The following is a 288,358-nucleotide window of genomic DNA, read 5'->3' on the forward strand; positions in this document are numbered from 1 at the left end:
GTATAGCTTTTAGCAAACTTTTTGCCACACCAGAATCTGATACCATTTGTTGAATCTGGAGTTAGCTGCTTTCAATAATTGATCTTTACTATTTACACAGACTGTCTGCATTGCAGGGTACATATAGCAAATTCCTAATTCTACATTCAATTTCTTTGATCATTACCTATGGATTTGTCATCTCTTTCCTCATCCCCACCCTCTATCCAGTCACCATGTGCTCAGGCAGTGTTAGACAAAGCATCCTTTCATAGAAGAATTCAATGCTAATCAGGTTTTTATATATTCCCCAAAGTAGAAAAACAGCTTTCATATTACTTGAGAGTTTGATTTGTTTCCATTAATGTGGAAAAAGGGTTGTCTAATAATCAGATCTTCCTCATCTGACCTTGAATCCTTCCTTATGAGGCCAGATGAAGTGAGCATTCATTAGTGTTTCTATGAAAGAATTATTTTAAAAACTTCTAACAAGTTCCAGTTTTCTTTGCATTTTCTGAGTTACTGATAAATTCATGCATTCACTTGTTCATCCACTTAATTCTTCTATTGCTTTCTAAACTGCTATGTACAAAGCTAATTTTACTCAGCATCCTTAAATAAGTTTAAAGCAATGATAGTTGGGTTGGGCAGAAGAGAATTAGTGAACAGAGTTTTGTGATATCTGACGGCAGAGGCACAGTAAGACAACTTGGAGCTTCTGGGAGGCCCAGGGGCTTGATGGCTTATGTTTCAATCATCGGAACTTGTTTCAGCAACCGTTTTGCCTCTGCAACATGAGTCACAAACGTTGAAATAGTGCCTTCAGCCAGATGCAACGGAAAAGAGTGTGTTCACATGGAAAATATGGGAAGGCTATATCCCATACGTCAGTATGACTCCCAGGACTAAGTCTTTTAGGACTGCTAATTTTTTAAATGAACTAATGTATATGAGTAAACACATGCTAGGATGTTGCCAGCATTATTTGCCAATGAACGAAATTCCTTGCAAGGCAGATTGAGACTGAGTCCAGCTAGTTAATGAATTTACCCAATGGCTCCTTTTTAAGGCTACTTCACAGAGAATTTAGCAATAAACAATGCTGCCAACTTTTGATCTTTCAGCTGTAGTCTTTCTTCCTGTATTTTTTGGAATAATGATTAACACTCAGTGATCAAGTTTTTGCTTGTCATTTAATATAGCACTTTTTCTTTTTTTGTATCTTTGAATATCAAGCAGTGCTTTTAAAGCTTATGCGAGAATTACACTTTGGATTCTACATTTGTGTGTAATTTTTTATGTCACGCTGCTGGGTAGAGAATGGGTAGGAAGAAATGCAGAGATTTTTATTGAACACTGCCTTGTTTTAACATAGTGTATCTGCTAATTTTGGGGAAAAAAGTATTCTTTGGGTTTTCCTTTTACTTGCCATTTTTTTTTTCTGGGTCTGAAAGGTGCAAAATGACTGATAAAGTAGGTAAATAGCAATGAATGTGATTGTGGGAAAATAGGAATTGATGGTGCTACAAAAGTGTTAAACACCTCTTATCAGTCAATATGCTTGGTTATAGTGTCGCAGGAATTTGATAGCTGCCTGGACATTAGCCAGCTCTCAGAAAATCCTGCTCTTCTTTTGAACAATGACTCTGGGCTAGAAGCTGGGTGAGGTGTCCACTCAGTGTGTCAACAGTATGGAAAGGACCATGGTGGAAATTTAACTAGAAGTGACATGCTTGTTAAAGAAAAGAGGACTTTGAAAAGGAGTGAGAATGAGTGTTAACAGTTGACTCTGGGGAGGCAATTAGTGAAGGATGAACTAAATTAAAGTTCTGGATAAGCAAAGAACAAAGGTATGTTCTATGGCCAGGGGCTAAGCTGTTTGCATAGTGAGTGAGGCCATTTTGTTTACTGAGTGTGCCTTCCCAGGGCATGGTGGGAGGGAGGGAGGGAGTGTGTGTGTGTGTGTGTGTGTGTGTGTGTGTGTGTGTGTTGGAAATTGAGGTAGCCCAGGGAGCCTACGACCGTTTACCATCTAATCAAGTCAGCTGCTTTCTCTTTAGCTCCAGTTAATTGTTTCCATGTGGACCTCATGTCAGTTTTCAAAAGAAATAGTGAACCTGATATTTTATAGGAAATACGTCAGATTTTAAATGTAGTACCACATTAAAAAAACAATTGTGTGAGCCAAACTCTGTCTATGGGATGATAGGACCCTTCAGTCATCAGCTGGCCACCACTACCCAAAGCTGATTTCAGAATTCCATGCTGCATGCTGAGAATTGTGGTGCATATTATACTAACTGGGCAACCTTGGAATCACCATCTGAATTATGGCTCTAAGAAGACTTAGCACATAGGGTTGTTTTGAGAGTTAAATAAGACAATTTATATCAAAGCCTCTGCCACAAGGCAAGGCAGATAATAAGACTCAATAAATAGTGGTTGAATTTGAATCAGTAGCCTCACACCGAACTGAGCACTGGGTTGTCTAGTTCATATCCACATTAATGGCAAGCTTAGGAGGAAGAAATGGTTATTTCTGTTATGTGATTTAACAATGACTTCCTTCTCCAAGTCTCTCTTCATGTTGCCTGCCAAGATACATATTTTGAGGTAAACCATTGCAGCTATAGATAGGTTGTATTAAATAAATATAAATGCTCCCCACTCGGGCGAGTGGGCGTGGGGAAGTAAGGTGGTAGAAAACTGTGTGGATTGCACAGACATAGCTATTGTACCTCTTTTGCCCTTCTGTCTCTTAGTCCCACAATCTACCCCTTTACCCTAGAGCTTACTTCCAATCATCAACCAGACATTTGAGACAACTAATTCTCTTAGCATAATTAAACACAAACCCACTTACCTCCAAGAATCAGTGACAGCAGGTAAGATTTGCCCTTTCTGTGTTTGGGAAGCATTTAACTTTCCTTTAAAGAAAGTTACATTTCTTGCTAGTTTCCCCCCAATGTTTCCTCCCACCATATCCCTGCTACCATGCATGTTAGCTGTTCCTTAGCGTCCAGAAGGTGTTAAGAGGCTCCTGGGGCCAGGTGGGAAGCAGCTTCACCTTGCCAGCCAGCTCCAGGTGTTGGATTGTCCAGCACATCCTATAGTTAGTGGAACTTAAAGGCTTACCAGGATGGGTGTAGAATGGTGCCCCAGTCTATTAGTGATATCTTCCATAGGCCCATGAGGAAGGAGAAGAAAGATATTCTGATTCTGTGCCTAGTAAATGTAAACACTCATTTATAATTGACTTGGGGGACAAGGAAAGGAAAGTTAAGTTTGCTTATATCTGTTCCTGGGTTGGTTTGTAGTGTGTTAAAACTCAAGTGCAGAACACATATTTTTAGTGGGCTTTACTATGTATTTTCATATCATTTTGGCAAGTATAATAAATTTTAATTTTTGAAATCACTAATGAGATTACTACTTGTCTTCCATAAATTTCGTTTCTTCTTCTCGTCCCCCTTTCCTTCCTTTGCTGTTCTTATCCTTCCCTATTGTCTGTGGATACAGAAGGAGAGATGTCATTTCTAGCTCAATAAATCCACAGTCTTGGTAAAGAATAGGTTTTGTCTGTGAAGATGATTCAAATCATAAAAGATATGGAAACTTTGGGTTCCTTGTGGTCTTTCTGGTAACACTTGCTGAAAAAGTCAGTCTTGCCCTGCCTAGACCACATATAGTTTTCCTAGCTAAATGTGAAATCCTCCCAACATGGAGATCTGAGGTGGTGACTTGAAACGGTGCTGGGGACCAGGTGGAGTGTAAAGAGGGCTGGTTCTGGAAAAACAGCAGCCCCAGGGGGATAGTTAATGGTACTTGCCCCCAGACTGGGCGTTGGGGGGAGCTGGAGGGTCTGTTCATCTTCAGTTGATCACTGCCATGATCTTGGACCCAGGGCTTTAAGAGTAGATATCTAGATATCTTCATGGATGTTTAAACATGATGTGGGGCAGATATAACATGTCTATGGCCTGGATTTAGCCACAGTGCCTCCAATTACTGCCATCTAGCTAAATTGGGAAGTGATCAATGACTTGAAGAGCAGGTGGTCCAAGATCTTTACTTACAGACTAGGAGGACCTAGGTGTGTGTGCATGTGTGGGGTCACTAGTATAGAGAGGTAACATCTTAGGGATGGGCAGTGCAGTGGGAGGTGTGTTGTCTCTTAGCTCTGAGAGTACCTATGCTGTTGGTTCCCATGTTGGGTTCATGGCTAAATTGGATTATCAAGGGTCTAAAACAGGGGTCCTCAAACTTTTTAAAACTGTCTCTCAGACTGTTGGAGGGCCAGACTATAGTTTAAAAAAAACTATGAACAAATTCCTATGCACACTGCACATATCTTATTTTGAAGTAAAAAAAAAACAAACAGGCAAAAAACACCTGCATGTGGCCCGTGGACCATAGTTTGAGGACGCCTGGTTTGAAAGGCTCCTTAGAAAATGGTCCCTCAACCTCCTGGTCAGAGGAAGATCTTATGGAGGTTCTCTGAGTTGGAATGATATTGTGTGTGTGTGTGTGTGTGTATGTGTGTATGTGTGTATGTCTTGGGGGTAGTGGATTAGGAGGGGAAGAGTTGGAAGAATAACTCAAAATAGCCCTCGTTGCTGAGAGTGGTCCTTACTGTTACCATTTGCTCCAGAAGTGGAAGGACTTTTTCCTCACCTGATATGAACCTCTGTGGTTTACCCAGAGACCCCAGGCTTTCAAAAGCAGTTTAGGTCATAATGCTTTCCTCTCTGATTCCTTAAGGATTAAAGATTAGGATTAATTTAGAATGGAAGCAACAGATTAAACATCCTAAAGATTAAATGGCAATTTTGTGTTATCATGTGATAATATCACATATATGTGATATTATGTGATAATATAATATGTGATATTATAATATGTGATAATATAATATGTGATATTATCACATATATATCATTTGTTATATATGAATTTCTCTCTTTTGAAAAAGTGAACACAATGATGTGTCCACGTAGGCTCATCCATCATAACATAACAAATGTGCCACTCTGATATTGGGGCAGCCTGTGCCTGTGTGGGGGGCAGGGAGTATATGAGCAATCTCTATTTTCCACTCAATTTTGCTGTGAACCTACACTTGCTCAAAAAATAAAGTCTATTAAAAAAATAAACCTTCTAGTGCCTTTCAGCACTTAGTGTCCTACAACATCATAGATATTTATGGTAGAAATAATTGGGGCCCCTGTACTAGAAGGAGTATGCTGATGTGTTCCTTTTCTCTTTCTTCTCCACTCTACCTACTATCTCCCACTTCTTTATAGAACTGCTAACTTTTAAATCTGTTGCCCTCTCTCTGAGATTCATTTAGGCCTGAAATAGTTCCTTGGTGTATAGCAGATGTTCAATAAATTTTATTGACTGACTGTCTGAACAAAAGAAGGAAGGAATGACCCTGTCTTGAAAGTTGGGAGCCTTGGTGTGTAAAATTAACCTTTGTTCCAAATTCAAGAGGCATTTGCTAAGTGTTAGAGGAACTCTGACAATTTGGGGATTTCTAACCCATATGTACTTGTTAAGGGTTAAAATGATTCCTGTTTTTAGCATAGGATGTTATAAATGGAAAATGGTTTCATCTAATCATGTACTGGCATTTTTAAGATGAGATTTTTGTGTGTGCTCCTGTGTGTTTAAAGAAACAGGTCAAGAAAGGTTTATTGCTGTGTTCAAAGACACTTAGCCAATCAAGGGCAAAGCTGGTGTTTTGGAACCCACTACTTCTGATTGCTAGTAGCATATTCATGCCATGGCTATTCTCAGAGAAAACCTGGCCTAGGGAGATGCTCTGGGAGGTGACAAATGCCATATTGATAGTGGTCTTTTTCTTGGAAATGTGGATATAACTTGTACATTTTCCTTATCATCGACCTAATTTCCATGACTGAGAATGTTCTCTCTTTGGAGAAGGGGTATATGGCTTCGTTTTGACTCTTGGCTGAAGTTTTTAATGGGCTTCTAAAAATATATATATACTTGAATGTATGTGTCATGACTTGCTGATATCAGGAAATTGTGAGTGTAAGCTTATGTAAACTTGGGTTCCTACTGGGAGAAAAAGATTCAATAAAGGGTGCCCTGCTGATAACCCATAAAACATTAAGTTATATCTGAGAGATCAAAATGGGGTGTGAGTATAAACACTTATCTTAGACACTTCTCAAGTTAAACGCTTCCCTCAAGATTGGCTTGAAAACATTGGCTTGAAAACATTGCCTGTCCGGAGGTGAAATAGAGTCTGCGAACACGTACGCTGGCAACAGGAACAGAACAGGCAGTCGTTTGAAGCGATGTCTTCATGAGCGTTGAGATGCCATTAAGAGAAGATTTAAAGGCCTTTGGAGTTAAATGGAGAGAGGCTGAGTTTGCTTTGTGTTTAATTCTGTAGCAAATACTTGTAGTCTTTGCCTGCTATCTCTGCTAAATTACTGTATTCCTGCCCTGCCCACTGGCCTGCCTTCCTCACTCCAAACACAGCACAGTCATTTTGGAAAGGAAATGATTAATTCTAATGTTGGCTGTGGTCACTTTTGGATATTTGGATTAATTGAAAAAGAGACAGAAACTGAGCCAATGGGGTAGATGACTGATGAAAATGATTTAAGAGTAGGAAATCCGCAGGGCCTATTTTAGACAAAAAGGGTAAATGGTTTGGTCTTCACACCTTTCACTGATTATTTCTTATCACTTCTAGAAAGGCACTAAAAATGTATTTTACATTTTAGTATAAATTACATTAGCTTCACTCTATTTTTTACATTTCAAAAAAGGACCAGCTAAGATGCCAAATATTTTTAGCCCCCCATGGCCTTAAAAGATCTGTTGTAAAGATATAAGGAAAAATTTTCTGGGTTTAACAGAGTTGAGATCTGATTAGAACCTAGCTTTAGTACTTTCCTTTCCTCCCTCCCTTCTTCTTCTTCCTCTTCCCCCTCTTTCCTCTCTTCCCCCTCTCTCCCTCTCCCTCCCTCCGGTCTCTCTCTCTCTCCTTCCCTCCCCCTCTCTCTTTCTTCCTTCTTTCTTTTCATGAGAGGAAATGGAGAGAGAACAGTAGAGCTGGGGAATGTGCTTTATACACTCCTTTTCCCTGCCAGGATGTAAGATACATTACAATTTACCAATACTAAAATTCAAACCCTTGAATATAAGCAATTTTCCTTCTCTTATTCTGCTTTTTATCAGAACTGTTTTAAAGCTGAGTAAACAGGACTTGGCCGGAGAAATTTCTTGGTGCTTCGGGCTGGGCCTCTGTTGTAGGAGCCTGTGGGCACCAGGACATCCCTCTCCTGGAAGCAAGAACAGAGAGGCAGCCCCGGCCCTGGCTAATCCCTCAGCCCCCAGCTGTGTGTCCACTGTCTGTCTGAGGCGGTGGATATGCAGGCAGCAAAAAGTCCAGTTAATTTTCTGTGCAGCCGACCCCACCAGGATCCTGCCACAGAGCCTGTCCCTGGGAGGAACTGAGCGAGGACTCTTAGGACTTATTGGTGGAATGAGGGGTATGGGGCAACTTTGGGGGGTGTTTTTGAGCCATTTCCTCAATCTCTCTAACAGTTTTCATCTCGTACTTTCTGGTCATGCCATTTATTTTTTATCCTCCCCACCCCTCATCACTTCTGTCACCTCTAGAACGTAACAATGCATTTCTAATAATATGTGATGCCTATGCTTTTAGTGAGAGGCATTAGATAGGAGAGGAATAGAAAGGAGATTTTTAGCAGTTTTTTTCTAAACATAATTTAAAGCAGCATTTTAAAAAAACTGTGAGTCTCAACCCATTAGTGGGCCATCAACTCAATTTAGTGTTTTTCAACTTGCAGCAGCATTTTCTTTAATGGTAAAAATTGACTAGAAAGTGGCAACGGTGAGTGTTGCTTTGTGAAAGTTGCTTCAGTCACACACCCATGTGAGAGTGTGGACTCGGGTGTAATATGAAATGCTTTTCTCACAGTGGCTCCAAAGAATTTGAGGATCCTGATGTAGGACATTCATGCTTTCTGGGCTCAATTTAAAGTACCATCTGCTGTCTCTCTGAGATCTCAAATGACTCAGTTCATCACTAAGCTTACATTTCCAGAGAAACTACTTCACTTGACCAGAAGTAAAAACAGATAAAAGAGCTGATATAAGTTTAAATGATTACTTGTACCAACTGTATTACCACTGAGCAAGTGGCACATACAGTGCAGTCAGCACTGCTTCAGACTTTTAGCTTTTTGTGAAGAAGCCATCTGCTTCTTTAAAAAATCCTTTTGTATTGCATCGGGCAGGTGTGAGATCATACTAGTAAAAGGATTGTCGGCAGAGGTGGAAGGTGTTTTTTACTTACCCCAGGGAGCTCTGGAAGGAACCAGGTTTATCTGGATCAGGATATTCAACTGCATTGGATACATACTGACCGAAGCAGAATACAATGTAAAAGTACAATAGTAAACCTCCCAGTGACATCCTTGGTTCCTTTCACAGACACTCAGCTGGCTTGTTTGCAGGGCACAGGTTGGGTGACCACCTGATGGTCAGCCAGTTGTATGCATGGGGTATCTCCAGACCCCCTGCCTGAACTTGTGGCTCACGGTTGTGTCACAGGAAATGCGTGCTGGGCTGTCATTCGCAGCTAGAGATGAGGAGGGCACCGAACATGTGCCTGGCTCTGCTAGGGAGCCCAGAGCAGGCCACTGCTCAGGACAAGAAGCTGGTGCTGGCATGGCTGGAAAGAGCCCCACACACCGCCTGTCCCCTTTTGGGTGTGTGGTGCCCAGACTTGGGCTGCTATTTAATCTGACAAGGACAGAGGGATTTCCCTCTCCCCCGTTTTAGGGCAAACTGCCCCGGATGGTACAGAGGAAGGTACAGAGGAGTCAGTGATTTATAGACTCCTTGTAGGGAAAACAAAACAAATCAAGAAACTTAAGCCACATTTTTCCATCTGAAGCCGGTTTTGCCTTTCTTGGAAATAGTGCTTCTTGTACAGAATCCCATCTTTGGAAATCCTGTTGTCTAATGGCATGTCTTCAGACAGGTCAATGGGTAAAGTCCATTGGAGCTGTTTTACTCTTTATTCTGTCCAAGAACTAGCCCACTTATCCTTCTCAGACAGCATGATGGTTCCTCAGACACGGGTGTCGGCAGATGGCTTATGAAAATATATTGACGTCTCATTTGGAGACTGACCTTTTTATTTTGTCCTTGTTCTCCCTCCCCTTCCCCTCCCAGTCTGGATTATTTGAGACACCAGGGACAAAGAAATGCAAGATGAGAGGTTGCAACTTGCTGGCTACCTCCAACAAGCCACAAGACGTCCCTGTTCACATAGCCAAGACTCCTTGAGTAAGTTATCTGCCAGTCTGACTCCTTTTCCATGCGCAGACCTAAGAAGAAAAATAAGCTGACATCTCACGATGGGAGGAATTCACCTCAAGGATGGACATCAGAGACAGGGCTTTGACAGGAACCTGCCTCCTGTCCTCTCTCCCCAGGATCCCAGCTTTTATTCCAGAGTCTTTGAACTCTCATCGTTGTCAATGGTGGTAGTTAGTGAGAAAGTGGAAAGAGGAGGCGCATTATACACTATGGAAGGGCCCATAGAACTTTCCATTTGGTGGAAGAATCTGGTTCAGGGGAGTGAAAAATGACTTCCTTCCAGCCATCTAGGTTTCCTTGGCTGAGCTACAAATTAAATTGACAGAAGACAGATTAACAGGAGAAAAAACATATTTAATTATGTATGTATGCATGGGAGTCCCAGAAAATATGAGACTCCAAGAAGGGGAAGATGATTGAAGCTTACAGAGCATCCTGAGCTACAGGAAGGAACGGGGTGGGGTGGGGGGGCAGCGTCTCTGGGAGGAGGCAGAAACCAGCCGTGGGGAGGGCGAGGGGAGGAAATGTGTGGGGAGCATAGGCTGTCTGCTGTGCAGATGAAAGTCTTCAGGTAATAAAAATTATCTCTTCCTGAGACAGATACTGACTAGTGTAGATTTCCTTTCCAGATGTAAATTTCTTTTACAAAAAGACATCTTTTCAGAGCTACTCCTGTGTTAGCAGTTTCTCAGAATACTCAGCTTAAAATATGCCAAAGAAGTCTATTTTGAGATGATATATTCTGGTCTCCTGCAGTCATATTTTGGGGTGGTGTATCCTGAGCCCCAACACTGAGCCTTCATGAGGCTGAGGGCATGGATAAATTATGTCTTGATTGTTAAGTTGCTGGGCTGTCTAGGCCTCCCGATTTCTTATCTAGCTATTTGATCATTAACCCAGCTGATCCGGAATTGAGTGCTGAAAGGATGAGGAGATAAAGTTAAAACACGTAAGCATTTCCGTTAGGGAGTAGACAAATCTGACTGTACTTAAAAAAAAAAGAATTTTGTACTGTTATTCCTCACATGGTAAAAGGAGGGTGTCCCCTTAGTCCAGGGGTACTCAAATTTTTAAACAGGGGGCCAGTTCACTGTCCCTCAGACCATTGGAGGGCCGGACTATAGTTTAAAAAAAACTATGAACAAATTCCTATGCACACTGCACACATCTTATTTTGAACTGAAAAAACAAACAGGTAAAAACACCCGCATGTGGCCCACGGACCGTAGTTTGAGGACGCCTGCCTTAGTCTGTTCTCTATTTTCCAGTGACTGCATTTTAGTAATCTGATTTCTCAGTGTATTTGAGTAGTCAAGCATTTCCTGGCCCCGGTTACTGAGGCTAATTGAGAGTTAATTGTATATCTGCCTGATATTTTGTTTATGAAAACAGCAGTAGTTGCTCACACTCCAGACTCAGGCCAGGAAGTAGCATCCTCAGGAGTGATTTGAGGTATTGGGGCAGCTCCTTCTTTGTTCTCTCTCCCGCCACCCAATCAAACCACCTGAAATTGCACCATTAGAGAGTTATTCATTTGGTTTAAAACATAGCTTTGTTTTTCCCTGGGAGAGGCAATATCATAATTTTAAAAAAATAGTTTTTCCCTTTTCTACATTTTTTAGATTGATATGCATTATGAGTGATAAATGCAGTGCTTTTCCCAACAAAGTTTTAGTAATTTGATTATGCATTTTAAATATTAGAAATATACTCTATTAAGCTGTTATTGGATGTTAATTATATACTATATTAAGCAGTTAATCATATCTAAGTATAAATTATTTCAGAATTTTTGTCACTGGAAAGCTACCTGAGGAAAGGGCTTTGCAGAATTTGGAATGCTGGAGGCGTGTGAGGGCTGGAAATAGCCTAGTATTAGAAAATATGGAGGCTTGGGGAGCTGTTGGGTAGGAAAAACTATTCCTCTACCCTTTTATGTTCAGCTCATGGGGGCCTGTAAATTAAACTAACAAAAGATTAATAGGAGTAAAGGCACATAATTTTGGTAACATTTACATGCATGGGAGTTTACAGAAAAGAAGTGAAACTCATAGAAGTAGGTTAGACTTGGGGGCTTACATACCCTTTTAACAAAGGAAAGAGGGTTTGGGCATTGAGGGATGATAAATTGTGTGGGGAAGTGACTAGGAAATACATGGAGGAAACCAATGGAAGACACAAGCTATTGTAGTAAGGTCCGTTTATGCAAACTCATCTTGGTGTTAACTCCCCATCTTCACTGATAAGACTTTTAGGCAGATAAAGGGAAGACAGGTATCTTCCTGCATCTTTTGATTCTCAGTTGCCTTTGGCTTAAAATAATCTTTCTGTTAATCCTTCAGTGTTGTCTTCTGATCCCTTTCAGAGGCAAGTCGGGGTAGAGGGAGTGATACACAATTAGAAGGTTCAAGACTACAAGGCTTAACTGTATAGTTGCAAATTTTTACCTAATATTGAACCTGACCCTTAAGACATAAATGTTGGGTGTTTTAGTGAATAGATAGGACTTCATCCAATCTATATAAGGACACAATTAAAGACATAATTTGTATCCAGATTTTATGGGATTTTGCTTTGCTTTGGTTGATTCATCATATATTAATAATACCTGTACATGAGTGTGGGAGGGATCACACTGCGCCTAAATTGGAATCCAAACATGTCCTGGCGTGTCTGGTAGGTGGGTAGCAAGGCCGTAGGGAATAATTTGTTTAAATTGAAAAATTTGTGATGGATAAAGGAAGAAAATGTGTTGTCATTTGGTGGGGAGTTGTGGTGGGGCTCACATAAATAGGTGCCGAAAGAGTGGTTTTCTGGAGGGATTCTGAGAAGTAGAGGTCATGTTTGCTCTGGGGTACAGTTAAAAAAGAGTAATTTACTTACACGCTTTATTTGGACAGTATAATCTTCATTTCCATTTGTCTTCATATCTACCCGGGGCCAATCAGTTAGCATTTGAAGTACACTGTGAGTAGTTTGCATCGGAAAGCATTTTTTATTATACAAATATTCTTAATTTTTAAGATGTGATAATTGTTTTAAAGGGTGGTTATTTTACCTTTTAGAGCTTCCTACTAATGGATCTGTGGATGAAATGATGTGATGTTTTAGATTTGCTTTTTTTAAATTTTTATTTTAATTTATTTTTATTTCAGCATATTCCAGGGATACAAATGTTTAGGTTACATATATTGCCCTTGCCCCACCCAAGTCAGAGCTTCAAGCATGTCCATCTCCCAGACAGTATGCACTGCACCCATTAGGTATGTATATATATATATATATCCATCTTCTTCTCCCTGCTCCCATCTGCCCGACACCCAATGAATGTTACTACTATATGTGCATTTAAGTGTTGATTAGTTAATACCAATTTGATGGTGAGTACATGTGGTGCTTGTTTTTCCATTCTTGTGATACTTCACTTGATAGAATGGGCTCCAGCTCTATCCAGGATGAAATAAGTCATCATTTGGGTTGAGTATGAAGGGAGAGGGAGAATGGCAAGGTAGAGATGAGCAAGATTGGCTAGGAGTTGATAATTGTTGGGGCTGGGTGATGGGTGGCTATTATACTAGTCTCTACTTTAGAATGTATTTGAGATTTCCATAATTAAACCTTTCTTAAAGCATAAAAAAAGGATATGAAAGAATCTACTTAATACAATCACTTCAGCTAATTTCGTCTCTGATTAGTCCTGAAGAATATGGTAATTAGGGTAAGGCATGTTAGAAATTATTTTTCCTTTGCTGAAACGGCAGCTGTTCATGAAATGTCAATTGGATAGAATATTGTACAGGCACCTCCACTGTCACACGAACAGGATTTAAGAATCTGGTAAAAGCAGCAGGACTATCCTTTGGACTGGTGTTCTAGACCTGGGGTCTACTGGGTCCCTTGCCAGGTGCTAAATGGAAGGTTTTGCCTCTTGATTCTGATCAGAGAGGCAGTTCACTCTCCTGCTACCAGAATACTGTCCCAGCTGCTGCTGGTGAAACTTGTAGGCAAGTATCTTTCCAGAGGCCTAAATCAACAGAGCTGTGGGGATATGTTGAGTTTAAGAACAGACTTCGTGACTGCTGTGCCTGCTTACAAATGAGCGTTTGTGTGCGAGCCAGAGTTTGGTTATACTACCTGTCATTGAGGTTGATGGGGAGGAGACCTACAGGCCTCACCTGCCTTTAACTACAGACATGGGGAGTTGTAAATAGCTATGTTGCCCCGGCTGGGCTCAAAGCAGGCACTGGGGGCATCCTCCCACTTCTGTGTGGGGCACGGCATGCCTGCCACACAGCCGGGGCTCTGGGGAATTCTTCACAGCAGCTCCCAGGGGCCTGTGTAAGCCCGGGGGTGCGGCTGTGTGTGTATGTCAGGGGGCGGTGGGCACAGGGGGCAGGCTGTCATGTAGCCCACAGCAGTCACCTCTGCTTATGCCTCAAACTCTTGAAGTGAGGGAGGCAGATAAGAGAGAAGGGAGTGTGCTTTTTGAGAGCATTTTTTCATACCCCCTGACACTCCCTAGTGACTCACAGAGCTATTTGGAGGAAATAGCAATTCTGGAAAGGAGTTTGGAGTCCTGAGGTGGGCAGGTAGAAAGAAGAGGGAATGGATTTGTGTAAATACTCTTAATCCGACTCCCATACGTACCCTTAGCTTTGTAAGGTTTTGGCAAACTTGTGTTACACATATTAAAATGAGTTCTTGTTCGTCTGTATATTGCCACTAACTTCAAAAATGTGTGGACATATATTGCCATGCAGGGCTTAAGGAAAGGGATATGCTCTGAAAAATGAGTTGTGAGGCAATTTTGTTGTTGTGTGAACATCATGGATTGTACTTGCACGAACCTAAATGGTATACCTTACTACACACCCAGGCTATAGGGTACAGCCTACTGCTCCTATGCTACAAGCCTGCATCGCATGCTACTGTGCTGAACACTGTAGGCAATTGTAACACAATGGTAAGTATTTGTGTATCTAAACATATCTAAACACAGAAAAGGCACAGTAAAAATATGGTATAAGAGATAAACGATGATACCACCTGTACAGGGCACTTGCCAGGAATGGAACTTGCAGGACAGGCAGTTGCTCTGGGTGACTGAGTGGCGAGTGAATGAGAAGGCCGAGGACATTACTGCACTCTACTATAGACTTTATGAACACTGTACACTTAGGCTACACTAAATTTATAACAAATATTTTTCTCTCTTTGACAATAAATTAATCTTAGCTTACTGTAACTTCTTTATTAGCTCTTTAATTTTTTTACAAGTTTTTGACTCTTGTAATACCATTTAGCTTAAAACACAAACACATGTACAGTTGTACAAAGTTATTTCCTTTCTCTATGTCCTTACTTGATAAGTTTTAATTTATTTTTTAAAGTTTTTATTTATTTTACTTTTTAAACTTTTTTATTAAAAACTAAGACACAGATACACATGTTAGCCTAGACCTACACAGGGTCAGGATCATCAATATCACTGTCTTCCACCTCCACATCTTGTCCACTGGAAGGTCTTCAGGGACAATAGCATGCATGGAACTGTAATCGCCTATGAAACCAGCCTTCTTCTAGAATACTTCCTGAAGGACCTGCCAGTGGTGGTTTTACAGTTAACTTTTTACTTAATTAATTTTTAAGAGATGGTGTCTTGCTCTGTTGTCCAGGCTGGAGTGTAGCCCAGGCTACAATGATCATAGCTCACTGTAGCCTGAAACTCCTAGGCTCAAGCCATCCTCCTGCCTCAGCTTCCTGAGTAGCTGGGGACTATAGGTGCATACCACCACGCCAGGCTAACTTTTTTTTTTTTTTTTATATAAGTACAAGCAGTATGCTCTAAAATAACAATAAAAAATACAGTATAGTAAATGTGTAAATCAGTAACATAGTTGTTTATTATCATTACCAAGTATTGTGTAGTGTGCATAATGTATTGCTGTACAGTCATACAACTGGCAGCACTGTGGGTTTGCTTATACCAGGATCACCACAAATGTGGGTAGTGTGTTTGTTGAGCTGCGACATTATGACAGCTATGGAATTTTTCAGCTCTGCTGTAATCTGATGGGACCACCGTCATATATGCAGTCTGTTGACTAAAATATCATGCGGCATGTGATCATATATATATTTAATATTTCTTGAGCACCTTATAATGCTTTTATTAACATGATCTCACTTGATCTTTGAAATGATCCTACAAGATAGGCATTAACTTTTTTTTATTATCATAGAACTTTGGCTGAAATAATTTGAATGATCTTTTATGTATTTATTTAACAAATACTTACTGGGCATCCACTAGGTACCAGGAATCGTTTTAAGTGCCGAGGATTTAGGGATGAATAAGGCAGATATAGTCTCTGTTCTCAGGAAGCTGACTCTGATAAACAAGCAAAGCAAGAACGAGATCATTTCAAATATTACTGAATGCTACAAGGAAAATAAGCAGGATAATGCATCTAACAGGAGCAGACTTGGGGTCACCCTTATTTAGTCGGGGGGATGGCAGATAAAAAATATGGAGGCTTTGTGACTTTTCAAGGCTTTGTGACTTCCATCCAGCTTGGGAATGGCAGCTCTGGGTTTTAATCCACTCTTGTGGCATAGCAGCCGGCAGGGGCATGGAAAGTCTGGCGGTTTCATGGTGAAGCCGTGAGGGTCATGGGAGCATGCTGAACGGTATTTGCAGAGCTGGAATGGCGCCAGGACACCTGGGCTGTGAGGTCCCCCGCCCCCCCCCCCTTTATGGCTGGGAGTACCGCAGACTTCAGAGGAAGTATTTGTTTTAAGTTTTAATCATTTCTGGAAATGGGATTGTTCTTTGATATTTTCGCATTCTGTTTGCCCGACAAGCACACCAGAATCAGACTTTTTAAAGGCCTCTCTCGCCTAATGAACTTTGGGAAAAAATCTGCCAAATGATAGAAATATTTCTCTCTCTGCTTAACTGCTGACCCAGACTAGTCAGAGAAATGGCCTTTCAAAGGCTAAATCTATGAAATTCCATTTCTGGGGGGAAGTGCCTCGATCTGCATCGGGCATTGTTGTAAATGTCAACTGTGCAGCTCCCACTGTCAGCTTGAATGGCCATCAGTGTTTATCCTCGCAAGATAATTGCACCAACTTATTCAGCACATGGTTCGAGGCTATGAGGCCACACTGTTTCTTGTTCATCTCAATCCCGCCCCTCTTATCTTTCTTCCTTCCTCCTCTCCTGCGAGCCACTTCCAGATTTTTCAAGGTTATGATGAAATACTGACTCCTCCAGTTAGCAGGGCTGGTAGTTTTCTTGGGCTGCCTTGCTGAGCCAGTGTTTCCGTGGCTGATCCTGTGGAAGGGCGGGGATGGTGGGGGAATGGGAACCAGTGGAGGAGACTGAACAAAGGGACCCACTCTGGTAGTTTCCTTCTCTTGCCACTGGAAGGTGAAGAGCCTAGGACACAAAATTATTCCAAACCCCAAATGCCAGACTGTATGTGCTGTCTTGGTTATGACCACTGTAGCCCTAGCACCTAGACCAGGGGTCCTCAAACTTTTTAAACAGGGGGGCCAGTTCACTGTTCCTCAGACTGTTGGAGGGCTGGACTATAGTTTAAAAAAAACGATGAACAAATTCCTACGCATGCTGCACATATCTTATTTTGAAGTAAAAAAACAAACGGGCAAAAACACCCGCATGTGGCCCACGGGCCTTAGTTTGAGGACGACGCCTGACCTAGACCATAGTAGGTGTTGAATAAACACTTCCTGAATGACAATCACAGCAAATCGTCTCTAGTAGCTTAACCCCTCCCCTCCTCCCTCACCGTGGTCTTCTCCGTCCCTTTCTCATTGAATGTTGCTGGGTTTGTGCCTATTGCTTTCTCCTGAGGAAGGGGTTGAGGGTAGCAAAGGCAGGAAGGCTGGACATGCTGCCCGGGCTTGATTGGCTGCACCGATCATGACTCTTTTGCAGCCGCAGAGCACTTTGCATGTGATGAACGATACAGAAACATGCCTCCAGCAGCCAACTGGCCCCTCACCAGTTCTTTGTAAATACCAGCCAAGGGAGGCTTTGGTTTCCTGCCAGGCTGCAGACAGCGAGAGCAAATCTTGCAGGTTCTTAGCCCTCACATGGGGCTCATCATGACTCTCCAGCTGTTGTTTCGGGTCCAGATGAATTCTTTGTAATTTTCCTTCAGAGAATCTACAAAGGAAATGTCATTCTCCTGCCTCCCTCTGCCTCTATATGTTTGCTTTGGCCCGGAGTCACTCTGCGTTCCTCTCTTCTCCCCTCGCATCGCTTTGATTCAGTTGTTCTCTCCTGCTGGTTATTCCTTGTCCCCGGAGGTACAAAACACATGTTTGGTCTGGTGGAAACATCAGGAGGATGTGTCAGGTCACTGGAGGGGGTCTGGGTTAGCGTAGCTGCGTGTCTTAAAATCTGGTTTACCCGTCTGTCCTTCCGTCAGCTGCGTTACGCTGAGCCCGTTGGGGAAAGACAATTTATATACGTGAAAGTTTTGGTGTAATAACTGGGGGGTTATGTTACTGTGTTTTGCGGCTTGCTAGACTCACACATTTTCACACTTTAACATCTGAGAAGTTGGGAAGCAATTTTTTTTCTTGTAATTGATGTATGCCATACATTAATTAGCAATGTTTTTTTCTTTTTTGGTAGATAACATAATGGTGTGTCTTACAAGGGATGAAGTCTTAAGTTTGATGAAATATACTAGTTAATTTTGGTCAGAAATCTCTCAATTTATTTTCCAGTCATTTTTTTTTCTATTTGATGTTAACCATTCAGACTAATCTACGAGCAAAATATTTCTGTAAGCAACCTGATTGTTTTAAAATGTGTCCATAATCATTATTATCATTATTTGAAATACATGTCAATAGATTTCTATAAAGGAAGAAAGGAGCGAGGAGTGAGAAAGCCTGGGTTCTAGACCTGCTTTTGCTTAGCTAGTTGTAAGAACTCCTCTTCTTTCTTGGCTATAAAATATGGTTAGAAGGGAATGGTTACAAAAGCTTTGATTTTATAGCTGCTGCTCCTTCCCTTGGGTTGTTACTCAGAGTCAAAGGCATGGGGCAGAGGGTAGCAAGTTTAGATAACATGTCCTCCGAGTGAGGTTAAAATCATAGTGATTTGCTGGAACCTATTAGGCTAGACTAAGTTAGTTTTCTCTGTAAGATAATGATTCTATAACATGAGCAAACAAGAAGAGTTAATAGTTACTGCATGCCCACCCAGTGCTGGGCACTGAGGTACCTATTCACCATGGCTTGAATTGTATACTCCCTAAAATGTTGAAGTCCCAATCCCTAGTGACTGTGAGCTTATTTGGAAATAGTCTCTACAGAGGATCAAGTTAAAATAAGGTCATTAGGGTGGGTCCTAATCCAATATGATTGTGTTGTTAAAAAAAGAAGACATTTGGCCACAGAGACAGACAAGCACACAGGGAGAATGCCACTTGAAGATGAAGGCAGACATTGGAGTGATGCAGCTACAAGCCAAGAAACACCAAGGTTGCCAGCAAACCACCAGGAGCTGGGAGAGAAGCATGGAATGTTCTCCCTCACTGCCATGAGAAGGAACCAATCTTGTCATCACTTTGGGACTTTCAGCCTCCAGAACTATATGAGAGTGAATTTCTGTTGTTAAACCACCCAGTTGGTGGTACTTTATCACAGCAGCCCTAGGAAATGAGTACAACTCTGTAGACACATTGAGTCATTTGAGCCTCACAAGGACCCTATTCATTTATCCCCCATATGCTACCACTAAGGCACTGAACAAATGGAAAAAGTCCTGCCCTCAAAGGGCTTACATTCTAGTGAGGAAGACCAGGTAAAAACAAACAAGTTAACATGTCGTATGTCATGTGATGAGATATACAATGGAGAAAAAAGTAAGGCAGGGTGAGGGAGACAGTGTGTGTGGACGTGGGCAGTGGGGGCTTGCTGTTTTATGTAGGGAAGTCTGCATATATTGTGTAGAAAGAATATTGCAACTCCCCAACAACCAGCATGAAGGCAAACTCCTAGCATACTCAATGCACAAGTTCATCTGAAAGTCTGTGTCGTGTGTGATGGCGCTTAGACACGTGGAGGCACTTGCCTACGGTTACACAGACAGCAGGTGGAGGAGTCTGGATTTAACCCAGACTGTCTAACGGCACATGCTCACGCTCTTAATCATGACAAGGGCTTTTTTGTTCACACTTATCTTTATTGATTTCAGTATAATTTTATGTTCTGTTTAGCCAGAGTCTGGTTCCAGAGTTAGTACGATTAGGCAGGTAGAAAATGTACTGTACGGTCCTCCTGAGAAGCACAGTTTCCAATGACCTGGCATTGGTGTGAGGGGTGTATGCTGAGTGGTCTTACTGCTCTTTGAGTCATGGACGTCTCCTCTAAAGATGTTGTGCGTATTTAGCTTGTAGGTGATACAACATCAAACAGACTGATGTGATGTTATTAAATAGGAAGCACAGTCCTAGACAAACAGGAGAAAATACAATTACACAAGAAAGAGAGTAACGACTTAGGAAACCAAAAACCATAAAAGAATTACAGGACTGGCTAGCCACAATCATTATTTTTAAAAGCCCTGTGGGTCAGAGCTGATCATTGTATCAATCAGCAACATCTTGTCATTGTGAGGAATAAAGTTAAGACCAGGCAGAATGCATGTAATTCTTCCTCTGTGCTCTGAGTACTTTAAACACTTACTAGTGTGCTACAAATAATATTGTCTCCTGACCTTAAGAAGAAAAAAAATTGAAACAGTAGTTTAGTTTGGCTTAAATAACATTGGTTAAGTTAAAAAATAATAATCAGTGTTGATGCTAGTTTGAAGAAAGGGTCATTTTCATGTACTTCTGATGGGAGTCTGAGTGATCCACCTTCTATAGGACAAGTTGACAACATGTATTAAAAACCTTCAAGTATGAATATTCTTAGAGCAATTCCAATTTCAGGATTTTTTCCCCCTGAAGAAATCACTGGAGATGGATGAAAAAGATTTAGCTACAAAGTATTTATTGCTATATAATTTATAATAGGGAGATGGGTTAATATGGTTGAATATTATATAGCCATTAAAAATCATGATGCTAAATGAGAATTTTTAACTGTTCATACACCCTTTTGGGAATCTGATGAAAGTAGTCAAATCCCTTCTCAGGAAGAAAGTATGTATATACCTTTTTAAAATTTTGTACATAATTTCAGAGAATTCATGAACTATATAAGTCTATGCACAGATTCAGGTTGAAGACTCCTACTCTGTAGTTAAGAGTAGTAATTAGTAATTAGTGATATGCAACTGGAAATAATATACACTAAAATAGTCGTTAGCTCTGGGATGTGGAATTATGAGTTTTCAAAAATATTCTTCTTTGGGCTTTTCAGTATTTTTTACTTTTCCACCATGAAAACGTAAAATTTCCATATGATCAAAAAAATACAAAACAAAAAAATACACAAGAAGCTTAGAGAAGTCCCCAAGAAATGTAACAGAAATGATACATGATGAAAAGTGTGAAGAAATAATATTACTTTGCCTATAGTAATAGGCACTCCTATGAGAAGGGCATAAAACAGCTTTCCGTGTTCATGGAACATTCAAGGGAAATGGATTTAATTTAAAGCAAACGTTACGCTTGAGCAGAAAGTAGAATTTCTTTACTGTTGGTGCTGTAAAACACTTAGATGGGGCACTCAAGGACAAGATGGAACCTTAGTCCCTGGAAATGCAAAAGATGTAGCAAAAACTTATTGATCTTGTTGGCTTAAGCATCCATCTCCCTGAAGGCATGAAATGGTACTGGGTAATTTATCCTGAGCCCTTCTGCTGAATTTGTTTATGGTTTTGAAGGAGTGCACACTGGTTCACAAAAGAGGACACTGCCAGTATTCAGTGAATTGTCCCATCCTCATATACTTCAGTGACACCCCTTTCTCGTGCTCAGCATCAGGATGGGGGCAGTGAGTGCTTCTCTAGTAAGGTAATTCAGGTCTCCTATTAGTAAATATTGGCAACCAGAAAAGTTGGTGATCTAATTTCAACAAAGCTGAAATTGATTTTTGTCCCTTAGTCTAATCTATAGCACTAAGTGAAGTATATATGGTAGGCAAAGTCCAGTCAACTAAAATTATCTTCTATGCTCATAGTTATTAATGCTAATGAGTTCTCTGGAGGAAAGTATTCTGTTTATTGGGACAGATTGAATCCTCTAGAGACCTGCTTAATCTGTAGGAGAATTTCTCTAATCTGCACTGTAGGTTTGAGAATCATTTTTTTCTTTTTTCTTTTGTGAGACAAGGGCTTGCCCTGTCACCCAGACTGGAATGCTATAGCATGATCATAGCTCATAACAACCTCCAATTCCCAGGCTCAAGCAATCCTCCTGGCTCAGCCTCTCTAGTAGCTAGGACTGCAGGCTCATGCCACCACGTCCAGCTAATTTTTAAATTTTTTATAGAGATGGGGCCTTGTTGTGTTGCCCAGGCTGGTCTCAAATTCCTGGCCTCCTGCCTTGACCTCCTAAAGTGCTGGGATTACAGGCATGAGCTACTGCACCTGGCCTTGAAAATCCTTTGGCCTTGTTATTTTTTGTTTCTTCTTATGCTTACCATTCTTTTTATGACCCTGAAGTACTGCTGCTAAAAGTATATACCTTAAGATAATTCAGTTTCTATGACAGAACGCATGAATTGAATACTGTTTTATTACATGCACACATATACTGTATATATAGATATGCAAATATACAATATACTGTCGTGGTTGTGAGCATAGAGGTCCGTGGACAGACTTTCTGGGTTGTGCTTCTGGTTCCATCATAGCTTTTTGAACTCAGGTAATTTATTTAGCCGTGATAAACTTTAGTTTCCTTATCTGTAAAATGGGCATGGTAATGGTTACCATACTCGTAGGATAATTGTGACGGTTAAATGCATTAATACTAGTACAATGATAGCATTGCCTGGTCTATAACACATGTTTGCTAACAGTATCAACACTTTGAGTGTCAGAAGATTTATGAGAGACGCTCTGATTTATTATCCCTCCTAGCCCTGGGTAACAAAACTTTTACATGTTCCTTAGGCCACTGGAATCAAGATCTCCCTTGGGTATCATATTTTTCTAGATACTAGCATCTCTAGGGCTGACACACCCCAATTGCCTCTATTGGTGCTAGGTCATTATGTGGGCAGGATTACCCAAAGGAGTTCATGAATAGAGTTCCCACAGCTCTGGGCACCCACAGGAGTGGAGTCCTGCGAGTTAGCCATCTCTAAATTAATCTACTTGCCAAAGCTACCTGAGGAAGAGGCTCCATCTCAGTCACTTGTATTTCTACTGGTTTCCCAGGTTGAGTTCTACAGACTCTTTTAGGAGTATACAGTGTCTCTTTTGGTTTATAACTTCACAGTCTAGTGAAGTGATTATCTCTTGATATATTCTCTGCTTTCCAACAGGGGATGTGAATGTCTCTTGGGATTCTTATTCTTTGGGATCCCAGACTTACTAACTTTCCCAGATGAGCCAGAGGAACTAATTATATTGACATGCTTACAAGGACAACTCACAGGATTGTGGGTGGTTTATCTCCCTTTATACGGAGGTAAATTTACTAGAGTTGTAACTCATATAAACTTAAAACAAGTTTTAAACTTAAACCTTGTTTTAAGTTTATATATGGCTCCTTTTCTGGTGTAAAGATTCTGCCATATTCTCAAACAATACATCAAATAAACATAACTAACAGTATTCTCTAATATATAAAGCACTGTAAAAAATCTTGTGACGAAGTTATCAGAGAAATAGTATAGAATTATATTTGCCTCCATAGAGTCAGTGTTTTAATTGGGGAGTCAGGGAAAAACATAAATGAGATTCTTTTTTTTTTTAATGTATACGATCCTGTTTTGAATGCTCTACTGATGTGAGGAGTAGAAATAGTCTCTACCAAACTTCACAGAGGCAAATCTGCAATATTTTTACTACTTTAATTTCCTAAAGGCTACATATCCTGGATTTTTGGAGACAGTATCTACCTCATTATTTTATTCCATTCAACAGAAGTGATTTATTAAATCTATAACCAGTGCAACTTATTTAGTTGTATACAACTTTTTATGTGAATCAAAAATAACATATCATTGATGGACCTCAAATTCTGACATTTGGTTCTACAAATATGATCTTTGGGATACAGGATCCCTTTTTTCTTTTCTTTTCCTTCTTTCTTTATTTTAGATTTAGGGTTCTCCTGTGTTACCCAGGTGCCCAGGTTGGTCTTGAACTCCTGGGCTCAAGTGATCCTCCTGTCTTAGCCTCCCAAGTAGGTGGGACTATTGGTTCAGAGCTCTTTGGGTTTTGTGAGTTTCTAAAAAGTGGTACTGACTCACGCCTATAATCCTAGTACTCTGAGAGGCTGAGGCAGGAGGATCATCGCTTGAGGTTGGGAGTTTGAGACCAGCCTGAGCAAGAGTGAGACCCCTGTCTCCAAAAAAATATAGAAAAATTAGCTGGACATGGAGTGCAACTGTAGTCCCAGTTACTCGGGAAGCTGAGGCAGGAGGATGGCTTGAACCCAGGAGTTTGAGGTTGCAGTGAGCTATGATGATGCCACTGAATTCTAGCTGGGGCAACAGAGTGAGGCTCTGTCTTTAAAAAACAAAAAAGTGTTACTGAGAAAAAGAAGCCAGAATAGTCTGACTGTCTCCTTCAAAGTGAGGCCAATGCTTTTATATCTCAGATTTAACAGAGCCTTTGGCACAGTTAATCATGGTGCATTGTGACCTCTGTACCAGCTATTGTCAGCCTGTCAGCCTTTCCATCTGTCAGAAGGACCAAGAACGAAGTTGGAGTGATCCTGCAATTAATTGTTTGTGCCTGGCTTCTGCCTCCTCTTCCCTCTGCTTCCCACAGCCGCTACCTCGTCCTCAGCCATGAGCTTGTGCACCTGTGACTCTTCGAAAACTACATAGTCTAGCCAAGGAGCCAGGCATTACTGAGGCCAAAAAGCCTCTGCTCTATTTTCTGTTAAAGGACATTGGAGAGGACATCTGTGTGTCATATGTCACATGTGAATTTGGCCCGCAGTGCCCCAGTCATCTAAACTGAGGAGCAGAGAGTTCATTGTTCATCTTCTTTGTGTCTTTGGGCTGATGATTCTTTAGCTGGTTTTGTCCTTTGTCTGGAAAAGTAAATGTTACACATGAAGCTCAAAGGAATTTTCCTGCTTAGTATTTAATAGTGCAAATAATAACTTTACTGATGTACAGAAAGGAAACTTTGATGACTGACAGAAAACCTGATCCCTGGAGTTAGAGGAAGAGAGGAGAATGGGGCACATAAAGTGTTTTAATCTCTCCAGATCAGAGTTCTAATTTTGCAAACTCTCTTATGGTTCAGAAGCTGTGTCTGCTCCAAAACATTTTAGAAATCTTAGCACGAAACATTCTCTAATATGCCTCAGTGTCATCTTGAAATAATTTCCCTTAATTAGGTCTAATGGATTGTCTGATGAACTGTACGACTCTCCATTTGGTCTGGCAGAGATAATTAGCCATGAACAGTTGTACTTGGCCATTTTTAATTATACTAGTGTGAGAATTATGCTTTTATTTTTATAGCTGCCATTTGGGAAAAAAAAACTAAAGATTTCACTGACGTAAATATTGCACATGTGTTTCTTTTAAAACACTTATTTTAAGTGACCACTGACTTGGGAGGTCTGCCCCATCTCTCCGCTTTGATCCCCAGCACTCACTGGCTGTGTGATCCTAACAAATCATTCATACTTAGTTTGTTTTCTCAGTAATAAAATGGAGTTAATAATGACACTTGCAGAATTGAATGAAATGGTATCATGGTTGCATTTCGTAAACAATGCTACATCATGTTGCTTATAACAAATAATAATGAGACTTGCCAGAGGCTTGAATAAACAATGTTTTTCAAACAGTGGGTTACAACCTAGTATTGGGTCCTAAAATTAATTTACTAGGTTGGAATATGCAGTTAAAAAACGTGAAATAGAATAGGATAGGAAACATGAGTATGCTTGACAAGTAGTAAGGGCAAATACTGTTTCCCTGGTTGTGAAATGTATATGTATGTATAAGGTTGTCATGTGTAGTGTATTTTTTTTTCACTGTGGATCAAAGGCAATAATATTTGAGAGACATTGGACAAGGTATGACTTGTGAATGGAAGCAACATATGTTGAGCAATTTTATCCACTAGAAAAGTTTAATAGTGTATAACTTTTCTAGCTGCCTTCCTCTGGGTTTTTACTGAAAACAAAATATCAATTTTTTAATGTCTTAGGCCCACAAAATCTTAATCAGATGCGTTAAATAGCACTTTTGAGAGCACAGTAATTCTCTCTCTAGCAGACAATGTTGCTCACCTTATTGCCAGACCCCGACGCCATCTTTTTCTTGACTGCTGCCTCCCTCTCCACCACAGACACCCCCTGTCTGTAGTTCTAGGGATAAATCCTGACAGGTCTAAGCCAAACATAATAATTTCATTTTCTTGATGCTGATTAGCTTAGGAAATGACATATGACATAATTCTAGCCAGTGAGATGTGGGGAAAGCTCTGTGATACTTCTGGGGATGGTTTCCTTGCTGATAAAAACAAGTCACAGGAAAAGTTTACCCCTCTTCTTCTTCCACTAGATATGTCACCTTGTCATGCCTAGGTCTGGGACAGATATCTTTTACTCTGAGCGTAACCAACTGACATCCCAGTGGATGGCAGAGCTGAAAGAAGGAAATAACCTGGGTCTTTGATAATGATGTTGAGCCCAAACTTTACCCACCCTGCTGTTCTGCCTCAGGACTTCTTCCTCCCTGAGATAATATGCGTTCTTTGTGGTTTAGCCATACTAAGTCAGGATTTTCTGTTACTTGGAGCTGGAAATGATATCATCTGGATTATGTTCCTTAGGCATGAAACCACTGCCACTGCGTATCCTTGGGACTTTATTGAACTTTACTACATGGCTGATTCCAACCTTGGAGCCAGTTGTGAATTGGCAGGTTCTGTTTTATCCTCTTTTAAATCATGCCTCATGCTTTTTGGAATAAACTGTTTTAGCAGCCATACATTATACCTCACTCTGGCCAGTCATATCCCTACAGAGGTTTTCGGTATCAGTATGTCAAGAAAAAAGACTCTTAATGCCTCATGTTGGCATTTGTGTTTTGCCTTTTAAAAATAATTCTACATCTATTTTTGCCACACATCTGTTAATTAAAAATTACTTATTGAATACCTAAAAATGCCAGAGTGTTAGGCATTAGAGATACAGACAGTGGTAAATATGATCAACATAGTTTGTCTTCACAGGGAACCTAAAATCAAGCTATTCTTTTTTTTTTTTTTTTTCAGGAATGCTCTTGCTGTGCAAAATCAAGCTATTCTTAATAATTTTGTACAGTAAGGCAGCTATTATCAAATTTATTAATTTGTGTATTTATTCATTAATTCACCATGTTTTTGATGAGATTCTGCTATATACCTGGCATCGTGCTAGGGAACTCAATGGTAACCAACATAGCTGTGACTCTTATTTACTCCACTAGGAGCTTAAAGTCTACCAGTTTATGATAACCTTACAAGGTAGTATATATTATTTATTCACTCAACAAATATTTACAGACTACCTTCTACATGATAAGTACAGATGAGACAACTGAAGCCAGAGAGGTAAAATGACTTCACCAACATAATACTAGTCAGTGAGGAAGTTGAGTCTAGAACACAGAAACCTTTTTATGATATAAGTGACCTTCTCACTTGATTGCATTGTCTTTTAAACAATGCAAAGGATAATTAGACTAACTTCCTAAACATACCTAGCCAAGTTTATAAAAAAGTCAGCATCAACATTATCCTCTCAAATGGAGCATAGAAAGTTAAGCTGGAAAATTCCTCTGATCTTTAAATGTAACATTTACTTTTATATCCCCCGGGCCAAACAAGCACACATATTTTTAGCTCAAAACACTGGGGCTCAATCAAAATGGAAAGTTTATGAATGAATAAATAGGAATAATGGAGTGCTTAGAGAGAGGTAAAAATTCTAGGATTTATGGAGGAAAGAGTACAGATCAGTGCCTTTGTAACCATTCACTTGAAATAGACATTAGTCTGTTGTGTTGTGTACTTTCCCAGAGAATCATGTATATTCTGTGTCTGTGCAGTTGAGTTCTGTAGGTGACTGTCTTGTTGTCTGTGCCTTTCTTCTCTTCAAATCCTTTTTTAGATTTCTTACTTTTTCTAAAGTCAGTCTTGACTTTGCTCCATCGAACATCTCTGACTCATTCTGATTCAGAAGGACAAGAAAGAATGCTTTGAGGCCATCAAATATAGAATAGTTAAGGCTTAAGGGGCTATAAGTTTCTAAATAGCACAAACCCCCCAAATTCAGAGACAGGGTTGGAAAATGTCACTTTCTGAAATAACTAACAGACATACACAATGTGACATTAGTCACCTAGAGGGAATAATACTAGGAAATAGCATATCTTAAGAAGGACAATGATGAAGAAGAGAAAGGTGAGGACAAATATGTTTGAAGAAATCAAAGAAAGAAAGAAACTGGGGGAAAGTGGTGAGGGATCAGCAGAAAACATGGAACAGAAGGTCATCTTTGTGGCCTGAGATGAGTTGGTTTTCAAGAAGTAAAGGTGGCTGCAGGCACGTAGGAGGTCTTACCTTTCTGATCTGCACATGGATTCCAGGTGGCTAAGAGAATGCTAGAGAGCTCTTGGGAAAGAGTGGAGAGGAAGGCTTTCTATGGAGTCCCCTCTTCTTGTTTGGAATAAGAATTCTTGTATAGAATTTTTCCCTCGAATGGTATTGATCACATTCTACCTTGCAATGTAGTTATAGGTTGAGTGAGTGCCTTGCCTGGAATCTTCTAGACTGTGCTGTAAAAGGATTGGTGCATTCTTAGTTCTACCTACATATTTACAGCTCTAGATATAATTTCTGGTACATGGCAGAGAGTCAATGAATATTCTTGAAAGTTCAATCAACTAAAAGGAAGATGAGTGAGAGTATGAATATATCTCCAGTACAGAGGTGAAAAGTTGAAATGTATCATTCTATTTTTATTGCATTTAACTTCCTCAGTAGTTGTTGCTTCTGTTGTTGTGATTGTTGTTACCTTTCAAATTTAGGAAATGATCAAATACCTCAATATTGGAAAGCCACTTTCCGAGTGAAGATGAAAAAGGGTGAAAATGGCAAGATGGTGACAAAATGAACATCAAAGGAAATGCCGTTAATGGAAATTCATTCTGGCCTATGTGACCTCCTCCTAGGAGTATATGTGGGCAGACCAGGCAGCATGAAGTGTTGTTATTATTATTTTTGTTTGAATATAGTTATTGTTTTGTTTGTAGTTATCACAGATTTCCTAATTGTCTCCCTGGTCATATACAAACAAGCCAGAGTATGCACATATATCTCAGTTTGAAGCTACTTAGAAATATTTTCATTTTCGTAGAAAATGAAATCAATGTCAAGGTCACAAATAATTTTTTGTTTGAAAAAAAATGGCACCAATATATTATTGTATAGCTTACTTCTCAACCTATTGAGCATGAACACAGAGAAGTTGGACTCTGCAACCAGATGCCTGAGTTTAAATCTGAGCTCTGCTACTTATTAGCTCTGTGACAAGTTACTTAACCTCTCTGTGCCTCAGTTTTCTAATCTATAAATTGGAAAGTATAATAACTCTGTCTTGTAGGGTCATTGTGAGGAATTAATGAGTTAATATATGTTAGTCATCAGAACAGTGCCTGGCACATGGTAAGTGTTGGCTATTATTATTAACAGTTAATCATAAGCTTTACTAATACAATCAATGTCAAAAATTAATTAAATATTACTATTTTAAAATGTAGAAAGGACCTCTATGTGTAATAATAGCAAATGTAAATGGAGAAAATACAGTGATAAAAGCTTTTATAAATTAATGCTTTTAAATATACTTATGTCTTATTAATAGCATCTATAGATACAAATCTCTGTACATTTGAAGCATAGCAATGCTGGATATCTACAAATCTATGTGGCTATATCTGTGTATGTTTACATGTGTGTGTGCGCACATATGCATATGTAGCATTGTTCATTCAATCTTCACATGAAATACAGTGAGTGTATGAATTTGTGGCTCTTGAGGCCTCCAGGGTCTGTGCAGCGCTCAGTTTGTGAACCACTGGCTTCATAAACCTTTATTCACTCTGTATATTAGTCATATAAATTAGCCCAGCTCCTTGTCCTGGAAGAAATTCCACTGAATATGAAAAAAATCAGGCTGCAGTTGGTTAAGAATCGAATACACTTAAATATTGTTAAAAACAAGCAGCAGGACTGGTACAGTGTCTCCTTTAGGCTAGTGGGGTTCACTCCAGGATTCCAGAGACCACATATATCTGAGGGTAATAAGTGAGGGAAGAACTGAGGGCAATTCTGTGGACTGCAGTAGTAGGGAGTGCAGAGTGGAAAGAAACCCACAGTAAGCCTGTGAGAAAGCTGGTGTTATCATCCCCATTTACAGATAAACTGAGGCCCAGAGAGGTTCAGTAACTTGCTCAAAGTCTCACAATAAAGCTAAGATTCAAATCCAAGACTGGATACTGGAACTCTATATTTCTATGCTATAATCCTTCCAATAATGGCTCTCATTTTAAGATAGCCTCAGGATGGTGCAGAATTTTTTTGTTTGTTACATTTTTGTTCGTTTGTTACAATTTTACTTTGCCAAACCCCCAGAAGACAGCACATCAGTTAACAGATAGAGACAAAGATGCCAGAACACAGCATATCCATGTACTAAGAAGAGAGACAGAGACACTAGAAAAATAAACATAGCTATTCATCACAGCAGCCAGCAGCAAAGAAAGGTCTGGGGGTCTTTCATGGAATTCCTTACAGGTTAGAAAATAAAATCTGGGTCATTGAGATCAGTTACTCAGGCACTGCTGTTGGTAAAGATTAGGTCTTTTGGGTCTGCTTAAACGCCTGTGGGCAGTAAGGTGAAGCAAGCCTGTGGACTGCAGTGGAGCTGATCACGACAGAGCAGTGAGGAAGCGGCCATTCGGAATGGTGGGTTATCTTTCAAAGGATGTGGGGGTGGATAAGGAAAGGCCCCGTCAAGATCAAAGAATGCATGCTGAGGGCTGTAAAGGAGGGGAAGGGAAGCCGACTCATTGAAACACCAGGAAAGGAAGGAGGCTGACAGCTGATATCCATCAAGCCCCTAGGCAGGATGATACAGGGTGGAACAGGGGAGTGTGGTGAGGAAGGTATCTTTTGCTGATAAAGTCTGTTCCTTATCATTTGCAGTTGCTCTAAGCTCTGGGTCTGGTCTGGGTTTAGGTCAATATTTTCTGAGATGTTTACCTCCTCCTGCTGGCATCTGGCTCTTAATTCCGCCCTCTTTTCTGTAGTTTTCCTCCTCCTCTTCTCTTCGTTTTTTTTTTTTTCCCCTTTGATGGTTTCAGGGGACACTCTCTGATTGTCTTATTCTATCAAATGTTATTACTGTGAGTGAAGTTTCTTATGCTCCTTCCCTTTGTCTCAACTCCCCTCTGCTGAGTTCCTGATGACCCTACAAAGGAGCAACAATACGTGAAGAGGGACCACTATTTGTTGAGCATCCACAATGTAGAAGGCATTGGGAAAACCATGATAGATGAACCATAGTCCTTATAAGGAGGTGACATCGTGTGATGAAGGGGATCTTTTAGAGAGGAAAACAGAATTATATACTAATATATGAAATACACTGTAAGAATATAATATTAAAATATGTACAATGCAGAATATGACCCAATTTTTCTCAAGGCCCTCCCACCCCCCCCCCCATGCCAGGAGAATCCATTACATTTCAGGGGATAAAACCTGCTCAAAAGGTCAATTTAGTTCACTCACCTGGTAGCAGGGCAGCGTAACACTGGAGGAATGGCAATATGAGGGGCAGGTTGTGAGCTGACTCTGTCCCCTCTATGCACAGAGGACAGTATTGGCCCAGAGCTGGCTCCTGAGCCTATACAACCAGCCCCCTTAACCCCCTGGAAGTGCTGAAGAAATGAAAGTTATAACATGTAATAAAATCGTGCTTTCCTATCAAAGGGAGGGAAAATTTCTTGATTCCATCTCCTCTTCTTCCCCTCTATTAAAGAAGAAATTATTCAGTGACAGCTGTTAAAGCATGGTGCAGGGAGACTATTCAGGACCATTGGGAGAGGCATAGAGGTCATTGCAATGGGATTCTGCAGTAGGGGAGAGAGCTTGGGCTCCACTTTGAATACAGTATGGGCAAGTGGGAATTCATAGCCAAGTTTCAGAATAGGGTCAGTGGCTAGAAAAATTACTAAGAGGAAACATCAGGGGTAAGGGGGATTGTGGTTAAACCGATCTAACAGGATTCTTGCTGAAGACAGGCCAGGGTGATCAGACATCACCTGGGGGACAGTGGAGGATGAGGAACGTGATCAGATATGGAGCATGATCAGAGAGCAGGGGGAGGGGGTTCTTGCTGAACGGACTCAGCAGGTTCTTTGCTAAAACTGGATTTTACAAGGAAGTACACAGATGGGCCTAGAAGGTTCAGGAGCCTGAAGAAAGTTTGGGTAAGCAAAGAATCTTATCTCCCTATTTACATTAAAATTATGTGGGTTGTCCTCAAAATTCTTGTGAAGAAGATTTAAGAAGAAAGTGGTTGAAACCTTGTCTGGAAGCTAGTTATGAGATTGTTTGGAAGTAATGATTCCTGGAGCCTGGGCTCTGACTACTAAGGGCAGTATCTGAGAATAATCACCAATGTTCTAGGGACGGAAGAGAGGCTCACCACAGGGTACATGGACACAGAAGTGTTGTCGAGAGCGCCTGTATCCTCCCTACCCCAGGAACAGCTGACATGTAGAAAGAAGGATTTTGCAAACAGGAGGAACCAAAATTTGGTGCCAGGTTTTGGAACCATAGGTTAACTGATGCTAATAGATAAAAACGAGAATGCTCTTTCTGTAGGAAATCCTGTTTTGGGGAAGAAAAAGCAATTAAAGAAGAAATATTAAATTATTATTAATTTAAAAAAACCGAGAATGCTTCAGAATAAAAATTTGCTAAGTAATAGGAAGAATCAACCTATTTTTGAGATGTCATCTGTATGTGTCATCTGTTAAAGGATCTTCATTTATTTCAAAGTTAAATAACACAAAGGAGAGAGATGAAATCATTATGTAAATATCTTGTTAGAGAAGGATTTCAATGAAAAGTTATCACAAACATCAATGGAAGATAGTTTCTGAGAAAACTAGGGTTTTTTTCTTTCCTTTAGTTATTCTTTGTTTCTAGGATAAATGTTTTAAATGGAAGTAGGATTTTTCTGAAATGGGGACTTGAAAAAGTCTCCACAATCCCCCCAAAAGAGGGTCGACTCATTCAGAAATACTGGGAGAGGGAAAGTGGCCCCAGAAAGCCATTGGTCCACTTGGGGATGGATGGGAGAGTTGCTTCTGGGCTGTCTTAATAGCAGGCACCATGTAAAAAATGAATCAGCAAGGACACAACCAGCCAGGGGCCAGGCACTATTGCTATGTTTATTGTACCCCTAAAAGGAGCTAAAAGAAATTGCAATTTAAAGTCTTGGGTGGTGGAATTCCCAGAGTTGTGAATGGTGTCATTTCAATCCAATAAATATTTGAGTGTTATAGCTGTGCCTATCCTGTCCTTGGCACTGCAGAAGCACACCAAAAACTGGGTTGTGATTCTGGCTTACATTTCTTGGCCAGAACTAGGATATAATTTGTGAGTAAGATTAAAATGTGTTGAGATTTTACGAATAAATAAAAAAAAATATACCCTAATAGATGCTGTGATTATAAATTAGTCACAGATAATTAACATTTTTGAGAATTCAGAGCTTGCTTGGTAGCAAACAGAGCACATCTAAGGTCCTCAAACCCCACCTCTGGTGGGCTGTGTACTTCTCCCCTTGCTGTTTCTCAAACAGCAACTGAAATTTGGGGGTGGGGTGGGTGGGAGTCGGGTAGGAGGGTAGCTAGAAGGCATGTATTAGGGAGAGAAACCATTTCCAAATTGAGATCTTTATTTACTGAATATCTGGCTTTTAACAAAAGTATATAATCCAAAGTGAAATTGGTGGATTTCACAGATGTATTTATCCCTCTATAATTAAAGTATCAGGCCCGTAGAGTTCTTTTCTTTAAAGATTATTCTATAACATGAATAAGCCATTCTCAGAAATGACAGCTTCTCTACTCTGAAACCTTTCATCTCTTCCTCAGCTGATTGAAAGGGCTGCTCATGGTCTTTTTCAGCTGCTTATAAGGAATATAAAGCAAAGCAGTGCAGCAGAAAGAGATGAATAAAGATTCCTTTGTTCCTGATCACGTGTCTGAAGAGAGAACACCACTGCCCTTGAGGCGCTCTCTCGAGTGGGTTCAGGCTCTTCCCCCTTCCTGCAGCCAGCGGTGGGGCGCGCTCAGCGCTGCATGAAAAAGCAGCTCTGTTCCCTGTGGGCTGAGGCCCCGTCAGCGTCATCCCCTTGGATGCTGCGGCCACCTCCGTTCCCTTTTACTCAGACGACAGAGCAACTGCTAACAGCACAGTGTGTGTTTGTTTATTCCTTCTGCCTACTGGAAACTTGTTTCAAAGAAAGTAACAGGGATTGCCTGGTGTTAGAAGATTCAAAACTTTGAAACGTGTAAATGATTTGGCTGCCTTGAATGAATGTAAATGGCATCTGTTTGGGGGAGTCGCAAAGGAATGGGAGGGAAGGAGAAGGGATTTTTCTCTCTCTGGGAGGTGTCACGTGACTACAGTTTGCACATCACATCTGAATATCTGTCCAAAAGGTGTGATGTGTCTGTTTTGATTTCCTAAGCTTATAAAAGGTCCTAGAAAAATAGGACGTCTGGACTGTGCAATGTTTTTTCTCCCGTAATCTTAAAATTCTGAGTTGTATGATTTCTCAGTGTTCCTCCCTGCCCCGCCCTTCGTTAGAGATCCTTATGATCTAGCATTCTAGTGGACTCTTCTTACAGTCTTTTACTGTGTTGTGTTATGATCATTTGAAGCTCTGGCCCCTGCTGTAGAACCTTGCATACACTGTATGCTCAATAAATATTTCTTGAAACAGTGAATGAATGGAAAAATGAGAAGGTCAAAATATTAAGCTGTTTTGTGAAATTCTAATGGGTAAGCCTTTCTCTTTAGGAATATTCTAGTCTTGGTACCAGGCTCAAATATTAGCCTTTTCTGAAAAGGGGGCTGATTTTCCTTGGGCTGTTACTGAGGTAGATCCCTGGAACATAAGCTTTTAAAAAACACCGAGAATAAAGATTAGGAGAGAGATGGCCAGGATAAATCTGGTCCTGTTCTTCCTCCAGAAAATGTTTAGCTATTTAGTTATCTGCTTGAGATTTACTAGACTACTAATGATTCTTTGGGTGTATAAAAAAGAAAATAAAGGAGAGTACTGAAGAGGTCTAGTTTAATTTACCAAAGAATGTGCTTCTCTTCTTGCAGAAGTCCTGAAGCTGTCTGCCTGTATCAGTTGGGACTGGGCATGAGGGTGGCAATGGTGGGACACTGTGGGAGCCAGCAATACTGTGTGGTGCCGGAATGAGGCACATTTATCCCCTTATTCCTCCTAGCAGCAGTGAGCATGAAGGGCAGCAATGTCATTTCCTCCTCCAAGGTCATGACCAAAAGGAAGACCTGTACTCATTTTCCAGGGCTGCTATAATAAAGGGCCACAGACTAGGTAGCTTAAGCAACAGAAATTTATTTTCTCACAATCCTAGAGGCTGGAAGTATGAGATGAAGGTGTCAGCAGGGTAGGTTTCTTCTGAGGCCTTTCCCCTTGGCTTGCAGATGGCTGATTTCTCTCTGTGTCCCAACATGGTCTTCCCCCTGCATTATGAGGCAATGATATAGCTCCGTGTGGTTAATTAAAACAAAACACATTTCCCTGCATTGGGGTAAAAAAGCAATTCCTAGCATGCAGGAACAACAAGGACATTTTCTACTCAAACAGAATAAATCAGGCTTCCATATTATTTTGCCACTAAAAATGGATAATTTAAAGGTTGAAGGAAATTATAAAAGTGTGGAAAAACAAACTATGGGGAAAAGTTAAGAATCAAAATAGTTTAGCTCAATGAAAGTTGAGAGGTGAAAAGAAGAAAACTTAAGGAATATATGAGTACAGTAGGGTTATACTATGGGTTATAGGATAATGTGAAAAGAAAGGGTGTTTATTTTCACTGATATCAAAAGGTTTCTTCCAAGAAATTATGAAAAGAATAAGTGCTCATATGAATAGAGTTTGTGGTTGATATAGAACTCAAAGGGCTGATAGGATGTCCTTAGAGCTAATGATGTTGAATTTTGAGAGTCTTAGATTCAAACAAAATTGATCAGGCATCCAAACTATGGCCCATGGGCCACATGCGGGTGTTTTTGCCCATTTGTTTTTTTACTTCAAAATAAGATATGTGCAGTGTGCATAGGAATTTGTTTATAGTTTTTTTTAAACTATAGTCCGGCCCTCCAATGGTCTGAGGGACAGTGAACTGGCCCCCTGTTTAAAAAGTTTGAGGAGCCCTGCAATAGACAGATGAAAGGTTCAAGTCTAAAATCAAGAATGGGAACCCATTGACTAGGAGGACTAGAAGAGATGCTGTGATCTTACAGTCCTTTTATTCTGGGGACCCACAGAGGTTTTCTTTCCAACTCAAGGTCACTTAGTATGCAGAGTTGCTGTGGCAAGTCTCATTTTTGTTCTTTAACTAACTTCTTAAATGGTCTCAGGCAAGTTATTTAAATGCATAATATTAAATATAGATGGGGTAACATATGAACTGCAGGAAGGTGTAATGAGAATTTAATGATTTAAAATATTGAGTGATTGAAAATGTACATGAGTCCCACGTGGCTCAAAAATCCCAGCATTTTAAAGAGGTAATTAAAACGAAAATGTGAACATGTGGCACTTTATTTAATGTCCTTTTTGTTGAACCAGAACTTGAGGGAAAAATCTGTGATTTGAATGCTCCCCGGGCACACGGCACCCCATGTAATTGTGCTTTTATTGCAGCTATCAGATTTTTTAGCATGAAAGCAAAAACCATAGTGTTATTAATTACAAAAGAGCCTCCTATTGTTTCCTATTCCCTTTTTCTTTGTGCATTGCTTTGTTTGGAGAAACATTTGGAGAAAGTTTTATGATAAGAAAAATTCCATGTTCTTGCTTCATGCAGAAGGGCCAGTATTTAAGCTACATAGAAGAAACTTTTGTGCCATAGAATTTTGACTGTTTTAATAATTAATTCTTCTATGTTCATTCCCTTCTTCCTCAAATCTTGTTGAACAACAGGATTGTGCTCTGTGATCTTCTGTATCTTAAGAATATTGAGAGTGATATAATTGGTATAGAATTAGAAAATGTACAATAATATGTTTATCCAGTTAAATTTTTGGATCATATTTAAAAGAGTGAGCTTATTAACTTAGAAGTTAGGAGACATTTTTAAAAGCCATATACTGAAATTTATTCAGTGTTTGCTAAGGTTTGATAATAGTTCAAACTTTCCCACCTTAGAAATGATGGAATAAATCAAATTAAATCTTTAAACATGGTATCCCAATTTCAGCAAAGTATATAGTCTTTTTAGCACATCTACTCATACATAATTTGTTTTTATAACCCTCTTGGCATCTGGGAGAGTTTCCTTTCAATTTGTATTCTTTTCTTTTTTTTTTTTTTTTTGTAAAGTGGTTAGATTCTGAAGACTACACCCCATTTTATTTCTTCCAACCACTTTGTCACACCTTCTCAGCATCTTTAATTAATTAATGAGGAAGAGAGTGCTTCAATTTGCTGGTGAGAAAGTTGAGTATCTGAATTCTGAGCTTAGTATTAATCAAGATTGTTGCTTTGAATTTGTTTTGAGGGATAAATGTGAAGTTAAGTGTAAAAGTTTGCTCTTTTCAGCCTGTTTTCTCATGTGTGTAGAGAGCTTCCCAAGGTAGGCCTAAGGCAGGAGATTTGGGCTGACCAGGAGTTTTCTCACGGTGAAGACCTGATGGTTGGCCTAGGAGGGCACAGGAAGAGGATGGTGACTGACACAGGACAGAAGTGGGCTTAAGACTCAAACAATGAGCTCCCTCACTTCTTGGGGAATATCCCTCAAAGGCAAGGAATTCAACCTGAGGTAAGAGATTTGAGGAACCCAGACTACATTCTAGAATGGTGGTTTATTGTCTTTGAGAGTAACTCTTCAAGTTGTGGTAATCTGTGAGACTTTTTAAAGAATTGTTTTGCAAGAGGAGGAATAAGAAAGGAGAGGGCAAGGATGTCCTTTTGTAAGCTGAGTAAGAATTGTAATTCTGATGGGGAGAGAATCCTATTAATATTTCACATTAGGGATGTTCATTTGTTACTCATTCACTTGCTCATAAAGCTGTGTGGCAGGTACTGTTTCAGATGCTAGAAAACTTAGCAGAACAAAACTTCGGCCCTCATGGAGCTTGCATTCTAGTAGGGGAGGCAGAAAATAAACATATAGCACATGGCAAGAAGGATTAAAGACAAAAATAAAGCAGGCTTGGGGGCTGGAAGTGTGGTAGTGGACAGCAACTGTATTGCCTGAGAACTCAGGGCAGACTCCTGTGACAAGATGACCTGAAAGAAGTGTGGGAATGAGCTACATAGACACCTGCAGGAGGGAATCCCAGCGAGTGAGAACAGGAGCATGCTTCGTGTGTGCATGGAGCAACAGGAAGCCAGATTGCTGAATCACAATGACTGGGGGGTGGTTGTGGTGTAGGAGATAATAAAAGAAAGATGAGGTTGCAGGGCAGTCAATGAAGAATCTTGTAGATCCTGGTAAGGAATTCTGCGTTGACTCTGAGTCAGATGGGAAGCCACTGGAAGGTTTTGATCAGAAGAGTGACATTATCTGACTTCTAAAAGGACCACTCTGATGCAGGAGAACAACTCCAGAGGGGTTGGGTAGAAGCAGGGAGCCCTGTTGGAAGGTGATTGTAGTAATCCAGGCACGAGGTGCTGGCAGCTTGGACCAGGGTAGTAATGGTGGGAGATGTGAAAAGTGGTGGGAGTCTAGATCTCTTTGAAGGTGGAGTCAAAAAGATTTGCTGATAGGTTGGATGCCTGGTATGAGAGAAAGAGAGGAAGTAAGGATGACTATGACGTTGAAGTTTGAGAATGTCCAACAATTAGATGGGGAAATGGTTAGAGGAACAGGTTTGGTTCAGTTCTAGGAAGCAGAATCTGATGTGACTGTTAGAAACCTACATGGAGATGCTGGCAGATCAGATAGACAGGTGTGGGCTTCAGGGGAGAGGTCTGGGCTGACCATCTTAATCTGGGGGTTGTCAGTATACAGGTGGTGTTTAAAGGCAAGACAAGGGGACAGGTGATAAGAGGAACAACAATTTGGCAATAGCAGAGAAGTAGCAGCTTGGCACAGGATCAAAAATAGCTATGGGTTAAGGCTTTGGCAGCAGGTGGAGGGAGCAAAGTCAATAGCAGGTAAGAAAAATGTTGATGACCATTAAAGAGACTAGGAGACCTTGCAAAGGGAAGGGGAGCAGGGCAATTTGGGAGGATAGGAGATCTGTGACACAGCTCAATGAAGACTCAGCCAAACACACTTTTTGTTGCAATTGTGATTTTCACTCCAAACACATGCCTATTTGCTAGGCAGGTGTGGCCTAGTAAGGTAGGGTAGACCTGTTCAACTCTTGAATTACAGAACTACTTGTGTTCTGGATAATTCGCTTCAAGTCTTCTATTTCCTGATTGATTGGAAGTTCCTTAAGAGAAAATTCTATTTTCAAGTTCATTTTTATATTCTGCATGGTGCTTAGAAGAGAAGGCTTTGTGTATGGTAGGTGTTTGTTGAACAAACAGATGTTTGTTGAATGAATTAATGAAAACATTGCCAAAAGCTTCAGAAATCTCCCAAAGGTGTGTAGACAGGAGCAGTTTCCATGAAGATTAGGCATCCTGGGCTCTCCTGGACAAATGATCTTTTCTGCTTAGAAAATGCCCCGAGTATGTTTAGAAGTGTCAGGCTCCTCTGAAATCAGTTATGGTGGGATTGGCTCCTTATCTGTAATCTTTGTAAGACTAAAAATTACAGGTTGTTTGGCAGCTTGTTTAAAAGCATTTGTCCCAGAAAAAAGTTCTGCTGTGTGTTATGACAGAATTATTCAAAGAATACATGCTTAAGTTGAGGTTTCTAAGCAGACTCTTGTAAAAACAGGCAATTACTTGCTCAAGGCGGTTAATTGCGTGCACAGATGGGCACTTGTGTTACCAATTCCTCATTTGCACTTGTGATTACCCATTTGCAATAATTCATGAAACTTCGGGGAATTCTTAGGTACAAGGAAAGGTTTTAAGCATTTAAAAAACATCACTGCCATAAAAGACTAGAGGGAAACAAACAGCTAAATATAAAACCCGATTCCAAATGCTATATTTAGATAACATTTTCTGAAGCTTGTGGTTGAGGGTAAGAGATTTACCTATCTTTCTCAAGTTGTTCCTATGGACTCAGTCAGCTTTAAGAAAAAGAAAAGAAACAACAATTTAGCATTTCCTATTTTATTTTGTTTTTCTGGTAGCCAGTGGTCTCTGTTAAACTGCTTCTAGTTTTATTGATTTATTTGATTTCAGCATATTAGGGCGTACATATATTTTGGTTATATGAATTGCTTTTGTACAGTTTGAGTCAAAGTTTTAAGTGTGCCCATCACCCAGATAGTGTGCATTGTACCCATTAGGTGTGAGTTCACCCATCCCTTCCTCCCCCCTCCCACCTGCTTGATTTTTGTTGAATTTTACTACCATATGTGCACATGAGTGTTGATTAATTAGTTCCAATTTAGTACTGAGTACATGTGGTGTTTGTGTTTCTATTCTTGGGTTACTTCTCTTAAAAGGATGGCCTCCAGTTCCATGCCGGTTGTTACAAAAGGTATTAGTTCACCATTTTTTTTTTTATGGCTTATTAGTGCTCCATGGTACACATATACCACATTTTATTAATCCACTCATGTATTGATGGGCACTTGGGTTGTTTCCAAAACTGTTTCTAGTTTTGATGGTAAGCCCGGTTAGAAGAGTTTTTTTCTGAAAGAAATGCACTCAACTTAAAAGTTCTCTGAAATAAAACGAAATCATAGATCTGGATAAAAAGTGAGTAATAATCCCAAATCCCCCATGGTGGTGGTGAAATGTCAAGGAGTCCCGCTTTTAGGGGCTGTTATTATGACAACCCAGTGCTATGATAAATGAGTAATGAATGTAAACAAAACACAAGGAATTCCTCTTCTCATCAAAATACGAGCACTGGATTTAAGATTTTTTTTTCAAGATAATTATTGAATAATTGTGAACAGCTTGAAATAAATGCTTTGTAAGGAAAAATACCCTAGGTCAAGATGTCCTTAAGTGATATAAGTCAGTTTTTAGCACTGAAAGTGGAATGATTGTGTCAAACCTTCTATCCTGTATGGAAGCTACAAATAATTACTTTTACTTTAAATTCCATCAAAGCACTTTGCATGATTTGTTATTTTATTCCGGTAGTTGAAGCAGGTGTTCATAATATTTTGGGGAAAACAAGGCAGGGAGTAGCCCATCCCATGGAAGCAATCTAGTTGGTCAAGACGTGGGTTGGAAGCCTACAGACCTTGACTGTCCCTTTGGCATAAGAGTACTGCTTAGGGCTGTGGGATTGAGGAACTGGGGTCTTCAGCCTGAGACCCTCTGATAGATCTAGCACCATCCTTGATTTGGGGGGTTCCCAGTGAAGATCAGGTCAGTTCATGGAGTCTGGGGGGTATAAACTCTTGTGTCCACTCCTCCTGAACTGAGAAGATCCAAGCTTATGAAGCATTATGTTATGCAAGATAGGTTAAGTAATGCTACAATAACAAACTATCACCAGATCTCAGCAGCCCAAAACAACAAAGGTTTACTTCTCTTGTGCTATATGTTCATTGTGTGCCCACATCTGAGAGGTGGGCTCTGTTCATCAGAGTTACTCTGGAGCCTAGATAAATAGAGAACTATCTGTCATTAACACATCTAGTCCCTGTGCCAGAGGGACAAGAGAGTTCTTAAAGGTCTTGCATTATCAATTAAATCTTCATCTTCTGCTCACAAGTAATTGGCTGTAACTGGTCACATGGTTCCACACAACCATGAGAGGGGCAGAAAAAGAAATCTTATATCGGGCCTGGAAGCAGCGAGAACTATTCAGCAAACAAGACTATCAAGAGTGGCTTTAGATTTAACTGGACTTCTAAGAAGCCTCTTTCATTGGCTGTAGGAGCCACAGAACCATCATCTGGTATAGCCAATCTCCGGTCCTTGTGCTGTCTGCTTTCTTGGTGATTTTTCTTTCATTACATGCTTTCCTAGTTGGGGATTACACTATGGTACTGTGTGCTACATGGTGCATATTTTAAATATTTAACTCTCATGATGGATAATAGATTTTAAATAATTTTAGGGCTACTACTTATGGATTTCTGTGACATTTGAAAAGAAATCTAATTGTGTTACTTGTGATTGTATATAAGATGATCAGAAGTCTAAATTTTTCCCCATTAAAGCACTCAAAATTATCTGAACTTTTTGGCTGTTTCTTTTTTGGCAGGAGACAGCTTTTCATATTCTATCCTAGTTTTGAAACATTTGGGCATTTTGCTTTGGAAAATGTCAACTGTGCTGAATCTGAAGACCCAGAGTAGAATTGAATTGCTCAATTTGTTAGCCAAACCAGCTCACAAAGTAGAAAAATTAAGGCAAAAATGAATAAAAGGAAAAGGAATAGTGATAGATTAATATTTATTATTTTTGGCTTCTTGATTTTTAAAAAATGCTTTCCAGCTTTGCTAACAATGTTTCTTCAACAAGGTAGATGGATAATGGTATAAAAAAAGATTTGGGTCGATTCCAATATTGATCTCTCGTTTCTACTCACAGAGGAGCCAGTGATAACACCAACCAATATGGTTACAGTAACAGTCTCTATTCTACTCTAATATGGTCCATTTTATACCTTGTGGTTAGGTCTAAGAGATGCCCTTCTTGCTTTATGATCTTTATTGCTAAATCTTAGTCTTTGCTTAAATATTTCTTAAAGTGCATTTTGAATACTGGGGTTTTATCCATTAATTTCTACAGAGTCTTTTCTCCCTTCCAATGTGAATTGCAAAATCTGTGTGGATTTGCAGTGCTGCAGATCTCTATTTTCCTGCCCTGAACTCTGTATTTCACCTCCTACTCAGTAGCTGCTTGCTCTTTGGAATTTATATCCCATGTTCTGGGGCATCAATATTCTTTCCTGTGGTAATGGGTGGTAAGTATTTAGATGCCCTTTTCCAGGGAAGATTCACCTCCTACTTGGAATGGAAGCTAAAATCTGTTCATTTGCATAGAGCCATGATACTTTCCCATTTGGTACTACAGAGTACCACGAATATCCCCTGGGAACAGTGGTTCTAGATGAAACTGTTTAAGTGCTTATTGACCATTGTAGATTGTGTTACAAAAGAATTTTCAAATACATTATTCATTTTCATTTCTGCCTCTGCTACTTAATAGCTATACTACACTGAAAGATTATCAACATTTCTCTTTTCTAAAATTTGTAAAATCAGTCTCAGATTTAAAACAAAATTTTAAAACTTTGCTTGTGCTAAAAAGCAACCGACAAAGCAATGTGCATGAATGAATGCTTAATAAATTCATATTTTTGATGTTGGAGATGATTATATTGAAAACCATCATGCATGGGCCAGTTTCCCATTTTGTACAGAAATCTGCATTAACGAACAAATGCACTGCAGGCAGTCGAGTCTATCTGTAATCACAGAAGCCGTGGAAGGTGAGAATTGGGAAGGACAGAGATTTTTTTCAGACTTATAAACCTATGAAACCCTTTCTCTATGGAAAATCTAATGTGGATATCCAAAACATAAACAAATACGAATGGACCTGTTGTGGCCGAAGTGTGATGGTGGAAATGGAGGCCTAGAGACCGTGTGTTCTTCTCCAAATCTGCACCCTAAACTTTCATGGTGCACAATTTGAAAACCACTGATACTCAGTCCACTTTTTATAGACAGAAAACCTGAGCCCAGAGAAAGTGTGGGACTTCCTCAGGGCTGTGAAATGCCCGATATCATACCCAGGTCTTTTCATTTGCCTACTTTTGCCCTTTTCCATTATACTATGTGCACGTCTCTTAGCAGTCCCGGTGTTTTGTGTAGAGGAGAAGAGAATGAATACTTTGTGTTATTATTATACTATTGCTACTCAAGGAAAAATGTGAAAAAACATATTTTGAGATTATTAAATATATATATATATTTTAACTAGGAAGTTATCTCAGTCATGAAAGAGAAGAAAGTAGTCTTTAGCAAAGTCCTTGTAAAAGCAAGGAGAGAGAGAGATTTCTGTGCAATCAGCCTTGACCTTCTTGCTCTCTCCGAAATCTTGGTTATGTCGTCCTTCTGATTGTGTGTGACCCAGTGTGAAATTGAATGGGAATTTGTCGAAACAAGTCGGCGGAAATTTCCTGCTCAGAAAGGGCTTATCTGAGTTCTCAAGGTAAAGAGGAGAAAGAAAATGAAAAATATAAAGCAAAACAACCTCCACCCCCACTGTCACCATATGCAAAACATGAAACCCCAGGCTGTTAATGCATTTTAACAACTCCCAGTCTAGAGAAAATTATATGTATTCTGATTTGCACACAAATCAATAGCTGTCTGCTGTGACTGAACTATGCACTAGAGAACTGTACCATAATTATATTCATGCCAGGCATCAAGAACAAATCTCCTGGGTTTTGAGTAGGTGTGAGACAGGAAAAAATTACCAGCCCAGCCATAGAAGATTAAAAAAAAAAAAGTACCCACAAAGCACTTCTTTCAGAACAGTGGCTTTAATTACATAGTCTTCATCTAACAAATAACAGTTCTCATAGCCTTGCTGAAATCATTGCATTTAAAAAAACATGCATCTGGGGGGAAATGATGATATAAAACAGTTTTATTCAATCTTTATGGATTCTTAGTTCCCCCTCTTCCTAATGGGATTAGATTTTTTTTCAGCTTCTTAAAATGAACAAATGATGGGCACTAGATTTTAAATTTTCATCTTTTCTCTTATATTATGATAACTTAAAGAAGAACAATGAAGCCTGTGATTCTGAAATTGCAAATCATATGCCTGCCCTGAAGTGGTAAATTTCACATTGCACTTTCCCAGGCAAGTTTTGAAGCCACTGATTTGTGATTGGATTGGGATTTTTTTTTTTTTTACCCTGTCATAGGATACGAAAACAGCTTTGCTTTAATCCAACAATTAGTGGAGTGCCTACTGTGTGCCAGCTGCTGTGATTGAGTCTAGGAATTCATAGATGGATTAGCTATAGTCAAGCATTTGAGAGGCTCTCAGTCTACTAAATGATTTGGGCAATAATTAACCCCTCGCTTCTTAGCTCAGATTGTGTTTCTTACCCTCAAATAGGTTGTCCCCTCCCTTCTCCTTTGGCAAACTCAGAGTTCTCTTTTCCTCCCATGTTGTGGCTGGAATTTCTCTGCCATTGTCGCTGTTCTCAACCCCTGCCACCACAGACTCCAAGGAACCTCAGGTTCCTGTGAAGGGAGTAAAGTTCACATGGGGGGGGAGGGTGGGTTCCCCCCTTGCTCTTGCCAGCAAGTTGAGAGTTGGAACATGCTCACATGGATGTTGAGTTTTAAGATGTGAGTACCAAGTATATTATGACTTAGCTTTCTGAGCTGTGCAAGAAGACCATGAAGAGTATTTTCTATGAAGAGGAAGTTTAACAGTATTACAGCAGGCAGAAGTTTGGCTATATTGATTTATTCTTCCACAATTGGGGTTAGTTTTTTACCAGCATATAAAGCAAAGGCTGAGTCTCAGCTGAATGTGGTCAGGAGCTGTTTTGTTTGTCCCACAGTGTGGTGGTGGTGGTTTTTAAAATTTTGAGTAAGAAGCCAACTTTCTACATTTGAGGGATTTCACGTGAAATCTGAAGTCTGGCTTTTCTTGAAAAATCAGAAGATCTGGTAACCCCCACAACAAATATCAGCTGGTAGCAGTTGTCTGATGTAAGGACTATGCTCCTTTTATTTTCTGTGTTTGTTGACTTGTGTAACCTGCATAGCAGTACCCATGAGTGAATGATTAATAAGTTAATATTTTCGATGGTGGAGGTGATTATACTGAAAAAACCCATCGTGCAAGGACCAGTTTCTCATTTTGTGTGGTGGTCTGCATTAATGAACACATGCACTACAGGAAATTGAGGCTATCTGTAATCACAGAGAGACGCCACAGAATCATAGAAGGTGAGAGTTAGAAAGAACAAAGATATTCTTTGTAGGCTGGGGTTGGGTTGCATTCTAGTCAATAATCAATGGAGAAATTGGTTCCAGGAGCAACTTAATCTCCTCTGAAAAGTTTTCACTGTCCCAGGGCCTGTGTGGTTCTGATTAGGTGCTCATATTTCTGCCTAAAGCTGCTGTGATTTGATCTGGCTAATGTAGAACACCCCGAGCCATCTAGAGGGATCACACGTGAGCCAAAGCACCACCCATCTTCCCACTCAGCTCCCCGTTGCCCCAGCTGCTCCTCTATATTCATGGTCTGAAATATCCACTAGGAAAAAAAATACTATGTTTGGTAGAATGGGAGTTTAACAGCAGAGGATGTTGTTCCTCATGTTATGGTGAAGGAAGCTGGAAGCTCTTTCATATTTTTTTGAGAACTAATCTTTGTTGAGCCCCTACTTTGTGCCAGACCCTGAAGATAAATTAGTGAATAAAAAGGACAAAAATATCTGCCTTCCTGCTTTTTACATCAAAGAGGACAGATGACAAACAGCATCATGTCATATTACAATAAGTACATAGGGGGATTATGTATAGTGCTGAAGGGGGCGAGGGAATAAGGAAGGAAGGTGAAAGGACATATCAGTAGTGAGGAGTTGAAATTTTAGGTAAAGTTGTCAGGGAAGGCCACACTCAGAAAGGGACATTTGAGGAAGACTGGAAGAAAGTGAGAGGACCTGCCATGCAGATATATGGGGGAAGAGAACACAGAGAGTGTTCAAAGTACAAGGTCCCAAAGAAGAGCAGGTCTGGTGGCTGGAGGCTAGAGTTGATGAGAGTCCTTGTCATCATTGCCTGGATTTTGGCTTTTGCTCTGAGTAGGTGGGGAGTCATGGTGGTGGGGGCTAGGCAGGGATAAGCTAGAAGACATCTAACTCAAGCTGCTCAGTGTGGTCACTGTGCTGAGAACACACTGAAGAAGCAAGAGTGGGAGAAGGGAAACCAGTCGTCATGGTGCTGCAATAATCCAGGTGAGGGATGGCAGCAAGTAGAACCAGGGTGGAGGCATATTGGGACTACATTTTGAGAGTGGAGCCGACAAGCTTTGTTGGTAGATTCAATGTGAAATGGGAGGAGAAAGAAGGCAAGGACAACCCCAAGGTTTTGACCCAAACAGTTAAAAGAATGAAGTTGCCATTAACTGTGTTGGAGAAGACTCTAGGAGAAATAGGTTGGAGAGGAGTGAATGTCAGTCATTTTTCTGGTTACGTTAAATCTGAGTTGCTTATTAGACATGCAAGTGGATGTTAAGAAGGCGGTAAGTTATGGCTGCTTCAATTAAGGCACAACTTTAAGTCTTTGCCTATACAAATGTGCTATAGAAATTCTAAATAATAATTAAGTGTAACCTTATTCCCATGCAATTAAGGAAAAATGTGGTTTAAAAAAAAGAAGAAAGATCTTTTCAACATTCAGAAAACTTGAAAGGAGGCCAATGTTAATAACTTTCAATTTAACATTAGATTCTTCTATGAATGCAAATTTAAAAAAATCATCATAAAAACTAAATAGTCATTAGAAATCACCTTGGGCTGAGAGCTGGGAGAATAATTTTTTACTTCAATAGACTTTAAATAAATATTTAATGCTGATAATAGAGACACATAGAAAGTCAGTGGGAAATTTGCATGACTCACAAAGTAGGCATGGAGGGCTTTTTAATCAAATTGAAACCTTTTATAAGAGAAGTTCTTTGAATTTTCCTATGACTTTTTTTTTTTTTTGAAGTCAAAGGGTTTCCTAGAAATAATCTTATTAAGCTGTAGTGAGATTAGCCAGGACACATAATATTATTTCTAATTTACAGATCTGGTTGGGGAGGAAGAGAGGTTTCACAATAGAGTTGCTATGTTCCTGGTGACTCAATGGCTAAACAAAGTTTAGGGACTGTATTTTTCATTTGAGATAAGTTATTTTCCAGCTTAACTAAATTTTTTCTTTCTTTTCTATTCTATAATAAATATACAAAAAATCCTTGTGTTGCTCTCTTTAATGTCTCCTACCATTTTAACTCTGAAGGGACATATGCAAAAAATTTTCACATTAAAGGAAATAGTTGAGCTCTGCTTAAGTATGACTTAGTTTTCAGTCCCTACATTTCAAGATTTGTACAGATTTGTACTGAAAGTTGGGTACATATATATGACATCAACTACGACCAGAGATGACATATGTATGTACCCAACTTTCAGTATTCCATTTGGAGGTTGTGTATTTCCAAATGCAAGCAATTCAGTCAACAAACATTTACTGAGTACTTGCTAAATGGATAATTCTAATCAGTGAGGCAATAGGCTTTGATAGAGGTAAGCCAAATCCTAAAAATATATCAGGAGTCTCTGGTTGCCTGGTGAAGAATGTGGCTATAAATAACCCTTGTGTTACATCCCTCTGCTTCCATTACCCTGGAGACAAGAAACTTTCCTTGTTAGCTCCAATTAGAACAAGGCAAGGCAAGGACTCTTATTGGCTATGCTTGTGTCACATGCCCACTCCTTGGACCAATCACTGTCCTCAGGACCACGGGTTTCTGTGATTTGTTGGATCTAGCTAACATGGCTGGAGGGCTGGAGACTGTGATTGAAGACACTGCAGACTCACACAGTGGGTAGTGGGAGAAGAGCCATTTCTCAGAGGGAAGAGGGGTGAGGCCATTAAGGGAAGGGAGGCTGAGAAATACTCAGCAATAGATATTTGCTAATCCGTGACCGTGGGCAGTGCACCTGAGAGGAGGAGTCAGGTGTCAGGGATGTTTTCCCTGAGGAGGTAATTCCTAGCCTGAGTGGTTTTAAAAATGTGAGCTAAGTGTTGAAGAAAGAGAAGACATTCTCCAGGTGTTCATGTGTGTATTTGCATGTAGACATAGAAGAGGTTAGGGTGGTCCAGGTAGAGGGAGCAACGTGGATAAAGGGGCAAAGGTGAAAAAAGGAAGTGACCTATTCAGGGAACTAAGGAGTTTGATATGGCCGGAGCTGATGGTGAAATGATCAGGTAAAAGAAATAGAGAGCTATGGATACCTTGGGATGGGAAATCACCTATTGAATTTAAATCAGCTAATATTTATCGAATACTTCTCAGTGTCAGTGCTATTGTATGCATTTCACATGTATTAGCTCATTTAATCCTCATACCAACTTTAGGAGGTAAGCAAGGGTGAATCAACAGTATTTATCAACTGGTGTGGCATGGCTATGATTGGCACCATGGCCATCCAATCAGGATAGATCCAAGCTGTGAAGTGCCACTACTCATTATTACTGTGTGTCTTAAGTACAAGGCCTGGATGTGGGTACTCTCATCATCCTCATTTTGCAGATGAGAAAACCAAAGCACATGCTCGTTAACTTGCTCAAGCATGCATGGTATAGTGGAGGAAGGGGGTTTCAAACCAAAGGGCTCCACAAGGGATGCATATCACACTATTCTTTAGAAAAAGAACACAAGAGAGTGAAAGTCTCACAAAGACAGGGACCATGTCTGTTTGCTTCTCCTTATATCCCAGCATTGTTCCTAACACATGGTAGGCACTAAAAACATATTTGTTGAATGAATGAGCAGACAGCTTATTGCCCATATGAGAAGGTTAAATAAGGCAGAGGCATTGATTCAGAAGAGAAAACAATAAAGGCTTTTGAAGTAAGGAAACTATATTAAAGGCATACCAATTGGAAGATATTAAAGAGGTATTAATATGCAGAATTTAGTGTCTGGGTGTGGGAGTGAGTCCCAGGTTTCTATTTTGAACAGCCAGGTGGGTGGTAGTGTCATTCACTGAGATAATAAATACAGGAGAAGAATAGGTTGTTGGTAGGTGAGGTGAAGATGTATGAGAGCTCCTTTAATATGCGTGAAGTTTAGAGTGTCTGTCACTGCCTAGAAGGCAACTGCATCTGGAATTCAGGAAGAGATCAGCACTGGGGATGGAGATCAGTGAGTAGTCAAGATACAGGTGGAGGTTAAAAGGCTTGGTGGTGGATGAGATCATCCAAAAAGAGTATACAGTCAACCCTTGAACAACAACAGTTTGAACTGCATAGGTCCACTTATATGTGGATATTTTGCAACAAAATGCAGATGGAAAATACAGTGTGTGAGGGGTATGAATCTTATGTGTAGGGAGAGTCTAATTTTCATATATGTGGGTTCCTCGGGTGACTTCGGGACTTGAGTATTTGCAGATTTTGGTACATGTAGGCTGTGGGGGTGGGTTCTGGAACCAATCCCCTATGTATATACCAAGGGACAATTGAAGAAAAGGCTGGAGGATGGACCCCTGAGCCTGTTGAAAGAAGTAGCAGCCCAAGCAGAGAAAGAGAATGAATGGCTAGAGATAGAGGAGGAGAAACTAGAGAGAGTGTTATCAGTGATGCCAGAATTTGTATGGATATCAGAATGTGTGGTTTTCTGATTTTTTCCAACAGCCCTGAGCAGCCTGGCTCTCAATGCAGAAAAGGTAGGCAAGCAGTGGGATTGATCCAGAATTTGGACTTTGCTGGGCAAAAATGGCTGACTATAGGCAAGGAAGTTGAGGACAGTGAGTGATAAGAGACACTGAGTATTGGACTGGAAGCATAGGAAGTGAATATAAGAGGAGCTTAATTAGGAGGAGGAAGTCAAGGATGGGAGGTCTCAATGAGTCAAAAAGAGGGTGTGGTGGGTGTAGAGGACTCCTGAGCTGAAGAGATAGGGAGTTGTGGTCAGAATAAGGTGCTGAATTTCAGCTCCAGGTGATAACAAGGTCCAGAGGTGTGGTTGTGGGTCACGAGTGTGAGAGGCTGAAATGCAAGGGAAATATTTTAATCCAGGTTCTCCAGAGAACAGAAGCAATAGGGTGTGTGTGTGTGTGTGTGTGTGTCTGTCTGTCTGTCTGTCTATCTAGACAGAGAGAGAGATAGAGATAAGAGAGAGAAAGAGATATTATAAGTGTTAGGAAAAACTCAAACTGTTTTTCTTCTCTTCTCAAACCACAGCAATCAACGCAGAAGACTTCCGTGAGCAAATTTGGGTGCAGGGGTTCTCCCCACCACCAAGCAAGCAAACAATTCTGCAGCAGACACCAATTGGGTGTCCTCCAATTCAATTCTGATGCTATCTACTTGGAGAATAGTTTCAGATCCCACAGGTTGAAGGCTCAGTCCCCAAAACTGCTCCCTTGCTTGATATACCAGTTGCAAGTCTGAGCTTCTGAAACTTCTGACTGACCAGCTTCAAATTGGGGTTCCCATAATCCCCTCTTTGGGTTCAGTTAATTTGCCAGAGTGGCTGGCTTATGAGATTCAGGGAAGCACATCTACTGGTTTATTATACAGTTTATTATACAGGATACAGATGAAGAGATGTACAGGATGAAGTATGGAGAGAGGGGCATGGAGCGCCCATGCCCTCCCTGGTGCCCCACTCTCCAGGATCCTCCATGTGCTCAGCTATCAGGAAGCTCCCTAAACCCTGTCCTTTTAGGCCTTTTATGGAGACTTCATTGGATAGACATGACTGAAGCACGGACAACTGTATTGAAATGTGATTGGACAAAATGGTATGATCTAAATCCAGCAAGGCCTGTCTGTCCAGATTCTTCTTGGCTTCTTTGCACAGCATTCCTTCTTCCAGGGCATGGGAGGACGTCCTTTGGAATGAGGGTCTTATGACCTACAGTCAGATTAGAGTCCTGTCTTAGGCAGGTCAAAGGGAGGGTGGGAGAAGGTTGTGGAAAGAGATTCTCTTTACCGTAACAAGGACTATGAAAGTTAGGAGCCAGGAATTGTGGACAAACACATACACACATATTTACATATAGAAAATATCACAATAAGGAATTAACTCATGCATGTATGGAGGTGGGAAAGTTCTAAGATCTGCAGGATGACTCGGTAAGCTGGAGACCCAGGAGAGCTGATGATGTAGTTGTAGTCTGAAGGCCAGCAGGTTTGAGCACAGGAAGAGCCAATGGTTCAGTTTGAGTCCAAAGGTGGGAAAATTATAACTAGGAGGAGAGTTAGCCCTTTTGTTTGATTCAGGCCTTCAATGGATTGGGTGAGGCCCACCTACATTGGGGAAGGCCATTACTCAGTCTACCAATTTGAATGTTAATCTCATCTAAAAACACCCTCACAGAAATACCCAGAATAATGTCTGACCAAATATTTGGGGACCCTATGACCCAGTCAAGTTGACACAAAAAATTAACTATTACTGGAAGAATAGATTGTGATTAGGTCTCTTGTTTCCATGAGCAGAGAAGTGTTAATGGAAATAATGAAGATTCCAATAAGCTGGAGGTTTTGGGGTAGTGGGTGAATCATGACTAAAACATCTGCCTTTATTTAGTGATTCTTATTGATTCAAAATGTAACCAGATTAGTAAGTAGGATATCTCTTTTCAGGAGTTAATAAAGTATTAAAAAGGCTACCTCTTCAGAGTCTCCAAAAACTGGTTTTATAGAAATACCTCTTAACAGAAAGTTTCAAAAACTGGACAACTTCACTGGGAATAGGTCTTGGGGAGAGAGAGAGAGTATGATCATTCTGGACCCTATTTTTTTTTTCCTCTTGTTCTGGTTCAGATTGGTTATATTCCAAACCATACCTACCACTATGGGCTGTCTCTTCCCCTATCTGAACCACACAGAACTGAAAGTCCTACATGTGTGTACCAGACTCCTTTTATTCCAAAATTACTTTCCAAGATGTTCATTTATTTTTATCTGCTCCTTGACTTAGATATTATATTATTGGCTTGGATTGTTACCTTTTCATCTCTCTAGGATTGAATCATAGCTTCTCTTTTACATAATGTATATTCTTGGGAAAGTTATTTAACTTCTATGATTGTCAGCTTCCTTATTTATAAAATGGAGATAATAATAGAATCTACCTCTTGGATTATTGTGGAGATTTAATGAGCTATATTCTATATTAGGTTCTCTGTAGAAACAAAATCGATAGAATATATTAATATAGATGTAAGATGGAATTTATTATGGGAATTGGGTCATGGGATTACAGAGGCTGAGAAAGCCTATGATATGCTAGATGCAAGCTAGAGAGAAGCTGGTATGGTGTAACTCAGTCTGAGTCCAAGGGCGTGAGAACCAGGAAAGCCAATGGTATAATTCTCAGTCCACAGGCAAAGGCCTGAGAACCTAGAGTTCTGATGTCTGAGGGCAGGAGAAGATGGATGGGTTGGTCTGTTTTATGTTGCTATAAAGGAATACCTGAGGCTGGATAATTAATAAAGAAAAGAAGTTTATCTGGCTCACGGTTCTGCAGATTGTACAACCCTGGCACCAGCATCTGCTTCTGCTGAGGGCTTCAGGGAGCTTCCAATCAAGTGGAAGGCGAAGAGGGTGCAGGCGTGACACATGCTGAGAGAAGTAGCAAGACAGAAGGAGAAGTGGGGCCGGGCTCTTTTAAACAACTGGTTCTCGTGTGAACTAATAAAGTGAGAACTCACTCATTATTGCAGGGAGGGCACCAAGACACTCATGAAGGATCTGTCCTCATGACCCAAACACCTCCCACCAGGCCCCACCTCCAACATGGGGGATCAAATTTCAACGTGAGGGCCAAACATCCAAACCATATTAATAGATATCGCAGCCTCAAAGGAGAGAGTGATTTTGCCTTTCTTCTGCCTTTTTATTTTATCTGGCCCCTCAATGGGTTGTCTGATTCCTCCTCATATTGGTGGTGGTGACTCTTCTTTACTCAGTCTACTAATTCAAATGTTTTTTTCAGAAACACCCTCACAGCCACACCTGGAAATACTGTTTTGCCAGCTATCTGGGTATTCCTAACCCAGTCAAGCTGACACCTAAAATTAACCATCACATATTCCATATAGTTAGTGCGATGCTTGGTAAACAGCAAATGCTCAATAGATATTAGCTCTAATTTTTATTTTGTTATTCAGCAACTCAGGTTTTTTCAGGATATCTTTATGGGTCTATGACTGATCTATATTTATTGGCTCACAAACAACAGAGTGTTTGCCTACCTGTGAATCATGTTTTATTTTCTCTAGGAGACTATTTTATATTTGAAAGCAGAAACAGGAAAATCTTGCCTGAGAAACTTGACTTCACTTGATTGGATGTGTTTAAGGGGGATGAGGTGAAGGAAGGAATAGTTGGGTTGTAAATCTCAATTCCCAAACTCCATTTTTCAGCTTTTGACGTTACAGGAAATCTGTGGTTACATTTCTGACACTGATGACCTTTTTGGTCCTGACTCATCTCCGATGATGCCACAAGGAAACCATGGCTCTGGCCAGTGGACATATAATTTGTTTCTTGGATTTAATAGTGTATGAGTTGGGATTCTCTGAGCACTAATCTTCCTAACTAGGACAATTCCTGATTGCAAATTATTTAGTCTATATACAAATTGGGAACTTGGGAATGTTTAGATATTTAGCTGTTTCACAAGCCAGACTATTCATGTTCAGAGAATCCTCTGATCTGGTTTGGATTATATACAAGCTTAAGCAACTCTGTTGTGGAAGGTATTGAACAACAAGGCAGTGAATCACATAGCTTGGTCAACTCTGCCTTTAGTCACTGTGCTAGCCATTGGGTTTGGTACCAAGGACACACAGAAATGAATGTGATATCATGTCTGTTCTCTGAGGGCTTAAGGGCAGGTAGTACCTTTGTAGGACGTATTTTGTGGTAAAAGCAGGAAACAGCCGCTCACGCACCCATCCATATGTCCTTCCATTCATCACATATTTATAAAGCATTTATGTGAGTTAGAATCAAGTTAGATATAGGTGATTCAGCAATGGACAACACAAATGCTCCCTGTCCTTGTAGATCTATTATAACTCACTGTAGAGAGACACAATTAAACACAGATTTATAGTACCTTGTGATAAACACAAGATAAGGGATCCATTTATGGGTGCATTGTGATATATGCAATATTAATAAAGGTTAAATACTTAATTCAGAAGTGATTCCCCCACCCCTCACCTGGAAAGATCTGAAGCTCTGAGCAGAACAGAGTTTCATTCAAAATGGGTCATATAAGACAACTGTACCTTTAGAAATTTCTTTGGTTACACAGGTTTGTACAAAAGCAATTAGGACTACAGATAGAAACAGCAATAAAAATGTAGTTGATGACTTGAATGGAAGGAAATTTGTATGTTAGTCAGTGTAGTAATTGGAGTAATTGCAGACACAAAAAACTGAGAGTTCTTTACAATAAGCATATTAACAATGACAATAGCAAACTGCCTAAAAAGACCTACATGGATGAAAATAATAAAAGATGCAGATTTGGACTCATATGAGAAGTTTCTCTTCCAAGTGGTCCTGGCTAAGGACTTCACCAGTGTTGTAGACAGGAGGGCATTTACACCTGCAATTACTCATATTTTATTATACATATAATATTTCTACTTACGATAACTTTAAGTAAGGTATATATATTCAATTTGTTTCATTATAGGGGGTTGTATTTCCTTAAACATTTTCCTTATGAGGTCCTGAGCAAAAAAACCTCATTTTCTCCTACTGTTAGGAAGTACCTGAATCAAATGGAATCAACCAATGCTGCTGTCCTTGTACCCTAAGCAGGTGGCTGGGATAAAAAGCCCTCACTCATTTTTGGTACAAGGCCCTAAATACTGAGAATGTCTACAAATTCAAGTTTCCAAGTCTACTGTGTATCATAAACACCCAAGGAGATTTAAAAAATAGAGATAACCAGTTCCTCCTGGGAGATTTTGATATAGTAGGTCTGGGGGAAATAGCTGGAAATACATTTTTTTAAAAGAGTGATTCTGATGTATCTACTCTGCATAGATTGCTGTTTCAGAACCTCTGTACTAGGTCAGTGGTATGATTTCTTATTTATTCCCACTTCTAGGTGGGTCACTCATATTGAAACTGAAAAATAGAACTTATATAAATGGCCATTTAAAATGTCTTATTCTTTTCCTCTATCTCAGCCTGTTTTCTTTCATCTCTTCTATGTTTTTCACAGAATCCTAAAATTTGTGGATACATTATGATCACATTGTCCAAACCCTGTTTTGATATAAGAGAGAAGAAATAAACCATTTCGAGAAATAATTTGCTTAGGTAGCCCAGTACATTTTCCTGGAATAGTCTGGGTGTCAGGTCAGAGTTCACAAGTAGGATTGCTTTACAGTGAAGTGCATGGCTGCAAAAGATGTAGGCCAGGGCCGTTGGCAATCTGCTGAGGTCAACATCTCGTCCAGCTGGCTTTTCTCAGACCCGGCCTTCTTGCCTTTGGTATGCTCTTTCGGTGTGTTATGCCCGGTCCCGTGACTCATGACTCAGCTTTTGTGACCTGGCAATCTTCTCACTGTGGTTCCTTGGCTTGGCATTTTGGTTACGGCTTTCCTTCTAGGGCAGGGCATTCAGCTGGGCCAACTTGGATTTAGCCTGGGTGCCTCCTTGTCCCATTCCTGGCTTCCTCAAACTTTGGCTCCCTCTCTAGGCAGATGGCCTTTTGGAGTCGCAGTACCCAACCAACTCTTTTCCAGTGTTTGATTAAATAATTGCTACTTGATGTTCAGCTGAGATCCCATTTGTCAAACGTAAACCATTATCTCCTCCTCTGATCCTCTGAGCATCAATATGCTCATAGGGACAGTTTTCTCTTCCTTTAATCTGCTCTCTCACTCATCTCTAAACTTTCACTCTGTTTTATTAAATGAATTAATAAGTATAACACACTTTGAATAGTGTCTGATGTAAACATTTATAGGTGGGATTATTATTTTCTTCTCATCCTTTGAATAGTACTATGTTAGGTATGAAGACAAAGGAACAGCTATAATTTTGGCAAGGGTCAAGGTAGAGATCAGAGGTTAACCTGTTAATTGATAAAGTCTGCCAAATCTGGGAATTTAAAAAAGAACATATATATACTTTAAACCTTTTAACTTAAACTTAAAATGCATGGATAATTTTTCACTAAGGACTGACTTTTCCTTGCTATGAGTTCATTGTTTGGAGTTCCATGTCCTCATTCTTACATAAACCACTCTCGTCATGCATCATTTACAGAATCTAGTTTTAATTTCTTTCAAGTGGAGCAAGATCTTAAAAACACTTGTGAAGTAAACTGAGCGTAGTCTCTGTCTAGACTGCAGTTTTAATATATTTTTTTCTCCTAATCATTTGTAGTTGCCTTTCTCACATGCAAGGACAGCAATTTTTTTCTTTCCTTTTTGATTTCAGAATATTGCGGGAGTACACACGTTTTGGTTATATAATTTGCTTTTATACAGTTTGAGTCACAGTTATAAGTATGCCCTTCACCCAGTTAGTATGCATTGTATCTGTTAGGTGTGAATTTACCCATCCCCTATTCCTCTTTCCCACCTACTTGATATCCCTTGAGTTTTACTTCCATATGCGCATGATCGATTAGTTTCAATTTAGTATTGAATACATGTGATGTTTGTTTTTCTATTCTTGTGATACTTCACTTAAAGGAAAGGTCTCCAGTTTCATACAGGTTTTTACAAAAGATACTAGATCATCCTTTTTTTAATGGCTGATTAGTGCTCCATGGTATACATATACCACATTTTCTTGATCCACTCATGTATTGATGGGCATTTGGGTTGTTTCCACATCTTTGTGATTGTGAATTGAACTGCGACAGCAATTTTAAAGCAACTCACTTTTGAGGTTTTTGAGACATTTGACTAAATTTGCACAGAAACAACCTTTCCTTTTGACATTTACATTTCATCACTTTGCATAAAATTTAATACAATTACATAATTCTAATAAGAAATACAATGAGCATAAACAGGCCTAGGAATGAAAATGAGTGATTCTTGATAGCATATGATTCAGCTGGTGGACACAGAAATGCAGAGGCTATTGGAGAATAATTTATTCTCAATCACCAGGCGGTGGGTTTTAAAGAGGGACAAGAGTGTTAGTTGTAAACACACATCCCAGTTTGTGTCTGTTGTCCTGGTTTAGTTATTAAGAGCACCCTTTTCACTCTCCAAGGGGTCCTGAACAATAAATTATATGATCACTTCAGGTTGGTTAACCCAGTTAGTTTGCTTAAGTGGAGGCAACAGTTGATGAAGAGAGTTTTTATTGAATTTGAAGTTTCATCATAGCTGACTTGATAACAGCTATATAAACTCTTGATGACTGGTTACCATTGAAATTGGAGTTGTCTAGAAGCTAGAGTTCTTGGTGAAGACTGGGGATGGGTCCAGAGCTACCGAGAAGCCTCGTTGGCTGCTGCAGGGCTTTGATTGAGGCTCCCGCATAATGCTGCTGCTTGGTAGAACACCCCCTTAGGTAGGTATTAGATACAGGTAATGATCTCAGGGTATGAAGGCTAACATTCATTAACATGGGAACCACAAGTTCACCATCTTCCTGTGTGTGTATGCAGGAATGCTGTGTTTTAAGCATTGATCATTGTGGTTAACTGAAAATGATGTTAAAGCCTCTCTCTTTACTCACTGGTGGTATTTCCATGGCTGGATCTCCCTGATAACTTTGTCCATTTTCCCCATCTCTGCGGTTACGTTCCTATATTCTGCCTCTGTTAGTCCCTCCTTCCCTTTGCTCTCTTCTGACACTGCCTCTTCCTCATCTGATTCAGAATCCCTGGGGGGGTTCTTGTCACTGGCATGTCCTTTCCTGTGGAGAACCAACCCTGCTTCTCTTGGCTGTGATGATTCATGGGGACCACTGACCACCCTCCCACATACACCATCTTTTGCTTCATGCCGTCTATGTTGGTTTCTGTAGCTGAAAGACAACTCCAAACCACAGTCCCCAGAATAGAGTAAGCCTGGAGTTGGCTCTTGACCCTGGCATCTGGAAGAGCTGACCCTCAGCTCTATAATCTGTGTGGTCTCTATAATTGCTGAGTTTGGGATGAAGGCAGGAGGGTCAATGTAGAAACAGTCATGGAGCCTGAAGACTGCTTTTGCATGAATGCTTTGTGGCACTCTGACTGTGTTTCAGATTAGACAGTTATTGAGCATTGGCTGTATACCCAGGTACTTTCATGAGTTACTATAACATTTAATCTTCACAGCAGCCCTTTGAGTTAATTTTACACACACAGACACAGACATACATACACACAGACATACATACACACAGACATACATACAGACATACATACACACAGACATACATACACACACAGGCAGAAGAATGTATTAAGGCTCAGCGAGTGTAAAGAAACTTGCTCATGGTCACACAGACAGCAAGTATGGACCTAGAATTAGAACCTGGTTCCTTTGACCCAACTTCCTTGGCTTCTCAGCAGACCTCTTCTGTAAAGGATTGTTCAGAAAGGGTTTCTGTTTACAGAATGCAAGTAAAGAGATAAGTGCTATGGTTTTCAGACTTTTAAAAAATCATAAAACCTATTATTTAAATGATATCTTGTGAAGAAGCCAAAATGTGAAACAGCTCAGTACAAAGCTGGTTAAAGGAGGTGGAGGGTGTCTATAATCATCTCCATTACTTCCCTATCTCTCATCCCCGCACCTGCTTCAGGCCTGCTGAGAAACACAGTTCAATAACACTGAACTAGAGCAACCACACGTATGGATCCGTTTAATTCAGATGGCTCACAAAGGGCATGCAGTGAGAGATTACCATCCTGCTCCAGTCAGTCAGCACTGGGTTCCTCTTCCTGGACGCAACAAGACTGTGCTTCCCTGGTCTCCTTCTGCTGATTTCTTATATGTGCATAAACAGAGGCATATAGATATTCTTAGTCTTGTAACTCTTTTTCATGAACAACTTGATATGATTTGCATTTATGATCATATTCGCTTTCCCAAATATCCTTTGCAATCCCAAAGACCAAAACCACTATTATATTTGGGTACTTTGAAAGGCAGTGACTGTGCAGTAGGCTGACCAAACAGCTATGTTTGCCTGAGACTGAAAGGTTTCCTGGAACCTGCTAAAACTGTGACATCCCCAGACAAACTTTGAGGTCACAAGAATTAGGCCTTAAGGACCACTGACCAGGGTCCCACGAAAACCACTACTACTTTGAGCTGGGCCGGTTGGTTCCTGGTTTTGGTGATCAGGTGAATTCCAGGTCATTTAAAGAGACTACTTAACACTGTTCTTTTGTTCCTGGCCCTGAACTTGATCTGGAAATCAATACCAAAGTTGCCATTTCAAAGAGCTAAAAAGCAATACCTTTCTGTTTTTAAAGCATAGTTAGAATATGGGCACTGTCATTCTCTTTTTCTCCTATTATTAAGATATTTTTAAGGTAAATAAATGAAGCTATTTTTAAAGTTACCTAATAGATAAATGTTTTATTTTCTATGGATTTCATTTATCCTTCATCACTTGTCTGTATTGGGCATAAATATTTAATAAATGAGAGTTGGCTAAAAAAACCCAAAAACCAAAAAACCCTCTCTTAGTTGCAAAGTTCAGTAAGCTGTATTATCTGGCAGTGTGGTTAAATGGAAAAAAACAAAGGGTTTGGAGTTGCTTACAAACTGTAAGACATTGGATGTTCCCTTAAACTCTCAGAACCCAAACTTCTTCATTGGCTCAACAGGGATAATTACACCTGCCCAACAGGATTAGCATGAAATGTCAAAGTGGTTGGCACATTTTATTTGCTTGATAAATGTTAGTTTTCTCTTCTTCCTGGAATGGTCAGGGTTCTATTTAATCAAAAATTCTAATTAGTAAAAAATTAGCAATATGTAAAGAATAAAGTATATTTACCATTAAAAATGCAACCAACAGGCATGTGGGCATGAGGGGACTTTCTGGATGATGGAAATATTCTGTATTTTGATTTACGTGATGGTAACACAGGTGTTTCTGTATGTTAACACTCATCAACCTGTATGCTTAAGAGTTGTATATTTTACTGTATGTAAGTTATTCTTCATCTAAAAGAAGTACTCCAAATATAAAAGTCTTTTTTTTATTGATTTATATGATTCTTTTAAGGATGGAGAAGGTTCATCTTGTACTCTTCGTAGGGCAGAAATACCGTTAATTAGAATGTTTTAGTAATTAAAATGCTAGCTAAGCTTGATACTACAATTCATATGACATATATATTAAATATTGTATATATATACATAATGTTTACAGAGTGATGGACTCTGTGGTGTTCTGTGTGCAATGGGAAGAAATAAATGCTCACTTCAGGTCTAAATTGGTTGCATTTTGGATTCTCCATGGAATATGAGGGCTGTCAAGAAAGTATCCAGCCATGCATTAATAATATAAAAAATACTATTAACAATGGCTAGGATACTTTCTGGACAGCTTTCATATATGTATGACAAAATTATGTTGTGTGTTTTTTTTTCTGTCTTGTTTGGCTTTCCAGGGAGCCTCAGCTAACCAAATTTTTGTGATAGTGTATTTATTATCTAATATTTGAATTTGAGGAAGGGAGCCAAGCTCTATACTCTGGTGTAATGGCCTTATAAATGATTCTAGCAAATGGATTTGGAAAAAGGCTTTGGGCACTGGGCCTACACAACACTCACATATAGACTCCTGGTGATATCACTTAGCACAAAGCAATTGGCTTAAAAAAGAGAAAAAAACACTGGGATTTTGAAAGTAATTTTTACATGGTACCATTTATTACAATCTCTTTTTCTCTTTTTCTGGCATCCTGTGTTTAAGGAAATAATGTTATCATCTATTTCCAGAAATGGTTTAGATAACTTCTTCTTGGAAACCCTTCCCACGCATTTGTATTTTGGTATCTCTCCATTATTTCCCACTCAGGCAGACTGACCACAGGGACAGAGCTGGAGACTTTCAGGCTCTGGAATGTACCAGGCTCCTACTTTCACATGCCTGAGGCACACATAGGATCATCTAGAAAGGGCAGGGAGAAGTCACGATATGAACGGGAATCTAATAGCTTTTGGTCCAACTGAAGGAAAACATCACCACCACCACCACCACCACTACGAACAACAACAACTTTTCATATTATGGGGACAGGGGAAGATTCAAGGGAGCTGCCCATGAACTTGAGATACAGTGTCCAAGTCCCTGGTTGATGGTGACAGGTGATCTCATAATGGTAGCCGGGCATCAAGCCCAGAGAGCAACCATTCCAACTGGAACGTGAGGGTGGACGCGGTGGGGAGATAAGGATAGCTTCAGGAAAATATGAAACTGATATGTTTCAGCCTACTGAGAGGAGGTTATTCCTTATGATAGAGAGTTTGTAGGTGAATTAGTGATTACTGAAAAATTAAGCAAAGGAAAAAGATTATTAACTCTAAGAAAAAATGAAAGTTTATAAGAAAAGAAATACAGAAAACTACATGATGCACCAGTGAATAAATATTATATAATCATAATTATGTAATACTGTAATTTTGACTTAACCCCAAAAATTACATTGAGAGGATGAGTAGAAAAGTGAGAGTTGTGTGCTTGTGTGTGTGTGTGTGTATTGAATTATAAGAAAGCTAATTCCTCATTTTTGATGGTATAGAATCAATAGATAATATCTAAATTGAAAAATCCAAAACTAGCAGTATAAGCTTACTATCGTGAAATATGGAGGTATTATAAGAAAGAGCTATGGGTCCCCAGGTCCAGTTAATGTAAAAAAAAAAAAAAAAAAAAAAAAAAAAAAAAAAAAAAGAAAGAGCTATGGGAATTGGAAGTAATTGCTGTCAGGAAATAGGGATAGAATGTAATTGTGGTAATTTAAGTTAAAAACCAAAATTTTTCATAAGTCATTTCAGCTGATTCAGTCATTAAAATTAAATCCTTTCCTGAAGAAATTTGAGTAAGTAGAAAAATAATGGTCAGGCAGCCAGCAGGTAAGAATTTTCATTGAGAGTGGAAAACAGAACCCAGGGTTTTTACACCATCAATTAAAGCTGTTAGTGATAAGGTTTCTCAAAAGGGACTCCTCAGAATAAGAAGGGCTGGAAAGAGACTTTTGCAATATGTTCTTTTTCTTCCAGAGGTTGTTGAAAATTTGAATCTGTGAAAAATTACCTCACCAGCTTACAAATATGATCAAGGTGCAAAAGAGCAGCTAAAACTTACTCTGTGGCTTTGATTCATCAGCTGCTTCCATTGAAATGTGGCCTCGCCTTCTCCATTATAGAGTTATTGGTAGTGGATTATAACTACTACCATATATTTTCTGAAATTCCAGATTGTTGTAGTCCCCATCCCTGACTATGCCCTTGGGCCATGCAGAATCATTCACTTCTGTGATCTCTAATTACAGGGCTAGAAGGCTGGGGCCTACATTTCCAGGATTTCTTGCCAGTAGTGTTTCCATTTAGATTCTGACAATGGGAGGCACTTGTGAGAGATCTGGAGGCAGGAGAGGGACAAAAGTGATCTATATTGTTCCCTCACAAGTTGGGGGTAGACGTAAAGGCTTTATGGGACATGAGGTTTTGCAGCAACCTCTAGGTAATCCTCTGGAAATCGTCTGTTGTGGTGTTGCAGCTATGTCACTAACCACTGGTGATAGTGACTTGTGATTCATGCCACTTCTTTATTCTCTGAAAGCAGTGGCACGCTTGAGAGCTGGTGATGTTTTTTCCCTTAAACCTTAGATTCACAAAGACCTGAATTTGAATCCTGACTCATCCTTATATTAACTATGGAACCCTGAGCTAGGTCTTTTATTCTTGACTTAATTTTTTAAAACTTTACAATAAGAATAATACCACTTACCTCATAGATTATGAAGAATAAATACAATAATACATGTAAAAACTCTCAGTAGAAGACCTGTTTCCACAGCAGGCACTGAACAAATGGTAGCTATTGCTGTTGTTATTTGTCTCCTCTGTTTGCCACCTGCCACTATTGTTATTTATGCTACAGCTGTTGTGTAATCACTAGGCGAGAAACCCATGTGCAGGGTGCTGGACAGAGCAGCTGGGATAACTTGCCCATGCCTCCTTCCATAGGCTTTCTCGGTCACAGCTGGGAAATGCCCACATCCTCCTTTCTCCCCATCTCAGAGCAGAAGCCCCAGCCTGCCGGATACCCAGACCTGTCTGGATGTAGGAAATCAGGACTAGTCTAGTTGACTGATCTTGGCATACATGTTTTGGTTTTCTTTTGCTTTTCCTTACTAGCTGCTTTCAGGGATAAAGGATAAGCTTTTCCTTCAGGAGATGTGCTGATATTTGATTGTCATCCCTGGTTTTGCTTCTTTTGGGGGCCAATCACTCTCTCCTACTGTCCTGAGGTTTCCTTACTTGAGGCAGATTCATTCTTGTTTTGTTTTGTTTTGAGACAGAGTCTCACTTTGTTGCCTCGGCAAGAATGAGTGCCGTGGCGTCAGCCTAGCTCACAGCAACCTCAATCTCCTGGGCTCAAGCAATCCTTCTGCCTCAGCCTCCCAAGTGGCTGGGACTACAGGCATGGGCCACCGTGCCCGGCTAATTTTTTCTATATATATTATTTGGCCAATTAATTTCTTTCTATTTATAGTAGAGACGGGGTCTCGCTCTTGCTCAGGCTGGTTTTGAACTCCTGACCTCGAGCAATCCGCCCGCCTCGGCCTCCCAGAGAGCTAGAATTACAGGCATGAGCCATTGCGCCCGGCCATGTTTTTTTTTGTTTGTTTTCTTTTGTTTTAGAGGCAGATTCATTCTTACACCTCTGGGGCCTTTTACAACAAACCTCGTTGTAAGGTGAAACCCTTTCTAGGCGAACTTATAGATTCCTGGTTTGGAGTATTTCTTTCTCATCCCCCCTTTTATATGTGAAACACCAGATGTTCCAGTTGATAAGCCCTATAAGTGACTTCCCCCTCCCCCATTGATTTAAAAAATTGTACCCTTTCTCTATATGGCATGTGTTCAAGCACTTTAAAATATATAATTAAGTAAAGTGCTTACTGAAACTGACAAACAGGCAAAATAAATGCAAATGAAGTAGAGAATCTGTAGAAATGGACTGAGAATAGCCAACTCCACACGGACTGATTGATAGGATACCCTGAATATTAAGTAACAGGGGTCCTTGTAGATCAGGGAGAGGTCGCCAGTCCAGACATGGAGGTCACCACACTTAGTACGCAGTTTCTGCTTCTTTCTTGCTTAAACTACAGATTCCTAGCAGAACCTTTTGGCCTCTCTCTGTTATCAACTAAGGAGAATAGGGAGGGAGACAAAAAAATAAAAATGAATTTATAGAGTGTACAGTGTCATATCCCTGCTCTATTCTATTTCCCCCACTATTTCTAGTTTTCTTCCTTCTATCTCTTATATTTCTAAGGGGCTCACAGAGGACCTAGGGAAAGGCAGGGTGCTATGGGACTGACTGTTCAGACCTCTTCTCTCTCCTTTTTCAGAGACCCTAAAGCCAGGATGATGGCACGAAGTACTATAATAAACAGGGTCTGCTTTCTCCTCTGCACATCTAGGTTTGAATTCTGGCTCTGCCATTACTGGCTGTGTGATCTTGGACAAGTTACTTAACCTCTCTGTGTCTTAGTTTTCTCACTTTTAAAATGTGGTTGATAATAGTTCCTACTTCATGGGGTTGTTATGAGGATTAACTGAGATGAAGCAAGCAAAGACTTAGGACTGTGATAGTGGTGTGTTAGCTATTCCATTTATATTCTCAGATAATTCAACCAGCGGTATCAGAATCTTTATTTCCTTTACTTGTTTCTCAAACATCTCTCTTAATTTGCCTGAGATAGCAAAGACATGGACTCTTTGGCTGGATCGTGTTGAAACCCTCCTCTGATTGGGGAAGGTATGCTCTCTGTGGAAACAAGAGCCCCAGTGCAGAGAGCACCCTGCAATCATCTGAGCTAGCTACTCATGTCCCGGCAGCACTGTCTTTGTGTTAGAGAATTATGTGAGTCACAGAGGGAATGGGGCCATCTCACTGTGTTACTGAACCGTGACCAAAGGCTTGCCAATCACAAGAATGGGTCTCTGCCTTTGTTAAATACAAGTTTTTACCTGCCTTATTGTTCTTCTGACTTGGGCCTGTCTTTAGTTCTTTCATGTGGAACAATCTCCAACAAGAGGAGATATTAAGCTGCTCCCTTAGTTGGTATGAGGTTAATGCCATCAGCCTTGGACTGTTTTGCTATAATTGTCTGTGTGTGAGGCAAGAGCTCGCTGGTATTTTTGCATCTGTACTTCAATCATTTTCAGGTCTTCTTTGGGTTACATTTCATCCCTTCCTTTTACTAAAAGTGCAGATGTTAGATTTTAAAAGAGCTCAGCCAGGTGTTGGTGAATTGAATCATCGCTTTTGGAGGAGAAAACTCCCCTGGCAGGCTAGTGGCTGGTAGTGGATTTGCCGTTCATCCATCTGTTGTGATATTGTGAAATAATACTGGATTTCACTTTTGATTCTACCTAGAATTCCTCTGTTGGCTATTCACAGGTCTTTTTCCAACCTCCTTTTTCTTATATGTTAAATGGGAATAATAAACACTCATCTAATTATCTTTGTCTCTCTGGAATCATTTGTTACTACCATCCACTCTCTTCCCCAATCCCTTTCACACAAAACACACATATCTGCATAAATGGAAATGTTAGGGTTTAGTGTGAAAATGTCAGTTCTTAGTGCACTCATGGCTGAAGAATGACCAGATACACCAAAGTAAAGCAAGCAGGAAAATGAGATTTATTGAGGAGAGAGAGATAAGATTATAGAGTAAAAGCAAGATACAGGTTTACAGAGCATGATACATACGCCACAGGTGACAACCAAACCCATTGTTGCAGGATGAAAAAAGAGCAAAAGGAAGGGTGCAAGAAAGGGCCTGCATATGGTCTGCGTCTTGTTTTATAGTGCCTGGGGTTAGGACTTCCCTAGTGGCTCAGAGTTTGCCACAGAACCATTTTGATTGGACAGGTGGTAGTTGTATGACTTGAGTCTTAACTATGCATGCGGGTTGTTCTAGGTCAATTTCTGGACCCTATGGTACCTATGCTGCTTGGCCTGTGGGCTAGAGAGTCCTCTGCATTCTTTTGCAGCTGGTCTACCAAGTTCTGATTGACAGATTCGTAGGGTATTCCCTCCACCCCCAGATATGGCAGTCGCTCAGGAGATTAGGGTGGGACAGGACCAAATGGGGGCCTGGGACCCACCCTTGTCCTTCTTCTGAGTTGGGGCAATTGCACCAAAGCAATGGCGTCCACTTTTGTTCCTGGGAGACCCAGAATCCCCTCGCTGTCTACCTAACAGAAATGTTTATAGTCCTGTGATCATTGCAGGGCAATCAAAGGGTAATGTGGAGTTAATATAAGATCAAATATGTTAAAACACTTATTACAATGTCTGGCATAGCATAGGTATTTCTTGGATCTCTATATCTAAATTCCAAAGTCTGCTGTAGGTCACAGAACACAGGAGCTTTAGACAATTTGTGGTAGAGTCCTAGCTCTGTCATTTAACAGCTGTGACACTTGGAGCACAGATATCATTTCCCTAAACCTCAGTTTTTCACCAATAACATGATGAAAAATTGCCCTCGGTTATTAGAGAGCTAAAATGAAAATGTGTGCAAAAGTGCTTTCTAAACTGTAAAGGATAATACAAACATAAAATGTAATCTAGGTAGGTACTCATGACAATTGCAGTAGCTTTCAATTGGAAGTGACAATAAAAAGCTGAATGATATTTATTGGTTTTAATTCAGCTTTGCTCAATGGCTCCAGGACACTCATCTAAATAGTAATAAAACAGGAGAGCTCTTGGCCTTGCTTTATAATCAAAGCAGACACACACACACAAGCCTATACACAGCCATGGAATGCACTCAATGCTTCCAGATTTGAGATGGAGAAAAGTGGACGTGACATCCTAGCAGGTAGAAGTGTGGGCCGGCTTAGCCCATTAGTGCCCTAGGGCCAAGTGCTAATGGCAAAAAGCCAGGAGAGGAGTCAAGGACACACCAGCTTCACCCAGAGAGGAGAGGCTGGTTAAGTGCCTGTCCTGGCCAGTCCTTTTCTGCTGCTTCACTTTAAAAGGGGTTAATTACTCAAATTACCCAGAAGTTTCCCTGAGTCTCTCATTCACTTTGCAGTAGGGGATGGCAGAGTGGGTAGATGGGAATTCTGTTTCTCCTCCTTATCCTCCTCTTCATTTAATTCAGGGACATTGGAGAGAGTGGAAGGTAGGATGAGTCATCTGTAAGAGGCACTCACTTTCCCCAGGCTTGCTTCCCTATGCATAGAGGAGACAACTCCAGTGTCATGAACACGGGAGAAAACAAGTGAAATATCATCATTGTCATCATCATCTCATGCATCAAATTTATGTGGCTTGTTTTTCTAGCCTGTGGTCTGGAGGCCTGAGGTCAGCACAGGATTTGAGAGAGAGAGAGAATACATAGTAGAGAATGTGATATGCAAAGAAACATATATGGCCAGGCAGGCTAGATGTCACAGAAGAAAGAATCTCTGGAAGGATTGGTACCTCGTAGTTTAGGCAAAGCTAACCCTTGTGTGGTTCCAGGTAAAACAGCTTAGTGTCATGGATTAATATAAGAAATTGGGTAAAAAAGATATCACTTTGGACATTAGTTTCAAAGAAGAGAGCAGAGGGAAAAGCATCTCCTATGTTTTAGGCACTGTGAAGGTTACTTTACAAATGTCATTTTACTTAGTCCCCACAGGGATATAATGAGGAAAGTTGCAATTGTAAAAAACATAGATTCAGAGATGCCTAAAGCCATTAGCTTAAATGGAGGGATTGATTTGATCTCAAAGTCTGTTTTGTCTTTAGTTTCATACATAGAAAGTCAAGCTAAGATATGTCACCTCCAGGTAGGACTTTTGTCTCTCTAAATCCATAAAACTTCTCCATTACTTCTGCTTAAATGTGGTAAGAATTTTGCTATTCTTACTCAAAAGCTCTGTGGCAGCAAATAGTCCTGCTCACTAATATGCTGCATCTTCTGCCAGGTGGCTTTATGATGCCCCACTCCTTGTGACTTACTTCGACCAATAGAGTATAAGTGAAAATGACTTGTGTCACTTCTAGAAAGAAGACTCTGAGGGCCAATGATAGAATCACTATGTTTTCTTCCACTGGGCGTGGCAACCGCTAACCCCCCAGTTGGTAAAGTCTCTGAGACTACTGAGAAGACATGGGGCCAAGCCCCTGTTCATTTAGCACAAGAATAAAACCTGATTGCTATAAACCCCTGTCCCCACCGGTACAAATAGGAAAGGATGAATTTCCTACTATTCATGATCTCAAAGGTGTATTCTTATACTGGCAGAGAAAGAATGAAGAAATGAGGCTGATTGGAATAAGAAAAAAAAATGTAAAAACTCAACAAATCATCTCTTTTGTTTACATTTAAAAGCAATGAACAAAGTCTATTAAGTTGTGTAGACATTTTAGATGGGGGATGGTTTCTGAGAAGAGGGTGGTTAATGTTATATCACTTGGCTAGCGCTGCAATGAAAAAGTACCATAGTCTAGGTGGCTGAAACAACAGAAATTTATTTTCTCATAATTCTGGAGGCTGGAAGTCCAAGATTAGGGTATCTGCACGGTGGGTTTCTTCTGAAGCCTCTTTCCTTGGCTTGCAGATGGCTGTTTCTTCCCTAAGTCTTCACCTTGTCGTCTATGTATCTGAATCCTAATCATCTCTTCTCGTAAACACACTGGTCATACCAAATTAGGGCTTATTCCAGTGACCTCATTTGACCTAGCTACCTCTCTAACCCTTTGCACTCGGATGTCGAGTGTGACTCGACACGGTTGGCATCGGTAGCAGCTCATATGTCGAGCCACACTCGACACATAGTTTCACCTCTGGGGGAAGGGGGATTTTTGTCTATTTTTCCAGTATCTTTTCTTATTTTCATTAGCATGAAAGGACAAGTAAAATGTAAATGCAGAGATGGTACACTAACCTCCAGGGGTAGATTATTATCCACTAACTTAGAGCAACGTTTAGATGGAAAGCTCCATATAATCACACCTCACCCTAACAAAAAACACAAAGATTGTGTTGTTTGTTCTAACAGAAAAAAATCAAAGGAGGAAGAAGAGAGATGACTTATATTTGCGAAACATGTGTATGTAACCCAGGTCTTCATGTGGGTGAATGTTTCGAAAAATATCACACCATGAAAAATTATAGCGATTAAAATTACTCTTTGAATGTATCAATAATTTGAAATATAAAAAAATCCAAATAAGTTTGTATGAAAAGAAACTCGTGTTTTTTATTCTACTGCCCTGCTTTGTAAAATCTGGGGTATTTCAAAAATTAAATCCTGAGTAGAATAAAGGAATCGAGAAAAAAGCAAGCGAGTGCACAGGGTTAAAGACCCTGTCTCCAAATACAGTCACATTCTGAGTTACTGGAGATTAGGATTTCAACATATAAATTTTTAAGGGAGTGCAGTTCAGCCCATTGGTAGGATAACAGCATGTTACATGGCAAGACTGATGCTATCTTGAAGCAAACCCACCATAATGAGCCACCACCAAGGCTTTCTGTAGCAAGGTCAAGAAACAATGCCTGTAGCATAGATAACCCCTCATAAAGAAACAATGCTGTAGCATAGATAGCCCTTCTTAAAGATGCTAATCTAACTTCCCCAGTGGTCACGCAAGAGGGTCTGAAACATGACCAGCTGCACCTGTCTTAACAAAAAGGCTTGTTCTATAAAAAATACTTTCTGGGGGGTGGGGGTGGGGAGTCACCATCTCATGGCTGCTTGAGACATCACTTCTGTTTGTCAGTTCCTATTAAATGTGTAATATCTTTCTGGGAAACTGGATTTGTCAACCCCTTTCTTTGGCCTCTGAAGGTAGGTGTGTATCTATCTGCTCATAGTGGAACACCACAACAACTATGGCCTCATATCTACTACATAATATACACTCAAAAAACGATTTTTGAATGTCTTTTGGCTCAGCCACAATGTTTCCTATATATTCTGCTCTGTGTCTAGGAATGAGTCCAAGACTCGGTCAGATGGCCTGAACAGACGCTACCACAGGGCAACTGCAGTGTTTCAGCCTTTACTGATCTCCTAACCCCACCCACCAAGATGAACCTGGGTGGGAAAGACTTCTAAAGGATCCTGTGATTGCCAGAAGGTCACTTCTAGTCCTGTTTTAATTGTTGAGAAAACTGAAGCTCAGAGATGTGAAGCGGCATATCCTACATCACACAGCTAATGCGCGTCAGATAATGACATCATGAATTCTGAGCACTTGAAATCCTCTTTCCATTAGGTCAGAGCTAATGCAGTTTACAGTAACAGAGCTTGGGCTTTGAATGGATGAATGTGTACTAGTTCTCAGAGAAGACTTGCAGCATGCACTGAGAAGAGAAAAGAGGGCATTTTAGGTGAGTGGAGGAACACGAGCAAGAGTAAAATAAAGAGGGTCCTTATTTTTAGCTCTTGTCCCCTCTCCGGTCTACACAATGGTAGACATTACTAATGTTGAGGTTGGGTTGACAGTGCCTCTTTAAACAATCCAGGAAATAATGAGGCATCTCGGATGTGTCATCAATTTATTTACTGGCTCATTGGGAAAGACATAATGGTTATTCATCAGCCGTTTTATATTTGCAAAATGGTTTGCTGTGATTTTGATTTGATTTCTCTCGGCAAACTACCTCAGGGTGGTCACTGCATTAAGTTGCCCAACTCACTAAGGAAACATTTAAAGATATAAAGACATTAAATTAGCCCAGAGCAGCTAAAAGCAAGAGCAGGGATTAAGAATTGGAAACTTCAGAGACCTCCTGTGTGTTGCCTCTGGGGCCGGCTCTTTCCACACACAGGCTTCTGGGAAACGCGAGGATGAGGGGATTCCATGGAGAGTGCGGCATTTTCTATAACCATTTATTGAAAATGCAAGTCATCAAATCAGAAGAAAGGCATACCAGGGAAGCGGGGAGGCCCACGCTCTGGGCCAGGGTTTTAGAGCAAGGGTCCCGGACTGGGTTCTGTGTAACACGTTTGTATTGACGGCCGTGAAAGGACTCAGCGTCTTGAATGAGACAGCTGCTTGTACAGAGGCGTTTTTTTATGAGCTGACAAGTTAGCCAGAAACAAAGCATGTTTGTAGGAAGTAAATCGTTGCCAATTTTAATCTGAGCTTTTCATTCAGCTGTAGCGCGAGACAATTGAGTTTTTAATGTTCCGCGCGAAGTTCCTTGTTTCGGATTTTGGTCTGAACGAGGCCCGGGATTTGGTTTGGCTTAGGTGCTCCATTTTCAAAATGTCACCAAAATCAATGAAAACAAAAGCAATGCTGGTTGTTTTCATTTCCTGCTGATCATAACTTTTCCAGGGGACAGGGTCTGGACAAACAAAGCTGTCTCCATGAAGGATGTTTATGTTTCTAGCTCCAAGACAGAGCTTAAAGAGGGTAGATAAACAGTTGACATGTTATGATGTGAAAATGATTTAAAGCCCACACTAAGATGAGAATTAAACCGAGATCCCAGGGAGAACTCATTGGGGTCTTGGGGAGTTAGAGGAAACGGCTTCGAGTCACACTGATGAGAGTGAAGAATTGCCTCTTTGATCTGGTTTCTTTGGAAGAGAAGATATTTCTCCTAAGAAAAATTTCCAGATAACTGAAGAACATTTCTTTTAAAAACACGAAGAAAAGGGCTTCTGTTGAAAATCATTTTTAAAATGTCTCACTCACTCTCTTGCCTTATCAACAAGAGCACATGTCCTGTTCTTGATGACTCAGGGTAGTCATTATCTCCACCAGCTCTGAAACAATGATGCCCATCCCTGCACCAGTTCCCTGGGGCAACCTGCAGACTGAATGCATGATGGCTGGGCACTCCTTGGGACTGATATTTTTATTCCAGACCATGAATGCAATTCTTTCATTAGAACACTGCAAATAAAGATGCTATCTAAGAATACTCAAATCCTTTTATGGGAAATAATAACTAGATGACTAAGCCAAAGAAGTTAACATTTCAACTAATTACAGGTTGACCGGGTTGGCTTGACCAGCAGTGCCTCCTTGTAAAAGAGTTGTTCCTGGACCGCAGAGTTGCCTGTTGCCTGATGTTTTTTTTCACTGTTTGTCCCTTTGTGTGTACATGTAGCAGGGGCCTTAAAAACTACCTCTGTGTTTGCATAATGTCTAGTTCTTGTAATACAACTCAGTCCAGTACAACTCAAACTCTTAAAAACTAGGATGACACTACTTTTTAGACCACACTCTCCGATGGTCATTTGTGTCTTTTAAAACTGTATTCAGATTTTACGCAGCCTCCTTCGGGAGCCCATCTTTCTAAAAACTAAGCTTCTGCCTTCTTACAGATTCTACTGTAGACTCCCAAACAGTCAGTAACCTCAGTGGCTGAGTGATTCTCTGGTTGTGCTGAACACAGTCTGCCTGTGGTCTAACTGGCTTTAATTGTCTCACTAATTTCGTAAAGGAAATAGATTATCTCAACCTGCAGTTTTAGGTGGAAAAAAGATTGGTTTTATGGTTGATGCCACTAGGGAAGTCTCTCCTTCCTAGGAAAAAAAATCAATCTGAATTTACAGTCTTTCCAGGTATCTTATTTTGGAATAATCTTTTGATCCTGTGGGCCATATTAAAAATGAAACTAATGTTTGACTTATTTCACACTATTGATCTCCCAATAGTGAATCCTTCTAACATGTTTTAACCTTATAATGTCTTATCTACTTACAGACTCAGTGATATCTATTTTGCATTATTTTTTGATTCTTGGCTGTTTGTTATGTATTTAAATTTCCTGGATAAGAGAATTAATATTCTCCATGATTTTAACTGACTTTATTTGGTTGTTTGCTACAGATTTATTACATCAAAAGGCCTAATTCTAAGGGCATAGCAGGCTGAATAATGGCCCCCAAAGATAGAAAGCCCTAATCCTAGGAACCTGTAAATGATATCTTACATGGAAAAAGAGTCTTTGCAAATATGATAAGATTTTGAGATAGGCTGATTACCCTGGATTATCTGGGTGGACCCTAAATGTAATCACAAGTGTCCCTATAAAAGAGAGGCAGGAGATTTGACACAGACACAAGAGGAGAAGACAATGTGAGCACAGAGGCCAAGACTGGATAATGTGGCCACAAACCAAGGAATGCAGACAGTGTCCAGAAGCTGGAAGAGAGGAGAAATGCATTTTCCTGTAGAGCTTACCAGGGCAGTATGGTCCCTGTTCATATGTTGATTTTGGCCCAATGATACTGATTTTAGATTTCTGGCCTCTACACCTAAGAGGTGTAGAAAGAGGTGTAAAATATACGTTCCTATATTTTTAAGTCAGCAAGTTTGTGGTAGTTTGTTACAGCAGCCACAGGAAACTACTACATAGGGTAAATGAACTATTCTTCAATTTGATTTGGAAAGTAACTAGTCATATGCAATGCATTTTAAAATACACTGAGGTCTGTGTTAGACCAAATGGAAAGGAGAGAAGAAATAATGGATGTGTTTTTTTTTTTTTTTTTTACCTCAAGGGCTTTATGGCCTAACTGGGGAGACAAGGATGGCAGTCATGAGACAAGAGCAGGTGACACAGGGTGGTATATCATTCAAAGGTGCATACTTTTACAGGCTCATAAGAGCTTATGAGGCTGAGAGAAAAGGAACCAATCAATAATATACAGGGAAGGTTTGTTGGAAGAGGAGGGATGGGGAGAATTTTCAGATAGAGCATGGAAGAGGAAGTGTTCAGAAAGAAGAGAGTATGAGTGATGGCAGTAGAACCACACCTGGTATGCAAGTCATTCTCTATAGATCCCACCACCTGGCCTAGGGCCTGGCACATGATATGTTATTTATATACAATTTCATAAACAGATGGTATATTTGTAGGATATCACCATTTTAGGGCAGCTTGCCTGTAGGAACAAAGGACATATGTTGGAAATAATGGGGAGTTAGTTTAGGTATGGAGGGGGGAAACTTGACAGCCAGGGAGAAGAAAGTCAATATTTCAGAGCACTGAGCTAGTAGAGAAGAATTATTCCTTTAGTTTAAAGGTTTTGGAAAGACATTTAAGATCCATGTCTTCATGATCCCTCCTTCTCTCCTTCCCTCTCTCTCTCCTTCCTTCCTTCCTTCCTTCCTTCCTTCCTTCCTTCCTTCCTTCCTTCCTTCCTTCCTTCCTTCTCTCCTTCCTTCCTTCTCTCCTTCCTTCCTTCTCTCCTTCCTTCTTTCTCTCCTTCCTTCCTTCTCTCCTTCCTTCCTTCTCTCCTTCCTTCCTTCCTTCCTTCCTTCCTTCCTTCCTTCCTTCCTTCCTTCCTTCCTTCCTTCCTTCCTTCCTTCCTTCCCTCCTTCCTTCCTTCCCTCCCTCCCTCCCTCCCTCCCTCCCTCCCTCCCTCCTTCCCTTTTCTGCCAGATCTCTAGTCTTTCTGTGACACTGGGTTAGAAAATACATAAAACTAAGTTGATAATCCATTCATGCAATTTGAATTTGCCTTAGTTTCCTCTGGAAAGTGAAAATATTGGTGGACTTTTTAGAGTCTAGTACCAGACATTAACCTCAGTCAAGTCCCACATGTCATGGCTTCTGAAATCTGGAGGCTCTCTGTGGCTCTCTTCTGCCACCTCCCTCCCCCTTCATTGAGCCAGGCTGGATAAGAAGAATAACCTTTACCAGGACAATGGGACACATTCTGGCTTTTTGTTTTGTTGGTGCACGGAAGACATTAACAAGTTTCCAAACAATAAGAAACTTAGGAATTTTGAATGCCAAATCCAAGTTCCGTGTTACAGAAGGGGGTTTCTGTTGTTTGAAAGGAGGGGTGCTAGCTGCTCAGTGACATGTCTCTTATCCATGATGACAGTCCCCATTGGCACATCACATGCACAGGAACTCTTGTTTCAATAATGCAATTATCCTGGCCACTAGTGGGGACTGTCTCACCTGTGGGATTGTCAACCTCCTATCGAAGCTGCCTCTTTACAAGAAGAGGTGATAATAGCATGTGTCGTGCGATTGTCATCACTCCTTGCTGATCAATTAATTCCAAATTGTACTTAACAAGGATCTTTGTCCCCTTGATGATTATCCAAAAAGTATACTAAAAATGTAAAAAAAAATAATTCTTATTTTAATTGTATCCGTTTTCATGCAACTTCAGATCTCTTCCTGTTGATCATCAGGCTATCTTCCTGTCAGCCAACAAAAATGTTTAGTTCTTTATAATCTGAAAACAAACAAAAAGCCCTTCCCTCCATTCTGCTATTCTGCCAAGTCACTGTTCTACCTTTGTCATTCTTTCATTGCCAGGCTTAAGACAGAGTGGATTCGGGCGGCCTCAGACTGGCAGGAAGTGAGTTGCAAGTGAGCTACAAAAACATGCCAGTCTGGTTGGCCCATCCTATGTTTTTTCCAACGTTTACAAATTAGGAGGTTTGTGGAAAAATCCAGATATCTCTTTCTCTTGACACCTGAGGGGACTGGCGACGCTGGGCCTGCATTCTCACGTGAAGCAGTCTCTTGGAGACGATCTTCGCCTCTGCCAAGGCGGGGAATGCATTCTTCAGTTCACCGCAGACCCTACCATTCCCTATGGCCCCCAACCCTGAGACAAAGTGTCAGTTGCCATTTATCATTGCCTCCACTCTTGTTTTTTTAAGATATTTCTCTGGATTGATGCTTCTGTCAAATGTGGAAAGTGAATGATAGACCCGGAGGGTGGCATGGTCTTGTACTCTCCCAGTTTCATCCTTGCGCATTCCCTGTCTGGCGCCTTTGGCATCTGGGTTTGCGACCCCTGACCTGTACCACGCTTTGTCAGCCTCCACCACTCTTCTCCTTCTTGCTAGTGGGTTCTTTCCTTTTCATCCACAATCATCTGTCTCAATGGTCTCTTCTCACTTAATAGGTTAGATAACCTTATGCCGGTTCTCTTTCTCAAAGCTTTCTCTGCCTGCCTTTCCCCCTCACTTTCCCTTCATCGTGAAACACATTTATTTTTGACTTCATTTACACCGCCTGGCATTTTCTGATTTCCTTCCTTCATTCTCTTCATGTCGTCCTACACTGTGTTTCTCAGTGTTATGGGGAAGGCCCTTTTATTTTTGTGTACTTGGTCTTGGCAATTTCCTTCGTGCCATGGTTTTGATGGATGTCTTCTAATTCCATCCTTTCCTCCCTGACCTCTCCCCTGAGTCCTCATCCTGCAGAACTGCTCTGTTGGGGGTCCTGCCAGCCTCTGTATCTCTTCTCCCACACATTTACTGCATTTATTTCTCCGCTGCTGTCTCACATCACTGTCCTTCCAGTTAATCAGGAGCACGACATTATTCCATGTCTGATCAGTCTCCATGTTTGTTCTTTCTTTTCTCTCCCACTGTCCTATTTAAGACACTGTTACCTTTTTTGTTGTTTTGTTTTCATCTATTGGTTTCATTCTTTCAAAATCTCTCCTCCAATCTGTTATTAACATACATGCTGCTGCTTGATTAATCTGCACTAAAAATTCTGTTATTAATTCACTTATTAATTCATTCGATAAGCACTTAATATCTGTAAAATGTGTTATTTTTTTCCTTTTCTTTAAAAGTCATCAGTTCGGCATTGCTAACAGAATCATGCTCACAGTCCTGGCTTTGAAGGGCTCTGTTATGCAACCCCAGCCTAGCTTTCTGGTCTCATCTCCTACTGCTCCTAGGTACAAATCTTTGCTCCTTGAATAAGTGTCTGGGACGGCTTACGTGTAAAGTCCTGGAGTCTGCCTTGAGTAGGTCTCGGTTCTGGCATGCGCTGGCTGTGTGACTTTGCCCAAGTCATTTAACTTCTAAGGCTCAGTTTATTTATCTGCTTAGCTCCTAGGGTTCTTTGGAGATTGAAACAATAATGAACCATGTAATATAATGCCTGGTGCATAGTAAGAGCCCGATAAAGGTTAGATGTTATTATCCAGCCAAGCTACAGTTTGCCCTACTTTGTCATGTTGTTTCTTCATCCTGGAGTGTGTACCTCTGTCCCCCTTCCTTTATGCGCCTAAAGCTTATTGATCATTTAAGGCCTAGGTCAGATTGTATGGCCTCTGTTGACACCTTCTCTGACCCTGCCAGGTAGAAATACTCTCTCTTCTTGCATCCTTAATACAGACATTACCATTTTATAATTTGCAAGATGATATTTACGCACAGGTCTCCTCTAGCCTCTGGCACAATAAGCTCTGATTCCTGGGATCTTAACCATGTGTTCACCACTTGTGGTACCAGGGTGCCTTATATGAAGTAGATGCTTGAGAACTACGTGTTGAATGAACAAACATTCATCTGAGTGGGTATTTCCTCATAGTTCTTTATTTTTACCCATTTAAGAAAACATGAAGAACTATTAATCATTTGATTTGAGAAGCGTAGCATATTTTCCAGTATTTTTTCCTCTTTACTCTTACGCTATCCCAACACAGATGTCTTTTGAGGAAGTGATGTATCTATTGATTTATTCAGAATTTATATCCCACCTTCTTTCAAAAGGATTTGAAAGAGCATACCAAATTAAACCTAATGTGAAATAGGACAATCATGGCTAAAAAGAGAACAGAGACCATCTCAAAGAAACAGGGAGCAGATGTTACCAGGCACCTGGGATGAGCTAATTACTATACTTGGTAACTGAATTTGGCTCTGCCTTTCTTGGCAGTAAGAGCTGAAAGGAAACACATTGGGTTATTCATTCAGCAAACATTTGTTGACTCTCTTTGATCAATGGGGCACTGTGCTAACACTGGGGACTCTAAAGTGAATAAGCCTGGGTCCCTGGCGTCAGCACGCCCCTTAGCCATGAGTTAAGTGGCTGGAGGTAGGTACCAGGGCAATAGGAACACAGGGGAAGGGCACCAACGATGCCTGTAGGGACGAGAGTCAGGGAACGCTCCCCGGAAAGCAGATGCTCCACCAGACGGTTCAGTGGGAGAAGTGCCTTCTTGGTGTAAGGAACAGGCTAGACAGAGACTAGGCAGCCTCAAAGGACATGTTTGCTGAATGAACCAGAGGTGAGGGAGTGGCAGAAAGTAAGGAGGGAGAGGTTAGTAGGAGCCAGAGTATGCTGGACTTCATGCGCCATGAGAAAGAATTTGGGTGTTCTTCTCTTGGCCAGTGTATCCCAGCATGGCTGCATACAGGAGTCACCCTTGCTGATTCTGAATCTCTGGAGGCAAAGCCCGGGAGTCTCTATTTTTATAGCAAATCTTAGTTGATTTTCATGCAGCCAGCCTTGGCACCAGTTACTGGATCGGGTTTGTAAATCACCATTGGCATGGGCGAGAGAGAAACCCCTGCAAGAGTTCAGGCAGAGGAGTATCTGACAGATGTGGATTTTAAAAATTACCAGTGGTTTGAAAAAGGAAGGGTGAGCAGAGGTGGACATGAGATTGGAGGAAGGGACTGGATAGGGGTTGATTTTGCTCGCTGTCATGAGCGCTGAGCAGCATTCCTGGCATAGAGAAGTGGCTGTTGAATGTAAAAGCTGATTTTATTCATGGTGGTTCTGTGATTTCTGGGATATAATATGTGTCTGATTCTGGGCATTTGAGAAGGAGTGCGATGTGGTAGAAAGATCTATGCAGTCAAATAGTCCTAGGTGCAGATTTCAGCTTCATCCCTGGGTGAGTTGTTTTAAAACTTTCAGAGCCTCAGTTTCCTCAAGAAAAATAACCCCTAGCCCATAGGACTTCCCTGAATGTTAAATGAGATAGAATACATAAAGCATAGGGTGGCAGAGGACTAGTTCTCTTTCTTCTTTCTATTATATTCATTAAAAATAGCCAGGGATGCTTTTGCTGTCTCATTAAGTTTGTTCTGATTATCTGTTGCTGTATAACAAATTTCACTAAATTCAGAAGTATGTAAACAATAGCCATTTTATTATATTCATAGAGTCTGTGGGTCGGGAATTCCAACAGCACAGGGTGGTGATGACTTGTGCCCTACTATCGCTGGGGCCTCAGCTGAGAAGACTAGAATGAATGGGACTGTTCTGGAGTGCCCTGGCAGAGATGACTTGAGGGCTGAGTTCAGGTAGGACTGTCAGCTGGAGCACCCACTTGTGGCCTCTAACATGTGGCTTGGGCTTCCTCAGAGCATGGAGTCTTCAGGATACTTGGACTTCTTACATGGTGGGACAGGGATGTAAGAGTTATAGTATACCTAGGAACGAGGTGGACATTGCATGGTCTTTTACGATCTAGCCTCTGAAGTCATATTGTATCACTTCTGCCATATTCCATTAGGATAAGCAGTCACAAGCCTGCCCATAATCAAGGTAACAATACAGAGACCTAACTGTTAACAAAATAAATATCAAAGAATCTGAAGCCATATTTTAAAAGCACTACTTATTTACCCTATTTCTCTAAGCTTTTTTTTTTAACACTTGATTGTCTCTTTTGTAGTGTTTAAGTAATTGTCCTTGTTCTTGTTTGCAGAAATCAAATTACATAGGTATGATTCTTTCTTTCTTTTTTTAAAAACTTTTTTCCCTCCCTTTGGTGCTTGTGCCAAATTTTAAAACTTTTTAGTCAACAAATAAAAATTTTATACATTGTGTATAACATGATGTTTTGAAATATCTATACATTGTGGATTGGCTAAATTGAGCTAACTAACAAACATATTACCTTGCATATTTTTTTGTGGTGAGAACATTTAGAAATTTACTCTTAGCAATTTTTAAGAATATAATACACTGTTATTAACTGTAGTCATGATGTTGTATAATAAATCTTTTGAACTTATTCCTCCTATCTAACTGAAATTTTCTATTTTTTAATCAATATTTCCCCAACCCCTTTCTCCCCCCAATCCCTGGTAACCACCATTCTCTCTGCTTCATGAGTTCAACTTTTTTAGATTCCACATGAGTGAGATCATATGGTATTTATCCTTCTGTGCCTGGCTTATTTCACTTAACATAATGTTCTTCAGGTTCATTCATATTGTGGCAAATTACAATATTTCTTTCTTTTTTAAATCTAAATAGCATTCCATTGTATACATATAGTGCATTTTCTTTATTCATCCACTGATGGGCAGTTAGCTTGATTCCATATTTTGGCTATTGTGAATAATGCTCCAATGAACACAGGAGTGCAGATATCTCTTTGACATATTGATTTCATTTCCTTTGGATATATACCCAGAGGTGGGATTGCTAGATCATATAGTAGTTCTATTTTTAAGTTTTTGAGAAACTTCCATCCTGTTTTCCATAGTGACTGCACTAATTTACATTTCCAAGAGTGGACAAGGATTCCCTTTTATCTGCATGTTTGCCAACACTTGTTATCTTTCAGTATGATTGTTTCTTGACTGTGTTCTCTGTGGTTACAATTCCACCTACCCCAAACAGTTGGCCTTGCTTGCCCTTCTTTCTTTAATTTTCTCAAGTATATTTAAAGCAAACCCAATCTTTATGTTGCATTAGGCGCTATTTACAAACCTTCACTCCTATGGGATTCTTGATGAAGAAAATGTAAAACATATTTTAAAAGGAACTTAAACTCATCAAAAGGAAAGGAAGCAAATAAATGGACCCTTTTCTGAGATTTACCAGGGACCATAGCAGGAAGACTTTTGATTTATTTGGCTTCAGTTTCTGTAAGTGCTAAAGAGAATTAGAGGATTTGAGATAAAATGGGAGGATCATTGTGTCTGCTTAGAGCTCATCACAGAAAAGTGATGCATAGTTAACGACCTTTTGTGACAACCTTATTCTTACAATCTAGTGGGGCCATATGTGCCCTTCAGTGACAGATGGTCCCAATCTGCTGTTGCCAGATAATGGCTTGTTTAGAGGCTCGGGGTGACTGTGTGACAAGTCCCGGCTGGACCAGCTGTTTCCCTTGCAACCAACGCCTGGTTTGGCTGAATGAATGCAGGCAACAGACTTTAGAAGACATGCTTCCACTACATGGAAGTATCCACCATTTCTCTGGCAGGAGAATTGATTAATATATTTCTTCAAAACACTTTTCACCATTTCCCCTGTTAGGAGCACTAGTCTAGGGATCGGGGAACCTGGGTTTTAATCTCATACTGTTGCAAACTAGCTGTGCAACTGTAGATGCAGCACGTAAATTCTCTGAGCTCCTATTTCCTAAAATGTGTCTGAGTTAGATAATCCCTGAGGTCTTTTAGTCTTTTGCTTTTTTGAACCTTTGAATTAAAGTTGTGGTCCAAAAAAGGGTGGTGAATAGTGATTAGTAGTCACAAACTTACCGAGTATTAGGTTCTATGCTTAGCTCATACCAATATTCTTATTTAATGATCACAGTGGCCCACATATACCATTACTGTTTACCATTTTAAAGATGGAGAAACTAAGTCACAATCACATAGCTTTCCTAAAGTCGAACAGCTGAGAAAAGACAAGCTGAGATTTGAACTGGCCCCTGCTCTTTCTTCTCATGCTCTTCTGTAAACCTGTGTGAGTTGGAAAAGCAGGCAAGGCAATAAAGAATCAGGATGCAAACAAACAGATTGATGATGTTGGACTTCACAGTTTCCTCTGCCTGCATGTTGTTGTTGGATTTCCATGTTAGTAATACCTTGGGGCACATGCTGTAATCTGCTTCAACACCCAACCACACCTACCTGGGACTTGGCTCCCCCAAGGCACCAAGGAAGCCCTGGGAGCTAGCTGGTGCTCTCGTGTGGTTTGTTTGGAAGAGGGAGGCCCACTGGTGTGGAACAGTAGGGGGCCCTTTGGTATGGGGTGGGCTGGGTATGGGAGGATGCCCTTTCCTAGGGAAAAAAGCAAAGGATTCACTGTACGCGTTAATATATCTCTGGCTTAAGTCACATGTACATCTTAAGTCCACTTTATTTAGTTCCCATTTCTGAAACCTCTCATTATATTGGTCTTGTGTTTCCTGGTCATATGAATTTTGAGACAGTGATCCCTTTCTGTGAAGAATGACCTCATTCTCCTCATGGAAAAATTACTTTGGCCTTTGAGCAAATAAGAATTAAATTGAAACCCAAGCTGTTGCTTCTCCGCCCAGCAACTCTTTGGGGTTTTGATATGGATATTGAGTTATGTTTTTTCTCTAGGCTCAGGGTTATTTTAAGAATATAATATAAATATTGTTTAAATAAACCCCTCCCTACAAGTATGGGGTGAAAACCTTGACATGCTGTGAAAAAAGAATAGATATATAGTTGACCTTGAGGTTGGTGGTTAGGCTCTTTACTGCCAGTTAAATAAATTTTCAACTGGGATTTGAGTCTCAAGAGGGTGTTTTTCTTTTTGGTTTCATTTTGTTTTTGAGACATGTTCTCCCTCTGGCTAGAGTACAGCGGCGTCATCATAGCTCACTGCAACCTCAAACTCCTGGGCTCAAGTGATCCTCCTGCCTCAGCCTCCCAAGTAGTTGGGAATACAGGCACATATCACCATGTCCAGCCAATTTTTTGCATTTTTAGTAGAGATGGGATCTTGTTCTCAGGCTGGTTTCAGATTTCTGAGCTCAAGCAATCCTCCTGCCCCGGCCTTCCAGAGTGCTAGGATTACAGGCATGAGCCACCACACCCAGTAAAGAGGTATTTTTTTTAAAGAAAGGTGGTGGATATTTTCAAATACTGCCATTGTTGGGCCCATAAAAGAAGAGGGTATTACAGTTCCCATATGATGTTGCTAGGTCTTTTGTATATTTGTTGATAATTTTGCTTTGATCACTTGTTTTCCCATCCGGCATTGTTGGGTTAGCCCCTCCAGTGCTTGGCCTGAGGAGCATAGAAGACTCCTTCCAGGCCTATAGGGAGAAATAATGGGATTTAATTGGCAGGCAGGATCTTTAGCACTGTGGTCACTACTACATAAAGCCTGCTTGCCACTTAAAGTGCCGGGGCATACAGGTGATACCAGAGACTCTGAATTAGAAAAGAGGAAATTGAGTCTAAGAGGTGAGGCCGATCCCTCCATTTATTTTTATTTTATTTTTTTAAAATTTTTATTTTTGAGATAGAGTCTCACTTTGTTGCCCAGGCTAGAGTGAGTGCCGTGGTGTCAGCCTAGCTCACAGCAACCTCAAACTCCTGGGCTCAAGCGATCCTCCTGCCTCAGCCTCCCGAGTAGCTGGGACTACAGGCATGCGCCACCATGCTCGGCTAATTTTTTCTATATATATTAGTTGGCCAATTAATTTCTTTCTATTTATAGTAGAGTCGGGGTCTCGCTCTTGCTCAGGATGGTTTCGAACTCCTGACGTTGAGCAACCCGCTCGCCTTGGCCTCCCGGAGTGCCAGGATTACTGGTGTTAGCCACCGCGCCTGGCCTGATCCCTCCATTTAGTGAGGTTCAAGTGGAGCTAGGCTAGAGGGATATGTATTAAGATGGCATTTTAAATCTACAAAATGATGTTCTGTGGACATCAGCTAGCACTGTGTAAATTAGTGAAGTATATCATTGCCTGTGTCTCATATCTATAGTTCACAGTATTCTTGTGATTACATTATAGATCAGTTACATGAACAGATCTGGCCAGGCCAATAAAATTGCTGGGCTGTGTGTACTGTCTATAGAATATCTAGTTTAGTTTGGTGCTGTCTGCCCTTCCACTATGCTGTCAGGGTTTCTCAACCTCAACATGCTTAACATTTTGGGTCAGGAAAGTGTTTGTTGTAGGGGAGTTGCCCTGTGCATTGTAGAAGTTTAGCAGCATCCTTGGCCTCTACCTTGGAGATGCCAGTAGCACGCTCCATTATGATGACAAAAAATGCTTCGAGACAGTGCCCTGGGGTGTCCCCTGGGGTGGCAAAATTGCCCTTCTCTCCAATTGAGAAACACCTGCATCAGATTCACACTGACCCACAGGATTAAAAGTGTATAAGAGTTTGTGCGTGTGTACGTACACGTGCACACACACGGACATGCATATATATGCATTGCTATGGTCTGAATGTGTCCTCCCCAGTTGAATTAGTGGGGAAGTGAGGACAGCAAAAAGAGCCCTCAAGTGATGCTTTGGGGATAAATGAAGGAGGAGATATTTGTAGCTTGTGTCAAGTGAGTCATCAAACTCATAGAACCATAAGATGGGAAAAGACTTCAGAAGCCCAGGCACCTATGTCCCCATACTCTACTGCAGCAGATCATAGCAGGGTCCTGAGGACTGTGTGTTGATAAACCAGGGGCTGGTTATCTTCCCTTCTCTTCTTCAGCAGCACTTGATGCTGTTGATGATCCCCTCCTTGAAACTGCCTTGTCTAGGCCTCCTCATCATCATACTCTACCACAATGGCCCTTCTAATGATATTTGTTTCTTTTACGGCTTCTTCTCTGTAAGCCTATACATAGTGGAGTTTTCCTGACTCCTGCTTCTTTCCTTTATTATCTCTCTAGCTGATGTCAGCAGGCCCCAATAACTCTCCAATGTGTACTTCTAGCCCAGAACTCTTCCTTAAGCCTGACTCATATATTCAATTTTCTTGTTAACATCTCCTCTTGGATGTCTAATAGGCAGCTTAAAGTTGATATGGCCCATAGCAGGGTGATCTCATCCCTCTCCCTGGTCCGAGACTTTCAAGTGTTCCCTGTGGTGGTCAGTGGCCCCACTGATTATTCAGGCCCTACATCTCAGATTTATCCTTGATTTCCCTCTTTTCCACATACTGTGACCAAATCTGTCAGAATCTCCCATTAGTACTACCTCTCAGATATCACCTGAATCCTATCACTTTGCATCATCTCTGCTGTTACAATCTCTGGTCCAAGTCACCAGCACCTCCTAGTTGATCTTATCCCTACTCCTCTGCCCACCTGCCATCAGTGCTTGTCACAGCAACAGGATGGTCATGTGTACATTGTACCCAGGCATTTCCTGGTTCAGCTCTCTAATGGCCTCCCATTAGACCAAGTCTAAAATCCAAACCCCTTCACAATGCCCACAAGACTTATAACATCCACTTCCTGACTCCTCTCTGGCCTTATTTCCTTGCACTTCCCTTCCCCTGCCTCATTCCAGCCAACTCTGGCGTTCTTGCCACCCCTTGAAGAGACATCAAGCTCATGTTCATCCCAGGGTCTCTGTGCTCTTTCCTTCTGCCTGCACTGCTCTTCCCCAGATCTTCATGTGCTGCCACCCTCTGACCATTTGGGTCTTAATGAAGGTCTCCTCTCTATTGTAACATCCTAGTCCTCTTTCTCATAGTGCTCATTAGTGTCGTAACATATCTTGTTTGCTTACATACTTACTGTCCATCTGCCCCTCACGAGAAAGGAAGCTCTTGGAGAGGCTCTGTTTTCCCAGTGCTTGGCAAATAGTAGGTGTTTAATAAATGTACATGTATCACCCAGCCGACATTTTCACAATGCAGTGAGACTCCGCCACATTCTGACCATAAGCTCAGATGGCTAAGGGGAAGTAGCTAAAAGGAAGTTGGCTGGTTCAGAAAAGGTTTATTCACATATTTCGTGGGTGTAGGCAGGGAAACAATTGGTCTAATCTCTCAGTTGCCCTTTAAGGAACTTGCCTTTGACTTTTGAGGGCAGAAGCCATCCCCAAATTGGGCTGACACATTGAATGGGATCCTTAAGCATCTGTGTTAATCATGTTCTAAGATTTCTCTTTTAATTAATTCTCATTAGTATAAATATAAGACTAAATAAATTCTCGTTAGCCCAGATTTCCAAAACAAGCCCTCTTTTTCTCCATTTCTAAAATAGAAGACACAAAAAGCCAAAAATGGTTCTATTTCCCACTCATCATATTTCCATAGAGGGACAGGAAATTCACTCCCTGCCCTAAGAAGGCAGATTGGGGGAGGAACAGTTCTAGGTTCTCTTGGCCTCTTCACTCTGGCTCATCAGGGCAGGCTATGCTGACTAATGGGTTTGATCGGTGGGCATGCTCAGCTAAGCTCCCGTGTATCGGTCTCACTTCTATCTGTCTGCTCGCTAAAGGTGTGTTCTTACCTGCTCTCTGCCAAGTGGCAAGTTGTCTGCCCTGGGCAATGCCTGTGGGTACACGGAGTTGCCAGTGATTGAAAAAGTGGGAAGGCTGCATAATGGGGCGGCATATAAGGGAGCTCACTAAGGCTACAGAGGCAAGATGCCCTGCAGTCTCACTCTTATCAGCAATAAATGTGTCATGATCTCCACTGGGCTCAGGTTTGTGTCTACCTCTGTCGGTTCTGAGCTTTGTCAGGGCAGAATGCTGTTATTTATTGCCCCTACCCCTTAAACTCCAAAGTAAAAGGACTGTTCAGTCTCATAAATGTGAAAGATGCCAACAGATTTTAATATAACAAATTTTCAAAGTTTTCCTCAATCGTCTTAGAACTTTTAACCAGCAATTCAAACTTCCAGATAATTTTGTACAATGACAACTGATATTTCATGAAGGCAGCAGAGTGTTGGTAAAAAGATCAGGAATTTGGAGATCAATAAGACATGACTTGACCCCTTACAGATAGCTTTGGGGAAGTGAGATCATTTACATGTAGTGTTTGGACCGTGCTGGGCACATAGTAGGTGCTCGGTAGAAGCTAGCTCCTGTCTACCTTCCCTGTGAAATATAACTCTGAGTTAGCCGGTGTGTTCAGTCCCTCATAATGTCCATCTACTATAGTCAGGAACATTTGTGTTATTCTCCCCATTTGAATGCATTCATGCTTACAGTTTGATTTTTCTAAATCACTAAGGGGGACATGAGGGATGTTGCATGGGCAGGAGTGATTCTATCTCACAGATGAGCAAAGGCTGCTCAGATGGTTGATCGATATGCCCACACTCAGTACAGCCAGGTCTCAGATCAAACTAGACTCTAAACGCAGTAATCTTTTCACCACGCCTGGCAGCCCCGTGCCTCTGTGTTTGAGAAGCGTGTCGGCGTTTGCTGGCTATTCAGATAGGGGAACTGGGAGATGGCAGTATACACATACAAAATCCAAAGTATGAGTTAGAATAACTTGGGCACGTTTCCTTACATAATTTAAATATTCCTTCCCTACTAGGTCCTTTCCTGGTGATACTTTCTCTTTCTAAAAGTTTACTTTCCCCCTTTATTCATTTATTCACTCATTCATTCATAAACATTTCTTGAATCCCTGCCATGTATATCAAGCAGCATAACGGGTGCTGAGGGTATTAAAAAAAAATCCAAGACGTGGTCTCTGCCCTCTCAGTGTTGCTGGGGAGAAAGATGTGTGGACAAATAATTGTAATACAGTGTGACCATTTGTCCAGGGGAGGAATGTTCTAGGTACAGTGCAGCTCAGAGGAAGGAGTGATCGAGGAAGCCTGGAGCAGGTGAGGTGACAGGCAGAAGGGTGCTCGGGGAAGATGTTTGAATCTGGCACTGACGGGAGGAGGAGCTGGCTACTGCCTCTGAGCCCCTGTCTCTCACCTGCGAAGGTGATAGAATTAGTAACTACCTCCTATGGTTGTTAGTGTCCATAAAGTGCTTAGATGTGTGTCTGGCAAGTAGTAAGCCCTCAATAAACGGTGGCTGTTATTACTATCATTTCATTCAGGAAACAGCCATTTCATTTTATAAATTGGACTTCACATAGCACAGTAGGATAAAACAAAAATACCTTTAAATTCTTCACATGTTGGTTTCAGAAATTAGCTTAAAAGGGAACATGCATTTGGGCCCAAATCCTGGATAACACTAGGGAGAATAATCTTTAAATTCTGTTTATAAATGTTTGAAAGAAACATGTTACTGACCTCTTTCTCCTCTTTCTTCTATTGCTTATGGCAGGTAATATTAAAGTGGAGGTTTTCTAATTTCCTGTCCAGAAACTCTGCTGTTCTTCCCAGAGTGCTTTGATATGCCTAAGGCAGTTAATTTTAGTGTAATTTTTTTTTCCTAACTTTTGGAATCTGGTTGACCCTTGCTTAGTTCTGCTCCTTCCTCATGGACATTTACAAGTTTAATTGCAATGTGAAAAGACTTTGGAAACACAAGGATTCCTCAATCAGGAGGGTCATTGTATAAAAGTGCTTAATCCTCAAAAGCAAGCTTGGTCCACAGGCCAAATGGCATCTCAGGGCAGTCCACCTCTGAAAGTCCTGAAGCTACCCTAGGCGTTTGTGGAAGGAAATTTTCTGTTACTCATATTTATATATTTATCCATTTCTTTCTACTTTCTCACATAGCCTCAGTAAAGCAGAGCTATAGGCATTGGAAGGGTGCGTACATGCGGCGGAAAATGTTGTAGGGAATCTTGCTGATTTCAAGATGCTTAGTAACCAGGGAGGGATGAAATGACAAACTCAAGTAAGACTCCTGAGAAAAATGAAGACTGGGGTTGCTTTGTTATGTCTTTTCTGGGAATAGCGATTCAGATAGCTCAGTGGCCTAAAATGAACTTAGTGTTTTATCTTACTTCCTCTTTGATAACAGTTCACATCTCCAAAGCCCAGCAAAAAGAGCATAGCTCAAGTGGAATTTAGAAAATCCAGAGTGAGTTGTTGTGCCAGTTCTATCACATTTCTCCCCTTGAGAGAAAATGCTGGGCTGCCAATAGCATTAGTGTTAACACTAGCGAGGCCAAAATCTAGGACACTTGAGGGAAAAACTCAAAGCTCTATGCCTTAATTGTACACTCCCCAGGGCATCTGTTTAACCCTCGATCGGGCTCCAAATTTGATTGTATCACTCAAATATTTAGGTTTATCTGATGATTCTTTTGACTTGAAATATGAAAAAACTTGATGTGCACACATGAATGTGGTTATAAAATGTGAGCTTGTCTTGTAAAAGCAGTTACATTTTTAAATCACCACCTATTCTATTGGTGATGTTTAATCTGATATTTTTAATTTTAATAAATTTTATTTTTACTTTCATAATTTTCAATTTTGGTAGCAAAACTAAAATTGCATCAGGGGCAATAAAGGTTGATTTGCAAAGGAATTAGGTGTTCTGGCAGTTACTGTGCAATATGTTAGCTACTGGAATTAATTAGTATTATAGAAAAATACTTATATTTTATTGTAAGCCATATTACATTGTTTATACTGTCTATCAGTGAATTTTTAAAACATGACACCATTAGGTATGACGTTTAACAAAATTTTATTACTATTATTACTGTCAATGACATTTAAAAAATACATTCAATTTCCAAAGAATAACCATTATCTCTGCTTTTTCAAAGATATTTTAGAGTGTGCTTCAAAGATGATGAAACTAAGCTATACAAATGTCTAAAGGCAATAGAAATAGATTAAGATAAACATCAATGTTTTACAAATTGGTAAAAAGATATATCTTCTATTGGATTAAAACCACTTGAATTTGAAATACATTTGTTTTAGAATTTAGCTCCTTTTTTGTACACTGAAAAATTAGCTTATAAGTTCATTGCCTGATGGCAGCAGAAAGACTATGTCATTTTAACTTCCCCCACGTACCCCCTACAGGGTAGGAGAAGCAAGAAGATGTGGGTAAGAAGACTCTCTTATATGTAAGATAGGTATATTTGGGGAGGCAAAATATGCTTTGTTATTAAAAACTCAAACTTTAGCTCTGGAATTAGGCTTTGGCTCAAGTTCAGCCCTACCACTTACTAGCTGTGTGAAATTAGACAAGTCATTTGGTCTGTATAAGCTTCAGTTCCTTTTTCTATAAAAATGGAAGTAATAAAGCCCTCTGATATAGTTGTTAGAAGAATAACTAAGATACTTAACAGACTGCTTAGTAATAATGATCATGCAATGAATGATAGTTCTTAAATGGTTTTGGATGGGGGTTTAAATGTGCTAAGCTCTTGTTGATATTATTCTGGAGGGGGAGGTTTAAGTGTACTAATAAACAACAAAATCTCCTGAAACAATTCAAAGATTACTAAATGTTCTGAAGAAAGATTATGTCTTTTTAATAAGAAACACTTTGCTCTGCTTATAATGTCTTTGGAATTCTGTAAAGCCAGGAATATAATCATAACAATCTACACACAATCCATGTTTGTCATATTATAATACAGGATAAGCTGTGAGACTTTTCTGTACTGTTATTTGTGAGAACAACTACAATTAAGGGATGAGGATTTAGGGAAGTCAATTCTATTTCTATGGTTTTTTCCCCTCTCCTGCTTAAAGTAGTGTTTGGTGCTCAAAGATTGTCCAGAGACAGGATGATTTGGGTAGCTGTAAAACTATCCCAACCACAGGAATCATGATATTTCAATTTTATGTGTTTACAGAAAATGTATGATATCAGTCTAGTTGACATAAGAGAACAAAAATGGCAGTAGCAATAAACAAAGCATATGGTAGCTAAAACAAAAGATGTGCTTTAAAAGGGTAACTATTTATATTCAGAGGAACTCTCCATTCTGCAGTTTTTATAATTATCTGTATTTATCACCATTCTCTGTCCTAGCATGTCCTAGTATCTTCTGAGAAAAGGAGCACCAAATAACTGAAAAGTTTCTTTGGCTTAAGCCATGTGCACTAGTGGGAACAAATGCAGATATCCTGGTCTTGGTTGTGGGTCAGTGACTGATACCTGAGCTAGAGTCCACCCTATGTGATGTGACAGGGGTAAGGCCAACTGTAACAGAGGTAGCTTGGTGTCAGGTGCCATGGGACTAATTCAGACTGGATGGGCATACAGCCCATTTAGGTGCTGTGGTGGATAAATGAAACGGGCACCAGAAACAGTGAGTTCCTTGTGTTTATTTAATGTCCAAAGTGGCCCTGTGCTGTTAAGTCTCCTCTCCACAATGCCAGCTATACATTTCAGTCTCAGAAACACTTGCAAACAGAGGCAACCGGACTGTAAGACATCACATCTGTGGTTATGTCCTGGATCACAGATCACATCCTGATGTTGGAACAGCAAGCCCTTCGGGAACTGGACGCTGTTCTGTGAACTCTTGTGACCAATGCTCAGAGCTATTTCTGCATCGTCTTCTCACCCAAGTGTGGGTTGACTTGAGGCTTTGGCCTTGCTGAAATGTGCCCACAAGTAGGTGCCAAATCTGGAGTCAGAGCACACAGATCTCATTCCCAGGTGCTCCATCCACCACAAATGTGTTTCTTAGCTTCTGGTAGTGCCAGTCCACTGTACATGGTAGAGGAGACATTCCCAGTCTCAGTGTTCTGATGCAATACTGTGTCATTATCGTTTACCAATCATGTCACAAAGAATCTGTCACAGCATTTAAATAATTGAAGTTCATAAGTGGACTCACTTAAAAACACATTAAAACATTTTAAATTTCTCTCTCCCAAGTTTGTTTTTTAAAGCAGCTTTATTGAAGTATAATTGGCATACAATAAGCGACACATATTTGAAGTGGACAGTATGGTGAGTTTTAACATATATTTACATATGTGAGACCATCACTGTGAACCCTAAAAGTTTTCTTATACCCCTTTATAATCCCTCCTCCTGGTCTATCACTCCTCCCACTTTCCAGGCAACTATTTATCTGCTTTCTGTTATATAGATTAATTTGCATTTTCTAGAACTTTATATAAATATAATCATACAGTATGCATGCTTTTTTGTCTTCTTTCACTCAGCATAATTACTTTGAGGTTTATATTTGTAGTTAATGTGTTTCAATAGTTCATTTATTGCTGAGGAAGATACATGTATGTATATATCATCGTTTATAATACTTATCCATTAACTTATTGATAAACATTTGGGTTATTTTTAGGTTTTTGGCGTTTTACAAGTAAAGCTGCCATGAATGTTTATGTACAGTTCTTTGTGTAGACATACGCTTTCATTTGTCTTGGGTAAATATTAATACTTAGGAGTACAATAGCTGGATCATATGGTAGATATACATTAAACTTTTTAAGAAACTGCCAAAATGTTTTCTAAATTGGTTGTACCATACTACATTTCCATCAGTGTATGAGAAATCTAACTACTTCACATCCTGACCAGCATATACTATAATCCAGTCTTATTAATTTTAGCCATTTTTATATGCACATAGCATTTCATTGTGGTTTTAATGTACATTTCCTTAATGACTAATGACATTGAACATCTTTTCATGGCTTATTAGCCATCTATATATCTTTTATGGTGAAGTTTCTCTTCAAATATTTTGCCTACTTTTTATTGGGTTGTTACCTTCATACTGAGTTTTGAGAGTTGTTTATATTAATACATGCTGGATACAAATCTTTTATCAGATCTGTGACTTGGAAATATTTTCTCCAGTCTGTGACTGGAGTCTCATTCTCTTACCAGCATCTTTGGAAGAAACATTTTAAATTTCTATGAAGTCCAATTTATCAATTTGTTCTTTTAGGATCATGGTTGATACTAAAAGTCCTTGCCAATTCCAAGGTCATGAGGTTTTCTCCAGTGCTTTCTTCTAAAAATTTTTCAGTTTCAGGTTTTACAGTTGGGCCTATGATCCATTATGAATTAATTTTTACATATTGTGTGAAGTATGGCTTAAAGTTCATTTTTTACAGATGGATATCCAATTGTTTTGACACCATTTGGTGAAAAGTCCTTTCACCACTTAATTGCTTTTGTACTTTTGTCAAAAGTCAGTTTTCCATACATAGAGATTTTTTTTCTTATGTATTTTTTTTTTATTTTAGCGTATTGTGGGGGTACAAGTGTTAAGGTTATGTATATTGCCCATGCCTCCCTTCCCCCTCGAGTCAGAGTTTCAAGTGTGTCCATCCTCCAAACGTTGCACCTCTTACTCGTTGTTTTTGTATATAGCCATCCCCTCTTCCCCCCTCCCACCTGCCCGACACCCGATAAATGTTATTCCTATATTTCCACTTAGGTGTTGACCTGTTAATACCAAATTGCTGGTGAGTACCTGTGGTGCTTGTTTTTCCATTCTTGAGATACTTCACTTAGTAGAATGGGTTCCAGCTCTATCCAGGAATATACAAGAGGTGCTATATCACCATTGTTTCTTAAAGCTGAGTAGTACTCCATGGTATACATATACCACATTTTATTAATCCACTCATGAATTGATGGGCACTTGGGTTGTTTCCACAGCTTTGCAGTTATGAATTGTGCTGCTATTAACATTCGAGTGCAGGTGTCTATTTCATGAAGTGACTTTTGATCTTTTGGGTAGATGCCCAGTAGTGGAATTGCTGGATCAAATGATAGATCTACTTGTATTGCTTTGAGGTATCTCCATATTGCTTTCCACAGAGGTTGAACTAGTTTTCAGTCCCACTAGCAGTGTAGGAGTGTTCCTATCTCTCCACATCCACGCCAGCATTTTTATGTCTGTTCTGTTCCATTGATCTGTGTACCTATCTTTATGCCAATACTATACTGTTTTGACAACCATTAATTATTAAATAACTTTTGAAATCAGGTAGTGTTAGTTCTTCAACCCCATTCTTATTTTAAAGTTGATTGGCTATTCTAGGTCCTTTGCATTGCCATATGGTTTTTAGAATAAGTTGGTCAATTTTTACAAAAAGTCTGCTGAAATATTGATTAGGATTGCATTGAATCTTTGATCAATTTGAGGAGAATTAACATTTTAAAAATATTCAAGCTTTTGATCCACGAATGTGATAGATCTCTCCATTAACTTAGGTCTTCTTTAATGTCTTTTAGCAGTATTATGTAGTTTTGGGTGTACAAGTCTTTTACAGCTTTTGTTAGATTATCCCTAAGGATTTTTAATTTTTTTTTTTTTTTTTTTTTTTTTTTGAGACAGAGTCTCGCTTTCTTGCCTAGGCTAGGGTGAGTGCCGTGGCGTCAGCCTAGTTCACAGCAACCTCAAACTCCTGGGCTCAAGGGATCCTCCTGCCTCAGCCTCCCGAGCAGCTGGGACTACAGGCATGCGCCACTATGCCCGGCTAATTTATATATATATATATATATATATTAGTTGGCCAATTAATTTCTTTCTATTTTTATAGTAGAGACGGGGTCTCGCTCAGGCTGGTTTTGAACTCCTGACCTTGAGCAATCCACCTGCCTCGGCCTCCCAGAGTGCTAGGATTACAAGCGTGAGCCACCGCGCCCGGCCTGGATTTTTAATTTTTTAATGCTATTGTAAATGGCATTATTTTTAAACCTTCTCTGCTAGTACATAGGAATACAATTGATTTTTGTGTATTGAACTTGACTCTTTAGCTTTGATAAAATCACTTATTTTTAAAAATATTTTTGTAGATTTTATCAGATTTTCCACATAGCTGATCATATTGCCTGTGAATAAAGACAGATTTACTTCTTTATAGTCTGGATGACTTTTATTTTTCTTTTGCCTCATTGCCCTGGCTAGAACATGCAGTAATGTTGAATAGAAGGAGAGAGAGCAAAATTATCCTAGTTTTGTTCCTGATCTTGGGAAGAAAACCTTGAGTATGTATAGTATCTAGGTTTTTCATAGATATCTTTTGTCAGGTTGAGGAAATTCATTTTTGTTTTTAGTTTGCTGGGAGGTTTTTTTTTAAATTTCATCTGGAATAAATTTTAGATTTTGTCAAATGTTTTTTCTGTATCCATTGAAATGATCATATGCTTTTTGTTTTTAGTTTGTTAATATGATAAATTACATTGATAATTACTAAATGTTAGATCAACCTTCCATTCCTTGGATAGACCCTACTTGGTCATGATGCAGTATCCTTTTTATATATTGCTGGATTTATTTAATAACATTTTATTGAATATTAGCCTCTATGTTTATAAGAAATATTGGAATGTAGTGTTCATTTCTTGAAATATCTTTGGTTTTCATATTGTTATGCAAATATTGTGGTGATTCTGGGTAATATGGTAATTCTTGCCTCAGAACAAATTGGAAGCATTCTTTCTTTTCAATTTTATGGAAGAGTTTGTATAAAACTGGTATTATTTCTTCCTTAAATGTCTGGATGAATTCACCAGTGAAGCCATGTGGGTCTAAAGTTTTCTTTCTGGGAAAGTTTTAAACTACAAATTCAATTTCTTTAGTAGATATATGACTGTACAGATTACCTATTTCTTTAAGTGGGCTTTGGTAGTTTGTGTATTCAAAAACATTTTTCAATTTCATTTAAGTTGTCAAAATTATTGGTATTAAAGTTCTTCAGAACCTTAAATCTTTTTTTTTTCTAATTTTTAATTTTTTCATATTATGGGGGTACAAATATTGTTAGGGTTACATATATTGCCCCTGCCATTCCTCCCCACGCCCTCCCCTCAGCCTTACCAAAACATCAAGCATGTCCTACTCTCAGGTGGTGCACATCGCACCTATTTTGTAAGTGTAAATTCTTCCCCTCCTCTCCCCTCCCATTTGCCCACCACCCGATAAAGTTTGTTTGTTTGTTTTTTTCCCTTTTTTTGACCTTTGGGTTACATTGTATATCTTAGCCTTTCCCTTGGAAGGTTTAGATGTATTCCCTCCCCCCCCCCACTATGCTCACCACAACCCTGATGTGTATCTCCTCCTCCCCCAAACCCTAGTGGGCACTATCCCCATTTGAGCATCATAGTTTTAATCAGTCAGTACCAATTTGATGGCAAGTAGATGTGAAGCCAGTTTTCTTGATCTTGTGTCACCTCACTTTGGATAATGGGTATAAGCTTAATGCAGGATAGCATAAATGGTGCTAGCTCACTGTCATTTCTTAGAATTGAATAGTATTCCATTGTGAGCATATACCAAATTTTAGTTATCCACTCGTGAATTGACTGACACTTGGGTTGTTTCCATGATTTTGCAATAGTGAATTGTGCTGCCATAAACATTCGGGTGCAGATGTCTTTATAGTAGAATGTCTTATGCTCTTTTGGGTAGATGCCCAACAATGCTATTGCTGGGTCGAATGGTATTTCTATATCTAGCTGTTTCAGGTATCTCCATATTCTTTTCCACAGAGGTTGTACTAATTTGTAGTCCCACCAGCAGTGTAGGAGTGTTCCTGTCTCTCCACATCCTTGCCAGCATTTGTTGTTTTGGGATTTCTTGATATAAGCCATTCTCACTGGTGTTAGATGGTATCTCATTGTGGTTTTGATTTGCATTTCTCTGATGATTAGAGAAGTTGAGCATTTTTTTATATGTTTGTAGGCCATTATTCTGTCTTCTTTGGAGAAATTTCTGTTCATTTCCATTTCCCATTTCTTGATGGGATTGTTTGATTTTTTCTTGTCTATTCTTTTTAAGTTCTAGATAGATTCTTGTTATTAGGCTTTTATCAGAAGTGTAGAGAGCAAATATTTTCTCCCACTCTGTGGGTTGTCTATTTGCTCTAATGATGGTTTCCTTAGCTGTGCAGAAACTTTTTAATTTGATGAGATCCCATTTGTTTATTTTTGATGTAGCGGCAATTGCCTTGGAGCTCTTCCTTAAAAATTCTTTGCTTAGACCAATGTCTGATAGGGTTTTCCCAACGTTGTCTTCTACGATTCTTAAGGTTTCATGTCTTAGGTTTAAGTCTGTTATCCATCTTGAGTGAATTTTTGTAAGAGGTGAGAGATATGGATCTTGTTTCAATCTTCTGCATGTAGCTAACCAGTTTTCCCAGCACCATTTATTGAAGAGGGATTCTTTTCCCCATTGTATATTTTTGTCTTCTTTATCAAATATTAGGTTGCCGTATACTGATGGTCTCATCTCTGGTATCCCAGATCTATTCCAGATATCGATGCTTCTGTTCTTGTGCCAGTACCAGGCTGATTAAGTATTATTGCTTTATAGTAAAGTTTGAAGTCAGGAAGACTGATGCCACCCAGTTTGTTCTTCTTACTTAAGATTGCTTTGGCTATACGAGGCTTTTTCTGGTTCCATACAAAGTGCAGAATTATTCTTTCTAGATCTGTAAAGAATGCTGGTGATATTTTGATGGGGATTGCATTAATTCTGTAGATAACTTTAGGTAAAATTGACATTTTAACGATATTGATTCTACCAATCCATGAACAAGGTAGATTTTTCCATTTGTTCAAATCATCTGCAATTTCTTTTTTTTTAAGTGTTTTGTAGTTCTCCTTGTATAAATCTTTCGTATCTTTCATTAAGTATACTCCTAGATATTTAATTTTCCTTGGGGCTATAGTAAAGGGAATTGCATTTTTTATTTGAGTTTCTGTTTGATGAGAACCTTAAATCTTTTAAAAATCTGTAAACTCTGTAATGATACCACTTCTCTTATTCCTGAGGTTAGTAATTTATATCTTCTCTTTCTCTTTGATCAGTTTATGTAGATATTTATTTATTGGTAACTAAAACTTACCAGTTTTACAGATCTTCTAAAGAGCCAACTTTTAATTTGAACTATTTTCTTCCTGTTTTTGTGGTTTTTGTTTCATTGATTTCCTCTCTGATATTACTTTCTTTCTTCCACTTACTTTGGATATAATTTGCACTTCTTTGTCTAGTTTCTTAAGGCAGAAGGTAAGGTCATTGATTTGAGACCATTTCTAATATGTAAAGGTAATGCCGTAATTTCCCTGTAAGTAATGCTTTAGTGGAATCCCACAAATTTTGATATGTTGTGTTTTCATTTTTATTCAGTTCAAAATACTTTATAATTTATTTTTCAGTTACTTTTTTGACTCATGGGTTGTAGAAAAGTAGCAGAAAATGGGCAAAGGGATTAGGGAGAGAGGATTAGTCTTAGATGAGAGAAAGGCTACTATCTTTGGGATGGGTAGGAAGGAGGAAAGGGAGGGCACTGATGAAGACATAGATATATGAGAAGAGGGAGGAGACAGACTGGAAGTTGAAAAAATTCCTATCTGATCCTTCTGTTTTCTTGGTGAATGCAGAGGTAAAGGCATCTACTGGGAGTAAGGGGGATAGGTAACCTGAGTGTGGTCAGGAGTCCCTTTGTGGGGAATGATAGAAAGAACTATGGACATAAAGAAAAGTCATTGAGCATCAATTTGTAGAAGCATATCGTGTAGTTTTCCTCCTGCTTTGCCTAGCTGCCTAAGTGTAGGATCAGAGGGAAAAGACAAGCGTAGGAATGATTCAAGTTCAGGATTTTGGTGGACTCATGTGGAGGAAGCAGAGTGGAGCAAGAAAATGGAAATTATTGATGAGAGGATGATTAAAGAGATGATTTAGGCTACCATGGGCAGGGACAGGAAGGAGCTGATTGGGGAAAATGAGAACATGAGGAAGTGGGTCAAGAGACTAGCATTTTTTGTGATGTCGAAAAACAAGTTTAAAGGAATTAATAGAACAGGAAGTTTAAGTAGGTTGTGTGGTCAGGCTGTGGGATATTAGAGATTAAGTTTTCATCAGCAAAGCAATTCTGTGGGATGACAAGTTTCAGGGTGTGGTTATGTATGTGGGTGACAGAATTGCAGTAGAACTGAAGGCTACAAAAATGAGGCCTAGGAACTGTGAGGTAAGGCATTTTTGGGGGCATGCACATGGACTCTGAAATCACTCAGAATGATGTTAAGACTAGGGGTGGAGAGGACAGTGTGAATCAGGTACTCTTTAATGTCTGGGGATGAATGAGAGGGAGTTGGTTGATGACAGTGAGAGAAAGGCATTTAGGATTGTATACTAGAAGGCACAAGTTGCAGAGTGCAGGGTTGTTCATTAAGAGAAAAAGAATTTGGGAATTCACTGGACAGCTAGGAGAATACTGTCTCACCTCCAACCCCCCTGTGTCAAGTGAGGCTTGGGAGACTAAAAGCTATAGCTAGAAAGGGAGAAGAGAAGAATACTCAGGGGGAGGCCCAGGTTTGAGTTCAGCAACTAAACAATGGAAAATTTCCTTCTGGAGGTTGAAAATGCACTAAACCTTGATGATCAGGAAATGGGGTTGTAGAGAAGACAGAAGAAAGGTTTGGGAGTGAATAGGGGATGTGGGCATTTGCTCTACCCTGATCCAAATTAGTTTAATCTTAGGAGTTAAGGGCAGGATAGGTGAGTGCAGGGGCTTATCTTTGGGACAACGATTGAAGGTGACATTAACGTGAGGCATGGTAAAGGCCATAGACCTCATGTTTTCAAAAGGAATTTTTATGGGAGGTTGCTTTTGTGTTGGATCTAATATTCCAAATAATACTGAAAACCTGATAACTCTAGAAATCTGTGAACTTGCCTACTTAAGACCTAGTTCAGCTCAGGAGAGTGTAACAACGGCATTCCATTTCAAATATTCACGAGTACTTTCCTTCCTGATGACTAAGTTGTCTTCAGAGATTGTCTCTTGGGTTGTAGTTCCTAAGCTTCCCAACTAAAGTAAAGACTGTCCACCTGCCCTATGACAGGGCCTGTGTAGAAAGCATGGATCTAACCACAGGGCCCCAGCTGAATACGTGTGGCAACAGTCCTATGATTGTGCCTCTTTTTATCCCTTTAACTGTCTCTTTGTCAAACTATCTGCCACAGTAACCCTTGGATGGAAGTGTATGAAGGGGAATTTTACTTCTTCCTTCCATGAAGTATATCGGAACAATTTTCTTTCTCCATTGTGGGGACCTTTATGTTTTAATTTGTTCATTGTTCCCCTAGAAGGGGAAAGATTTCAAATCACACACTACGATTCACATCTATTCTGATACATGTGAAAATAAGAAGATGCAGCAGACATCCCAGGATGGTTTACCTGGCAGCAGGACCTTGGGCCAGTTGCTTCACCTCTTTGTGCTTCAGTGTCCTCTTCAGAGAGACACAGTTAATAATGCAGGACTCACCTTGCAGGGTTGACATGACCTCTAAAATTAATGTATGTGAAGTTCCTAGCCAAGAGCCTGGCATACCATGGGTATTTAATAAATGGTGGTTGTTACTTTTATTAGAAGATTATGCCAGAATCATGCTAGAGTTTAACACAAGTAAACTCATGGCATATGGCTATTAATCATGACACCTGTCAGATGAGTAAATTGAGGTTCAGTGCAATTCCATAGATTGCACAAGGTCAAATCCTAGTAAATTGTAGAGCTGAGACTTGGCCTCAGGTCTGTTTGATTCTAAACCCATTGTTTTTTCCAATACAGTTAGATCATCTTAGGCAAATTATTTAGAATTTAGAGAAGAAAATTTCAAAATGTTCCATTATTGCCATGGCTTATTATAACCCCTATAATAGGATGATATATATATATATTTGGTTAGTCTCCAGCCCCTTATGCAGGATTATATACTCTTTTCATCTTTTTCAGTCTTCAGGGGCACAAAGAGAGACATGCATATGGAAAATTATTTTCTAGGCAAGGAGAATCATACTCAGAGCAGTTGGTTGGTTATTCACTAAAAAGCTCAGCAACTAGGCTCAAATTAGATAATCAAAGCTAAGCCAAGGGAAGCCACAGTTGATTTGCAATATCAAGAGGGAAGATTAGGAACACTAAAAGTTAGAAATATCATACAATCATACTTTTCCTGATCTAAGCACATCAGAATTCATTTAGCTAGCAGGGAGCAGAGGCTCCCCACTGGGTTCCTTAATTATAACACCGGGATACTCTATAAAAACATGAGAAAAAAGCCATTTCTGGCAATTCATAAATCATGTGATTTCACTTCTTCTCTTGGGTGGACATTTTATTGCAGACCAGGGCAAGGTTTTTGCTGGGCATGCAGACTTTCCCATTCATTTAATCATCAAACCGGAGAAGCTCCATATTGCCTGGGGGTAACTTTTAATTACTCCCAGTTCTTCAGTAGTTAATGTTCCTTCCCATCCCGAGCCTAAAGTATCCCTGCTTCTAATGTCACCTTGTAGAGACGTAGCTCTGAGCTGCAGCAGGGATCTTGGAGATAGTGGAGTTCTATCCCTTTCTGGTATAAATGAAGAAACCAGGGCCTCAAGAGGTTTAATGACTTTTCCAACATTACATGGCCAGATAATAGAAAGATTAACACTGGAAAAATTAAAACTGGAGGCCGTATCTTGATGAGAAAAACCAGTGTCACGGGATTGGGTAGACTTTGGAGACAGAGATATGGCAATTCCAGGTTGGGGTAAGGAAGGGCAATTACTTAACCTCCTTGAGCTTTGCTGCCTTCTCTATAAAATGCCTTAATATCTGCATTATGGGATGGTTGGATACTAGAATGAAGTTAGGCACTTAGTAGAATGTCTGGTGTATGGAGTGTGCTAAATAAATAATAGATTTTATAAATCTGCCTTTGAACTTTACACCACTGGATTTAAAATAAAAGAGGACATTTGCTCCATTTTCTGTGTATTTCCATCTGAACTCACTGCCCTTTACTAACCACCTCAGCCCAAACCTGTTTCAGAACCAATCTGGATTGTGGTCATGAGCTAACCCTGACACCCACAGGCTCTGACTGCTGTAGATTTAGGAAGCATGGAGAGAGCCTTGCTCACGTCTTGGTGTCTGCTTCATTCACCCTTGCACCTTCCTTCAGTCTGTCCCTTACCTGTGCCTGCTATACTCCATGCCAGGCTGCTGTGCCTGAGAGGCTGATACATCCTGCTTTCTGTCTCAGTCCCCTGTGAGCAGCACCCCTGTTGCCCTGGCATTCCAGTCTACATCTCACCCCAGGATCTTTGGCTGGAGCTGTAACCCAGATTGAGCTTGAGCCAGTCATTTCCTCCAAGCTCAGATGGGCCCACCTGGAATGGTTGCTGATCCTAGTAGTCCCAAATGTACCCTCAATGGTGACAAGTTTCTCTGCATGTCTCCTAGGCCCAGGTAGAACTAGGTCCCTGGAAACAGAGTTTTAGAGGGAGGTGGAGTTTCATGATCACACTTGCCCCATAGACCCTCCCAACAATAAGTTACTCTGTTAAGTTACTCTGTTCTGTGCAAGAATGTGAATGGGTCAGGTTTCTTTTGACCTGGATCATCTGGGCACCTGAAGTTTCTCTCTTATGATCCTGTAGAGGTTGATGGCCAGTGGAAATGTTTTTAGATACTCTCAGATGATCTGGCTGGGGCTGATCCTTGCTCTGTTCCTGTCTTCTCATTCCTAGACATGGAGAAGGGATTGCAGGGAAAGGGGTGGGTCCTGCCTCTTCTCTAGCAGTTGCCTTTACTAGAGAGCAGACCACTTCATTTGGTGATTGATACTGAGTGCACCCTTACGGGGTGGTTCTGGGTCTACACCCTGCCTGATTCCCCAAATGTGATCACCTCATGATCCTGCACATGGCTTGGACTTGGAGAAATGACCTGCCTCTGTGGCCCTTCTCACTGCTTTGGACTTAGTCTTAGCCCATCAGCTGTAGAGGTCAAAAAATTATTTTCATAGTACTGACCTTGAGCTTTGACAGAAGTTCTTCTAGACACTAAGTATCTGATACATAGGGCTTTTTGTGATTTTTACATAAGTATACAAGGCAGTAAACCCTATCAAATATTATAAAAGACTCTAATTTTCCTGTATCAAAATAATAAAACTTTTTGCAGATTAACTTTTCATAGTTTTAGTGAGTCTCATAGTGGAGGGTTATACTTTTTGACTAGAAGAAAGTCAGTAATAACATTTATGTTGCTTTTCAACCACTAATGTTAATCTCCAGGCATGTTTGAGAAGTGGATCAGCTTTCTCAGCTTTCATCTCAACTCTGGCTCTCAGGCTGAACCACTTGTATCCTAAAGATCAGGACTGCTTATCACTGCTGGAGACTCTTGTCTTTTTCCACCTTACTCCCTCTTGCCAGGATTATGGAGGAGACTGGCACTGCTTTGCTGAAATTCCAATGAGGCAATATCTCATAAAAATGATCATGCCAGATATGACCCCATTAACAACCTGTTTAGTACAAAGGCAGAGATAAAAGATTTTTAAAAACCACTGCAATTTATAATCCTCCTTTAGCACTGAATTCTCCTTGACCACCTTCTTCTTCCCCTTTTTCCCCCCAACTGGTGGGAATATTGAGACTGGGATTTCGGCTTATAAACCCTCATGGTGTGGGGTAGCTAGTAAGGCATCAAGATGCAGCTGTTCCTCACGATGGCCAAAAATACATAAGGGCAAAAGGCAGCCACATCTTTTCTTCTTTTTGATTGGTTTACAATTACTCCAGATTCATGAGCACATTGTTTAAACTTGCTTTTCCAAAGCCCCATTAATCTTTGCTATTGGTTCATCTCCTGCTTCCAAACATGACCTCACCCTAAGTGCTGCCCAGTGGTTAGCAACACTAAAGTATTTTCTTTACTCAGTCCAAGAAAATCAGGGTGGAAGATCCCCGAGTTGGTGCTTGTTTAGGAGCTTTTCAAAGTGAATCACTGGAGTGTGGGGATTTGGGGTGGATCCCTGGCCAAGTAATTATCAGAAGATATTTAGTGTCTGAACTGAGGCATTGGTGTAGAAGGAAAGCTGGTGTCCTGGCACATGTGCTTGTCATTAGGAGATGACCAAAATTATCCACCTTATTCTTGTTTCCCTGTCATTTTTGTATGTCTATCTCCCCAGTTACCCTTCCTTGTTATTCCATACATGATTTGGGGGAAAGATTCAAAGCCATGATCTGAGGACTGAATACAGAGTCACAATTTTTCACCCAGAGTCTGAACTCCTGTCTTTATTTTCCAACAGTCCATCTGACTTTTCTCTTTTTCTCCTCTCAACTGACAAGGAAACTAAGTGGTTAGCCCAAAGATTAAGTTACTTGTCCAAGTGGCTACGTGAGTCACTTGCAGACCATAAACTGTTGTAAGTTATCCCAACATAAATCTCCAAAGATGGAACATCGCTTATTGTTTTCCTAGGAAATAGGGGTGTTACCTTTTGGTTTTGTGATATCTTTTTTCATTTTTAACAGATGCTCTAACTAATTGAGTCCTGAGGGAGTTCAAGCTGTTATCCCTTGTTAGATTTGTAGTAGGACACTGTGCTAAATAACTTTCCTGTCTGAATGCCCCCACAGACAAAAGGTTAACTCATCTGACTGAACATACACTGGCCTAATTAAAAATTTATGACGAGTAGTCTAAGAGAATAAAAGTAGAGCATTTCTCCCAAATTTTATGATAATTTTATAAAGAGAGAAGAAAGAAATATGGCATTTATCTCAAAGTGAATTTAGCTGAGAAAGGAAGAAATTAGTAGCACAAGGAAAAGTGCCTGAGGAACTGGCAAAAACTGGTTTAGCCCTGTGAGTTGAGTTTGCAAGCTTTATTTGTGTATAGTTGTGCCTTTTCAGATACGTCAGAGGGAAATACAAAATAAGCAAAAGAACCTCCTCTTCCTTGCAGAAGGAGAAGAATAAATGTCCAAGGACAAACACCTTCCTTTTCTCCTTGTCTCTCCCAATGAGCTGACTATGCAGAGGGAGGTGGCTACTGTTACCTGAAGAATAAGAAGCAATACTTCTCTAGCTCTCTTTGGGTGCCTGTGTTACAAGCCTCATTTAATCCTCTCTGCAACCCTATGAGCTAAGTACAGTAAATTAATAATATCCCTATTATGAAGGCACCAAAGCTCAGGTTTAAAGAATTTAAAATGTCCAAGGTCCCACAGCTGATAAGTGGAAAAGCTAGACTTTGAACTTATTCTGCCTGATTCCAGACCATATGCTCATAAGTGCATCCAATGCTGTCTACATTCTTGGCAGAAGATGTCAGTTCTGGCTCCTTTGGAGGCTGGCTGATGCCTGTCCAGTGTCTGTAAAGTGATAAGGTAGCTCTTGTCAGCAAAGAGCCAGGGATATCACCTCTGCAATATACATCCCTCACCAGGCCAGCCCCCTCTCACTGTGACATTGGAAACACTTTTCTTCAAATGTCATTTGTAGAGGATTAAAAAAAGTTATCAACATAAATAGTATCATAAATAAGAACATTTTAGCACTTTAAGATCGATCAGTTAATTGACAAGTATTAATATCATATGATGTACTTAAGGTTGTGCTAGGTGCACGTGGAACTTGGGGGATGGTGTTTCAATGACACATATAGGCCCTTGACAAGGAACTTACAATCACCGCCATATGACATGAGACTATTAAGGGTCAAGAGGCATATCTTGAAGTGCTAAGTGCTGTGATTCTGAATGTTAAGGCTGCTCAGGGAAGGGGATGTTTTGTGTGGGTCATCAGTGTGGTATTTGCAGAATGTCAAACTACTATGTCTTAAAGAACCAAAAGAATTTAGAAAACAGAAGGAAAATGAAACACTGAAGAGAAAAGCTGTTGTTATTATTATGTGCTGGTTGCATACCCAGTGGTGAGCAAAGTATAAAAGGAAGAGACTGCTGGAAACATTGGGGAGGACACAGAACTGGCAGGATTTCACTACGTAGAAGGACGCAGTGAAAGACTTCACTGTTTTCTGTATCAATATCAGGATGATGGGCTGAGTGCATCACGTTTGTTTTTACATGGCATTTGCAAAATGTTGAGTATAAATTCTAAGATGGTAATGTCTAGTGTGTTAACCCATTGCATCATAGCATGTAATTAAGTTCTCTTGAACAAAACACAATTATGGATTATAATTATATCTGCAGAAGGTGAGGCAGGGGTCTCTGCTTGTTTGGTGGGCTTGTGTAGGTCTGCAGCTGCTCCCCTACTGATCCTTCTGGGTGGCAGAGAAGGGGTCTCAGGAATCTCCTTGTGAAGCTCTACTTCACAGATTAATTCTCCTGTCATCAGTGTGCTCCTGTTGTATTTCTCACATAGCCACTTCTTATCATCCCCCAAATGAGTGATCTAAGAGACAAACTAAAAATTTCAGTGCCTTTTATGACTAAACCACAGAATTCATGCACCATCTCTTTCATGGTATTATGTTAGTCAAGGCAGTTAAAAGCCTTCTCAGGATCAAGGAAAAGAAAAATACACCTCTCTTTACAGAGAATGTTAACATCACGTTTTAAGAAGAGCATGTAGGATGGGGTGTATTTTGATGTGGTCATATTTAGAAAATGCTATCTGCTCCAATGTGAAAACCATGTAATCCACACAAAGTGCTCACAAACATTAACTATTATTAACATTAACAAATGTTTTCTTAAAGAATAAATCAATATTGCTTAAAGAATTTTCTTAAAACAATCAAGCTTCAAGCTGTAGTTAAAAAAATTATTTACTTGTGAGTTGTCAGTTTGAGCTTGTCTGTATCTACCTGCTACCTGTATAAGGACCCCTTGAAATTGAAGTAGTTTTAAATTTTACTTTTTCACTTGAAACCATTTCAAATTTATAGAGGCTTTAAGCTTTAAGAGTAGTACAAGGAACTAACTCTCTAAATCCATCTGGAATCAGCTGTTTTAACATTTTTGCCTCATTTTCTTTTTAATATTCTTTACTCCTTCCATCTTTCCCATTTGAGTGTTAGTTTGAAATATCATGCCTCTTTACTACTTACAGACTCATAATAACTTATCAAATTCAGAAATTTTAATATTTATACAATGCTATTGCTTAATACATAGACCATATCTCAGATTTCAATAATTGCCCTAATGTTTTTATAGCAGTTTAATTTCTCCCTGAACCAGCGTCCAATCCAGGACCACAGATTGCATCTAGTTGTCATGTCTCATTAGTCCTTTTAATTTGAAATGATCCCTCAGTTTTATCTTTTAGGACATTGATATTTTTGAAGGATATAGGCCAGACCACATGGTGGAAATAGCACTTAGTGTGGGTTTTCCTCAGGTTTACTCACAATTAAATTCAGATTATGCATTTTTGGTAAACATGCCAGGACAGTGATATTGTGTCCTTAATAGTATATCACCTTAGGAAGCACTCATTGCTGATGACAGTAAATTTCATCACCTTGATAAGGTGTTGACTGCCAGGTATCCCTACTATGAAACTACCATTTCTCTTTGTAATCTGTGGGGAGATATTTTGAGACTTTAATATCTTGTCCTCTTCAAACATTAACCCAATAGCTTTAGCATCCATTGATGAATCTTGACTGAATCAGTTATTACTATGTTTTTTTAAAAAGGTGATTTACTAACTTTGATCATTTCTATTTATTTCTACTTTTATTAGGTAGATTCTTGTTTTTATTAAATGAATTAGAATCCAGTACTGCCATTTAATTCATTCTAAAGCTCATAATTGTTCCAAATTTGGCCAGTGTATATCCTTAAAGCTGACCATAAGCCCTTTTGACACATCCCCCATTATTTTTTGAGTACTTCCTTACTTTTAAGTATAATAAGGTATTCCAAATCCTTCTCGGTCCCAGCCATCCTCCCTGAAGGAATCTTGGTTCTTTCTAGTAAGGAATAGTACTTAGAAACAAGATCTGTGAAGAAGCATTTGTGTAGGTCTTCTAATGCTGAGGCTATAAAAACTAGCTAAATATCGAGTCTATGAAAGAAAGTCTTATTTACATCAGAAAGTGTGAAGACATTAGGGCAATACTTGACCCTTGCTTATGGTGTTTTATATATAATCTTATTTTTACACCCAATTGATTGCAAAAGATTAGAATAAGAGCCATAGTCCCAGGCTTAATGGAAGCGAGACTCTATTGAACACTGAACCAGAAGGGTAGAGAAATGGCAAGATAGCAAGAAGTCAAGACCCCAGAAAGAGATCCAGCACTTGTGTTGGGCATCTACCTTTTAGAAAACTGGTCAGAACCAGTAGACAAACAGCCTCATTTTGAAATAGTGGCTGTTTGTACCATCTGGACTTAACCAATTCTAAAACTCAGTTGATATTCCAAGCCTAATATGGTCTTGTGGTTTTGGGTTCAAGTTCCATTTCAAGGGAGTCCAACCCCTCTATGGGATCAGATTTCCCTGCCTTCCACTGAACTTGGATAGTTCTTGCCCATCCTGGAGATTCATATGACTTTGTCTCCTGATTATTTAGGACAGGAGACATCACAAAAATAGAAGGAGCCCTAGTCCCTGATATTCACTAATTATACCTCTTTCGATGACTTTAATTGACTTACTGTGTAGCTCTAAGTCCCTTCTCCTTTCTAGGCCTCAGTTTCCTTATTTGTAAAATAAGAAGTTAAGGCAAAATCATCTCTAAGTTCCCATCTAGCTTTCATGTTCTATGAAAACTTTTCAGCCTAAAATCTTTAAAGTGTAAATTAAACTCGCAGATCAAGATGAATGACCAGAGGAGCTGGATGCATTACAGAATTAAAGACCTCAGAGCCCCAGTAAGCCTGCTTTTTGGAGCATGCTTTCTTTTTACAGCTGTGAAGAGAGGAATCAGCACACAAGCTATAACTTCATATGACTAATGGTAACCATGGCGACCACTAAATATTCCTTCTAGACCTTGCATCTGCACAGCTCACTGAAGCAGAGGAAATAAACGTTGCTGTTTTGAAAAATGGTAAAGATAATCTGAACCAGCTATAGGCTAGGAAGGAAAGGAGACATCATACACCTGAAGGTCATGCCATTTCATTTCATTATCTTCTCAGGGCTTTGTTTAACTTCAGAAGGGATTTGGTACCAACTGAATGGATAGGTCATAGGCCTGAGGGATTTAGCATTAGGTTACTGAAACACTTGACTAATTTTTAAAGAAGCTTCTGGGGTTCTGACAATGCTCGCTAGGTTTGTGTGATGACTCCTATGTTCAGATTCTGAAAGTGAACATCAGAACACCAAAAAAGAATCCCTCAGGCATCCAGCAGTTCTTTATGTCAGGTTATATTATTAGTTTAAGGGAAGAGTAGCTAGAAACCTGGCCAAGGTCAGACAGGGGCCTGAGAAACTGACAAACCAGGCAGCAGCCTAGAGTGAGGAGGTTAGTGTGCACAAGAAAGTGGGGGTTAGAATGACATGGTGAGGCAGACTGGGCATCAGAGATCAAGCTTGGAGAGGAACATGGGCAAGGGGACTGTGCCACGTGAAGCCTGCAAATTAGACAAAGAGAATGGACAAGAGGTAGATAGCGTTTTGGGGAAAACATGGAGCAACAGCCATGAATACTAAATCCAGTGGTCCAGCCTGGGAGAGCCATGCAGGAAGCATAAACAAGTGAATTAGTCCTGAGTGGTTGCTGTCTGTGAGGACCTGGAGAGGGTGTGTCTTGTCTGAAGATGGCAGACTATTGTTGCCATGGGAGATTACACATCCAGGGCTCTCATTGTCAAGAGAAGCAGGAAATCTGGATTTGTTTTGAAAATGTAAAATTTCTTGATTGTGTGATGCTAACACGGTGTACCATTTTGCATCCTTTAAAATCATAGTAACATTTTGAGAATGAAAATAGAAAATGCTAGAGAAATGAGATTCTGTACAATGATCCAAACAATGACACGAGATGAAAAACACTCCAAATTCAATCAAGTTGACCTGGATTTGGAACCTCAGGGAGCCACAGCTGTGATGGTCTCTGATAACACTGAAGGAATTGCACTGTGCTTAGTCTGGAGAAAGAATGTCAACAGAAGGAAGATAATCTGCATGGCAGTTTGAAAGCAGAATCTAGGGTGACACACACGGCCGTCTGTCTCCAGCACCAAAGGCTGCAAGCACCTCTCCCAGTGGCTACTCAGTCTTCCTAAAGTCATCTCCCTCAGCTCTCTTCCCCTACTATTTTCATCCTGAATTGCAATCCAAGAACCCAGCCCTGTGTTGGTCCTATACTTATTCCAGTCTGTGGTCTGTAGGTGAGTCATAGCCACCTGTCTAGAGGACAGGGGAGTTAGGGGACAGAGAGTGGAGGAGGGCAGTCTCTGGCATAAGGCGAGAAGCCAACATGTGCAGACACGACCACTATCCTATTTGCTACATTACCCCACACGGGTCTAGTCTGTTGCCGGATTAAACTTAGTTAATCACTTTTTCAGTGGATCACTTTACCCTTTGGGAAAGCTTGATTACGTTTTAGATTACAAATTAAAGGTAAATCTGAAAAATTGAGAAAAGAAGAGTAATTTGTAATCATAAGGTGAAATAGAGATGAAGAGACATCTCACAGAAAAAGATACGCTAGGCAATAAAATGTTTTCTTGTAGGAAATTACTTTGATGCAAAGGGAGCCTTGTAAGTACCACACCAGGCAAGTGATTAGAGAAGTCACAGAGTAGAAAGACTCATAGCTTGAATGAATGTGTTGCAATCATTTGTTCATTGAATCAATTTAAAACAGTGAGAAACGAGAAAGAAGAACACAACTCACCTAGGGCAAAGCATGGAAAGACCACATTATGTGAATCTTGTGCTTGCTACACAGTGTTCATATGTCCTGTCTCTCTGTCACATTAATCTTCCTTCTTGGTGACATGGGTATGAGGACCAGAGTTAAGGGGGAGCAAGAGGATCAGCAGATGGAAGACGCTGGGAACTGGGGCATACTTCCTCTGTGGGAGGGATGCATGGACAGGTACACCTGGACACAGCTGCAGCTCAGATTCACTTGATGAGTACTTGTGTATTTATTTGCAGTTTCTCCATAGAGGATATTAGAGGCCAAATGGAACCATAATGGATGTCATGAATGTGTGTTGGATTCAGGAATGACATAGCCCTCAATCTAGAAGTGGCATGATTTGTGCCTTACAAATACTTGAGGTTTTCTTGTGTAGCTTTTGAGCCATGCACAACTGGTGGTGGGGGTTGGGGGGAAAGGCATGGTCTGCTCAGGTATTGAGGTCCCCTGACCCTTTACTAGGAGGGACTTCAGTTGGAAGGCAGGAAATGGCAGCTAGGTATAAAGTCACTGCTGCCTTTGTGTGAAGGGAGTTTTGTGCTTCCCCGTGAACCCTGGAATGGGTCCATATGAAAAAGTAGCCAGGGTTGGAAGAGGTCTGTGGGAGTTTCCCACTAAAGAACTATTTGCATGGGGCCTTTAGGCCTGTGAAGGCCCCCAAACTGCAAAGAGGAGAGTAAATGTGTGGCGTAAGATGAGCTGATGACAGAAGTCAAGGGAACACCAACATTTAAAAGGCAGATGGAGAAAGGGGAATAAACACATGAAGGGGAGGAAGCAAGAACAGTCGGGGAGCTTGAAGAGCCAGGAGAAGATGCCAGGCTGCCCCATGGATCCTCGCTAAAATTAAAGGTCTGCTCCAGCACTAACAGTGAGAATATGTGGCAGGTAGTATACCTGCCTAGAAGGGAGGGTGAGGGGCCAAGGCAAGGGTAGCTCCTGCCGTTCAGAGTGGAAGGTAAGGCAGAGGGAGACAGCCCAATCCCGAGTGCTGCTTACTGCACACTGGAAAGAGTGGTGGTGGTGGTGTCAGGAAACCAAAGTGCCATTTTGGGTTCCCCCATTTGAGATCATATCACTCCAGAGTGGGGTTTATAGCAACCCGCTACCTGCCACTTTCTTTCTTCTTGCACTTCTAAGGGGTTTGCGTATGTGCACATTTGTTTTCAGATGTCTAATTCTGACTCAGAAAATTGCTGGTTTCAACTCTTTTGCCAGATGGCTGAGGAAAGAGCAATTGACTGTTAGCGCTAAATGCCTGTGTCAGAGCCCAAAGCAGCCGATTTCAATTAACATAAAAAGCAGAGCAGATCTCCTATCGTGCAAATGTAAAATGATGGGAGAATGAAACCTCATCCTAGCTGAAAAAGGCAAACACACTGCATCTTTTCTCCTCTCAGATGCTGGCCACACTGTCGGGTTGCTGGGGTCTGTATATAAATGAGAGGGGAATATAAATCAGTTCCTATAAGACTCTAATCCCCAGAACACCACCTGGGCCCTTGGTTCTTTTCTGCTTAGCTGGCAGGGAGTGGTCCTCCAAGTCACATGGCAGAAATCTTTTGTTTGTTTGTTTGGGTGGATGGAGCACACCATGGTTGTTTTCAATACAGTTTCCTGTCTTCTCGAATGAGATTTATTTCATAGAAATGAGCAGTGTTAATCTTTCAGTGGATGATACAAAAAAAGAGTTCTTGATTTTTCACTTTTGCTTTTTAAAATTTAGTTTTTGATATATATTATACTAAGAGGTCAAAATAAAAATAAAATAAAATAGTCTAGTTTGAGATATGTTGTGCCCATCCCTCTCTTCCTGTTTCTTTCTGCCCTTAATAAGTAATCATTTCAAGTGGTCTCTTGCTATTTTTCTAGTGTTTCTTAATGCATATACAAGCATATATATATATTCTTATTTCCTCTTTTTTTCTCCCCCAGGAAAGATGGCATATTACATACACTATTTTGCACCATGATTTTTTTTTTATTACTGAACAATACATTTTGGAGATCTTTCTGTATTAATATATAGAGAGCTTTTTTATTTTTTTTTATTTCTGCATCATATTCCATTATATAGACATACCATAGTTCATTTGACCAGTCCCCTATTTTCAGACACTTAGAGTGTTTTGCTATAACAAACAGTCGTCCAGTGTATATCTTTATATATTATATATATATATATCTTGTGATATATGTATAAGAGTAACTATAGGATAGATTCCCAGAAGTGCCGTAGCACTGTGGTTCAGATGCATTTGTAGTTTTCGTAGCTATTGCCAGAAACCCGTCCATGGGGGTTGACCATTTTGCATTTCTTCTAGTACACTTGATAGTAGCATCTATTTCTCTGCGGCTAGAGTAATTGAGTGTTGTCAAACTTCTGTTTGTTTGGCGTTTTTTGTTTGTTTTTTATGTTAATCTGATAGGTAAGCTCAAAATAATTTTAATTTACACTTCTCTTATTCTTTCTTGAGATAATAGTGCATTCTTATTTTTCTTTGCTTTCATGATCTCTCAGGTAAGGATCCTGAATTGATGATGGCTGGTGGGGAGTGGGTGGGGATTCTTTCCAGGTGCTCCACTCTTGGGCTGTGAGGACTTTGTAAGATTCTAGATCCTTTGCCATGTCCTCATGTATTAGTTTTATTATGCTATGTTTCCCTATAGCGATTAGAAATTGTAATAATAACCAACATTTATTGAGTGCTTACTATATTATGGGTACTATCCTAAGCATTCTCTGCATTAATTCATTTACTATTCAAAAAAAAAATTTATGAAAGAGAGATGTTATAATCTATATTCAGATGAGGAAACTGAGGCACAGAAATGTTAGTAGCTTGCCTAAGGTCACAAAGGTAGAATGTAAACAATCTGACCTAGGATAAACAATCAGTCATCCTGGTTTTTTTTGTTTGTTTTTCTGGGTTATCCTGCTTTTACCACTGGAAGTTCTATTTTCCTGGAGACCCCTCAGCCTGGGTAAACTGGGATGGTTGGTCATCCAAGTGTGGCCCCAGAGTCCTTGCATGTAACTATTACATTCTTCTTAAGACCAAAGGGGCGTGCATATATGCAATCAGAGGAATGGAGGAGGAGGTGTTGCTATGGCATCATGTGTGAGACTGTTAATTTGCAGATTCCTATTTTTATTCAATTAGCCTGACACTAAGGGAGCAGGAAAAAAGGGAGTGGGGTCATTCCCTCAATCATGTAGCAGCAGAAATGGCCATAAGATGAGAACAGCTAAAGCAGCTGATATCATAAGAATCCCGTGCGGAGGTCTAGCAAAAAAACACAATAATTATATTGTCTTGTCACTATGGTAAGTGAACAATTTGCATGCATTAGCTCAATTACTCCTCGGAGTGGCCCTATGAGATAGGCGCTGGTATCACACACAGTGGGCCCATTATAATCATATGAACTGTCAAAGGCAGAAAGCGTTCCCTGGCTGGTGGCAAATGGGGCTGAAGTAGGAGTAATGATGGTTGGGGAAATTTGAAGCATGAGCAGTATCTGACACAGATACTTTGTTAGCTTTGAGGATAGAAGGAGTATGAGTGGCCCTTAGGAGCTGAAAGCAGACCCCAGCTGACAGCTAGCAAGGGACTGGGGACCTCCTGCAAGTTCCAGGAAATGAATTTGGCTAACAGCCAGGACAAGTTTGGAAGTCAGTGCTTCCCCAGAGTCTCCAGACAACACCCTAGCCTGACCAACACCTTGATTTTAGTCCGTGAGAGAGACCTTAAGCAGGAACCTAGCAAAGACCACTTGGATTTATGACCTTCAGAATTGTCAGATAATAAATGGATGTTGTTTTAAGTCACCAAAGTTGTGGGTTTTTTGTTATATTGCAATAAAAGTCTCCATCCAGATTTCCTAGCATGCTGACTTTCTAGCTTGTGGCCTTTGGTGCTACATCCTAGACTGAGGACATGGTTTCAGCATCTTTCTTCCCTCCTCATTTCAAGGAGTTACACAACACTGGAAGTCTCCAATCATGTTGTCCTTTCTAATCAAACTCCTGTCAGGGTGCTACTGCAGTTCTTGGGTTGTCACCATTTCTGTCCATCACCTTACAATTGCTACAGGGTTCCATTTTGCTTATTGATCATGTCCTTATTATTTTGCTTCTCCTACTCTCTGACACTACTCATCTAAGTCAACTTTTCTCTGGCTCTTCTTTGATTAAGTCCAAAGAAATTTCCTTTCCCACCTTAAGCTACTTTTATCTCTGTTGTGAGGGCCCAATCTATTTGTCCTGATTTCTTCCATCCAGATGTATAAATTAGAATCCAGTGTGACCTGGGCCCACTTATGGGTGGGGAATCCCACACACTGCTGACTTAACACCTAACCATATCACTGTATTGCCTTTGGCTGCTTATTATTTGTCTTTCATATTGGGTTATACAACCAATAAGGGTAACACTGTGTCTTGGTCATTGTTGAAACTTCAGTGTATATCCCAGGGCCTCATATGTAGTTAGTACTTAACTAACACTAGAATGGAAATGAAATATTAACCCATTACCAACATTGTAGTAAGGTAACAGTTTCCATAACTGGGTATACTTTTTTTTGGTATATGGATTATATCAGAGACATTTAATGACTTATCTAAAAACATCTCATAGAAACTGTTATCAAGGAAACATTGGTTGAAATGTATAAGAGCAAATATAAGCTCTGTAATGAGCAAAGTATTTATAGTATTTTGATCAATTAATATTTTTTCAAAGTGATACGGCTTCAGAAGCACAACAGCAGCACCTATTATACATTAAAAGCACGCCGTATTAGCTATTAGGAACAGTCATGCTTATCAATTTTCACTGTCTACAATAAAAGGAATTCAGTTGCATTTTATATTCTCCAATAACCAAAACAATTTTTTGAATTTATCTGATTAGTTTATTCACCAAAACAATTTTTATTGTATATATTTAAAGTATACAACGTGTTTTACACATACACATAGTTTTTACACATACACATAGTAAATAAATGATTACTACAGTCAAGCAAATTATTATTTCACACTTACGTTTTTTTTTAATGGTTAAAGTATATAAAATCTACTTCCAGTATACAAACAATGTTGATAACTAGTCTCATGATGTACCTTATATCTCTAGACTTATTTATCCCACATAACTAAAACTTTGTATTCTTTGACTTCCATCTCTCCATTCCTCCTCCCCATCCCTGGGAATTACCTTTTTACTCTCTGTTTCTATGTATTTGAGGGTTTTATTTCCTTTTTTATTTTTTTAAGATTGCACATATAAATGAGATCATGCAGTATTTTTCCTTTTGTGTCTGGGTTATTTCACTTAGCATAATGTTGTCTGGGTTTATTCATGTTGTTGCAAATTGAAGGGTCTCCTTCTTATTAAGGTTCAATAGTCCAGTGTGTGTGTGTGTATCTGTGTATCACAATTTGTTTATCCATTCATACATCAATAGATGCTTGAGTTGTTTCCATATCGGCTATTATGAATAATGCTATGATGAACTTGAGTGTGCAGATATCTTTACGAGGTAGTAATTTCATTTCCTATAGGTATAGTAGAAAATTTCCTCAATATAATAAATAAGGCCATTTATGAACAGCTAAAATTATAATCAAAAAGCTGAAAGCTTTTTTCTAATACCTGCTATAAGGCAAGGAGTCTCACTATCACCACTTATATTTAACACATTCCTGAAAGTACTAGAAAGAGCAATCAGACCAAAAGGAAAAAAAAGAAAAGAAAGAAGTAAAGTTATCCCTGTTTGCAGATGACATGATCCCATCTTTAGGAAACCTAAAGACTTCACTAAAAAAACCATTAGAACTAACAAATGTATTCAGCAAAGTTGTAGGATATAAAATCAATATAAAAAATCAGTTACATTTCTTTACACAAATAATGATCTGAAAAAGAAATCAAGTAAACAATTCTATTTATAATAGCATTGACAAGAGTAAAATACTTAGCAAGAAAGTTAACCAGGGAAATGAAAGACCTCTGTACTGAAAACTATAAAACATCGATGAAAGAAATTAAAGACACAAATAAATGGAAAGATATCCCATATTCATGGATGTGAAGAATTAATATTGTTAAAATGTCCATACTACCTAAAAAAATACACAGATTCAGTGCAATCCCATCAAAATTCCAATACGTTTTCACAGAAATAGAAGAAACAATTTTAAAATTCATATGCAGCTACAAAAGATCCCAGGTAGCCAAAATAATCTTGAGAAAGAAAAACAAAGTTGAAGGCATCACACTTCCTGATTTCAAATTATTATATATTACAAAACCATAGGAATCAAAGCAGTATGGGATTAGCACAAAAACAGACACATAAACTAACAGAGTAGAACAGACAGATTAGAAATAAACCCAGGCATGTAGAGTGAACTGATTTTTGACAAGGCCATCAAAGATACCATGAGGAAAGAATAGTCCCTTCAATAAATGGTATTGAAAAAACTGGATATCTACATACAACAAAATGAAACTGGATTCTTATACACAAAAATAAATTCAAAGTGGATTGAAGATCTAAATCTAAGACTTGAAATTATAAACATCATAGAAGAAAACACAGGGGAAAAGGTCCTTGATTTGGCCATGGCAAGGATTTTTTTGATATCTCACCCAAAGCACAGACAACAAAAGCAAAAATAAGACTATATTAGACTAAAAACTTCTGTACAACAAAGAAGACAATCACCAAGATGAAAAGTCAGCCTATGGATTTAAAGAAAATATTTGGGAACCTTGTGTCAGATAATGGGTTAATATCCAGAAAATATAAGGAGGACATATAGCACAATAGCAAAAACACATAAATAAAAACCGGAATCAAAAATGGGAAAAGGATATTAATAGACATTTCTCCCAAGAAGAAATAACAATGGCCAACAAATATATGAAAACGTGTTCAAGATCACTAATCATCAGAAAAATGTAAAACCACAATGAGATATCATCTCACCCTGTTTTCTAACAGGATGAGATAACTATTATCAAATAGATAGCTATTATCAAAAAGTCAAGAGATATTAAGTGTGGGTGAGAGCATAGAGAAAAGAGAACCCTAGTGCACTTTAGGAATGTAGATTGGTGCAGCCATTGTGGAAAACAGTATGGAGGTTTCTAAAGGAATTAAAAATAAAAGTACCATATGACCCAGAAATCCCCCCTAAATTTTTTCATTCCATTTTTAAATTTAAAAAGTTTTTAAAAGTGTCTTTTAGATGAAAGGAGAATGTAGGGCTTATGAAATACCCAGATCCTTTTTTTTATGGATTTTTAAATATTTCAATAGATTTAGGAGAATGCAAGTGGTTTTTTGATACCTAGATGAATTGCACAGTGGTGAAGTTGGGGCTTTTAATGTACCCATCACCTGAATAGTATACATTGTGCTGGACAGGTAATTTTTCATTCCTCATCCCCCTTCCCCCTTTACCCCTTTCTGAGTCTCCACAGTCTATAATACCACTTTGTATGACCATATGTACCTATCACTTAATCTCCTACTTGTGAGTACAGGTGGTATTTGTTTTGCCATTCCTGAGATACTTCACTTAGGATAATGTCTTCCAATTCCATTCAAGTTGCTGCTAAAGATATTATTTCATTATTTTTTATGGCTGAGTAGTATTCTATGGTATATGTATACCACATTTTCTTTATCCACTCATCAGTTGGTGGGCACTTGGGTTGATTCCATATCTTTGTAATTCTGAATTGTGCTGTGATAAACGTACGGGTGCAGCTATCTTTTTAATATAATGACTTCTTTTCCTGTGGGTACATACCCAGTAGTGGGATTGCTAGATCAAATGGTAGGTTAATTTTAGTTCTTTGAGAACTCTTTGTACTGTTTTCCATGGAGGTCGTACTAGTTTACATTTCCACCAACAGTGAGTAATTGTTCCCTTTTTTTTTTTTTTTTTTACCACATCCACACCAACATCTATTGCTTTTGACTTTTTAATACCCCGTTCTGACAAGGGTGTAAGGTAATATCTCATTGTGGTTTTAACTTTCATTTCCCTGATGATTAGTGGTGTTAAGCATTTTTCGTATGGTGGCCATTTGTATATCTTCTTTTGAAAAATGTCTGTTCATATCTTTTGTCCACCTTTTAATGGGATTATTTGTTTCTTTTCCTTGCTGATTTGTTTGAGTTTCTTGTGGATTCTGGAAATTAGTCTTTCTAGATCCTTTTTTTGTTGTTCAAGTGTTCATAGAAGGACATTGTGGGGACAAAGTTGAAAGCAATAGAGATGGAGACCAAAGTGACATGAGACTAAGATTAGAACCAGAATTATCATTGTGAAGAGAGAAAATTACACCAGATGCTAGAGTTCAAAGAATAAAGTGGAAATGAGAAAAGAAAAAACCAAGGTCAATAGCTAAGAATAGGGCAGGACTAAGGCCATGAATGGCAAATTGGTGCTTGGTATGTATACAAGGGGTGAGGACTCAGTGTGGACATACAGCATACTCGTCCTTAAGAGGTTCAAGTCCTAAACATGTAATGGCTGTTACTAAAGTACTGTGTGTGTGTATGTGTGTGTGTGTGTGTGTGTGTGTGTGTGTGTGTGTGTGTGTGTATAGGGAGAATGAGAGATAAGAAATTCATGGAAAGATGTTTGCACAAGTTGGAGCAGAGTGGGAAGTTTTTTCTAAATGAAAATACAAATTATATATGAATACAGGTTGTTTCTCTTAGACTGAATTTTACTGATTTTATCTAAACAATTTACTCTTTAAAAACTTGGGGGATAAGAGAAGAAACCTTTTTTTATGTGAAAAGCTATTTTAGCTATGAAAAGAACAAAAGGTCTTTGGTGAAACTAGCAATGTAACCCTTGGGCCCAATTCATGATAATGTATACACTAGCAACATAACTCTCGCTAGCTGTTAAGCTGTCTCCAGTGCCTGCTCAGTCAATGTTTCAGAGTATTCTATCACCCCATAACATTCTACAATGTTTTCAGAGCTGATGTTGGAATTTTTTGAGGCTAGCTCTGTAAATAATAAAGTTTCCATTCAATAGGTTTTACTTCAATGTCTTTTATCTCTAGCTGGAAAATTTACTGACACTACCTAACTTTCTTCTCTCTCTTTAGGTTTATTCCAACACTGGCCTGTTTCTCTCTTAAAAAATAAGAGAGAAGGAAGGAGCTCAATTTAGGTTCCACTGATAAAAATGATGCCTTAGTGGGTAAACTTCACCAGTATTATTGATACTTTGTAGACCTCAAAAGAATTTTAGTTCTGTTAGGAGCCTCTAGCTTGAGAGTTTTAGCTGGACCGTTGATGGTTCGTAGGCCTTAGCAGTAGCTTAGATGAGAGAATACTGGGTCTTTGCAATGTAGGTATTGATTCATTTTTTTTTATTTGGGTAAAAAGTTTGTTTTTGATCTTTGAAGTTACAGCTTCATTGCTATTAATTATTAATGGAGGTGATGATGGTAATGTAATCTCATGAGACCAGGTGGCCTTAACAAGTTTTAACTTTGCTTCCTCATTTCTACTCAACCCAGCATGACTATCTCCTGATATTTTCAGTGTTATCAAGGTCTTGGATTATTGGAAGTGAAACACACTCCAATCCTACAACAATATGATAGAGACCAGCTCAACACACCATGACTTTGACTATGTTCCTCCTATCATGTCTGTTGGGTTTTCATTGGCCTTAGAAAGTCAAGAAAATTCTTTCTTCACCCAGAGAGACACTTCTGTGCACAGTGATGATAAACTTGGACTAAATCACACAGAGCAGTTTACTTTTCATAGTCTCCATTCCAGATTTGAATTTGGGGTTTATTTATTTTTAGATAATATTTTTAAATTTTAATAGATTTAGGGATACAAATGGTTTTTGGTTACATGGATGAATTGTATAGAGGTAATGTCTGAGTTTTTAGTGTACCCATCACCCAAATGGTGTACATTATACTTAATAGGTAGTTCTTCCTTCACCGCTATCCCATCCTGCCCCCTTCTGAGTCTCCATTGCCCATCATACCACTCTGCATTAGCTTTAATTTAATTTTATTTTTACATCAACATTTTTCCAAAAAGCTTCTTTTCCCTAAGACTAAAGAGTACCTCCCCACCCCTTACCGTGAGTGATACCTCCACTTCCAACTAAATTAAAAACAAACAAACAGGCTGGGCGCAGTGGCTCACACCTATAATCCTAGCACTCTGAGAGGCTGAGGTGGGTGAATTGTTTGAGCTCAGGAGTTTAAGACCAGCCAGAGCAAGAGCGAGAGCCCATCTCTATTAAAAATAGAAAGAAATTAACTGGACCACTAAAAATATATAGAAAAAATTAGCTGGACATGGTGGCGCATGCCTGTAGTCCCAGCTACTTGGGAGGCTGAGGCAGCAGGATTGCTTGAGCCCAGGAGTTTGAGGTTGCTGTGAGCTAGGCTGACAACCATGGTACTCCAGCCCAGGCAACAGACTGAGACTCTGTCTCAAAAAACAAACAAACAAACAAACAAACTTTTGATTGCTTTGAAATAACTGTCTCCCATGCCTAAGAGCCAACTATCAAAATTTTAGTTCTTACTGGGTCAAATTTCTAAACATCATTTTACATGATAATCTGCAGAATTCCCTCTACTTCTTCAGTGGTAGCTGCCTTCCATTACCATTGTCAAAACTTGTTTTAAAACCCAACTTTTCCTGGAAGCCTGAGTAACCTCATGTCCTTCTACTGAGCACTTTATTCTTAGCACTTAGGTGTTCACTTTGGATGCCACGTTGCCATAATCCTTCATTTGTACATGTGTGTTCTAGTCTTCATTAGAACACAAGTACCTTAAAGAGAATTCCTTTGTTTCTGATTCCCTCACTCCCTGCTCTCCACAGTCCACAACAATGCTTGTTTAGTGCTCAACAAATATGACTTATTTCTTGGCAGGCTAAAATCTACTGTTTATCCCTCAAACATTGCTACAGGCCTTCCACTTAACAGCAATGACATTTCTATTTTGAGAGTGTCCTTCATTTCACCTTCCTGGTGAATCTGTCCCAAGTTTGGTCCCTACTGCTTGTCATAAGGATTTGGGCATTACATCCTCATGAAATTCCCATTCAAAAGCATAATTTAGATCTCATTTGACATGAGAAAATGTAATCTTTAAATTTCATGCTATAATTTTCAGTTGTATAATGCAATGGAAAAATAGCATGTCGAGATGCTGAAGACTGAACTGAAGACAGACAGTCACACTGGCACTGCTTTATCCCAGAAGGCTACAGGGCCTTGTGTGGCGAGGGAAGGGATGCTGGTGATCTTAGAGGGTAGCTGGAGCTGTAATCAGAGCCTGAAAAGCTAGTGGAGAGGAGCGCACAGGCAAAGGGATCACACCCACTGATTGGATTTTGTTAGGAGGAGAAAGATCAGCCAAGGGATCGATGCTGGGAAGGCCTGGGCCACTGCACCCTCAGGCGCAAGCATGGCCTGAAAACACACAACAGGAGGAGAAGGTGAAGAGATGGGAGCAAGGACTAAATTTTGCAGGTGTCAGGTGAACTCAGTGTCACGTAAATGTTATTTACATTTTTTAAATCAGTAAAATGAAATAGTAATATATTTAATATATGTCTTCATTACTCACCCCTGTGCCCAGCCTCACTCTGTCCTTCTTTTAATGTTCAATACCACATGAACAAACATTCAGAGAACTTTGACTTTCTAAAGTTTGAAATCATGAATATACTCAAAACAACTGATTGATATCTTGGAAATTTTTGGTTATTTAATCTAATTATATTTTTCTTAAAAAGAGGAAAATTGTCTCTGATTAGAAGTAAGATTAATCCGTGGTAGAAATCTAGAACCTATACATCTACAATAATTTTAATGTTATGCAAAATTACTTCTCCGGGTGTCAAAACTCATACATATCTATACATAGTTGATTAAACTGACGAATCACTAACAATGTGGAACGAACACATCTGGAATCAAACAGCTTGGCTTCCCATCCCACCTCTGGGCTTCATTAACTATGTGACCTGGGAAAGTTATCTGCCTGATGGGCTTTCAGTTTCCCCATCTTTTATATGCAGCTGATGATAATAGTTCAGTTGACCCTTGAATAACACAGGTTTGAACTTGTGGGTTTTTTTTTTTTTCCAATAAACATTGGAAAAGTTTTGGGAGATTTGTAACAATTTGAGAAAACTCACAGATGAACCCCCCATACTCCACATAGCCTAGAAATATTGAAAAAATTAAGAAAATGTTAAGCATGTCACAAATGCATAAGATATATGTATATATTAGTCTGTTTTATCATTTACTACCATAAAGTATATACAAATCTATTATAAAAAGTTAAAATTTATTAAAACACATGTACACAGAACATGCATGATGCCATTCGCCATTGAGAAAAGTATAATAACATTAGTGTGTAGTATTAAGTCTTAACTACATAAAATTAACTGGTACATAGTGTGTTACTGTAATAATTTCATAGTCATCTCCTGTTGGGATTTCAGTGAGCTCAAGTGTTGTATCTGCTTAAAATGCTGCATGACACTAATCATCTTCATGTGAACAGTTCGTCTCTCCAGTAAATTGTGTATTGCAGTAAAAAGCACTCTCTCTGGTTCTTGCATATTTTCATCATTTTTAATGTGATACCGTAAACCTCAAATAACACCATGAGATCCATATGAAGTGCCACGAGTGATGCTAGAAGTGCTCCCAGAGAAAGGTCATGATGATACAAGGAAAAGTTGAATTGCTTGATATTACTGTAGATTGAGATCTGTGGCTACAGCCATTGCAGGCAGACAATTCACCATACAGGTGACATAAACTTAGGGTATTGATAAATACAGTATAGTACTGTAAATGTATTTTTTCGTTCTTATGATTTTCTTAATGGCATTTTTTATTTTTTTTACGTCTTTCATGTATTGATTTAATAGCATTTTTTCTTTAGCTTATTTATGGTATGAATACAGCATATAATACATATGACATATAAAATACGTTTTAATTGACTGTATATGTTATTGGTAAGGCTTCCTGCCAACAGTAGGCTGTTAGTAGTTACGTTTTGGGGGATCAAGTTACACTCGCATTGTCAACTGCATAAGGGTTGGTGCCCTAACTTGTTCAAGGGTCAACTATATTTACTTTATGGAGTAATGAGAATTTAAATGAGTGAATACATGTAAAGCTTGTAGAAGAATGCCTAGCACACATGCCAAATAAGTATTAGCTATTAATATAATTATACTCCTGTGGTCTACTTTTATAGTGAATTCATGTTTAAAGTGGTTGGGGGTGAAGATTTTGTTAATCATTTTTACAAATACTGAAAGTTAGTTGGATTTTCCTGTTTTCTTCTCCTGAAGAATGTATGTGTATACATACATATATACCGTGGGTATATGCATATGTGAGTATGTATGTGGTGAGTTTTAAAAAGTGTATGCTTGTTAATTTCTGTATTACTCAATCACGAATTGAATTTTCTTTTCCAGTAATGCTGAAAATATTCTACTCCTGGGGCAGGTTCTTTCTCATCTTAATCAATATGGATAGAATGTAATCCAAATGTGGGAGGAATTTCAGTGAAGGTGTGAGCCCACAGAGTTTCCTTTATGTTAGGGCCAAAGGAATAGTTTAATTTTCTCTTTGTTATGTTCCAAACACATCTCAAACTGTATTGGGAATATCACTATAAAATAAAGGGGCTCTTACAATTCAGCACCTCCTACACACAGCTAATTAAACAGAATGAGAGGCAAGGAGCAGGCAAGAATCAAGCTCATAAATATTATACATTTTTACTAATAACATACAAATGATCTTAATTAAACCTGCATTTTCCATGAGTAACAATCTCTCACACAGGTTTGTGCCCTTGTCTAGGAGCTCCAGAGGGGATGGAAATGTCCTGGAATTTTAATGGCTTAACAGACTCTTCTTTCTTTTCTCTCATGATTTTGCAGCCTCTTACTCTAGCTTCTCCTAGTTTCTAGGACCCAAGTGATTAAATGAAAGACCCAAGTGTTCTCTGGGCTCTAAATAAGCCTAGGATCCTAGAGACAAGTCTTTCTATTGAAAAAAAGATCTCAAGTCAAAACCCATATAATCCACAAAAGTCTAAATTAGGTCTCCATGTTGTCTGTTCTCATTTCTCCCTTTATTATACTTAGCCAAATTTGTGAGTGGGAGAAAAGTCTTTCTCCCACTATAGATGCAAGCTACTGAGATCAGGGAGTGTGTCTATCTTTTTCACGTTCACTTGCCAGAGTTAAGCACGCCTCTGACATACGGCAGATTCTTAATGATTTGGTGTGTGTGTCTGTGTGTATCAGGGGGACGTAAGAGCTAGGGGTTTATGATTTCTTCTTTATTGAATTGAAAAATAATTTATATATAATACATTTACACTTTGAAGTATAGACTTTTTAAAATTTTTCTTCTGATTGTATATTTTCAAATAACCTGTCTTCAAGCTCCCTCCTTCTTTCTTCTGCTTGGTCAGTTCAACTATTGAGAGACTCTGATGCATGTCTCAGTTTGTCAGTTGAATTCTTAAGCTCCAGAATTTCTGCTTGATTTCTTTTTATTATTTCAATCTCTTTGTTAAATTTTTCTGTTAGTCTTTTGAATTCCTTCTCTGTGTTTGCTTGAAGTTCATTGAGCTGCTTTGGGGCAGCTATTTTGATTCTTTGTCTGAAAGATCACCTATCTCCATCACTCCAGTATTGGTCACTGATACCTTAGTTTGTTTGGTAAGGTCATATTTTCCTGGATGTTCTTGATGCTTGTGGATGTTTGTCCATGCCTGGGCATTGAAGAGTTAAGTATTTAATTTATTTATTTATTCTAAGGTGAAGGATGGGCAAACAATATATTTGAAGTTATCTTTTTATCATACAACTAAGATAATTCTCACATCACTTATCTGAAACATTAAATTTTTATTAATACTTGAAAGGTGAAGTTCTCACTGTCCCAGTGGGAATAATTTATGCTGAAAATATCAGCCTCCCTCATACATGTACAGAACCTCCACTAAAGATTTCATGGGACAATATCCAGCTGCTAATACCTTGGTATCCTGGAAACAACAAATGATTTCATTTCCACTAGAAATGATGTTAAAATTATCCAATTTAATTAAATTGTCCAATTATCTTAGAAACTACTTCAAAAAAATCTGAAGATTAAAAAAAATACCTGGAATTAAATACAATGATTACCATTCAAAGATTATTAACGTATTATCCAGACACTAAGCAAGTGTTTGCACATACAGATGTTTACATTGTCTCAATTATTATTTGAATTCATCCTTCTTGAGAAGACTTTCCACATACTCAAGGGAAATTGAGTGTTGTGGCCTAAATCTATGGTCAATGCCACTGTATCAGCACTAGGAGAGCCCCAAACCCAGTAATGCTATGACTCTTGCAGATTCCTGGTGGTACTGCCTTGGTGAGGTTAGGTAAGATACAAGAGAATTCCCTAGATCACAGGCAAAGTCTCTCACTGTCTTCCCTCACTCTCTGGGCTGGGCTGCTGGAGTTGGGGGAGGAGCGGCATGGGCATTCCCCGATGGCCACCATGCCAGGTCACACCTGAAGCCAGCCCAGTCTCACTTAAAGACAGTGGTGACTGTTGCCTGGAAACCTCTGATGTTTATTCAAAGCTCAAGGGCCCTTTAGTCAGTACGTGGTGAATCCTGCCAGGACTGGGTTCTTTCCTTCAGGGCAACATTATTTCCTTCTGGCAGGGGGTGGGTCTAGAAATGCCATCTAGGAACTAAGGCCTGTGCTTAGGGGCTTCAAGAATCTGCTTGGTCCTTTATTTTACTGTGGCTGAGCTGGTACTCAAGTTGCAAAACAAAGTCCTCTGAACTTTTCCCTTTCCTTTCTCCTAGTGGAAGATCCCCTGAACCATGCTGCCTGTAGTAGGGGGGAGGGGGTAACATAGGTACTGGCTTGGCTGCCACTGCTGGAGTCTCACTGGGGAACATGCACCCCATGTCCACTGGATCTGAGCCAGCACAGCCACAGGAATGGCCCAAGGACTTCAGCCTTTGTGGCCCAACTGCCTTACAAATTTAATTCAGCCCCCAGGTTGCTTTTTGTCAGCTGGTGGTGAGCTAGCTGGAACTAAGGTTTCAGGTGGAGGATTTCTATTTGGCCTGGCTGATCTAAATGCTTCCTTTGTGGGCACTGGCAGAATTCTGCCCCGTGCTGTGTTTCCCTGTGCCATGGTGGCCCTGAGTTTCAGTGCACCTCAGTACAATCATTTCATTCTCCCTGCCCTGGGCACACAGATTCTCTCCCGTTCATCATGCTCGTGTGGCACTGCTGGAGGATGGGGGAGGGGTGGTGTAGGCAACACAAGAATGTCTTTTCTGCCCTTTCCAGAGACTCTTTCCTTGATATAATGATAAAACCAGGTAGTATGACTATTCACCTGAATTTTGATTGTGCTGAAAGTGCATGCTTGTGTATAAGTATTCAGTTGTCTTGCTCATTCTCCTCCAGATTCCTAATAATTATTTGTGGAAGATATAAAAAGGAAACAAAAGCACACCTACAAATGAATTAATTGAGACAATGTAAACATCTGTATGTGCAAACACTTGCTGAGTGTCTGGATAATATGTCAATAATATTTTAATGGTAATCATTATAAATTTTAATACCAGGTATTTTTTTTAATCTTCAGATTTTTTTGAAGTAGTTTCTAAGATAATTGGACAATTTAATTAAATTGGATAATTTAAACATCATTTCTAGTGGAAATGAAATCATTTGTTGTTTCCAGGATACCAAGGTATTAGCAGCTGGATATTGTCCCATGAAATCTTCAGTGGAGGTTCTGTACATGTATGAGCGAGGCTGATATTTTCAGTATAAATTATTCCCACTAGGACAGTGAGAACTTCACCTTTCAAGTATTAATAAAAATTTAATGTTTCAGATAAGTGATGTGAGAATTATCTTAGTTGTATGATAAAAAGATAACTTCAAATATATTGTTTGCCCATCCTTCGCCTTAGAAAAATAAAACCCATATTAGATGCTTCCTAAAGTTTTCATCTTACATTCTTGAAGAGTATTTTTCTCAAGGATTAGTAGGACTATGACAGGGAGAACTCTGATATTTCAAAGAGTGCTCTTGTTAAGTCATGGAGATGAAAGGGAAATAAGGTCTGTTCCTTCTGTCATGACATAAAAGAGTAACAAAATGTATAAGAGATGAGTACTGGATTAAAAATGAGATGTGGATTCTACTTATTAGCCAAGCAAATTAACCTCTTGTGACAGTGTTGTTCTCTGGTAAAATTCAAATAAACAGTTAAGTCCTGCCTATCTCTCAGGGTTGCTATTCTTTATTTTATAATGCTGCTAGCAATAACATTCTCTTTGGATTGCCTGTTCTTTTACTAGAGGCACTCCTGTATGATATTTGAACAGGTGCCTCTCCCCTAACACTGCAGTGGAGATAACTGTGGGAAAACACCTTTGCAATAACGGTCTCCACAAGCTCAGAGGAATCTTGTTATAAAAAATATGTTAGTTTTTTAAAAAAAATCTTAGATTTTAACTCAAAAAGGATATATGACAGTATACAAGCTGCTTTATAAAATGTTTTACATTTGCTTTGGAAAACCACTAAATAAACAGCAATTTCACAAGCTCTTGCTTATTTTACTTACTATGTGCCCTGTACTGTGCTGGGAATGTGACATGTATTATCTCATTTAACCTTCACAAAAATCCACTAAAGTAGGTAATGTCATAGGTCATATTTTAAGATGAGGAAATTGGGGCTTAAAGAGGTTAAAGGACTTGCTTATGGTCGTAAAGTAATTAGTATTAGAAATGAGATTGGAACCCAGCTCGTTTTAATTCCAATGCCACCCATACTCTTAAGCAGTGGTGTGCTGGTAAGATGGCTTTCTAGTTTCTATTTTTTGGGTACTGTGAATAATGCTGCTCTGAACATTTGTGAACAAGTTTTTGTGTGGACATATTTTTAATTCTTTTGAGTATATGCCTAGGAGTAAAATTGCTATGTACATTGTACCTCTATGTTAACTATCAAGTTGCTTTCTAAAGGAGCTGAAATATTTTACGTTCCCACCAGTAATACATGAGAGTTCAATTTTTCCACATCCTTGAAAACTATTCTTATTGTTTGGCTTTTTGATTTTAGCTATCCTAGTGGATATGAAGTGGTATCTCATGGTTTTTATTTTCATTTCCCTAATGATTAATATTGATAATGTTTTCATGTGCTTTTTGGACACTTGTCCACCCTCTTTGGAGGAATATTTTTATTATAGGCTTTGCCCATTTAAAAATTGGGTTATTTGTGTTTTTATGGTTGAGTTTTAAAAGTTCTTTATATATTCTGAATATATACATATTTATATATATTATCAGATATATGATTTGTAAATATTTTCTCCCATTCTATGGGTTTTCTTTTCATTTTCTTAATGATATCCTTTGAAGCACAAAAGTTGTAAATTTTAATGTAGTCTAGTTATAATGTAGAATAATATTATCTAAATTTTCAATTGTTACTTGTGCTTTTGTTGTCATATCTCAGAAACCATTGCTGAACTCAAGGTCATAAAAATTTATACCTATATTTTCTTCTAAGAGTTTTATAATTTCTTTTACATTTAGGTCTTTGATCCATTTTGAGTTAATTTGTGTATATGATTTGAGGTAGGGAGTCCAAATTCATTCTTCACCTGGACTGCCAGTTTTTCCAATACCATTTGTGAAAAGGCTATTATTTCTCTGATTGAATGATATTGGCATCCTCATTGAAAATCAGCCATAAATGTGTATGTTTATTTATAGATTTTAAATTCATTTGTGTTGAGCTATATTTCTATACTTATAACAGTACCATAGTGTTTATATATATATATATGTATATATGTATATATATTTTTATTTTAAAATATGGGAGTACAGATGTTTACATGGATTGCTTTTGTAATGCTTGAGTCAGGGCTATAAGTGTGCCCATCACCCAGATAGTGTTCACAGTACCTGTTAGGTAGGTTTTCACCCATCTCCTCCTCCCCACTCCCCCTTGCTTGATTTCCACTGAGTTTTACTTCCCTCTATACACGTGTGTTCATCAGTTAGTTCCAGTTTAATAGCAAGTGCCTGTGGTGTTTTTCCATTCTTAGGATAATGGTCTCCAGTTCTATCGAAATTATTTCAAAAGACATTAATTCAGCTTTTATTATGGCTGTGTAGGATTCCATGGTATACCTATACCATATTTTGTTAATCCACACATGAATTGATAGGCACTGGGGTTGATTTCACATCTTTACAATTGTCAATTGTGCTGCAATAAACATTTGAGTGCAGGTGTCTTTTTGATAAAATGATTTATTTTCTTTTTGGTAAATACCCAGTAGAGGGATTGCTGAGTCAAATGGAAGATCTACTTTTAGTCCTTTGAGGAATCTCCATACTGTTTTTCATAGGAGTTGTACTAATTTGCAGTTCCACCAACAGTGTATAAGTGTTCCTTTCTCTCTACACACATGCCAATATCTATTGTTTTTGGACCTTTTAATAAAAGCCATTCTAACTTGGATGAGGTGATGTTTCATTGTGGTTTTAATTTGTATTTCCCTGATATTAGTGATGTCAAACATTTTTTCATGTTTATTGTCCATTTGTCTATCTTCTTTTGAAAAGCTTCTGTTCATGTCTTTTGCCCAGTCTTTAATGGGGTTGTTTATTTTTTTCTTGATGATTTGCTTGAGATCTTTGTAGATTCTGCTTATTAGCCCTTTATTGGATGTACAGCTTGCAAATATTTTTTCCCATTTGGTAGGTTGTCTATTTGCTCTGTTGATTATTTCCTTGGATATACAGAAGCTTTTTAGTTTAATAAAGTCCCATTTATTTATTTTTGTTGTTTCTGTGATTGCCATTGCAGTCTTTTTCATAAATTCTTTACCTAGGCTGATATCTAGAAGAGTTTTTTCTACATTTTCTTCTAGAATTCTTATGCTTTCATGCCTTACATTTAAGTCTTTTATCCATCTTGAATTAATTTTTGTGAGTGGTAAGAGGTATGAATCCTGTTTAATTCTTCTGTATATAGCTATCCAATTTTCCCACCACCATTTATTGAATAGGGCTTCTTTTCCCCAGTGTATATTATTGTCTGCTTAGTCAAAGATCAGTTAGCTATTGGTAGATGGTTTTATATCTGGGTTTTCTGTTCTGATCCATTTGTCTATGCCTCTATTTTTGTGCTGTTTTGGTTACTCTAGCCTTGTAGTATAGTTTGAAGTCTGGTAGTGTGATACCTCCAGATTTATTCTTTTTGCTTAAGATTGCTTTGGCTATTTGGGCTCCTTTCTGGTTCCAAATGAAGCGTAGAATTATTTTTTTTAGATCTGTGAAATATGACACTAGTATTTTGATGGGGATTGCATTGAATCTCTAAACCACTTTGGGTAGTAAGAACATTTTAACAATGTTGATTCTATCAATCCATAACTAAGGTCAGAGCAGAACTAAACAAAATGGAAAATAAAACAAAACAAAAAATACAAAAGGTCAATGAAACAAAAAGTTGGTTCTTTGAAAACATAAACAAAATTGATAGACCTATTGCTATATTAATGATGAATAGAAGAGAAAGAACCTAAATAAGTTCAATCAGAAATAAAAATGAGATTTTACAACTGATGCCACCTTCACCTTCTGTGAAGGTGACAAAATATCATCTGTGAATACTATGAAAATCTCTATGCATATAAAGTCAAAAATATAGAAGAAATGGACAAATTTCTAGAAACACACAACCTCTCAAGACTCAATCAGGAAGACATAGTATTCCTGAACAAATCAATAATGAGCAGTGAGATTGACGCAGTAATAAAAAATCTTCCAACAGCAACAACAACAACAAAAAACCCTGGACCGAGGGATTCATAGCTGAATTTTACCAGATCTATGAAGAAGAGCTGGTACCCATACTGCAGAAATTATTCCATAACATTGAGAAAGAGAGAATCCTCCTCAACTCATTCTATGAGGCCAGTATCACCTTGATACCAAAGCCAGGAAAAAAGGACACACACACACAAAAACTACAGACCAATATCTCTTATGAATATAGATGCAGAAATCCTCAATAAAATACTAGCAAACCAAATTCAAAAGCACATCAAAAAAATAATTCATCACAACCAAGTGGGCTTCATCCCAGGGATGCAAGGATGGTTCAACATATGTAAATCAGTAAATGTGATTCACCACAGAAGCAAAACCATATGGTCATCTTAATAGATGCAGAAAAAGCATTCGACAAAATTCAGCACCTTTTCATGATCCAAACCCTCAATAAACTAGGCATAGAAGGAACATATCTCAAAATTATAAAAGCCAAATATGACAAACTCACGGTCAACATCATACTGGATGGGGAAAAGTTGAAAGCATCACCACTAAGAACTGGAACAAGACAACAGTGCCCACTGTCACCACTTCTATTCAATATAGTGATGGAAGTCTTAGCCAGAGCAATCAAGCAAGAGAAAGAAATAATGGGTATCCAAATCGGGAAAGAGGAGGTCAAACTATCACTTTTTGCTGGTAATATAATCTTACATTTAGAAAATCCCAAAGACTCTGCCAAAAGACTCTTGGAATTGATAAAGAAATTCAGCTAAGTCCCAGGTTACAAAACCAATGTACACAAATTAGTAGCCTTCCTATACACCAATAACAGTCAAGCTGAGAGTGAAATCAAAGAATCAATACCATTCACAGTAGCTACAAAGAAAATAAAATACCTCAGTATACATTTAGCCAAGGAGGAGAAAGATCTCTACAAACAAAACTACAAAACACTGAGGAAAGCAATCACAGATGATAGTACCATAATTTTTATTATTATAGCTATGTAGTAAGTTTTAAAATCCAGAAGTGTGAGTCTTCCAACTTTACTATTCTTTTTCAAGGTTTCTTTTGGCAATTCTGAGTCCCTTGTGTTTCCATAAGAATTTTCAGATTGGCTTGACAATGTCTGTAAAAATGGAAGCTGGAATTTTGATAGGAATTATATTAAACCTGCAGGTCAATTTGGAGATTATTACCATCCTAACAATATTAAGTCTCCCAATTCATGAACATGAATGTCTCTCCACTTTTTTTTCAAGTCTTTAATTTTCTTTCAATGATGTTATAGTTTTCAGTATAGAAGTGTTGTATCTCCTTGATTAAACTTATTTCTAAGTATTTTATTCTTTTAGATGCTATTGTAAGTGAGATTTTTTCTTTATTTTAATTTTAGATTGTTCATTGCTAGTATATAAAACTACAATTGCTTTTGTATATTGATTTTATAGCCTGAAGTTTTGGTGAACTTGCTTAGTATAGTAGTTTTTTTGTGTGTAGATTTCTTAGGACTTTTTATATAGAAGATCATGTTATCTGTGAATAGAGATAGTATCTCTTTCTTTCCATCCGAATGCTTTTTTTTCTTGCCTGATTTTCTTGGCTAGAATCTCCAGTACAATGTTGAGTAGAAGTGGTGAGAGCAGACATTCATGTTTTTTTTTTTTCTTCTGATTTTAGGGGTGTAATTTTCAGTCTTTCATCATTAAATATGATGTTATCTTTGAGTTTTCATACATGCTTTTCATCAGGTTGAGGAAATTTCCTTCTATTTTTAGTGAGTTCAGTATTTTTATCCTGAAAGAATATTGGATTTTATCAAATGCTTGTCTGTGTCTTTTGATTTGATCATGTGGTTTGTGTCCATTTTTCTATGAATATAGTATGTTATACTAATTAATTTTCCCCAGTTAACAAACCTGCATTCGTGGAATAAATCCCACTTGCTTATGGTGTATAATTCTTTTTATATGTTGCTGTATTTAGCTTGCTAGATTTTTGTTAAGGATTTTCATGTCTACATTCATAAAAGATTTTGGTCTGTAGCTTTCTTGTGATAGCTTTGTCAGTTTTCATACCAGGTAATACTGGCCTCATTAGAATGAGGTGGGAAGTGTTCCCTCCTATTTTTTAGAAGAGTTTGTGAAGGATTGGTGTTGAATCTTCTTTAAATTCTTGGTATAATTTACCAATGAATCTGTTTGCACCTTTGAGTCTTCTCTCTTTCTTCTTGGTTAGTTTAGCTGAATAAAGATTTGTCAGTTTTACTGTTTTTAAAGACCAACTTCTGGTTTCATTGATATTCTCTATTTTTCTATTTTCTATATCATTTATTTCTACTCTAAGCCCTGTTATTTCCTTCCTTCTCCTTGGTTTGGGTTTAGTTTGCTCTATTTTTTTTAGTATCTTAAGGTAGAAGTTTAGTTTACTAATTTGATATCATTCTGCCTTTTAAAATAGGCAGAATTTACTTTTCATTCTTTTATGGTCAGAGAACATACTTTGTATGATTCCAATCTTTTTAAATTTATTGAGACTTGATTTATGGCCTCATATATGATTTATCCTGGAGGGTGTTTTAAGTGCATTTGAGAAGAACGTATATTCTCCTGCTGTTATATGGAGTGTTCTATAGATGTCTGTTAAATCTAGTAGGCCTATAACACTGTCTGTGTCTTCCATTTTCTTATTGTTTTTCTGCATGGTTCTAGTTTTAGCCATTTTTCTAGGTCACTGCTATTGTGAGGCTATTGGTTTTCAAGGCTATTACAGAGCTGTGGAAGGCAGAATGGGAATAGGGCAAGTTAAAATTGCAAAGAGCTTACTCTGTTTATCATGACTCAGCCATTTCTGTTGAATAGATGCTTCTCAGATAGTTGTAAGCCGTTAGCTAATTTCCAGAGTTCTTAAAAAAGTTGATTTTGATAAATTTTGCCCATATTCTCATTTATTTTATAGAGGAACAGATTTTGGAGGTGTTTTTCTCCACCAGTCCCACTGATATCCTGGGAGTGATAGTTTTCAATATAGGAGGTGATGGTATATAAATACATTTTGTAGAAGGCTGAGTTAATCAAAATATAGTTGAGGACCATCTCCATCAGAATTATCTAGGAGGTATGTTAAGGACACAGATTAGTGGACCACACCAGGCCTATTAAACCAGCTTCTCTAGAAGGAGAACTTAATGCCTTATATTTTTCACAAACCCTCAGGTAATTTACGTATATGTACAAACTAAAATTGAAAAATCAGTGCCATATGGTATTCTATAATTGACATAATTCAGTGCTTACGTACTGGATATTGAGTTGTGAAATTGATTTTGAACATCTTGAAACTCAGCAACAGGAATTTTGGCAGATAATTAATTACTTTCCTTCAGGTTTACATTTATCAATAATACTTCAACACTGCCTTTACATAAATATCATATGAAAAATATCTAAGAGTTGTACTACTAAGCACCCACCATCTGCTAGTGGGACATGGGCTTTCATTATATCATTTACTTCTCAAGGGGATGACTTTCTACATCTATTTTAAAGGCGAAGAATCTGCCCAGGGTCCTATGACTAACAAATGGAACAACTGGAATTTTAAAAGAAGTATCCATGATATTTTTCTTTGTTTTGTTTTTTAAAAAAATATTTATTCCTCCTTCTCAGGATTCTTTTTTTTTTATTTCAGCATATTATGGGAGTACAAATGTTTAGGATATGTTGCCTCCACTCCCCTTCACCCCCAGAGTCAGAGCTTCAAGTGTGCCCATCCCCCAGATGGTGCGCATCACACTCATTATGTATGTATATACCCATCCCCTCCTCTTCCCTCCCATCTGACTGATCCCCAATAAATGTTATTTCTATATGTCCACTTAGGTATTGATCAGTGAAACCAGTTTGCTGGTGAGTACATGTGGTGCTTATTTTTCCATTCTTGGGAAAATAAGTATCCCTGATTTTAAATCCCATGTTCTTTATGCTTTACCTTCCTGGTGCTCTTAAGCTATATATTTATTAGATTTTTTTTTTTTTACTTTAACATAATGATTATTTTGCCAATAGATTCATAGCACTATTTATTTTAATTTCTTTTTTAAAATTTTAGCACATTAGATGTTTTTCTTACCTCTTTTTAACACAATCTAACATTTCTTTGTCTGAAAGTTACAGAATAATGGGCAAATAAAAAGGATTTGTATGGCACAGGCATGAAATGTGGTATGTATGAGCAAGGAAGTAAGATTATTTGGAACTTCTGTGTGGGCCAAGGGCTGAATTTCATGGTGGTTCTAAAATGAAGGTGAAAATAAGGAATTAAAGCCTTTAAACAAGCCAAATCAAATAGTTCAAAGAAAAGGAAATTACTTTTCAGATTAATAGAGATGAGCTGGCATGCACATGCTACACACCCTCATATTTTCAAGTGACTATATGTCATTTTCAAAAGGCTGTGGGCAATGGGTGTATAATTTAAAAGATGATTTCAAAAGAACAAATTTTCTCAATGAGTTGGCCAGTATTTCCTAGTGCAGTTTCTTAGCTATGGGGCTATTTCTTATAACTCTGAATTTAGTTCATCACTTGTCAGAAGGAGAGAACATGGCATGCAGGGGGGGGGAGGGGGGTTGTTGCCCTGGAGTCCCAGAGATACATAGAAAATTGGATGTCCTGCTTCAGAGTCTTTTAGAGCTGTTAACTTATGATTTTGATCTCACTCTTTCTCGTCTATGCAGAATTCTTCAGATCAATTACATAAGGTAGAAAGAAATTAAGAGAAATTCTGCTGTGTTGAATTAATTTTGTGTTCTGAATTTTATCAGATTGCTTCATTGTACATATTAGGTACATAAGGTACATATTACATATTAGGTACATAAGGTACATAAGGTATATATTAGGTACATAAGGTACATATTCCTTAGTTGATGCCAATTTTTAGATAACTAGACTCAGAACTCTTTCAAAAGAGGGACTGTCTCTCATTCAGCCTTGTTCTATCAAACTAAAATGGTGCCCTGCATATAGTAGGCGCTCAAGGTGTTTGAGGAATGAATGAATGGCTAGAGTCTGTCGATGAGATACAGATTCATAGATTAAGCTTGTCTTTTCTCATCTGTTCTCAACCTGTTGCTTTATTGAAAATAGAATTTTTAAAAATGCAGATAATTCAGTAAGTATATAGGTAAAAATAAAATAAAAACCCATATATCTACCTAGCTTGGAAAAAAAGTTATAATTAATGAATCCTGAGTATCGAAACCCCTTTTTCTCCACTGTATGCTCCATCCCAAGAGATAACTACCATCCTCAACTTTTTGAGTTTATCATTCAGTCTAGCGCTTTTATATTAAAAATAATTGTTCCTGGCGTCATCATAAAAATACTGCTTTTTTTTTTTTTTTTAGAGTGGGTACAATGAATTTCTATTTAAAGCAACAACAACCCATATTGATGAGCTATAAGTTCACAAGTGGTATGATGTAAAGGTCAAACAGGCTTGTCCCCTCGAAATACAATCAAATCTAAATGGAAGTTTTCAGAGCTTTCCCTCAAAGGAGTACATAATATGGCATGAATAAAGGAGAGATTTTTGGCAGAGGACAGTCCTTAGTGTCCTTATATATTCTTACTTGATCTCACCTATGCTGTTTCTAATGCGCTTTTTAGTGGCTGAAGACCTGTTGCCTCCTAAAAGCATGGTGCCATGACATGGAGAAATAAAACCATGATTGCTATTATTTAAATATCTGCTCCTTGTGGGTTAGTTGATTATAACAGTTTCACCACCCTGTAGGTTTGGTATGCACAAGTCATGTTAAGAGTCAGGCTTGACAAGTCAAAGCTGTTTTCTCACAGAGGAAGATAGAAGAAGTGACTTACAGTTTACTCACAGACAAGAGTTTGAGACCACATGAGAGAAAGTTCTTTGGAGACTTCCCAGTGGAGGGAATCTTTGCTCTTGTTCTTCCATAGAGGGGTGGGTTTTCTACTTGGTCACTGCTTCTTTTCCGTGAGTAGGCCAAGTTTTTTCTTTGCTCACCAGGGATGAGCAAAGGCAACTTTCCAAGTACCTTCAACAGTGGGCATGGACAGTTTTGACTGACACTGAGTGAATATGATTCAATCGAAAATACCTTGATATTAGAAATGGGGGTGTAAATGTTCTATTATGACAGTAGCTATATATTAGTTTTATTCACGTAGCACATATTTATTGAGCATCTAATATGTGCTAGATGCTAGCAACACAACACTGTCTAAAAAAGATGTGGTCTCTGCCTTCAGGAAGTTTATATTCTATCAAGGGAGGCAGACATTAATTCTAATTGCAATAAGTGCTATGAAGAAAAAGTAAGCTTTGTTTTGCTAAGTGTTATAAAGAGGAACCTCCTTTCTACTTGCTTCATGTTGCCTTGTAGAGGGACATCAATTGATGTAGCACTTCTGGCTTCTCTGAACAGGGCATGTCTAGCTTAGCCTTTCCCTCCCTTCTGGGATGGGCCTGTCTGCTCTGAGCCTCTCCCTCTGAGTTGGGGTTGGGTTTGGGGTCTTCCAGGTTTCCAGCACTTCTGTGACTGCACAGGTCTCTCTGATTCTGCAGTTCAGATTTAAAAACCCACTGATGTGTGCATCTAATCTATAGTCCCAAACCTAGCTTTTAGTAGTAGTAACATTTTGTTAACACTTGATCCTCATCTGTTTGACTCCATTGTCTCTCTCAATTCAGAATTTGGGTGGGATAGATTATTGGGCCCCTCAAACCTCAATACTAAGCGATTTGATGCTTAGAACTGATAAAGTCTAATTTCTGGACCAGTGGTTTTCAAGTTAGTACTCAAAGGAAGGAGGATGGTAGTGAGCTGGCATGGCTGAATCCTATTTTCTTCACAGTGTGCTCCGTGAGAGGATATTTGCTTTGGTCTATTTTATTTATTGAGTTTTCACATAAAATTTTTGAGCTTAAAAAGTTTAAAACCACCTTAGACTTGTAGCTATCAAACATTTTAGACCACAATCCACAGTAATAGTTATATTTAAAAAATATTATACAAACTCATATGTACTATATACATGTGTATGCTGACATTAATATCTGCAGTGTAGTCCATTTCATTCCATTTTATACCATTAGAAACAAAACTTTGGTTAAAACTCACTAAATTGATGCCATAACACTCATGACATGAAATTTGAAAAATTCTGCAGATCATGTTTATATTATCTCAGGGATGCTACTTTGACAGGCCTCTTGTCTATCAATGACCTGACCTTCTCCTAATAGTATCCCTTTTGCCTTATGTGCCTTATTCCTTTTGGAGCTTAATATATTATTTGTTTTCGAAGTGCAAATAAATTAGGGTTATGCTTATGAAATTATAGTCCCTTTTGAAAAAGTATTGTTTTCATCATTGTTACTACTGCTGAGACTTTTAACAATACCAAAATAATGTACTACATTCCAAACTTGGCAAATGTTACTAAATATTGCTCATGGGGCTCATTTCAAACCATATTATAATTACTGGCCTGTTTTGTTTGTTTAATAGGAAAATTTTCCATCAAATCGTGGTAGTGAACAAAGCGGCACAAATTCTCAAGTTTGTAGTAGAGTTTATAGTCCACTGGAGTGTTTCTTTTATATAACAATATTGGCAGGACCCATAGTTTAGAATGAATTATTGATGTGAGCCTATTCACCACTGCCACCCCATTCTAGACAGTATGAGGTTCAGAAAATGGCAGTTTTGATGAGGATGAGGAGGCAGTATTGTTTTTGTGCTCAAGGTAGTGCCTGGGCAGGCCAGGTCTGGGTATCACACTGAGAAAGGGCGCTAGACAGCACAGTGATGTTGGGCACAAGAAGGTCCCGGTGTCCAGAGGGATATGAAATGCTCTGCAAGAAAAGTAAGGGGGAAGCTAAGAAAACAGGGCCACCTTCTTGATGTAGCTTTGAGTAGCCCTGTCCCCTAATCCTTTCTAGCCCGCACCTAGGTGAAGCTGATTTCAGAGAAATGAACACTGAGAAGTCAACCTGTTACTTATCTTCTGTCTCCAAAATAGAACATCTTCTAGTTAGGAGAGTTTGGACAGAGGGGCAAGTGGCTTATCTCCAGGTGGAGGATGAGCAATGCTCATGCTCAGTAAAACTTGGCCTCACCGGATGCCAGGTTCAGAGAGTCCTCTTTCCTGCCTTTCTCGAGTCACTGCTTGTTTGCTTGAAGTGAGTGGTAGAAATAGGCAAACACAGGTGCTGGCTGCGTTGGCAGCACTGGCAGCACGGCCTCTCCTCCAGGTTCAGGCTCTCTCTGGATGGCACTGGCTGGTAACCGCAAGAATGAAGATCTAATCAAGCCAGTGCTGGCTCCCTGCCCATCCCTGACTGGTTTGATTCAGCTTCCCCATTGTTGATAACAAGCGAGCCTTCAGTCTCTTGCCTGCTGCCTCCCAGCCCAGCAGTGCTGAATGCTGACTGACTTGCCATTGTGTGCTGTCATGGAAAGAACGCTTGCCTGCACTCAGCAGACCTGGTTTCTTGTCTAAGTTTTGCCTCTAACATACTGTGCATGTCACTTAACCTCCCTGTGCTTTATTTCAAATGGAGATCCCAACCCCTAGGGCTGGCCAAACTTTGTGGTTCTTTTTCTCAGGGATTTATCAGGGTTGAAAGCAAGAAAAGCTTGAATGAAATTCATGGCTCTGTCCTAATATCTTAAAGGGTTAAATAAAGGGTGTCCTGGAGGCCGTGGGAGAGGGAGGGGCAGGGCTTTTGAGGAACAATAAGGCTGGGAGAAGAGATTTCTGGTGACTGGAGGGAGAGAGAGATCCTGCCCTCAGAACTTGCACCAAAGCAGGATGAGACAAGGCCTCAGGAGGGAAGTGTTGAGGAGGAGGGCACCCCTGGGAGGCTTGGATTCCTAACACTTCTGTTCCCCACCTCACCTGAGATTTCCAACCAGGGCAAAACAGCAGCAGAGCCTGGATGACAGGTATCTCAGCCACAGCTAGTGTGGCCCCGTGTCTGACAGCTCAAGGGGATTCCCCAATTTGAAGCTGGGTAAGACCCCCGGGGCCTTTACAGCTTTGCAGGGGGAGACCCAAGAAGGCATAAGGTTTAACTTCTTCAAAGTCCAGTAGAATGGGGATTGGAGTCAGAATTACATTGATTTAAAGAAAATAAAAAATAATGCATAATTTTGTTCATACCTGAGTCCATGAACTGAGGTTTGTGCTCTACATGTGTGTCACTGTATTGACTGAGTGAAATCTCTCAGAAAACCCTGTACTCCATTCTGCACACACTATCTTCGCTGTCATGTGCCTTTTGAGGACACCAGAGCTCCATGCCAGGCTAGCCTTGGTGCAGTGTGGGCAAGTTCTGGAGCAAAGCATAAGATGAGCATTTCAAGGCCTGGAGTCCTGCCTGTGGGAGGGTGAGTGGCTCGTGCAGGCCCACATAGAGCTCTGAAAGCCCATCAGTGAGGAATGACCCCATCGGGGCAGCATCAGGGTGACAGTCAAGAGCACCTTAGCTAGGACTCCTGTGCGCCAGCTGAAGCCATTCAGGACTGATGTGTTCTCAGGGCTTCCTCAGCCCCCAGGTTCAGGCCACCTCTCCTGCCTCAGGCCAATAGACTTCTCTCCCTTCAACAGAGACTCAGGAGGCCAGAAGAACACTGTGGAGCCAAAGATTGTCCCCAGTTCTACTGGTTTCCTGCAGATAGATACTTTGCCTGGGCTCCTAGACCCAGTTCTCCTTCTGTACTTCACAGCTCCCAGTCAGTCATGGAAAGAAGAATGTGCCTAAAAATAACCACCAGCTGGGCCCACAAAGTTGAGCGGGATGCATTCGCAGCTAATGGGGAAAGTTTGAAGTCTGCCTCTGTGCTTCTGGAAACTCAGCTGTGGCACGCTTGCCAGAAGGGCCCTTCAAGTCGTGTTATTCTTAGTGTCTCTCAGGGCAGCCTTTGCAAAGGCAAGTTCCCACTGCCTGTACGTTATTGAGGTCACCCAAGGATAGCAGCTTTAGGGCGAATATAAAGAGGAAAATGTATTTTTAGTGCATTTGCTCATGTCTTTGTGTTGCCCCTCTCTTTTCTTGCATGCTTCCTCAGTCTCCCCGGTAACCCCTTTCCACCACCACATCAGCAACTAGCTTCTGTGCCTCGTCCTCTCCCTGGGCCCAGAGACTCCCATGGTGCCCTGAGTCTGCCTTTCCTGGCATCCCCTTGTCCTGAATCTCATTCTTCTTTATCAAAACAGACGCATCTATCCTTCAGAGAATGATGCTAATCTGATAAATGAATTCATAAGGAGAATGGTTTAATATTACCAATCATACAGAATATGGTTGCATTGTTTTATTGTGATAAAAAACATATATAATTTATCATCTTCATCATTTTTAAGTATGTGGTTCAATAGTGCTAAGTATATCTACATTGTTGTAAAACAGAGCCTTAGAACTTTTTCATCTTGCAGACCTAAAACTCTATATTCATTAAATAATAATTCCTCATTTCCCCCTCCTCTCAACTCCTGGTAGCCACTATTCTGCTTTTCTTATTTATTAGTCTGCCTACTTTAGATGCCCCATGTAAGTACAATCATAAATTGTCCTTTTGTGACTGGCTTATTTTACTTAGCGTAGTGTCTTCAAGTTTCATCTCTGTCTTAGCATGTGATAGGACGCCCTTCCTTTTTAAGGGAGCATGGTATTCCATTATGCGTGTGTATATAGCATATTTTGTTTATCCATTCATCTGCTGATGGAAATTTGGGTTCCTTTCACCTCTTGGCTATTGTGACTAGTGCTTCTATGAACATCGGTTTTTGGTATCTCTTTGAAATCCTCCTTTCAATTCTTTTTGGATATATACCCCAAAATGGGATTGCTGTATCATGTAGTAGTTCTATTTTTAATTTTTTGAGAAACTACCACACTGTTCCATAGTAGTTACACCATTTCATAATCCTACAAACAGTGTGCAAGAGTTTCAACTTCTTCACATCCTTGCCAACACTTGTTATTTTCTGTGGTTTTTTTTTTTGATAGTAGCCATTCTAATGGGTATGAGAGTATGATTATATTTTAACAGAAGATTTTCATGCTTCAACCTGAAGGAAATGATGCCAATTTCAGGCTGTAACACATGCCATAGGAAGATATTAGATATTTTGGTTGGGAGATTCTTATCGCATCCTTCAAATCACATGACGCAGGCCTTAGCAGAGTCATTACTTATTGCCTGAGTGACAGTTAGCTGGGTCACCTGCATCTGAGATCTAGATAAAATTGATTACCTTCTCTACACCCTTTCTTGAATTGAGAAAAGTCAAGACACAGGATTATGCACATTTCTGGGGGGTTTATTTTTCACGTTCTCCTCTCTGGCTCTTGGTCTTGCTCATGTTGTCGCTTTTTCTTTTCTTTCCTAACTAGTTCCGTTCTTGTTTTGTTTCACATGGATGAAGACCTGGAGCTCAGTCACTTTCTTTGGTTTCCCAGAAACAGTTACTTAAAACCATTGTATGTGCAGCATATTTCACTGGGTTTAAGGAGAAGTTTACATTGCAGAAAAGCAAGATATTAAATATTAGCACTCCCATTTCCAAAAGTTCTTTGGACCATCCCGCTGCAGAGCACTTGTTTTTTTTTTGTGGTCAGGCCACTTTCTACAGCCCTGCTTGCTGTTTTGCTGACTTCCCTTTTCCCTCCCCCTCTATCTTTTCACCTTTCTAACTCCTAGTTTTCTGGGACTCTGTGCTGCACCAGCCAGAACCATGCAAAACCGATGACTTCTTGTCCCCAAGTTCATGCCTCATTTCCTTTCCAAAGTCAACAGACTTCCCTCTTCTTAAGAGAGAGAGAACCACCTTAAAGACTGGATCAAAGCTTCTCCCCAGCTGTGATGGTTTCTTAAAGCTAAAGTCTCTGCCTTAGCTCCTAGACCCAATCCTCCTTCCATACTTCAGAGTTCCCAGTGATGTCAAATTCTCCTCTCTTTATTATGCACAACAAATCAACTCCCTCCAAACTCTGCCTTAAGCCTTCTTTTGCAAAACCAAATCTCCAGGTGTTCACCTAAGTAAAATACTCATTACCTATCCATAATATGAGCTCAAAAGACTAGTGGACACCTTGAGCTTTCCTTTAGCAGTCCTACTCACCTTCTTTGAGAGGATAATGGTTTGAAAGAGAACTTGTTTTTCTTCTCATACCTGAGAAATATCTGTGATTTAGTGTTGCCGACAGCGATTCTGACTGCATGCTTTTGGGAAGGCTTCTTGAGCCTTGAAGAAAAGGTAGGATTCTGACAAACGTGTTTCCTTTATTTTCCGCATGCAGCTGAAATCCAGGCAAGCTGAGGGCATGGTTAGCAGTGTTTCCTAAAGCTGTTTGACTCTGTTTCCTTCAAGCCCTCTCTGCACTACCTAGAAAAGATAGACTTCCAGATTCCCCATGATGTTGGCTTTCTGACTTGAGTAACTGTTTTTGCTTTATTCTCACATTGGTTGCTGTTTGTTGCAGGAAGCTAAAAGGGATTTTAGATTCTGTAGGTCTCAGCTGTAATAATATACTCCTCGATCTCACCTACATGGTTGAGACCCCTGTTCCCTCCCTCTGGGCAGATGTCCTCTGGCCTGAATACTGAAAGGCTGTCATACAAGTCACATTTAATTGCTTCCTCTTACTATATATGGTAGGTTAGAAATGGCATCAAGAAGCTAATCTTATAATCCTTTTCTTCCTAAGAGGAGAACAGTGGAATTCTGTGGGCCAGAGAAATGTGGGCAGCTGGGAGTTGAACTGTAAGCACTGGTAGGGTATGGTAGGCACCAGCCCTCCTGTCCTGTCTCACTGGCCTTGCAGTGGTGACCATGACGTAGTCAGAAGGCAGCTGGAGATTGCAAAGGAGCCAGACGGCAGAGGTCACTGGGAGTGGGAGAACATGGCATGAAGTGGAAAAAAAGGTAAAAGGAAATAATATGTCACCAAATTTGAGAACCGAGAAAGATAGTATGTCCCAATATGGTTTAAGCTCACAGAAGTTATGTTAACTATCCTATCTATGTCAAAAGAGGTTGTAAATAGGATATAGCAAGGGGAACAAAAATCTACTTGCTCTGTAGTAACAGACAGCATGTAGTTTCTGGAATGCATCATGCTCCATCTGCCAATCTTGCTTCCTCTGTCTTAAATACCTTCTCTGCTAAGATCTCACCTACTCTACCATTTCTCCCTGGACGACTTCTATTGGTCCTTCAGATTTCAGCATGTGTGCAATTTCCTTGCAGAATCTTCTCTGATCTCTGGAGACTGTGTGAGGTGCCAGTACAAGTCATTGCGTATAGTAATTGGATCTGTCCTTATTTATCTCTTCTGTTATGTCAAGACTAAGGACTCTGTTTTGTTCATCGCTGTACCCACAACACCTAGCACAGGGCCTGGAATATAGAAGGCAGCCAATAGATATTTGTTGAAGGAATAGATGATTGAACAAATGGGCTAATAGAAAATAACTATTTTTATGTCTTCCTTAGACTAAAACCAAATCCTTTATTGTTCCAAATCCGTTATTGAACATTTTTTATGAAAAAAATTGAGTTTTTTTAAATAAAAACATATCTAAGGGTTAACTGTGGCTATAGAAACATGCTTTATTAAGGGTAGAATCTTTGGAGTGTCAAACAAATAAAACTTACATATTCCGTGGAAGAATACAGTAGCTAGAGAAATTTCCCAAAGGCCAATGTGGTGAATTTTGAACCTCAGTTTCTTTTATATCTTTGGCTGTTAGGTTATAGAATCCATGGTTATCATTAAAACCAAAGAGAATGAAAGCTTTGCTCTGAGAGAATTGGGTCCAGTGAGTATTCTAGTCCTTCTTCTTCGTGACACATAAGTGACATACAGATATATGTCTGTACAAATTTACAGATTAGAGATAAATACTTTGAGTGCAGCAGGCTCATTATTTTGATGACACATAATGTTTATAAGACCTAGTAATATAGAGTCACTTTGGGTTCATCAATCGATCAATCGATCTATCTATGTATCTAAGAAGGGACTTTTAGAAATAAGATATGGATATTACTCATTTCAGTACTCTTCCCGCTATTTTTAAATGCTTATTCTGTAGTGGTTAATTTTGGCCTTGACACAGACCTTGCAACATTCTCTATATGTTGTTATTACCAAATGGAAATAACAGAAGAAAATTAACAATAACAACAGCCAATTATTGAATTTCCAGCCATCATTTAATCTTTTTTATTGATAAATTTTATTTTTTTACTTTGGTGAAATATTTAAAGCATGTAAAAGGACAGAGTAGCATTTCATTTAAACTTAAATAAGCTATTACATTAACTTGATTTTTTTTCCTCATCTAAAACAGGTTTTCCTTTTCAACATTTGCCAAAATTACCAGAAAACATAATTATTTCCTCTGACAAAAGCATGATTTCTGAGATAGTTACCAACATTTTTATTTTTTTGATGAAAAGTTTTAAAATAAGATTCCAGTTAAATGCAGTCCCTTAAAAATGTACTCCGTGATTATGTGAACCAGGATTAGAAAATAAAAACATGCATGCATTCCAGAATTATCAGTGAGACGCTACAGTGAATATTTTATTTTTAAAATTTTTCCATCATGTGAATATTTATTTTTAAAAAACAGATGAAGGGTAATCTTGACACATCAAAAACTCATATAACTAAAGCTTCAGTTTTTCTGAAGCCAAGCATATGGGCTTTTGAGTGAGTTCTAAACATGCCCATTATAGCTTCCCATCCTTCTTGCTACACTTTACAAAAATGATACTACATTTTATGTTCATTTACATATTTGATAAGGATTTATTGTCTTTCCATTATGTGCAAGGACTGGTGTTAGGTGCTGAGAGAGGTCAGTGGTTGGCCGTGGCACTTGCCCTTACACTGTGCACTATCCGGCATGATTCTCCATTTCCTGAGTGGTAGATTTCCTCTTGGTGAAGCAGTGCATTGAATGGAATTATCGAATTATTATTCATCTTTAACATGGTGAGCATCGTAACTACCTTATAGGGTTGTTGTGAAATTTAAGTGTGATAGTACATGTCAAGTGTTTAGAGCAGTCGATGGCATGTAATAAGAGCTCAATAAATGTTAGCTAAAAAATAAATTTAAAAAATCATAGAACTATATAGTTGTATTGTTAGGTAAACTGTAAGGTTAGGTGCAGTTTAACAATCCAACCTCCTCACTTTGTGGTTGAGGAATCTGATTCTCATTGAGGTTAAGCAGCTTTCTCAAGGTTGCAGGTTATTGTTAACAGGAGGAAAAATGGAACCCCAAATTCCTTGATTTCTACCTCACTGACATTTTCACTGTAGTAGCTGCCGGAGAAGTTGTGGCTATGAGGGGAGGGGAGAATGAGCATAATATCTCCAAGTATGTAACAAATACTCAATCATGCTTATTGCAGTAATATTGAACAAAATCATTACCTCAAGGGAAAAAGCATAATGGTGTAAGAACTTTCAAAAGCTTAATGACATGCAGTTTGGATGTTTTTATTCCAGTTGAGCATAGTCTGATTTCATAAAGATATCATGCTGGCTGGTTGTTTATATATGGTGTGATTTGCTTGGGTTGAGTCCATGGAAAACATGCTCCATGAAAACAGCACCACCATTGTTTGTCGATCAGGTGCGGTCTCCTACCTACTCACCCGACTTTGGCCATGAGGCGTGTTCGCTCTGGCAACAATTTCCAAGATTACCATAGGCATCTTCTTAGTCATGGAGATTTGAAAAAGCTGAGTTGGGTTGCTTATTTTCAACCCAACATTTTTAGTCCCAGAAAATATCAAAGAGCTGTGAAAAGGCAGCAAGTTCTCAATGTTGTCCTGTGCACAACATCCAGGGAGAACCTGAGCAGCACCATGTAAGTACATAAATCTTTAGAGTACTAGCAACCACAGAGCTTTTTAATCTACTGCTTAGGGAATAAGCAGCAGTTGCCTGCTGAAGGTGGAGAGAGAGAGCCACTTTCCTTTCTAAGAGGGAATGAAGTTCTGGTTGTGCTTGCCTCTCCTCACACCTTCAAGGTCAGGAAAGGATCTGGAGGTGCCTTGTAGCATTTTTTGTTTGTTTTGAGATCAGCCTCAGTTACTGCCTAAAAAGCTGCATATCTCTTTTAATGCCTCAGTTTACAGACTTGAAGGAAAGATCAAAAATCACTAGTGCAGCAGGCTGTGGGGCTTAGATGGGCAATTTTACAATTTAGGAAGAGAAAAGAGAAGAAGGAACAAGGAAGTCCACTGTCAACATTAATTATATTGGGTGAGGAGGCATTTGATTAATGGTGATATTAATCCTTGAATTTCAGGACCAAGCCTCTTTTCTTCTACAACTGTAACCACGGTTATCCTTTGCTTTTTAAATTCAGTGACAAAGTGGTGCAGGGTAGTATATCTCAATGGGTAGGAGTAGTGGGCAGTTTTGTACCACAGGGCACATTTAGCAGTGTCTGGAGGCATTTTTCGTTGTCACAAGGGGGGGGTGGTATTTCTGGTACTTGCATCTGGTTGGGGAGGCCAGGGTTGCTACTAATCATCCTGCAATGCAGGAGACAGCCCCTACCAACAAAGAAGTATCTGGTCCAAAATGTTAGTAGCGCCAAGGTTGAGAAACACTGCTGTACAGGCTGAGAGCTTCATTTATGGAGCCAGACCAGCTGGATTTCACTTCGTAACTGGGGACATTTTGCAAGTTTTTAATCTATGTTGTTCAATTCCCCATTTGTAAAATGGGATAATAACAGTGCTTTTCTTTATATGAGGATTAAATGAGTCTCTCTCTCCCTCTCTCTCTCTCTCTCTCTCTCTCTCTCTCTCTATATATATATACACACATATATATATGCACACACACACACTTACATATGTGTATATTTAAGGTTAAACCATATATATATATATATATATATATATATATATATATATATATATAGGGTTCTTAGAGTAGTTCCCAGTATATGGTCAACACTATGTGAAGATCAGTTGTTACTTTTGTGCAAAACAGCATAGAGTATGTAAGAACCCTCAGATCAATGGAATCTCTGCAAAATTATATTTTTGAGGGGAACTTGGCTAAAAAAACACCTTGAAAGGAATTGGTCAATGTAGACTAATTTGATACAACCCATAAGATACCTGAATCCACATGGTCATGAAATGTGCAACATTGTCATTACTCTTTGCTAGTTTCTTTCTACCATACTTGTGCCATGCTGTTGAAAGGGAAGAAATGTCAGTGTACAGTCCAATATGTCATATATGCTTGGGTGGTGTTTGAGATTAGTTAATAATCATGTTTGCAAGATTCTTAGATCAAAGAGGTGTGAATTTCCTAAGTGGATGCACAGCTGTGAGATGGGAGTAAAGTAAAAGGAAAGGAAAGGCTGGAAATACAATAAAAAATTAACAACTCATTTGGCAGGGCTGTTGCTATCAGTAAGAAGTGGAGGCACTTGACCTTTAAGATAACAAAAATAAAACTCTAAAAGGCCTGAGTCTGGCCTTGAAAAACCTTGAAAACCAAAGGTGGCGATATTCGTAGACAGAGCCAACAAATTATCATGATTTATTCTCCCATTAATTGTAGAGTTGAAGATGCCAAAAAGGAAACATTTAAATACATATGACAAATTATAGGTGCTCAGCAGCGAAAAAAGGCCTGAATTAGCTGAACTGACCTGTCTGAATACTGTGCCTGGAATTATATTTAATCTAGTGGTTTTGATTTGCATGAGAGTCTGAAAATATATCTGCTAAGCTCGGTTAAACAGTCCTTGACCTTGAGGTTTTTATTTTATGCTCTGGATAATTTCAGCAGCCAGGGGACCCACTCTGGCTTTTCCCTATCCTAGATTCTTTCTCTCAGAATGAAAGTTTTAATTAAGAAGATGCTTAACATCAGGGGCTGTGACACTCAGGAAGGCAATTTCACAAGGCCTCTGGAGACCAACTTTAAAGTCACAGTTTTAGGCCAGCCTGTGATAAGTGCTCACCTACTCTAAATATTTGTGAACGCAGCAGAAGATATTTATAGTATTACTGAGATTCCCCCAAGCCTCCAGGAAACACTCCTTCATGTTATAGACTCACTTCTGAGCTCAGAGGGCTGTATTTCTCCTGGTTCTGGTATAGTCTCATCAGGAAAGTGAAAGAGGTCACAGAGAACAAGCTAAGAATAATAACTACCCTTTCTGAATGGCTAATATATGCACCATCAGACACTGTGCAAGATAGTTTAGACACTTAAAAATATTCTCTCCAGTTTGCAGACAAATATAACCAAGGTTCAAAGAAGTCAGATAAGTTGCTCAAGATCACACAGCTGGTAGGTTGTGGTGCCAAGATTTGGGTTCAGGTCTCTCTCCCTGAAGCCCTTGCTTTATCTAGCTATGTCCTGAGCCACCAGCACATAAAGCACAATTCTCAAGCACTGCCACCATTCAAGGAAAGGAGTCTCTGAATAATGAGGGAAATTGAGGTGGGTCGTGTCTAGGGCGGAGGATCTTAATGTCTGTCATTTTCTGAAATTTTAAAATTGGAGGATCCCAAATTTTTCCAAATATCACTATTGCCTTGTCACTCCGCATAATGCAGATATTGTCTGGGGGATGCAATAAATCTCTCATAGAAGAAAAAGACATGCTGATGCCTGTCCTGTAGGTTCTGCCTCCAAATCTGACCACTTCTTCCCACCTCTTATTCTGCTACACTATTTAAGTCACCATCATTCCTGTCTTTACCTACCAAAAAGGACCTGATGGGTGTTCTTAACCAATTTGGCTTAACCAATTGGAAATACTTTTCCAGGTAAATTTTGCTATTAATTTAAGGTTGCATAATGAGAAGAGATTTTATTTTTGGCAACCCTGATGCAACCCTATTATAATTGCTATGTCAATAAATTCATAACTGCAAGTGAAGTGGTGGTTTCATAGTCAGAATCTTTAATTTTCTACTCAGGAGAATCTACAGTCCACACATTGTTTAATTAGATGTTGCACCAAAATATTGGATTAAATTTTAGCATTTTTGCTCTCTCTTTCTCTCTCTTTGGTAAGTGTTCATTCAAGTTGGAACTCCTAAAAGTCATTTTACTGATATTTGATATTAGGAGAAAACACTCATGAACCATGTGGCAAGTCCTTAACAAAGCTGGCTCTGGAAATACCTTCTGTACCAAGTAGCGGTAGGTTACGGGTGTTTCATTCTCTGGAGAAATGGTTTTGAAGTGTTGGTTCCCTCACAAGGGTGCCAGATGCATGGCCAACACCAACTGGAGTAGCCATCTCACTGGACAAAAGGGGGGGTGTGGAAAGGAGGGGTAAGGGAGGAATTTTGAATGCAAGGATGGGATAAAATTGCTTCCACTAGCATTTTTCTACTCTGAAGGTTCAAAATGTATTCAGCAGAGAATGGGGAAGGAATGCAGTCAAAGTAAGTCATTTAAAATTTTTCACTATCAGGGAAAGTTTCTCCTTTGATTCTCATGTTTTGATAGATTTTACTCTACTAAGCAAATGGTATTTATCACATAATAACTTATTTCTCCACTTTCATTAATCAAAGACCTGTCCCTGATGGCTAGGACGTGTGATTAGCATGAGCTAAAGGTAGGGGAGTAGGAGATTCCCTCCACCCCTCTTAGCTCTTCGGTGGGCTCTTCACCTGGGTCTAGGAACCAAAGTGACAAAAGCAGATTCACAAGTGAAAAGCATGTATGTTTTATTAGTTGTATATGTACATGGGGAGATCTTCTAGAGTGTTAAGTCCCAAGAAACAGCCCAAAGCAAGATGCTATTGTACTTTTTAGACAAAAGCCAATAAATTTGTGAAGAAATGACAGGACAATGGGAGATATGTGGGGGGTGTAAGGCTAGGGGAAGGTAAGGGTTAGCTCACCTATTGGGGAAGGTAGGGGAAGCTTATTTATTCAGTCCTATTACCCAATCTCCAAAGTTAAGCACTATTTTCTTGCAAAGGAATCTTTATGGATTGCAGCCTGCAGGAAAAGGCAAGTCGTCTAGGCTTTTTTCTGAAATTACCATTTCTCCAGTGTTTTTAGCTTGAAATGATCAATATACCAACTTGGCATATTTGGGGATGGCACATCTCACTCCTTCCTAAGAAAGAATCTCCATAGTGACTGGATAATTTTAGTCAAAGCAGAGGAAATTAGGCTGCTAGTTAGGAAAATTTAATTATAAAGGAATTCTTATCATAAATGAATTCTCTCAAAATCACCTAATGTTTAAAAAAAATATAGGTCTCTAGGTCCCAGCTCAAACAATCTGAAATATAACCTCTTGGGATGGGACATAGGAATCTTTATTTTTAACAAGCACTGTCCTTGAACCACACTTTAGAAGCACTCCACTAGAAATTTTGAAATACTGACAATAGCTACTAGACCTCCCTCTGAACTGACTTCACAGATCTGGTGACTTCAGGTTGGGAACCTCTGCAAGGGTGAATAATTGCAAGCTTAATTCAGCTGTTCAGCCTTGGGCACTACTTCAGTTGAAGCTCAAGAAGCTATGACTAAGTTGACCTTTTGTCATATCTCTCTTCCTCATTTATTTAAGTTACCATCTTAACTGACTCCTGAAGTCAAAAGTGCTTTTGTTCTCTGCATGAATGGTTTGATTCACATCACACCAATATGGCTTCAAAGGGAGAAATGTCTCTTACCTTTGGATAATCTCCCTTCCCCTACAAATGCCATAGTCCAGCCAAAGGATTTTAAAGGTTTTATGTTTTAACTGTTTCATACTCTTTAGATCACTTCTCTCTCTCTCTCTCTCTCTCTCTCTCTCTCTCTCTCTCTCTCTCTGTTCTTGGAAGAAATAAGGCAAAAAAAAATTCTCTTACAGTGTTTTTTTTTTTTTTTTTTTGAGACAGAGTCTCACTTTGTTGCCTAGGCTAGAGTTAGTGCCGTGGCGTCAGCCTAGCTCACAGCAACCTCAGACTCCTGGGCTCAAGCGATCCTTCTGTCTCAGCCTCCCAAGTAGCTGGGACTACAGGCATGCACCACCATGCCCGGCTAATTTTTTCTATATATATTAGTTGGCCAATTAGTTTCTTTCTATTTATAGTAGAGACGGGGTCTCGCTCTTGCTCAGGCTGGTTTTGAACTCCCGACCTCGAGCAATCCGCCCGCCTCGGCCTCCCAGAAAGCTAGGATTACAGGCGTGAGCCACCGCGCCCGGCCTCTTACAGTGTTTTTAACAAAGGTGAATTCCTGCACATAATGTATTAATATTTAAGGCAGTGATTAACAAATTGGGAACTTAAAAGGCACAGATTACTGGAGCCACCTCCAGAGGATCTGATTCAGAAGGTGTGGGATGGAACCTCGGAAATTGTGTCTTGATTCAATGATCAGCCAGGTCTGTGAATCAACATTTTAGTGGACGAACCTCAGCAGATCACTTGCCCAAGGGTGGATGACCAGGAAGTGACAAATTCTGACTGGGAGGACTGTGTATTCTTGGCTATCTCATGCTGTGGTGATGATGGGAGAGAAAAGGAAAGGAAGGAAGCAAAGGCAGCCCAAGCTTCTTGCCATTTGTGGAACCTCATGTTTTCTCATTCACTTTCCCTCTACCCCTACTCCATGTTTTGGCTACTCTTAAGTTTCTTACACTACATGCATGAACACACATGATTGTGTTTGTCTTCCTGCTTTTATACAAACCATTCTTTCAGCTTGGAATTTCTGTGTGCCCAACTCCCTTCTCTTCTCCCTGGTGAACTTCAAGACCCCATTCAAATATCACCTCTTTTGTGAAGCCTCCCTAACACCCCAGGCTGAGTAAACTCTTCCTTTCTCTGTACCCAGTTAGATTTTTTTACATGCAAGATTACTGGCTGAGAAACCCATGTATGTTCTATTACCTGTTATTCATTTATATAAAATACTTCCTAGTAGATGGTATAATGTGCATATGTGTAATTTAGTAATGAACTCTACATCCTAGGAGCAGTTTGATGAACTATACTCAGGTATAATCTCAAGATGTGGTGAGTTGGCATGTCAAAGATTCTATAGTCTACACTATAGAAGAGTTAGTATAACCTAATCTACTTGGATATTGCTATCCAAATTGACATCAAGGGATAATAAAAATATCTTTACATGGGTGACATGAGTGGTATTTAAGCATATTTTCTAAAAAGATGTTGCAAACATCTCTGTCCTTCCATGAATGTGATATGAGAACCTGGCAAGCCCAGCAGCCTAACACCCTCAGAAGTATGTTTGGGGACCAGGACGTCCTTTGATCCTATGTTCCCCCCACCTAACAGGAACAATCTAGACTAGATGGTGAGCTGAAATCTGCTGCTAAAACTTAGTCCCCTTTGCCACCAGAGAACCTTTTATGCAAGGTGCTATTCTGAGTGTCTACAGGACAGAAAGCTAGGACTTCACTGAGCCTACAGGGGCAGGTTGTATGACAATGTATTTGATTGTTTTGAATCCATGCTAATAAGTTCATACTCGGTAGAATTTGGTCTGAAACTTGGTTTTATTATAACATGCAGACAGTGGTGAGGTTGTATGAGAGAGCACCAGTAGTTCTCAGTTGCCTAAAAGTTTAGTGAAGGCTACCAGGACAATCTGACACCTGTGAATGGCCAGATTATCTTAGGACAGTCAACTTGTTCATCTTTGCATGATGCCTTTTTTTGTGTGTGTTTAATTCATTATAGTTATACAACCAAAAAAGGAATTGAACCAATCTGATGATCATTGACTGTTTCATAGAATTACATAATCTGGATAAAAAAGTTTTATTTAAGCAGTGTGGCAACAATCAGGTTCTGAATAACAGATATTTCCATTTATAGATGCTGCTTATTTGGGGAAACTTTGAGCAAAAATTGCTATTACTATAAATAGCTTTCGATCAAGCCACTACTTCAGGCGAAATATGTTTTAAATAAAAATAAAAATATATTAAAAATCATGCTAATATTTTGCTTTATGGAGTTTTTATAATCACCTCCTGCCAAAAAAATCGCTATGCAATTGCCCGAAGAAAGGCAGCTTTACGAATAGCCGAAGGGGATGCATGATATATACTCATTTGCAAACAGCGGCGTTCATTTTTCAACACTGTCAAGAAAATTCATCTAAAGAAATTATAAGCCTAAAGAGTTCCTATATTGGCAATTTGTCATTAGAAGCATTCCACACAATAAATAGGCTTTACAGGTTGTTAAGCATCTCCAGGAACATTGCTCATTGAAATTTGTTGGAAAGATGATTGAATATGATTTAAGTGGAACTTTACATGCAATAAATAGTACATTTGCAGACTGCTGCGAAAATTGATGAAAAGTATAATGTTCTGTTTGGGCTCTAGACAAAAGGCAATCAATTAGTGGAACCAGTTTGAATAACGTGAAAGAAACAGTGCCTACAAACTCTCCTGCTGAAAGATCGGACCTCAGGCTGAAATAACTGCTTTTCCATTAAAAAGATCTATGGCTTGGCATAAACACAACATAAAAGGGAATTGAGCACAGAATCCATTTCTGGATCCACATTACTCCCCAGAGCTGGATTTCTTGTGAGCCTACTTTCTTTTCATTGCCTCACCTTTATTATGGGCTGCATTTTAACTTCCTGCTGAGTCCATAGCCAAACTCTGGCCAACTATTCAGTTGTCCTGCCTAGCAGAGATTTTCAGTGATCTAAAGAGATATCATTAAAAAGAAACCTAGAGAGTGTTATTGATTTCTGGAACTAGCCTTACAATGCTAAGTGTGGAATTGTCAGATAAGACTAGGTGTTTTGTAGGTAATGGGAATGAATGAGCTTTGATGGTTCCTTTTCACTGGGGGTTGGCAAACTTTTTCTGTAAATATCCAGATAGGAAATACTTTAGTTGCTGTGGGCCATAAGTCTCTGTCACAATTCAACTCTGCTGTAAATAGCCCCAACACAACTGTAGACAATACATACATAAATGAATTGAGCATGATTTTGTTCTGATAAAGTTATATTTACAAAAATGGGCAGCTGACCCCTGTTTTATATCAAGTGACAAAAATCACTACTGAACAAGTCTCACACAAAAATGTCTTAGATTATCAACACATATTTACAAAAAATAGCTAAACTATTAGCTCACAGATGATGATTTCTAATTTCATATTACCTTTGTGTTATCTTTGCATCATAAATTTAATGCATTTTTATACAAGGGAAATCAGAAGTCTTAGAAGTCACTTAATAAAAAATAACACCTTAAAACGTGATGAACCTGAGGGATGTCAGCTAGGAAAGTGACATCACTGATTATATACCTAGTAGTTCTCTTATTATTATTATTTTTTCTTTTTAAACAGGGATTTTCTGTCGGTGAGGCTGGAGTGCAGTGGCTCATAGCTTCCTGCAACCCGGAACTCCTGGGCTCAAGTGATCCTCCTGCCTCAGCTGGGACTACAGGCACGTCCCACCATGCCCGGCTAATTTTTCTTTTTCTTTTGTAGAGAAGGAGTTTCACTATGTTGCTCAAGCTGGTCTTGAACTACTGGCCTCACACAGTCCTCCTGCTTCAGCCTCCCACAGTGCTGGGATTACAGGCATGAGTCACTGCACCTGGCCCCTGGTAGTTACCTTAACTGACTTCAATGCAGGCGTCCTCAAACTACGGGCCACATGCGGGTGTTTTTGCCTGTTTGTTTTTTCACTTCAAAATAAGAGATGTGCAGTGTGCATAGGTGTCTCGGCCCATGGGACCTTCTGTTACTCGCGGGGGTCAAGGGGGACCTTGCCTGAAAGAGATGGGCAAGAGAAAGGAACGAGACCAAGCAAATGGTTGTCAAGGTCTGCTTTACTTGGATTCTTAGTAGGTTTTATAAGCATACAGAAACAAGGAAGTAGAAACAAAAAAATAGAGTGGGGCGAAGATGAGGCTTGGGTCTGGGTTAATCAGCCCCAATCAGCTTATCGGTATCCTGTTTTTGACTGGTTACTCATCTCCAACCTGGCAGGTGGTCGGGAACAATTGCAGTCAGCACTCCCTGGAGCATCCCATGGTCAGCACGTCATGGACTGCATTCTTCTCGGAGCTATAGCTGTAATTTTCCAGGGCGAAGTCCGTGTGTAGGACGAGTCATAGGGGAGTTGAGGGTCTTTGAGGGTCCTTGCCTCTAACACGTAGGAGTTTGTTCATAGTTTTTTTTTAAACCATAGTCCGGCCCTCCAATGGTCTGAGGGACAGTGAACTGGCCCCCTGTTTAAAAAGTTTGAGGACCCCTGAATTAATGAGTTTACTCACTGGGTTAACTGGAACTGTCCATTCTCGCTGTAAAACCTGATTCTCACACCACATGTAATGTCCAGGCTAGTTGGCTGTATCCAAGTATAGTGCAATCATCTGGCAAGCTTTTAAAAATCCTGATTCCAAGGCCTCGTTCCAAACCACTTAAATCAGAATTGCTTAGGGTGGGACTCAGGTGACTGAAATGTACAGCCAAGACAGAGAACCAGTTTTAGTCTTTTTTTTTTTTTTTTTAGGTTGGTCAAGTGGACAGTTTTAGTGTCTTATAACTCAAAGTGTGGTCTATGGACCAGCAGCAAAAGCATCACCTGGGAGGTTGTTAGAAATTAAAACTCTACTTCATCCCAGATCTACAGAATCAGAATCTGCATTTTAATAGGATCTCCATGTGATTCATATGCACATTACAGTTGATAAACCCAGCTCTAGTGAGTCGGTCACTTTTGTCACTAGCTGTTACCAAGAGTCAGTTGTGCTTGTTTTCAAATTTGCTTACCTTACTTACCATAATTGTAATTATGTAAACATTATATAACTACAAATTAAGCCTGCACAAAGAGAGTTGTGTCCGTGAAAACAAGATGGAATGTTTTGGAAGACAATGAAGGGGAGTGGTATAAAATTGCCTGTCAAATGTGGTATGAGATAAACTATAAAAACTGGGGAAAAATTATTAAATTCTAGACTGTGCAGTCACCTTGCTTCACAGGTGTCTTTAAATTTTAAAAAACGAATGGCGTACATTCTGGACCCTGGGTTTTAGGTGTGGTTCCTGCAAGAAGGATTACTTGAAACTAATCAGCAGATTCATAGTCAAAGAAAAGACCCTCTATATAGATTATCACAAGTAAACAAATATTTTAAGGAAAATAAAATAGAGCAAAATATGTACCTTTTTATGATGTCCCTTCTTAATTTTTTTTTTTAATTATTCACTACTGCTCTGGATTACATTGGATATGAAAGCTTCTCCTGTTAACATTCAACTGATAAATCAATCAGCTTGCCTTCTTCCTCTCTTCACAGTTCAACTAGTCTTGTTCCATGCAAATGGTTCCTGGAATTTTGGATTTCACTGACAAGGAAAATTTCCGAAGGAATTTGAGGAACTCACAGTGAGTTGCCTATTATTTATTAGACTAGTTAAGGGGGAAAAGCAGCTCTGTCATGTATTATCCATGATTTCAGAAAAGAAGGGACATCAGAAAGTAGGACACGGTCTGAGGATGAAGGGAGGTATCTTCAAATGGAATAAACTTAGCTTTATGGAAACTAAGTAATTTTTAAAAAATTTATCCTGTTTTACTTTGAAATGACAAAAACTACCACAGACCTGCTGGCCATCATTTGGGAACCACTCTTCTATATGGTGTTGGGCAAGGACAGAAGGATGAGATCGTTGAAGTTTACGTGTCACCAGGATTTTATCCTGATAACATCCCACCACAGTTAGGCATGTTGGTACCATCCTTGGTACCTTGGGTGCCTCTGTTAGCACTTACCTCATTCTGTTGTAGCTATTATTTATCTGTTTGTCTTCACCCCTGAAATTATAAACTGGGTCACCCTCCTTATGTTATCTCTTACATATAACACAGCACTTGAAACAAAGTAGTGAGGCAATAAATATTGGTTGAAGGAATGAATGTGGTAGGTCTGCTTCATATACATTTATGTCAACGGGAAAATGGAACACATTGAAAAGAAGAAACTATTCTGCCTCTCTGAGATTCTGGCTGAATATTTATGCTGAATTGTCAATAAGGTGGTAATATATGTCAGTAATTAAACACCATAGAGTCGGTTGCATTTTTTGTTCACTTCTCCATTATGAATCCATTTACCATAGTATATTTAATTAATATTGATTTTGAGACTGAGGGAATTTCAGGGCAATAAAAACCTATTAACTGTTTTTATCACATTGTATTTTCATTGAGTAGTAACTTTGTAGCAAGCTCTGTTGTTTTTTATTTATATAACAAGGAAATTTTATTATATTGTTATTAATCAATTCAAGAGATAAAAAATTGAAAGTGTACCATAAGGTTTTCCTCTTGCAGAACTAACAGAAGAAATAAGGTCTATAAATAAAAAAAAAACCAAAAAAAACTCATGCCTCTTGAAAATAAGATATTAAAGAAATAGTTAATGTTGCTGGTTCTGAGAAAAACAATTCCCTCCTATATTTGAAATTATATAGTTATCCTTTATCTTTTCATTAAACATCAGTAATTAAGTGCCAATAATGCATGTTCATTATAATTAATCACAATACCCTTATACTGATGTTCTATTTATAGATATGAATTTTAGAAACCACATATATGGGATTCCTTTTAGAAATGGGATAACATACTCAGGACTGATACTCCCGTAACCCTTGTATGCATCTTCCTGTGGTTAAATAAGAATGAAATTTGGGGTGTTTATTAAAATTTTTGTCTTGCTGATAATACTATTAATCTGTCAGCTAGCATGTCCTTCATATGTGAAAATTTTCTGATTTGTTCCAAATCAAACGTGAACACGTAGGTGTTTTTCTGCTGGTGGTCTATGCACCCCTGTTGTCTCACTAGTTTCCCTTTGTGACCATTGGAATAAGAGGGCTGCCAAGTGAGTGGGACAGCTATGGCCATGGGGCAGAACAAGCCAACTTGTCCCTGTGGAGATGGAGCCCATGCTTGGCCTTTTGACCACTGTGCTTTGACCCTTCCCGCTGTTGCTTCACTTAGACCTATTAGCATGGCTAATGAGCAAGGATTTTCCCACATGAAGATAGCTGGTCTTCTGTGCATGAGCATGCTCCCCCTTTTCCTTGAAACATGGAAGTATATTGGACTCAACACTGGTTTTAATTTAGAGTGATCTTTCTTTAGGTTAGACAAACAATTCTGAAGATGCGAAGCCAGATTTGTTCTCTCTCTTTCAAGACCTTTAATGGATCATGTCTTCTTACATAGGAAACCAGTGTCCTTCACACACAGAATATGTGGGATGGATAGGGACATCCTTTCTGCTACAGTCATCAAAGCATTTAATACGGAAATATGACTTGGTGAATCAAGCTGCCATTGAATGCAGGGTGCGTCTAAGGCAAGAGCAGAGGCAGGAGCAGGCAGGCTGGCAGCATCAGTGAAGACAGAAATATCCTCCATAGAAATCAGTCCACGTGGATCGCACCATCAGGGAGGGGCCAATGGGGCTGGGACAGGGATCCTAGCCCTGGAGAGATTGATACACAAGGTACATTTGGATTGCAGCTGTTTTACAAATAAGGTTCTACATATTGAAGTATAATAATTAACTAATAATGCATCTTTATTTCCCCCTGAAGGGAAACAGTATGTTTTTTAAGTTTTTATTTCTTTTAATTTTTTGGATAACCAGGAGTTTATAGGGTTGAGGACCTACAAGTGAGAGGAAAGTTACTTCATATACTTAAATTATTTGTTTAATCAACACCTATCATGTGCCAGACATTATGCTTAAGGCTCAAGATGTAAAATAAAAGTAAAAGAAGGTTCTTGCTCCCACAGAACTCACTACTCTACTCTGGTTTGATTCAGGGGTCTATATTAGATAATACACAAACATAGAAATGAATTAAAAAAAAACTCTGTAATTACAGCTTGTGATTAGTGCTTTGAATGAAATAAAAATCCATAGAGGGATCAGAGGTTTGTGTTGACGCTCACACAAATCTTTCCTGACTCTGAGCATCCCAGGGCAAGATCAGGATTTGAGGTACCCAATGTTGGGATACCTCTAAGATACTGGAAAGTAGGCATCAATTTCCTCATCTCATTGCTGTGGCTCAGGGAGATGTCCAGAAGGCAAAGTGAACTTTCAAGATGTTCTTTTGTCATTTGCTTAAGGAAGCCATTCACTATCTCAAAGCTTTCCTCAATAGTTGTTTCAAATGGCCCAAGGATAAAGTTTCTGCCAATGTTCTTACTACAGCCATAACAATACTCAACTGTCACCTTAATGACTTTATGTACTGCAAAGTTAAATGGAAAATGTGCCACTTGATGAAACCAAAGAAGTCTGAAAATGAGCTATTAAAAATTACACCGTTACTATGGTAATGACATCTCATTGGCAGTTACAGAAAATCATTTAATAAAGTTATAAAACTCTAGTAAATATTGGACAGCTTTATGGAAATGTAATAAACTGAAGTCATATATCAAAAAGCACTAAAACTCATTTTGTATTTATGGCACACAGCAAAATTATAAGGCAGATGAGGACAAAATGACCTATAAATGTTAAACACCTTGTTAAGCATGGAATATGTCCCCCAGAGTCTTTGTGGTTTTTCTGTGCAATATGTTCAAGTCAGATGCAATTGTGCAGAGAAACAGCTGCCTTTTTCTAAGCCTATGTATATTTTGGCCTCTTTCTAGGGCAAAAAGGGAGAACAAAACCCATACCCATTTGCTTGCAGATAATCAGGTAAGATATCATAAGAAAGGAGCAAGCCTATTATCTTTGGATATGAATTTAACAAGGTAAATGCTGATAACATTGTTAGCCTGGTCCTTTTACTGCTCAGCCTGATCCAAAATGTAATTGCATTTTGTGTTGTGTGACACATACTCTAGTTTGCAAGCAAACCATTGATTTTACTCACAAGACACAGCTATTGTTTTGTATTTTTCCAGACACCACTGTAAGAAGCTGAGCTTGAAGGTGTTTTGAATAACATGTCTTGGAATATAAAAGCTTTTCGATTCGTAGGGAGCATTTTATCCTACAAAGAAACAGATTTCTCCCCACCAGATGGTCCAGATTTCCTGCAGAAAGAAACTCAGAGGGATAGGGTCTTTCTAGAACACAAAAAGGAGGCATTTCCAGCTAAGAAATTGAAGGTGAATGTGCGTATGTTTACCATGTAATTCAGGCAACTGCTTTGTGATAACCAAGGGTGATACACTGCTTGTTCATAAGATGGTCAAACCAAGTAAAATAATCAATTGTCATATTCTCAGAATACAAAACAACAGAATTGACTGATGGCTTTCACTGAGTCAGACAATAAGCTAAAGCAAAGCCATCAATCTAGGAACTCCATGTGAGCAAATGTTAGGCACTATTTTTATTTTTCATGATTCAAACTCCCAGGTTTGGTACAAGTATGTCTGACATCTGACTTTGAATGTTTCCATGCTTCTCTTCTTTGGTTCCTATGCTTGAGAAGTTCTCCATTACTCTGGCTCAGTTTCTCACATGCTCACTTTCAACCCTGGTTTCTCCTCTTTCAAGCTCTCTGGTGACATCACTCAGTGCATATTCCTAACCTCATTTTAGGATCTATCAAATCCTATACTTGTTTAAAGGGATCTATTGCACAGAAGAATTGAGAGCAGCATTTCTTGAAAAGCATTTTTAGGCAAAGTTACTGGTTTGGCAGGGGATGAAGAAAGACAAAGAGCTGTAATAAAATGAAATGTAACATGTTTGGTTGTTTTACTTTCTATTAGAATATACAATCTGAGTTGAGAAGTGGTGATAGATTAGGCTGCACAGGTAGATAATGATCATGGCAACACCCACGAAGTGCTTTTTACATGTTAGGCATGAAGAGTTTTATATAGATCATCTCACTTAATCTTTATAGGCTTTAAGGAAGGTATTATTATTATCCATATTTTTCAGAAGAGGAAAGTGATAAAATGAATAAGTAATTTGCTTAAGGTCATACAACAACTAACTAGTATTACCAGTATGAAAACTCAGGTCAACTTGAATCTGAGTCCAAGCTTTAAACCACTACACTAGGCTAAAGCAAATCTGGTCTGTTTGTAGCTCTGTACAGTATAGCAATCCCTTTCATGGAAACAGGGCCCTAGAATTAGCACCTATCATACAAATAAAACTTAGCTTTATACCACTAAATCCCTGGAAAGCCATGCAATGCACATTAGAGCTGCCCCTGGGGGGACAGGAGAAACTGATGCAGGGGCCACAAGAGAAATATCAGAAAACCGATGGTCAGCCCAGTGCAATACTAAGTTAGGAGAATGAAAATGACCTGTGAGTTGGGACATAAAACTATGGATCAGAGGCTGGAAAGAAGGGATAAATCAAGACATGGCCAATGTGAATTTAAAAAGATTGAGTCAGACTGAATCAATCAAAATCAGAATTCTGGCTGATGTGTAGTTTAGTCCACTCCTATTGGGCCAGGATCTGTACCTTAACAAACCTTGACAGAGACAGATATTAAGTTCCACATGATGTATTCTCATTATAAAAATATTTAGAACATTCAGAGAAATTTTTTAAAAAGAAAATTTACCATAGCTTCCACCTTCTAAAGAAAACCACAGTTAATATTTTTGATGTATTTCCTTCTATAATTTTTTTCCTCTAGGTACAAAATTTGCATATTTTTACATAGATGTACCAAACTATATATGCAGTTTAGAGAGATATTCTACATTAATATAGAAGCATATTCTACATTGATAGAATTTTTATAAATATTATTTTTTATCTATGTGATATTTTACCTGTATAGTTATTTTCCCTTTGATTAGATGTTAGAGGATTAGCATTTAATAATTATAGCTGTCATTCTCTTACATTTATTGCTTTTCCTCTCCAATTTAGACTATTTCCTCATAGATACCCCAGGTGGCATTTGCAGGTTAAAGGTTAAAGACCAGTTTTGACCTTTGACACATATGGCCAAATTGTTTTCACTCCCCCCTCCCCTTGCAGTGTTTAAGGGTACCCTTTCACTGCATTATCATCAATATTGAGTATTTTCCTGACAATAAAGGACAAAACAAATAAAAATTAGGCAGAAAATGAAAATGTGTTGTTTGAAAAATTGCATGTCTTTGTTTCATAGTAAGCTGGAGGATATTTTCCCGAAAGATGGTTGGTTAGTTGCACTTCCTCTTTTTGTGGGTTTTCTCTGCACATTCCTTGCACATTTATCTTTTCAGATCTTTTCCCTTTCTTATTGTGAATTATATATTTCACATACAAAAGAGTGTATAAAACATACAGTTTGAAGAATAATTATATAGTGAACTTCTGTGCAACCACGCCTAAAGTTAAGGAACAGTGTATAAGATGTTGTTTCTCTCTTCTCTTCTTGCCCCCTGCCCAAGTGCATTTGCCCCTCCTACATAATCACCTTCTCCACAGTTCCTCTTTGTTTCTCCCTACAACATGATCCTGACTTTTAATAATCATTCCCTTTTCTTATATTTCTGTTACCTATGTAGACATTCATAAACAGTTGTGCCTGTTTTTGACCTTTATATAAATGAAATCATACTCTGAGCTTTTACAACTATATCATTTTACTCAATATTTTGTTTGTAGGATTCATCCATGTTAATGTGTAGAGCTGTAATAGATCATAATATTATTATATCCATTTATTTAAGCAATTTCAAATGAAATATTTTTCTATCATATTTAAGGCAAATATGTTTTCCCAGTTTTTAAAAATTCATTGTAATTTTGGTTATATTTTAACATGCATACATTTTAAACAAGTTTACATAGTAAAATCTATTGATTTTCCCTTTATTATTTCTTTTATTCCTTTGAAACTTAGAAGAACCTTCCCCTCCAGGGTGTTGATAAATATTTGCTCTTATTTTAGCTCTTGCATGCTTTGATTTCTTTTTTTGAAAAAAACTTTAGCACTTTAATCCACCTGTATTTATTTTGGTTTATGGTTTGATTTGACATCTAGATTGATTTTCCCTCTAAATAGGTAACTACTTATTGAGTAATCCTTTCCCACACTGATTTGGGCTGATATCTTTGTGCAGCAGGGATGGGGCAGAGCCGGATTTATGGACGAAAGGCAAGAAAGCAAGTCAGTCTGAGCATAGTGTTGGCTTGCCTTCCCCCAGACTCTGTTTGTGAGAAATACACTTCTACCATTGCTATTTTATCATTTCTGTTACTTGTAGCCGCATCAAATTTTAACAAATTCTGATTCATCCTATTTGTTCTTAATCATTAAACAAGAAATGCAGCATTTCTTCCTCTCTTTATAAAAAAAATCCTCTCAAATAATAGGCAAGAATGATTAGATTTAGTTCAGTGTTAAACTCTGCAAAGCCCCTTTTTAGCCTTTTCACTCAGATTGCTTTTTCCTGATTTGCTGTGTTTTCTTTTGGCTTCCTGAAATGTGTCGATGTTCCTCCCTTAGGTATTCTCCAGGATGGGATTAATTCTGTGTAGAATGGAGGATTGCTCAGTATTGCCGCCAATGTAGATTAATTCTTCAGAGGGTTGCTGGTGTCTTTTAGGTATTTCTCAAATGAGCATTAATAGTTAAGAAAATAAGGTTGTACTTTCCCACGGCTCATTTGTTCATTGCTGACCTATGTGCATTCAAAGTCAATAAATTATATCCTGGCTTGAAGAATCACCCAGCACTTGGTTCCTGTTGTGTACACAAGAACCAGAACATAATAATATTATTAGGGGAGAGCCAGAGAGAAGGCTGCAATGTTTATTAGATCTGAGTGTCTAACTCAATAAAGTGATTTTTTAAAAGTGTGTGTAAATAAATGTCTTATGGTCCTGAAAGACAGATAATTATGTTTTCATTTCAGTAGGACTTACAATTCAGAAATGGATTCAGAAAATAAATAGTAAATAACAAATGAATAGTATCTCAGAGAGGTACTTGCCTATTTCCTACTGCTTTTCTGGAGTGGATTATTTGTTTGGCTTACATACCCCTGAATGAGATTTTTTTTCTAAAGCATCAGTGTAAATACTGGTTCATGTCAATAGATACATGAAAAGGTATTGAAAAGTCAGAGTGGTGTAGTGGTAAGAACACAGACTTTGGGATAAAAACCACCTGGCTCAAAGCCCACTTCCACAACTTGCAAGCTTGGGCAATCTATTTGACATCTTTGAGCCTTAATTTTTTTATCTATAAATACAAAAAAGGTGGTATCTTCTCTCCAGATTTATTCTGATAATTTGTCTTCAGGGTTTCCAAGTTACTCGAGTATGCATGGCATACAAAACAACTAGCCACAGTGTCTCCTGATTATATTGTGCCTGTAGCATAGTAAACACTCACCAACTACTTGTTGATTAAAGGAGTGGAAAATATGTGTACACAGCTTGATACTTTCTGCTTATTTTCCCTTAGACTTCAGTTCTCACAAAACAGATACAGTGGGCTGCCACTGAGTAACCGTGTTGGTTAGGATGGAGTGGGGCATAGATGGAGGGATTAGGTGTGAGACAGAATGTAGGTTGTGTGTGTGTGTGTGTGTGTGTGTGAGAGAGAGAGAGAGAGAGAGAGAGAGAGAGAGAGAGAGAGAGAGAGAAAGAGCGAGAGCGAGCGAGCGAGATAGAATGGAAAACTATCCCAAGCCCATCAAAGACTTCTGGTTTGCTTTGGTATTTTACTCACATAAAGAAATGTAAACAGAGGGGTTTACATTTCGGTTGTGACTTTTAAAAACCATCAGCCTATTTCAGGTATCAGGTGGTTTATAGTTTTGACATTGGCTCTCCCCCACTGAGAGACATAAACCCTCTCAGGTGCAGCATTATAACATATATAGTTTTACTCAAGATTCTGAGCCAGGGGAAACAAACTAGAGGAATTAAATGGGGCCAACAGATTGTGTGTAAGGATGGCCACCTCCTTAGAAATAAAAGGCTTCTCTTCCAATCAATGATCTGTTCTCCCCACAATGACCCTTGGGTAGAATTTGTATGAGTTGCTTCAGAAGGCCACTTTGTGAAGATGACTTCCTTGATTACGCATCTGCTAAATTCAGTATCTGCAAACCATAAGGTATTCACAGTGTTTAAAGAACACTAATTTCATTGAGGTACTAATTGATTGGAATCCATAGCATTGCTCTAGCTCCATACCAAGCAGGTTTTATTAGGAGGCTTTAATTATGGTTTTTTTTTCTCTCCTGTCTTTTCTCTCCTGTCTTTCCTCCTGTGCTCTCCTTAACTAGATGAAACAAGATAATATGTGAGAAAGAACATTTTATTTAAAGGCAAAGTGCTATGCACACATTAGAATAATAATTTATCGATTTATTTAGCTACCTAAATTAACCTGCAACTCAGTCCCCAAAGCAAAAGGCACTTGGCAAAAAAGGTTTTTGAATTAAAACTTTTTTTCTCCTTTTTAACTTTATCTTGACAATGACAATCAAACCACTGAAAGCATTGCTTTTTCTTTTTCTTCTTCTTCTTTTTTTTTTTTTGTGACACTTGGTTCCTTTGCATTCTCGGTGCACCAAATTGGACTATCTCATCTCTATTTTACAGAATTTCTATTTTCACTGCATCTATAGCTTGGCTTAAATCTCAGAGTTCTGAAGTGTGAGATTACCATCCTACTTGAGCTATGGATGATGGCGTGTCTAAGAAAGAAAATAATATTTTCTTTATTTCTCATGGCTTTCCTTGAATCATTTCATCATAGTTGATTTGTCCTTTTATTCACTGAAAAAACACTATAAATCTATATGCTCTGCTGTGGGCTTTCACAGTTAAACAAAAGGAGATTATTTTCTTAATTATTTCTCAAGTTGAAAATATTAAAATGTTGAAAATGAAACAGATGAAATGGTAAATTTTAGTGAATCTCATGGAGCTGGGACCCTAAATTATGTTATGTTTCAAACATGACTGAATTATTGAATTATGACGTAATAACAATGAATGATAGTCAATCATTCAAAATGATTGAATTATGATTAAAATGTTGAGCATCTTGCAAATAGTCAGGACCCACCAGATGTGGCTCCAGGTGGAGAACTCTTCTCAGAACACACATCTATGCTCAGAATTTGTTTGTTGTCATCTTTGCAGGACCTAAGTGTGGATCCCATGCAGAGCTGTAATATAAACCAAATAAACAGTTTCTCTAAAACATTGGCGCACAGGTACCCCTACTTTGGAGATTGTTTCTAATGGAGAAATGCAAAAGAGAAAGACCTGTTCTCCCCACTTCTCTGGAGACCATGGCTGTGGCACATGAGGGTTTCAGTATGCCAGCAGCAGTACCAACAGATGACAGAGCAGCAGAGGGGGCCCCATGCAGGGGCCTCTTGATGGGTGCAGAGGAGAGGTAAGGGAGATTTTCTCAGATAAGAGTGTTGGCAAGAGCAGGTAAAAATTGTCATTGTCATTGATGTCACGTGAGACTGGGAGAATTCTGGGAAATTTAGGTTATATATACAACTGAAAGTTAGAAGCAGAGGAAAAAAGAAAATTAATAATGAAAGACTAGAGAATGGAACTATCTCCTGTCCAGACATTTCTTTTTGCCCCAAATATTTTCAACTCTCATGACACATGGCCATCTGGATATTTCAAAGGCACTTCAAGGTCACCATGTCACATACCAAATTTATCACTTCTCCCCTCCCTGACATCCCCAAGTTGTTTTTGTTTTGATCTTTGTTTCTATAAATGTCATGTTTATTCTTTAAGACATCGGAGTTGAAAATGAGTACAGTTTGATTCTTCCCTTTCATTGCTAGCATCCAATAAGTTGATGAATCTCATGTATATTACTTCTGTAATCTTATTTACATTTATCTTTTTCACTGTGTTGCCATGATACTACTTGAGATTAAGTCTTTAGTTACATTTGCTTGACTATTGTAGATAAATTTCCAAATTTGTCTCTGCCCTCTGTCTCCAGGCTCTTCTATCCATTTTGTATACCGATGTTAGTCTTTCTTCCTAAAACAGAACCCTTGTCATGTCACTTTCCTGCTTGGCAATCTTCAGGGGTCTAATTCAACGAATTGACCACAAACTCCTTAGCCTCATCAAAAACCATAAAAATGGATTTCCATCTGCATTTCCCAGGGTCTCTCCAATCACTTCCACTTCTGACGATCTCTACTTCATTCATACCCTGAAAACTCCCTTAATCTGTTCTCTCTTAGAGCAGCTTATTATTTTATGCACTCTTTTAAGATCCACCTCAAATATTTTCTTCATGAAATCTTTCCCAACCCTATCACCTCAACCAGGTATGAACCTTTCAAAGCCCTAGTACATTATTTTACATCAACATTACAGAACATGTGACCCTGCTAGCATTATTACTCTTGTTATACTTGCCTTTGCTATGTTGTACACTTGTGATGTTCCTGGCATTATGCTAGGTACTTTACTTACTACATATTATTGTATTTAAATTTTAGGACTTCACATCAACTCTACAAATGATATAAAATCTTCATTTTATAATTAAGGAAAACAAGTTTGAAGAACTTGCTTGAAGACAAGTGTTAGATTCAAATCCAGATCCATTTTCCACCAAAGCACCTGCTTTTGCTATTAGACTATACTGTCTTTTTGTGGTCAAAGGCTCTCTTACATGTCTGCCTCCTGTAATTCCTGACACAGTGAAAGTGATTTGTATGTAGTAGACCTGGGAGTAGATAGGCTGTGAGCTGCTTGCAGATACCTTGCAGATATCTAGTAGTATGTGGAGCTTGAAATTGAAGTTGAGATGGAGAAGCACTGAACCAAGAAATGGAGAGACCAGGTCTTTGGGACATTACTTGAGCATCTGTATCAACCTAGTCCTTTCTTTGAACTGTTCAAGAGGCAAGAACCAGTCCAGTCCAGTATAAGTTGGCTTCTTCTGTTTAGTAATTGAAAAGTTTCTAAAATGATGGATATGGGGAATGTTGTAGGCTTTGATTTCACCAAGATATTTAATAAATTTGTTAAAATAGATTCATGGACAAGAGGGTGAATTGTGGGTTATTTAATATATACTCAAATTATTTTTATGGAGATATATCAGTCTGGAAAATTCTCTACTGATATTTTACAAATTTTATTGATGCCTTAGAACAAATATAAATGAGCAAATAGGAGCTCTCATAGATTTCTAAGCTAGTGCTTGTACATTGGATACCTAAATTCTAGATAGACAGGAAGCACCACATCCAGCACGATCATGTAATACAAAGAAAAACAAAAAAAAAACCTAGGATGTCCAGATCAATGTTGGACATCAGGGAATAGATGACAGAGTCTGAGATCAGAGAAGCAAGGTTAACAACTTCAGTACAAGCGTCGACTATAGTCAATAAATAGCCACAGATGAACTGAGTGTCGACTTTAGCCGACAGCCGTGATATGACTTTTCTAATTTTTCATTTATCAAAATAAAATTGTGAACATTTAAAAATAACGTAATGAAAACATATATGTATATGTTACCTATTCTGATTTACATTACAAGTAAAACTGCCTGTAAAGTAAAACAAGCTTTCAGTGCTTTCAAGCTTTCCTCATCACACAAGAGCAAAACGATTCGCCGTCAATGCACAGCACAAACTATTGTGCGGACTATGAGTGCCGGCTGTGGGCAAGGTTTCCCGGCCGGTGAGCGCTGTATCCAAGTGGTTAAAGGCAGGAAGCCAAGGCCAATAAATACTCAGAGGCAGCATTAGCATTAAAACCACTGAGATGTAGGTTCAAATTTTACCTTTGTCAATGAATAACTGTGGGACTTAAGGAAAATTACCTAATTTCTAAGCCTCTGTTTCTCCACTGTAAAAATGGAGATGATGATTCCTATCAGCTGAGCTGTTGAGAAATATGTGGGTGGCCTACGTAGAAGCATTAGGGACATAGTAGATGCTCAATACATATGATTTGCTTTAAAGCATATGTTTACTAGTAGTTGGCTAATAATTTACTAGAGCAAGAAGGGAAGGCTAAGGGCATGGGAGGCAGGGAAGCCAGAACAGTCATGAGGAAGCATGCGTAATTTTACAGAAAATGGTCTTTCTCATCCAGGACCAATTTTTTCTCGCATAACATCTTAAGGGCTCCGCTTAGCACCTTATAAGAATGAAAGAACCAAATCAAATATGTAATCAAACTTAACAGGGATGAATGTTAAGTTACACAATAAAAATCATTTAGATAATTATAGTAATTACAGATAACTACAGTAAATTTGATGGTTTAGAACAACAGTAACTTGACTAGAGCCTACAGAGTGATACAGTTTCTAGAATGCTTGGGGTCCTTGGGATGTTTTGATAGAAGTAGAGGACGCATAGAGTAAGAAGTTTCAAGTAGTATACTATTTGACCAGAGCAATCAGCTGGAAACAATTTGATCAACAGCACCTTGGTTGACATATTTATGTGGGTGAAATTGGTATTCCCTAGTTACAATTTTTTAGAACATTGGTAATTTTGGTGTCTAACTATCAACCATTTAATCTTATTCTGTCTAAGTTTTTAGAGTGAAAAGTTGGGACAATATCAGTGTTAGTATTTGAATTCTCCAGGTTTTTAAGTACTTGTCTTTTTCCCATTATAAAAAATATAAACTCATCATAGAAAAGTTAGAAAATATGGATAAGCAAAACAAGAACAACAAAATATGCATAATTTCAACCACCCATAGGTAACCACTGTTATTATCTTGGCTTATATCAGTCTAGGATCTTTTCTCTGGAATCTCTGCACTATACCTGTCTGACAAAGGAAGGGGGCTGTTCTACAAGGTAGTGAGCTCTCCATACTAGAACTTTTAAAGCAGAAGTATGAAAATCTGCCAGAGACATGTCAGAGCTACCATATAGGAGAAAGGTTAAATTTTATAATGTCTATTTTATTCAACTAAGAAAAAAATTATATTCTAAGAAAGAAATAAAATAAATGTCATTGGAATGCTCACTTGTGTATTGCTCAATTATATTGTATTTGTAGGATACAGCTGAAAAAGAACTAAAATTCCAGCTCTTTTTTTTGTAATCCATTCTGTTGTTTTTCAGAGTATTGGCTCCAATGCCTATATTTGATTTCTGTGCTTGAGTAAACCCACCCACATGCCAGACTGAACCCCAGTGCATTTGACATTTTCCCTTTTGAACAGCATCCAGCATAATGTAGCTTACTGGAAAAAGTCTACACAGTATGACTCAGCCAGTCATGCAAGCATTTCTTTCTGTGGAATTCTTTACTTTTTTTCTCAAAATGAAAATAGACTACATTATTTGAGGATAAACAAATCTGAAAGTGTTTCCAGTAGTATCTTTTTATGTATAGGCTGCTGAAGATTAACTGAAAACTCTTGGCTGAGATCTTGCTTCCTACCTACATGTTTTAGTAAATACAGTCTTAATGAAATAGAATTCAACTTTTCAAATTCTCTAACTGAAAATAGAAAATGAAGTCCTGCTTCCTAGGAGGAAGGTAATACTTTTTTTCTTTAAGATGTCCATAACTTAGCTAACATAGTGCCAGCCTCACCATACACATTAAATGCTCTCTAAATGAAACTGTGTAGGGTAAAAGTACAGCTTATGAAAAATCCTGTGAGCCCTGGTCTGGATTCTTTTTCCTTTACCTTCCTTCATTTTCTGATAAATTTTGGGAAATATTCCCAAGTAAGCACATGCATTATCAATACTAATAATTTCGAATTTACTTTTACTTTTAAGGAGTGGTCTTTTGGATATGTTCTTAGAATTATCAGTGGAGTATTGTTATTAGCTGAATTTGTGCATTTGAGAAGTTCTTTAGGTAGAAAGATTTCTAGGCAACTAGGCAAACACTTTTAGAAGCTATTGACTTTTGTTGTAAAATTGGCAGTATAAATGGAATCAAAGACAGGACTGTAAAGCTTGAGAGAATGAGAATGGAAAAAGAAGCAAGTTACAGAATGTTTGATTAGTAAATAACAACAACAGTAGCCAAAGGTATTGAGGGTCCGCTATTGTATACACAGGGTACTAGGTTAGGTGATTTATATATATGTATATATTTGCCTTTTATAGCCACCCTACAAGATAGCATTATCATCTTCAACTTACAAATGAAGAAACTGAGGCTGAGAAGAGTAAAGGGTCCTACTGCTATTGGCAGAGTCTGGATTCATAGTCTGTCCCACAATAAAGCTTACTTTCTTCACACTATGCCATGTTGCCGCAGATGTGTCATAAATTAAACTAGGAATGGACAAAGAATAAAAGAGGTAAAAACTATCAAATAGAAATAAAATGAATATTTTATTTGAATATATTTATTTGAATTTATTTAAGAAAGTCATGATAGCAAAAAGAAATTGGGTTGAACAAGGCCAAGTGGAAGTAGATTAGACTGAGAAAGCATTTCCTGCCTTTGTGAATGTCAAGGGATAGGGCCACTTTGATGTCCTCTTTGAATCCTCTCTCTCTCTCTCTAACTACCGTATACGATCAGCTGTTTTCCTTCTTAAAAATCTCTAAAATATACTCACCTTTGGCAGGGCCTTCAACATTGCCCATATATTTCTGGCTTTGTGAGAATAACAAAATGGTACCTTGTCTGGCTAATGAATACAAAAAGGGTCCCCTTCCTCTTCCTGCTGGGCCACAGAACTTGGCTAGGGGATCACTGTTTGATTTTTAGCAACCACTTGCCCCTTGGGAAGGTGCTTTGTGCAGGGCATAACCTGCATGGCTGTATATGGTGGCCTTGGCCTTGTTCTTTTCTGTCAGCATTACCTTCACCATGGTTCAAGTCACCATTATTTCTCCCCTGTAGCATTCTATTAATTCTTCTCCTGACCTGCAGTCTCCCCACTTCCTGAATGCTTTCTCCACACAGCAGCTGAAATTTGCTTTCTGAAACACAACTCTGATCATGTTGTTCCCCCCATAACCCTTTAATATGCCTGCTTTGTCCTCAGCATGGAGTCCCAAGCCCCTGGGTGTAGCAAACACGCCATTCTTTCCCTAACCCTGCCAGCCTTTCCCTCCTCTGTCTTACACCACCTCCCTTCCTACCTTCTACTCTCCTGCAGTTCAAATGGGCCACTTCCTCTCCTCTTTGATATTGCTCTGCCTTGAATCCCCTTTGTATTCTTAACCTCCAGCTGTGGAGGATCTGGCTGCTTTCTACGTGTCTTTCAGAACTTGGTTTAGACATCCCCTTCCTGACCCCATGAGCCCGAGCTACATGTCCCTCTGTGCTCACACAGTGCCTTTACTCACTTTGAACTATACCACTGACAGCTCTGGTTTGTAATTGTCTGCCTCTGTATCTGCCTTTCCCTTAAGGTAGCTTATTTCTCCAGGACAGGAGCGATACCTTATTTAACTATTGTAGCCTAGGCACCTACCATAGTACTTGGCACATTGAACAATCTCAACTGTCAGCTGGTAAAACAATTTTTTACTGGTTGGCTGCAAAATCAGTTAACTGTTCCAGAAAATGGCGAAGCTAAGGGTGGGGGAAAAAGGGTAGAAGGGCAAGTACTGTCTGGATTTAACATGTTCAGTGCCTCTGTCACAACTTCTGGAAGGTTTTTGATCCCTGGACTTTGTTTTTTCTTTCTCATTCTGGCATGGAATTGGAATTTGGACTATTTTTCACACCTGCTTCAGTGGTGCAAAATGACTCTATAGGAATGCATCAGTTAGGCAAAGAGCAAAACACAGGAAACAGCTCTGACAGGGTTATTCCCAAAGGATCTGTATTTGGAAAACAAATGGAATCTGAACTGATCTCTTTAATGTCTCATATAGCCATAAAATCAGAAAATGTGGAAAGGGGAAGGTCTGCAGGTAGGTGGCAGTTGATATTTAAAACACCAAGTTTTGCAATTTCCAGATTTCCTTTTAGTGGAAGAATTATTGCCCAAGGTTGAGAGTATTAGGTCCCAAGGGTAATAGAATTGGCTCTCTAGAGCCAGAAGATGCCTTTCTTTTTCTTTTTTTTCTTTTTTTTTTTTTTTTGGTATAGGAATAAGGACCTAAGTGGAAACAGTATCCATGTATTAACTTTAAAATCCTCCACAATTTCCTCCTTATCTCTGAATACAGAGGATGATCTTGCTCTTCTCATCATGTTTAAAACCTACCCTTCTGTCCTTCCAAGGGGAAAATTCAGCAGCCATGAAAATTGATGCATGTAATTGACCCTTTGCCCCACTATGTGGGATGGTAGAAGGGCATTGGCACCTGCCATGGGTATACAGGAAAGAAAACATTTTTGTTCAGGTCCTTATTTTTTTTCTTTATATCTTATAACTTTTCTTTTTAAAAAAATTTATATATAATAGTTGTATATATTTTGAGGGTACATGTGATATTTTGTTACCTATGTATAACTTGCAATGATCAAATCCTGGTGATTAGGATATCCATCTCCCTCTTTCTCTCTTTCTCATTCTATCTTTTTAAAAAAAATGTATATTTTCTCTCTAGAAAAAGGGTCAACAAACTTTTTCTATAAAGGGCCAGATAGTAAATATTTTAGAAGTCACTGGCCATATAGTCTCTGTCATAACTACTGAACTCTGCCATTGTATGTAAAAGCAGTCATAGACAATCTATGAATGAACGAACGTTGCTGTGTTCCAATAAAGCTAGACACTGAAGTTTAAATTTTATATAATTTTCGTGTGTCATAGAATATTCTTCTTCTTTTGATTTTTTTCCCCCAAGCATTCTTCTTCTTTCATCACTGCCCTAAAACAGGTAATAACCAGATCAGGCCTGTGGACTGTAATTTGTTGGCCCTTAAACTAGAATGTCAACTAGGGAGTGACAGGGTTGGATTTATGCTTTCAATCAGTGTGTCTCCAACTGAAATGTGCATATGAATCCTCTGGAATTATATTAAGATGCAGATTCTGTTTTGATAGTCTACATTTCCCACCAGCCATCAGATTACTGTGGATCTGCAGCACTTTGGGTAGCAAAATTTCAAAGCTTGCACGGTTGGATATATCTATGGAGAAGAGCCAGGATTGGAGAAAGACCAGGTGGGAGCAGGGGCATGGTGATGGTAAGTTAAGAACCCTTGCAATGGCCCAGGAGTGGACTGATGAGGCCCATACTGGAGTAGGATCAGTGAGGTAGAGAGGGACAGGTGAATATGGAAGACTCTTTGGAGGTAGACTCAGCAGGTCTTGGTTGCTGAGACTATGTGAGAACTGAGAGGGAGGAGAAATTGAGATCAACTATAAGATTTTGTTGGTTAGTGGTGCCTCTAGCAGAGACCCAGTGATCTATACAGAAGTGGATACAGAGGAGGTGCTTAAAAGTATTTGTGGATTAAGTGAACAATCCAGGGAAGAGTAGCTTCTTGAGAATAACTTCAGTCTGGGGTAGTTTGAGTTTGAATCTGTGGAAACCAAAAGAGCAGCAAAGGCAGGTAATGTTTTGAGGGCAGAATGCTGTGCCATGCAGCTGGCCTGGGAAAGGATTGTTTTCCATGACCTGAGAGCTACAGCTAGAGCAATAGCAGCGCAGGTCGAGAATCCCTTATCTGAAATTCTTAGGACCAGAGTGTTTTAGATTTTAGAGTTTTTATTTTTCTTTTATGGATTTTGGAATATTTATTTGCACATATATAATGAGATATGTTGGGGATGGGACCCAAACCTAACATGAAATTTATTTATTCCTTATACACAGGGCCTGAGGTAATTTTTTATAATATTTTGAATAATTTTTGTGCTTGAAACAAAGTTTTGACTGCATTTTGTCTGCAACCTACCACATGAAGTCAAATGTAGAATATTCCACTTGTGCTATCATGTTGGCACTTAAGTTTTGGATTTTGAAGCATTTTGGATTTCAGATTTTTGGATTAGGAATGCTCAACCTGTACTAACTAGAAAAAAGCATAAGCTATACTGAAAATCTCTTAATGACCAAAAGTAAACTGGAGCATTTGTCACCTTGCAAATGTCCTTATAAAAATGTTTAATTTTATTCTTATTTTACAATAGTATTTTTATTACAAAAAGCTATTGAGGAATGAGAATTTTCTTGCAAACATTTTAAAGCTCTTGCCTAGAAATCAACTTATTTTGAAAGTTATACCATAAAGTTTTCTCCACCTTTATGTTTAACTTCATTTGTACTGCTGAAGACACTAAATAGCTTTCATATATTGAAGGAATTTGTTCTTTATATAATATCATGTAGTGCTTTCTTAGATGGAACAGGTTTTCTTTCCTGGTGTTTTGGTTTTGTTTTCAAACCCACTTATGCAAACTCTGATGAAAAAAGGATGAAAAAAGGAATTTACCTGAATATGCCGGTGGTCTGTGTCATTGGTCATAAAAAACCTCGAACATACCAGTGATATTTAATCAACAGCCTCCTAAGTCTTTATCTCTGGTCTCTCCCTCTTTCAATCCATTTTACACACAGTTGCCCAATAAATATTTCTGAAGCATATCCATGATCCTATTACCACCTTGTTCAATAAACTTAAATGGCTCCCTATGGTCTACAAATGAAGTCCAGACTCCACTCCTCAGGCTGCTTTTCAATGAGCACCACCATCCGATTTCCATATGCATTTCCAAAAGATTTTCTATTACTCACTTTCACTCACTCCACCCAATGACCAAATCAACTCACAGCTTCCTCCCAGGTCCTGCCCTTTCCTGTCTCCGGGCCATTTCACAAACTATTCCACCCACCTCCACTCCCACCTCGCAACTCTGAACCCTACAGTCCTGTGAAGTCCAGAACAAACTTCCCTTTCACATTGAAGCTTCTTGATTTCCAAGTTAGAAATAATATTTTTTCTTTTTTAAAAATTTCCAGGCCGGGCGCGGTGGCTCATGCCTGTAATCCTAGTACTTTGGGAGGCCCAGGCAGGAAGATTGCTTGAGGCCAGGTGTTCAAGACCAGCCTGAGGAAGAGTGAGACCCTGTTTTTAAAAATAAATAGAAAAATAAGCCAGGCACGGTGGCACACACCTGTAGTCCCAGCTACTCAGGCAGCTTGAGCCCAGGAGTTTGATATTGCAGTCAACTATGATGACACCATGGCCCTCTATCTCAGATGATAAGGCGAGGCACTGTCTCAAAGAGCTTTGGAATTTTATTTTTTAATCTATGAAGCAAGGTATAGCAGAAAGGGTGTGGACCTCTAGAATGTAAGCTCAAGGTAGGACTTGGTCCATTTTATTCATTGCTGTGTCTCCACTGCCTAGACAAGTGACCAATGTATAGCAGGTGCTGAATCAATATTTACTGAATAAATGAATGAAGTTATGTGTTTACTTAAATTCAATGCTATCATCACATGGAAAATGCCTAAGACATGGATTGAAACAAGATAGGCACTTAATAGGTCAGGTTAGGGTTTTTTCCCTTTCTTCCCTCTTATGGCAGTTGTAAATCTCAAATATATCAATTTCTACATTGTCTGGGACCTGGTGGCAGAGGGAAGAGAAGTGAATCTATTGAGCACCTACTGTCTGTCAGGTACTGTGTTGAGTGCCTTATATATGCATCTTATTTTAATTCTCCATAAGAATTCTATAAGGTAATTATTATGTTTTTCCATTTTACTGATGTAGAAGCGAAAGCTAACATAAATAGGTTTAGGTCACAGATTTAATAAGTGACAGAGCTGAGATTTTAAAGACAAATCTGTCTAATACCCAAACTCATGCCTTTAACAACCACCTATAACAGTGCAAGTTATTATTAACTAGTAAATTACAAGAGCAGTATATAAAACTATATTTATCTAGCTTGAAAAATCCACTTTTTTGCCACTGTATTGTGATGCCTGTCAATGGTGCCATTATGTAGCAAGTGTTTAATGAATGAATTTTGAAATAAGTAAATAAATTTTAAAATAAAATAATAAAAACACAATGAATTACAGAACTAATGAATTAAGAATAAGGCATTCTTTCCTACTAGAGAATCATGAAGTCAGAATGATGCATGTTGGCACAGAAACACCAATTGCTTTTGGTCAAAGAACAAGGTTCGATATAAAATGGAAATAAGTTCAAATTGACAAATTCTTTCTGCCATCATGGGAGTGGAGAAGTTCTGTAGCCATCTTTGAAGACTGTACTCTTTTTTTTTTTTTTTTTTTTTTTTGAGACAGAGTGTCACTCTTTGCCTGGGATAGAGTGCCATGGCGTCAGCCTAACTCACAGCAACCTCAAACTCCTGGCTCAAGTGATCCTCCTGCCTCAGCCTCCCAAGTAACTGGGACTACAGGCATGTGTAACCATGCCCAGCTAATTTTTTCTCTATATATTTTTAGTTGTCCAATTAATTTCTTTCTATTTATAGTAGAGAGGGGGTCTCACTCTTGCTCAGGCTGGTTTCTAACTCCTGACCTTGAGCGATCCCTCGCCTCGGCCTCCCAGAGTGTTAGGATCACAGGCGTGAGCCCTGGCCAAAGCCTGTACTCTTAATTACAATGCCAGCCACACTGTTACTGGCCTCTGAGTGGAGGTTTTTCCAGGTTCTTGGTGATTGTCGGGGGTGCGGGTGGGGAGCATTTCAGGATGCACCAAATAAGCCAAGCAGGTGATAATACACTGTTATGGGGGAAAGTGGGGAGCCTTGAAATTCCTAGGTTTGGGTTCCCTCCCATTTTCATACTTTATATAGTTGTCTTGCAACTGTCATGGTGATTTCAAGGAGAGAGAAATATTAAAATCACAATGTAAATGATATCATAATTAGCTGGAGTTCATGTGAAGTGGCAGAGATAGCTGACAAGCCAGTTCAAGCAATTCTTGCCTGTGTTTATCAGCCCCTCTGCTTCAGGGTTGTTTAACACCTGCACCCAATCTTCAAGTCCCTGCCCCTGGTGTCAGCCCTGTCTCCTAGTCTCTTACTCTAACAATACAGATTTAGAGTGAGTCTCTGAGTCTATGCCTGGAGGGACACTAGCACATGATCTTGTTTTTGTGAGTTGTCATCCACAACTGATCCCAGTCCATGGTAATACCAGCTCCTGTGGAAAGGTTGAAGTCAAAAGTGCTCTCTGACTCACCTCTTTGGGCTAGTCAAATCACAAAATCACAAAATTAACCAAGTTAGGTGTAGAGAACTTTTAGATGAGAATCTTCTGCAAGGTTGAAGTTGTTCACAAGTTGTCAGCATGAGTTATCTCACCATAAGAGGGAAAAAACAAAGTGGTTCTGCCATCAAAAATGTCTTCTCAAATCTTGAAGACTGTGTCCCGTTGGTTAATGTGTGACTATGGGAAGTTGCTTAACTTCTCTAACCCTCGACTGTCACACAGGGAAAACAGTGAGCGCCTGATCTATTGATTTTAAAGATTGAGTAAAAGATTGCATATATAGGATTTTGCACCATGTTCAATAAGGCTTTTAACTAGTGATGCCATGGTACATTGACCACACTACTTTCAGCATATCTGGGAATGTCTCCCAAGGAGGTACTGCCCAGAAGAAGCTGGACTAACTGATAATTAATCCTGGTGTCGAAAAGACCTTTATGGATATCTTTTAAAAATACTTTCAGAGGCATTAGCCTCTTCATTTAGCTCTTAGCATTCTGTACATTTGGGCTTTTTTTTTTTAAGTACTGCTTTTTAAGAATGAAAATATCTTACAACTAATTACTATCCTAGGAAAATTATTAGATTTTGCTGGTCAATAGTAAAAATAATTATAATACTTACAGTAATATGAAGCATTAGCAAGATATTTCACTATCTGCAAACTGCTTTTCACATGTTCACCATTTGCAACATGTGAAATAAAAATAGAATTTACAAAATAACATATTTTTGATCCTTGTATATCTTCACAAATATTTGCAAATATATGCACAGGCAGAAGACAAGTTTCCCAAAGTTCACACTATGATGAGGTTATGGGTAATTTTTAATTTTTTGGCCAAAAAAAATTAAAGAGTTTCTCTTTATTTAAAAACTAATATTTATGCATCCTTTTTATGATCATTATGCTTGATCTTTTATATATTTTTATTTTCTTTTTTAATTTATACAAATTTAAGGGTACAAGTGTACTTGCATTACATGAATATGTTGCATAGTGGTGAATTCTAGGACTTTAGTGTAACTATCACCTGAATGATGTACATTGTACCCATTGAGTAATTTCTCATCCCTCACATCCTTCCACTCTCCCCCTCTTTCAAGTCTCCAGTGGCTGTTATTCCACACTCTATGTCCTCGTGTACACATGATTTTACCTCCCACTTATACGTGAGAACGTGTGGCATTTGACTTTCTGAGTTGTTTTACTTAATATTCTCCAGTTCTGTCCATGTTGCTGCAAAAGACATACTTTCATTGTTTTTTATGGCTAAATAGTATTTCTTTGTGCATGCATGTGTGTGTATATCACTGTTTCTTTATTCAATCATCCATTGATGGATACTTAGATTGATTCCATTTCTTTGCTATTGTGAATAGTGCTGTGATAAAAAAGTATGAGTGCAGGTATCTTTTTGATTTGACAAAACCCTTTCCTTTGGATAGATACCAAGTCTCCTGAGAGTCGTCTTTCAGTGTGTGCAGTCATTCTTGAATACCTGAGAGAGACTGCAGGGTCTCTTTCAAGTACTTGTAAAACGTTGATTATAAATTACTATTGATTTTGACTTGATTTGTATGGAAATAAATCATTATTCTCATTATCAATACAATAATAATACAAACTACCTTTTATCAGACACTGGGTGTGTATTATCTAATTCTCGTGGCATCTCTGGAGGGTAAAGATTATTGTCCTCACTTGGAGATGTACAACCTAGATTCAAATTAGCTTATGTAATTTGTCATCCAGATCATTGACAGTAAGTGACAGAGCTGTGATTTAAGTGCAGATCTGTCTGACTCTGCAGCAGGTGTTCTTTACACTGAACCACACAGACTAGACACCCTCAACCCACAGGGTCAGAACCTGACATGTTCATCTCACTAATAAGTGAAGTGTTATATCAGTGTAACTTCTCTGCTAGAAGGTGGGAGTGCAAGGATGAACAGGACCTGGTTCTTTAAGGATTTAATAGTTCAGAAGGGGGAGAAAATGAATAAATAAGACTTGTACAAAGAACCTTGTTGATGTGACATAGATTGGGAGGGACTGGATTAGGTAAGACACCGTAGGAAGTGAAGGCTTAATTAAGTGCTGAGCAGTGAGTAGGCATTGGCCAAGTGAATGGGTGGGGTAGGGATGAGGGAGAAGACCCCCCAGGCAGAAGGCACAACATCTGGGAAGCTCTTTATGGAGATAGAAGGCACATTTGGGGACCTGCAAGCAGTTTAATATATTTGGGTACAGTGGGTCCTAAATAATATGTTGTTCAACATCACTTCATCATAATGGTGATTAAAGAAAACAAATCAATTCCTGGCCAGGGCTGTTGTCCCTGTGGAGTTTGCATGTTCTCACCATGTCTGCATGGGTTTTCTCCAGGGTACTCCGGTTCCCTCCCACATCCCAAAGCTGTGCATGTTAGGTTCATTGGCATGTCTACATAGTCTCGATGCACATGGTTGTGTGTGGGTGCACCCAGCTATGGGGTGGTGCTGTGTCCATGGCTGGTTCCTGCCCAGCCCTGAGCTGCTGGGATAGGTTCTGGCCACCTGTGACCTTGAACTCGAATAATTGGGTAAATAATTCTCTTACTTGTTTTTGTTAGTCTTTCTTAAATGTATGTATAGCTCACATTTATTTCAATGTTTAATATTAAAAGTGTTTGGGATTTCTATTTAGAAGTTCCCCTGGTGTTGTTTTCATAACCAGAAATATGCCTTAGAAACTTAATTCTTATTTATGTCAATTTGCCTAAAAATAGATCATCTTATACATAGTTTTGCTTAGAAGTTGCAGTTTCCAAGAACCTACTGATGACCATAAGTGAGGACCTACCATATATAGTGAGGACAAAGTGGAGAGCATGACACTTTGGGGTGAAGTTAAGGAAATTGGGCTTATCATAACAGATATTTATATCACTGCAGGGTGGGATTTAGTTTTAGGAACAAGAAAGGGACAGAGAGCTAGAAAGAGGTAGAAGCCATGGACCAGGGAAGCCAGGCTATATAGAAAAGCAAATGAAGGCTAGAGGAGACTGATGATTTCAAAGGCTCAGAAGACACTGAATAAACACTTTGCCAAACTTGCCATTGCTCCATGTGTCATATTCTGGTCTGCAGTGGAAGCAAACATGTACAATTACTAATACAATATTATTTAAAGGCTTATGATATTTATCTCTCTATCCAGTAGTAATCAAGGACTTATGACATAAGAAAAGATTGTTTTCTCTTTTTTTTTTTTTTTTTTGATGCTGGGTATCATTCTGTCACCTGGACTAGAGTGCAGTGGCATCCTTATGGATCACTGCAACCTCAAACTCCTGGGCTCAAGCAATCCTCCTGCCTCAGCCTCTGAGTAGCTGGGGCTACAGGTGTGTGCCACTATGATTGGCTAGTTTTTCTATTTTATGTAGAGAAGAGGTCTCGCTCTTGCCCAGGCTGGTCTCAAACTCCTGGCCTTATGCAATTCTCCTGCCCCAGCCTCCCAAAATGGAAGGATTATAGGCATGAGCCACCACTCCAGGGCAAGAACAATTTCTAAACCTTGTTTATTCAGAATCTTGTCCACTCATTTTTCTCAAGAGTTAAGCCTTTGCTAGAAACCAAGGAATTGAGCCAAAGTGAATTTCTGCCAACGTGAATGAGGTCAGAACACCTGAGTGATATAAGATCCAGAGGGCAGAGAGCCAACCAAGACACCTCTGTGCTAGCCAGGCTGTCTTAACAGGAACTGAACGAAGAATACTTTTTTCTTCTGAGGCATATGGCCTTTATTTGGGGAAGGACAGCTCCTAGACAACTCACTATAACTTTATAGTAAGGAGAGCAATTATGTTTGGCCATAAATGATCTCTAGACAGAAAAGGGCAGTTTCATAAAAGGGTGTCCTTATGCTGATGAAAACTACACAAAACAAAACCTCCCAAACTGTTAGCTAAGGGGAATTCTTTGGATCGAACTTGTGTTCTTACTCATTATGATTTCTTGCTATTTTGTTCCTTTTGAGTTTCTGTATGTATTGGAGGTAGTGATTTCAAACATAATTGACTTAGTTACATTGGTCGTACTTATATACAATAGCATTTATATCATGTCTTACACAATTCTGAGGACGTTATGTACTAATGCATCTGATACTTCTAAAGACTTATGAGGTAGGTACTATTATTATCTCCAGTTTACAGATGAAGAAACTAATGCAGAGGAACAAACCTATGGTGAAATAGTTATTTAGTAGAGTTGAGATTTGAACCTAGGAAATACGGCTCCAGAATCTATGCTTGAAATCTGGAGTTCCCAAGTTTTAATGTAAAGTAGAAACACCAGGGAAGTGTGTTAAGATGCAGAATCCCAGACCACACTCTCAGAGATTCTAATCTAATTTGTTAAGGAGGCGTCTGGATATTTGCACTTTTAAAAAGCGCTCTATATACTTATGATATGGGTGTTCCTCAGACCACACTTTGAAAAAGACTGCTTTAAATCACCATCATAGCCTGTCTCTTGTTGCTGTTGTTGGAAGTCTGCTTGTCCCCTGTCTGTTTCCTATTATCCCAGTATACTGTTGAACACAGAGGAAAAAAAATATGAAAATAATGACATTCTGAGGATGATGATCTATGTATATTTATGGATTTTAAAGCATTGCTTCTATGTATGTAAATCAATTTGAATTAAACTAATTTTATGTCAAGTTTTAAAAATTATATGTGATACCAAGTATATCTTTGGACTTAATCTTTAGCTGTTTATTTTTATGCCCCATAGACTTATTTAGAAATAAATCTAAATCTAAATCTGTGGTCACTCCAAGAGGAGACACTGTACTTTTGCTTCTAGATGCTTTGTGATCAAAAGGTGACATTCTTTTATTGTTCCAACGTTGGGGTCAGAACTAACGTTTTTTTGTGTTAGTCATTTTACAATGGCCTTTTAATGTATGTAGTTGTGTTTTGAGAATGTGACCTGACCTATGGCATCTCTCCATTCAAGAATGTCTAGTATTTCTTGAGAGTTTTACTGTATTTCTTTTCACTCTCTGCTATAATTCTTACACAACTGTGATAAAAAGATGTGCTGTCAGAGTAGGGTGAATATTCAAGTCAATGCTTACATGATCAGTTGAAAAGTACTATTTAGAATCTTGTTTTTCTATCTGAAATTAAAAGGATATCTGATTTTTCATCTCTTATCTAAATTGAGTATTTAAAAGGTAACTGTTTTAGGTTAAAACCATAACTCACATCCACTTTATTAAAAAAAATTAATCAGAAAGTTCTCACCAGTTACAGTGTAGGCCTTTAAATTTACAAAGGTTCCAGACAGCCTCTGCCTCTCCCTTAAGGCCAGTGGCCTTTGACTTATAATAGAGCAAAGCTTTCCTGGATCAACACCTGCCCTCTTTCCTAACTGTAGCTTACCAAGAGAAATGGTATGAGAGATAGGAGCTTTTGCTTGGGGGAAAACAATGGGGAGAAGAGGACAAGATTAGCTGGAGACTGGAGCAAAGGTGTGTTAACAAGGGTATCAGAGACTCAGAACACTCAGTACGCCAATGGAGGGAGGAGCTTTGAGTGACAGTGGAGTGCAAATTCTTTTCCACAGCCTCATTTTATTCTCTGGTGGACTCAAAATCCCATGTTGTAATCAGGTTAACCTAAGAAGCAGGTTTTACCTTACTGCCTTTCTCCATGTGACCTTATTCCAGAAAGTTCTGTACTTTTGGGCCTAGACATTGAGGACACTTTCCCCCATTTTCCAACTGAAACTTTATACTGTCTGGGCAGCCTGGGTGTAACTAACCTAACTCATAAACTTTCCTATACAGATACAATTATTTTTATTCATTCCTCCTCTTTAGATTGGGGGTGTGCCATAGAAATAAACACTTTTAAAAAAATTGACTTCTGCCTCTGACCAAGATGGAATAACCATGAGACTAAGATTTTCCTTCCAACTAAATCAATGAAAAGAAAATCAGGAAAAATATATGAAACAAAGGTTAAGACATTGGAGATCAGAAAATGGAGGACAGTGACACCTGAGAGATGGGGAACAAGAAACATGAGCTCTATAATTGCCCCAACTTACTTGAATGAGTTTATAAGTTGCTGTACAAAGAAGGGGTATGCAGGTGGGGCCAGTGGACTCCGTGTGTTGAGGTGAAACTGAGAGTCTAGGAGGACAAAGGCAGTTAGATTTTGCAGGGCAGAGTTCTTGAGATTAGAGAGAATTGCAGAAGAGAGAAGTCCAGAGATCTACTGAGGGTCCCCTTCAATTTTTAAGCAGAATGTTGATGAGAAAACATGTGTATGAGAACAATTTTCCTGCCTGCGAAAAGAACTACCCAGAGGGATTAGAAGGAAAATAACCAAGAGCTCATACAGGGCTAGGAATAGTGCCTATTTCTGCTACCACCCAGATGGGAAAACTTGTAATTCATGGGCCACTGGGTAAAATAAGGTATGAAAAAAGAATTGCCTAGGAGAATAATTAGCCCTAAAGTAAATCCTGCTCTGGTACTGCCTAATGAATCTCAAAAGAATGACTCAAAAGTATCAAACTGTTTCGAGTAATATAACTATGTCTCAGAATAAAACTCAAAAATATTTGTAAGAATTTAAAACTCTCTAGCACCTACCAAGATAAAATTAAAATGTCTGGGATTGATTAAAAAATTGCCAGACATGGCAATTGATACCCAACCAGAACTGGCATTGTGCTAGAAATAGCAGATAAGAACATTTGAATGATCAATATAATTCTATTCCATAGACCAAAAGCTAGAGGAAAGATGTTAAGTAGAGATCTGGAATATAAAAAAGGTACAAAGTGAACTTATAGAACTGAAAATTCTAACATCTCAAATGAAAAACACACTGTATGGGATTAATTCTAACTTGGACATTGCTAAAGAAAAGATTAGTGAACTGGAAGATATTGCAATAGAAAATACCCAAAATGAAACATAGAGACAAAAATAAATAAATAAACAGAGCATGAGTAAACGGTGGGACAATAACAAGCAGCTGAAAATATGCATCATTTACCTATTAGAAAGGCTGAAATTAAAGACTAAGTATGCTAAATGTTGGCAATTTCTGAAAAAAATCCACATGATCTAGCCATTCCACTCCCAGGTATGTATCCAAGAGAAATGAAGTCATATGTTCACACAAATTCAGGCCCAGGCCAAAGTGGGAGCCTCTGGTATACAATCGTCACCTCTTTGAACTTCCTCTGGTCAATGTTTAATGTGTTCTATTGGTGTGAAACCAAGCCAAGAAGCAAAAGAAATGCATTCAGCAGTTACATGGCATTACATAATTTATAAAAACCATTTTGTTGTATAGGTTATAGCTGCCCCAACAGCTTTTAGTCTATATACGGCAGTTTGCACTTGGCAAAAGTGTACAGTTGGGTGTAGTGGAGATTTTGTCAGTGATGCTTTATGTTTACATAGCATTTTCAAATGCATTAAGTTCTTTCACATATATTTATCTTACTCATATGGAGATCCCATTTTTATCAGTGTGATTAATTATTACAGTATGATCAAAATTATTTATATTAGTTAATTTATGAAGTAAATTTTATGGTAGGCAGAATAAAAAAGATTCACTGTGGATTGTTAACTAGGTTTAGAAATCATCATAACGTTACTTTTGGTAAGGTACTTTAAAAATAATTAAACTTGTACTGTCTATTACAGTAGCACTGGCTCCATGTTTCTTGATTAAAATTAAATAAGATTAAAAATTCAGTTGATTCAAATTAAATAAGATTAAAAATCCAATTCCTCAGTCACAGTATGCACATTTCAAATGCTTGATGGTGCTCAGTATGGCTAGGAGCTACCCAGGCATACTGATAGAAATGCAGAACGTTTCCTTTGTTGTCCTTTGTTGCAGAAAGTTCTATTGGACGGTGCTGATCTAAACAAATCCCCCCTTATTTTTAGTGACTAAAACCAGATTTTTAAATTGAGTTTAATTTTAGGGTTGGAGAATTTGAGGCCCAGAGAAGCTAAATGATTTACACAAAGGTACACAGGAAGAACCTGAAAATGGCCCAAATCTCCTGACTTCAACGAAAATGATCATTGTCGCACTTCACACTACCAAACTATTACTTGTATGTCTGTTCTTGAAGAAGTGAGCATTGGATACTCCAAGCTGGCAAGTAATCAAACAGTCCTTTAGTTTTTTATTTGTATTTTATACTTGGATTTGAAGTAAGGCATAGCTGAAGTCCAGAAACTTTACTTCAAACAAAATAATGATGTCACACTATAAAGACATGATCTGAAGGAGCTTGGAAGCTTTCCAATTTCTCTGCTCTGTCCCTTTATACAAGTCCCCATTCAAGCCACTCTACTCCATGCTGGGACCAGACAGTTTGTTCTTACATTAACAGAAAAACAGGCAGAGCTGCCCCCCGCTTAAAATGTCCCTGGAGCACCAGGTGGTAAAGGGCTCATATTTTCAAAGGTTGCTCAGCAGGGCTTTGAAAATTAAAGAGAGCCCAGATGAGATGTGGAGAAAGCATGCAATTACATTTGAGAAGGTGCAACCTTTCAACTGGGTGAATTCTTGATGAGACAGCAAAGTGAGTCATTAAGCAGTATGCTGTCAATAAAGCTGAGACCCAGATTTGTCGTGGATCAGCTGCAATGCCAACAATTTAACCATGCAAAAAACCATGAGCGGATCCTTAGTGAACCCTTGGACTTGTTTTCATTACAGGCTTACGACATTTATTTTTCTGAAAATAGACAAAGGAGTAGATGTATATGGAAGAATTGCTGATGAAATGCAAGAGTTCCTTAAAAAAATTATGCAGGGTCATTTTGGAAGGTCAACGCTTTATAGCCTCTTTGCTGGCCTCAGGGAAAAATGATCACTTCCACATTTGAATTTTGGTAAAAGTTGTTTTTCTTGGATGTCTGCTAAATTTCATCCAGCTTTTGGCAGAAATTGCCTTCCTGGACCCCGCCGAAGTGCTGGCTGACACGTTACATCTTCCATGGGGCAACAACTGCTCTAATGAATTCTGGGAGCATAGCCTATTTTTCGTTACCAGACGCTGGAGGATGCGTGACTTGTCATTAACCTTCAAAACTGGCTCTGTGCAACAGGATTGTCAACAGATGGTGACTCTGATTCTTTCTCCCTCTCCTGCTCTCCCTTCTCTCCCTCCTCCATTCCCGGGATATCTTCTGGCACAGAATGCTCACTGGTTTCAAAGGGAAATTTGTGTGTGACACAGACATTGAGGGATGTAGAACAAAGACTGGAGTTTCTTAGATAAGTGTGGACGATCGGAATTAAATGGGCGGCATAAACCTTCAATAGTGTTGATGCGCAAAGACAGGCCTACCTGTGATGAAATGCACGTTTATCCTGAGAGACAGGTTATCGAGCATCAGGAAAGGGTGTCCCAGCACCGGGTGTAAGACCTTTACCAGGTCTCATAGCCGGCATTCCGCTTATAATTTGGGCCTCGTCATTTAATTTTGAAGGCTCTCACATTGTCTTTTCAGTTTTATCAGTGGGAATCAATAGCATAATAATTAGGGCATTAATTATCAGCTAGTCAAAATAAAGGTGTCCTTGGAAAGAGGAGGTTCATTCATTCATTTAGCAAATATTTTTAGGGTGCATGTAATATATCAAGCATGATGCTAGGCTCTAAAGATAAAACAAGAAGTAAGCCAAAGTGCCAGTCAGGAGGATGATTATAATACAGCTTCTGATAGATTCCTGGGGAAGCACATGTGAGGACAGGGAGGTCTACAGCCCAGGACGCAGAGGTGCCGTGGGGAAAGGTTCTGAGAGCACGAAGGGCCATGTGGTAAATGCATCAGATTTTCCCAGAGCATCAGTTTTATTTGATAGGAAGTTTAAACTATTTATCTTAAAATAAAACATTTTAAAGAGTAGAAATAAATTTTCAAGTAAATTTATTTAGTCCAAATAGAGCTGCTTCATTCACCTCTCTCCTAATGAAGACTTCTAGAGAAGATTTAGGATATAATTATCAGCTTTTTGTATAGGAGTCACTGAAGCCTAATAAGCCCTTTCAGTGCTGAAGGAATAAGCATCTTATTATTTTGCATTCACAGGGCACTGTATGGCTTATAAAATGCATTCAATGAGTTTTGCACCTCACAGTAAACCGATGTTCTAGCCTCCACTTTACTGATGAGGAAATTGAAATTCGATTAATTCATTTCAGTAACTTGTTCAAAATCACAGAGCTGGTAAGTGGCAGAATCAGACTTCATCTTGGTTTCTGACAACAAATCTATTATTTTCCCTCCTATGTTAGATTGCCTCTCTTCCTGATGATTAAAAATTAGAAGATCTAGGTAAAGGATCTCTACTGCTTTTGTGGCTAGGAGTGAGGAGGGTAGACTTTGGGAGATTCTGACAAGGAAGACTCCAAGAGCCTGGGTGAGATGAAATGCTCCGCTTCATATCTGAGAAAGCTTTGGAAAAAGGGGAATTGTTGAAGGGGGACTTGGTTAAGTGGAGAGCATATTGGTGACAATTTATGTATCTATTAAGAAAGGTTTCAAGTCTGTCTGTTGTTAGATTTTGGTTCTCTGGGTAGGAGGCCTTGGCATAGGTTATACTCCTCGTTCTTCTATTGATGCCAAGTGACCTTGGACTTGCTGTTTTGACTTTCCCATCCATCAAAACTAAACTGTCTAAAATTGCCCAAATTTTGGAAGGATATATCATCAGGAAAATGTTTGATACACCATCTTAAATTAGGCAGTCTGGAAATACTATGGGCCATGTTGATGCTTATTGAAAAGCAAGTGGGGTTAACCTACATATTACTTGGCAATGCTAAATTCCTGAACTGTTTATGTATCTTTTACATGTAACCCCTGTCGGCAGACTAAACAAGGCATTTGCTTATAATAATTGCATATTTGATTAAAGTCATACACTATGGTTCAAGACTTAGAAATTAAATGGCTGAGATGAAGAAGTGACAAACTAAGGAAGTCACGGCCTGCCTGCCAATTGTTCTTGGCAGGAAATGGATGACTCATCCTGAACATGTGCTTTCATTGCTGAGACAATGGGGCACAATGAAAATGTTCAACTTATTGAATAGCGTGGGCATTTTTGTCATTTGGTTTATAGGAGACTGGTGGAGCTACAACTACAGACTGATGAGAACTCCAAGCTAACTCATGCTATCGTGTGAGAAAACTGATGATAAACATAAAGAAAAAGACATGGGCTATTTCAAAATAATCAAGAGATTTGTCATGCACTAATAGAGACTGTGTATGACAGATCCCAGGAAAGTAGAGGTGGAGAAATTCTGGAAGTTAGCATGGAAACACAATATTGCCAATGGGAGACATGATTTATTGCCAAGAGGGAGGGAATAGGATTAGTTGCTGAGGAAGAAATAAACAACTATGTTTTGGTTGCAGGAGAATGGGGACTTTTCTGAAGTCCTTCCTAATGTGACCCTGATGGGTATCATCTGCTGTCTGGTATCTGATCCTGTAAAAATATCTGACAAATAGGGGATGGATAAGGTATTAACTTGGTTTAACCTCCATGAACTTGTCCAGAGATACTGAGAACTTACAAGACTTATAGACTGGGCGCCTGCGTGGGAGGAGGATATATGGGAAATTTCTGTGCCTTTTGCTCAATATTGTTGTGAACCTAAAACTGTTCTAAAAATATAAAGTCTGTCAATAAAAAATAGACAGAGTTGTTGACAAAGTATCAAAGATCAAGGCACTCCTGGTTTGGCCAGAGACTATGAACTGGTTTTATTCCTAACTGGCTTTGTAACCTGGGGTAAATTTGCCTTTTCGGGCCTCTGTTTCTGTATCTTATTAATGCGAAGCTTCCCAAGATTATCCTCCAGCTGGAAAATGCTGTGATTCATGTGAGGAGAGATATCTGTGTACGTACAACAATCCCAGAGGAAAGCACGGTTTTGCCAATAGATAAATACCTTGAGTCATTTTGCCGTTTCCTCGGGGAAATCTACACTCTGTTATTATAGATTTGCAGTAACAGGTGTGTGGGGAGTGGAGCACACGCTGAAGGAAATGGTCATTGTGAGTGGGGAAAGAGGACATTTTATAAGGTGCAGAGGATTAATAATGAAGGCCCTGCTGGGGATTACTTTTCGCTGTAACCTTAAGCCATACTGTCCACAGGGAGATAGGAGATTTGCATTTTCTCCATTCTATTTGCAACCCAGAAAGCATTTGCTCAGTTGGAACCCTCCTTTATATAAAAAAAAGAGTCTACATAAGTCCAGGATTGTAAATGGAAAAGACAAGAGGTGGTTGGCAGGAATCCTGTGGTTTGTTCTATAGTATGTGGATGTTGCGTATCCTCCTCACTCCCTCTCATCTTCCAGAATACAGGCAGAAGATGCCCTCTGAGTAGGTACGCCGGCCTTTTCCTGCACACACCCCTATGAATACAACCTGTAATGCTGCAGGAAAATGATGCAGCATAAAGAAACACCAGAGCCGAGGGAGGTTTTAGCATACAAATCCTCCCAGCAATCTTGGACTGTCTCTAAATATTCTCCCGATTCATTCTCTCGAACATTAGAGCATCTGTTTGTGAGCCAGCAGAGCTTTCCATTCAGAATCATGACACTCTGCAGGCAGTTACACAGAAGAAAGTCGTTTATCTCAGCTTTCCAAAAGCTCCATTAGGCAGATTCTTTTTCTTCTTTTCAGAACAGACCCCTGCTTATTTTGGAGGAGGTATGTTCTTGACAAGTGCTTTTCCCAAATGCACTGCCTTGTAATTCAACCCCTAGTAACTCGACCAGCTCTTTGACATTATCAGATTGGAGCCAGGAGCCGGCTGCCCCAGGCTCTGGCCACAAAGGTGAATGTTTAGAGCAGAGCCGGCTGCACGACTCTCAGCGGGTTCCCACCTCCCCACAGCTCATTCCAATTTTTATGTTAGAGCTGCATGTAGAGACCTACCGGGTGGCACAAGAAACAGATGTTGATATCTTGACTCAAGTCTCCAAGGTTTCAGAATTTATGAATACTGATATTTGTGACATTTATCTCACATTTCCCGGACGGTCTTGATGCCGGATTATTTTTCTGGGTCTTTGATATTGAAAATGTACTTTTTATAAAATCAGTGGTTCTCAAACTTCAGTGCACATTAGTATCATCTTAGTTGTGCTTATTAAAATAGAGGACTCACATACCCTTTCTCTAAAGATCCTGATTCAGAAGCTCTGAGGTGAGGGCAAACTTTTCAATTGATATTTTAAAACTTTGTATTGAGTTGTCACATACTCACCATAAGGTGCTCTCACCTTAAGTGCACAGCTTGCTGAGTGTTTACATATATATCCATCTGTATAACCACCGCCCAGGTAAAGCTGTGAAACATTTCCAACACCCCAGGATGTTGGCTTGTGCCCATTCCCAGGCCACCCCTCCTCCATCCTGCCCCCAGATAACCACTGGTTGGTCCAGTCCCACCATTCCAAGATGTCTGCTTTTTTAACCAGCTGCTCAGGGGATCTGGATGAAAATGCTTTTCTTCATGTTTTCAAAATCAATGTATTCAATACCATGGTCAGGGAAAACTCATCTGCAAGTTTTCAGGCTGAAACTAGTAGCCTATAATGGATAAACTTAACACCCTTGTCAAAGTAACCTTTTTGAGAGATTTGGGAAATCCCCAAGCCTAGAGGGGCTGCCAGTCAGAGGAAGACATGCTTGGAATGTGTCAGATGAAAAAAGCAACTGTAGCCCCATTCAGCTGGATTGCCGCTTGCCTGTGGTAATGCTGGGTATTTAGTGGTGTCTTATAAAAACAGTCATGAGAGTAGGAAATTTTAGTGTCTGTCAAGCATTACCATCTAGGTAAAAGGTATTTTGATCCATAAAAGCTACCCTATTTCTTAAGCTAGAAACATAGTAATAGTTAATATTCTTGGAGCACCATAATTAATTCTTATAACAACCCTACTAAGGCAGACTTTTATCCTGAGAAACTAGTATCAATTCTTTGGGTAGGAAAATAATGCTGAATATTAATTGAATGCTTCCTATATGTCATTGTACTAAGTGCTTTAAATGGATTATCTTTTTTTCTTCATTCCTACATTCAGAAGAGTGAACTAAGCACTAGTGAGCTTTCCCAAGGTCATTAGAGGTAGTAGATAAGATTTGAACCCAACCCTAGTCTTATCCAGATCCTATTCTCTTAGCTTCTGTGCTCAACTATTTCCTTAGAGAAATGCAATTTATTTCTTGGCTTGGTGGAACTCTCTTGTCGTGAGATCATATAACTTCCTTGGTTTTAACTTAAACTTTTGATGTATAATTTGGAGGTCTCAATAGTCACACCCATCAAAAAGCATAATTTCCTGCCAGAAGATAACTTCCAATATAAATTCATAAAATGGCATTCTGGTTTATACATCAGAATCTTGTGAGTTTGATCAATGTCCAAATGGGTCCTTAAAGGCCTGTATAGTTCTGTGTACCATGACAAAAATTAAGTTTTAGAACTTGAAAACCTGAGGACAATAGCTGGCTCAGGATAATTTTACCATGGCATTACCAGCAAATTCAGCTCCACCTCCTAATCAGCTCCTACGCTCCATCCCCTCCATCCCCACAAGACTTTTTGTCCTAAAGAATCCACACACTTAGTTTTTTCTACTTTTCTTAAAAATCCCAAAGAAGATATGTAGGTTCAGAAGAAAAATTTACTCTTTCTCTACTTTTGTCATTAAGACATACATACAATGATGGTAAATATAAATACTTTAAAGTCTGGCCCCAGTGCTTTATTGGTTGTATCATAAATTTTAGTGGGAAAAATATTACCTCAAGGATGTCTTCCTAGGCAGGCCAAATTTCTTTCAGAAATGAGTTATAGGTGCCATAATCTGCATTCATGAACAATTCCATTTGCCTTTTGCTCATTTATAGTAAGCAAAATCCAAATATATGCTCATGAATGGCCTGACCAACACCAGTCTTCTTTAGCTTTGCAATCACAGTACATCACAGAGCATACCTCATACTTTTTAGGTTTGTCTGTTGTCACTTACAGGAAAGGAACAAATGCCCTTTAAACACCTTTCCTTGGCTTTAACCTTAGGCTCCATCCATGGCTCTGACATTCATCAGTACAAAGGGCAGTTTGATCTCAATGGCAGTGATAATCTCATAGCAAGAGGATACTGATTCCTATGGGTCCACTCAGGTTAAGGTAAATGTACTTTTGTAGTCTATGAAACAATTTAACAGAGACTTAAGGAGGTCTCACATCCATTTGGAATTTATTCAGCCATCCATTATTTCACTAGAATATATGCTCTGTGAATACAGGGATTTTTATCTTTGATCACTTCTGTTTCCCTAGTACCTAGAACATAATAAGTACTCAATACTTATTGAATGAATTGATTTATTTGCCCATTCATCCATCATCCATTGTTTACCACTCCACCTTAGCTAAGGCTTGTGAATTTTTCAGGTATATAGAAAGAAAATAATCTGCTTCCTCCAAGATGACTGGAAAGCAGCTCCCTGCCCTGCTGTTTCATACTGCTCCAGTTCAAGTAAGTACTAAAGTATGTCAGGATGCTGCAGTTTTTCTTTTATTTAGCCATCCTGATGCCCAAGAAAAAAAGTTACTCTTCTGATGTAATCATTCAAGTGACTGCTTCTTACTGCATATTTGCCTAAAACCAGGTCTTGGTAAATTTGAGCTCTGCGGCACCATTTTCTCTTAATTCCAGCTTTTATTCATGGAAATATCAATTATTTCTCCATTTGTATTCTATAATCAAGGGGATTATTTGCCCCTGAATTAAGTTTTATTTTACTAATTTGAATAGTTAAGGATGGACAGAGGTGTTAATCTTTACAAGGCCACAATTCCATTGAATGAGTATTTAAGGTCAGGTGGATTAAGGGAAGTATGGGAAGATAATGGCAGAGAGAACTTTTGTGCAGCTCAGTCCCATCCAGGCTTCCCTGCCTTCAGGTAGCAATGGGGTGATCATATTCCTTCTCTATAATTGCACTGTGCTCATGCCATAAACAAATAGACATAGGCGGCCTAGCTGTGTCTGCGTCTCTGTGGGACAGTTTCGATCATTAACTATCTCAACATTCACCACATAACTCTGATCCATCGCTTCCTCTCTGGAGTGTTCCTTTATGAAGTCTCATTGCCTGGGAGCCCTCAAATACCACTCTAATACATGCCACCTTGTGTTGTCAAATCCTACACAGGCCTGTAAAATGAGTATATTCTCAGACGTACTGAAAGATTCTGCTTTGAGCAATCTGGAAGTGCCCAAGGCTAGACGAGGGCGGTGGGAGTTCGGTAACTCTATGCCTTGACTGGTTGTCACTGAAGCCACAGTTGCCACAGAAACTGGGAAATGCCTAAATCCCACATCTCATTTGCAAATCCCATGGGCTTCTCCTTCACTGCTAGAGGAATTAATTATCCCAATAGCTCAGACACATAATCTTCTAGAATCTTGCAGTCATAGGTAGTCAAATTCATTGCAAACCCAAATCTTCATGGATCATTCAAGTTAATTAAAATTGAGTGGCAAATGCTGCTATAAATTTAGGGCCTCATGCGTGGCAAGATTTCATTTTATCCTTACTCTGGGGTTAGCCTGGTAGATTAGCGTGCAGTGGGACATGTTATTCACCACGACAGAGTGAATGCAATGAACCTGAAGATAGGAACATAATTATCATGGAATTTATTTTAGCATGCCTGTAAACATAGTGGATTTCAGCCTCACTGTGCTGACTCCAGGGATTCTGCTCTCAGTGTGTGAAGATAAAGCATCTTCTTTGAGAACAGGTCCTAGCCTTAGGACTCAGGTTCCATCTTTCATGGAAGGAATACTGTGCCAGGCTAAGAGTCGCATTTGGAGAGCTCAGATGCCACGGCAAGACTAGCTTAGAGATCTAACTGGGTTCCCCCTTTAAAATAGCTGTGTGACTTTAGACAAATGCCTTAACCTCTCTGATTCTGTGTAAAATGAGAGAAATAATTGCACTAATAGTTGACCCTTGAACAGCATAGGGGCCAGGGGTGCTGACACCCTGTGCACTTGAAAATTTGCACATAAATCTTGAAGCCTTACCAATCACATAAACTGTCAATTAACACATATTTTGTATGTGATATATTTTTTCTGTATTCTTACAATAGAGTAAGTCAGAAAAAAACCCTCAAAATGTTATTAAGAAAATCATAAGGAAAAATACATTTACTATCATTACGTGGAAGTGGATCATCAGAAAGATCTTCATCCTCATAGTCTTCACACTGAGTAGTAGGCTGAGGACGAAGAGGAAGAAGAGAAAGGGTTGGTTTTACTGTCTCAGGGGTGGAAAGGCAGAAGAAAATTGGCATATAAGTGGACTCACACAGTTTAAACGTGTTTTTCAGGGGTCAAATGTATTTTGTAGGATTCAATGAGATAAAGCATTTTTCATGTTGAGCTTAATACCTGGAATTCGGGAAGTACTCAATATATATTAGTCATTATATTATTGTTTGTGTTTGTTGGGGCATGGGATTTGAAAGGGGAGTCAAGCTGGAGAAAAATGGAAGATGAAGTGAATTTTGAGAAAGACATTTGACAAACTATCCTTGTGTTTATTCATTCTTAGCTAATACTTATTGAGCAATTACTCTGTGCCATGCAGTGTTTTATGCATTTGGAATGCAGTAGTCTATTTCTGCCCTTGTGGAGCTTACGTTCTAGTTGGGGGAAAGAGACTTAATAAGCAATAAACGTAATAAGTAAATTATATAGTAAGAGTGTAAGTGTTATGAAAAAAGAAAAAAAAGTCAAGTCAGCTAAAAGGAATTGGGGCACCCAGGGGTGGAGAGTGGGGCTGGATTAAATTTGGAACTCTGCTCATAAACGGTGTGGGAGTAATTCTGCCGTTCAGACTGTGAGTCCTTAAAATGATTGAATTTGTCTCCACGAAGCACCAGACAAAAAGCAAACATTGACTGAAAGCTTACTCTATGCCCAGCACTGTTCTGAGAACATCACATTTAATACCTTTTAAAATCCTTAGAACAGGTAGACATTATTATTTTCTCCATTTTACAGAAAGGGATCTAAAGAACAGAGCAGTTAGGTAAATTGCCAAAGGTCACACAATTACTCAGTGTCAGAGCTATGACTGTGCACCATCATTCATTGCCACTAAGCTATACCATCCCCACAGGGCAGTGAGTGGAAGTTAGAATGTAGAGATCTTGACGTAACTTCCGGCCGCTGGGGCAACTCTGCCTTTCAAAATAACAAAGGAAGTCTTCATATTCAATCACATCCAGATTCCTATATTCTGAGTGTAAATACTTTTAAGGTAAAATATATCAGGTATTCGTATGGTAATTGCTCAACCATAGTTATTCATTAATAGAGAAAAATGATTAAAAGTGACTAAATGACTATAAATTCAGTAAATTAAAAAAAATACATTTGTGTTATGATTCCTTTCAACAGCCTCTACTTAGGTTATTTATTCAAAGAACAGCTATATAATCTCCTTGGTATACACATGGATTTGGGAACTCAATAGTGTCCCAAGGTTTTATGACCAATAGGTAGCATCTTTAAAATAAACTCTTGGTTGGATTTTTGTGGTTGCCTCTAAGTTGGAGATGGATGACACAGTCCAATAGGAGGAGAAAGGAAGACTATTTTCTTTTATAAACATTTTCTTAAATGGCTACTATGAGTTTCTTTTAAACAGGAGGTCCCAATTGAGTATTCTCTGATTCAAAGCTGCATCAACTGGAGGACTTCCTGCTAGTAAACTTGTAAGAAATAGTATAGTGCAGGGGTCCTCAAACTTTTTAAACAGGGGGACAGTTCACTGTCCCTCAGACCATTGGAGTGCCAGACTATAGTTTTAAAAAAACTATGAACAAATTCCTATGCACACTGCACATATCTTATTTTGAAGTAAAAAAACAAATGGGCAAATACACCCGCATGTGGACTCAGGCCGTAGTTTGAGGATAAGACTCTTAATCAAGACTGATCAGTGATTGTGTCATAACCACTTAGTTAGCTGGATAACCTCTTTGAGTCTCAGATTATTTTTCTGTGAAATAGGAATCATCACCATCACCATCACCACCACCACCACCACCTCCTGGGAATGTGGTGAGAAGTAACTGAGATATCACAAGTGAAATACTCAGCACAGTATTGGCACCCACTCAACATTCAATGAGTGTTAGCAATCATTATTAATAAAAGAGTCATTGTTGTTTTTAGCAGTTGCAGGAGAGATGGACTTGCAGAATAGGAAAAATGATAAAAGCCAGTTAGCTGACTTTGATTATGACTTTTAGCATTAGACTCAGCAAAACCTCAGGCAAGTAGTGATGAGGTCTACTTTCACTATTAAGCATTCCGAGTAGAAAAAGAGAGAGTAATTTGGGAAGAAAGCTATTAAGAACCAAAGACCACTATGCTATGATTGGTCAGTTCTCTAAGTAGAAGGAACAAAAGGTAAAAAAAAAAAAAAAATATATATATATATATATATATATATATATATATATATATATGCCACTTTGTGATGTCTATCTGCAAAGAAGCCAAGGAGAACAGAAGAGCAAAAGAAAGAAGGAAAGGGCAGCAAGAACCAGTAGGAAATAGAAGCTGTAACTATTGCAGGAGGGCAGAGGCAGCTGATGGTGGGAGAATGGAACAAGCAGAGGAAGTGAAGATGCAGACAGCGCTTTTGGTTAGCTGCTGCTTCCTCAGTACTTATAAGAATGGGCATTTTATACTCTGCAGGCTGGGTTGTGTCTAATGGGAGAGGTGAAACTTGCCTCTGTAATAACATGATTTTGTAGTCAGTGTTTATTATGTGCCAGGTATGTTCTTCACATCTCATGAAGTAGATTATCCCTATTTTATGGACACAGAAATTGAAGCTTAGAGAGGTGAAGGTTACTCAACAAATGAGTAGAAGAGACAGACTCCGGAATCTCCTGCATATTTCCTCTCTTGACAGTTCTTGAAGCTTCAGACGGTCAACTCCCACGTATCAGAAAACCATCAACTAGAACAACTCATGTCATAATTATGCTAGATAATTGAGGTGCATTGTAGATAAAAAAGAACAAAAATAATGCTCTTTTATTTTTCTGTTTGCCAGTGAGAGCAACTAACCTTTAAAAAAAAGTCAAAAAGGCATCAAATGCTACAAATCTGGCATTTGATAATTTTCAGTTAATTATGGATGGCATTTGTTTAACATTTAGGCAATTTGAAAAGGAGTTACTGAGTATTAGGAGCATTAAGCAGCAAGGTTTTTTTTAAGCTCCTGGAACCATGAATCAAGGTAAATAAAAGTCTGCTGGTCAGAAAAGGGCACCAAAAAAGCCTTTGAAAAGTAGTTCAACTTGACTTTGACTTATATCTTTGGGAACTTGCCCAGTTTCAAGGTGAGGCTGCTGAGACAGGAAGTATGTACGACAGTACAAAGAAATTACAGGGCTCCAGTTAAATCTTCATATAGAAAGGATGAAACTATAAGGGAAGCTAACTATGAACCCCAAATAAGCAAAATTTAGTCACAAATTAAATTGTGACTTGAAATTCTCTAGCCTTTCCTTTTAGTTCTTCACAGAAAAGGAATAGCATAAGAAATAAATGTGTTTGCTCTGAACATTAGCTAGCAAATTGTCTTGTGTACAATTAAGAAAACTAGATATTGATAACATTAATTAATTATGTCCAAAATCCACTGGTGTTAAAAATAAAACCAATTGCATATTACCCGGCTAATTTATGATGTTTATCTACTTATAACAATGGATATTTAGACAAGCTGTCTAAATTTATAAATTTATATTGTCACACCACACAAACAACTATAGGATGAAGGACAAAAATGCTACATATGAATAAGAGCAATTAGGTAAGTTCTATGACCCAACTTTTATCTCCTCTTTGTTTCCAGTTGTATTTTTTAAGCATTAATTCTTAGCATTGGCTTCTATTTTTATTGACTAGACAAAAGAAGTTTGGGATCTTGGTGGAGATAAGAGTAGAGAAACAGGAAATGCTTGCCTCCAGTCAATCCAGCTTGGTTTTTCCTTCTGAGAAGTGCATGTATCAGCTCACACTCCCTAACTCATTTCAAAGTGAGGCTCTGAACATTTATTTTTGCAAAAAATAACTGTCTTTATTCCCCAGTGAAATAAGGCTGTGTCGAAGATGACACAGAGGATTCCCTTTCTTGCTTCACATGGCTAGAAGAGCAAGACTTTCTTGTAAGCAGATAATTCAGCTCTAGTGGTTGGTTTGATTCAATTAGTGATGGGGCTAACTTCAATTTTTATATTCCAGGAGGAGGGGTTGCCCTTTTCACATTGAGGCAATAGACCATGGGCCTGACTAGTTCCATCACTTGCTTCTCTGTAATTAAAGTGAGAGCCCAGACAATAATCCATGAGCAAGGAGTCAGTGCCCATTAAATTTGTCAAACTGACCTCTATCCAGCAGGGAGCATCTGAGCGAGGAAATATTTAGCAGGTATAGATGTGCCAAGCACTAAGCAAGGGTGTGTTTCTTTAATAAGTAGGTGACTAATTCACCAAACTCAATGTTTAATGTCTACAGACACATTTTGTATGTACTTTGGGACATTCCAGGGCATTGCTAGACTAAACTGTTGGCAGGGCAGAGATTCTTGGTGCCTTCTGTCCTTTGTTTACAAACTAGCTCATTCTTGCGGATATATATGCAATCGATGACTCTTTCCAGCATTACTAGATATCATTGCTTGGGTAGCAACTCAACGTAGGGAAAGATAGCTAGAGCAGCCGTGCAACAGTGGCAGGCAGGCCAGAGACAGAAAGTTAGGATATGTAGTTCCCATCAGCATTTGGAGTGTTCAACTAGACAACCAAGTCCTTTGGAGAAAGTAGGGATGAACTCTTGGCTATAAATGTACATGGACAAATACAAATATCTTAAGGAAAGGGAGGACATAAGGGCAATGTGCTCTAGGCTATCATACCTATGAGCTTCAACCCTGATTTCCAAAGCAGGCAACTAATACTTATTGCAAAAACACACACAGTTTAAAGATGCTGGCCTCATATGATCTGGGCGTGAAAAAGAACTCAGGACTCTTCTAGTCCTTACTGCCAGGAAATCTAACCAAGAAGGCCAGTCATCTCTTTCAGAGACCAACCTCTTTTTAGGGGAAAAGAATGAGTCAGTATAATCACAATCACCTGGAAATGAACTGCAGACAGAGCCCCTTTGTTCTCCAGTTTAAATCTTATAAAAAAGATGCATTATTTTCCTAGCTCCACTCCCTGAAAGGAACAACAGTTTTCTATATTCGCTGCACTGTTTTGTTGTAATTTCTGGAAAATGTTTCTTGTGACTTTTATGAACGTGTGAAAATAAAGGCTAATACCTTACTGTACCCTCCATTCTATGAGGACACTCATCTCTTGACCTCTCTCTCCATTAGTATGACAGCTAAAAAGAGATGAGACATTTCCAATCTGAGAGAGGTTCTACTGGATCTAAAACCTTAGCTCTTTTTTCTTTCTTAAAAAGTACTTCTCTGTAAGTACTTAAACAAAGTTCAAAATCTTATGATGAAGTTTTGTCTGAACTCATGATTTTTGAAGCAAAGTACTAATTACTTTTAGTGCTGTTGTATGTCATGGTTGGGTGGCTCAAATCTTCAGTTGTGTATATCAAGCTGGATCAACTTCACAGGGGACTCTGTGACCCTAAGGGAACTGGAAGGGCAAAGGAGGGCAATCACATGCATATGGTGGCAGCACAGGGGACTATATGTCTTCTTCAGGGGCTCTGACATTTGTATTAGCCATTCTAGCAGCTTTGTATCTGATAGAATCTACAGGTAAAGTTCATGTTGTTTGTTCCTCTCTTTTGAATATAATATGAAGCTGGTGGCTCTAACCCAGAAGCTATAGGCTATATGCTTGGACTTTGTTTTTCTGGCAGTGCCAATGAGTGTACTGACCCTTGCTCTCTCCCCAGGTCCTACTTGTGACCAACAGGGTGAGTCCTGAGTTGGCTGTATAGGAGGAACTTTGCAATTTGGCTCTAGAACAGAGAAAAGTTGGGCAGTTTGAAGTCCTGACCCTGGCCTCATTAGCACTGTTCTGTCCGTTGAAATAACTGTGCAGTGATTTCAACTTTAATTTGGTTTTAATTCTGGGATGGTTCCAAATCAACTACTCAAGACTTTAGAAATAAAGAATAATATACTAGATGTTCTCAAATCTGCTATTTTAACATGTCAAGCTCATTCTTGTCCATCATAAAGTGGTAGACCCAAAATTCCCTCCTGACTTTCTCCTATCTTTCCTTTTTATCCCTGGTTTTAAAAGGATATGTAAAAATTCTGCTATATAGTGAAAAAAACATCAACTCCAAAGTAAAAAAGACTCAGGTTTAGATGATATCAGCTTTGCTTGCTCGCTTTCTCTACATATGCAATTTTAGGCAAAATTTTTAACCTCTTATAGCCCTTGTTTATGCATTTGTAAGAATTAAATAAATAGCGTGACATGAAGAAGAGACAGCTTTGGAAGCAGAAGAAATGATTTTAAACTTTAGTTCCTTAACCTCTTAGAACCTAAAAATTGTTAGTATCCACTTCACGTGGTGGTAATGAGGATTAGGCACCATCTCTGCCTCATGAGTTCATAAGGGTTAAACGGAGTAGATGTGTGAGAGTTTCCAGTACTACATCTAGTGTACAGCAAGGACTACACAAATATTAAATTTCTTGTTCATTGTCTGAACAGTTTAGTGGAGGTCAAAAACCCTTTGTTTTACAGGAGCCAAGGACTTCTACTCATATTGTCAATAAGCCTTTTAAACTGGAGAGCCAGAACAGGTTGGGACACATTTACCTATTTTTCTCACTGGAAGAGGACTCTATGGGGTGCCTGTTAATCTGGAAACCGAGGGAAATACATGTAAGTATTTTATGGATATTCTTTTATAATACGATATTCACCATGTTGTCCTCATTCCCAATTGATAGTTCCATGTGTTGTGCAAAATTGCAATTAACATGATACACATGCAGCTTCTCCCATCGGTCTCTGCACAGGCATCCAACCCTACCACCCTGGCATAACAAGGTAGTGCACCATCTTACAGAATCACTCTGGACAAGCTCTCCTCATCCGTCAGCTAAAGCCATTATTTATTCACTTAAAAATGGCAAGTATTTTTGGCTGTGTTTCCAAATTTTATGGCCACCCCATAGTGAAGTTTTCGCTTTTGAATAAAATGAAGGGTCTCCAGAGAGGAGTTTGTTCTGCTTTCCATATTGCCAAAATAACATGATCGTAATAACGCCCTCCTTTCCGGGGGACTTGAGAGAGCAGAGGCCATTCACGACTTGTATTTCACAAGCAGCTGCTAAGAGAACTCCCTGCTAAGAAAGATTTTCCCCAGTGTACCCAATTTACACATAATTAGTCATTTTCTTTTTGTTTTTCCTTAAGCCGATGAATTACTACTGAGAACTCTCACAAATTCACTTCAGTATTTAGTGAGTAGACATAAGAAGAAGGGTGATGGGACAAGATGAAAACTGGGTTAGCCAGGAGAGAGGCAGAAGAATCAAGAGAGTGTGAAGTTTCAGAATTGAGTGAAGAAAGTATTTCAAGGAGGGAGTGACCAGTTATGCCAGATACTCCTGAAAGGTCAAGCGATATGAAGATTGAGAACTAAGCATGGGTTTGGCAACATTACTATCAGAACACATGATAAAACAGTTAGCACTGGGGCTAGGAGACATATTGGAGTGATTTAAGAGATTTCAGATGACTCTTGAGTTTTGCCATTTTTTTTATTTGTGTGGTTGCACTTAGTGCAAGATTGTTTATTAAGATTATTATGTCTATAAATGTTCTATTTGTAATAATAGAATCAATGTTATCTCATCTCTATCTTCTCTGATTATTGTATGACAGAGAACATAGGCCAACATATGGAACCAAAGGGCCAAATGGCTTCCAAGTTCCCTCCAGCTGAATAATTCTGGTGAATTCCATTTCCATGCACTTCCTGCCAGATAGTCCTCATGACTGCTCTTATTTCTTTTATGCTTGTGAAAGTGAGGCATAGTTTTTACAAAATTACTTATGTGCATATTATGAGAATCCAACAGAGCAAAGACCAAGTGACTTGACACAGTCACGCCTAGAACAAGGAGCCTTGTCCAGGACAGGTATTTTTAGTTGCCACTCTATTCTACCCTAGTAAGACCCATTATATTAGGCTAAATGGAAGTGGGCAATCTGAGGGCCTGCACCTCATAATAGCCTCACTTTCCACATGGGGAACCTACTTTGGAGGAAACTTTTAAGGTGTATCTTTATACATGTGCCCAGGAGGTGACTCCACTATATTATTTTCCTGCTAAGAAAATTCTTTCTTTGATTCCCTGAAAAACCCCACTGAGGAGGCTGTCATGTACTGAAAAAGAACATATTTCCCCATTTATACTGTACCTGCTTATTATATTTCTCCAAACATTTCAATCTTTCTCCTCACTGCATATTTTTTTTTTAGATCAGCCTTTCTAAATGCAGTTCATGGTGTTCTGTTTTATGTCATTGTAACTCTGGCTGCCATGTGGAAGTGGGGCCTGCAGTGCAGGAAGCCTGGTTATAATCGACGGATAAATCTGTTTTCTGGAAACTGTGCATTCCACAGCACCCCCAGAATATATGATGCTTAAATAATCTCTTTGTTTATTCCCTAAACAGAAGGCAATCAAGGCAACCAGTTTATTTTTCCAGCATTGCAAGAGGACTGCCATGCATTTTCAAACTTTTACTTTTTTTTTTGTTTTTTGAGCTGCTGTTGTAAAAGTTTAGTGTGCTTTGGGATGATGTGTCATCTCTTATTTCTTCTTAAGGGTCAACTGTGCTGAGGGAGAGAAGGTCAATGTAAACAGTTCTTGGATTTCATTTCGGGAAATTCCAGGCCCCAGCTCAGCTTGTTCTGTGCGTGTCCACCTATCAAGGCCCAGCCCTGTGTTGTTGCAGCTGTTGCTGAGCACAGAGCCCATTTATTCCCAATCAGCTGGAGCTTCCTGTAAGTGTTACCCAGATGCTTTTTCCTATTGCTACTCGATTGAGATTTTTTTTCTTTTTCACAAGATTTATCACAACAGTTCCAGCTACACAGAGCTTTGGAATGCATACCTTTAAAGTCTAATGACTTTTCAAAACACAGATGCAATGCTAGTGGCCAACAATCAGAGATATCAGCTGCCTCCCTTAGTTCAACCTCTACCATGTTGTAGGTGCCTCCATGCAGAATGGGGGAATGGAATGAGGAGTTTGAATGTACACCTCGAAGGGCTCTTTCATTGGACCTCTCACCCCAACCATGCCATAGCTGAGATCTAGACAAGACTGAAATTTCAGAGTTAGAGTCTTGACCTCAGCTCCTTTGTCCTAAGTTAAGGAGAATTTTAGTGACTTGCCCAAGATTAGTGGCTAATTATGCCATGATCCCCTTGTAATAATTTTGATACATTTGATCTTGGGGGAAAAAATCCTCAAGATTGTAGACAAGGAGTTCCTTTTTACAAAGAGGTATTTATTCTTGTTTTTGTTTATGCTAGGGGTCCTGGAACATTATGTTTGATGGCAGTGGTTTAATATGGTTTGTTTTTTCTGACCTGGTCAGAAGTCTATATTTTGATAAGGTAAAAATATGTATTTATACTCTATATAAACAGTCATACACATGCATTTGTGTTCTGCTTCTATCAGTAGTTCCTTTGATAGAGTACAGGAGGCAAATGTGTCTGAATTTGTAAAAAAGAAACCATCAAAGTAGTAAAATAAACTAATCCGATGTATACTATATGAAGCATTTAAATTCTGATAATTCATGTCTGATGTAAGCAGTAAGAGCATGAAATGGTACACATTAATCTCTTTTCTTCATGAATGCTGGGGCAAAAATGATAATATTCTAAATAACGGAGAATGCCATGAAAAACTTCAGGCGTCGCCTCTTACGCTTTCTACCTTCTTGGCCTCAAAAAAATGTATAACTCCCTTTGATCCTTTAGATTTTGAATTCTGCGACTTAAAAATGTCTCTGCTAATTTCTCAGGACAGTAATTGCATTTTGATTTTCATCATTTTTGAGAGACATTGGATCGCTGGCGACGTTTGGGCTAAAATTCATCACTTCATTTAGCTGCTTCACTTAGCTTGCTGGCTAAGACTGTCCACATCAAGGAAAGATACTCATACTCTGCCGACGTTTCCCCTCAGCTCTCTCTCTTTTGTTAACTTACTTGTTCAGTAGTTAACAATGTGCACTCTGGACTCGGATTACCTAGGTTAGAATTCAGGCTCTACCTCTTGTTATCTAGGCAATCTTGAGCTAGTTATTCAAACTATCTGAGACTCATTTTTTAATTTTTAACAATGTGGTTAATAATAGTACCTCTTCTGACCACCCTCCCTCCTCCCAGAGGATTTTTGGGAAGGTCAAATGGGATAATTCATAGTGCAAATTAAGAGCTCTATAGATAGTAGCTGTTGCTATTATTATTACATATGAAACTGAGTATTCTTAATCTTGAAAGAGACAGGGGTCAGATTACCTAGATTTTCCAAAAGGTGCACCTGAATGGAACTGCGGGCCTTAGAGTCAGCTGCACAGGTGTTCAGAGCTGTTCTGTGGACCTGTCAGTCATGGAGTTATTATTCTCTCTTGTTTTCTTGACTTTCAAAGGACTAAAAGGAAGGCACATTGTTAGTCACCGAAGGATATTCATTGGCCAGAATATATCTGACCATAGTCTCTTGGAGAACAAAAAAAATCATTCTTTATTCATATTCTAACTTCCACTCCAGGAAGTCAAACAATGCAATAGACAACCTTTTGTCTAAGGTGAGTTCAGGCTAGATAAACAGATAAATAGACAAAACTATGCCCGGTTTTCTTTTTCTTTCTACCATTCTTATAAATATATAATAATATCGTTGGATCTGAAGGGTCTATTTCTCAGGGTAAATGATCTGTGTATATACGTAAAATTCACTCATGTCACTTTTCAGTAAACCACCCACCATCCTGCAAGGTGATTATTATTCTAAATTTATTTTTAAAATTTTATATTTGTTTTCTAAACTTCACATTAATTAAATCATATAATATGTACTTTTTTGTGTTCAGTCTTATTCAGACTATAGGGGAGTTTTGTGTCATGACTTATGCAGAGGTACCAAATTTATAAATTACTAGTGCATCTTTCCTTTTTCCTCAAATGTCACTGCTGGATACAATTATTACTATTAAAAGGTTGAAATATGTGTAAGTGGGTACTTAAAATACATTCTCCTATAGACGAAAATGATATACATTTTAGTTGGCTGTAGTTGAAGTGTATCTATAGTATACCATTCAGGTAATATATTAGAGGTTAATAGATTTCTATGAAACAGTCTAGGACTCTAATGGTCATGGACATCAGTCTACATATTTAATAGAAGGAATGGGGAGTGTCAGCTGATCCAGCAATCCTGGAAAATGGTTAGAAAAGTTCTGGTGCACCTTGGTACCCCCGTATATCCATTGAATTGTTGAGGTGTTCTTTCCTACCAAGTGTTAGTTGAGTTTAAGTTTGGTTTGAGTTTGTTCTCAAACCTGTATACACCAGGTATATTATTATTTTAATTACATATTTTAAAAATTATATAAATTGATGAAATTTTAATGCCAAAATAAAGAGGCTTATTGATTTTTATGGCAACTACTTTTAATATTATGGAAAGACACAATAAATTTAGGTGGCTAAAAAACCTGTCCAAATAGGTAAAGGGAAAAACTGTATGGGAAAAATCATAACAGTCTAGAATTCTGCACAATGATGGCTTTACATGTGTCTTTAAGTTGCCTTTCAACTTTAAAAGAAAACAATTAGAAAAATATGTGGGGTAGTTTATGCAACAATGACAAAACCAGAGGACTCTTGATCAAAGAAAAGGCCATGGTTGGTTCTACATTAGAGAAATTGGTGAATCAATGTTCATCTATATATGAGTTATTTTAAAACACTTTGTTGCCGAATATTTTAAGCATATACAAAGTAAATAGAGTAATATAACAACCCTCCATATACTCATCACCCAGCTTCAATTATTGTCAACTTTCTGACTTTTCCTGTATTGTTGTCTATACTTCCACCTAAACTCCCTCACTTGATTAATTTCATTGTTTTCTACAGTTTCTTCCTTTCTTTTCTTTCTTTTTTTTTTTTTTGAGGTAAGTTTATATGCTTTGAAAGGCATAAGACTTAGCTATACAATTTTGACAAATGGATATATGCCTATATAATACATTACCTCATCCCAGCAATATCAAACATTTCCATCTTCCCCGAAAATTCCTTCCTGCCCCTTCCCAGGGATGCCCCCCCAATCCCAACCCCTCAGAGGGGGCCACTTTACTGATTTTTTTTTTCATTTTAAATTAGTTATCTAGGACTTTATATACATGAAGTCATATAAGCTATACTCTTTTGTGTCTGGCCTTCTTTTGCTTAGTTTAATGTCTGTGAGATTCATGCAATGGTGTGCTGGAGCCAGCTCCAACAGGCTGTGAGAGTCAGTTGTGTGTATCTATTCTCAACTCCAGGTTCAGTGACTTTAATCCGGTAGCTCAAAATTAGACAGGGTGAAATGTTTATCTCATGGTAATCGGCAAATGCTACAAATTGAGGTTTTTCCAACCCTGAAGCTCCAGTTGTCAGCACATCACTGGGTTCATTGATGTGCTTGGGTGAATTAGTAGTGTAATTTTTTTATACTGCTGAATAATAGTTCTTTGTATAAATATACTACAAATTGTCCATCAATATATCACATAGATACACTGCAAATTGGGTCGATACATATTTGTGTTTTTTCCTTTTTGGGGCTATTGTGAATAAAGTGGCTATGTATGTTCCCGTGCAAGTCTTTCTGTGGATATATGTTTTCATGTTGCGTGTAACATCATATATTAATTTTAATTGGTTTATATTACTCTGATATATGAATATTCTCTATTTTTAATGTTCATAAAAATTTGACAGTTCTCAGTTTGGAGCAATTATGAATAATGCTACTATGATCATTCTTGTATATGAATCCCAGTGCTTATATGCATACTTTTCTGTATCCATGAGTGGACTTGTTAGGTCTTAGGGTATGTATTTAATGTATCTTTATCATTAGTAGATAATGCCAGAATGTCTTCCAAATGTGCTTATTTATATTCCCACTCAGAATGCGTGAGTATTCTTATTGTACCATGTTCTTCTTCACTTCTTAAGAAGTGAAGCCATTTAGCCATTGCATGGGTGTATAATTGTTGATCAGTAAAGGAAATGCCAGAAAGGAAATATCCCAGGAAACAGTAGACAGGCAGGAAGTTCTCCACGTGCCCTTTATATCCTAAGGAATTGCATAGAAACTGGAAGGACCAGACATCAAGCTCTGGAATGGGTACCCTGACACGTGGGCTATGAAACTTTAAAGCTATATGATTGGTGTTTTAGTTATTATTGCTGCCCTAACAAATCACCCAACTCAGTGGCCTAAGTTTTAAGTTTTCTTAGGATTCTCAAGGTTGACTAGACTCAGTTGGACAGTTCTTTTGCCAGTCCCACTATTATGATTTTAGACTAGACTTTTTCTCTTTTGTACTTTTGTCAATTATGCTTTATCTATATTGAGGCATTGTTATTAGGTGAATAAATGTTTAGAATTGTTTAGCTTTCCTGGTCAATTAAACATTTAAAACTAATTATGAAATGTCTTTATCTCTTCTAATGCTTTTTGCCTTAAAACCTACTTAATTGGGTAATATAATATAGCTAAATTAGTTTTTAGGTTAATATTCTTTGGTTAATATTTGCAAAGTTATTTTTGTTTTTTATATTCTTTTGTTTTAATATGTCTCTTATATATAGCATATAGCTGAGATTTTTAAAAATCCAGTCCAATAATCCATCTTTTAATTGGTGCATTTAATATTTGTGTTTAATATAATTCTGATCTACTTGAATTTAAATCTGTCATCTTATTATGTATTTTTTTTATTTGTCCTGACTGTCCTTTATTTCTGGTCCTCTCCTTTTGGATTAATACCTTTTAATTTTTTCCATTTCCCTCATCCATTAGTTTGGAATTTATATACTCTTCTAATGTTAACCTAGGGATTATAAATGCATCTTTGATTTATCAAAGTCAAATACTAATTGTTATTTTAACTTATTCCCAGTATATAATAATCTTAGAGCATTTTAATGCCACTTACTACATCCCAAATGTAAATGTTACTTTTGTTATTAGTTTTAATTATTTTATATAATCAATATTCAAATGTATTTACTCAAGAGTTTATAATTTTATTTGCTATTTCTTTTCCTCCTCCTTCTTCTTCCTTCTTTCTTCTTCTTCTTCTCTCTTTTCACCTGGTTTCATTTCCTTCCACCTAAAAATGTCCATGGATATTTCCTTTCTACCAGTGTTAGCCTGTTCATAATGAATTCTCTCACTTTTCATTTATCCAAAATTTTTTTATTTCACCTTTAATAGAATTATAAATTAACACTTATGTTCTGTATTAATCTGCTCAGGCTTCCATAACAAAATACCACAGACTGGGTGGCTTAAGTAACAGAAATTTATTTTCCCACAGTTCTGGAGCTGGAAGTCTAAGCTCAAGTTGCTGGCCAATTCATTTCCTGGTGAGGGCTCTCTTCCCTGCTGCCTTCTCACTGTGCCTTCACTAGGTGCGCACTCTGGTATCTCTTCCTTTTCTTTTGAGGGCACCAACCCTATTGGATTAGGGCCCCACCCTTATGACGTCATTTAGCCTCATTACCTTCTTTTACAGGACTTATGTTCAAATATAGTCACATTGGGGGTTAGTGCTTTGATATATAAATGTCAGGGGGAGAGAAACATTTAGTCCATAACATTTTCTTTAGCACTTAAAATATACCATCATCCTCTTTTCATTGGTTCTGTTGAGAAGTCAACATTCAGTGCAATTATTGATTCTTTTTAGGTAATCTTTTTTTTCTGCTATTTTGAAAATGATCTTTTTGTTCTTCATCATAATCAGTTTTACTAAGATGTGCCTAAGCATGGACTTCTTTTTTTTTTAACCTGCTTGGGTTCATAGAGTTTCTTCAGTCTGTGTCTTGGGATGTTCACGTTTGGAATATTTTTAGTCATTGTTCATATATTACTTCTGCCCTGTGTTATTTCTCCATTTTTTCTTGGACTACAATTTAAATATATTTAGACCTTCTCATACTATTCTTTATATCTCTTACCATCATTTATGTATTTTTTTTTAATCTTTTCCTCTCTTTATGCTTTATTCTAGGTTTTCTCTTTGGTTTATGTATCATTTCATGAGTTCTCACTTCAGTTGCTTCTAAGCTAGTATTAAATCCATCACTAAGTTCCTAATTTTGTTAGTTTTTTTCTCTCTAGAATTTCTTTGTGTTTTTTTAAAATGTACCATATCTTTCTTTATAATTTTCCGCTTTGCTGAAATTCTCAATTGTATCTTTATAAACTTAATCATACTCAGCATAGTTATTATAAAACCCGTGTTTGATAATACCAATATATGCAACCACTATAAGCCTGTTAAATTTCCTGTTCTAATTTATTTTATTTTGTCCTTACACATGCATGGATGTTTTTGATTGTGAGCTAGACATTATACTTAAAAATTATTTGTAGAAATTGAGGCCTAGTATAATATCTTTCTCTAGAGATTATTTAGTTTTGGTTCAACAGGGCTGCCTCTGGACGTTAGCAATCTGGGATCACCCCAGTTTAATTTGTGGGATTGACAGAATGGAAAGCTTGGCTGTAGTTCCAATAAAGGACCACCTCTGGTTCAAGTTTACTCTCTTCAGAGTCCTAACTCAAAGTGCATGGGACTTAGCAGCTCTTTGTATTTCCAAGCAGGTCCTGGCCTCTAGCTTTTGTCTACTTATTCCTGAGATATTGTTATGAGCATGGCTCAACCTCCCAAACCCTGAGCAGCCTCTTCCAGTATTAGCTAGTGCCCCAGGGGAAGAGCAAGGCTAAATCCTGACCTTGCCTCTATTCATTTCCTCCTCCTCCTAGATCATGGCTGGTAGTTTTTCACTATTTTGTTGAGTTTCCAGTACCTTTAGAGCAGATTCTTGTTTACATGGTATACAGGATCATCTAAATTATAGACTCTATAATTACTGTTAATGGAAATCTGGAGTTCTTTTAGTATCCAACTGTGCATTATGTGAAGTTGAAAAGAGAAATACAAACCTTTGAAAAGCTCACAACATGTTTAGGAATACAAAATGTGTGCTATAGTTTTAAAGGAAGAGCACATACAAAGCTAAAGGGAAAAGAAGTCAGAGTGGACCAAAGCACCTGGTCTGTCTGTGTAACCATGGTCTTCTTTCACAACATATACAAATATACAATCTGACCACTTCATCTCTTTTGAGCTTGACAGGTACAATCCTAGCTGTCTATCAGGGGTCCTCAAACTTCTTAAACGGGGCCAGTTCACTGTCCCTCAGACCGTTGGAGGGCTGTTGGAGAGTGCGGCGCACATTCCACACAGGGGCACTCTTGGCCAGGGACCAGTCGGCTGCTAAGCAGGACAGGCAGTGGCAGCGAAAACACCTGGTGGGCCAAATAAATGTCCTTGGCTGGTCGCATGTGGCCTGCAGGCCACAGTTTGAGGACACCTGATTTAGATATTAACATTACCACTAGGTTATTGTAAGTGTATCAAATGCAGTGTTTTTAAACCTATGCCCATGCTAGATCTTTTTCCTCCATTTAATGGTATTACATTGTTTTTCTTGTCTTTATAATTCTACCCATGTTACCCTCTTATACCTTGATTAGATCCAATTTTTTGAAAATTTTCTAAGCCACTTTAAATGATTATATCCTCAAAGTGCTGAACGTTTTTGTAAACTATTTTGCCTGAAGACTGGGTAATAAATGCTTACTGAACCTAAGCACACTCCTTATTAAACTATAATTTGAGCTTTGATCATATGCAACTGTTTTGGATTAATGTCTGTGTTATACAGAATTCTGTTAACAATTTTATTTTTTATTTAATAATCTTATGATTTCATTTGGTGGTTTATAATTTATTATTTTATTTAAAAATCTGGAGATGATTTTAATAATAAATAATTATTCTATTTTTTGAAATACTCATTTTTTTTTTATTTCGGCATATTATGGGGGTACAGATTATAAGGTTTCAATAAATGCCCATTTCCCCCCCCCCGAAATACTCATTTGATGAACTAAATGGTATTATGAAAGTGTAAGCATTTGAATAATTTTTAACATGGCTAAATATCCTTTATTATAATGCTAAGTGAAAAGTACAAAAATCTATGTCAACTATAATTACAGTGCTGTGTGTATGTGTTCATAAAAGAAAAGATGAAAAGAAATGCATCAAATTATTATTGATTTTATCTTGAAGGTGGGAATACAGAGATTAAAATACTTATCTTCATATTTTCTAAATATCTAAAATGACTACATTTTAATTAATTTTAAATGACAATATATTATTATTGTCTATTGTAAAAAAATACATAAATGTATAATATGAAGAATGACAGACCCTTGTTCCCTTCCCTGTTTTATTCCTCAGTATTCTCTTGAGATAATCACTATTATAAATTTGGGCTATCTACTTTTAGACCTTCACCTCTGCCCTAGTGTGTGTGTGTATATAAATGTATGTGTTTACCTTTCTGGAAGAACAAGACTTTCACTCTTAGATTTACTTGACAGTGAGGGTATATGCTTCCCTTTTGAATTCAGAGTTTAATTGAAAATATTGCTTAAAAATTATAAAATATTGGCATAATTATTTTACTTGGACCAAGAAGTAAAGGAAGAAAAACTGAGTGTGAGCCTGAAGGACAGGTAATTCTATAATGAATTTCATTGATTATGCACTGATGGATTCCAGGGTAAAATCTGAAAATTCAATGTAGAGCTAGATGGATTTATTAATAAATTACTGGATGTAACCTATTATTAGATCACCTAATCAGTTCATGAAAATTAGCATTAAAAATAGAATAGAAGGCTGAGGTGGGAGGATTGCTGAGTTAGGAGTTCAAAACCAGCCTGGGCAACATAACAAGACCCTGTCTTTACAAAATAAAATAGAATAGAAAATATCAGAATATATTATATGTATATTATAGGGTAATTATTGTGTCAAACATTCAGTTTTATTTATGCATGTGTGTTTTCATTAGATCATGATGTAAAATGTACATTATGTGCTGACTGAAAATTAACTCTTGGAGTATGTGTGTGTGTGTGTGCACGCATCTGTGTTTTTGTGTGTAAAACCCACTGAAGTTTGATGATAATCCACTGGATGGGGCAGAACAAGTAAGAATAAGTAGAGACTTAGAGTATGAATTAAGCCCAACAGAAGACAGGATTTGAGAATTGGAGAAAATGAAGGCTTAAGCACATAGATTGTATGTGAATAACACTGATTGCATTTACCTTAAAGAGTATAGCTCTCAACAAAAACCACAATACAGCATCAACTAGGGGATGCTTCTGAGTACAGCTTCTCAAGTTCCCTCTGTTTTTCTCAAAGAACACAAGCTTGACCCTTGGTTGTTGTCCTTATCCTCATGAAGGAGCATCTGTTGCAATGTTGTGGGAAGTGCCAAGCAGGGTCTTGTTAAACTTTTTGGACCTCCGTCATGCCACCATAATATTTTAGAATAATTACTTAAATGATTGAAAAAAAATTATTTTTGGCAAGGTTTGTCACCTAGATCTAACAATTAAATTTTACTTTTGGTTTCTTACTACCTCACCAGTGCCATGTTGTATCATTAGCCTCAGGTAACATAACAGTAAATAGGCAACACACAGACATATTCCTACTACACTATTTTTAATCTGCCATGTCAAAAGTCCTAAAAGCATGGTAAATTCAGCTGTGGCACACCTCAGAGGCTAAACCCCATCTTGTACTGAAGTCCTCCACCCATTGTCTTTGTATTTTTCTAGTCAGCATAGCTCGGAGTTTGGAAACGTACTGCTGAGGACATTGTATACTATGGATTGTCTAGGAGGAGAGGAAGATGGATTCTAATGCCCCTCTCTGGGAAAGAGATGGAGATTCCCGAGAATAATGAGGAATTATATATGTGGAGGAAAGAGGAGTGACAGAATTTAGGCTGTATTGAAAATTGTCATGGACCCATGGTCCTTTACCTAAATTTATCCACTCTATTCTGTTAGGCTAACTTCTGAAATATCAGGTCTACAATCGCTTGCCCTTTCTTCTCCTTTCCCCTTGTTCAGAGTTTCTCTTTGTTCCACTTCACCTCCTACGTTCAATCCCAAACACACATCAATATGGGAGGTTTGTAAAGCAGGAGTCACTGGAGTGAGTTGACATTGTTGACCACTTCTCCGCACATTCAGCTCTGTACAGACATGCCTGGAGGGCTGGCAGGGTGTTTCAATAGAGATTTATTTTCATAACAGGTCAAGACACTACTGGCGAAAGAAGTTATTCTAACAGAATAGATTGTTGGGGAGCTGGAGTCTGGCCAAAGAACTTTGGACTGTGGGGCCATTTTTAATTCAGAACAGTTTTTGCTACCCTGAGCCTCCTCATCTTAGGCCACACCTAGTGTGTTGGGGACACTGTGCAAATATTTTTTGGGGGGTTCCTGTCTATAAAAACAATTTAAAAAATATATTACAAAATTTATGGACTCACATGAGGTATGGTGATTTATCTTGATCAATGAAGATTTAGAGATGTACCTAGGTATTTGGATATTGTCTAGTCACTGAATAAGAATATTCTCTGTAGTGTTGAGGCATCGTCTCTTTTTATTCAGATCCAAGAACTCTCTCTTTGTATTTTTTATTGTAAAATGACCTATTCCTTGTCATTTTCATGTCTTCCCATTGTGAGAAAAAGACAGCAATGCTGTTACTACTCTGCCATGACTCTTCAGAACTTATTTGTATAGGAACAGTATAGACCTTCTTGCTTCTGCAATTATTTAATACAATTTGTTTAATGCTGCTTCTATCATTACTTATGACAGCGTATCATCCTGCATGCTGCACTGTTGATTTGAACAGAAATGCAAATCTCACCCAGAGCAAGCAAGAACATATGAGCAATAGTTCATTTTCTCATTGTGTTAAATTTACCATTCAGAATTTTCTAGTATGCACAAAAATAACAGGTCTTTAAACCATGTCTCTTATTGACCTTCGTAGGCCATCATCATTACCCTCCTAGAATATGATCTTTTTCAGTGTTGACCACATCCCTGCCTTCCATACACCTCCACAGTGGGGAGGATGGCAAAGGTCCCCTGGACAAAGGGAAAAGAGCAGAACCCTACTCAGAGGTTCATCCCTTTTCTGACACATTCTCTCTGGCAAGCTGGGTGAGTATTTTAAGCCCCCAGCATGACATCTCTAAATGCAGAGTCAGGAAGAAATACATGCAATTGACTCTTGCAAGTCAGCATGAGCAGATTTAACACACCACTGCCTGATGGTGTTTCCTAAGAATCACCTGAAAAAATGCTGTGGCCTGCCCAAGTTTTCATTCGGGGTCAGGGGAAGAAATATCCCCAATAATAAATTTGAAGATGGTAGAAGAATAAAACAAAATGGCCTTCTAATTTCTTACAAACCACAGTTGTTCACCATAATAGTTACACATTTGAAAAAAGAGTTGTTTTAAGTGTCTTAAAATGTTTTGAGCATGAAGATTTTATATCAGAGCAGCTCAAGAGGCAGTGAGGAGTATTTCCTTTCTCTACCTGTAGGAGCACTGGAGTGAGAGCTGAACCAGCCTGGGCCTGACTTGGAGAAGTGGGAAGACAGGATTTACTAGAATTGTTCGTGGAATTTTTGTTTTTCCACTGCTCATGGCTTCTGCCATTTGTCCAGGAGCCATTACTATAGGTGTAGAGAAAAATGACAGCTACTAAGTGGTATCTATGAGGCTAATATTGAACATATTTAAAAGTGTCTCTGGATGCTTCTGGAATTTGTTAGGAGGAATTTTAGGAAATGCTCTAAATTTTGTAATAACTGGTAAAATAAATACTACTATGATACTCATAGTGAGAATCATAACCCTGATCTGGCTTAGGAAATTTGGCTTTTATTGTTTATTCTTTTGTATCTAGTCATGAATTCCTATGTATATTCTCTATTTTAAATTTTATTTTTATTTTTAGCAGAGTAACAATAATTTACATACTTTTTTGTATCACTGGGACCTGAGACCACATGTTTTTGTATCGCTGGGACCTGTTCAATGAGTATCTGATAGTGGTGATGGTGATTGTGATGACCAGACCACATAGCAGACGTGTGGTGATCTTTTCAGGTAAGAAAAACAGGCTGTGTCCTTTTTTAGAGTTTACCTGCTCAGAGGTGGAGTTTTCTCCTCACATGGCTAATAAAAGTTATAATTTGCATTATAAATTTCCCATTACATGAGTTCCTAAGGGGTGGACCATCTTGACCTTTTAATTATTAATGCTTTTTTTCAAATTATAATTATATTCTTTATCCCTGTCATGCTAACTGGCAATTTTCTGATAGATTGAGTTTTCATTCTTCCCTATTTCGTTAATTGCTACTTGTATACCACATAATGATAGAATCTCAGAACAGCACCTTGCTAACTGCAAAGGTTATCAAATGCTAATGAGCTCTTTTAAATAGCTGTTAACTCATAATAAGACTTTTCAAGGTTCCATATTTCCTTTATAATATTTCTTTAGTTTTTTTTCTACATTCTTCCTTGAAAGGTATTCCTCAAGCTTATTTTAAATGTTCCTGAAAAGAAATTAGCATAGTTGATGGCCTTCTGTATGTCAACTTATTTATTCCTTTCAACTATCCCTGGGAGTAAGTACTTAATCCTGTTTAGTAAAAGGGAGCAAAGGCAAAACACACTAAGTTATTCACTCAAGGTTGATGGTAGAGCAGTGACTTGAGTTCAAGTTTTCTGTCTTCAAATCTTGTGTTCTTCACTCTATAGAACTCAAAGGGTGATGTAAAAATGGTTTGCTGTGAAACACAATAAATTAAAAAAAAAAAACTGCCACTAAATAACAATAACAAGACTCCCCCACCCCAAGGTGCCATCATTAGCTACTCTCATCATTATTGTCTCAGTTTACTTTTCTTCATTATTCTACTCTCTTCTTTTATCAGACATAACTTTCTTTTCCTTTTTTTCTTTTTCCAATTTGTCAGCCAATATGCTAGAATTATGTAGGAATCATTCAATTCTCTAGATAAATGATCTATAATACCCAATTTACCAGTTTTTGTTCTGTCTTCACTGGATTTCATACAATTTGAATTTAAGCATGATGAAAACCCACTTGTGAATGGCTTTTGTGTAACTGGTATAAATGACATCTCCTACCTGAAGTACCAATATATTTATGTTTTATTTTCTCAAGTAATTGCTCAAGATGCCCCTTCTGCCCTTCAGCGGAATATTTTATACCTTTGGATTGAGACCACTATTGCCTTCCTCCCCCAAACTGCCCAAGGATTCTGAAGTTTACTGAGTTCTTAGGGGTTGGGTGTATTTACAGATGGAAGGCAAAATGAGCAGTGATGTCTACTCTGGTTGCTAGAAGCCACTGCGTCTTCCTCGTCTCTTGTGTTGTTTCTGTAAACTGTTTGTGCAAAAAAAAAAAAAAAAAGTCAGATGGATTTTGTCTGCTGCTGTGGATTGGTCCTCTTTGTCCAGATTTTGGATCTTCTACATCTGGGCACAATATTACAGTTCTTTTGTTGCACTTTGTTATGCTTAGCCATTGTTGCTTAAGTGGACCACCAAGTCAGAAGGGCTGGGTGAGGAAGAGCTTGCAGGCTGTCTGTGGTCTGTTATGCTGGAACCTGCCCTTCTGCACGAGCCTCCAGATGGGGAACTGCTCAGATCACCAACTGCCTGGGTCGCCAGTCCATACCTTTCTGCCTCACCTCTGAAAGTCTTGGTAAACTTTCCTGCCACTGGGATTGATATTAGAGTTTCTATGAATAGATATGGTATAAAACCTTAGGATATGGACAATAAGAATTTTTCATGATTTTTATTAGAAGGGCCAATTATTTCACAATGCTTGTAAGAGTTTTAGGACGTACTTTTTAAAATTATGTTTTTATTAATAATTCCTTGGTTCACTCTCTCCATTAATGTTGTGGATTTGCCCTCTATTATCCAGAAATAGAGCTAATTTAAGGGCAGGAACATTCCCTCTAGGTTAGTGTGATACCTTGGTCATGTCTTTTAGCCCGTTGAGGTTTAGGATCTTTTTTTTTTTTTTTGAGACAGGGTCTCACTTTGTTGCCTAGGCTAGAGTGAGTGCCATGGCATCAGCCTAGCTCACAGCAACCTCAAACTCCTGGGCTCAAGCAATCCTGCTGCCTCAGCCTCCCGAGTAGCTGGGACTACAGGCATGCGCCACCATGCCCGGCTAATTTTTTTCTATATATATTAGTTGGCCAATTAATTTCTTTCTATTTATAGTATAGACAGGGTTTCACTCTTGCTCAGGCTGGTTTCGAACTCCTGACCTTGAGCAATCCGCCCGCCTCGGCCTCCCAGAGTGCTAGGATTACAGACGTGAGCCACTGCACCCGGCTGGAGGTTTAGGATCTTTATTTGTGAGGCAAAGGGATTGGACTAAAATAGTACAATCTATTTAAGGTGTCATCTTTTGGCTGAATCTCCTTCTATAGTAATAATGTGTTGTATAATAAGTAGTTTTTAATTTTTTAAAAAGTAAGGCAATGAATTGTTGCAGATTGTATTCTTAGCAATACAACCAAAAGTCCCAGTTTCCTCAGGATGGCCCTGGATTTTATGACTTATCCTGGTATGGTGATTATTAGCAGTCCCTTCTACTTTCAAAGTTGTTCCAATTTGAATAATAAATTATATAATTACCTTAATTATTTGATTGTTTAAATACAATCTTAATAATAGTTATGTAAAATACATTTTAATTTTTACCCCATGTAACAAGTAACATTTGCTGTTCAATTAAAATTAATTTTAAAAAATTAATTAAGAGACCAGAAATATAAAATTATATCTATATTTAATTGGGAAATACATGTACATTAAAATACAGGCATAAATGTAATCACATGTGGTAACATTAACAAAACTGCTGATTCTGTAAGTTTGAACTTCTTATATTTTACTCTTAAAAACATGAAGTGTTTCATTTAAATAATTTTTATCTTTTTATTCCTAAAAGAAGAGTTGAGAGAAAAGATTTAAATGTCATTTTCTAGTCTTTGTTTGTCAAATAAAATATTTCCTTATAGATAATATTTAATCCCATTAGACAAAAAAATTCCTTATTATTGGTAAATATTTTCCCCTTTTAACACTGTTTTTTATAGATGTAGAGAAACATTGTTGTGCTGTATAAATATTTAGATTAGTTAAATGCAACTTGTGGATTTGATAAAACCTTAAGGGAATTTATAGGATGATCTTTCTTGTAAATTTGTATTTCGACATAAGTGTTCTTTTGCTTCCTGTCTATAACCAGTGATCCACCACAGATATAAATTAAACAATGAATAAGAACAAAAACAAGTTAAAACTGCGTAATGGCCCAAACCACACATAGATGGGGTGCCGATGATGAGGTCTGACTCATGAGGCCCTGTCCATGCTCACGTGACATTCCCAAGGAGTCACTGGGATTGTTTTTATTGCTGGCTGCCTCAGGCCCTCGTGGCAGGGGCATCCACAACCACTGGCTCGGATGCTGGCTGCTCCAGAATCTATCTACTGCTCGTCTTTTGCTGCCGCACAGCCTCTGTGAGAACATCCCTCTGTGAGCACAATTTTCTCCGACCACGATTGCTGCTACCAGAGCCATCTTGGCCTTGGGAAAGGGTAGACAACTCCACTGGACCCTGTGCCCTCCAACCGTAACCCTATTCTTTTTTGAGACTGAGTCTCACTTTGTTGCCCAGGCTAGAGTGAGTGCTGTGGCGTCAGCCTAGCTCACAGCAACCTCAATCTCCTGGGCTCAAGTGATCCTGCTGCCTCAGCCTCCCGAGTAGCTGAGACTACAGGCATGCGCCACCATGCCCGGCTGATTTTTTTTTGTATATATATTTTTAGTTGGTCAATTAATTTCTTTCTATTTTTAGTAGAGACGGGGTCTCACTCTTGCTCAGGCTGGTTTTGAACTCCTGACCTCGAGCAACCCGCCCTCCTCGGCCTCCCAGAGTGCTAGGATTACAGGCGTGAGCCACCATGCCCGGCCATGACCCTATTCTCTTCCTTCAATTTCCTTTTGTCAAGGAAAGGCCAAGAACTATATTTCATCATTTTAAGATTTTTAGGATTTTGAGCATAAAGTACAACCTATATAGAACATTTAAAAATTGTTGCCATTGTTCCAAATTCTTTTGGGGATCCTTACTGGGCAGCTCTTTGCCTCACTCTTGGCAGCTGAGGGCAGCTCAGCCCCTTACTCAGTTGCTAGCACTGCTCCTGTAATATTCAGGCTTCAGTGTTCATTGAGACGAGTCTCTCATCTAGAAAAAGGGGACTAGGTGTATCTCCAAACCCTCATTTCTTGTTTCAGGTTTGACCTCCTTGCAGCATGATTGCCAATGGAAACATTAATTTTCTTTTAAGGAAACTCTGTTTCCACTCATTGCAGTGTGTTAAGACCCTGTGGTTCTATTCTATACCTTAGGTTCCTGATGTCGGAGTGATGTGGTTTTAAATAACACCACTCTTGAGATGCCGAAAATTCAGTCCAGATTGGACTTATTCAAGCTCAGTTCAGTTTCTGTTCAGCAAAGAGTTAAACTATTTGGGGATCTAGTTTTATCCATGGAAACTTTAATAATGGTAGTTATCCAGAACATGAATTAATCACCCCAAGCAGTTTTTTCCATTATTATATTACCAAAAGCCATTTGATAATATTGGGATATTTGGTAATATTCAGTGGATGTAATAATTTAATCTCCAGCATAGATAACTTGTGTATGTTATATATAAAGTATTTATGTTTATCTGGGACATAGTAACCGGTAGGAAAAATACAGGACTAGAAACCTGGAGGCCTGGGGTTTGGTCTTACCTATGTAGCTAACATTAGGATGCTAAACTGTTTATTAAAAGCCATTTTGATAATATAATAATCACTTTGGTTATATTAAAAAGCCATTTTCATGTCCTTTTGTGGTACAATATAAATTTGGTTAAAATCAGGCGAAATTTAGTTTCATAATCTTTGAGGTATGCTAGACTTTTTGTGTGTATGTGGAATGTGTGGCCTGGTAAATTTTTAGGAAACAATACTCCAGTGGAGAGCATAGAATCTGAAGAGCTCATGCACTTCATCCTTCTTCTGGTGCTGAGCTTTCTTCTACAACATCCCTGCCAAGATCAGCTCTGCCGCTAGGCTGCTCAGGGTTGTCCCTGCATGGATACAGATGCAGAGAGCCTTGCGGGGATCACAGAGGGGAGGTGTGAGCCCGAGGGAAGAAGATAAACTTGTGGCCACATGTGCCAGGAGCAATTTTAAACACGCTGCGCTGACAAACTCATGATCACTAACTTCCATGTTAATGAAAAGAATGCACATCTATGTTACACTTCTGTTTCAGAAAGCAGAGGGTCAAAATAACGAGTCCTGTGGAAAAGGGGCCTGTGTTAAGAGAATGGTGCAGATAATTTAGGGCTGAAGGATAAGAAAAAGAAATTGAATTTAGGAAAAAGATATAAAAGAAATGGTCGAGGCTGGGACAAGGACAGGGACAGGGAGTTACAAAATGAGAGTGATATGATCTAGCCAGATCAGCCACCAGTGTGTCATCTTCAGGGGAGCCCAAGGATTTGGGGATAAGCAATTCTGGGGGTTCCTCTCCCTAAAATATCTCTGTACTTGCTTACTTTTGTCTTAAACTTTTCAGCAGATCACAAATTTTCCATAACAGGAGATAAAGAATATAAAATCAAAGTTTATAATTGAGGCCATTAACTGGTGTCCTCTTAGTCAAATCGTTTGTGAAATGATTTTAGGCCACTGTTACCTCTCACCTGGATTATAGTAAGTCTCCTAATTGGTTCCCTAATTGGCCAGAGTGATTTTTCTGAAAATCATATCTATTCATGTTTCCCCCAATGAGCCCTTTAATTGTCTTCCAGTTGCCCTTAAGATTGAGTTCAAGCGCTCGGCAGGGCTGACGGTGCTCTGGGAGAGGTGGTCCTGGTCTCTCAGTCCAATCCCACCTTCTGTCACCATTTCCTCTGCTCCCTCTCCCACCAGCCTTTTCAGTTCTTTGAACAGGAAATCTTTTGTTTCCACACTTTACATCTGTTGCTCCCTCAAACACTCTTGCCCGCATTCCCTACCCTGCCCTGCCCTGCCCTACATTAGGTTTCAACTTACAGTAATTTTCTCCAGGGCGTTTTCTGCTGACCCTCCCCAGAAGGAATTAGAGGCAAGCAAGGCATGCTAGTCTCATCATAGCCCTTATTGCACTGTGTTCTAAAAGCCATTTTCCTTGTCTACATCTTCCACTAGGCTGGGAGTTCTTAGTCTGTCTTGCTTGCCATTGAATCCCCACACCTAACAGGTGGGGCATGGATTAGGTGCTCAGTTCATAGCTGTGAATGGGTGGTCAGATGGATGGATGAATGAAAGAAGCTTTTTATTTTCTGATAAAAGAAAGTGTGAAGAGAATAGTTCAGAAAAAAATGTGGTGGCTGAAAAATAAAGCAAACAAACTATGCCTTGCCTTTGGTCAGCTATACTTTTCTTAAAATAGAGCAAAAAAACAAAAGCACCAAAAAACTGAAAATAGTTTGTTGGTTGGTTGGTTTTAAATTTTGCCACCTGTGAAAGCTTGCTTGCTATGTGCTCATTGCCTCTGTTTATTTTCTATCATGGGTTTTTTTACAGAGCGATTTTGTTATAAAAGAACATTTCAAGGCATCACTGTATAGAACATGACAAGTATTAATATTTGTACTTGGTAATATTGAGTGGATGTAATCATTTACTCTCCAGCATAAATAACATGTATATGTTATATATAAAGTATTTCTGTTTACCTGGCACATAGTAACCAGTAGGAGAAATATAGGTCTAGAAACCTGGAGGCCTGGGGTTTGGTCTTGCTGGTATCATTACACTTGTAGCTAACATTAGGATGCTAAACCTTCTATTAAATATATTTAATTGTGTTTAAGTAAATAAATCATCTTTAAAATGTACTGATGTCTTTTCTGATATCTTACATTGTGTGAAGATATAACAAAATGACATATATGACAATACTATAAGATACTCTATAAAATATAGATGCATACTGAGAAGTATAATAGGAAGGGTAATAGTCCAGGAGTTTAGGAGGCCAGTAGCTAGTACTATTCGTACTATTAATACTAAGTATCCATTTTTCCTCTAGTGTCCTTATCAAACAAAATATAAATAAAACAAAAAATAAGGATTCTATGCAGGATGTGGTTTTGAGATTCATTTTACCCCTATATCCTATCAGTCTGGGAAACTTGAAATGAGTACTGTATTCTGTACATAATCCTATTAGATTTCTAAAAGAATCTATTGCTGTTTAATTCATCCTATTTCATAGATTGCTTTAGTTCATTGGCTGTTATAGGCAATACTGTCTTATTTTTCTATCCCAGTTGTTTTGTGATCATTCCAGATGTGCACCTTCTACTTTGTATATACATATATTGTCTTTGAATGGTATGTTTAAAATCTACCCAGGAACTAGTACTAGCTAAAAGCTCTTTGTATTTCCCTTCACAGCTATACAAGATGATTTTAGTAATTGTGTTCTGTAGCACTCAGCAGCTGTTATGTTACCCAAAATATTTTTTCTTGGTTTTGGCTTTTAAATTGATGTTCAGAACACCTATTCCCCAGTGCTCAGCCTGAAGGAAAGGGAGTTTTCTGTTCCCTGCTAAAGCTAAACAAAAAAGGCCAATTCCAGTTAAATAGTCTGGAAGATTCTAATTGAATGGTGAATATTATTAGTGTCTTTCAAAGCTAGACCACCTGCCTTTAGGCAATTTGTGGCTTTCTATTCTTGTGCAATAGAAGGGATAGACGACGACCACGTCTGGCAAAACAAAAAAGAATTTCAAAAGTAGGAATGAAACATGATTCCTTTTCAGGGAGAAAAAATTGCTTCATTCAAGTAGCTGCTTAGTTTCATTCCTGCAGTTGAACCTCCAAGGAGAGAAATGTGGAGCAGTTTGTCCACACTTGTACCTTCCATTACTGGTTTATTAAATAGGCTCTTTTGTGCGTCTGTGAAATTTCATTCTGACCGTTAATCACTATTTAGAATATTTGTTCTTAGCTTTCTACAATTGATAAGCATAGCTATAGGGAAATCTATATGGAAATTGTGTTTTCCAAAGATTTGGCAATTTCTTTTTAATTAGTCCTCAGGGTATCTCAGGTTTCACTAATTTATCTTTAGCTAGGTGGGTAAAGTTCAGGCAGCAGCAGGAATCTTCTGCTGCCCCATAAATTGGAGAAAACCATCACCTAGGCACTAAGTAAACCTTTTCTCAATACATGATATATACATTCACTTCAGAACAGGGTATGAGTACTAAAGAATGATTCAAACAGTGAAACAAAAGTTGCTATTAGAAGATAAAAAAATCAATGGATGTGTTATTTCTTGTTGCTTTGCCACTGTTATTACAGGCAAGAACAAGAGAAGAAATGATGCTACTGAGCTGATGAAAACAGATGCCAGGAGCAATTATGACCAAGTTGTGGTTAGAGGAACAGACTGAAAAATAACTTTACAAAGTTTTCAGAAGGATTTGTGCATGCTGCACACAACCAGAAACAATATAACATGCTACAGGAGTAATGTAATAAAAGTGACACTCCGCAGATAGACTTAGGTATGTACAAAGAGCTATTAAATTGAAAGGCTCTGAACCCTTCAACATGAGCAATAAAGTCAGTATAGCTTCAGGGTTAAGAATCTGGACTCCGAAGTCAGACAGACATGGCTGATATCAAATCTTGTCTCCACTGACCTTGGCCAAGTTACTTGACAATTTCTTGCCATAGTTTTCTTGTTTATAAAATGGGATAACAATAAGCCCTTTATCATAGAGTTGTTTGGAGGAATTAGGAAATGCTTGTAAGGCACTTGGTAAGTATTCAATAGTATGTATCAACAAATGGTATCTGTTATTGCTGTTGTTATTAACAAGATGTTGTAAGCATAGACTTCATCTAGTTCTATAAGCAGACTGAGCATATTGAAATACTGTAGTCTGTTAAAGCCTAGAATTGGCTTAGAAGTTGCATTTTCCAAGGAATTTAAACACTGTAGGTTGTATTTTCCAAAGATGGCTACAACAATATTCCACACCACATACTATGTGACAGTGTGACTTGCTACTTCTCCTATGAAGAGGTGTGGTTTACATTTCCTCCTCCTTGAATCTGGGTAGGCTTGTGACTGCTTCAACACACACTTCAGAGGCCAGGTCAGAAAAAGCTTTCACCTGGTTGGCTGGAATGCCCATGCTGGAGTTCTGCCTGACCCCTTAAGGTTATTATGCGGTGAAGAAGCCAGATCACATGGAGAAACTACATATAGGTGCTCTGGTCAGCGGTCTTAACCTTTGAGTCATTCCCTCTCAAACACCAGATATGTGAGCAAGTAGTTTATCAGATACTTCAAGCCCTAGCCATTAAATTACTCCAACCCTTAGTCTCATCTGAAACCCCAGACCTCAGGGAGCAGAGAAGCTAGCCCCAATGTGCACTTTAGAGATTCCTGACCAATCCTTGAACACAATAAAATGGTTGTTTGAAGCCACTAAGCTTTGGACAAAGATAAGTGGGATAGAAATTCTTCATCTGTCTAGTTCCCCCATTTATGGATTTTCCAACTTTTCTCAATCAATTAATCAGTATTTACCATGTGTCTTTTTATGCAAGACATTGTGCTAGAATCGGAGTTAGCCAAACATAAAATATACAGGAATAAAGAACAGGTTGGAATCATATGAAAGGGCTGTGTAGCAAAGAGTGATGCAAACATGACCACGGTATAAGCTCAGATGAGGCTGGGACAATCTGGGAAGGCTTCCTGGTACAGAGGCTTGCATAGAGCCTTGAAGGTTAGGTGCAACTTGGATAAACAGAAAGGGAAGAAGAAAGAATTTCTGGAAAAAATGTGAAAAAATAATAGTTTGGAAAAAATGAGATTTGGTTATTGTATCTTAAATTAATCTGTTAGAGTTATATTTATCTTACTTGCAAAAATAATATTTACAAGGAAGAATGCTTTTAGATATGTTCCTAATCTAAGAGAATCTACTATGTGGGTTGACTTATATCAGCAATGTCTTAAATTGGGTTAATTTCCACAAGATTGATGAGCAAACTCTGCCTCCTCTATAAACATAATTTACAACTTTACTAAAACATACAGAATTTTCAACAAATTCCAACAAATGTAATGTTTTATAAGAGTCATTCATCATCTCAAAGTTACACATCATTTGTTCTTAAAACTGTTAAATCATGAAATATGTGGGAAAGTTCTTTGCTGTTTTTCAGAAACATATTTAGATAAATACTCATATTTAGATAAATACTAAATTTTGATGATAAGATAAAGAATAGATATGGATATAACAAATTTTATGGTAACTAACATGGAAATTTTCCCCAAACATCGTTTTTTTTTTAAAAGAATGGCTAACCCAGGCTTTTGGCTTTTGCATTCTTAATGGTTGCCCTGACAATAAACTCATTAAGTACCATTGAAATGTATGAACTCTCGCTTTAAGTATAATTTTATATTTTGGAATTTTAGATTCTGCTGAATGACTCAACTTCATGGTCTTGCTTACAGCCATCTGATCCACCTTTAAGTTCTACTTTTGATGTTAGTCCCACCTTTCAGAATAGTGTAGAATAACCTGACTTTCTTTCCTACATGATAAGCATTCAATTGCTTGAAAGCAGCACCTATACAAACTTTGTGCCTTTTCTTTACTTGGCTAACAATTCCATGTTCTCTCATATGCCCACCTTCCCAGACATTTCTTTCTCTTGATCATTGTTTTCTAAATTGCTTCCAAAATGTCTTTCTTAAAATGTTGCCTAGAATAATTTAATATTAGCTGTTGGGGGTAAATGCCTTGATTATCAGACAATAAATATTTAGCTTGGTCTGAGTCTGGTCTGAGTCTCGGTCTTCGTCTGGTCACCACTGGGAGGTGAATTATTTTTTGATGTTGAAAAAGTGTTTTATGGCAATTAGTTTGATGGTGTAAAAATGTCCGTCAGCTTGGATTTTGTGAGAACATCTCAAAATACATATGAAATTCTTAATCTCTGTATCCAAAGGAATCTTTAAAACTTTGGCATCACCCCAGATTTTGGGTGGATTTCATTGGGAGTTTTGTTTGTTTGTTTCGTTTTTTTGGCTGAAATGAGTTGCCTAGGTCCTCTCTAATCTAGAACTGTGTCCTTTAGGTAAACTAGAGTCTTTATTGTGTTTGATATACGATACAGCTCGATCTGCCAATAGACAGGCCAAGATATACTTGTAATATTATCTTTAGCTATTCCAATATTGTAGCCACTGGACACACATATGGCCATTTAAATTTGAAGTTAAATTAATTTAAATTAAAAATTTAGCTCTTCAATCGTGCTAGCCACATTTAAGTGCTTGGCAGACATGTGTGGCTAGTGACTGTTACATTGGACAGTACAGGTATAGATCATTTCCTTTAATGCTGAAAATTCCATTCCTGCTACCTAGATAAAAATGTAGAACATGTGCAAATTTCTGAATATTTAAAATGGAAAATAATATGATAAAATGGATATGGCCAAAGGCACAGTCATTAAAAGCATTAACTGTTTTATTACTATTATTTTGAATAATGTCGTCTAGTTCAATGTTTTATAAGTGAAGCCTACTGATTAAGAATTTAGGCTTTGGAAATGGACTGCCTGAGTGCAAGTCCTGGTCTTCACTGTTTTCTAGTTGTGTGACTTTGGTTAAGTTGTTTAACCTAGGCTTTACTTTTCTTTATTGTAAAATAGGTTTAATGAATTTCTTAAGATCATTAAGCATAAATGAGATAAATCTTGTAAAATATTTAATACAACGTCTGTCACATACAAACTGTTACTGTAAAGATAAGGCATCATTGCTATTATTATTTATAGAAATATAATTTTTATCCCCAAAGTATTAATTGCAGAATGTGTGCATAAACAAGTCATAGCACTTTATTAAATTAATTGGACTTGATAGGAAGCAAGCAGAAAGCGCCTTTATTCTTTCTCAGTCCTATCCCTTTAATTCATTCTGCTGAATTGTTCTTCCCTTACCTTGGGTGAAATCTCAGGCAGACTCCATGGCTTCTCATGTTATGTTCAGTATCATTTCCAGGTAATAAAACTGCTGACTCCAGGTCAGTATACCAGCTTTGACTCTCATCTCATCTCAGTTTTGGCTAAATCTCTGCAATAGAAAGGTGGGCTTGGTGGTCTTTTCTTCTTTTCTCCAGTTCTTGAACTTCTTCCTGGTTGTGTTGAGAATATCTGGGGTTGGGGAGGGAAAGGATGGATGGGAAAAATATAGACACTGAAAAAGTCTTCTCTAGCTCTCTTGGCTCTCTCCCTCTGCTAAGGCAGACATGCCAACACTGGCTCATGGTGGGATTGTATGAGTTGCTGGAAGTGCTCCACAACTGAGTCTTGTCCATCTGTAGGCCCCAACACAGGCATTGTCTCCTATGATTGGCAGTTTACAGTTTCCTTCTTGGCCTTTGACTTCCTCAGATTCTCCATGTGGTTGTCACTTCATTCTTCCAGGTGGGCTTCTTACTCGAGGTCCCTATAAAGATGATTATAGCTCAGCTCCCTTCTGTGGAATCCATGTTTGGTTCTCAGAATGCATACACATTAGTCTCACCATTGGTGGGAGTACAACCAACTTCCACCATAGCCTTTTGTGCTCACTCTGCTCTCAAAGGTATCGAATCAGGCACTCATGTATACATTGTTTCAGGTTTGAGTCAGATACAACAGCGTGTGTCACCTAACTTTTGGAAGACACAAGTATAACTCCCTAGGTAGGTTTCTGAAGCCCCCCCCCCCATCATCTGGTTTGGTTGCAGGGGAGCAGAAGCATTTCCTTTTCCCCCTGCACCACTGTGTGCTGTGGGAAGGTATAACCCACTGACATGTCTCTCCAAAGAAATCTTCGCCACTCACATTCTTAAAGTAGTGGCCATGAATCAAACTCCACCTTTGTGTGTGTCAGGTGCTTATTATATCAAGATTTACAGTGTCGTAGCTCCGAATTCATAATCTCCATCCCAACTGGTTTGCCCCTAATTATACTCAGCATTTGGGCCCCTGCAAACATTCTAAGACAACAGGAAAATCAATTTAAAATTCTGCTGCAATTATTCTCATGGAGCTTGTAAGATTAATATGTAAGTGGACAAAGTGGAATGCAGTCAGTTTTCAAGCATTCGGGAGTCATCACTTTGTGCCCAGGGTACAGCTGTTGACTAGTACTTCGGTATATTTAGACAAGGAAAAGGAGCAAAGGGACATGTTTCAAGAGGGTCATAGACGCTGCACCATGATAAATGGAAGGCTAGAGAATTTCTTGGTGAACTGAAGACCTTTTCATATTTTTAGCTTTTTTTCTGTGGTAAGCTGTCTTTTGAAGAAGCTACCTCTGAACTCTGGCTTTTCATTTTCAGGATTGGTCTGGACATTCATTTCTCATTCACTGATCACATTGGTATTAAAAGAAATTTTTATCCAGTGACAAAGAATAACGACCTATTCTACTCCTTGGCCATAAAATAGCTTCCAAATTTTGGAATAAAGTATTCCAAAGTATTACTTTACTCTTTTCTGTCTGTGAGAGGGCTGCCATGCCCACTGTCTCTGATTAACCATATTCTTATTTCCCGGAGACACAGTTAGGTGATTCTCCAAATTAATGACCATTCTATCCACACATAAGATTGCCACCCAATTCTTGATCTGCTTCTTAATGCCTTTATGACTAGCTAGAAACACAGAATTGGGCATTATGATAGAAGAATCTACTTATAATTATTGGGAAATCATATAGAGATGGCAATTTCTTTCCTAGTCAGGAAGCCTGTGCAAGTGTTGGCAGTAAACATCCTGGCAATGAGAAAGCAAGCTCAGAACACTTCTACAAGCATGTGGGAACGGTGCCTCCAAACCCTGTGCTTCAAATAAATAACTAGTTTTCCTTGGACCTATGCATAAGACAGTTCTTCAGGAATGATTTGGAGAGCAACTGTTTAGATCATTGATTTTTAGTGATGTTACTGTCTTGGTATATCTTCTCTATCTGTTGATTTATGTCAAATATGTCACTAATAAAGCTTTATTCTTTTGGTTGTTAAAATACAAAACTCACATGGGCTTGATTTTTCTCACCTTTTAACATGATCATATTGGAGTAGATGATCTACTCCAATATGGAGTATTTTGCTTTTAATTCTGAAGTGTATGATTCTTTTAAGCACTTCTGGGAGTATTTCAGGCTGTAATCAATTAAAATCATTCATTTAGTATATGTTTATTATTGAATAAATTCATTTACATCTTAATGCAAAGAAATTTTAGATCCCTTTCTAAAATCGAGCTTTAATTTGGAGAGAGGGAAAGAGTCCGTTAATGTGCCAGTATTATTTGTGACTTGGAGACTGAGAATGAAAAAGATAAGCTTTACCCACTTCATAGTTTTCTGCCTACTCAGGAACTTTGCAGAAGTTTTACTCACTAATCAGACACATGACAGACGTAAGAATTTATATGAGGAAAATTTTATTTATGTGTTAATTAACCTTGATATATATGTTAACCTCATTTTTCTTTGATCATATCTAATACCTGGATCATATATATTCAGCAGCATAATGTAGCCTGAACTAAAGAGAAAAGGGAACATGAAGAGAAATAACATCAATTGAGGGTGCTAGGCACTATGCTAAACACTTGGTGTAAACTTTTTCATTTAATCCTCACAATAACTCTATCAGATAGATGCCATTATTAGTCCCTTTTTACAGATAAGGATATAGAGGCTCAAAGAAATAATATAACCTGCCCAGAGTCACACACCTAGAACCACTATTATGAGACTAGATGGTTTGACTCTAGAACCAGTAGCTTAATCACTATTCTAGAGGAAAGAACATTGATTGGGTGCATATCATATGAGTTGCATGTGTTATCTGACTTAAATAAACAAAGTAGAAAGTTGTTTCTCTTCAAGGAATTGCAAACAATATTTATAGTTCCAAGAATAGCTTAGATAAATTTGGAATGACAGAGCTCCATTTGGCTTCTGAGTAAACTGAAATTTTAATTTTGGAAGGCCCTGTTGGAAAGCAGCTCCCAGAGATGATCCTGGAGTGGCCCTGATAAGATCAACCTGGGTTCAAGTCTTAGCTCTGTTGCTCAAATGTATGCAAATTAAGTAGCTTGTTAGGCTTTTGTTTTATCACCTAAAAAATGGGGCCAATGCTCAATGGGAGTGCGATGATTAATAGAGTTAATATATATGCTTGGTACCCTATAAAAGCAGTGTGCAAACATGTAGTTTCAATAGTAGGATAGACAGAGATAATCAAATGAAGCCATTGTTATTGCATATTTTCACCACTTACACAATACCATATCTATTTTGTATATCTGGACACCTTAGACAGAATGATCATATCCTTGGCCAAATTAGATGCTCAATAAAAGTTTATAAATTGATTAAAAGATTGAACAAAGACCATGAACGTTGTATTGTTAGAGAAGAAGACGACCTAGTCCTTCTCCAGCCATCCAACAAATACATCTTGGCTGGTTATTTTGAATAAATCACTATTTTAGGTACTAGGTTCTTTGTCATAGTACAGAGGTAGCCTCTGCATCTTTAGTCTTCATGCAGAAGAACTAGTCAAGAAAGTGTCTTTCCAGAGCTGGGATTCCTACGTCTTTATCTCAGAAAGCTTATTTAGTTCTGGATTGTGCTCAGCCATGATCCTTCCAGCTTACACTCAGCTCCAGGAGCTCACAGCAGTGTTATTTCACAGTGTGCTTTCAGCTGTGTGCAGAGTCCCCTTGACCCTGAAGAAGAGCACTCCCTGCAACTTTTCCTAGAGTTCCAGCAACAGTGGTCGTCAAAAACCAGGCTTTCCACAGTCAAGATTTAGGAAGACTTTCAGCTCCTGGTTACCTTTAAAATCTCCCTCTCAGATAATCTAATAACTAAACTTATTTTTTTAGTTTTTCTTTTTCCTAGATAATTTATCTGAGGTTGGATCTTTATGTGTATTTCGGGGGAGAGCATGGTGGTGACTCAGCTAAGCTCCATAACTGCTATTATAATTATGGAGATTATTGCCAGGAATCAGTGACATGCGCCCACAACTCTCCACTCCGTTATGGCTCAGCATCAATGAGGGGCACGTGTGCCCATGAGATCCTGTGCCAGAGCCCTAGGATTGATCATTCAAAAGACTTTCAGATTTTGAACTAAATTCATACAAACTCAGATGCTGCCTACTGGAACAATAACTGGTTGAAGTGTATCTTCTTTGCAATGATTCCTGCTGGCTTTGTATGTCGTTACTCTCTGAGGTTTTGCTAACCAAACATGTCATTTATACAGGACAATGTCGGGGTTTGATAGCCACGGACATTCAGAAGCAACTAACTGGTACTAGACTTTTGATTTCCAGTACTTAGTGGATCATTGTGCAATCTACAATGAAACTCGGGGTATGAAAAATAAATTTGAGCTTTTAAAAATGAAAATTAGCCACACGGGTTTTCTAGAGAGAAAGGGGGATGGGACCTACTTACTGGTAGCTCAAAGATGAATCCAGCTGTTTGCTGAGTGCAGTGATCTCCATTGTGGTTCCTTGGCATTTGACTTACATGTGTCTACTGATGTGTAAACCCAGCAGTAATAGCATAATATTGATCTCAATCTTTTTATACCCTTAAGAGTGGACCCTTCCATTCATTTACTGTTTTTGCAAGCCTGCAATTACAATGCTTTGACATTTGGATAAAAGAAAATGCTGCAGCAGAAATTATATGTTAATAGTTTCCATGGTCTAAATATTTAATATGTATGTTTTCCATGCTTGAATGAGATTATATAAGAACATTATATTACTTTTAAAAATCTTAATGAAATGGTATAAAATTCCTTTCTAAGTTAGTTAATTTCTCATATATTCAACAGAGCCTAATTCTAAGAGTGGAGCTTTTGATGCCTGTCCTTTATTGCTAACAGAGACAGTATTGCATGCTAATTGAGAATATGAACTCCACACTGAGTTTGGATATTGGCTTTACCACTTAATAATGATGTGAAATGTGAAAATGATATTACTTACCTCTCAGAGTTCATCCATTCTACAAATGCTTGTCGAACACCTTCTTTATGTCAGAAAATTTGTTAAACGCTCAGAACATAAAAGTTAACAATACCATATGGTCATTGCCTTTCTGGAATTTACAGTCTTATATAGGAATGTTGTCTCCAGATTACCAGATCACTTGGCGTTATTCTAAATTTAGTGAACTTATATATGTTGAATTATTTACCCTTGGTAATCAGTAACAGATTAAAGTACTTAGAATAAATGGATATGAATATACTAATTTATTATGCAATGGGTTGAGTAAAATAATGGATAAATTGTCAATGAAAAGAGATAGAGATGGAAAACGGGCCCCACATCTACTCACCATCAAATTGGTACTGACTGATTAAAACTATGGTTTTCAAATGGTGGCAATGCTCACCAGGGATTCGGGGAGGGGAGGATGGGACCCAATCTTAGGGATGTGGCGAGCACTATAGAGGGGAAGGGCATAACTCTAACCCTTCTTAGGGAGAGCCAAAGATGTACAATATAACCAAAATGTCAGAAAAAGAAAAGAAAAGCCAAACAAATAAAAAAGGAAAAAACAAACAAACAAAAAACTTTTTATCAGGTGGTGGGCAGGCGGGAGGGGGGAGGAGGAAAGGGGTGTATGCTTTCATAACGTGTGTGGTGCACACCACCGGGGGATTGGACACATTGGGGGGAGGGGAGGGGGGCAGGGGCAATATTTGTAACCCTAACAATATTTGTACCTCCATAATATGATGAAATAAAAGGAAAAAAAATAAAAAACATACAAGGGATAGAGAGTGAGATTATAGATGAATGTTGTGAGTAGGAGAGTAGATAAAATATAAGAAATGTGTAGAATATTATGAGTGAGGTGAATTTCCAATTTAATACACAGAGAAATTATGAAGAAAACATTCAAAAGATTTGAGGTCTGTGCTGTCATGGCAAAAATGAAAAGTAAATATTATTTTGACCTTGAGAGGCTGAAATTAAAAGAGAATTGTAGTAGTCAAGAACACAGAGACTCTAAAAGTACATCTTTTTATTTTAATCAATGCATTTGAAATCAAAAGGAATAGAAATATATCTTTGAAGAAGAAAGATATTATAAAAAGCAAGCTTTTCATGAAATCAGTTGCTTCCTAAGTTGGAAAAATTAAAGAGCATTAATAATTTTAAAAAATTCATACATCTCTTTGAGTTATCAAAACTCCTCTCTTCTGCTCTTTTGCCAAGCCTGGTCTCCACCAAATAAGTTGAAGGATATAAATCTGGTCTCTGACTCCTTCAGACATTGTACAATTTTATTAAGTCCATGCAAAATTTAAAACACAGGGGTATAAATCTTGAAAATCAAATTATAGTCCTTAAAGGGACTTACTATTGAAAATAATCCCGATGTCAATTGTATTTTAAAGTAATTTTAAATAAATCAAGGAACTTAACTATTTAAAAATACTCTGAAGCAAATTCTATTGACAAGTTAGAATAATTGTAAGTGAATAAATTTGTTTTAGATATCTAAGGTTTAGAGGAGCAAGCCAGTTAAACTCTTTTGAATATTAACTGGAGAATGATGAATATAAATTTCAAATACTGAGCTGTGTTTTTCTTTTCTGGAAGCACTCTGCTTCTATGGCTCTGTTCTGATGGGGAAATAGCCAAGCAGTTTCAAACCCTCAGGGGCCCTCAGAGCTCTCCACCTCCTCCTCTTGCCTTGCACAGACTTGCAGACCTCACTAATTAGACTGCCTTTCCAGAAAGGACAGGCTGCAGTCTCCCAGATATCAATTACAAACCTTGGTTAGGACTGTGGCCTCTACTGACCTCTATTAATTCGCCCGCTGCTTAAGTATCATCAATCAAAAATAAATAAATAAAATCATGACACCGAATTGTAACCAGTTTTTAGCTGGGAAGCTGTGGGTATAGAGAAGTGAATGTTGGACAGTTGGTGCCATAGGATTATGCATGCTTTAGGTGTAATTAGATGGATACTGTGCAATATTGAGAGAGACAAGGTCAAAAACACTATTTCTTGATACTTTGAAAGCCTGGGAGATACTTAGTTAGGTGTTGTTTGGGGCATTAAAATGGCTATGGAAACTCAAGTACAGAGGATCTCAATAAACTTATACTATTTAGTGAGGAAGATGGTAAGATTAAGCTCTCTAAAGTAACATGAAAGATGATAAAATGAACCACATCCTGCAGGGTGAGCAGAAAGCTTTTGAAACACCTTGAGAACCTCTACAAAGAATTTTGTAACTAGTGGAAATTATGTAGAGAGCCTCCAGTGAAGACTAATTTCAGATGTTCTTGACTGGATTTTCAAAGTGATTTCCTGCTGGTAAATGTATAAGTAAAAACGGTCTGTTCAAGTGCTGTTTCAGCTACTTTCAACGAAATTACAAGCAAAAACTGTGTACAAGTTAGACATAAATACATATTTTGTAGCCATGTGGCCTTCCTTTAGACCCTGATAAATAAATGAGAATACTTCAAGTGAGTGACATTTTTGAGGAAAAAAATGGAAAGATTTTTTTGTATACTGGAAACAAATGAAAATATTGACAAAAATAATTCACACATAGTAATAATGCATCCAGTACTGTATAGATAGGGTTAATCTCTCAATTGCAATGATACTGGGGTCTTCAAATTGCATTGTGAAATGCAGTGGGCCATTTCAGAGAAATTCAATGTATAAGTGATCTTGAATAAACTGGGACATGATAAAAGTACAGGAAGTTTTCACCTTTGGCTCAATATTTAAAAGTATTAGCCATGGAATGAGGAAAGTTTCGTAAAGGAAATTGGGACTGTATTATTTTTGGCAATAGAGTTTGAATAAGTTTAAAAAAGTACCAACTTTAACTCGTTGCCCAGAGTTCAAAGAATTTCACAATATGGTCCCAATTTAATTCTCCAATTCTGTCTACCTGCATGTACCCTATACCCTGTATGTGTCCTATTCTGTAGTCAAAGGAAGTGTGTATTGTCTATTGCACATAACCCTTAATCCTCACCTTCATGTATTTGCTTATATATAATCCATTGCCTATCTCTATATCCCCAAACTACTTCTCAAGATGCAGCTCAAATACCCTTCCAATCAAATTCTTGATGAGTCATCTCCAGCCTACTCCTAGTGGCTTAGCATATTCTACCTTGTTTTAGTTATTAGTGAGCACACCTTACCTACTTGCACTAGACTTCTTGGGGAGAGAGTCTTTCTCCTTTCTCTGATAATCCCAGGCTTTGTAGTAACTATAGCAACAATATTTACATTTAAAAGACTCAATAAATATTTATTAAATGAATGCTTGAATTGTAAGTTACAAACTAAAAGATTTGTTATAAAAAAGATTTGGAGAAAAATGCCAATGTATCATTAGTCCTTAATTAAATTAATCATTTCTTGCTCTATAACAAATTACTACAAAATTTAGAAGCTTAAAACAACGTACATTTATTATCTCACTGTTTCTGTGGGTCTGGGATCCTGGCATGGCTTAGCTGGGTTCTCTCATTAGAGGCCCTCACAAGGCTGGAATCACAGTGTTGGTGAGGACTGAGGCTTCATCTGAAGGTTTGACTGTGGAAGGCTCTTAGACTGAGGGCCTGAGTTCCTTGCTGCCTATTAACTAGAGACGTTCTGGGTTTTGGTTTTTTTTTGCCACATGGACTTATCCAACATCACAACTTTCTTTCATCAAAACATACAAGCCAAGAAGGCAATACAGAGTGTCTGCTGGTAGAACAGAAGTCACAATCTTCTGTAATCTAATTGCAGAAGTGACATTCCAGCCAGCTTTGCCATATTCAATTGGCTAGAAGTAAGTCATAGGACCCAGCCACATTCAAGTGGAGAGTATTACACAAAAAATGGAGATCAGAGGGGGCTGTCTCAGATGCTGCCTACCACATTTACTCAAAGGGTTTTGGCATATCATGTTCTTTAAGAGTTCTTTGTCATACTATTGCTTGCCTTGTATCTGTCTTCTGAATTTATAAATTTTGTCAATTTTTTGAGGCCCAGATCAAGTGCTACATTGTACTAAGACCTTCTTTGATTCCATATGTTGAGGTTAATTCCCCGTTTCATTATATACCCATAATACTTTGTACTCTTTTTCGTGGATTGCATTTTATTCTGAATTCACCAGGATAAATATCATCAGTTTACTTTTACCTGTCATAATTGTTCTCCTTATAGCCAGGGGAAAAAATTGTACAACACCAAGATTGGAAAATGTATTTTCTAAAGCCTATGTCTCTTACAGGCAAATAATACTACAGCTTTAGTGAAAAGATAATGAATAAAAGATTTCTGAGGAACTACTAGAGCTGAGCCAATATTGTCATTTATCTTACAAAATTTAGGATTAAAGAAAATAATCCATAAGACACATCTGGTACAGTGCCTGGTGTATATTGGCAGTTCATTCAATAGTTGATGCCTTCCTTTTTACTTTTCCCCATTTCTTCCACTTCCCTGCTCCCACACGCACTGTATGAAAAATATGCTTGAATTATATTAAATAATGCCAGGATTAAAATCATTTATTTAATCATCCAATAAATCTTCAAACAATTATTGAGCATCTTTTAGTGCCAGGCATTATAGCAGACATTAGGATACAGTGGGGAACAAATTGAAAAAAAGATCCTTTCCTCTCTTGGAGCTTGCATTTTAGTTAGGGGAGACATGGATAAAAACTAATTGTGGCAGATGGTGATAAGTACTATGGAGAAAAATGAAGTGGGAAAGGGAATAAAATGATAGAGTGGGTCCTGTTTTACACAGGATAATGAAGTGACATTTGAGCATCAACCTGGAGGAAGTGAGAGATTAAGACATGTGAATATCTGGTAGAAGAGAGGTCCAGAAAGAGGGAAGAATGAATACAAAGGCTTTGAAGAAGAAACATGACTGGTTTTGGAGGAACTGCAAGAAAGCCAGCAGGTGAGGAGCCATTGAAGGTTCTCAGCAAAAAAAAATATGATCTGACAAATATTTCTAAAGGATCACTCTAGCTGTTGTATAAATGAGTAGACATTAGGAGGCAGGGATGGAAGGAGAGAGCCTCGTAATCAGGCAATTGCAATACTCCAGGTGAGAGGTGATGAAAGTTTGCAGTAGAACTGATAGAATTTGCTGATTGAATGGATATGGGCTATACAAGGAAAGGAGTAATAAAAGATAACCCCTAGATTTTGACTAGAAGAATGATGTTACCATTACATGAGATGGGGAAGACTTTGGGAGGAGGAGCTGGTTCAGCAGGGGGAGAATCGATAGTTTAGTTTTGGAGATGCTAAGTTTGATATGCCTATTGGACATTTAAATAGAGATGTCAAGTGGGAGCTTGGCTGTATGGAGTTCAGGAGAGAGGATGGGTTCTGAAAACAGATTTGTGAGTCATCAGCATGTAGATGGTCTCTAAGAGATTAAGCAAGGACTGAATGTGGCAGAGCAGAGAAGGGGTCCCAGGGCTGAGCCCTGCATCTCCCTAGTGATGAGGAAGCCTTGTTCATCTGGAATGGGACTCCCTCATTTACTGATGCTTTGGCAAAGCTGCAAACCTTTTTATCTCCTGACAACTAGGGCTCGCTGCCTACTCAATCTGCTGAGGGGAGGCATTTTATCCCGGAAGATCAGAAACAGAATGTGGGGAGAAACAGCCTGATGTAAAACACTTAGCAGAGGGGACCTGTCAAGGGGGCTTACGCTGAGTTCCTGTGTGATTTGAGTAGATGATCAGCCTCAAAGGCTGAGGGCCCTACACGATGGTAGAAATGGAAATAAGCGCCCATCAGCCTTCTAGGGGCAAAGGGAGCCACCTTCTTAGCTAGACCCCTTCATCTGTATCTTTGACTGGCAGTTTTTCAGAGAATTAAAAATTGTAGACAATAAAAAGGTTAAAAATAGCAATAAAACAATAAATAAGATAGAACAGCTAAACAAGGATAAAATAATACAAGAAACTAGGTTAAACACATGCTCTCTCTCCCACCACCACCACCACCACCAAAAAAAAAAAAAAAAAGGCCAGAAAACAAGATTAAAGAGAGTAGAAGGCAGCAAGTAAACCTTGAGGTAAGGACAATTAAGATAAAGGAAAATTTAAAACTAAAGGTCAGAGAGAATAAAAGAATAACCTAAACAAGCTAAAGTGATAACAAAAAAGAAAGTACACAATGATTTCAAAGCCCAGGAGTTGAACTAATCAGCACCAGCTGAATTAAATAAGCAGTAGCACAAGTTCCAAAGATCAACCAGAGAGAGTCCCTTGAGCTAAGGCCAAAAAGCCTGGAACATGGTTTTGTTTTCTGTTTTCTATGGCCTGAGTTCCACAGGCAGCTGTCCCCTCAGCAGGGCAGGGGACCTGACTTCCACCCTGAACTTCTTCTTTCGGATTCCTAATATCTTTTCCCTTGGGTTCTGCTGCAAAGCATCTTCCACTCCCTACCACAAGAACGTGTCTCTGCTAGCATCTTTGTCAGTTGAGACTCCATCTTTTGGCTGATGGAACAGAGGTTAGCATCTAGCCCAAGCTGGATCAATTAGTCTCTTTTTAGAAATCTGGATTTGTGATTGGGACTCACCCAGTTAGAGTTGGCCTCTTTAATATTATAATAATGATGATAATATAAAATAATTTATATTGGAGATTTAGGAGGCAAACATTGATCTTCATATGTGTTTTCTCAATTATTTTCTTGAGAACCTTATGTAGTAGTAGTAGTATTGGTGAGTAAACTGAAGCCTGAGAAGTTAAATGACACAGCTGGTAGATGCCAGAATTAGGATTTAGACTTGCTTCTGACTGACCCTGAAGCCCACGTTGTTAGACTTGTGTAACACTACCTCTTTTGAACAGAGCAGATATAAACCTGGGAACTGTGGGATGGCCATCTTTTGTCCATTATGTCACCAGAGAGCAAAGAATGAATTGACACTAAAGTACATATAGGAGTTATAGTAGACTGAATGCTTGTCCCCCACAAATTCATATGTTACAATCCAAACCCCCAAGATGATAATACTTGAAAGTGGGTCTTTGGGAGGTGATGAGGTCATGAGGGTGGAGCCCTCACGAGTGGGATTAGTGACCTTGTAAAAGGGACCCCAGAGAAATCCCTTTTCCCTTCCGCCATGTGAAGTCATAGCAATAAAAGGGCTGTCTTTGAGGAAGTGGCCCCTCAGCAGACAGACACCAGATCTGCCAGCATTTTCATCTTGGACTCCTCAGCCTCCAGAACTGTGAGAAATGAATCACTATAGTTCAGAAGTCATCCAGTCTGTAGTATTTTTTGTTAATAGCAGCATGAATGGACTAAGACAAAAATCAAGAGGAGAGAGAGAGATTCCAGAGCTGCTGCTTTGAGTCTGGGCTCTGTTTCTACTACCATGCATCATGAGCTACCCCTGCTTTCTCATATTTCCCCCTTTTGGGGTTAAACTAATTCAGCTGAATTTCTGGAACTTGCAACCAAGAATCCTAGCTAATAGTACTCTTCCTTGATGTGGATAAAGAAGGGTTTCAAATCTCCAAGCTTCCCTTGTATGCCAGACTTCTCTTGGTTGTTAGAAAATAGTGGTTTCCTATGTTTGGCTATCAATCCCCTTTCTCTGCTACCCTCTTACTAAACTGTAGGTCCGTTGAGTTCAAAGACAATTGTCTTTTTTGTGTTCCTGAAGCATGTTAGATGTTTTGCAAATGTGAGGTCTTAATAAATACTTATTTAGGTAAATTGATAAGATAATGTTGATATATTTCCTTAAACAAATGTGGCTTCTTCCTAATATTCATACTTGGGAATGATTAAAAGGTTATCTTCCCAGAATGAAAAAGGTCACATATTATATAATTTCATTCATATGAAATATCCAGAATGGGGAAATCCATAAAGATAGAAAACAGATTGGTAATTGCCAGGGACTAGAACGAGGGGCAAATTGGGAGTCACTTCTCACTGGGTACAGGGTTTTATTTTGGGGTGATGAAAATATTTTGAAACTACCTAGAGGTGTTGATTACACAACACTGGAAATGTACTAAATGATCTGGATTGTTCACTTTATAATGGTTAATTTTTGTTACATGAACTTCACCTCAATTATAAAAATACAATAAAAAATTCTAAACTATGAAATAAAAAAAGATTATTTTCCTTTCAGGTGGTAATCATCATGAGGACTATAGGTCAGTTGTGGGCATGGGAGCAGGTGACCTTCTGACAATTGTCATGTTCCAATGATTCCTTCATCTGAAGTATAGGAGTCCAAGAAAACTCACGAGAAGAACGTGGCACAGCAAGGCTTACTTTATTCCACTCCCACTAGATAATCTCTGTGAATTATAGCCAAGGATTTGAAGAGAATGAGGCTGCTCTTCAGTCTTCATGGTGTCTTGAGAAGCTCTGTGGGTTTGCTGTTTGGTAATACCTCTATTGCCTAGTGGAGGGAGCACACTGTATAGTCCCCTATGTGGAAAAGGAAAAGTATATGTTTTTGCCAACACTGTAAATCATCTGAGATATAATATGGGAGGTAGACTGACCTCAAGGGAGGATAAGATCAGGTGCTCAGTGTTTGAAAATGGCAATCTTCTTTCTATTGGCCTTCTGGCAAGAAGGTAGCCGGAAAACTCTGCCTAGATCTTTAATGACACTTGAAGGAGAGTGTCTTTCTCACCAAAAGCCAAAAAAAGCCATGCAGGTGCCTACTGAATGCCATCTTGTGTATAAAACAAAAATACTTTATAGTAAAACCCTACTTGTATGTCTGTCTCATAGAGTTCTAAACTTTTTACCCATTGAATTATAAAAGGAATCATTTATTACTTTTTGAAACTGGCAGGGGAAAAAGGACCCTCCTTGATTTTTGGACTAAAATTCTCCTACAGTTATTTCCTTGTTAGTGTTCTTGGAAATTCCTTATTTACAAAGTTCAGGTGGCTTCTAATTCCTGGCCAAACTCATATTTATCAAACAAAATAATCAAGATGAATCATAGACCTTTAGAACTAGAAAGCATCCAACTTCCTCTTTTTTAGGGAAGGATCTAGAAAAACGAAGTTCAGAAAGGTTGCCTGGCTTTTGCTGGGAAAGAAGAGAACTAGTGGCCAGAAATGTCTGCCATTTGATGCTGCAATGCCCCCATTAGATCATAGAGCCCAACACTTCGGGTTTCTTGGGAATAGATATCTTTTGCCTATTTTAAATGGGAGAAAGTGAAGATATTTGAAGAGCATGATGTTCTCTATACTATTTTTAAAAAGCACTATTTTGTATTATAATAATTCAACAATATATTCCATAAGATCATAGACCCATGGAGCTTTCAAATCTTTTCAGGGTTCACCCTGCCCAGTGGTTCCCCTGACACATCATTTCTTGCATGCCATTCATTCTAAAAAATTGTCAGGTCTGTGCCTTAACATTTGGAGTGGCGGGAACCTACTACCTCATGAAGCTACATATTTCATTTGTGTGTGTTTGTACTTATATTCTTTCTCTCTCTCTCTTTCTCTCTGTCTCTCTAGCTGGGATCACAGAATATATGCATGTATTTCATAGTCTGCTTTTTTGCAATTGATGTTTCACACATATTTTTCATATTAATACAAAGGCTTTATTATAATTGCAAATGGCTTCATATACTTTATAATTTCCTTAATCAAAATTTATGTAAGCATGCCTTAATTTTTCACTTTTATAAGTGGAATTTAATTCTATTTTGGTTTGGACAGTTTAGTTACTAGATCATAAAGAGTTTAAAGTTTAACTTTCACTCTTTGGCTCTAATTGTATGTTCTAGAACAACACCGAATAAATCTAATGCCTCTTCCATGAACCAGTCCTTTTCAGTGTTTAAAAAAACCTATCATGTTGCTCTTAAAATTTGTCTTTTCCAAGGTAAACAACCTCAGCTTTTTCAATCGTTTCTCACAAGTTGTGGTTTCTAGACCCTTCACAAGATTGTTTGTTCTTCTCTGGATGTACTCCAATTTGTCAGTGTTCTTTGTAAAGTATGGTGCCAGAATTAATTACTGTAATAACAATAACCACAATAATAATGCCCACCATTTAGTCACTGTGCACAATGTTCCAGGAACTAGGCTAAAGCTCATTTAATCCTCACAAAACCCTCTAATGTATGTGTTATTATCCTTATATTTTTAGACAAGAAAACTAGTTTTAATATGCTGATTTGTCCAAGGTCACACAGATAGGAAGTGGCAAATCTAATATTAAGATATGCTCTGTGTTCTAAACCACTTTATAATGCCCCAGAATTTTCTGGCTATGCAAAATTTAGGGCTAAGATATTTAAAGTTATGTAAGAATACATCAATATTTTATTATCTTGTTTGGTGATTTTATATTTATGGAGGGTAGCATGGAACTGTTTTTCCAGGCTGGCTTAAAAATATCAACTTATCCATTTGTCAAACATTTATTGAATGCTTACTTCATACCAGGCACTATTTTTGGAGGTGACAATATTTAGATAAGCAAGGTAGGCAAAGTTCCTTCTTTCATGGGGCTGACTTTCTGTTGAGGGAGACTTTCTGGAAGTAAACAAACAAATAATATGTTAATCTCAGATAGCAATAAATGTTATAAAGAAAATAAGACAAAATAACATGCTAGGAAGTAACTGTGTTAGGGCATGAGGGAGACACAAATGAGATTCAGTGATCAAGAGAGGCCTTTTGGAGGAGGTGACATCTGATCTTCCACAAAAAATGATGAAAAGATACCAGCCATGTAAGATCTGAGCAAAGAACATCCAGGTCTAAGGGAATGGCAAGGACCAAAGGTCCTGGAACCATGATAAGTTAGTGAGCTCAAAAAACCAAAAGGCCTGTGTGACTACAGAGTAAGTGATGAAAGAGTGGAGGTGGATAACTTCAGAGATACAGAGAGAGTGACCACATAAGGTCCTGTGGTCCATGGTAAGAATTTGGATTTTTTTTTTTTAAGCAGAATGAGAAATCTATGCTAAGAATTTTTGCAAGGGAGTAGAGTGATCCAACTACTCTTTTTAAAAGATGACATCACTAAAGTGTAGAGAGTGGATTGTAAGGGGCAAGCATGAAAGCAGGGCAATGAGCCAGGAGACTGTTGCAAAGGTAAGAAATGGTTTTGGTTTAGGTCAGGTGGTAGCTGATCCAGCTGTGACTCGCATCAATGGAAAGAAGTGAATATATTCAGAAAAAAATGAAGGAAAGGTGGACAGAAATTCCTGGCAAATTGAATGGAGTGTGGTAAGAAACAGAAATTAGTTTAATGCTTAGATTTGTGGGTTGGTGAGAACGCTACATATAATGTTTGCTAGGTATGGTATATATAGGCCATTCACATATATTAACTAATTTAATTCTCACAAGAATCCTATGATGTAGCTAGTATTTCCCCCCAGCTATCTCTGACAAAGCAACTAAGATTTAGAGAGGCTGAATAACTTGGCTCAGGTTACATAGGTAATAAGTGAAGAAGCCGAGATTTAAACCCAGGTGTGCCTGATATCAAAAACAGTGCACTTTTTTCTGTGATTCAGCACTACACCTGGAGCTCTCATAAAGATTGCAGCTTAACTGTAAGGTGAGATGGAATATTTAAAAGTTCCACAGCAGGAAATTTATGAAGTCATATGTGAGAACACGTTCTATTATCAAGGGGCTTAACGTTGCCTGGCCTCCCTCGGTCACCCTGAAGGGCTGTGTTCCAGTCCTGGAACCTCATGGCCAAGGGAGGTAGGTGCATTGGGTGGAGTCAGAAGTCAATGATTAAGCCCATGGAGAAAATGACTTCTGAGAAATGATTAAAAGATTGCAGTGTAGCTCAGCGATGACTAAAGAGGACATCAGCCTAGAAATATTTGAGGGGTGGAAATAGCAGGAGGAGGGGACTTTTCTGTAGAAAGTGGAAAGAAATTGCATGAAGGGACAGGCAGAGAATAGGATTGAGTTCCTGAATCTGCTCTTTATGATGTTGGTGGCTTATCATGACTTTGTGCCTGAATTTTTTCATCTCAAAGAAATGAGCTATGACTAAATAAGAACAAGTAGTATCTCAGTAGAAAGGCATCAGAATCCACAGAAGACATTCCTTCATCTTTTTTGCATTTGTTTGGCAAATATTTAATGGCCTTCGCTTTGCATAAGACACAGGAAAGAGGATTTGGGGCCAAAGTATGGGTGTCCATTTTGAATACTTTTATTTTACAATGAAACCTATTTTTTATGGGGCTATTATTATTATAAAGACAATTCCTCCACAGTAGTTGTCTAGCTGGGATCAGAATTACTCATACACTGAAACATATCAGCTATTGTGGTCTTCTACAAACTGGAGAGAAAGGGTAATATTGGTACCACGTATCCCCACTGCCTGAATAGCGCTGTACTAAAGAATGGCCAGGCTTAAGTTTCAAGCACAGGCTAGTGATTTCCTTGCATTTGCCACAATGTGTGTTTGTCTGCACATTTGTTAGTGAAATAAGAGAACACGGCTGCTTGATAACACAGGGACAACTGTCCAATACATTGGCCACATTATCTTCCCATACACACTATGAAAATTATATCTATCAGGCTGCAGAGTCAAAGAGCTTCGGTTTATCAGCTACATCCGGGCTGCATACAAGAGCTAAAGCCGCAGAGGGAAAGGCTTCTTGAAAAGCACACCTGTCCTTTTCAGACATTTTTGAAGTATCATATTCGTTTTCTGATGTTTTTGGCCTTCCGCCCTCCATTCTCTAGCACGGTTGGGAGGCTGTCCTGTGGCCTGAAGGTTAAAGAGAAATCCAAGTGAATGTGTCGTCTTAATGGGCTTTGAATGCGCTCCCAAATGACACATTTTTTTTTTCTTTTCAGTCTTGCTTATAAAAGTTACACCTGCAAAAATGGGACTGAGGCCAGTGAGGAAGGACATAACATTTTGCCTGAATGTGCAAAAGATGAGTGGGGTGTTGTGTGCATCCCTGCAGGCTCTGAGCAGCCTAGAGGGCAAATGCACATTTGTTTCCTGTGCACCATCTTTGAGTTGAAAATGAGTCACACACTCGCAGAAAGAATGGTACTATCTTCTTTTGTATAACTGTGTATGCTTTTGTTGTTACTGAATTTGTCTTAATGGGAAGACTGATTGTTCCTCTTTTTGATTCAAATTATTAGAATTTATTTTTAATCTGAAATAGGGCTACTTTAAAAATATTGTTCTTGATTCACAACTGGATTCACAGCCAGTGTATACAATTACAGAAATATTTAATGGGGAAAAAAAATCTTTTAGGTTCATCTAGTCATGTAAAAGCATAATTTGGTTTCCAAGTGTTTGAACTAGTTTACTTTGCAAATAACAAGTGTAATTTGCTGAATGTCTACTTGTACCAGCCACTGTACTATGTAGTTTTTTTCATAGATTATTCTTAATCCATATAACATACCCCAAATTCAGATATTAATAGCCCCTTTTTATAGCAAAGGAGATCAAGGGTTAGAGAGATTAATAAACTTTCCAGAAGTTGCAGAGCTGATCAGTGAGCAAACTTGTGTTTATTCCCATTTCTGTCTAACTTCAGGCCTGGGCTCCCTCCATTATGACATCCTACCTCTTTGAAAAAATCATTTGATGGCAAGTTTGCCTCAAATTCTCATTACAAAGAGGTAGAGCATGAAGTAAAAAGACTAACAACAATTTTCTTTTTGCAAGAAAATTATTTCATAGGTTAGAAAATATTTGCAGTCTTCCCTGGATGTGCAAAGAGGCTCAGATCCTTTTGGGTATTGGACTAGTCTCCATGATTGAGGGGACACTGGTCCTAGTCTTGATTTATCTAGCTCTGCTTGGCTTTGACCTTGAGAATCCTGGGTCCCAGATATCTGAGAGTATTCTGAAGAGGTGAAGGAATAGCTCATGGATCAGGTGCTGATGGAGGCTTGCACAAAAGTTTCCAGACTGCTGGAAGGAGAGGAGAGGAAACCAGAGCAGACACATGTATTGAGAAAGAGAGAGAAAGGGAAAGAGAGAGAGAAACTTACCAAAGAGAAACATCTAAAAAGTACCAGTGGAGGCTATAGTATCTGAAATTATTGCTGGACTATCTGCAATTAAAAATCATTACTTCAGAAAATCTGACTGAACCGCTGGCATGTTAGGGCCAAAAACATGAGAGTCACACAGGTTCAGTTATTAAGGGTATTTTCAGATATTTTACCCTCATTTCCTCTTGAAAACTGGGGGGGGGGTTACACTTCTGAAGAAGTCACCATTTAAGTTGCAGGTTTTTGCTACAAATTGCACTGGGCTTTCTTTCCCCTCGGTGAGCTGTTCCGCGTGCACACGAGAGGCTGTGGGGAGCCACCGAGGGTGTGGGGGTGTTTGTGGAATTGTCGAAGAGCAGCACCGCCAGTCTGAGTATAGCACACATCTCCACTTTCGACTGTCTCGTTATGTATGGTAATTTGGATTCTAGACATTTTAATTAACTAATTGTAGCATTTCAAGCAAACCAAAAAAAAAAAAAAAAAATCACATGTGATAGTCAAGACAAATTTCTCAAAGGTTGCTCACAGCCAGGTCATGCTGCGCTGCCACAGTCTCTGCCCAGTGGGTGGATCACCTAGCAATTTGGTTTACTCAGATCTATCTCCGCTGTGTTTCTCCAGGTTGCAAACTGGAGAGTTTCCCTTTATTCCTTTACCTGTTTTTCTAATTTTACAACTTGGCACTCGTTGCCCTGGCTCCCATATCTGATGGCGGAGCAGACACCAAGCCAGCACAACCAGCTGATGCAATGGGTAGAGCTGCTGCTCAGCAGGAAATGAAAGAATTCCTTTCCATAACTGTCAGACGGGCATAGGGCAGGGCCGTGCTCAGCTGGTCCTAGCCCATTCCTGTGCAGCTGGCCACGCCTTCCTTGCAGATGACAGGGAATTTTCTCTTTGTCATCTACCACATCTTCATTTCTTTCAAAGGCACTTGTGTGGTGTTCACTGATTACTTCAATGTGGTGTTCATTGATTACTTCAGTAAGGTGTTCATTGATTACTCCAGCACTCTCTGACCTTTCACCATCGTGTTTTGCTTTCTCTGCTTTCTCCATCATGTTTTGCCAGGTTCCAATCTCAATGAACCCCTGCTCGTTTGCTATGAAGGCTGTATCAGTTATAATGCATCCAGTTGCCATATCAGAAAACACAGTTCAAACTGGCTTAAGCCACAAGGAAGATTTGGCTCACATAACAGGAAGTCTAGAAGTAGGCAGGTATGAGGATTGGTTTGATCTAGTGGCACCATTGCATCACCAAAGACTTGGCTTCTTTCCTTTTCCCTAACATCCAATGGTGCAGCTTCAGGCTAAGGCCACTAACATGGCTGCTGACAACTCAACTCCCAGGTCAACGTTCTTCCACTTCCCAAAGAGTCAATTATTATTTGCCCCAACAAACCCTCCCTCCTGCCTTGCTGGCCCAAACATATATCTGGGGCCAGGTGGTAAAAATACTCTGCTTTTGTTAGGCCCTAAGATTATGTCTTAGTATTGGAACCAGGATTAGAGTCAATATCCCCAGTGCACTTGGCTTGCCCCACATGACAAAAGTGTAGGTAAGAAAGGAAACCTGGATGTTGGTTTTATTGGACAAGTATAAGCACTCTCCTATCTTGCTCAGCAAGTTCAAAACCTTCTATTTCTTGGATTAATTTCAGCCCTATCTGGGTATATAAAATCCGCCTTTAAGTTTTGGTCTACTTGAAAGTGGTTTGATTTCTGTTGCTACATACTGATTCTCATACAGATCCCTACTTCATGGGGACACACACTCTTCATCTCCTTTTCATTTTCCCTTTTTCCACTTCTCAGACCACTAGTCCAAGCTTGCTGGCAAAAATCAAAATCCCTCACATGGTATAGTATGCAGAAAAATTCAGCACCTTCTGCATTTAGCTTCAGTTATTTAGATAAAAATGCCCAAAAAACCCAACCTTTTTCCATTAAAAGGTTCATAAAGTTCCCAGATAATTTTTTATCTAAACAGAGATGAGCTCTCCCCAAGAAGGCAGAAATCTCCTGTTCATTTCTATTTATTTTAACAGAATTTATCCTTCCCAGTATACCCCCTTATAGCTGCTGTAATCATAAGATGAAATTGTGTGGCAGATCACTCTTAGTTTTTCAATGGCATAGTAAAATCCTTTTGCCACATAACCCTCTCATAAAGTATCCTAAAACAAGAAAAATGATGAGAAACAGAAACTCCTTTAATAAAACTAAGAGACAGCTATAACCCTGAACCACAATATACAAAAACATAAAGCAGATGGAAGAGTGATGATATATAGTATCTGATTCACTTAAACATTGGCTTCAGGTAAGTAATGAACTCAGAGTTCTTCTCTAAGCTGTGAATCTATATTTATATCTGTGAAACTAAAGGACCTATTCAAATGGTTTTTCTAAAATAAAAGCAAATCTGTCCAGATGCAAAACCAAACTTTCATCTGTTAAGAGCTCAAAAATCTCTTGCTTCTTTAGTGATGGTAGCTCTTTAAGACTTTAGTCTTTAAGGTTTCTAAAAAAAATCTTAGGGTCTAGTCTCAAAAAACAGGGGCCTGATTTTTTTCTAAATACCCTGGATAATGCCCAATGTAGAATGAGTAATCTATAAGATCGTAACTCATAGTTTTGGTTTATTTCTTGTTATGGAAATTGAAAGCTTCCTATCATTCAATACGCAATCTACAGACATTCAGATATTACATATTTACCTTTTGGTTTAAGTAAAACAGAATTCAATGGAAACATGGCCTTGAAATCTCCAATATTCTGCCTGACTTTTTTCTCACTAGTTCCATCGGACATTTGCTTTTAGCCCAGGCATGTCCTTTTGCGGGGCTTCTCACTGAGCCCATACCACTGTGGGGGAAGTGCCAAGTTGGCATAGTATATAGGACATTTGGGAATTGTCTTTATTAAGGGAGTTTAATTGACTTTCCCTGGGGTAGCACAAGTCAGGGCAAGATGTTCTTACTCCTACATAATGAATATTGATACAGGGAGATGAATGGTAAGTGTTTTCACCCCCTCACCCCTCAACCCTGTACTTTCCATAAAAAAGATGAAGCAGATGGCCAGATACTCTGAGCAAGGAGAGCTGCAAGGTCGGCTCTTCTTTTGCTCAGTTCCTGTGTTAATAGTGGAAAACAGAAGTGGAGGCATGGTTTTCCCTCAGAGTTCTCTCCTGCACAATAAACATGTGGGCGAAATCCTTTCTGATCTGTACCAAGCCTCTCTGATCACCCTCAGAGGGAGTTCTGTGTGGGAACATTTGCAGAATACTTGATAACTAACAGTGCTGTGGTTTGCAGATATGTGATGCGTATCCAAGAAAGAAAATTTTAGCCTTTGCACTCTGGGAATTGACTGACCTAATTAGTCTATTCAGACCTTTTATCATGAGAAAACAATTTATTCATCTCTTAGCCCCATTTATGGTTAATGGAACAAACGAGAAAACAGGAGATTGAAGGAAAGAAGCCGAATGGACTGCACTAGGGTATAAGCTTCGGTTACCACTTTGAACTAATTACAGGATGAGGTTGATTTCAAACAGTGAAAATTCTAATTAAGAAACATTTTTAAAGAAATGCAATGTTACCTTCAGACGTGAATAATTACCATCAGTAATGGTTGAAAACAGGCAGAGGTCATTCCAGGCCTGCTTGGAGGAGCAGGAAAGGCTGTCTCCAAATCTGCACATTGCTCACAGAAACATAGCTGAAGTGCTTGAACAATTTTGCATTCTTAAAAGGATATCAGCATAGATTCTCTTTGTGGCACCTAGAAGTTAGCTTCTTCATGCAATTCATTCATGCAGCAAATATTTTTTTGAGAATCTTCTAAGTGTCAATCACTGTTTTTGATAATGAGGATTCAGCACTAAAGAAAAAAGAAGAAAATTCCATTCTTTGTGGAGTTGTAGGAGAAACAGGCAATAAAAAAGTAACTATTTAAAATGTGTAGTATGTTAGATCATGATGAGTAATATGGAAAAATAAATTGAGTGGGAGGAGAATAGGGAATAGTAGGAGGGGTAGAGAGAAGGCAGGGTAATATTTGAACAAAGACCTGTAGGTTATTGGGAAGCAGCCATGACTCCATCTGGGAAAATGAATATTCTAAGCAGAGAGAAGAGCCAGTGCAAAGACCCTGAGGCAGGAGAACACTGGGCAAGTACCAGAAGCATCAGGAAGACTGCTGTGGATGAAGTGGAGTAAATAAGGAAGAGAGTAGTAGAAGTTTTTTACATAAGAGAGGAAATGGGTAGGAGTGGGGGATCCAGATGGCATAGGGCTTTCCAGGAGATTATAAAGGCGCCATTGGTGTTTTGGATCATGGAGGTGTATGCAGTAAGAAGTGTAGCTTATGAAGTTTTGTAAGTTGAATATTAGATTTGGTCAAAGTACCTAGCCTTTGGACAGTCTCAGGTATGCTAAGGTGACTCCTCAAATAATAACCACTTAAATAGTAGATGGTGAGAATTGGCCTGCATGTCTGAAGTTGCAGATCTTATTCCAATCGAAATTGCTGGTCAAAAGTAGCTTAATTAGGAGAGAATGCGATTGCCTCCCTAGAAAGATGCAACATTTAACTATGAGAATGTTTAGAATTAGTATAAAATGTTTAAAGGAATAAGAACCATAGTATCATGTTAGGAATTTATGCATAATTAGTATTATATGCATTTGAAGAAATCTGGTATTTTAGATTAATAATCTTATAATTTCAATTTCTAATGTATAACTAAATAATAGATTTTTATAAATATTACTAAAGTTACACACAGTACTAGAACATTGAAAGGACTCAAGTTTCTCCCTATTCAAAAACCTAATTTGATTTACTTACATATTTTGAATTACTGCATTACATATTCTGAACTACTTACATATTTTGAGAGGATTTGTCAAATGACTTAACTTAAAAAAATAGAATATATTAAATTTATAAACAATGTTTATAATATTTGAAGGTGTTTAGGTGATCACGTTTATAAGTGGAAACCAATTTGAATTATTTAAATCCCCATAATAAGTGGTTGTAAATATTTACTAGATTTTTAATTAGAATAAGAAGATGAATATAAAAGCTCAAGGAAGAGTTCAGCTGCAGTGTCTGTAAGTATAATGAAAGGATATTAATAAGATATCCCGAATAATCTTTCCTGCACACAAAACTACCCTCAATTGTACCGAAATGCTCAAACTTGTCAGCAGTTGTTTACTTTGTGGTTTCCAGAACCCCATTTTCTTGTCTTGTTCTTTTCATTGCCCTTTTTCCCCACTCACACCTTCAGTTGCAGCATGTATTTTAATGAAATTACTATTAGGGGGGAAAAAAAAAAAGATTTCATGTGGGAACCTGACAAAATTCTGGGTGTGCCTGGGAGGGAGTGTGCAGCAGTATTCATGCTCTTTTTCCTGCCATTTGGTGGGCTTTCCTTTGTTAATAATTGTTCTTCTGGAAAACTGGAATGCAGCCCAGACGAATTAATTTACAAGATTACAAGTTATGCACATCTTTTCTGGACCAATTACTCTTCCATTATGCAAACTATTTCCTAAAATTTATCATTTTACCACAAGAAATGTACCTCGTATGATAAAGAACAGTGTGCTCCAGCTTGTGTCAGGCTAATGAGATATGAATTAAAGGATAATATTTATTCGCCTGAATTAATTGGATAACTATGTTGCTCCATTGGGGGGAGGTGTTCTTAAATGGTATTGAAAATTACATTATAATCTATATCTTGAATTTCTGTTTTTGGTACATTTTAAAGCAAAGCCACTATTTGTGATGAATCATTCATTTTGTATACTTCTGGTTTCGTAGCCTTTTTGGGGTCAAATTTCAGAGCTTTTAGGACCTGCCCGTAGGAATGGGAACAGATCGCTAGAGTTCTTTGTTTATACATATTTATTTCTCCCCAAATATATTAAGCAAGAACAGAATTGTGAAAATCTAAAACGTTGGGCTTAAATATCACTTGAAGATTTATACCTTTAATTATTATGTTCACCCTATCCTCTTATATTTTGTTCTCATTCCTTATACAATTCATCAGTTCGTGATTTTTGACATGTTATAGATTTACGACATTTTTAGTTTGGTTGTGTGTGTGGTGGGGCGTTTTCCCTAACAGTGACACGTGTTTTTTGCTAATATTTGTGGGGGAAGTTGTGGAGGTGGCAGGAAATGGAGAAATTGCTACCTCGATGCATGCCAGGGAAATAAAATTCAGGGAAACTATGTGTATAGTAATCAATCCTCCAGTACTGTCAAGAAATTGTAAACGTGTTTTTGAGAAAAAAAAAATGTTTGATGAAACTGAGTGCTTTTTGTAGTTAAAGGCAAAATGTTGACCTTTTATAAGTTTTGATCTAGGCTTTTGCAGGAGAAGTTCCTGGTACCATCACCATTTTCACCTGGTGAAAGAGCATTTCTTCTACTCAGAGCCATCCTAAGTCTGTCCCTGCTCTAGCCTCCCCCTCTCCCAGCTCACCAAGTTGTTCTCCCATGCTTCTATGGAAACTTGTGTCCACCTCTGTGATGACATATTATGATATATCAATATTGAAATATTATTTATATTTCTTGCTTCCTCAGTAGACCAGAGGATGCCTAAAGACAAGATCTGTTTAAACATATAATAAAAACATTATCAACAAGTGAAGCCTTCTGTGATAGGCTCTGTGCAGCATGGAAAAGATGGCAATTCGGGAGACCAGGATGGCAGGGACAGGGCAGCGGGAATTGGGAGAGGGTTCTACTAGGGCAAAGTGTGAGATAGCCCCGGATGTTTAGGGTACCTGATTATAGCAAAAGACCAAGAAGTTTAATGAAAATTGTCCTGGATTAGTGAAGCACTTTTGTAAACAATGAAAAAAAAAGATCACAATTTCTATTGATTGAAATACAATACACCCCCAAGACTGGATCATCAAGGAATTATATCTCTGTATGCTTCACAGAGAGAGCTTTGTCCCTGTTGTGTGAGTTCTCAGAGCCTAGTGCTATGCTTGGCTTATAGCAGGTGTTCAATTAATGTTATCAATTGAATGTTGAACAGCTTTATTTGTGTCATTCTCTTCTTCACATGGGCTTATTTTTGGCCCTTGTAACAGATGTTTATGGATGATCACCTCTTAATATTCTGTATATTCCAGCTCCATAATAAATACTGAGTGATGATCAACTATTATTAACCATCTGTCCAAGAAATTTGTACAAAGAATACTAAATTCTCTTAATAAATTTTTCACTTGATATTAAGAGGCACTTAAAGTTGATATCTGTGTCAGCAGTCCTAAGAGAAGCAATGCAAAACTTTTTTGTTATTAGATAAAATTATTGATCAACAGAAGCTCATATTACCAATCCCTGGATGTCAATTTCATGTTGTTTTCCTTTTTACTCTCTATACGTTACCTAACAATTACTTATATTATCCTTGTTCCTATGTATTAGCAAATATTTTAGTGCTAGGAGGCAGAGGGAGAATAAGTTATGCAGTCAAGTTGGTTGAGGATCCATGCAGTTAACAGAGAATCTTTAGGATACTGGACAATGCAGAGGAGCGTGTACTCTCTGGAAGCACTTCTGGAAGCTTCCTTTAATTTAGCACAAATAGGGCCATTCATCCTTCTTTAACTGCTCCGACCATGTCAGCTACTCTGATTCTCACAGCTAAAATAGCTCAGTGGGAAAAGAGGGGGTGATGACAAGGGTACTACAAATGGAAATGATGTAAAGGGAAGAGATTGCAGTGGGGGAGGGTGGCATTGACAGTGTTAGATGGGCTGGGAGGAGAGAGGTGGAGAATAAACATGGCCATCTGAACTTTCAGCTCTATAAGAATTAGCCTCCATGCAAATGGTTAACTCTCCACAAGATGAGCTCACAAGTGCACAGAGGAGAGTAAAACTCAGTGGAAAGAAGCAGGGTGTCGGGGTGGGGCATGAAGGGAGGGGAATAAACCAACCTAATGGGTACTAGGAACATTATTTGGGTGACGGCCACACCTATAGCCAGGACTCAAGCCTTACAAAAATGATCCATGTAACCTAAAACATTTGTACCCTCTTAATATTTTGAAATAAAAGTAAATTAATGTTTTTAAGAAAGATTGAGTATATCCAATTATGTGCCCAATCCCAGGAGCCTGAGGTGTGGTCAGCCCCATCTAAACCACAGAGACCAAGGGTGGATAAAGGGTGGTTTACTCAAGGGAACATTAGAACATTGTTGACAAAAGAGGAAAATAGGCCGGGCGTGGTGGCTCACGCCTGTAATCCTAGCACTTTGGGAGGCCGAGGTGGGCGGATTGCTCAAGGTCAGGAGTTCGAAACCAGCCTGAGTGAGACCCCCGTCTCTACCAAAAATAGAAATTAATTGACCAACTAGAAATATATATACAAAAAATTAGCCGGGCATGGTGGCGCATGCCTGTAGTCCCAGCTACTCGGGAGGCTGAGGCAGTAGGATGGCTGAGCCCTGGAGATTGAGGTTGCTGTGAGCCAGGCTAATGCCACGGCACTCACTCTAGCCTGGGCAACAAAGTGAGACTCTGTCTCAAAAAAAAAAAAAAAAAAAAAGAGGAAAATAGATGCAAAATGGCAAATATAACAAATGTCTATTTCAGTTATGCATGACATTTTGTCCCAAATAGTCATGTTTTCAATCAATATTAAAAGTCTAAGATATTACTAATAATCTGTTCAAAGGTCTTAAAAAACAAAGTAAAAATAAAATGCTACGTTGAAAGAGCTGAATCAAAACATTGAAAATTGAAGTAAGCTGTACAGGATCAGTTAGAATTTGTTATTCTCTCTCTTTCTCTCTCTTTCTGGTAAAATGGGAAAGGTACATATCTGATGGTTTGAGGAGTGAGAAAGGCTGATTGGGAAATGAAGCATTCATGTTACGTATGCCACAGAAACATCTTCTTTTCTCAGTTCCCTTGCTTGTTCAGACAAAGAGCATATTAATGAATTTCAGTAGTAATAATTCAAGCATTTCTTCCTCCGTGCTTACCTTCTGTCTCCCATTTCAGCTTCCTTTTTGCTGCCTCTCTTGATCCTACCAAAGACCTTGCCCAGGTTACCAGTAGGATCAAGAAATTTGGAAATCTTTCACAGAGGTGATAAATGGCAAACAGGTATTGTAGGCTGTAGGACAATCTACATCAATGTAGAGTGAAGGTGTTTTATGCCTCTTTGGGAAGAAACAGAAGTCCCTCAAGAGCAACAGGGAAATACTATAATCTCATGATAGCCTGCTTGGGCTTTCCCATTATTTGTAATATAAATATTCATATAAATCAGACATTGGTATTTTTAAACTATCTGCCATTGTTTCTTGATTTCATGACCATGCTTGAGTGGCATCTTATTCTGAGTTTTTAATTTCAAGAACTGTATCTTTTTATTTTTGGATCTTTCCCCCAAATTATGGATGACTTTCTTCTTTGGGCCTGACCCAGAGTTGGTTCTATTAAATGCCATGAGATGAAAATTTCCAGATACTAAGAAAGAGAAATAAGTCAAATGGTTACACATTAAATTCCCTATTAAAAATAATTCTTATTATTATCACTTTTCTGTCTGAAGATGGGAAACTAAAGTGTTGAAGCCATGCTGGGCTCTGAGCTGGTATTTTGGTTTATGCTAAAGCACATGAACAAAAAGGGCTGCCATAGCCTTCAGTTTAGTCTCTGCAAGGAATTTCTGGTACATCTGCTATAGCCACTGGAAGGGGGTCTTTTCCCTTTTCACACTCTATCCCAGAGCCTGGAGAACAAATGTTGTGACTGATGATGAAAACCACTAGAGCCTCTACAGGGATAATTTCATTAGCCCATGTATAGACCATGGTCTTCGACCATTGAAAAAAGGGATATGCTTTTCTTTAAATAGATTGGGAAGATAAGGTTCCACAGGTGGTGATAGAATTCCTAAAGAAAGGTATGGAATTTTCATATGTTACAAAAGAGTGCTGTCCTGTAGACATATAATGTATAAAATTTAAAACTTTTTTAAAAAGTGAAAAGAAGCAGGAGAATTATGTTATTAATATATTTTAACTAATATGTAAAAATACATAATTTCAGCACATAATCAATATAAAACTTATTAATGAGTTTTTTTTCCCACTGAACTAAATCTTCAAAATCTGGTATGTATTTTGTACTTACAACCAATCTCAATTTGAACCAGCCAACTTCTAAGGGCTCAGTATCCACATGTTAGTAATAGCAACAATTATAGTTGCTGGTATTGGACAGCAGAGTTATAGAGTCTGCTGAGAGCAAATACACAGATATTCTTACATCTAAGGATGCAGTAATCTATAGCATGTTTTGCTTAGGAACAATGGTCACAAATGATTATTCTACTCTCAGAAAAAGTCATTCAATGTCAGATTGATAGAATGTTCATGTTTCAGAGTTGGGGAGGGTGGGGGTGTAGATTTTCCCATAGATCTCCTATAACATCTTTCTAAACTTAGTCCATACAATTTTTGTTTTGTTTTGTGTGGAGCTTTTAATGAGTTACCAATTTTCTTTCTTAAAATGAGACAGCCTGACATAATTGATTTCAGATAATTTTTAAATATGGACTCTGTCTTTTCTAGACTTACACTCTTGTTTTCTTAGATATCATTAAAGAAACTATTATGGAAGATTAGAAAGAGCATAACTATTTCTATTCTAGAATAATTTTACTTTATAACCTCATGGTTGATAAGGTTATGGCAATTAGTCAGAATTTGAGCTGTATAAAACCGTGTAATTACCTGTTCTCCAATCAGAAAGTTAATTAGTTTCCTTATTTATCTGTTCATTTTTCTACTACTTCTTACAACTTTCCTTCCTGGTAAATCTTTTTATTGTAGGTGTTAGAAAAATCAAAGTTTAATTTTTATTGTGATAAGTATACATATGCACATATATATTTAGGTAATGCACATATATATATGCACATATATATTTAGGTAATGTATCATAGTACAAAAACTCATTAAATAACTGTTTTACTTTTTATTTCTAAATCTCAGTTTATACCAGAGAGTATCCACTTAAACACCTAACACAGAAGTTTACAATGTTTTTAAATGAAAATAGAAATTATCTTTACTACAATTACTTTGCCTTTTGGAAATGCTTGACAAGATTATTAACAATTTACTATCCAACACTGACATATGATACCTCTGGGAGATATTGGTAGTTGGTAGCTGTCTGTATTTTTTATATTTCTGCATAACAAATTACCACAAGCCTAGTAACTTAAAAGTAAGCTTATTATCTCATAGTTCTGTCGGTCAGAAGTCTGGGCAGGACATAACTGGGTTCTCTTTTCAGGATCTCACAAGGCTAAAATTAAGGTGTTAGCTGAGGCTGGAGTCTCATCTGAGGCTTAGGATCCTCTTCCAACCTCATGTGGTCATTGACAGAATTCGTTGCCCCGTAGCTGTCAAACTCAAGGAACTTGTGTCATTAAGACCACCCTTTTGATTAACTCACAATAAACTATTTAGGGCACTTAGTTACATTTAAAAAATCCATTTTGGCACATAACTAATCATGGGTAAACCATGTTTACCAGGGAGTGGAGATCATGGGGGCCATCTTAGATTTTACCTACCAAATTTCCCACGTGTTCTGAACACCCTCTCTTCATCTGATAGTTCTCCATGTTGTGAGCTCCATCTTCCCAGGGTAGTTTGCAGAGAAATCTGTATTCTCAGACCTCCTTGTGGCTGAGCTGCAGGCATGTAACTTTGGTTTGGTGAATCAGAGGCAGAAGTGGGACTTAACTATGGGAATGTACTGTAGGGAAAAACAGATTTGGGATGGCTCATTCCTTTTGTTGATGTGGGGGTGATAGTGGCCATGGTCACTGCTTGGGACAGGTCTTTGGTATGGTTCTAGGAATTGTTCCTGGAGGATTATCTTGATCCTGTTTCTCAGCACAACTGGCAATTCTCTGAACTATATAATATCTTTCAATAAGTTCATTTTCTACCTAAACAAACTGCAGTGGACTGTAGTGCTTACAAAATAGCTACAACTGATACAACTCCTAATATTCCTTATGTATGCTTTATTACTCTGGATGAAATAATGCTTTCTAATAAGATGACATTCAATTAAAGATTTTTTCCTGCTGAGAAAAAATTGTGGTTTGCATAGAAGCATTTGACGTCTATTATTTCTTTACTATTGAATTTTCTGGAACATGATTTGTTATAATGTACCTAAAAGTTTATATAAAACAAACATAAAAATAATTATGCCTGAATTACATGCATGCCTTAAATATCATCTAAATATCCCCTCATTTCATGTCACCTTCCTTCTCTCAATCACACCACTACTGCTAAGAGATATAATATATCATTCTGACTTGATTTTCGTGATATGTGCTATTGCTGTTGGGCTTGAGATATTAAAACATCATAGGTGACTATGTTTGCCTAAAGTGTTCCTCCCATTAAAGTATTTTCCTTTTTTTCTTAGTGTTGACTGATAATAAGCTAGTTGTCTGTGCTGAATTCTTTTCTTTTTTTTATTTTGTACTAGCCACATTTCAATATGCTGAATTCTTGTGTAAAACTTCTTTCTTTATAATTTTCAAAATTCTAGGAAAGTTCCATTTTTACTACTATTGTTATTTTTTCCTTCAGGTTTATGTTATATGATTAATTACATTGTAGATTCCAGAAGAAAAGGTATGAATAGCTGTGGAGTATTTTGTAAGCAAACTTTGATTACACAAAAATGTTATATTTTCTTTCATATGCTTTAAAGCTAATTGGATTTTACTGCTTTTCTATCAACCATAGTAATATTTTTAATTGGCGTCATATGCCCAAATTTCATTTTTACAGAAAATAATCTACCCCTAATGATAAGTAATCTTGTTTTTAGAGACACACTCACACATATACAAAATACACATTCATTATTAAATATTTTGCACCTGAAATAACTTGAGTTTGTGTCTCAGTGCTTACTCAAATCATTGAATAAATGATATATATTTTTGCAGATTAGCCTCAATATCAGTCAAACAGTAATTTTCAGTTATCTTTTTGTTCAGCTAAGAGTGGCTCTCTTCATAGCCCAAACTCATATTTTTATTCATATCTAGATTTGCATCTGAGTGCGGCTGCTGGCTCTGTGAGTGGCAGTGTCTACGGTGGTTACCATTTTGGCTTTCAGTTTTCTCTTCTCTAAAATGAGGCAGACAAATTCTATGATTCTAAAATTTATCTCTAAGTGGCTATTATTTATCTAAAGTAATAGTAGTAGTATTATTAAAGACATCATTCTTGTCATGATATCATGAAAGAGGTTAGATCTAGAAGGAGGAAGGCCAATTGGGAGGTTGCCACATGACCGGGGGAAATGATGGTAGAATCTGGCATAGCGCAGTGGCAGTAAGTGTGGAGAGTGGATGGGTTTCAGAAATTACACGGAGTGGAGTCTGCAGGCTAGATCAGATGCCTTTGGCTTGGGCACCAATGTGAATGGTGATGTGAATCATCAAGCTAGGAATATATGAAGAGAAGGAGGTAGGTACAGGGGAGAAGAGTGGAGAAATGATATGTGTGGTTTTACTTCTTCATTATCATCATTGTCATCATCATAGCAATAACACAAGGACATGGTGTCAGTTGAAATTATGTTATCATATGTGTCTCTGTTTATGTGATCACTGTCAACAAACTTCACAGGGAGAAAGGGCATCATCATATTTACCAGAGCTCAGAGAATCCTACACCCAAGTTCCTTAATGCAACAACATCAAAAGTTTTCTTTTACACCCAAGTATAACTGAGACCTCTCTGAGAATTGCTTCGTGGTCAGCTGGAGCAGGGAGACCTCATGACACTCAGGAGGGGAGAGAAGACCTTCTGACACTCAGCCGGAAGAAGAAGGTCATGCTATGGTCACAACTTAGTAAACTTCAAAGACACTATTTGAAAAGGGTACTGATAGAATACATTTTTAAAGGATTACTGTATATGTCCAGTAAAACATGAAGGAGATGTTTTGTTGATTTCAACTTTTTTTCTCAAACTGCTGAAAAGCAGCACTGTCTCCTATGGAGGGGCTGAGTTTTCTCATTAATCTCCAGTGCCTAGAACAATGCCCGGAACACGGTCAGCGCTCAAGCAATATTTGTTTATTTTTATATGTGCTGGGCACTGTTCTAAGGACAGATTCTTACAATCCTGTTCAGAGATTTCAATTATCCTGATTTTAAGAATGAAAAAACAGGCCGAGATATCCCAATATTCAAATTCAGATCTGTCTGCCAGCAAAGCCCATTGTTTTAACCATTCTATTACTGTACTTATGGAGCAGCCAAATGATAATATCCAGCAGAAAATTGAAAATACAGGTCTAAATTTAGTTCCAAGAGGAAAATCTTGCCTACAGGCGCATATTTCATCATCACTGGCATTTCAATGGCGATTGACCTTAACAGGGAAGAATATTGTCACCTGGGCAGTGACTTTCAAACTTTTAGACTATAGTTAGGAATAGATTATTTTTACAGTGATCCACTACACACACACACACACACACACCCCAAACGTGGGTCTCCTGTAATAATACCTGACCTTACTAAATGTGATCTGTTCTTCTATTTTCAATTTTATTTTCTTCTATGCAATTCTATTTCATTTAGCAATGTAACTTGCAACTCATCAGATGGATTACATAATCCAGCAATGGGTTGTCCCTCTGCAGTTTGAAAACCACTGCCTTTAGTAATCTGTAGTGAAGAAGCTGCCAACTGGTGACCCACTGATCATTTCATGATCATGGCATGGAGATGTATTCTCTTTGGCAGGCTATTTGTGGCATGCAGATGTGTTATGCTTGAGCAAAAATTTCAATATCATAGGTTTCAAATAAAAGTTTGAACTTTCAGCTTCTCTTGATAAATGGAAAAGTTTTGCTAATACTCATCATACTACCTGTTGAGTGACAGGAGCTGAGAAGCAGCTTCCCCATGGACTCAATTATTCCTTATCTCCCTGACACTGAATATCAGCTGCATTTAAGATTGTGCATATTTGTTTTTGTTGTTGTTTCTTTATGAGAGAAAAGATTTCTTTACTGTATCGAGGATGGAAAAACTGAAGAGTAGGAGAACCACATTGTTTTTCTCTCCTACCACCTGCTCCATTTATTTATGTTGTCTACAGATCTCTGAAATGACTTGAGTTTGTGATCAACACAGAGTGTTAGAAACAGACAGCCAAGGATGGAAGCCTGGCAATACCTACAATAAGAGAAAGAGGGAAAGAGGCCCTGGAAAGATACTGAAAAGAAATTACCAGAGGGGTTAGGAGCAAACCCATCAAAATAGGATGTTAAGAATTCAGGGTCAAGAGCATCCAATGTAGGCTCCAATGTAGAACATCCAATGTAAATACATCCATGTATTTCAAAATACATGGTATTTTTAAAATCAAAGACATTCTTGGATCTAATTGGCAAAAGCTGCCAGAGAAAATTCTGTTCTCTTTAGACGACTCATGTCAGTGTCTGACCATCACCCTCAAGAAGTAACATAAATAAAGGATTTCAGAGATGTGGACCTATAATGACATGCAAGGATTTGGAGGATAAGGATACTGGATGCAATAGTCAGAGATTATTTTTGTGGTGGTGTTTTTTGGATTGAATGAGAAAGTGTCTCCTGCACACAGTGCTATTTGGAGCAGGGTTCACCAGACAGGCGGTAATGGAAGCCCCTATTTCAGTGTGGATTGAAACTGAACACTCTAGCATAACTTCAGTCATCCACTCGAGTGTCTCAAATCAGCTCGCGCTGGCAGGGCCTGGCACTATGACTGAGGTCAGAAGTGTGGCATGATAATACTCTTAGGAGTCTTTCCTAGTGTTGGCTGCTGTTGTGGGGCATTATTGGAGTGGGTATGTCTTAGGTCTGTTTGAGCTTCTATAACAAAATAGCATAGATTAGGTGGTTTATAAACAACAGAACTTTAATTTCTTGTAATTCTTGGAAAACCAAGATGAAGAAGAAGGCACAGGCAGATTCAGTGCCTGGTGAAGAGCTGTTTTCTGGTTTATAGAGGGCATCTTTTCACTATGTCCTCATATGATGGAAGAGGCCAGGGGTCTCTCTCAGGCCTCTTTTTTAAGAGTACTAATCCTATTCATGAGGGTGCCACTCTCGTGATCTAATCACCCCCGAAGTCCCCAGCTTCTAATTCTATCACTTTGTGTGTTAGAATTTCAACATATGAATTTTGGGGCGTCTCAGTCCATTTTTGTGTCGCTATTAAGGAATACCTGAGGCTGTGCAATTTATTTAGAAGAGAGCTTATTTGGCTCACAGTTCTGCAGGCTGTAGAAGAAGCATGGGGCCAGCATCTGCTTCTGGCAAGGGACTAGGGCTGTTTCCACTCATGGCGGAAGTGGAAGGGGAGCCAGGGCGTGCAAAGATCACATTAAGAGGCAGGAAGCAAGAGAGAAAGTGGTGGAGGTGTCAGGCTCTTTTCCACAACTAGTTATAGTGAAAACTAAGAGTGAGAATTCTCTCACTCCTCAAGAATGGCAGTGAGCCATTCTTGAAGGATCTGCCCCCATGATCCAAGCACCTCCCACCACCTCTGACACTGGGAGTCATCAACATGAGATTTGGTAGGGTCCAACAAACTATATCCAAACCATAACATGGGGGGGCAGACACATTCAGACCAGAGCAGTATATAAAATAAGTTGAAGTCCTAGGAATAAGGCTTTCAGAGGGGTTAGTTTGCACAGGGAAGTCATTTACAATTAACATTAACTGAAAGTATTCCTTATAATGGCTGGAATACTAAAACACTTAAGTAAATTGTTGGTGTTAAATTTTGATTACACCACAAAGGATCAAAAGTTGCTCAAGAATCAACAATTGAATATTGCATTAGATAATTTGAAGGAGGGGAACAAAATAAGCTCTGCTGTAATTTAAAAAAAATGCTAAACTTTTAACACAAACTAAAAATAATTTTAAAAAGGATTTCCAGCTTACCATTACTTTTTTGTTTAATAAGCAAGGTAGAAGAGAAGAAAAGAAAAGATAAGACAGACTATTCTTGCCTAAATGTCATTCTTGGAGGCAGAGCAGTGTTTACTTTTCTTTTGTTCTTTCAAATCCCAGGGAAGCAATACAAGCTGGAGCTTCTCTGCCTTTTCATCTGCCAGGAAATAGCACACAAAGGCAAAGCTCCTCTTAGCAGGGCAGAGACATTGTGTTTTCTTTTTTTTTTATTCCCTGTTGAGCTGAGCCTTTAAAAAAGAATCTGCTCACTGTGCTTCTTCTCTTGTGTTGTAAGCACCATGACTTGTGTTTATTCTTCACATAACACATTTTCCATATTTTACCATGTTAAGCATATTTTGAAGTGTTCACAAATAAATTCTGTAATTCTTTGATTACGAATAAAGGTTGAGCTGCTAAACTATCACAAGCACAAATTTGCCTAGAATTGATAGATGTAAATTACTCCATGTGTTAAATAGCCAGCCGCAGGATGAACTAATCTAATCTCTAAGACCTAAGATTTTGCAATGGTTAAGATAATGTATATAGAAAATATACATTATAATGAGAATTTTATTTCCCTACAGAGGTTTGGTCAAGGAATAGGACAAAAGACCAACATGATAGATAGGGCAAAAATGCCATTAGTACTTATTAGACTGAAGAGGGTCACTTTGCTACCCCAAACTCATCAATCAGATTGATCCCTGTACCCCTGTGAAGAGAGACCAGCGTCTTTAGCCAAAAATCTCTCCACACAAAGCATGAAGCCAAGAGGGAAGGAGAAGGCCCTTGAGAGGACCCGGAATATGAGAGATGCTTGTGCTTAAGCAAGTTGACAGGGGAAGACAGAGCGAGAGAGTGAGGGGCTGTGCATATTTACAGCATAGTGCAAGGGATAAACGATAGCAGCTGTGGTTTGAATGCAGATCCTCCAAAATTCAGGTGTTGAAACTTAATGGCCAATGTGATGGTATTAAGAGGTGAGGCCTTTAATAGGTGATTATGTCACAAGGGCTCCATCCCTTGTGAATGGAATTAAGGCCCTTATAAAAAAGGCTTCATGCAAACTTCGGCACCCTCAGCCTTCTGCTAATGAGTGTTTTTCCCTTCTGAAGACGCTGCAACAAGGCACCATCTTGGAAGCAAAAGAGATCCCCTCACCAGACAACCAAACCTGCCAGTACTTTGATCCTGGACTTCCAAGTCACCAGAACTGCGAGAAAATAAATTTCTGTTTCTTTTTTTCTTTTCTTTTTTTTTTTTTTTTTAAGACAGGGTCTCAGTCTATCTCCCAGGCTGGACTGCAGTGTCATGATCATAGCTCACTGCCGCCTCAAACTCCTGGGTTCAAGTGATTTTCCTGCTTCAACCTCCCAAGTAGATGGGACTACTGGCAAGTGCTGCTGCAGCTAGCTATTTTTTTTTTTTTTAAGTAAAGATAGGTTTTCTCTATGTTGCCCAGGCTGGTCTCGAACTCCTGGCCTCAAGCAATTCTCCTGCTTCGGCCTCCCAAAGTGCTGGAATTACAGGCGTGAGTGGCCAAATTTCTGCTCTTTAAAAATTACCTAGTCTCAGGTACTTTTGTTATAGCAACACAAAACTGACAAAGACAGTAGCTCTTGTGATTAGATAAGTTCCAATTGCAATATAGTCTTGCTACTTATATAGCAATAATATTGATATTTTATATGTATTTTGCATACCTTTTATTCTTTGAGACATACTCCTGTATTATCCTGTATGAACTTCAAAAAAACTTGGTGAAGAAGTAATAAAAAGGCTCTTGTAATTTTATTCTCATTTTATAGGTAAAGAAACCAAGGCTTAGAGACCTGCCAACAGTCACTCAGGGAGTGCAACACCTGGGCTGAGAGTCCAGATCTATCTCTGCTGTGAATGTGTGCTCACAAAGGAGACCACATAATCATGACCTCTTGGCCTTGCAGTGGAGGTAAGTCTTTTCATCATCCTTGCAAAGCTACATATAGACACCTGATAACATTAGGATTTCATAGAGCTCTTCATATTTTATGGGGCTAACTATAGCCCATGTTGAGACTGTAGTCAAGTTTCTATAGCCATTGATAGACTCAGCAAATATTTATCATAGAGGAAATTAGAAGATATTCAATATGTGATTGCTGAATAAATGAAAAGATCTGTCATGAACTCAGCAAGACCAATGTATTTCCAGGCCATGGCTAATAATAAAATATAAAAAGCAATGATTTGCTTTTTACATTTTGTAATTTTATGCTGACAAGGCTCATTTTCTACTACAGAAGCTCCAAAGGCCTATTTTTTTTCATAACTTACCCTCAACTAGGGTTGTAGACATATATCCAAAATTGTTGCTACAAGGAAACTTAAGCATGGAGAAAAGGAAATAAAGAAACAGGGACAGTGAGAGTTCACCGTGGGGGTGGGAACACCTGCAAACAGCATCCGGCAGATGCTACAGTGGTGGCAATAGTAAGAGGATGTCCAGTGGCCATGACCCAGGGCTAAAGGAGCACCGTTCTGGCCAGACTGTTCCTTAGCGTCGTTTTAGTTGTGATTCTGGCCATCTAGCCTTGCTTCCTGCCCATTTTCCAAGCCTCTTTCTGCAACTATCCTGGGTATTCCATGAGCCACTTACTATCCTTCTGTTTTCGATAGGGTTCTCCAGAGAAACAACCAGTAAGATACGCATATGTAAGGAGATTTATTATTGGGAAGTGGCTCACCCAACTGTAGAGGCTGACAAGTCCTGAGATCTGCAGGGTAGATGTGGGTGAGATTCCGCAGATTCCATGGTGTATTACTACTCTGAAGCCTGGCATGCTCAGGACCCAGGGGAAAGACAGTGTTTCAGTTCAAGTATCAAGGAAGAAAAAAAGCCAACATCTTAGTTCAAAGGCAGCCAGGCAGGAAGAATTTTCTCTTACTGGGGTGGGGTCAGCCTTTTTGTGCTATTCAGACCTTGAACTGATTAGGTGGGGCCCACCTACACTGGGGAGGGCAACCTGTTTTACTCAGTCTGTCGATTTGAATGTTAACCTCACCCAAGAACCACCCTAAAGAAACACCCAGAATAATGTTCAGCCACATATCTGAACAACCTGTGACTCAGTCAAGTTGACACATAAAATTAACCATCATATTTTTCAATAAATACTTTTCTGCTTCAATTAGGAGTTTGTTTCTGTTGCTTGGAAATAAAAAAATTATGATTGATGAGTAGCACAGATGAATTAATTTGTTAATGTAAAAATACTTACAAACTGAATACTATGTGTTAGTCACTGTCCTGGATGTTAAGGATAAAGAGGTGAATATGATTGATAAGGTCTTTGTCTTTATGGAAATGAACTTTTAGTGAGGAGTAGAAAAAGAATAAACAAGAAAATAAATACACTAATGAAGTAGTATCAGCTAATAAGTGACGTGGAAACAACAACAGAACTGTTCTACCTTAGATTAGGACGTTAGACGAAGATCTCTCTGAAAAGATATTTGAGCAGAGACCTCAATGCAAAAAAGGCGGCAGCTGTGGGAAAGTCTACGGGGACAAGATATTCTTGGTAGAGAGAATATAGCAAGAGCAAGGGTTCTCTCATGGGAAAGAAGTTGGTGTGTTCAAACAGCAGTAAAATGGAGAGTGTAGTTAGAGGCCATGAGGAAAGGGATAGTAGTGCAAAAAGAAGTCAGACCAGGCCCAACCTCATAGGGTCTTGAGGGTCATGGACGGGGTTCAGATTTTATTCTAAGCACACCTGACCACCATTTGAGGACTTCAGCTAAGGAAAGGAGAGGAATCGATTTGCATTTTAAAAAGTTGGCTCTGGTGCTCATGGAGAATGGATCATACAACAACAAGGGTGGAAGCTAGTGGACCTGCTGGGTGCTTGTTGCAGGAGTCCAGGTGAAATAGGACAGACACAAAGGGTTTTTCCTCAGGACCTCTAAGCGGTGCTAGTCAGAGAAGTTTAGCAGAAACGAAGTGAAGGAGAAAGCATGTGCTTTGGGCTGCTTATCTTACACCTCTGGAAAAACAGTTTATATGAATCAAGGGCATTGTGAGCCAGGGCCACCATATAAATGCCTGAATAAACGCTTCCATTTCCAAGCAATTGAGAAGGTCGAGGCAGTTTCTTTGTTCAATTTTGTGTAATTTTCCATTCCATTCAGCTGAGAGGAACAAGCAGGGAAACATTGCTCAATTTTTCGGCTTTGTGATAGAAATAAAATATAATGCTCCAAAAAGCAAAATTCATTTTCCTCACACTGAGATATTTCTTGGTTAATTCAAGGTTTCAGGACAAAGAATATTTGCTTGAGATGATAAAAATATAGGCTGGTACAAAGTCATTGTACAAACAGTTGTGTTAATCTTGAATATCTATGTACAAATGTATAGTACTGTTTTGTGTATATTTAAACAAGCCAGATATTTTGGAAATATGGTGCCCGGTGTTTTCAAGTTCTTTATAAAAACTCAGTAAAATCAACAAAAAATTATCAACAGCAAATATTGATAACATATCACTATTTATTGATTCTATTAATACCTCTGGAACTATTTCTAATCTTAAAATAAGAACATGTCAAAGCAGTTTATGAAATAGTTCAGTTAGAAAAGTTCTTATTTTGCCCTTCACAACAATATGGAATATTTTGTCCTTTATAAAATTCTTGATAGAAAAGAAAATGGATAATTAGGGTATTATCTCATTAATAAATTGACTCACTTTAATGATCTCCATGTACAACTGGTTTGATATCTAAATGAAATGATTCATGAGATCAAATAATTGTAAATTCAGCTAACATTTTTTCAGTCCTCTTTGAATTATTTCCTCCTTTTATTAATTGTTCTTGAAGGAGATATATTTTCATATTCACCTGTGCCAAATGTCATTTTAAATTCACCTTACATGGATAGGGCCTTATGGAATCAGGGTTTAATTGGTCATAGTGGAAATACTGGTAGCATCAACTTGATCTTGGGCAAAAGATCAAAACTGAGAGATCAAATGATAAGATTCAGATATTAGTAAGGGGACAGGACCTAACTTTTATGGAAAGCCTACTCTCGATCAGACATAGTGAAGGGCCAATTAAGTATGTAAGCTCATCAATTTCAGATGGGGGTCTTACAAGGCAGGAACTTCAGTCTACAGATAGGAAAGCTCCAAATATGACATATCTAATAAGTGGCTGAACCAAGGTTAAAATCTATGTCTACTCAGCTCCAAATATTTTGTGCTTTCTATAATACGCATTCTATTAAATTCTCCTTTGGTGTTTCCTAAAATGACAAGTCAAAGTTTTCCCATCAATTCTACTCCACCTCATTCTAATTATAATCCTTCACACCATAGATAAGTTCATATGATCACTTAAAAATACTATTTATTGTTTTTTTTTTCTAGTTATAAAGTGGTATATACTTGCAGAAAACTTGGGAAAAACAAAGGAATAAAAAAATAAATATCATATGTTTTAGCAACATAAAAATAACCTCTATAAATGTTTTGATAATACCTTACTATTCAGTGTGTTTTTTCGTACAAAGTCAGGCTATGTTCTATCTCTAGTTTTGTATTCTCCTGTGTATATATAATATTGTGCCATTATCTTTTTTGTATATCACTAAATATTTTTCAAATTATTTTCATCCTTTGCATTATTTATATGGTACAAACCACTCTTTTGAGTGTACAAGAATATATTTAATCACTCTCTCCCATATATGAATATTATAATTTTAATCAACTATTCTTGTTCTTTTGTTACATTAAGTATTCCTATTTTCCCACATTTCTGATTATTTGCTAAAAATGCATTTCTATAAATAGAATCACTATGTTCAAAATATATATTTTTATTGCTTTTGATATATCTTGCCAAATTTCTCTAGTTGCTCTCCATAAACGTTGTAACAATCTGTTCTCTTACCAGTCTTCAATGCCCTACCCACAAAACTGCAAACTTAAGAAGCAAAAATGACATCTAATTATGTTTTTTTTTTTTTTTTTTTTTTTTTTTTTTTTTTTTTTTTTGAGACAGAGTCTCACTTTGTTGCCCAGGCTAGAGTGAGTGCCGTGGCATCAGCCTGGCTCACAGCAACCTCAATCTCCGGGGCTCAGCGATCCTACTGCCTCAGCCTCCCGAGTAGCTGGGACTACAGGCATGTGCCACCATGCCCGGCTAATTTTTTGTATATATATTTTTAGTTGGTCAATTAATTTATTTCTATTTTTGGTAGAGACGGGGTCTCGCTCAGGCTGGTTTCGAACTCCTGACCTTGAGCAATCCGCCCGCCTCGGCCTCCCAAAGTGCTAGGATTACAGGCGTGAGCCACCGCGCCCGGCCTAATTATGGTTTTAATTTGAACTTTTAGCTACTTGTGCAGTTGGATCTTTTTTAATATGTTCATCTGAATTTTGCATTTCTTTTGTGGCTTGGTCTTCCATGTCCTTTGTTTTTTTCCTGTGAATTAGAGTTGAAGAATTTTTTTTTCCTCTTTATTCAGTTTTTTGAAGAGTTTTAATAAAATTGGGATAATCTGGTGTTTGACTGTTAGGTAGTACTTACCTGTAAATCCATTTCAGCTCATTTATTCTCTTTGTTGATTTAAAAATGCTTATTCAATTTGCTTGGTGGCTTATTCAATTTGCAAGATATTTTTTTGGTGTGTCACTTTTGGTAGTTGATATTTTTCTAGGAATATATCAGTTTCACCTAAGATTTACATTTTATTGACATAAAGTTCAATTTTAAGATTTCTTTAAACATTTAAATAATTTTCCTACGTGGCTTTTAGTTTTGCTTAGAACTTTGTACAATAGATTTTTTTCATGTGTGGTTGCTTTGTTTTAAGTAGTTAGGCTTATCAATCTTGTATTTTGTTCTACTTGTTGTTTGGGTTTTTTTGATTACCTGAAAAAAAAAAAGAATGTTCTAATCAAGTTTATCTTAAGTATTTTTTTTTATAATGTCACACAGTTTACACATACCATGGTATTTGAGGGAAGTGCTTGTCCCATGTTTTGCTAATGAGTACACAGAGGCGAATAGCTCCCCATCTTTGAGGAAGCTGATCCTAGGACTAATGGATTATTAGCCTGAAACTCTCCCAGAACAAGCTGAGGAATCCTCCAAGAGAGGTTAGAAACTTGGGCCTTAAACGTAAATGTAAAAAAGCATGTTTTCAACATTATTACTTAATCAAATCCTCTATCTCATTTATTTTTACCACTCCATCTAAAATGGACTAATAATGAAATATCTTTTACTACAGTTTTCTGCCAATTTCTGTGTGAATTTCTAAAAATTCTCTTTATTTCTAATAGTATGATTTTATATTAATAGGTTCATAAAAGTGTGTAATGGCCTAATTTCAGTTTAGATGTAAGAGAAATGTGTTGGAAGTTCAAGAACTTACCATTAGTCCAATAATGATACAATTAAAAGCAATTCCCTCTGAACTTTGATTCATGATCTTCCTTATCTTTACTTTTCACTGCCCTTGCCAGCTTTTAAACTTTTGTTGTACTTTTTTCCATAGGAATGTTAACAAGTAGCTTGTAGGCATTGTCAGACCTGCCTACTCTACTTCTTTGTTTAGCCACAAATCCCGTTTATCTGATACCTACAAAGTAAGTGATTGATGCCATCTGAAAATACACTGACTTTTTCTACCTTGCCACCTCTATCTTCGGGTCACCTGTAAAGTTTTTATTTTAACTAGTCTCCCCCTTGTCCCCTGACTCAGAGGGTTAAGACTAAACCCTCCACCTGCGTTCTTTTTGCCTTTCCAGGCCTGCTCCCAGGGCATTAGTCTCCAATGTAGGGTTTAGGCTCCCTAAGAGGCAGCTAGTAAACATTCTTTTGAGGAGTAGGGGGAAAAGCTGGAACTACTAGTTATGTTTATTGTTTTTATCTCACCTTAAACTGTTTTTTGTTTATACTCTATAGTGTTTATAATATAATTACAGTAGTACAGGTATAATTTACCAATAAATAAGCACATGAGTTTATTGAGTGAGCCGAACTCACTGGGGCGTGCCATAGATCCGGCGATTTGCATGCAGGAAGTTATTGGGGAATGCTCTCAGGAGCAACACCTGGGGGACTGAAGCGGTCAGGATTGAATCATGGTTCCCAGCTGGGGAGGATTTTGCACACCAGGATATATTTAGCAACATCTGGAGACATATAGGCAGTTAATGGGTAGAGGCCAAGGACGCTACTAAATACCCTGTAATACACAGGGTGGCAACCACAAGAAAGAATTATCCAGCTCAAAATATCAATAGTGCTGAGTTTGAGAAACTCTCTGGTAAAAGGAGAAGCTGAGTGGCAATCATAGCCAGGGCCTCGAGTCATTTATGGGGAGCTCTGGAGTTGGGAGGGCCCTGCACACTGTCCTACATGGACCAGTCGTTGGACACAGGTTGCCCTCAGGGAGGAGGCATGACTTCAGAAGGCTGGCTATCTTTTTTGGCAGAAGGCAATCCTAAGAAAGCTAAGAGCAGCCAGCTGCCAGCACCTGACACAAATGGGGAAATGAGGACTTCAGCCCTAAAAAGGTTTTGGAGGCAGCCTCATGGGTGTAAACCACAGCATCACTATGGGGGAAATCACCAACGAGCTTTATTTCTCCATCATTGTGTTTAGGATTTTTTAAACATTTAATTTTTAATCGATAAATAATAATCATATATATTTATGGGGTACAATGTGACTTTTGCTGTATCTTTAAATTGTAGATTGATTAAAGCAATCTAATTAACAAATCCATCACCTCATATACTTACTTACCTTTTTTGTGGTGAAAACATTTAAAATCTACCTTTTTAGAAAATTTTGAAATAATGTAATGCATTATTATTAATTATAGTCACTATTCTGTACAAGAGATCACCAAAGCTTATTCCTCTTGTCTAATTGCTTTTAAGTTTTGTTGAATCTTTACATCAATGGATCTCTTTGCTTCTTAGAGCAATTTCAGGTATAAACAAAACATTCCATTTTCAGGCTTTCAAAACTCTGGTACAATTTATTTCAGAATGTTAATCCCTCATCTAATGTAAAACTACTCCCCTTCCTCTTCACACTGGGCTGCTCTTGGCTGGGAAAACCTTGACAGAAAATAGAGAATGTGAGGCGTCTTTGTCCTTCCTTCTCTTATTTCTAAAAACTCTGGTACAATTTATTTCAGAATGTTAATCCCTCATCTAATGTAAAACTACTCCCCTTCCTCTTCACACTGGGCTGCTCTTGGCTGGGAAAACCTTGACAGAAAATAGAGAATGTGAGGCGTCTTTGTCCTTCCTTCTCTTATTTCTATGTCCTTCCCCACATGCTTTGCTAAGTGTTGGGCAAAGAGCATGAGGAGATGTAAAAAGGTGAAAAAGGTTGGAGGCCATAAGGTAGAGCATGTGGATCCAATAATTATCACCTCTTCTAATCATGCTTTTTACAGTTTCCCTTATCTGTGTGTCATTTCCCTTTGTCCACAAATGTATCCTCAAATCCTCTCACTCCAAACAGACACACACCAAGAAATAAAATTAAAAAAAATAAATAAATAACATCATCCTCCCATGCATCATTGTGCCTTTTTCTTTCTTTCCTTCCAAAGAGTAAGTAGGACTTACTGCCTCTGCTTCCTGTTATCTGCTTGTTTTTAACTCCTAACTCTTGGCTGTTTGACTTTTTGTCCCTCTTACTTCCCTGAAACTGTTCTTCCAAAGACCACACATGACCTGCAATTATTAAATGTTAAAGCTTTTCCCCTTTCATTACATTTGATATTTTTGTAGCACTTTAACATGAATTGACAGACTCACTCAATTTCTTTTCCTTTTTTAACCTTTTTTTTCCATTGTGAAATGACACAGAGGGAAAGTGGACAAAATGAAAAATACAGCTCAATGATTACAAAGAAAACTCATGTAATCATAACTTAGGGCAAGAATGTGTGCATTTCCTATACCCCAGGAGTCCCCTCCTGCAGCTTTCCAATCACTACAAGCTCAGAAATGGTCACTGTGCTAACTACTATGCTAATGACTCCTTTGATTTTCTTTATAATTGTGTACAAGAATACATTTCTAAATGCTGTAGTTTGATTATATCTATTTTTAAAAGTTATATAAATGTCTGCAGTATATATTCTTCTATATATAGCTTCTTTTGCTCAACATTATGTTTGTAAGATTTGTTACTGTTATGTGTAGCTGTGATTGATTCCTTTTTACTCCTGTATACTATTCCATGACAAGAATCTATCCTATTTATCTATTCAACTGTAGATGAACATTTGACGTGTTTCTAATTTTTGCCTATTACAAGTAATGTTGCTTTGACTTTTCTTGTATACTTTTCTTGTATACTTTGCCTATGCATGTGTATATATTTATATTAAGTATATATCTAGGAGTAGGAGTGGTGAATTATTAGTTTTGCATATTTTCAAATTTAGTGGATAATAGCAGATAGTCTTCTAAAGTGGTTGTACCAATTTCTGCTTTCAGCAGCAGTGTACTAAAGTTCCCATTGTTCCATGTCTTCAAATACCTGGTATTATCAATTTCTTAATATTCCCATTTGGGTGGGTTTATAATGGTATCACAATGTGATATTAATTGCATTTCCCTCATTACTAATGAGGAGGAACCCTTCTTTGTTTATGGGCCATTTGGAGATCTCATTTTGTGAAATGCCTATTTGAGTCTCTTGCCCATTTTTCTATTGTGTTGACTGTTATTTTTCTCATTGACTTCAAAAGTTTTTTTGAAATATATTTTGGATTCAACCTTTTTATTAGTTCTGTGTTTTGCAAATATTTCCAATTTTCAAATTCTTGGTGTCTTTTGATGAAAAGAAGTTCTCAGTGTATTGATTTGCTAATATTTTTCTTAAGGAATTTAAGGCTATATTAGAGATATGATGTATAATTTTAAAAATAATATGTCAGGTTATGGATTAGAATTATGCTGTTTTCATAAAACAAATTGAAAGGTTCCCTGCTTTATATTTTCTGAAATAATGTTTTTAAGAATCTTATTTGTCTCTTAAATATCTCATAGAATTCATCAGTGAAAACATGTGGGCCTAGAATATTCTCTAAAGAAAGATTTTGGTAATCATTTTAATTTCCTTAATAGGCATGAGACCTTTCAGATTTTTATTTTGTGTCAGTTTTAATAAGTTATATTGTTCAAGAAATTTGTCCATTTCATCTAAATTGGTCAATTTGTTGGCATAAAGTTGTGAATAGTATTCTCTTATTATACTGTTAACGTGTGTACTATCTTAGTGGTAACCACTCTTTCATTCTCAATAGTAATAGTTTGTTATCTCAACTTTTTCTTAATTTAGTCTAGCAAGTATTTATAAATCTTTTTGAACTTTGCAAAGAACTGACTTTTAACTTTTTATATTATTTTTCTGTTTTCTCTTTCATTGATTTCTGCTATTAACTTTATGATTTCCTTTCTTCTGTATACGTTGCTTATGGTTTGTTCTTTTTAAAGTTTCTCAAGGGAAAACTTCAGTCATAGATTTTAGATGTTTCTTTTATTATAATAGAAGCACTTAAAGCCATAAATTTACCTCTAAGTACTGTTTTAGTTGTACTGTACAACTGTACAGTACTGTACTGTACTTTGATATGTTGTATTTTTAGTTATTCAATTAAAAGTATTTTCCAATTCCTCTTGTCCTTTGTCCTTTGGCTTATGTAGTATTTGTTTAATTTACATATTTTAGGGAGGTTTCTAGACACATTATTTTCTAATTCATTTTCCATTGTGGTCAGAGAACATCCTCTGTATAATTTTAATCCTTTTGAAGTTTACTAGACTTGTTTTATAGCCCTGAATATAGTTCCTTTATAAACATACCACGTGTACTTGAAAAGAATGTGTATTCAGTAGATTTGGGATGTAATATTCCATAAATGGCAGTTAGAATAAGATAGTCCTGGTGTGGTGGCTCATGCCTGTAATCCTAGCACTTTGGGAGGCTGAGGCAGAAGGATTGCTTGAGTCAATAGCTCGAGACCAGCCTGAGCAAGATCAAGACCCCATCTCTACAAAAAATAGAAACAGTATCTGAGTATGGTGGCACATGCCTATAGTTCCAACTACTTGGGAGGTTGAGGATCGTTTGAGCCCAGGAATTTGAGGTTGTAATGAGCTATGATGATGCCATTGCTCTCTAGCCTGGGCGATAGAGCAAGACCTTATCTCAAAAAAATTATAATAATAATTTTGTTCATCTCTCCTATGTGTTTGCTGGTTGTCTGTCTAGTTGTTCTATTATTTGCTGAGAGAGGGATTTGATGTCTCCGACTATGTTTGTGGAGTTATTTCTCCTTTAAATTTTGCCAATGTTTGTTTCATGTATTTTGTTACTCTGTTATTAAACATATAAACATTTATGATTGTTATATCTTCCCAGGGTATTGACACTTTTATAAGTAGGAAAATTCCTTATTTATCTCTCTGATAACACTTTTTTTTTTTTTTTTTTTTTGAGACAGAGTCTCGCTTTTTTGCCCAGGCTAGAGTGAGTGCCGTGGCGTCAGCCTAGCTCACAGCAACCTCAAACTCCTGGGCTCGAGTGATCCTTCTGCCTCAGCCTCCCGAGTAGCTGGGACTACAGGCATGAGCCACCATGCCCGGCTAATTTTTTTATATATATATCAGTTGGCCAATTAATTTCTTTCTATTTATAGTAGAGACGGGGTCTCGCTCTTGCTCAGGCTGGTTTTGAACTCCTGACCTTGAGCAATCCGCCCGCCTCGGCCTCCCAAGAGCTAGGATTACAGGCGTGAGCCACAGCGCCCGGCCTTGATAACACTTTTTGTCTTGAAGATATTAAACAGCCACTTCACCCTTTCTGTTTGCATGCCATCTCATTTTCCATCTATTTAATTTTAACCCACTTACATCTTCATATTTAAATTGCTTCTCATATATATAGAAAATAATTGGGTCTTTGTTTTTAATAATGTAATCTCTGTCTTTTAATTGGAGGATATGGATTTTTAACATGTAAGGTAATTATTGATAGGGTTAGATTAGGTCTATCATTTTATTCTTTGTTTTCTGTATATATTATCTGTTTTTCTTTCCTCTATTCCTTCTTTCCTTTTTTCTTTTGGTGTATTTGAATACTTTTTAGAATTATATTTTAATTTACCCATTGTCTTTTTAGCTGTACCTCCCTGCATTCAACTTTAGTGGTTGCTGTAGGAATTAAAACATGTATCCTTAACTTTTCACAGCATAAAATATTTTACTACTTCACATTAATGTAACAATGGATGACACATTTATGCTATAATTTTCATATGTATTACATATATCTATATCTATGTAACTATACTAAACCTCATAAGGCAATGTTAATTTTTGCTTTAAACACTTGTATGTATTTTTTAGAAATTAAAGGAAAAACTGGCTTTTAAATTTATTTACATATTTACCTATATGGACAATCAGTTGCTAAGTTCTTTTAAGTCTTTCTTTTTAAATGTATTTTGTGCAATTATTTTTCTCTTTATTCCTGTTCTCATTTGTCCCTATAATAACCTCATGACTAGACCATGCTTCTTAGCTGATCACTTTTCCTTTGGACTTTGTTATCAAATTCTCTCTCCCAGACATTGTGATGAGTGAGGGGCAGGGGAAAGGAAGTGCAATGAGGAGTCCCCGAGTTCTTCTTCGAGATAGGTTATATGTGTTGACTCATTCTCTATCTCAGCAAATTGCCAAAAAACAGATCCTATCTTAGACAGTTTTATATTCTGTGCATTGCCTTGCAGTGGGCCTTTCACAAAGAAGGCACTCAATGAATATTTATTACATTGTTGGATGAACAAAAAGACTCTTTTTTTTCTTACTCCTAATGAGAGAGAACCTGTATTGCTGAGACAAAGTTATCCCTCAAAACCGATAATGACAATTAACCAGAGATGCAGTTAATGACACATTGCTTGTCAGTGAAAACAAACAAGTAAATAAACAAATCTCTTTTACTTTGTGCATAAAATAATGAATGATTATAGTCAGTTAAGAGGAAAAGGGAAAGGAGATGAAAAGTTATGAATCTTCCAAAAATGTGTTTATCATATCATGCTATACCAATCATAAGGCAGTTTAATTTCAGAATGAAGAGAACTAAACATTAATCTATTTAGGATGTTAAATTCATTACCTAGTATTATTGCCATAAGCATGGTGTCAGCTTATGAATGTCTCCAAGTACTAGTTTTACTTTCTAGCAGACGCAAACCTGGATGCTACCTTGTATTTCTTTTCTTTTGCTTTTTCCTTCCCTGCTTTTTATTTTCTTTTTGAGGAAGCGGGTATATTTGATGTTCATTTAGCTAAATTGCTGAAATTGTAAACTGACAGGAAATTCCTTAAAATGACAGAAAGGAGTCTCAGATTAAATTAACAGCTGGATTTCTACAATAAGTATGACCTGCTGGGGAAATAAGCTATCTGACACTAAAGAGAAAAGGAGCACAGTTTAATTAAAACTGGCTCAGGATGGAAACCTTAATGAATTGCAGTCCCAGAGTACAGCAGATCTCAAGACCCAAAATTCCTAAGGGAACTGTCAATAATAAAGATGCAATTATCCGAACTGATTGCTCATGAGCGCAAACTTGTTTTCGATAATGCCCTGTGCCGTTTCCCAGGGCATAATGATTTGGCAGAAAAATAACCTGGTAGAGTATGCTGAAAATAGCTGCCTTATAATTACCTTGCTACTTTCTATAAATTTGATAATGTGGTAATATCTGATCTGGAAAAATTAATCATGCATTCAGAGAGCTCTATCTCAAATGTCACACGAATGAAATTTCCACTCGGTAGATACAACCCAGTCACAGAAACCTCTGGGTAGCTGAGTTCAAAAGCCAATTTTGGATGAAAGAAACTAGATTTGCCATTAAGTCTATATTGCTATTCCCATTAAATTAGAAAGGAAAATATTAATCTGCTGAAAAGGCATGGCTCCATGCTGCCCCTGCAGTGTTCTAAATGGTTCTGAGGGGTGACTGGAGGTTGTGTGATTCTTTGGGAACACTTGCAGGAATCTGGTTGTGTTTATACTGTTAATCGGATTTCCTACTGCTGCTGTAACAAATTACCACACACTTGGTAGTATAACAATACAAGTTTATTATTTCATAATTATGGAGATCAGAAGTCTAAAATGGCTCCATAGGGCTGTGTTTATTTTTTCCTGGAGGTGCTAGAGAAAAATCCATTTTCTTACCTTTTCCAGTTTTTAGAGGCTGCCTACATTCCTTGGCTCGTGACTTCTTCCATTTTCCAAGTCAGCAGTGTATGTAGCATCTTCTTTCTTCCCTGAACTCTGCTTCCATCTTCATATCTGTTATCCATGTCTCTGACCCTTCTGCCTCCCTCTTATAAGGGCCCTGTGATGACTGACATTGGGCCCACCTGGGTAATCCGGGATACTCTCCCCATCTCAGATCCTTAACCACATCTGCAAGGCCCTTTTAACCATGTCAGGTGACATACTCACAGGTTCTGAGGATTTGAATGTTGACATCTTTGGGAGGGCTCTTACTCAGCCTACCCTACCTCCCAAATAGAGTCCTCAAGAGAATGAGAATGTTATATGCATATATTTTATGTATATACAGAGAGAGAGAGAGAGAGAGAGAAATATAAGGATTTGGCTTATGTGATTATGGAGGCTGAGAAGTCCCCAGATCTGCAGTCAGTAAGGTGGAGACCCAGAAGAGCTGATAGTGCAGTTCTAGTTCAAGTCCAAACGTCTGAGAACCAGGAGAGCCAATGGTTTAAGTTCCAGTCTTAAAGCTGGCAGGATTGAGACCCAAGAGTCAATTTTTCATTTTGTATCCAAAAACAGGAAAAGACCAATGTCTCAGCTCACGTAGTCAGGCAGGAGGAGTTCCCTCTTATTCAGCCTTTTTGTTATATTCAGGTCTTTGATTGGATGAAAGAGAGCAATTTGCTGTACTGACTTTATGGATTCAAATGTTCACCTCATCCAGAAACACTCTCACAGATAAAGGAAACCAAAATAATTTCTCCCCAAAATATTGAGGATTGGTAAGTTAAAGACACTGAAAACGCAGGGGAACACTCTGCCTCAGGCTCTGTCTGCCCGAAGGCAGGACATAAATCCTTCCTGACTGGAGACAGCACTTGCTTATCTGCCCAGAGAAGGCACCAGCAGGCACCTGCGGAATCCGGGAACAGATTTTACTATCTTCCTACGTTTTCCTGTCTTTTAAAAGATTGGAACTGCTCTCTCCTTTGTCTTGTCACTATATAGGATTTATGGCTCTCTGTTGAAATACCGTTTAAGCAAGGCCCCTAAGCCACTGCCTTGAGAAAGAAATACTTTTAAACGGAGGCTCCTTTTGAGTGATAAGGTGTAGCACACGTTAATAAACTTCTGCTTGTTTTTCTTTTGTTAATTTGACTTTTGTTTTCGGGAGTATCTCAACGAAGAACCTAACAGAGGGAAAGAAAATAAATTATGTTTTCTCCCCTGTGCAGATACACTCAGAATAATGTTGGATCAAATGCCTGGGCATCCTTGTGGCCACTCAAGTTGACACATAAAATTAACAAACATAAGGGCAAAAAAAGATTTGCACTAAATATTGTCTACTTTTAGGTACCAAGGTTCCATGATACTTGCCACTTTCCTGATGTTGGGATGAGTATTAATATATCCAGTGGGTTGTGTTCAGCCATGTCTCATAAAAACCCTACAGAGTGCCTTATATGAGTTAAGGAATTTATTTACTTTGGACAAGAGGAAAACAAGCACACGTAGCACACAATTTCTTGTTTTCTCCTCTTTTCCTGCTCTTCCTTCCTTAGGGGTGTCTGATGCACGTCAGGTGTCCTGGGATTTCAGGCAGGAAGAAGAGCAGAAGAGGCAGCACTAATAGGCTTCCACTTACATCCCGGGTAACAGGGCCATGTGGGGCTTCCAGGGAGGCTGGGAAGATGAGTTTTCACTCTCTGGTTTCTGCAGTAGAGGGGTTGAGTCAGCAACTCAAGTATCTTCTACAACCACCAAGAAGAATTCTAAGCCTTAAACTTCCATCCTTATCAGCAGTGATTAAATAACACCAGCTGTCTTGTGTTTTCAAAAACGTGTTCCCATGCTCACCCAAATTTCCACCAGACTTTCCAACAGGCAACTAAACTTTTAAACAGACCCAAATAATAGTTATTATGGTTGTAGTTTTCTTCTAAGCAAATTTTGTTTCTTTAATTTAAAGTGGCTGAATTATCTGATCACTCTGTAGGACAGCCTCTGGTAGTACACATCCCACTTCCCTATCCTAATGGCTAGAGATTCAGAGCAGTCATTTTGTTTCATATATCCACAGCTCCTGTCCACAGTTGATAGATTAGGTAAAAAACTCCAGCCTCCTTCCTGGACCCACTCTTTGGGCAGAGTAGATTCATCTAAGAATGGAGAACTGATGAAAAACTATGCCAATCTTTTGCCTAGGAATTTTAAAACCAGAACTGAGAGAGAGTTAGTTTCTCCCTGAATGCTCAAATTCTAACACATAAACCAGGAAGCTCTTGCTCTCCATGTTTTATACGTTGACTTGGAAGAGAGAAAGCTAGTCCTCAAAGAACACAATAAAGCAGGAGGGCAGAAAGGAGCACAGACTCTATCTGGATCATTCTTGGAGCCCAGCCACATTCCTGTGCTTGGTTTGGTTGCTGACCTTTAGTTATAAGAATACCAGGGTTAGTGTAATGTGTTCTGTTATTTATAATATGATATAACTCTATAAAATGTAGGATTATTACCTATGCATAAAAATTATGTCTATAAAAGGATTACTTCTGTAATAAAAGAGAAAATTACTTTGATTAATCCAAAGGCATAATTATAACTTTGGGGCTATAATAAATCAAACTGTAGTCATATTTCTTCACTAATTTCTAATGCATCATACAGTATAGCAAAATATGATAAAGTGTTTGAAATAGCAATGACAAAATTCAGGATGGAGATATCTATCTGTCTGTCTGGGGGAGTGTCATACATTAAGAAGAAATTTGAAATATTTTACAGAAATGAAATGAATGTTAATTTTAGGCTTTATTTCAAACCTCTGGAATAGAGAGGACTTCAGTATAATACAGAGAGATTTATTACTGTAAAAAGATTTGGTTTGAGATTTGCTAGATTTGAAAATTAAGATAGTGCCATATTTCCACCTCTTATAGGAAACCATCTTTTTAATATTGATGTAAAAATAATGTCATCAATCTTTTAATAGCTAATTTTAAGATGCTGAAACCTGACAGTACTGACCCCAATTGCATCTCATTTAAAACATAGCTACTCTATAAATGCTAGATGTGTGATGGTGAGAGATTGTCCTATACAACGTATTCCACTGCTAATTCACAAACTTTCTTCATAAAACTGAAAGCAGGGCCATCTCAAACATCTTGTTGATGAGCTTTATTCTGCCTCCTCTGGGAATGCAGATGGGGTTTGCTGCTAGCCCTTCTGGAGGCAAACAAGGAGACAGAACTGACTAGGTTATAAATCCAGATGAAACACTAGTGTGAAAAGATTCTCATGTGCCATCTGTTCAGGCTGGGCTAGAGATGACATATAAGATGTCACTGGCACAGTCTCTAGAGGATTGTCACCAAATGATCTTCCTTCAAATTTGCCTCCAACTTATCACAAGTTGATTTAATTCCTTTCCAGTGTTCACCATAATGTCACCTGCCTTCAATTTCCCTTTGGTCTTTAGACAAAATCACTGACACAGCTGACCAGCCCTTTCCTTGAAATGTGCTCTCTGCCATAGAACTCTGTTGACACATTTTCAGAATTTTGTGAAAGATGCCTGTTTTCTTCTCTCCCCTCCCTGCTAAATGGGAATATTTTTGAAACTTTTATCCTTAGCCATCTACAGAAGCCTAATCTCCATATTTTATCTCTTGAAAGAATGCATCAACTCCTCCTACTTCCAATGACATCTCTGTGAAAATTCCCAAGTCCTCTTTTGAGTTTTATTTCTTTTCTTTCAAAAGCCACTGAACACTCCCAACTGAATTGGCCTTTCAAATTTAATAAACTGCAAACCTCACGCATCTTTGAACCCCAAAATTGTTATCCTTCTGACTTTCCTTGCTGTTGATGGCAATGCTGTATTCATAGTCTCATAGGTTTGAAAGGGAAATGATTTTGGATTTTCCCTTCTCTTTCTTTTCTCTTTTTGAAAAAAGACAAGTTCTAGCTAGTCTTTCTTCGCAATTTTGCCCGTATTTGTTTCTTCCTTTTTATCCTTGTTTTCGCCACCATCATTTTGACCTTTGTTACCTTACATTTGGACTGTGGAGATGCTCCTGTGTCCCACGACCCTGTTCACTGCTGCCACTGAGGCTGAAGCCGTATCGTACCTTGGCGCCATGGCACTCTGCTCCACAGCCCAGCCACCTAAGATGCACTACAAGGCTTTTCAAGTCCAAAAAACGAATGCCAGGAGCTTTTATCTTGGCAAAAAACCCATGCTTACTTTTCTATAACACTTCAGAGGCCAGATTCAAATGGGAGAGAAATAACAGAGAGCACTTCTTGGTGTTGCTGTAACTTGGCCTTGAAGGCAGAGGATCTGGTGCCTTCTTGTAACTTGGCCATGAATCAGAATAAATGTTTTTCAATGTATAGGGGGTGCTTCTAATGGAATGAAGATGCAAGTTACTTAATAGCATTCAGAGATGTCCCATTACTTTGAGCTTCCCTGTCTACCTAGTCTTCAAATAACACTTACCAGAGAGCTTTGGTGGGTAGATAATGATTATTCATAAGAAGAATAGCCAAGAATAAGGAAACTTGTATGCTTCTTTTTTGGGGGGAGAGGGGAGAACAGGTCTTGCTATGTTGTTCAGGCTGGTCTTGAACTCCTGGCCTCAAGTGATCCTTCTGCTTTGTCCTCCCAAAGTGCTGGGATTACAGATGTGAGTCACCTTACCTGGCCTGCTTCTATTCTTTGTAGTCTCTGAATAGAATAAGAATAATTCATCACTTGGTTCTTAACCTACCAAATAAAATAGGCATTAGCACATCTCATGGATAGAAACAGCCAATTTTGAAATATATTCTAGAGTTATCGCTGATGAACATGCCACTGTAAAATCAAACAGAGCTAAACAATTTCTGGTATTAACTTTGCTTACAGACCTAATCCTGTAGCTTTCTGTCTAATAAACCTACTTCTGTATCTTCTAACTAATTGTGTGGTATGTCTGGGAAAAGGAAGATAAGCCTTAATTATTGAATTAGCTTATACTTTTTTATTTAGGAAAACACATTTACTAAGAACATGCTAATTATTTATGTATACTAGTATGTGTAATATAAATAGAAGTTCCATTAATTTGGAAATTTTACTATTCCTTTCATGTAGTAGTAACATTTATTGTTTTTGTAAAAAATTCCATATAAGACACAATTCCCCATTCAGATAAATCTGACTAATCATTTTAATATTATTGAAAAGTATGTTACATTGCTACTGATTCACAATGTAAAACTTGGGCTTAAAATCTTATTTATAAGAATTGCTTTTTTTCATTGTAAAACACTTATTTTTAATTTAAATGTTTAGGTTACGTATATTGCCCTTGCCCCCCAAACCTTTTCTTATTGTTTTGAAAATCTTGATATATTTTATAACCAATGTCAAATGAAATTTGCTAGGCATGAGAGAGAAAGTAAAGTTGATAAGTCATTGTCAATGACTAAACATGCACAAATTTGACATGTGTACAGACTATCGATCATCCAATTGTCATCTCAGGAGTTTTGCATTAGTAATGTCACACTCTGATAAATCTTTAAACGCACATCCTTGTCACTTGAAATGTTTTCTAAAATTGCTATTATGATGTAGTTTTAAAATCAAGTTATTTCATATCCAAATTATCTTTTTTACTTCAGGTAATATATTGAAAGACAGTAGAAAGTGTCAAATTTGGGAGAATTGGTGGAGACTTTCCAAAGACAGCAGAGGTTGGTATAGCCAATATAAGCATCATGAAAGTCTAGCACCACAGCATTAAACATCCGTCTGTCGAAAGGTCCCAGCTGGATTATAAGACAAGCTATTCAACTCCCGGTGGTGCATCATTTAATTACCAGAAGCAAAACTACAAATTTAGCTAAATAGAGTGTAAATGAATCCTTGGTACTCTTTAGACTATCTCAAGATCATGATCAAGCCTAAGAATAGCAGTGCATAATGATACTTGATGGTATCCAAGGACCAATAGTGATTTAGAGAAATCTTTAAATCCTAAATGTGGAGAAGGCTTAGAGCAATCTTTCTCAATGTATGTTGGTGGACTGCTTGCGTCAGAGTAACTGAGATGCTTGTCTAGAATTG

The sequence above is a fragment of the Microcebus murinus genome, chromosome 10 (genome assembly GCF_040939455.1).
Source record: "Microcebus murinus isolate Inina chromosome 10, M.murinus_Inina_mat1.0, whole genome shotgun sequence".
Lineage (NCBI taxonomy): Eukaryota > Metazoa > Chordata > Mammalia > Primates > Cheirogaleidae > Microcebus > Microcebus murinus.